The 258,524-nt window shown below is 48.3% G+C and overlaps 2 protein-coding genes and 2 long non-coding RNA genes across 11 annotated transcripts; 1 reads left to right on the top strand and 3 right to left on the bottom strand.

Moving 5' to 3' along the window:
• Positions 1–18,533: 18,533 nt before the first annotated feature.
• Positions 18,534–165,788, bottom strand: GPM6B (glycoprotein M6B). 6 transcript variants are annotated; one of them, XM_081793433.1, is made up of 8 exons: positions 58,040–58,351; positions 50,103–50,222; positions 32,034–32,220; positions 30,357–30,513; positions 26,186–26,357; positions 24,314–24,387; positions 23,366–23,431; positions 18,534–20,566 (listed from the first exon to the last, which is right to left on the bottom strand). In XM_081793433.1, the coding sequence occupies exons 1-8, from the start codon at positions 58,098–58,100 to the stop codon at positions 20,417–20,419; spliced, it is 987 nt and encodes a 328-aa protein (XP_081649559.1). In that variant the 5' UTR covers positions 58,101–58,351; the 3' UTR covers positions 18,534–20,416. The 6 variants fall into 6 exon arrangements, with proteins under 6 accessions (XP_081649559.1, XP_081649564.1, XP_081649562.1 ...); XM_081793434.1 differs by having other exon boundaries at positions 20,371–22,137; positions 58,040–58,350; XM_081793438.1 differs by lacking the exons at positions 50,103–50,222; positions 58,040–58,351 and adding an exon at positions 165,578–165,788.
• Positions 165,789–169,680: 3,892 nt separating this feature from the next.
• Positions 169,681–205,557, bottom strand: LOC145713676 (uncharacterized). Its single transcript, XR_014136673.1, has 4 exons — positions 205,399–205,557; positions 204,343–204,534; positions 195,224–195,338; positions 169,681–171,144 (listed from the first exon to the last, which is right to left on the bottom strand). It is a non-coding gene; the product is annotated as an uncharacterized LOC145713676 (long non-coding RNA).
• LOC145713966 (uncharacterized) lies at positions 184,602–192,307 on the top strand. Its single transcript, XR_014136750.1, has 3 exons — positions 184,602–184,945; positions 191,029–191,250; positions 191,664–192,307. It is a non-coding gene; the product is annotated as an uncharacterized LOC145713966 (long non-coding RNA).
• A 16,829-nt stretch (positions 205,558–222,386) lies between the features above and the next one.
• On the bottom strand, positions 222,387–241,594 carry GEMIN8 (gem nuclear organelle associated protein 8). 3 transcript variants are annotated; one of them, XM_081793510.1, is made up of 5 exons: positions 241,461–241,594; positions 237,456–237,538; positions 233,615–233,659; positions 232,608–233,046; positions 222,387–222,911 (listed from the first exon to the last, which is right to left on the bottom strand). In XM_081793510.1, the coding sequence occupies exons 3-5, from the start codon at positions 233,624–233,626 to the stop codon at positions 222,655–222,657; spliced, it is 708 nt and encodes a 235-aa protein (XP_081649636.1). In that variant the 5' UTR covers positions 233,627–233,659; positions 237,456–237,538; positions 241,461–241,594; the 3' UTR covers positions 222,387–222,654. The 3 variants fall into 3 exon arrangements, with proteins under 3 accessions (XP_081649636.1, XP_081649637.1, XP_081649638.1); XM_081793511.1 differs by lacking the exon at positions 241,461–241,594 and adding an exon at positions 238,183–239,806; XM_081793512.1 differs by lacking the exon at positions 237,456–237,538 and having other exon boundaries at positions 241,461–241,581.
• Between the last annotated feature and the right edge of the window lie 16,930 nt (positions 241,595–258,524).

Below are 258,524 nucleotides of genomic sequence, written 5' to 3'. Positions count from 1 at the left end.
AGGTCCTTCCATCCCAGGCTCTAGAAAGAGTACGGTATCCCCTCCGGTCTTGCCTTTTGACATCTTTTTCTTAGGAACAAACACAACTCCTTAGATGGTGATCGAGAAGGTGACGTTTGCCAAGCACTTTGTGTACCAGATACAATTTAAAACCTTGATAATGTATAACCTCAATTCTTGTTATCACCATATGAAATGTGTACTAGGACTATCCATATTTTACAGATGACAAAACACGAGGCACAGAGGTTAGTGACTTGGCCAGGGTCTCCTAGCCATCAAATTGCAGAGCCGGGACGTGTGCCCCGGTGAGAGACCGGTGCAGCCTCCACGCTGGGCTGTTGGGGAACTGCTCCTGTGGAAGACCTCCCACGGCTTACAGCATCTTGTCCGGTAGCTAGCCCTTTCCAGGGTGACCTTGAGGGACCACACAGGGAACAAAGGAGATAACTGCCCACTGATGCAGCACCCCAAAATTTCCCCAAGGGGAGGAAGAGGCTCGTGTGCTGCCGTTCCCCTTTCTTCGTGCACACCGGCACCACAGTCTAGCGTCTGGTGTGTGCAACCGCCTCGGAAGGAGTTCTCGAATGACACTGCCAGTATAGTCACCAAAAAGCGTACCTAGGACGGCTCTGAGGGTGACCAAGCACCCGGTTTGCCTGGACCAGAGAGGTTTCCTGGGACATGAGGCTTAACGCGCTAACCGATGGTCACCCAGCTCCTGACGTGGGGTGGGTTTGTCCGGTCTGCCTTTCCAGTGAGGTCCCAGAGACCCACTTCCCTTTACAAATACAGACTGGGCTGAACTGGTTTTGCCAGGGATTCTTACTAGGTCACCGAGTTCCAGGACACCCCCTTAATTTCTGAGGCTTCATTTTTAGTGTATAGAGGCCCAACTGATTTCTGTATATTGGTTTTCTATCCTGCAGCTTTACTGAATTCACGTCTTGGTTTTAACGTGGTTTTCTAGTGGAATCTTCAGGTTTTTTTATATATAATGTTATGTCGCCTGTAGATAGAGACCATTTTACTACCATTTTTTGATTTGGATGGCTTCTCTTCCTTGCCTAATTGCTCAGGCTTGGGCTTCAAGTATTGTGTTGAATGAAAGTGGCAAAGTTGGGGCATCCTTGTGTTGTTACTGATCTTCAAGGAAAAACTTACAGCTTTCCACTGTTGAGTAGATTAGCTGTGGGCTTGTTACATATGGCCTTTATCGTGTCGAGGCATGTTCCCTCTATACTCCGTTGAGAGTTTTTATCAGGATATTGAATTTGTGAAATGTTTTTTCTGCATCTAATGGAATGATTGAATGATTATTATCCTTCATTTTGTTAATGTGTTATATGACATTGACTTGCAGATGTTGAGCCATCCTTGAATCCTTAGAATAAATCCCACTTGATCATGGTGTGTAATCCTTCTAATGTACTGTTGAATTCAGTGTGCTAATATTTTGTTGAGGATTTTTGCATCTATGATCATCAGGGATGTTGACCTGTAATTTCATTTTCTTATAATGTCCTTAACTAATTTTGATATCAGGTTAATACTGGACTTGTAAAATGAGTTTGGAAGCGTTCCCTTCTGTTTTTTTAGTAGAACTCATCATCTGGTCCTGGACTTTTTGTTGCTGTTGGAAGAGTTTTGATTTCTGATTTGCTCTCCTTACTAGTAATTGGTGTCTTCAGATTTTCTATTCATGGTTCAGTTTTGTTAGGTTGTGGGTTTGTAGGAAGTTATCCATTTCTGCTAGGTTTTCCGGTTTGTTTGGGTATTATTGTTCATAATGGTCTTTTAGGAGCCTGTGTATTTGTGTGGTATCAGTAATAATGTCTCTTCTTTCATTTATAATTTCAAGTCCTCTCTCTTCCCCCCCTCCCCTTGGTTAATCTAGCTAAAGGTTTTGTTTATCTTTACAAAATACCTAGCTATTAGTTTCATTGATCTTTTTTATGGTCTCTCTAGTCTCTATTTCATTTATTTCTGCTCTGGTCTTTGTATTTCCTTCCTTAAGCTACTTTTGGGCTTAGTTCTTTCTGTAGTTCCTTGAGATGTAATAATGGGTTTTGTATTTAAGCTCTTTCTTGTTTCTTAATGTAGGCATTTACTGCTATAAACTTCCCTCTTGGGACAGTATTTACTGCATCCCAGAAGTTTTGATACATTATGTTTCCCTTTTCATTTATCTGAAGATTGTTTTTGATTTTTCTTCTTTGACCCATTTGTTGTTGAAAAACGTGTTGATTAATCTCCCTGTATTTGTGTGTTTTCCAGCTTTATTCTTTTTGAAAAAAATTTTTTAACGTTTATTTCAGTTTTAAAGACAAGGGGGGAGGGTCAGAGAGAGAGGGAGACAGAGAATCCGAAGCAGGCTCCAGGCTCTGAGCCATCAGCACAGAGCCCGACGCGGGGCTGGAACCCACAAACCGTGAGGTCATGACCTGAGCTGAAGTTGGACGCTCAACTGCCTGAGGTGCCCAGGTACCCTCCAGCTTTGTTTTAGTAATTGATTTTTAATTTTATGCCATTGTAACTGAAAAAGATGCTTGATATGATTTCAGTCTCCTTAAACTTTTTGACTTGTTTTGTGGCCTAACATATGATGTATCCCGGAGAATGTTGTGTGTGTGCTTGAGAAGAATGTGTTTTCTCCTGTTGGTTGTGTGAAAATCCATAAAGGGAAACCTTACTTAGAATGGAGTTGGAAGGCCCTGTAGGGCGGAGCTCTCACACACACGAACTTTCCATCACCGCCTACTTCATTCCTGTGCCAGAAATAGTTCACTTTATTGCTCCAATAGGAGGAAGGAAGATTGTCTAAACAGCAGCAGCCTAGCCAATAAGAAACTGCCACAAATCAGCCGGTAAGTAACCATCACCACCCTAAACTCTTGCTTTTCTCCAATAGACTTTGAGCCCCTCCCAACTTCCTCCTTGTTCTCTCTAAAGTGATGTTCCTCTCCCTTGTTCTGCAGACTCTGCCTGTGGTTAGCCATAGCTTGCAAGTTCTGAATTGCATTCCCTCTGCTACTCTTGCATAAACTCGTTTCGCTGGTAGAACAACTTGCTCTTTTAAGGTTGACATTACCTGGTGATCAGAAGTGGGATGTGAAGGAGATGAAGCCCTGAGGAACTAACGACCCTCCGAACTGTGTGCGATGCTCACATGAGCCGTTTGTGCCCTCTGATTACCAGTCGTCTTTTTCCTAGCGGTTGGATAGATCTCCTCTCAGACTCCTGCTCCCTCTCTTTGGTTCAGCTCCAACTTTAGCTGGGATCTGTTTTTGTTTTTAGGAAGGCATCACCCTTCCTGGGGAGTACTCCTCGGTTTTTGTTTGTCCTGTTTCTGTTTGCTGCACCTTCTTGGTGAGTCACCTGTCGTGATCAAAAGGGGGGGAAACGCATGATTCCGGGTGTTTCAGAACAGCTGTTGGAAAACGGTCTCTCATAGTTAAGACACTTTAGGGAATCCAAAAGCAAGATAGGTTCGACCTAGTCCTTGGACCAGGCTCTTGTGCCTTTCTGGAAAAATAGGTGAGTTTTTGGATACTCTGGAGTTGTAATGACCATTCTGGGGAAACTTTGACTTAGATAAATCCACCTTAAGGGGCACCTTAAAAGAGGATCCCAACCCTCTCAGAGACAATGGAGTACGTCGTTTGGTATGCAGAAGCTTCTAAAAGCCAAGATGATTTCAAAAACATTCCTAAAAAGGATCCTTTACAGCAAGCAAATAAAAATTTTTTCGTGAAAAAACAAACTAGCCATCTGAGCAGGTAACCTTAACTTAATCCATCTTCCACAAATACAGTTTGAATCCAGCTCCTGTTTTGAGTTTTCAGGGGCACCTGGGTGGCTCAGTTGGGTAAGCATCCAACTTGGGCTCTGGTCATGATCTCAGGGTTCATGGGTTCACCTCGGGCTCTATGCTGACAGTTCAGAGCCTGGAGCCTGCTTCCCAATTCTGTGTCTCCCTCTCTCTCTTTGCCCCTTCCCCTCTCATGCTTGCTCTCTTTGAAAAACAAATAAGCATTTAAAAGAAAACTAAAACTTTGGAGTTTTGTTTTTGAAACGTGGCTAAGGTTTTTTGTGAGGGTTTTTGTTTTTTCTGTTTTTTAAACGAAAGCTCTTACGATCTCTGTTTATGTATGTGGATGTCTTTATTTTTCTACCTACAGATAGTATTGCCAAAATCAATTTGTAAAGAACTCTATTTAAATCGGCTTAAAGAAAAAAAACATGTAAATTAAGTAAACCCAAATGTTTTCTGGGTTCACATGATCCGGGATAATCAATAAGTAAAAGCTAATTGAAGTTTGTTGGTTTAATTAAGACTAACATGCCTTAGAATTCTCAACATTGAGGGGCATGTAGGTGGCTCAGTCGGTTAAGCATCTGACTTCAGCTCAGGTCATGATCTCGCGGTTTGTGGGTTCGAGCCCCGCGTCGGGCTCTGTGCTGACAGCCTGGAGCCTGCTTCGGATTCTGAGTCTCCTTCTCTTTCTCTGCCCCTCCCCCACTCATGCCCTGTCTCTCAAAAATAAACATCAAAAACTTTTTTAAAAACAGAATTCTCAACACTGACTATAATGCAAACATGTTGTCTCTCTTGCAAAGTCTGTCAGTAAGAAAATTCACCTGAGGTGATGGGTGCTGGTGTCCAATGTCTCGTGAAGTTTTTTGTGCGTAATTTGAACATAATTGGCGGGGACAGTATTTGGCGAAGGCCTCCTCAGAACAAGGAAGGCAACGTGGCCCAATTAACTCCCATACACGAATGCCTGGCTCTGACACGACTCTCTAACGTGGACTGTGTCCAGTTGGACTACATGTCACTGTATATGGGAGACAAAGAAGTAGAAATTGCATAAAAGGTTACACCCCGACGTGCTCGGGGCTCAGCCTTTTTGGGGTCTTTGCTTGCTGAGCCCGTGCCTGCAGGAATAAAGCTGCTTGCTGGGAAGAAGAGCCTCTGTGTTTGGTCTCACTGTGCGAGAATCCTGCTACGTGTCTTGGGGGCTCGCTTCCAGGATTCAAAGTCGATGCTTTCCCCCTCCTCTGTCACCCCGGAGTGTGAACCTCGGAGCGCTGGGAGACGACACCTCGCCTAGCGCCAGCGGACCGCTTGATCCATAGGCGACCGGCCCCTCCCGGTGCGGAAGCGCACCGGAACCCGTGAGGCCCAGGAACCGGCTCAGTGAGTGCTGCCCAACAGACTGGTAAGAGCCGGGTTCGTTTTTGCAGACCTGCCCCTAAGAGGCAGAAGGAGAGCCTGATCCCCCCCTCCCAGAGTTGCCCGAGTAGGTCCATAAGGAATAAGGAACCGAAACCTCAATTCGAAGGCGCTGGGTGGCGGGGTGGAGTCGCCGTGTGACTGTGTGTGAGTGAGACGGACAGCCGAAAGGTTCCGACCCGACCAAAGGCCAGAGCGAGTATTGAGTTCCCGTCCAGGGTTCCGTGGCGACCTCCTACAGTTTAAGGTAGCGTTAGACTTCCTCAGGAGTGTGATCCGGGTCAGGGCTTGATACTGAATCCGCCAACGCTAAGAGGCTCCTGAAATCTCTCCTGGAGGATGGCGAGTCCTGGCCTCCAGAGGGAGGTGTTCAGTACAGTACTTAGAGTTAGATCTGTGTCGTAGGAGACAGGGTAGATGGTCAGAAGTTCCCTAAGTGCAGGTGTTCTTTGCCTGAAAGGGGCCAAGAAAGGCAAGTATTTGCAGACTCACCCCCTGAGGCCTCTCCTCAGGAAAAGCCACCTATTAGACCCTTATGCCCTCCTTATCCAGGAATACCAGGGATAAAAAAAAAAAAAAAAACTTCTCCCCCTGAAATCAAGGCCCGTTCAATGTATCTATTGACTGAAATGCCTCATGTTGGATTTGGCCCCATAAATGTTCCATTTCAGCAAATAAAAAGGACCAGGGCAAATTTTCAGACAACGCTGATCAATATATACACGTATTCTAAAACCTAACCCATGTTGCTGAAAAAAGAAAACAAAACCCCCAAAAACTCAGGATACTTAGATCTGTTAAGAAACATGCTTTATGCTTAACGATTCAAAAGTTGACCATCTCAAGATTTCTGATGTAACAGATAATTCATAATTGGTTACTACTTAGTTTTCCCTGGAGACGAAGGTTTCTAAGAGTTAAAATTCTGCTAAATATAATTAAGACTGATAAAAATAAGGAAAGTAACTATGTAGAAAAATGGGAGATGTGTAAGAAAGACATAAGGAATGGGAATACATTTTTGTTGAAAGTAAAAGAAAGTAATTTTGTCCTAGATGAGTCTGGTTGTTGGGAGAAAAAGGGCTTTGGTCAAAATCTGAAAGCAAAAGCAAGTTGTAGAAGGTTTGTGAAGGGAAATCTTTGGAAAGAAATTTTACATGTGGTCAGGACGGACTAAGGTGAAAACGAATGGATTTTAAAAGTACACTGGTATGAAATTAAAATTCTGCTTTACTTTGTTAAAAAGGCAAAGGTTTCTTGAAATGTTGGTATGTTTTTGAAAAAAAATAAAGTTTTTTTTTCCCCCCTTTTGTCTGCCCAAAAAGATGGAAAAAAATTATTTTAACCAAAAGGGCAGGACAGCACACCCTTTTGAGTTAACTGAGGCCTTGGTTGAAATTGCCCCTCCTTTAATCCAAAGGCTGGGGAGACGGTGATGATGTCCTCACTGCCAGCCTCCAAATGTTCCACATTTGTGTTCTGTTTAGCAAGGGAATGGATGCCTGTGCTGTGAGGGATAGGTGACTACCATATATAAAAGGCTTTTCCTGGGTTACATAGGAGCCATTTTGCCACTCTTAGCCCAGTGTATGCCAATTTGTGGCCACCTAGATACTCTAAAACGGATATCCACATGGCTGGAACATATTTATGTGGGCACTGTTGAAAAAGGCAAGGGAATAGACCTCGACTTTGGTCCTTTTGGCCCCCTTGGCGGCCAATTTTATCCTTAAAAAAAAAAATGGTTTTTCACCAGCCTTCTAAAATATATTTGTAAAGAGGATTACTGTTGGGCCAAAACAAAATTAGCGCGTCCTTCTACAACCAGGGAAGTCTTCCCTGGTCACAATCGATACCCCCCGAGGTCCTGTAGGCGGAAGACAGAGGGATAGGAGAAATCAGGGAAGACCGGATCAGCTCTTGGAGGTAGGGTCAAGCCTGGCTAGGAGCAACTGCTCCCAGCACCTCTCTAGACTGACAAAATTCAGGGCCAGGAGATGAGGCTTCTCCTGGCCAACTCTTGGGGTCAGGAGATGAGGTTTCTCCTGGCCAGCTCTGGGAAATGAAGATAAGGGATGGTCTCCTCCTCCTTTTTCCTATAGATGGGCAATTGCCCAGCCAAGGCCAATACTCCTTTGGGACGCATTCTGAAAAATTGGGATGATTTTGATCCATAAACTCTGGGGAAAAAAAACAAAACAAAACAAGACAACTCATTAATTATCATGGGGCTGGGGGTCCTATTAGGGAACTTCCAGTTTCCTACTGGGGTCCAGATTCCATCCCAAGATCCTAATTGGAACTATGACCATCCCATTAAGAAATGGTATTGCCACCACTTCCCAGCATGTGCTTTAGAGAAATTAAGGAGGTCTAAGGTTAAGCCCTTTAACTAGGCTAAATTAGCCACTATTTTTTTTTTTTTTTTCTTTACAAACACGGAATGAGAGCCCAAATGGCTTCCTGGTGAGGTTGAGGGAGACGCTCATTAAATATATGGCTATCTCCCCTGACACCCGTGAGACTGAGACGATTTTAAAGGACAAGTTTGTCACTCAGTTGGCCCCGATACTCAGAAGACACTGCAAAAATTGGCTGTTGTCCTGGAAGGAACCCTAAAAGAGCTGTTACAAGCTACCATTCAGGTATATTACAACCGAGATCAAGAGGGAAAAACAGGAAATGAGGCTTAAAAAAATCTGAGGCCTTAGTCGTGGCCTTAAGCACTATGTCAGATCAGACTTCCCAAGCTTCTGGCCGCAAATGCCACTTATATGGCCAGTCAGGGCACCGGAAACTAGACTGCCCTCCGAAGGGACGACAGGACTCAGAGCCCTGCAAGCCATGCCCCTTGTGTAGAGACCATCACTGGAGGTGTGAATGCCCTCACGGACCTCTATATGCGAGGCTCAGATAGCCAGTGTTCCTGGAAGGGACTGATGGGCCCTGGGGGTCTTCGGGGTGGCTCCCAGAACCAAGTGTCTATTGGAAGCCCGGAGCCTCTGGTAACTCTGGAAAATTCAGGTCACTAAAAAGCCAGTTCATTTCCTTCTTGGTGCCGGGAGCCACCTTTTCTGTCCTCCTCCTTTCCAACCCCTCACCCACCCTCTGGAGGGACCCACTCACTGTCGTTTCGTCCGCCCCTCCCGCAGGAAAGGTAGCCGAAGCGGGTCCCTGGATTGACCACAGCAGAGTGGAGCTGGCATCTCGAAACTGGGAGTGCGTTCCTGATCCGTCCACGCCGTGCGAGCTGACCCCACGGAAGCAGCAGTCGGCCACTCCAGAGGCTCCGGGAGACTGCAGCCCTGCCCTGGTCACTCTGGAAGCCGGCTGATCCACGCACGGCAGAAGCTTGAGAAATCGGCGGTCCAGTAGAACGAATCGACTGTCCTTATTTTCTGTATGTTTCCTTACTGTGATGCACTATCACCCCTTGTTCCTCACTGGTATTGTGATTCTGGCTCTACTCTTTGCCATAGGATGGGCTGAGTACCCCCTGGCCGGCTGGAAATGTGGTTAGACATTTCTGTGAGCGCTCCCCTTCCTTTTGTGGACAGGATACTTCGTTGGTACCAACACGGGGAAATCACAGCTGTAGGAGACCAGAAAATGCGATTCCCACAGCCCTTAGAGTAAAACAAAATGCCCCAAGTCCTACTATCAGGGCTTGGCTTCTCAAAAGTTCAGTTCCTGGAAAAAAAAAAAACCTGTCTTGCCTAATGGGAAAAAAGTTCATTGTGGTCTCTGTTAAAAATGTAACATGCCTAGACCAAAGATTTTACAACTCGACTGCCCGGAAAACCCAATGGTGGGGGACCCCAGATCACCTTGAGCCACATCCCCGCCCCTTGTTTAACTTCTCTCATCTCCAAGAGGCCTAGACAATGTCAACGCAGCCGTCAGATGGCGGGTCGCAGGTGGACTAGACTGGATATGTGGAAGGACATGTAGTACTCCCCTCAGTCTGGTCAGGGTCATAGGTGCCAGAAACTAATCGTCCATCTTTCTTCCTGCTCCTACTTGCCAGAGGGAAACATTTGGGAGCCCAAGTGTATGGGGACAGGGAGACTCAAGCAGCGTGCCTTACACATTGGCGATTAAAAAGATAATAAATGGCCTCCCGAGCGTATAATCCAATGGTATGGCCCTGCGGCCTGGGCAGAGGACGGGTCCTCGGGCTGCCACACCCCCATTTACATGCTAAACAGAATCAGACTGCAAGCAGTTGTAGAAATTATCGTCAACGAAACTGCCAGGGCTCTTAGCCTCCTAGCCAAGCAGCAAACCCAAATGTGCAATGCCATCTATCAGAATCGCGTGGCCTTAGATTGATTACCTGCTTGCTTCTGAGGGAGGAGTCTGTGGAAAGTTTAACCGGAGCGACTGCTGCCTACAGATGATGAGGGAAAAGTCCTAGAGGACATCACAGATCGAAGGAGAAAGGTTGTCGATGTCCCTGTCCAGACCTGGAACAGTTGAAACCCGGGGGATGGTTTTCAACTTTGGGGGGGGGGGGGAATTCAAAACCCTCGCAGGTGTTAATCTCTTTTGATTTTGGGTGCTTGTTTAATCCTACCTTGCCTAACTCTCCTGGTTATACGGTCTGTCTCTAGCCTCATTGAGGCAATGGTCAAGAGGAAAGTGGTCACGCATGTGATCATGATATGGAGATATAAACCTCTAAACCAAGATGATGCTCTTGGACCTAAAATAGGGGGTCCCTCCCTAAGGAACGTGGCGAAGGCCCCCTCAGAACAAGGAAGGCAAAGTGGCCCAATCAACCCCTATACACGTATGCATAGCTCTGACACGACTCTGTAATGTGGACTGTGTCCAATCAGACTATATGTGTCACCATGTATGGGAGACAAAGAAGCAGAAATGGCACAAAAGGCTGCACCCTGCTGGGCTCGGGGCTCAGTTTTTCGGGTACGAACGCACTGAGCCCGTACCAGCAGGACGAATAAAGTTGCTTCCTGGGCAAAGAAAGCCTCGGCGTCCCGTGTGTGTGTGTCTGTCTCTCTCTCTCTCTCTCTCTCTCTCTCTCTCTCTCTCTCTCTCCCTCTCCCCCTCCCTCTCTCTCCCCGCAAGAATCCTGCTATATACTGGGTTAACGTAAATGATGTAATTTCATTGAATACCTGGATAATTTTTTAAGCAGGATAAAATACTAAAACATTAGTTACTGAACACAGATTTATCCACTTAGGGCTTCTTCTTACAAAGACCCCCAAAATATTGGGGTCTGTTAGTAAAATGTGCTGAGAAAATTTTCTATGAGAAAAGCATGTTTCTCGAAATAATGAAACGTATTCATAAATTTCAGTCCACAATTGCTTACGTTTTAGTTTTTGCTGGGAATTAAGGATTCTAAGGGTTAAGAATTCTAAATGGATGTAAAGTGTAACTGTTCCAGACAATCAGGATGAAGGAAGAAAACAACTGTAGTTGAACAGTGTGCAGATGATGGGGCTTTGGAGTGGTGGGGATTCGCAGCCGATGGCCAAGAAAGTATTCTTGCAACGTCGGGTGCAAGAATTCTTGCAATGTCCTTGGTGCAAAAAAGGTGATTTTATTTATTTCAATTTTTTTTTCAACACTTAATTATTTTTGAGAGAGAGAGAGAGCATGAGCAGGGGAGGGCCGGAGAGAGAGCGAGAGGGAGAAACAGAATCCAAAGCAGGTTCCAGGCCCCGAGCTGTCAGCACAGAGCCCGATGTGGGCTTGAACCCATGAATCGGGAGATCCTGACCTGAGCCGAAGTTGGATGCTTAACTGACTGAGCCACCCGGGTGCCCCAGAAAAGGTGACTTTATTGAAGCCTGAGGACAGGATCACTGGGCAGAAAAAGCTGCCCTGGGGTTGTGAGGACTGACTGATTATATACTGTGGAGTTGGGGGAGGTAAAGAGAAAATGGAGGCCTCCAGAGGGACTTTGATATGCTCAAGAGGACTCTTAAGATGCCGGGGACCTTGCCATTGTCAAGTTAAGGTTGTTTTCCCTCTAGTAAGGCATTAACACTAGGAAAGTAGGGGATTCCTGGAGAAATGTTCTACTCTGTATCAATGGGCTGCAGGTTATAACGAAACTTAATTTTACCTGCCATTCCCTTCTTGCCTTAGTTCCCCACCTCACTATGGAGGGGAGGGTGATGTTGGGGCTCCAGGAAACGGAGTCTATAGGGTTCTGGAGATCAGGCTGTTGGTAGGATTGCCTTTTTCCTGTAATTTACTAAGACATTTGTAAACTGATGGAGACATTGTCCTGTATGACTGTGATCTCTTTCAGTTAACCATTGGTCTTCTGTCCTGTACTCTGTTCTAGGGCAGCCAGGAGTGTCTGAGGAGTGTCCCACACATCCCACGGGGAGGGGAGGAGACTGGGGGGGCTAGCTTGTGCTGGGCCCTCAGCCTGCCTTATGCTCCCTCATCACAAACCTTCCGGTATTCTTGTCAAACTTCTCTAAAATTTGAAACGAAGTTTTTTTGACCTCAAACTAATGATAAGAATTTCTAGAGGGTCCCTGGAACATCTCAAAACATTCTCTCTTTATAAAAAGAGAGATGTTCTACTAATTAGGTGTATTTGTTATGTTAAATTACATGGGAAGCATTGTCAAATCAGGAATATTAAGCCTTCTTTATTTTGCGTTTGTGTAGGTGTGAATATACGCGTTCCAAAAATTACACGAAGTTTAAAAAATTCTGTATCCTGGTACAATGTTAGTAGTCATAATTTTAAAATGTATGTCACAAAATGAACCAAATTTACTTATCAGTTGCATCACTTTTTTTTTTGTAAGTGTAGGTGTGAACTTTTTTTTTAAGAAAAAAAATTTTTTTAACGTTGATGTTTGAGAGAGAAAGTGGGGGAGGGGGAAGGAAGGACACAGTGCGAGGGTGACAGAGTATCCAAAGTGGTCTCTGGGCTGAGAGCAGTGAGCCCCATGCAGCACCCGAACTCACGAACCGTGAGATCATGACCTGAGCCAAAGTCGGATGCTTAACTGAGCCACCCAGGTGCCCCTCTTTTTTTTTTTTTTTTAATGTTTATTTCGAGAGAGCGTGCGCATGTGCGCACCCACATACGTGGAGGCAGAGGGAGAGGGAAAATCCCAAGCAGGCTCCGCAGGGTTAGTTCAGAGCACAATATGGGGCCCAAACCCACAAACCGTGAGATCGTGACCTAAGCTGAAATCGAGAGTTGACACTTAAGGGACTGAGTGCCCCCAAGCGCCCCTGCGTGTGAACTCTTATCAGATCTTTAACTGTGGCCATTTTCAAGTCCGTTGTCATTGACGGTTACTGTTTTGTTCTGATGCTTTTACAAGGAATGTTTCTACAGGAGTGCTTCATCTTCAAGGAGGTTCATGAGCAAGGAACTTGCCAGGTGCTCTAGAATACAGGGATTTGATTCCTTTAAGATAACACCGAGCTGGGTAAGAATTTCTAAAACTAATGAAAACTGATTGCTTTAATGGTTTGTCTTCCTGATGTAAAGGCCCCTCGCCTTTCTTCCCCCTCTCTCCTTTTAAGCTCTCTATAACTTAAAACAATTTGGTAACAATGACTGAAGCATTTAGATACTTTTTTCTCTACCTGCACCCTCTAGAATTCTGAAACTCTTATTAAATATTCTCATTTTTCCTGACAGTGTATTTTTGGAAGTTCAGTGAGAATCTGTTCTTTTTGTGTGAGGATATCCAATGCACCTAGCCTCTGCTGCTTTTGATCCACAGCTAATAAAAAGGGATATACTTCAGTTTTGCAAAAGCGCGAGCAAACCCATCGTGAATAATCCCACTCTGGTAGGACAGTCTTCCACGGAGTACTCCTGGCACGATGTGCACGCCGTCATAATGTGCAGCCCAGAGATTTCGTGTATTGGGAAAGACCTCTCCGGAGAGACTCTTCAACCCCAAGGAAAGGCCCTATCAGGGACTATGGACGGATGTTCGTGCTGCCTAACTTCGAGGAACATACGCTTGGATCCACGTATCCCATGGAAGAAGGTGCCAAACCCTGAGTGGACGCACACTGTCCGGTGACCCAAAAGCAAAGATTCCCAGAAGCTGAAACACATGAAGCTGAATGAGACTGCTCTACCGAGGTGACCATGATGTGGTTCAAAATGGGGTTTGGGAACCAATAGCCAAGAAGGAATTCTTGAGACATTTTCGGTACAAAGGGGTGGTTTTATTAAAGCCAGGGGCAGGGCCCGTGGGTGGAAAGAGCTGCCCCGGGGTTGAGAGGAGTGAGTGATCGTATACTTTGGTGCAGGGGGAGGTAAGGACAAGGAAAGTTTCCAAAAGGATTTTTTTTTTAAGTTTGCTTCTGTTGCGGGTGGCAGTGTGTATGGGGGGGAGGGGGATGGGGGGTGGGGAGAGAGAAAGACAGCATGTGCCGGAGGGGCAGAGAGACAGATTCTCAAGCCAGCTCTGCACTGTTAGCCTGGAGCCCTACCAGGCCTCGAACTCCCAAACCATGAGATCACGACCAGAGCTGAAATCAAGAGTTGGACTGCCTCACGGACTGAGCCCCCCAGGCGCCCCCCAAAAGGATTTTCATATGCTACAGAAGCCTTACAGGATGCTGGAGGCATGGCTACTGTCAAGCTTCGGGTCGTTTGGCCTCTAGCAAGGCAATGACCTAAAGCCCATACAGGGTTCCTGGAGGAGAATGTCCCACTCTGCCTGCCCCAAGTATCCGTCAGCGGGCTGCAGGTTATCAGGGAATTTAATTTTCTCCTTTGCCTTCGTTCCCCACTTCAACTAGACCAGGCCAGTACGCCTTTTTCTTGCTGTCACTTCCTATTCCTCCCTGTCCGACTGTTGAATGTGCCCCGAAACTCCGATAGGTTCATGATGTTGGCGATCCCTTGGTGTTACCTGTCACAGAGTGTCTTCAGTCCCAGATGCCACTGTTGACGGTACCTGCAGGTCTATGGCGGTTACCTGTCGGATGAGGCTCTCATACCTTGTGTCAACCTTTCACCAACCACGGCCACGCCGGTTCAGCCGAACACTTCCACGTTTGCCGATCGTGTGACATTTGCACCGCCCACCCCCCCCCCCCCCGCCCTCCCCCTACTTTGTTTTCCTTGCCTGAATTCAATCTGTTCCCCTGCGAGGGAGGTACACATGGGCTCCTCCTTCCTTGCAAGGCTTTCAGAAGAGCCCCTTTCAGGACGAGATGGCCCCTCCCGGAATGTCAGGCCGGTTCCTCTGATTCCCGGCTCGGAAAGCTCACTCGGGGAATCCCAGCGAAAGGATGTGTCGGTAGGCAGACCCTAGACGAGGACCTCCGTGACCCGCGTCGCTTTCCCTCCCGTCTGCAGCGGACGGCGTTGCCACGGGCCTAACAATGCTCGCACAGCTGGAGGGCAGCGCTGATTGGGAGCTTTCACGGTCCCTGTCACCATCCATGATAAATCACAGGCCTCCCGTTGTCCCACCCCATCCACCCTCCGTGGCCACCTGAGCCGGGGACTTGCAGGAGGCGGCGCACGTGACTGCAGGTAGACCTCCGCGGGGAGAGCTGGTCCACGCCGCGGCCACAGCAGCGAGCCGCCCGACAGTGACCACTCGACTCGTGGGCTGAAGGAGGTGGGGGCAGGTGCACAGGCCTCGGTTACCTGCTTGTGGCAAATACTGCCTGCCGCACCGGGGTCGATGCCTCTGGAGGGGTAGAAATCGGATCGCGCAAAGCCAGCGTGGTCCTTCGTTCAGCTGGCTACCTCCAGGCCTAGGGTCAGGGTTGAGAACCATAATCCAGTTTGGAATTGTCCTATGTTCGATTCTGCTCCGTATCATTCAAGTTTCGTACCCGTGGCCTGTCAAACCTTTGTAGAATTGACGGACCCGGTAAGGTAACGCGGGCTCAGTGCTCCGAGCTAATCTCCAGATAGAGACTTGGGACGGGCAATGCCTGAGCGTTCTCCCTCCTAACCTTGTCACTCAAATGTGACCTTAAGTGGTTTCTAACTGCTCTGTATTTAGACAGGATGACCTCTGAGACAGGATAACCAGGTAAAGTCCCAAGGGACAAAAATTACTAAATACAGAGAACTCAACTCTTGATCACTTAATGCTTTTGGAGAAAGATCTTGATTTTTTTTTAATGTTTGTATTTACGAGAGAGAGTGTGCGCGAGCAGGGTAGGGGCAGAGAGACCAGAATCCAAAGCAGGCTCCAGGCTCTGAGCTGACAGCACAGAGGCTGACCAGGGACTTGAACTCAGGAGCCACTGAGATCATGACCTGAGCTGAAATTGGAGGCTTAATCGACAGAGCCACCCAGGCACCCCAAAGGGAAACTTGATTTAGAATGGAGTCAGGAAGGCCTAGAGGGACGCTCTCACACGTGAACGTTCTATCACAGCTTCCTTCGTATTCCCAGGTGGGCCCAAGTTCCCTTTACTGCCTCTGCAGGAGGAGGGTTCTCTCCTTGCCCACCAGTCAGTTGCCTGGCAGGTGCGAAACCGGGCACCGTCCTGAACTCTGGCTTTCCCCCAAGAGACTGTGGCTCAAAGTGGCCCCTCCTTGCTACCTCCTTTTCCCTCTGTAACGTTCCTCTCCTTTGTTTTGCAGACTCTGCCTATGGTTCGCAGTAGTTTGGGTGTGCCAAATCGCAATTCTTCTGCTATTCCTGAACAAACTAATTTTGCTGGTAAAATAACTTGCTGTTTTATTTTTAAGATGAACAGATGGAATGTTCTGTAAACGTCTGTGAAGTCCATCTGGTCCAGCGTGTTGTAGAAGTCCAGTGTCTCCTGACTGCTTTTCTGTCTGGATGATCTCTCCGTTGTTGAAAGCGGGGCACTGAGGTCCCCTGCTGTGACTGTATCGCTGCCTAGTTCTCCCTGGAGCTCTGTTAATATTTGCCTGATACGTTTATGTGCTCTGATGTTGAATGTATCACTGTTTACAAACGCTCTATTTTGGGATCAATTTACTTTTTAACGATTACATGACGAATTTGTCTCCTGTGACAGTTTTTGGCTTACAGTCTACTTTGTCTGATACGTGTACAGCTACCCCTGCTTTGGGCTATTTGCATAGAGCTACCCCTGCTTTGGGCTATTTGCATAGAGCTACCCCTGCTTTGGGCTATTTGCATAGAATACCTTTTTCCATTCCTGCACTTTTGCAGGAATGTGTCCTTAAAGCTAAAGTGTTAAGTAGGCCGCGTATCTATGGCTTTTGCTTTTTTGTCCGTTCGACCACTCTGTCTTGATGGGAGAATTGAGTCCATTTATATTTCATTATTGATAGGTATGAAATTCCCATCACCGTTTTGTGGTTTTCTGTTTATATTTTTAAAACACGTTTATTTCTGAGAGAGAAAGAGACACACAGCACGAGCAGGGGAGAGGCAGAGAGAGAGGGAGACACAGAACCCGAAGCAGGCTCCAGGCTCTGGGCTGTCAGCACAGTGCCTGGCATGGGGCACAAACTCACAAATGGTGAGATCATGACCTGAGCCAAAGTCGGATGTCCAACTGCCTGAGCCACGCGGGCGCCCCTGATGATTTTGAGTAGTGGTATGCTTAGGATTCCTCTTAAAGAGCTTCAGCTTAAAGAGCTTTAAGACTCTTTCTTTAAATTTTGACACTTCAGTTGTAATATGACTCGGAGTGCATTTCTTTAGATATTTTTGGGAACCCTTCAGGCTTCCTGGCTGACAGCAGGAATTATCCTGGCCTCTCTTCCAAGTTGGTTGATCCTTTCTTCAGTTTGATCTAGTCTGCTGTTGAACCCCTGTACTGAATTTTTCAGGTATCGTGTTCAGTGTGATTTGATACTTTTTAATATGTTCTCTTTGTTGAAATTTTCAGTTTGTGTGTTGTTTGGCCCTCTCCAAGCATCGATGGAACTTAATTTGAACCCTCAGGTAAATCACTTTAAGGTCATTTTTAACACTTATTTTCTGAGAGAGTGTGAGCAGGGGAGGAGCAGAAAGAGGGACAGACAGAATCGGAAGCAGGCTCCAGGCTCTGAGCTGGCCGCACAGAGCCCGACACGGGGCTCGAACCCACCAACCGTGAGGTCATGACCTGAGCTGAAGTCGGACGCTTAACCGACCGAGCCACCCGGATGCCCCAAAAGAGGAAACGCATCTTTTCAGACGGCTTTGGACGCATGCCGTGCGATGTGGGAACTCCCCTGTAGGCTTCCCTGCTCCCCCCCCTGCACAAGAACCTCTGAATGCATCTCTGTTCACATCTTCCCCAGGTAGGTGAAGTTCACCTATCAAAACAGTGAGGAAGGCTGGGACACGGTTGGGGAAAAGGACTTTGCCAAACCTGACTTCACTCATGAACTGTGAGAGCAGGAGCTGAGGCAAAATCGAGCGGGACACTAAAGGCACCCCAGTTATCATTCTTTAATGGACTCGTGGCTTTATTTTCATCTCCTAAAAAGTCAAGTTCACAAGGTAAAAACTAGAGAAATGAAAAATCGCTCCTCTGCCTTCTAGAGGTTCCAATACCTCGTGGTAGGATTACTGTCATTAACTAAAAGATTGCACGTGATCTTATCTAGACAGGATTTATACATAGCTTATTGTTCAGGGGACTCCTGTAACAATCGCACAAAATGCCACAGAAACGGGAGGTATTAGGGCGTGTGGCAAAGAGCATCCTCATTGGGCTCCTGATTGTTCTCCTGCCGAGCCTAGGGAAGGGTGATGATCCTGAGGTGGCACCTCATTTAGAAAGGCAAGGTCTCAGTAGGGGACAAGAGCTGATGTTTAGAAAGGTCAGGTGAAGAAAATCCAAATGCAGACTCGTGCCAACAGGTAAGTAGTTTAAGCAGATAGTCAAACGAAAATCCCAAGTGACCAACTAAGCTCTGCTGCTGTCGAGAGTACCTGTTGGATCGAGCTCTTTTACCATTCCTGCAGACATCTTCTTTTAGTAGACTTTTACACTTCGGGTTTGTACAGGAGCCACGGGTGCCCAGACCCTTAGGAAGGATGGTCCTTGTTCTTACTTTCCCCAAACCTGAGCTTTGTGTTAACCCCACACCTATAATTGCTTTCGTTTGTTGAAGTATCTGTCCTTCACAGAACTCTAGAGCTGTCGGTAGCATTTTCGTGGAAACGTGATGTCCATACACATGCGAAATGTCGATTGTGCGTACTGTTTAAAAATGACACCGTACTGCAGACACAGAAAGATAGTATTTTATGTATGGTAAAAAGGCAAGTGAGTGAAGCTATACTTTTATTGCATTACTCTTAGTACATCCACAACTATTTCCACCTAAATAGATATTTAAAATAAGCATACACAAGTATTGACTATTATCTACAAATATTTATTGTAACACTTGAATAGAACTACAGGAAGCCCTTGGCACTGATAGAAAATATTGATTCACTGTTAGGTTACAAAAATTTATACATAGCAAAATTTAATGCTCTTTACATAAAAAATATTAGACTACTTAAACAAAACTTTCAAAAATTCTTGGTAATAGCTACCAGAATTAGAAAAGTAAAATTAGGCTTTAGACACTGCCTCTTCTAGAACACTGGACTCTAACAGCACCTCCACTGCTGGAAAAAAAAAAAAAAAAATTGAAGTCTGTCATGCAACAGGAAAACAAAACTAGCTATTCTGGAACTGTTCTACACAGAAGAGAGCTTCTCCCAATTAAAAAAAAAAAAAAAAGTCAAGATCCAAATAGGCATTTTTTAGGCATTAACAACAACAACAAAAAGAATCCAAATGAACTCTTATCCTTGATGTTCAATTTTAATAGCATCTTGACAAAGGTATGCTTCCTTTCATCTTAAGACATTTCTGCACACGTGTATGTTTTAAAATCCAGGAAACAGCCAAACCACAAGTTAATTCTTAACATGAATATACAGAGTTAATCCTATATTATGCAGCCCCTTTTAAAAGCACGGATGCACCCAACGGTTATATGTATCATTTCATAAAGAGCAACACAAAGTTTACCATCACTAATACCCAATACCTCTAATCACTTAATGTTCTGGAACAGAATGATTTAGAAGGCAAGTTTCTTTTGAAAATGGCTTAAACTCAAGGTGGATTTTTTTTTTCTTTTTTCTTTTTTTTTTTTTTGCTGAACATCAAACTTTTATTATTCCAGGAATGATTTAGATTTAAAAAAGGAACTAAATACCAACCCTAATTTAAACTACTGAAGTATTCAAGTCTAGAAAAGTAGGAGGTCTGTGGTCTATTTGTAATTCGGTTTCAGATAGTTGGTATGAAACTGTAAACTTGCTATTGAGACCACGTACAAATGGTTTAGAACGGTGGTCATTTTAATAAGGTAACACTTCTTAATTCAGAAAAACATTTGTGGAACCAAGGGCGATGAGGGATTTGGGGTCTCCTGTTGTAAAATTAAGTTCTTAGAAATTGAAAACAGATACTCATTAAGGCAGAGCTGACATTTATTCCCCAGGAACGACGACGCCACCTGGGCCGTTGGATTAGAGGAAAGCTATTATAGAATTGACTTTGGAAAGCTTGTCGATGGGCCACAATCCAGCTTCCTCAAGGGTAGGTGGAGCCGAATTAGAGTTATCAGCGTTCTTGAAAAATAGATTTCCGACTGGATCGGGAGAGGAACGGGTCCTGGACTTAAAGGGTAGGGACGGCAGCTAATTGAAACAAAGAGTTCAAGCGTTAAGACTCACATGGTCTCGGAACCCAAGTTTAATAAATGTCAGCTGTGGGAAATGGTACTCTATTCCCTACCCAGGTAAACCCCGCGGACAGAGGGCACACGTGAATTTACGGTCACACTGCTTCGTGCCGGCCCATCGGCGGTCCCGCTCCAGCAGTATGCCACGTGCCCGTGGCCTCGCTCTCGCGGGAGGCTTGCTCTACGGCTAAGTGGGAACAGGCCACCTATCTCAGAAAGCTGAACCATCGTTTTGTCCAAGTGTTGCCTTTTAAAATGGCTAACGTGAAGCCTCCGGTATCTGCACTAAAGAAAAAGACTGGCCTCCTGGCAGGTGTTCCTAGAAATCCCTCCCAGCAGCTCGAGACAGACAGTGAAGTGTTTGTACCTCTACATTAGTTTGGTGGGGGGTAAGGGGGGGGGGGGCGGGGGGACACATCTGGACGGCAGAGCAGCTGTCTGTGGATTTGTCAGAACTGTCACTTCGGCGGCGGTAACGCTCTGGCAAACGTTTATGTGTAAGAATTGAGTTGTTCTTTGGACCGAGACTGGATATCCTGCAGCTCCTGCTCTTCCTTTGCTTTGATATCCTGGCAAGCCTGCATTTTGCTGGCGTCCTTTAAGTAAGCCCAGTTAGAAGACAGTATCATGAGGAAGTGGATCTGGAAGAGAAGGGTGCGCATGATGGCTAGTGAGCATGGCAGAAGGCAAAGCGAGCTGCGAGGCAGGTTAGACGCTCCCGACTGTAAAAAGGGAGAGGGTTATTCTGCGTTAATACTCGTCGCGCGAGCAGAGCCGTCGGAGCCCGGCAGCGAGCTCCACGAGGACGCTTACGAGTAAGAGGCGGAAGGAGAGTTAGTATACCAACGTGATGAACTGGAAAACATGGCCCAAGTTGCTGTTAAGAAAAAGCAAACAGGAAGCAGGAGGGGGGTGTGTGTGTGTGGTGGTGGGACCGTGGCGGGGGGGGGGGGGGGGGGGGGGAGTCATTTTAAAAACTCGTGCAGACGTTCAGAAACACGGCGTGTGCAGAGTTGGAAATAAGTGTAGTGCAAGGTTCTAGCTTGTCGGTGGCTAAAAACCAGTTCCCCAGAGGCCTCAAAGTGAACGATGTGTATTTTGAGTAGATGCGAAACTACACACGTAACACGGAAAACTTACGCGAGTGTCAAAACCAATAGAATTAGGAGCTAGACGCAAACAAGCATGCGGTCCGTGTTAACACGTTTTGAGCCGGGAAGCTACCTCTTCCGTTGGGTCACGGCCCTTCCTGCCTGTCACAGAATGGAAGAATCCTCATCCTTGACACTTCATGTAGCAAACACTTCTTTCCCACCTAGTTTCCTGGTCTTCCCTGCAAAATCTACACCTCGAGTTCCTCCTCTCTCCTGTTCAACGTAGCGGAGGCTTTCCGACGGCAGGCACGATTGCTCTTGCCGTTAAAATCTTACGTGCGGGTTGAGAGCGGGCTACGAGGAGTCGGTCACTGCTCGCCAAAACACAGGGGCAAGGTTACCCATACTGTGCCTCCGCAAGGGAGGGCTGTGGTGTGCGGAAAGAAGAACCCCCCCCCCCCCCCCCGCCCCGGTAGAAACCTCTAGCTGACTTCAGGGGCACGTATGGGGCAGTGAACCGGGGAATCAGCAAAAAATTTTGTAATCAACTTTACAATAGGTCCTTTTTTTTTTTTTTTTTCCAGAGTCTAACACAACAAAACGCAGATCAGAACGGATCTGTCTTCCATCTCCTGTGGAGCACTCCTGTTGGTTATCAAGCAAGCAAAAATAACGGAAAACGCAGGTATTACAGAGTGTTAATACTTCACTTAGAGATACCCCTCAAAGGTCAAGAAAATTCTTTTTTTTTTTTTTTACCGGATGCTCACCCAATGCCAGTAAATCACTGAATCCTTTTCACACCGTGGAAATAAGCCAGATCTCACGGTTTTTGTAATTCACTTAGGGTGAGGCATGTTATTAATCTACAAGGCAAAGTGAGTCGACTAAAGCTATGTACAAATGACTGTAGCAAAACGGTAGCATCTGACTCTGCTTTCATGGCGGGGGTGGGGGGGGGTGGGGGGGGGTGGGGTCAGCGATCTTTCAGGCTACCGCGCAGAGCTGTCTAAAGCTCCTTGTTGGACTTAGGCAATTTAGAATTTAGTGCAGCAGTCTTCCCGACTCTTAAACTTCAAAACAGCATAGTTATATGTAGTAGCCATCATGTAGATCAGCTGGTGGGAGAGAACAAACAGGACAGTGAGATACAGGTGGTCAGGGCCAGTGCCCGCTCAGGCCCCGGGACTTTGTCCCCCATTTGTCACCACACAGCTTTTCCTGCGTGCCACACCCCCCCCACCCCCCTTCTCGTATGCACTGCTGGTCCTCACCTCCGCCCTCAGTACCTTTATTAGGAAGACTTGGCTGGGTCCGCAGCCTGCCGCTGGAAGCTAAAGGCCCTGTTTCCCCTCGTCTCCCCCCACCCTGCCTCCTCCATGCCACTTAGTCCTCTTTGTGCCTGTGTCTCTGCGAGAGAACAGGTGGCCAGCGTGATTTTGACAGGCCCTTCTGAGTTTTCAGGGGCTCTAAAGAGCACGTGACGTTTCCTTCCTGCTCCCGGCATCTTAGATTTCTTGAAATCACAAAGCAGGCCCTCGGGCATTACACCCGGATGTGCGTACGTACATGCAAACACGCAGTAGGCTTGCGCCCCCACAAGATTTGCAGGGTCCCTATCTGCAACTCTCCTCCCATGCTAAAGTGACTCTGTAACCCCCCCCCCCCCCCCCAAATCACTGCTCGGGGCACTTTCACAGGCACCGGTGGGCAGGCCGCACCGGGGTGACGACGGGGTCTCCCGACTGTCGTCGACTGAGGCACCGCGCTGCGTGCTTTCCTGGTTCGGGCCGTACACGAGTGTCCTTTCTGCAGGCGAGTTCGTGCCGGGTTTTTTTTTTGTTTTTTTTTGGCTTTTTGTGATTTTGCTGTGCACCTGTTTCCTAACCGTCGTGCCGAATGAAGTGTTCTCAAAAGTCTCGAGCCAGCAAGAGGGCCCCGAGGTGCCACCCGAGCTTCGGTCAGGGAGGAGTTGTACTGCGGTTCAGCGATAATCAGTATATACCAAATAACTGTCTTTAAACAGAAACTCCTAAAACAAGGTCATGTGTTCATCAGCTGGCCGAAAGCGAACCCCCGGTCTCCCCGCAGAACAGGGGCTCAGTGTTTAAGGAGACTTGACAAGAACATCAGTACGTGCATCTATGTGTATATATACGCATTTCCGGTTGGAAATTAACCTTTCTTGGCAAAGAAATCAGTAAATGCCTCACGTGCAAGCACGCGCTAGGCCAGCCCGGGTGTCTTGTCCCCCCAGAATCCAAATTCCACTACCCTCCAGCAGTGCTGCGTCCCCGAGTTGTCTGCCAGGAGCTAGACTAGGCCAGCCTGGGGCCCGATACTCACCAGGGCGATGACGGTGGCACCGGCTCCGGCGCAGGCCACAATGAACAGGTGATAGGACACGTAGAACTAGAAAAGAACAGGGCACCGTGTGAGCACTGTATGTGGAAGGACGGGGCCTCTGCCCGTTCGCTCTCCTCGATGGGCGGCGGCCAGGCTCCGTGCCAGCGTGCACGGGTCTGGGTCATAGCCCGGCCGCGCCACCACGCGGGAAGCTTCAGAAACTGCTGCTCAGGCCGTGCCCTCCACTAGTCTAACCTCAGTAGCTGGGCCTCCACCGGGAGTGGAATTGCCCTCCGGGACTGCCCCGTGGAGCCATGTTTAAGAACCCCTGCTCGGAGCCAGTATGGACCTTACATACTGGCTAACGGTGGAGGCAGGGGCTGATGCTAGGAGTCTCTTAAATATGCAAGCTCCCACTCGTGCATTTAAGAATGTTCTTTTATAGACAGTTATAAACCGATGCCTAAAGAATATTCTGAGGTCTGCTTTTAAACCAAAGCGGGTTAGGATTTATTTACTGCCAGTTAAGGCTGAACGAGAGATGAACTGTGACTAGATTGATAGAAATTGGGCTTAGATACAGGTTCAAGGAAATCTTTTCGGTGGAAATTAACTTGCATTTGTTCTGTGATAAATGTCCTACTTTGAAAAACCAAGTGAAGGTGAAAGAAGGCTGTGGCATGGATTTCCAGATGTGCAGGATTCAAATTCTTGCCCAGAGAGACAGCTCTCGGTCCATTTCCCACGGTCCAGCCCACTAGGTGAGGACCCTTAGCGTTTTCTAGGTCACAAATGGCCGAGTGCTGGTGATTACGTACAAGGCCGTCTACAAAAAGCTCTCCTTCCTAGCATTTGCACTGGCTCTTGCTTTGTCTACGGCCAAGAGCCCTTTCCTCAGCCTGCTTTGCCAGGTGACTGCTCTAGGCCCCCTGCCGGAGAAGGGTTTACCTCATTGGTGTTGCAGATGTTCTCCAGGGCAGAGCCACAGATTTTTCCTGGGAAAGCATTCCAAGGGATGATACCTGTGAAGTGAATCCCAACACAACGTTCGTCATTATCAGCACACACGGCAGTGCCCCGGGCTCTCGATGGCCCTCACCACTTGGGTTCCAGTTACAAGGTAATCAATCATCCACTCTGTTCTTCATCGACACTTGCCCTGTCTGCCCTCGGCAGACCAGGCTTTTTAGAATCAATAGCAAGTCCTCCTCGGACAGGAGGACCAGAGCAAAGTCAAGTAGGCCTGAATTGGTTTTTCCCTCCAAATTATGCTTTGTTTAGTTGTGCCGGTATCTGTAAAACCTGATTTCCAAAGCTGTTTGCCCTAGTTCCCACGGATGAACTCTAGTTAAACAGCTGGAGGACAGCCACCCTCGTGAAGCATTTCCTGGTCCGTGGACCTGTTACTGAAGTCCCGAAATGGAGAGTCGGTACACCGAGTTCCAAGGCAGTTATTTGTTATGTAATTTTGTAGGCCTTTTACAATTGCATTTTACAGTGGTATTGAAAATCCAATTGGAAATTTCAAAAAGGGATACCCCGTGGAGTCTACACCAATTACTGTGTGCCTCTCACTATAACCTTGACCCTTCCCCACCATGACACTGCCCCTTGGGTTACTATTCTGTTCGCTGTCACGTAGTAAGCACATGCGTTTAAATAGGAACATTACTCTTCTTCTCCCAGGAAGTAAGGAAGGATTTTTTAAAAAGTTGCTTATTTCTTCCCTTCTTGCCATGGGCCAAGAATCAGTCTTCATACTTCAGGGGAAGGGGAAAAGACAAGTCTCCACAGTGCTTTCATATACAGAAGACTGAAAAATATGATCACCGAGGGCCAAAAAGTTTTAGGGAAAGTATTTACTAAGGCAATGACAGACCTCTATTTACAAATCCTCTTTACACTCTGTTTTCAAACCCTCAGCAAGACCAGTGTGGTAGAACCTTGGTCTTTGTGAGAAAAGAGTAGTGCAGTGGGCAGTGCTGGGCAAGCTTCTGGTTATGTTGGAAGGAAAGATGTTGAAGCCTGGCCCCATGGGAAAAACAAGCAGCACAAATGAAATGGTCCTCTCTCCCCGGCAATCTTCACTGCAGTTTTAATGAAAAGTTCTTTCTCCCCACCCCCTGTCTCGCGGTTTCTGCCAAGAACAGGATTTCCTACCATCTCGGCTAAGAAGCACTAATTAAACTCCTTACTTAGGAGGCTGCCTCTCAATTTCATTGACAGGAGGGGCAAGGGCGCCTTCTGGGGCTTGGCAAAATGACCCAGCCTTAGCTGCCTGCTGGGAGGATCCCATTCATTAGAAAATAGGCTTCAAGGGGTTTCCAACCACCGGCTTTGACAGAGTTCAGTCTGGTGACTTTAAAGTACGTCTGGATTTTATGTTGTTTTCCAGTACAGATAAAGGTTAGTCGTCTTTAGAAGACCGGATCTGAAGAGTGGGCCACAGCAATTAATTGGACTGCAGTGTCTATGCAATATTTTGGATGGAAAGGGGAGCGGTGCAAAACGGGAAACAACTTGAAAAACAAGTCTGTAGCCTTTTGAGATCCAGGAGTGTTTTCTGATCATAACACACAGCTCCTTTATAAAGCAGTTGGAAAGGGTTCTGTCACCACATAACCAAAACTTGAACTACGACGAAGAGCCTAAGTGAGGTTTCCCTCCAGAAGACCGAGCACAGGTTAAGAGCATACACTATACGAAGAGAAGAGTAAATGAAACGGATCACGATGATTAAAAAGACGGCCCTAGAACAATTAAGGTCCAGGCCTATGCACAAGAGGAGAAAGGGTCGTCTTGGGCGTTAGAAGGAAGTACCGTATTGCCGGATGTCCACGCAGATCTGCTCCACGCCGGCCGTGCCGTTGGTCTGGGGTGACCTGATGACTTCGCAAGTTGACCATATGTTGTAGAACATGAACACGGGCACCGCAGAGAAACCAAACACGCCGAGCCAGGCCACTCCCAGCACGTAGGTGAGGAAAACGAACTGAACCGAGGAGAAGGAAAAAGAACCATCAGGGACCTGGGTAGCGTGCAGGCCCCGGGAGGAATGCTCACGTAGTTGGGGCCGGATACCGGACCTGTGGGATGCATTCCCGGCACCGCCTGGGCCCCCGGAACGACAAGGCAAAGTGAGGGGGCAGGGGGGGAGAGGAGAAGCGAGGGCTGGGGCAGGGTGGGCACGCTCTCCAGAGCTAGAGGATGGAGAATGTTACAGCCCGAAGCCACCACCGCCGTTCAGGGCCCTCGCTTCCCTAACGAGGATGTGAGACGCCCGGAGGTGATCTCCCTTGTCCGAGATTCCAGAGCCAATCCGAGCACCAGGTACGAGGGCATCCCTAAGTATGGGTTCCACACTTACCATGGGAGAGTGGTGGAGGCTTGGACAGGCCACTGAATTCTAAGCTATCAGTTTCTCAAAAATTGCCTTTATTTCACACAACATATGGGCAGTCACTCACCAGTGCTACAGCTACAGGAAGCCCTTTCTCAAAAGGAAGCGTGCTAGGTTCAAGATCCTGCGAATTCACTAAAAGCGTGAAGTGTCTGAACCTTTAAAATAGCCTTGAACCCAAACTTCATGCACAGTAGAAGATAAAATTCTCATTTCCCTCTACTTTCCTTCCTAACCTGCCTTGGCTACCAGTTTTCAGAGAACTTTGAAAGGCTGTTCCAAAAACGTCACGTCCCGGTATTCATATTTTCAGAATGCGCACCCACGGAGCTCGTGGGCAACGGTTTAGAATTCTAATTTGGCTTTTAAGCCGCTGCCGAAGACCCGAAGCTTCCCTCGACTTTGCATACTGCAGGAACGGAGCGGGCTGAGCCCCGATCAGCCTGGGGGGCCAGCTCCTGCTGGTCCCAAGCCCCCGAAACTACAGAAATCAGTCACTCTTATTCAAGGGCGTTTCTACCGTCAGGAACATTTGCATTTCTAAAGAGCTCCAAAGAAGCCGATTTCAGCAGTTTCAGTGCTCACGGATGGGCTACTCCCGACGAGGCTTCCTTTTCTTACCCTTCCCAAGAATACTTTCTTTCTAGTAACACCACAGAGACTTGTAAAAGGGCTGGGGGTTCCCGGCTTGGTTAACCTTTCAGCTGTGGTCTGGACTCCAAAAGGTAGGCCAGGGCCCGGGGGCCAGCGCCCCCTCGCGGCCCGTTCCCGTCATGGCGGCCTGAAGCAGGCAGAGTCGCTTTCTCAGTGCCCCAGGCCTTCTAGGGAACCAAGGGCAGCTTTGCAGGCCCCGGCTTCCAGGTGGGTGGAGCACATTGAGCTTCTGCACCTCACCCGCCATGTTGCCTCCAGCTGTCATCAGGCCTCCCCACCGAGGACTTCTTGACGTGCCCCAAGGCAGGGCCGTTCCACGATCTGCTTGAATGTACAGTCAGACCCCCGCGGTCCTGTGGTTACGCTCCTGACGGAGCTCGGGACGCTCCCATTGGGCTCTGCACTGAGAGTGCAGAGCCTGCTTGGGATTCTCTCCCTCTCCCCATCGGCCCCTCGGCCTCCTGCTCTGTGCTCTCTAAAAAAAAAATAAAATAAAACCCCCACAACTCATTTAGGCCCTCGTTCTGTGAACCTGACGTGAAACAGCCACCCTGAGGGGCACCCAGGTGGCTCAGTCACTTAAGCATCCGACTTCGGAAAGAGTAAAGGGGCACAGACAGGGCTCGGACTCCCGCAGGACCGGTGTCCACACTGGCATCGCCTCTGGCGGCCCTGCCCTGAGACTGTGACAGCGACCGCCCGGTCTCAGTCGTGCTGTGGGAATTAGGGACCGGCCGGGCCCCTGATGCAGCACAGGCCGGGGCAGAACCAGAGGGGCTGCCTCAGAAACTTCCAGAGCTCACCGGGTAAGAGATGCCAGCCGCAGGGGCCACTTGCCATAGGCCGTGGGCTCCGAGCACAGGAGGATAGCGAGAGTGACACGGAGGGTGGACCTGAGGTTTTAACAACCTGCACCCTTGGGGCGGGGGGGGGCTCTCCTTGGCCACCTCCTTGAGCCCCATGACATTCCTTACCTCCCTGGTGGTGGTGCCTCCTTCGCTTGGGTCTTCCCGGTAGACCGGGCTGTGCCCCAGGGATCTTTTCCCCTAAAACCTCGGTGTCACCTTGTCCGTACCTGCCACAAGTCTGTCAAGCGTCAGCCCCAGTGTTCCCAGAAACCCCAGCCCAAGTTCCTCGGTGACGCACTAGGTGACTGCCCGTGGACACCAGCAACGGTCTGACACCGAAAGAACAAGCAGCCTCCTCGACGGGCCGCCAGGCCAGAGACCTAGCGCTCATTCCCTCCTCTCACGCTTAGCCCCACACACCAACCCTAGCGTTTGGCTTGCCCCCACTCCGAATGTGTCCCCGGAGCCTAGCTGGGATCCCCGCCGCTCGTCACAGCCTCACACTGGCCTCTCGCTCTCCCTCCCTGCCGTCCGCCGTGCTCTCCTTCCTGAGTGGGAGTCTCCCACTCCCTGCCCCTCTTTGTCACCTCTGTTCGTAGCCAGGCACTCCGGGCCTTTCCGATCTGGTCTGTCCCTTCCCCCGCAGCTGTCGTTTCCTCCCTTCTTCACTAGACCCTTCTGGTCCAGCAGGGGCACACTCGTGGCTCCCAGGAGCACCCCGCTCTTTTCTGGGCCTCGGCCCTGCCCCTGCTGGTTCCCAATCCTCCCACCTGAGCTGGCCACAGAGCCCCCCCTTACTGTGCAGGCAGCATCGGTGCCCCACTGCCTTGTGCTCCTGTCTGGATTTCTGTCCCCGGCCTGTTTGGCAAAGGACTCTGAAACTTGCCAGGAAGCAAGGGCCAGACAGGGAAGCAGCAGGGACGGTGCATCTCAGTAGTTTCCTTAGGACCAAGGTCGCTCCTGGGATGAGCAGTGGCCATGGCCACCCAGGGTAAGATGGGGCCTCTGCACCGTGCCACGGGGAAATACGCTACAAGCTGTGGTCCTCCGAGGAGGAATGAGGGTTTTTCTGACTGCTGGGCCCCCCCCCCCCCCGGCATTTGAAGCCAGACCGTACGTCCTTTCTTCAGCGAGACCAGAAAGTTCCATCAGCGCCCAGACTCCAGGGAGATGCTTGATGTGAACGCACCATTTACGAACTCAGTGTGCCCCACATCCGACTCCATACATGCCTCTTCCTTCCCAGCCTCTCTGCCCACCACTGAGTTTCCTTTGGTGACGCGGCCCTTTGTAAGCCTGTCTTTTACCGAGCTCTTAAGCTCTGTCCTCCTCCAGACCAGAGGTCGGCAAATGCCGGCAAGAGGCCGGACGGGGGACAGTTTAGGCCCCGCGGGCCACGTACCGGCTCGGTCTCAACTCTCGAGCTCTGCTGGGAGAGCGTGAAAGCAGCCACCGACGGCGTGGATGTGGCTGGGTGCCCATCATACGACGCTCACCAAAACGTGAATCTGACATCATTTCCATGGATAATTTTCCCCACCAAGTTAAGGACACATAGCCATTCTTAGCTCGTGGGCTGCGCGAAAACAGATGGCAGGCCAGATTGGCCCCACGGGCTGGCATTTGCTGCGAGCTTCTTGAGGACAAGAGCCTGTGACTAGCAAATACCCCGCCGGGTGCTTGGGAGGAGAAGTGCCTGGGACTTCCAAGGAATCGCGACAGTTTATCCCGGCACACGGTCTTTAGGGCCACAGTCCGTGTTCCAAGACAAACGCAAGGGGGCGCGGAGACAACATGGCAGTTCCCTCCTTTCACAGAGAGAACTTTCTATCTGAAAAAACCATCAGGGCCCTGACGGCCTGTATATTCATAAGGGAAATGCTTGGTGCTGTGGCAGCAGGCGTTAATCGTCAGCAAGAATGAGATGTTGGAAATTGTTCCATCTCTGCAACTCTAGAATGTACGAACAACATCCGCGTCACGGACGCTCCTTCCACCCGCCATCGGCTCATAGCTTTGACCAAATACAAAGGGAGGCACAGGGGCGTGGCCCTGCTGGTGTGTCACATAACCAGAGGCTCGTACTCACCATCCCACTGATGCACCGGCCGCAGGCGGTTGTCTTAAACTCGCCGTGCAGCTCCTTCACGGCGCTGGTGGTGTAGAAGCCTTCTGCCAGCAGAATGATCCCATACAAGAAGAAGAAGGACGCGATCCCGTAGATGACATACTGCACCAGTTGTATTCTGCGGAAAGGAAGGCGAGATCCAGAAAAGGGAAGTGGACCACGGGGCGAGGGCAAGATGTTTGTGCCACCGGAGGGCGACCATGACGGCGGTCGGGTCCCGTGACCCCTCCCATCCCAGCGATGGCTGCCGTGGGCTCATGCGGCATTCCAGGCCGGCCTCCCTGCCCGCGCCACAGCAACCTGGGCCTCTCTCCCAAGGAGGGCCCAAGGGTCAGATGGACAACCTCTCCAGGCAAGGGAGAAGTCTGCCTGGTCAAGGGCAGAGGCCCAGCTGTCATCTTTTAATATGCCCCAAGTCCTGTGCCGTGAGGATCAGAATCCTCATCGGGCGCATAAGGACACACAGGCATCGACTGCGAAGTTAAGTGACTCATCCAAGGACACGCAGGGAGGGGCAGAGCCGGTGTCTGAACTCTGCTCCAAGGACCGCATGTTCTTTCCGCCACAGCAAAACGCCTCCCAACCAGGCCTAGTGCGTAACGTTACTCTCACGAGCCCCTAGAGAAGCGCTCAGGGGCTTGTTTAGGGAGGAAGTTGTGCACTCATCTTCTTATCACACGTGGAAGCGTGGGCATGGGGGTTTTCTGATGCTTCTTGGGAGTTTAAGAGCCATCGACTGGGATCACTAGCTCGTTAGATCGGTATACGGCTCCCGGGATCAGTTTTGGTAGGTATTTCTTGGACTTCCTTGCACACAGCTGACACTCAGGGAGCGCCTTGTCCTGGCTGGGGGTCCTTGCCACCTCCCCCACCCCCACACATTCCTGTGGATGTCATTTGCGAACACGGAACAAAACAAAAGACAAAGAAGAAAATTCCCTAAGGACTCTTCCAACATCATTCCATTATTGTTCAATAAAACTTCCTGCCTTTTGCAGCTGGGAGAGAAGCTTCTTCCGGTCACAAGACGCCTAAACGTGCGGTGAGACTTTGGCAGTCAAGGAAAGAGCAAGACCGCACTGAAGGAAATGGAGAAAAGGAGAGTCTCTGCTGGGCCTCCACTGAAAATTCCAGAATGGGCAGCCAGAGACGTGGGGCTAAAGCCCTGAAACGTCCCCTTTTCTGCATCAGAGGATGCTCTGGGATTCGTTCTCCTGGAGGAGGAAGAACACTGCCCCTGCACGCTGAGAGTTGGGGCAAGTCAACAGGGTCCCTCGCACTCAGGGATGGTCCTTTCCCGCAAGGACCCCAGACGGCATCGCTACTTAGGAGCTAGGGAGACGGTCTCTGGCGTGACCACCTTGCCACAGCCCCACCACGTGCACGGCTTGTGTGTGTGTGTGTGTGTGGAGTCCTGTGTGTCCCCCTTGCAGTCCCCGGACGCCCCTGGGGCCAAACGCTCACTGCCTACTTGGCCCTTTCCTTTTTTCCTCCTCTCGTGCGCTTTTTTTCCATCTGCCTGCAAGGAAGCTTGAAGGAAAGCATCCGTTTCCTGCCAGGAGAGCTCACTGGTCTTTTCGAAACCATCACGGGGTAGTTGCATTTGAAATCCGTCTCCAAGGGGAAGCGGGTACTTACACCTCGCTCAGCAAGGCATGGTCGCTGGTGTTGGTGGAGAAGTGTTGCTCGAGAATCGCCACGGTGCCCGCGAGGGCCACGTGCCCACAGCCACAGAACAAGGCGACCCCAGAGAAGCAGAGGATGGTGGCCACCAGAGAGGCGTAGGGGACTCCTCCCAGACACTTGATGCAGCATTCAAAGCAGCCTGGACCCAAAGGAGAGAAAACGCAGCGGTTACGGCACGACGCCTCGGTCTTCATCGCTTACCGCACCTCCGCAGAGACGCGCTACCGTGCCCGTCTCCCCTCGCATGCTCTGTGCCTAACAGCTCAACGGGCCAAGGGCCAGCGGGGTCGTGTCCCGCTCTGTGCTGAGCACCCTGGGGCTCCAAGAGGGAACGTAGCTTTAATTTGCTCGGGGTGAGCACAGAGCGGCCAACTGACAAACGTTCTGGAGTAAGTCCCGATTCTAGACCTTCCTCGTTGACCTGGGGCGGGCAGGGCAGGCAGGCAGGCGGCTGCTCCGGGGACGCTGAGGGGCACGCACTCCGCTGAGGAGGTCGAAAGAGAGGACGGCAGTGAAGCTCGAGTTTCACGAAGAATCAATAGTGACACCCCCCCCCCCCACCTCAACCTCGGGGGGTTTCGAGTACCTCTATTGCCGTAGCAGCCAATGGCTTTCTCCCAGCCTTTGACCTCCTGGGCGACCAGAAGAAGCAGATACAGTAAATCACACTGTTGCTGCGTTCAGAAAAGGGTCAACGTGGTCATTGTGGAAAGGCGATGGGGGTTTGGGGGCCTTACAAGTACAAAGTCACCCACGTCCACGCGAGTGGGTCCGCTCAGGTTTCGTTCGTGTCACTCTCGAATGCCCTCAGCTTTCGAATACAAAGACTTCATTCCTCCTCCCACCCTCCCCGGCTTCCACCTGCCTCCTTCCCCAGTGCAGGTGGTGCAGAGTAAGCTCGAATTGGTGGGTGACATTTAAGTACTTGAAGGAAAAGGAACAGAGGGAAAAACAGAAAAGACAAAATGAGCATCCATGAAGTGAAATGAAGGAGAAAGAGCCACAATTCATGGTTCATCTTGAGAAGATTTTTCTTCATTAAAAAAACAACAAAACAAAAAAACCAACTCGAGATGTCCAGAAATCTCTTCCCAAGGGGCAGCGCCAGGTGACATTTTCAGTTCGGAGACCTTTGCGTTTCGGTGAAAGCAGTGCTGGTCTCGGGGTGATGGGGGTACCTCTCCTGACCTCCCGTCGCTGTTTTAAGTGAATGGCTTGTCTGGGAGATCGAACTCGGACGGCATTAGGATGTTTAACAGCAATCAAGAGCGGTTCACTGCTTCAAGGTGAGCACATTAAGCCAGCTAGGTATTCCCGCCCCCCCGAAATGGTCTTTATAGTAGATAAGAAATGACCCAGCACAAAACGCTGGAGACGGACTTTGCCACTGGGGAGGGCATCTCATTCAAGAGTAGCATTTGCCTGGGGCGCCGGGGTGTCTCAGTCGGTCAAGCGTCCGACTTCGGCTCCGGTCATGATCTCGTGGTTCGTGGGTTCAAGCCCCGCGTCGGGCTCTGTGCCGTCAGCGCAGAGCCCACTTGGGATCCTCTGTCCCCTCTCTCCGCCCCTTCCCCACTTGCTCTCTCTCTCAAGAGATAAATACGCATTAAAAAAAAAAAGTAGCATTTGCCTAAGCCCACCCCAAGAAGGGACTATGAACCCTCGTTACCACATTTCTCTTCAGTTTGCTGGAAAATAAGAAAGGTCAGGGCTTCATAAGCAAGGGTGCTGTCTTTCATTTCAAAGGATGGCCGGCTGTTGCGATGAAGAACCACGTCCCGGAAGTGGATCGCGCGACTACGTACAATGGGGACCGGCGCGCAATACGGTTCAAGTTCACTAGCAAGGTGGTACCTTTGAGGGCTTTGGACATTTGAAGTTCGGGAGCAAGGGCAACGGACTTCCGTCTTAGTCGGTCATACAACTTTCTGGGGAATGAGGGGAGGAGGGGGGAGAAGGCGGCAACTGGAGGTCCAAACGGTCTCCAGACCCGGCCCAAGCAAGACAAACTATGATCCTCAGCCTCGTGGCCCGTTACGTAAAGAGCAAGGAGACCCGTGTGTCATAGCTGTCGCTCACCGCCTCCCCCGTCCTCAGCCCGTTGGGGGGTGTGATGAACAAGATCGACGGCAGCTTCCCTGGCTAACAAGTGGTGTCCACTCGTCACCGGACACAGCTGTGTGGCCTTGGGACTGTGCTGTCCAGCACGGTAGCCAAAAAAAGAAAAAGAAAGAAAAAAAAAACAACCCAGTTCCTCAGTTGTACTAGCCACGTGTCACATGCTCAACAGCCACAGAACGTTCTCTCATCACAAAGCACGGCTTTGGAAGGCCCGTTTTGACTTGCCACGTATTCCGTTCTCTGTAAGGCGAGCTGGGTTCTGAGTTCTACTTTGGATTTCACGAAGTCGGTGCTGTGGGAAGGCCCGGGTACAAATACAAAATAGCACGTCCCCCTTGCCTTCAAGGGGACCACACGAAGCCGCAGGCACACAAGTAACGCAATTATCATAGCACAGCGTGACGACGGCGAGTCAGAGACTGCTGGAGAGCCACGGGGTGGGGGGGGGGGGGCGGTGGTAGCAGGGAGAGGACAGCAGGAGGGGACAGAATTCCTATCCGAGAGGGGTCGGGCACAGCTTTCTGCAGACAGGCCCGGTGGCACTACGGCTCCATCTTGATATGCTAAGCGTGACGAGGAAGGCTGCCCGAACAACTTATTTCTTCAATTACTCCCAAAGGTATACTCCAGATACCCCCGTGCGGTGGGTCTAGTTTTGGAAAAGCAGTCACCACGCTGGGCATCGTGGTTCCACACACACAGACGAATCTCCCGGGGACCCTGCTGGCCAACGTGAGGAGAAGCTTGTGGAATCCGCCACGGGAAGAATTTACAGGAAACAACACGGCTGGATGAAGGGTGTCTTCTCCCTTGGCTGGTCAGTTGCACGCTAAACTCGCACGTGTGGTGGCTATCCAACCTTCTATAAATGGATCACCCCCACTGTACCTTCTCTGTCAGTCTAGAAGCTAGCATCTTCAGACACGGGCAGTCTGGTCATATGCCACACACTTACCCCAGAGAAACCAAGACCGACCTGAATACGTTTTCTAAATGTGTTTTCTAAACGTTAACAGCATCTCCGACCGGCAACACAGGCGGGTACGGCTGTGGCAGAGGCGGTCATGATGGCGACACGTGCTCGGGCCAGCCTCACCGGCACGCGACCTGTGCTCTCACAGGGCCCCGTGCTCGCTTTCATGCTGTTGCTGCCATCTTGAAGTTCAGCAACCCGACTCTCTCGAGGGACTAGCGGTGTGCTAGAAAGAATGACTTCTCCCTTCCCTCTGGAGGGAGGCGCCAGTCCCCCCGTCCTAACCCCCAGAGGCAAGGCTCAGCGTTCTCCTCGACCGGGGGTCGGCAGACGACAGCCTGTGTTTTTGTAAATAAAGTTTTATTGGAACACGGCCGTACCCATCCGTTGACGGACTGTGGCTACTGCTGCCCCACCATGGCACCCCTGAGGAGCCCGGACAGGGAGCGCGCGGCTTACAAAGCTTGCGACATTCACTAACCATTTCCAGAAGGGCTCGGCCGACCCGCCCCGGGGAGCAGTGGGGCCGAGAGGGTGCTCCCAGCACCAGCGGCATCGGCATCACCTCTCAGCAGACTGGAAAATGCCAACTCCTGCAACTCACCCCCGAGCCACCGAAGCAGAAGCTCGGGGGGTGGCCCCGGCGATCCGAGCTGAACAAGCCTTTTGGGGTATCGTCACGTACGCTCCAACCGGAGAACCCCTCGAGAATCACGCGAGCTCTTTACTGTCTCCCCACCTCCACCAGAGGATTCCTGGCTTCTGGCCAAGACGGCGTAACGGGGAGCTGATTTATTCTCCTGCCTGAAACAATTAAAAAACCGGACAAAAGATAGGAAGCAACGGTCTTCAAGGTACGAGACGGCAGGCTTACGCAGAACCACCCGTGGCTTACGAGTCAATTGGTAAAATAAATGCTCAGCGGAACCAAAGAACCAGGGCTCGCTCCAAAAAGAGAAACTCTTCCCCCGTAACCTGGCTCTTATCTCCGTTACTGGGGTCTCTCGAAGGCCTTGTTTAACCGAAGCTGTCGGTTAAGCGGAGTAAGAGCTCCGGGCGGGGACGGCAGCACTGGGAGGAGGGAGCGGCCCGTCCACTCCTTCGTTCCATCTCATTCCACGAGTGAATATTCAATGCTCCCCAGGTGTCTCCAATGTCCCAAGCGTGGGGCTGGTGGGCTAAGATGGGCACGACACACCCTGTAACGGAGCTCACGGGCGGTGGGGGGAGAGCGACATTCACCCAATGGTTTACCCAGAAGTCCTAGGAGAGCAGACGGGGGGGGGGGGGGGGGGACGACGTACTGAGGCTTGGGGTGGGGCGCAGCGACGGCTTCCAGAGCCTAAATACGAAGGGTGGATTTGAACTCATTTGGTAAAGGGAAAGGATAGGTGCCAGAGGGGGGCTCCGGGAAGCAGGCAGATGGCAAACAAAAGCTCTACGGTGGAAAAGGGCAGGGCGCTTTCCCAGGGATGACAGAAGCTAGAACAGAGAGGCCGGAGAGGGCAGCGGAAGGAAGGCAAGGAGGGGTCTGTCGGAGCTTGACCCCTTGGGGCTTTCCAGGCTGCGTTAAAGACTCTGGACTTGATGCTCCGAATCAGGGGAAGCCACGGAGCACTTTTATCCGCAGGGAACAGGTTGGGGTCGTAAACCCTCGCTGTTCCTCCAGCGAGGCGTGACCAGAACGGGGCTAGGCTTTTCGAACACACGTGAGTTCCGTTTTAGGCATGCTGAGTTTGAGGCGACTGCTTGTCACCTCAAGGGAGGTTTTCTGGTGGGCGAGCGGATTCGTGGGTCTGTAAGGAGCTAAAGAGGGACGCCGTCGGCTTCTGTTGGATGGCAACGAGAACTTTCTGAGGCCAACCAAAGCCCCGAGTGCGCCATTTATAGGTTGAAAGCAACTTAGACCCTGCGCTTTGCAGAGCGTGGTCCTTGGATGGGCAAGGTCAACCCCAGCAGGGAGCCGGGGAGAAACACAGGCTCTCACCCCACCCCCGATCAGCAAGCCCCCAGGTGATCTGTGCGCAGGCAAGTCCGAGGAGCCCACTTGTGCCAAGAGTCCCATCTCCCCCATGCCGGGGTGGGGGGGGGGGTGCGTCCCGCTTTTGTGCGCCATCCGTGTTGGGGGTTTTCTCCCTAAGAGGCGGCCCACCGGACCCGGCCAGAACACTCTAGCCACCTGCCAATCAAACGCAAGTTCCAGGGTCTGCAAGGAAGCAAAACAAAATGTTCCAAGTTGCTCGGCGGGCCTTCCAAAGAGTACAACGGGAGCGCCTTCTCCGAATCAGAGGACCGCGGAGCGCCGCCGAGGGAGGTGCCTGCTTCTCTTGGACGTTCCTGTAAATGCACGGACTGAGTTTTCCCAGGCTTCAAACCGGCCGTGACGTTGGGTTCAACGCGCACCAGAAAAAGCAAGGAAAGCATTTTGTGATGACTGTGATCGGCTCATGTAAAAAGGGGGGGGGGGGGGGGGGAAACAAAACCAAAAACAAAAAAATCAAAGCTAGGGTTTCTAGCACATTTTACTAGTGATTGTCGGTGCCTCTCTCCAACCGCCCCCCCCCCCCCCCAAACCTCTGTTAGGTTAATAACGTCTTAAGCCTTCATTTAACCAGGCTCTGGCCAAAGAGGTTTTTAGAATTTGATTCACACAAAGACTCCAGTGTGCGTTAGCCTAAGACAGTTTAAATATAAACCACATAGTAGGGGGAAAAAAAAATACGCATCAGTGCCTCTGACTCTCAATGGCCATTTTGTCTCCAGCGTCTCTAGAACCTTTTGTGCAGAACAACAGAATAAAACACGTTTTGTCCCCGGGCTTGCGGATGGCCGTTGCCATGGCTGAGTTCATAAGAGCCCAGTGATTTGCCCCGAGTCGTCTGTGATCCTGGCTGCAGATTTAATGCTGGCTCAGAAGGAGGGACGGCAGGAACAAGGGCTCAGATTCTTCCCCAGGGAATGAGTGAGAGAGAGAGAGAGAGCGTGTGCGAGAGCGAGCGCGTGCGCAACACAGACTCTCTCACACACACACACACCCCAGGCCCTCTAAGCTCCGCCTTCCCTGCTACTTTACTGGTTTCCAATGAGCCAAAAAATGGAAGGAATTAACCAAGGTTTGCAACTTTGAAACAACAGGCAACCGGAAAATGGAGGCAGACAGAATCCTACTTCAGAGAAACAACACTGAATGTCAGCAGACAGAGGCCACCCTCGTTCTGAAATGGCCTGAGCAGCGGTTCTCAACAGGGGGTGGCTGTGTCCCCTAGGGGACATTCAGCACCGCCTGGAGCTATTTTTGGTTGTCCTCAGTAGTGCCAGATGTCACCAGGGCCAAGGTGGGGAAATCAAGATCGCAGGAACAAAAAGTATCCGTTGTTGAGATCGGTGGTTTTCTGGTAGGGACGCTTTTGTCCTCCGGGGGCCTGATGGCAGGGGGTGGAGAGGTTTTCAGTCATTGCAACCCGGAGTACACCTTTGACACGTTGTAGGTAGGAGCCAGGAACTGTGCTGAACCCCTACGTCGCAGTGCGCCACCCTCCCACCGCACACGTGCTCATGGACACGCGACAGAGGATGACGGGGCATAAGACGTCAATAGCGCCAAGGGGGAGACCACCCGGCTCAAAGGTTACAAGAGCCGTCGCGGTCTGCGACAGATTCTACCATTAAAAACAAAAAAGTCTAGGGGGCCCCTGGGTGGCTTAGCCAGTGGTTGGGGGTCTGACTTGGGCTCAGGTCATGATCTCGCGGTTCACGGGTTCGAGCCCCACGTCAGGCTCTGTGCTGACAACTCAGAGCTTGCTTCGGATTCTTTCTCTCCCTCTTTCTGCCCCTCCCCTGCTCATGCTCTGTCTCTCTCAAAAATAAATCATTAAAAAAAATTTTTTTTTAAAGCCTTAAACTTTGTTTTAAAAACATAGAGCAGAAGTTCTCAAATTTTGCTGCAAGTTAGAATGGTCTGAAGAGCATTTTAAAGCCCTGATGCCCAGACTTCACCACCGACCCATGAAATCATTATTTCTGAAGGTGGGACTCAGGAACTAGGTTTTTGTCTTTTTATTTTTTTATGTTTTTTGTTTTGTTTTGTTTTTGTTTTTTGGGGAGAGAAAGAATGCAAGCAGGAGAGGTGCAGAGAGAGGGACACACAGAATCCGAAGCAGGCTCCAGGCTCCCAGCTGTCAGCACAGAGCCCGACGTAGGGCTCGAACTCACGAACCGTGAGATCGTGACCTGAGCCCAAGTCGGACCCTCAACTGACCCGAGCCACCCAGGTGCCCTGAGGTTTTGCCTTTTTTAAGGATACACACAAAAAAGCTCCTCAACTGATTTCATTGAGCATCCAAGCTAAGGAATAAATGTCACAGAGAAAGAGGCAGCAAACCATGGCCCATGGGCCACACTGCTCTTCCTGTGGCCTGGGAACTAATAATGTTTTTTTTTTTTTTCACATTTCTAAATGACTTTTTAGATGTCAAAGAATCACATTGTCTCATATTATTTTTTTATTTCACGACGCAAGTATACGAAATTCAAATTTCTGTGTGCATAAAGTTTGATGGGAACACAGCCACATGCATCAGTTGACGGACTGTGTGTGGCTATTTTCAAGCTGCAAAGGCAGAGCTGAGTTGTTGCCACAGATATTTACCATCTGGCCCCTTACGGGAAAAGTTTGCAGAGCCCTGTTAAACAGCGGGGCCTCTCAAACTTGAATGTGCCTAGAAATTCCCTGGGGATCTCGTTAAAAATGCAGATTCCTGTAGGTCTGGGGAGAGAGGCGGTTCCTTCTTTCCTTCTGCATTTGTCACCCACTCCCCAGGTCATTCTATTCTGCGTAAGGGGGAACCGGAACCGGGGTGGGGGGGGGGGTAGGCGGGGACCAAGGCCCTGGGAGACCCGGGGACTCTTTCAGGGGGTCTGCCAGGTTAAAACTCTTTTCATCAATAGCACTAAGGTGTGTTTTTACACCTTTTGAATGGTCTGTGCGACGCAACTTTGGGGGGCAGGGGCAGAAAGCACAACGTGTGACTGCTGTCTTGAGGAAAAGTTCGCGTGGAATGGAGTTGCGAGCTGAACTAGCACCCTTTTTTTTTTGTTTTTGAGCATCCCTTTTCCTTGAATTAGTGACTGACAAACCATAGGTACTAAGACTTGGGTGTCTGGCAGAAATTGTCTCAAAAAAACATCCGAGTGCACTAGCCTGTCCTGTCAAAGGAAACAGTTGACAGAATCCGTTTGTTGCCAACCGATGTGGGCAACGTGCACCTGCCGCCGTAGTCAAAGTGCCAGCTTCCCAGTGCTACAAAGACTTCTGGATGGACTTGGTGGCCGTATTCACAAATGAGACTTTTTTGATCTGGCACAACGGGACGTGCCAGTAGTTGGAAGACCCGCACAACTCAGAGAACCAATGCTTTCCACAGGACCGACGTGCAACGTTACGCGACCACCTGAATACGGAGCCAATCGAAGTGCAAGAGAGCGCCACAGATTTTAAAGGAACAGAACACAAAAAGGTCACAGGGATGGCGGCAGAGTCCGCATTACAAACGAGCTTTAGGAATCCGCCCCCCTGGTTGGATTTTGGTGTATTATGGAAAGGCCATTAACACATTCCTCCATTCTCCAACTATATCTGCAAGAGACCAAGTTTTTCAACCAAAGCTAGTTATCCAAGATGCCCCTGGATGAGTGCCGACGCGGACAGGAAAACGCAGCTGGCTGACGGAGAGCAGAGAGTAAGGAGATGTGCAAAAATCTAACACAATAGGACCCTTCTCCCTGAAATTTTACTTTGTTTTGAAAAGTACTTCTCTTTCCTAAACACTATTTACGTTAACACGTCCTGGGTTTGTTATTGTTATTTTAAATAAGTATGTCCATTTAATAATAAATGGGGTATAATTTCTAATACAGAAACTATTTAGAGACATAACCCACATCACCAAAGCTTTTTTGGGGTCTGTTATTTTTAACAGTGTAAGTCAATGGGTGCGGGAGGGGGGGCTTCCTGATAAAGCACTAAACGGCAAATCACTCGAATGACCATCTGCACCCCCCCCCCCGGTTCTCTCTCGACCTTCTTAGAGTCACCGACATAAAAGTCCGACTGTACGATGCTAAGAATGTTGAAACTATTTTGAATGATGCAAAAGAATCAACAAAGTCAAGAAGCAGACACTTGCCGCTCTCTTCCTTGGCCCCTCGCGGGAACCGGCTCTGGTTTTCCTAAAGATCGCATGTGTGCTCTGTGCCTAGTTTCTAGGTGTGGGGGTGCATCACTGGGGAAGTGGACACAGAGTAGGGGAAGCGAGCTCTAAGTTCAGATGACACAGATGTGAAAAGCAGGGAGATCGGCAGGGCGTTCAAGAAACTGGAGAACTCCCCACAACAGTGAGCTATAGCAGCGGGCGACCTCCCGGACCGTCGGGGCGAGAGCATCTGTGCATTCCCGGCGGATCGCTGCTGTGTGAGAGGCACTAGGCCGGCCCTGCGCGGCCGCGGAAGGGTGGCCTGGGGGACATAAACACACGAGAAATCATTTAAGAAGGGACACCGGGAGTGAGGTAGGGACAGATAAGGAAAGGGCGATGGGGGTGGGGGGTGGGGGGTGGGGGGGGCGGCAGAAGTGTAGACAGGCCTTGAGGAACAAGCAGATCCTGTGGTTAGGACAGGTGGACAAGCATGTCGGGAGGAGAGCAGGCCCAAGGGGACGAGGGGCGCGTGGGAGAGCTCAGGATGTGAGGACACCACGGCAGCATCGGGGAAGAAGGCGGGAAGGGAGGTGGGGCCCTTCTGCGGGAGGCCTCCCAGCCAGCCCCCCAGGCCTCGTGTGCCTCACTTTGCAGGCAGCGGGGACAGAAGGCAGGTTTGGGAGTAGGCCAGTGACGCGGCCCGAGAGATGCTTGTAAGAAATTCATCCGGCCGGCTGTGTAGGCAGGACTGGAGGGGGTGCAGAGCAGCCCCTCCCCCGGTGGGTCGGGGCAGGATAGGCCTTTAATCAGAGGGCACAGCGAGTGTTCAACAGAGGCAGGAAGGATGAAAACCGGACAGGGATTGGAACCATTAAGCAGCTTTTAATAAGGAAACACCAGGCCCAAAAATGGCGTCACTTAGGCCAAGTCCTCAAACCAGGGGCTTAATACCTAGCCTAAGTGCTGTTTCAACCTCTCCCAGGAATGCAGTCTTAACCGCTCAGTCTGGAACTTTTTCAGTCAGCCCCGCACCAGAGAGTCTGCCACAGGGGCCTTCTCCATCCCCTGAAGAAAGAGGAGGTCCTCCGCATGGTAAGACCCCTTGCTTTTCCCCCCTAAGGGACAGGGGCCTTGACTGGAACAATGCTTCTCTTCGGCTAAAACTTTCCTGCCCTCCACCCTCTGTCTGTGGAAACCTTCCAGTTTGAACAAATATTCAGAGCCCCTCTACTTGCTAGACGGGATGCACCAATGGATTCATGAATCATTTAACAAAACCAATTAGATCTTTAAAATTTACTCAGTTGAATTATTACTTAACACAGTCAACATCACACCACATTTTATAGGAGTGGCTTGGCGAGAAACAGTGAAAGAATTTATGTGAACAAATCGTCATAAGGGCCATTCCCGAGAATGCAAACTAATCCGGAGAGACGGAAAGCAAATCAGCGGTTATGTGGAGGGCTAACGAAGGGACCCCAGGACCCCTGCAGCTCCATGGATGTGTCACCATCTGCCTTGTGCTGCTGGTTTCACTGGCACATTCGTACATCACACTTATCAAGTAGGCCACTTTAAATGTATGCACTTTATTACGCATGTCAATTATACCTTTGAAACAGTAAAAAGACCTGCTTCTCAAGTCTGATTTTTTTTTTTACAAAAGATGCCAGAAAATTCGAAAGGCTGTGAATCCTCTTGGGGAGCTAAGGACTAACAGCAAAAGGCAGGAGCCACAACCACCACTCGGTGACAGGGAAGTGAAAGGGCAATTGCCATCAGGAGAGAAGACCTTGCTCTAGCTAGAGGGGATGAAGGATGTGCTTTTTACGGCGTGTGGCAGGCGGCCTCCTAAGACACGCCCAAAGATCCCTGATCTTCACACGCCTGTGTAATTCCCTCTCCCCGCGGGCGGGCGGGAGGGACCTAGGGACTTGCTTCCCTGATGAGGTTTCCAAAGACCAGAACTTCTGTCTTGCTAGCACCTTCGCCCTCCTCCACTCACTTGCTCTAACGAAGCCGCCTGCCGTGTCACGAAGGAGCCACGGGAAAGCCCGCGTGGCGAAGGACCAAGAGAGGTCTTGGGCCAACTGTCTGCGAGGGACCGAGTCCTGCCAACAAGCACAGCAGCAAGCTGGGAAGTGGATTCTTCCACGGTCGGGCCTTCAGATGAGACTGCGGCCTCGGCCAACCCTTGCGTGGCGGCCTCGTTAGAGACCCAGAGGCCGCTGAGCCAAGCCCAGACTCCCGAGCTACAGAAACTGAGAGAATATATGTTGCTTCTACCGGCTAAGTTCAAGGCTAATTTGCCATGCAACAGAAGAGAACCACAGCTCTACAGCAGAATCCTTTCACACGTTAGTAAATACGGAAAGATGCCATGACGACACAAAAACTTCAAGAGGCGTTCACGTCAGATTCAGTAGCACCGTCTGCTGAGGATGTGGCGATCTGGTGTGGGGCATCTTGATGGTAAGCACGTATACAAGTTGCCTCTGGGTTTCAAGTTGCCATTTTCTTCAGAAAGGTGTTTTCTGAACTGAAATGATCCTCTGCCAAAGGTGGTATAACGAGGAGCTATTCTCCTCACCAAGGTTATGACCCTCTGTGAGTACAGCAGTGTCGCTCCAACCGCAGAGGGCACTGATTAAAACATACCAACTTCCCGGGACGCACCCCGAGGCGGACGCATCTCGGGATGGTGCAGAAGGAAACAGCTCAGAGAAGGACTTGAAAGAGACCAGAGAGGCTGAGCTTCCAGAAAGAGCCATGGTACTCTCTGAAACAGGGCTGGGCTTTAGCCTAAAGCCTGTGAACGGCAGATCCCCTCGGGGAGCAAGAATTTTGGGGGCTGGAGAGAAGAAGGAGAGGGAGTTTGAAGATCTCAGGAAAGGGAGTGATTAGCAAATCACTTGGGTGCTGCCTCCCCTAAGTAGATTAACTTTGCAACGTGGGCTAAGAATGCAAGTACTTTAAGTCAGGGGTTGGCAGGATTTCTCCCCCCCCCCCCCCCCCCCCCCCCCGTAAAGGGCCAGACAGCAAATATTTCTGGCCGTGCAGGGGCATGGGGTTACAACCACTCAATTCTGTTGTTGTGGCAGAAAAGCAGCCACGGACAATCTGAACGTGAACGGGTGTGGCTGGTTCTGACGTTTTACCACGAGAGTTATTCCTGGGGGGTGGGGGGGGGGGGGGGAGAGCACTGTCCACAGAAGATTCCAGATAAAATGCAGGCATGATGATCTTCAGAGAAAGCCTCATCCCACCTAAATGACTCTCTGACACCCAGAGCTTTCTGTTTAGCACAAAAGCCATTTTATATAAGCTTCTGACAGACGTGGCAACGCGTGGGTGTGGGTGGCTTATTTGTGAGCGAGCAGAAGGGATGCCCGAAAGGACACAGCCTAGGGGGCGGGGGGGGGGGGGGGGCAGCCTCGAGTCTTCAGCAGCAAACTTCAGCTCCGTCCCAACCACTTCGCAGTGTCTCCCATTCGCTCTAAGGGTGGCAAAGGGTCTCAAGACACAATCCAGTTTCGTTAACTCTCAACAGAAAACACAGCACACGAGGGGTGTCATAAAGGAAGCCGAGACCAGATGTCACTGTGTCGAAAAGACTGAGAATCACTGCTTTGAGTAATCCACGTCGGTGTCCCTAAAACCAGAGGTGTCGGACAGAAAGCCCCAGACCAACATTCAATAGTGATCAATCTGCTTTGCGTCTCGGCTCCGTTCGTTTGCCGCCTCTGAGCACGGTTACATAATCAGGCGCTAATCACAGGCTAAGAACATAGCTGACAAAAAAAAGAACAGTCACGAACAAGAAATTATATATATTTGGCTGACATAATCATAGTCTTTGGTAAATACGCCATAAAATCGTTAACTGCCGTATATGGCACATTTTTTTGGTGAAGATGCACGCAGGTGATTTGAAAATGGAATAAGTGAAGGGCGCCTGGGTGGCTCAGTCGGTTGGGCGTCCGACTCCAGCTCAGGTCGTGATCTCACGGTTCGTGGGTTCGAGCCCCGCGTCGGGCTCTGTGCCGACAGCTCAGAGCCTGGAGCCTGCTTCGGATTCTGTGTCTCCCTCTCTCTCTGCCTCTCCCCTGCTCATGCTCTGTCTCTCAAAAATAAACATGAAAAAAAAATTATAGCATGAACCTAAGCTGTAATACACTTACGCTGCGTCCACTGTTAGCCTCTGCTTCAGCGGAAACACCGTGACTTACCGGAAGCCCTCGGACTGGGCCGTGTGAAGGAAGAGGGCTTCGCCAACCAGACTCTCGCGAACAGGGAGGCCCGGCCATCGGAGTCCAGCAAGCAGCACGACCACACCGCGGGTTACAGGGGACACCCAACTGCAGAGCCTCGACGGTGTCCGCAAAAAAGATTAAGGTTCTTTTCCCCCCTTGAAATATGGTTCAAGGGTATTCAGTGAAGACCCCACATTTGGCGGCCTGACAGCCCCAGGTTAGGAAAGAGCGACACCCCACAGCGACCCACACCCGATGGCACTTCCCGGCACGGGGGCTTCCTGCTCGACTCTCAGAGCAACACCCACATTCCCCTCCACCCACGCTCTCCCCATACCCTCCAGAGTGAGTAGTTCCTACGTGAGAGGGCTCTCTCTCTCCACTTCCAGAACGATCTACGGCCGGCCGTCTGAAACCAAGTATCAGAACAGTTTGGAGCGGGGAGCCAGGCAGAGAGGGAAGCGGTGATGGGCAGAGGGGGCGGTCCTGCTGCTCGGCTATGAGACGGAAGGCTGAGGAGTCATCCCTGGTCCACCTGCTGATAGCGGTGAAGGACCAGCCTCCTGCAAGTCGCCGGACTGTATTCAAGAAGGTGAGGAGGGACATTTGAGAATTTCTCCCAAGCTCCCGGTAACCTTCTCCTCGCCCTCTCTTGGCCACAAGGAAACAAACCTTTCCAGCTTTCCCTGCCCCTCCCCCACTCTCCTTCAGCAAGAGTTTCAACAAAGGAGTGAGAGATCAAAGGCCACTGTCCCTGCAAGGAGCCAGGACTCGGTGCCTTAATGACCACATCTCCATAAACACAGAGGGAAGGACTCCCTGAAGCCATTCTCAGCCTTTTCCAGAGAGAGAGAGATTTCTAGATCTCTTGAGGATAAAATCCCTTCGATTCCTTCCCAGTTCTCCCTTCTTACTCTGAGCCTTCCTCTAAATTATTGCTTCTCTTGGGGCGCCCGGGTGACTCGCTCGGTCGAGCATCCGACTCTCGCTGTAGGCCGAAACCGTAGTTCGTGGGATCGAGCCCCCCGCGTCAGGTTCTGCGCCGACAGCGCGCAGCCTGCTCGGGATTTTCTCTCCCCCCTCTCTGCCCCTGCCCTGCTTGCTTGCTCTCTCTCTCTTAAAATAAACAAACATCTAAAAGGAAGTCAATTAAAAAAAAAAGAAATTAGTGCTTCTCAACCTTAATGTGCGATGGAACCATCTGGAAGTCTTGTTGAAATGCAAATCGTGAGCCGGCAGGTTTAGACTGGGGCCTGTGACTGCATTTGTCATAAGCTTCCAGGTGATGCCAATTCTGCGGGTCCACAGATCACCCTTTTCTAGCAGACGATTTCCCTCCTCTCAGACCCCACTCTGAAGCCTGCCATCGCACACCTGGCAACGGCAGCCTCGAGTATTCCCTACACGTCAAGCACGACATTCCATCGAAGGCAGGCGCGTCACTGAGTATTCCTTCTACTGCCACCAGCCCAGGCCCCCGGGCAGCATCGCCGGGGATGGTCCATGCGGCCACCACCCTCGGATTTCCCGCCGGCCTGGAGAACATGTGGATATCACCTGGCCAAAGCAGTTACGAGATGAAAAAGAAGAAAAAAGAAACCGATGGCAAAGGTTAGTCATCCAAGTCCCCAAAATGTAATTCTACTGGGAAGTTACGCCAGAAACGAGGAACATCAAAGGATCAAGGTTTGCAAAGCAAAGGGGAACCACTTGGACTTTTCTAAAGGGGAATAAGCGAGTTGGGGTTAGGAGGGGGAGGGGTCACGGCTCTAAGAGCTGCGTAGGTGGGAGAGGCGTCTTCCTTTGGCAAAGATCTGCTCAGCCTCTCTCAAACCTCCCCCCTCCCCCCACTGGAAAGAAACGAGAACTCTGGAAAAAAAAAAAAAACCCACCAGAGCCATATGGAATTCTCTATTTTTTCCCTCACACCATCTGGTTTGGGATCTAAGTACAGAACGGCAACTGCGATGATTTAAGAGCCAACGAAATCTCCAAGCAACTGGGAAGGCGCTAACGTGGCTGGGCTCGGTCCCCTCACTCCGGGGCCCCAGCTGCCTTCTTCGTACCTTGCCGCGTAAGGTCTGTGCGGCTGGCTCCGGCCACGCACGGTGCCCGGTGTGGGTGCCACAGAGGCGTATTTGTTCCAATTATTTTAGCCAGTACACAAAAAGGGAAAACTGCGTGCGGGGAAAGGCCGTCACAGGGTCTGGGAAGATGATTCTCTACACCGAGTTCAGTTTCCTCCTGCTTAGACGAGAGCCTGCCTGTTCACGGAATTCTCACCTGTTAAGTGCCACCAGCGATGGGACACCATCAAGAGTTCGACACGTCTCATCGTACTGTTCCAGAATCTCCCCAACCCCGAAAGCGAAGGACTTGGGGTTCTTGTGTGGCTCATGTGGCCACAAGACCTGTTCCGATCTGAACTTGGTGACCAAATCTGACCTGAACGGGCGAGCGACTGTTCACAGGATCCACGTGCCAGACTTGGGCTCTCTAGGGAGACGAGCGTGCTGGGCCTGTGGGAGCGCCCAGGCCTCGCTGGAACAGCGTGCAGCACACGGGGTGTGCACCCAGTTATCTACCCAAATACCCCCCCCTCCCGCCCCCCTCCCCCCCCCCCCCGTGCCCTGTGCGCATCTCACGGTGCTGGGTTGGGGGTGGCTTTTTAACAAGAGTTTGAGATAGATACAGTTCACCTACACAAGTCGCCTGTCTTAAGTGCACAATTCAACGGCTCTGAGTGAATTCACAGAGTTGTACAGCCATCAGTAGGGCGTAACTTTAAAACATTCCCGTGACTCCCCAAATCCTCAGCTGCTGCCCACTCCCCCTCTCCTCCAGCCTCCGGCAAACACGAACCCACCTTCTGTCTCTCTGCATTCGCCAATTCTGGAAACTTAACATAAATGGAATCAGACAAGAGTTGGTCGCTTACATCTGGCTTCTCGTACTTAGCATGTTTCTGAGATTCATCCATGTTGTCGTATATCAACATTTATCCCATCTTACTGCTGAGTAGCATTCCGCTATGGATATATCATGTCTGACAGCACTTTTTAAAATATTTCTTTATTTTGAGAGAGAGAGAGAGAGAGAGAAAGAGAGAGGCACGCAGAGAGAGAGGGAGACAGAGAATCCCAAGCAGGCTCTGCACAGTGCAGAGCCAGTCGCGGGGCTCGATCTCACAAACCGTCTAACGGGAATTCTTAAATCAAGATCCCAGAACCCTCTCCATTCTTTAAAGGATCTAGAAGAACAAACGTCTGACGTGACTTCTTGCCCGCTCTTCCTAACTGGCACTGCGAGTGCGCACGCACGTGCACACATCCACACACACACACACACACACACACACACACACACACACAGCTGGTGCCTGACAGTCACATGTCAGAATAAGGAATGCGTAATTCAAGATGTACAATTAAACCCAATGTCACGTTTCGTGTTAATTAACCTGAAGCCACAAGTTAGGTTTCAAACAAAAAAGTTCTATTCAATTAACTAGAGGCGTTACGACTCTGTAACTCAATGCGTGTCTTACACTCTACGTCAGGGCTGCTCCTTCTCCAGTTGGAGACCCCACCCTGTGGCTCCTGACCGGTTCCCGAAGAAACACGCGGCGCAAGGACTTGGGAGGACAAAGACGACTGTTGTCGGGTTGATCTGATCCACCACCGTCCCTTTTGATCCGCGTCTTAAGTAACTTGAAGTCACGGGAGTTTTAGCCGACCGAGCTGGGTTAGTAAGACCTGTGTAGACTTTGGGGACATGGAGGGTGGGTGTTCACACCGCTCACTGTTCTCCCTGATTCTGGACCCCCACGTGTCCCTCCAACCTGGCACCTTGCAGTTCTGCAAGACTAGTGTTCCTTGCGAGCAAGGAAATGGGAAACCAGGCCCAACAGACCTACCTGATGGGATCGAGCACACAGTTATCCGATCCTCGTGTCACGGGCTTGCATTTTTCCTTGTCAGAGACAATGACTGATGTTCAGACAGAGCACTCCAAAGCAGTGGGGCCAGGAGGCCCACCGGGGACCCTCATGGTACTCTCGGAGCCAAGGCTCCTGGAGCGTCCCGGCCCCGGTCTTGGTGCCATGGAGGACACACGTGCCACAGACCTCGCCCCACCCCCCCCCCCCCCCCGCCCCTTATGGGTTCAGACATTGGAAATTTCGGAGGTAACCCAAAGGTTTATGTCATTGCACACTGCTCCCTTTGAGAAGAGGAGGGGAGGGCGAGGACAGGGGAAGGAGGGAGAAGAAAGAGGCAAAAGATGGGGTGGAATGGAGAGGAGGAGAGAAAAACAAAAGATGATGACAAAAATTTTAAAGGGCCAATGCCACCCGCGCCCCTGGGAACAAATTAACGCATCAAACACAACATGAAATATCACCACACTGAAAATGCCATCACAAATATTAAGGGTAACAGTTGACTTGCTATTAGATTCACCCCGAGGCTGTATTTACCTGGACTGCTCAAGGGGCTAGCCCTGTCCCCCAGGGTTGGCACGGGATGATACTGGTGGTTCTTTGAGCCTGGGTACATCCAGTGGTACCTGCCAATTTCCATTTCAGCTCTGCTGTTCACTGCCAATTTCAGGTGGCAAAGAGTCAGTGTCTCTATCTCCGGCAAAGATTATTTATCAGCATTTATTCTGTCACCATAGAGTTAAAAGGAAACGGGGCGTCTTTTCAAAAAAAGCTACTGAAATGCAACCTTTCCGTACCGTCTCATCAACCAGGCAGGATGAATCGAGACCGTGGGGAGGCTCCTCCGTTCTTGAAGTTTGCACAGCTCCGCAAAATTGCCTTTCTCCTCCCTTACTGTCGCCATTGCCCCCCCGCTCCCCGCCGCCCACCCCCAAAAGGCTCACTTTGGACAGACACTATTCCTGACACAGAGTAGGCTGCTGGCAACTCTTAGTTGAATCACAAGCTTGAAACCCCTAACAGCTCATGAGGACAGCTCTGGCCGGTTTCTGTCTGAGAATCCCACAAAACCTCTCGAGGGATTACGCCCTGTGGGGTGCCACAGATAGTTAAGGATAAAAAATGATTCTGATGTTGACGTGGGCAATTATTCCATCAGAAGATCAGGTTAGAATGCTCCATTTGGCCCCTGCGAGTGCTGGGGGTAAGGCCTGAGGAGACGGCCACGTGATGAGGCAACCAAGCCCGCCCGACCGGGTGCGCTCAAGACCTCACAAAGCCTGGACGAGACCCCAGCTGCACCCGGCACGATCTCCGAAAACTCTCAAGGTTCTTTCCGACCGGGAAGGGGAGGCTTTTCTAGGTGGTGTTTTAAAGGAAGCCTTTTTGGGGGCGCCTCGGTGGCTCAGTCGGTCGAGCGTCCAACTTCAGCTCTGGTCATGATCTCAAGGTTCGTGAGTTCGAACCCCACAACGGGCTCTCTGCTGTCAGCACAGAGCCTGCTTCGGATCCTCTGGCTCCCTCTCTCTCTGCCCCTCCCCTGCTTATGCGCTCTCTCAATAAACATTAAAAAAAAAAAACAAAACAATTTAAAGAAAGGTGGCTTCAAGGTAAAGCAGAATTGTCTTTTCAGAGACATTTGAAGACATTTTAGGGGGAAAATGGTGCTAGGGCAAGATCAGAACTCACGATGAAACTACGTGCCGCTGTTTGTGTTGTCAATAATGGGGAGGGCAGCTCGCACGCGCGGTGCTCGTGATGCACCGCCATCGTGTAAAGCACGCTGCACCTGTTACCTCAATAATCCAAGGTCTGCTATCTGCCACAGCCATCCTATGAAATCAGTACTCTTATTACTCTGTCTTTATAAATGGAGAAACCGAGGATGGGGAGAAGGGAAGTCACGTGCCCACGATCATGCAGCCAGGGGTGAAGGAGCCTGGGAATGAACCCGGGCCATCGGACTAGAGAGGGGACACGTGTGAAACCGCCAGATTACCCTGCTGCGTGGCCTCTGCATTTGCTACAAGCTTCTACTCTTGCCGAGGCAGCGGTTAGCTCAACAAGAGGTTTTCTGAGGTCCGCGTGGAGGTGAGTCGTGCTTCTGTGCCTCCGAAAGAAACATCTCAGGTCCCAAGCTCCTGAGGTGATTTCAGGCTCTGAAAAGGACTTAACTCTCCACTTTCCCTGGGTTTAGACTCTTGCCTTACTGCTCAGGAGCTTCCCGCTCAGATGTGCGTTGTGCTACATACTCCAAGAGCAAAGAAACCCAGTGGGGCTGGTGGAAAGAACCAGAAGCAGGTCAAGTGTCTGTGAGCCCTTCGCATCGACCTCAAGCAAGACGATCCCAAGTAGTTCGATCACTTTTGACCGGAAAAATGCTTCGTCGTCCTCTAAAAAAATTTCTCTCTCCATGCCCAACACACAGTAGGCGCCTACAAATAAATGAATGAGTTATTTGGCTGAAAGCGAGGCAGCACCCTGGGACCCCGTGGGTCCAGAAATGGACCTCCGGGCCGCCCAGCACACTGACCTCACCCAAGCCAGGCCATGCAATTGCCTGAACCTCTGTGCCCTAAGTTTGTGTTTCCTGAGCAAAAACATGGCGGCCACGCCAGACACGCTGAATTCAGCATAAAAATACTACCGCCCCAGCAGATGTGGAGACAGGATCAGCAAGTGGATGGCTTTTTTCCAATACTTCTGGGAAGGCCTTTCTCCAACAGTAAATCTTTAGATATGGAAGAAAAGAAAATCATGTCTCTTTTGTACATGTGAGCCAAACTTAACGACATTTAACATCAAACTAGTTCTAAAATTGCAAAGAGCACGGTATACGTTTTTTTGCTTAAAAGGACAGGGTCCCCGGCCTTGGAAGGGGGTCACGGGATCGCAAGGAGAAGCCTCTGCGTGAATGGCCTATTACAACACCGTCGATGCCAGGCAATTGGCAAGAGTTGGGAATATATACCCACACGCCAGGGAGATCCTGGCTTCTGGCCTACGGAGGGGAGGCTGCAAACGTTCCCCTTAGAGAGTAGAAGATCGAGATGGGCAGGAGATCACTCTAGATTGTTGAAGAAGCACACGAAAGACTGTGACATCTGAGACACAATGTATAGTTGGGGCTGACGGGAGCGGTTGTGGCTGATGGCGATAGTCACAACCGTGGCTGGTTGTCACCAAAGGTGGGTATGAAACAAACAATGGGCAATTGAGGAAAGGAAAACAAAACAATGCCTTGTGCTCTTTTTTTTTTTTTTCTTCAATGTACTTAGATAATGTGATTGATTTATGCGACAAGGCTGAATAACTGCAGACTGGTATCCTTTTTAAGCATCTACGAAATTATCACTGGAAGCAACTAAGGGACAAAGACTGAGCTTCCTAGAAAGACCACAGTCCCTAGGCAAGGTCTTTGAAAGCTCTGTCATCCTTCATTTTTAGGTATTATTTAAAATAGTCAAGGAAAGCTACAACCACACTACAAAATATGGCGGAGGTCAGCAAACGACAGCCACCTGTTTTTGTAAATAAAGTTTTATTGGAACATAGCCACATTTATTGGTTTACTATCCATGGCTGTTTCATGCTACAGTGGTAGATTTGAGTAGCTACGGCAGAGACCGTGTGGCCTACAAAGCCTAAAATATTTACTCTCTGGACCTTTATGGATGAAGCGTGCTGACCCCAGATATGGAACATGGCCAGTAAGGCTTGAATACAGAAAGAAGTTAATGCAATCAATCAAATCAGCCTCCAGAAGAGGAAAGGACTTTATTTTCCCTCTATATGTTTTCTTTCTTTCTTTTTCTTTTTTCTTTTTTTTTTTTTTGAAAAGAAACATCACTGGGCTGGCTAAGGATGAAAAGTTCTCCTCCCTGGTACTGTTGCCTGCTATTTAATCTGTCACCGATCGGCAAAATTATGATGAAAACCAAGACTCTAGGACACATAATGGTCCCTAAGATGACTTAGCACCCTTCTCTGACGTGAGCTGGGAGGACAGAAGACGAGCGATGTTTCAAAGGAGGATGTTATTAAGCGAATAAATCAACAAATGAATGAACCACCAGGTCCATTTGTGAAGCAGACTGCAGCCTCCGTTGCTTAAAAGCCAGTGTGCGTCACCTTCTTCGTCTGTCCCACAGCCACCCCTCTTCCTGGCCAACCATCTCACGGGGTTGTACGTTTGGTTCCAAGGAGAAAAAAGCAAGAGGGTGTCTCTGGAACAATCTAATTCAGCGCCAGTCCCAGGAAGGGAGAATTTCCTGTGGGGGGACGCTCGCTGGCTACCTGCTCACCGTGATGTTCTCAGGTGCATCACTGCTAACAAGTCACTTTACCAGGATTATTTACATTGACTCGTAGTCTCAAGTAACAGGAAAGGGCAATTTGTCACATTACAACCTGAACCGCAAGATTTCCACTCAATTTCAAGGAAGGCAAATGTGGAATTTCCAGAAATGGGTCAGAATTCTTTTTCTGGTGAAATTGCAAGGCCAAGGCTTGAAAAATATGCCCATGGAAACGACAATATAAAAGCAGGAGATGCACCACATGGCTGAGATCTTCTCCGCCCTTAAGTTGTCTAAAAAAAAAAAAATAAAAATAATAAAGCCTGCTTTTCTCTACAGCCTACTCCCCAGACACCGTCTTCAAACGTCCTCCTTGGCAGGTTCTTAAAAGGGGAAAACTGCAGCTAAAACTTTCTCTGTACCATATTCATATAATTAAATGTCAAGAAAAAAAAAAACCTCAAAATCTAATCATTTATAGATCACCACGAAGAGTGTAACGTGTCAAAAGTGTCCCTCGGGGACTTTAGCACGCCGGCCATATATTCTATAAGAGTGCTTCTCTTCCCAGACAAAAAGGAAGAGGGCCCAAAGGGTACGCGCTTAAATTAAAGCAACAAAAACCAAACCGAGACACGTAAGGCATTACATCGATGCGATCAAAACATTTAAATGGATGCGTTCATTTTCTACGCAAGCCAGCAATCCGGATTCGTGCCTCACTCTGCTTTACGTCCTAGAATTTGTTGTTAATTACGCATCATTTCCGATTCGCTGCGTTTTCCTTCCTAGGTGGTCTGAGGTGTGGGACTCTCAAAATCATTTCAGCCGTGATTCCCGGCGCTTAACTAGCCCGACTCTAATTGTTTCCGCAGACTCCAATTTCCTACACGTAATCAAAGAATTTGCATCACAGATTTTTTTTTCTGCACAATACGGCAATTGATTCGATTGTTTTTCTGCCCCTTGATTGAGTGCTCCCAGCAATTCCAGATGCGCTGGTCTTCACAAATGAATTGATATCAAGTAATACTCCACAGAAATAAATAGAAACATAGCTCTCCCTGTCTTCATTATTGAGGCCCATGATCTAGTGTCTTTGATTCTGTCTTATTCATTTCCTCTACTTATTCCATTTCAGCGATTCTGTTTACTCAGTCCTCATACTTGGATTTAATTTAATGCTTCCAATGTAAAAACGGTTATTTGTAATAACCTGGCATTCCTTACGTCCATCTGACAAGACCCGCTTGCTTTCCTTAAAAATTTCTGGAGATCACTAAATACCCCTTGGGAAATCTGACCTCCCAGAAGTGTTCTGCGGCAAAAGCAAGAAGGCGGTTTCAAAAACATGTATGCTTTTTTTTTTTTTTTTTTTTGGATTTAGATGATTATTGTTTAAAATTGGAACACGGTCATTCTGATTTAAAGACACAGCTCCCTTTGTCCTGCCGAAGGAAGGGAGGCCAGCTAAAAAAGGCGAGGTCAATTTATAAAGCTAAGTTTAATTTATATTCTTGACAATAATCCAAATAATTCTCCGAAGCGACACTGCCTAAGCTACTGGGTACTAGCCATTGGGCAATAACACCCCAAGTTAAGAGGCAGGTCTGGTCCCTAGCACTAACTACTGAAAGCAAACGGGAAAGAAGGAACGGTGGGGGGGGGGGGGGGAGGGGGAAATAGACGTGCATGAAAAACTCTGTGGGGAGTGACAAAATGCATAGGATTAAATTTCGTAAATTAAATCCCTTGCTGCAAGGCTTAAATGAACCCCCCCTAAAAAAACCCAGATCCACCAGCTCAAGAATTATATAATGCATTCTCCAATTATCTCAGAATTTTACATGTATATTTCAAGGAAGTCAACATTTGTCTTATAAAATTCAAATTAAATCTGAAGGAACACTAGAGTGACAAGCGGGCAGAAACATTTCTGTCAACTTTGTGTGTGTGTGTGTGTGTGTGTGTGTGCGTGCGCGCACACACCTAGAATGACAATGGGCGAGCAAACTGGAAAATGACAAAGGTGATACTTGTGTGGGTTTTGACTTGGGTGCAGCTGGCATATGAACTTGTTCGTCTACACGAAGATCAGTAGCTAAGCCATCCTCCAAATCAACATTTATGGCGGGTCACAGAGCGATCGCAACCCCTGGGGGTGCTGGCCAAACACCTGACCTGGCCGGTATTCTCACTCGAGCCCATACTATACGTGTGACGAGACCTCGTGTTAACCTGGCACTTGTGAGCTGCCTCTGCAGCCAGTGTCTGTCAATTTTGGCAATTTTTAGAGTTCCTCCAGGAATTATCTTTTGCTTCTAGTTTTGTCTCTAAAACCATAGCTAACTAACGAGTTTTCACATACAGACAGCCAATCGATGTAGTGCAGCCTGCAGATTTGGTATTAAATAGTATGTAACTGACATAAAGTGTCAGCAGTCCATGAAGACTCAACGAGGGGGAGAAACACGGTTGTGTAGTAAGGATTTTGTATTGGGTGTACGCTCCTCGTTTGCTTTTGCGGAGAAAAAAAAGAAAGGTATGTTTTTGCGGAGGCCGTGATGGTTTTATTAATGGCTTATCAATGGTTAATTTGGTTTCTCAATATGGCAAACCCAGTATGAACAAAAAGCGTGCACGAGATGAAGTCATCTACTCTCAGAGAAACGTTGCTATAAACTCCGAGAGACTTCCTCACAACAACGCTGTTACGTTATCATGCCCCCCTGAACTTCATCTCCAGTCGTCACGGAAATGAATCTTTTACTTTTGTCTCCATTCCTCAAGCTTCATAAATACTCCCAGGAGCTTCTCTGATGGCTGTTTGGTCCTCCTATAAATTAAAAATCTATACGAGACCAGGCACGGCTTTTGTTTGTTTGTTTTGTTGGTGAGGGCGGGTAGGTTTCATGCAGGGATCGAATCAAACTACCAATTTTAAAATCAAAACGCTCCGTACCTAATGCCACTGAGTGACGCGGTGAAGAACGGCTGCAATGGCAAATTTCACGCGGTGCCTATTTTATCTAAACTTTGAAATTTACTTCAAAAATGAAACTGCTCCGTTTAGGATACGTCGTCTATTAAAGTACCCTTTCCAGAAGCAGCTCCATAGAAATTATAAACAGGCAGCCTGGAGCCAAGCCTGCTGTCAGACAGAGAGTCCAACTGACATATCCATAAGCACAACAGAGTTGGGCTCTCGCCCTGGAAAATCACTACTGCTTAGCGAGTGTCGGTGGACCCAGGGCCACGGGAGATAACCTGAGCGTGAAGGCTGGTGATACGAGAGCCACCGCAGGTGTAGAATGGGGTATCCTTCAGGGGAGCCTGTAAGTTTGGGTGAGGGAGACAGGTGAACGCATCTCACCGCATTGTAATTTAACGGTGGCTGAGCTGACACCATGGGGTCTCACGCCTGACATCAGTTTCCATCTAGCAAAAGACAGATTAATTTTAGCTCCTATTTTCTGCCATTTTCTTACCGCAGAACACTTGTTTCTCTCGAAAAGCCCTTCCCTGTGTCAACATCGTGATGACATTCCCCTCCAGGGGACAAGACCTTTCCCGGTTCCCCTCCGCCCCTTTCCATCAGCACTAGGCGACAGAGCTGACGTCTCCTCTCTGAAGCTCCAACTGTCAAGGGTTATTACGTGTCACAGTCAGGAAAGAACAATCATATTCAATAAGAAAATCAGAAAATGTCCCAAATCACTACGGCATCAGCGGAACCCAAGCATATTTAGTACGTGTGCCCCTCCAGTTCGTCCTCGGCATGAGCAGAAAACAACGCGTTTCGTGTCCCCGCACTATTACATGCAGAACGTGGGACCTAAGTTATGACTCATTCGATTAATGAAAAAGACAAAAAGACCATTTCCCCCATCCAGCTACCCAGGGTGACAAACTGCGGACATCCTTCTGGGAAATCCCATATGGGGCAGGAAGATCTGGAACACGAATGGGCAGAAGAAAGGCTGCTCTATGAATTTAACCTCAGCCTGGAGGACAAAAAAAAAACAAAAAAAAAAACCACCAAACCCACCCGAAAGCAAGACCATGCCAGAGGGATTGTTTCGGAACTATTGTACAAGAGACCCAAAACCGGGCTACCCCTCTCCAAGCACCCCCAGTGAAAAGCTTGAAACCGGCTATTGTCGGAGCGCTGGGTACCTTTTCTCTCTTGGCTTTGTTCAGTATTTTCCTCGGCTGCAGTTTCCATGGCTGGCTTCATACCATCCACCAAAAATGCTTTTCCCCGCTCCCCCGACACACACTCTTCCCCTCCTCTTCCTTTTCTCCTGGACTCCCCCTCCGCCTCTTATTTACACCGCGTGATTGAGAGGCTCTGTTCTCACTACAGTGGATTACAGTCCCTTCCAAGATGCAACGGACGCGTCAGCGGCAGCTTCCCTCTGCCTACTGGTCCAGAGCCACAGCTGCCAAGGAGCCGGCGGCCACACGTCAGCGAGGATCCCAGTTATAACGCGGCCGTCCCGCGCGCCGGCCCGTCCCACTGCGGCTCCCGGGGGACAGCCGCGCCCCCGCCCCCCCCCCCCCCCCGCCCACGCCCCCCAGCCACCGGCCAACTACGCCCGCTGAATGCTAATCGGCTCTCCCAGGGCAGAAGAACACATTTGTGACATCAGAGGACGGGATGCGGAGGAGAAGGGAGAGAGCCCCCTCCCACCATGTGACTCAGCGGGGTCGGGACGTGTGCTCTCTTGGGAGAATGCGGGCCTTCCACTGCAAAGTCCTTCCTGGGGGCGGGGGGGGGGGGGGGGACCCCTTTATGGGGCATCATAGTTTGAGTCAAGTTCATTTACCCCGACCCCGGCAGAATACACTCAGAGGACTAGCCCATGGTCTCTATTTTACTTGCTTTCTTTCCTATTTGTCTTCCATGCAGTCTCTAGCTAGCTAGCTAGATTTGCAAAATATATATAATAATATTAATATATGATACAATTATGTATTACATATATTACAGTATATATATATATATTATATATATATATTAAAGACAGAAAAATACATCAGAGGGAAGAAAACCAGAAACGTGGATTCGACAATAGCTGTATGCAATCTGGCATTAGAATTCTAATCCGTTCTCTGTCTGTAACTAACATACGAGGCAGTAAGAGACACGTTAGCTCAAGCCCAATTCATAACAAGGTTTCCTTCCCTCCATATTTAAAAGCCTAACATGCCACAAGCCTATCTGGCTGACATTCTGGTGGCTTCTTGGAATGAAAATGGAAATACAATGGTTTTTCTTACTGGACGTGATCATTTCTACATAGAGCTGTATTCATTAGAACCTCTCCCTCAAAGTCAAAAGGGTGTTTTCAAGAGCATTCTAAATGTTCGGCATAAAGGCTATTATTGTGCCAATAATGACTGACTGCCGGTTTCACAAGCCTTCTTACGTACCCAGATACTATGGGACCACAGTTCTCAGCCCATCCAAGCATATAAAAGCCTTTATCACGGTCATAAGCCGTATGTTTCGAAGCATCGCTGGTTTCTGTACCATGATTTAAACATTTGATTGACCCACTTACATTCACCGTCTCTATTAAAGATCTTTCTAGAAGCTCAAGTCAACTAGAGGGATGAATACTGAAAACCACGGGGTGAAGGCTTCCCTGACCGAGAAGAGCCTGCCAGTTGGTTGGGTTGAGCACCCACCTTAGAAGCAAACTTAAAGCCAAGTCAGAGGCCATTGTCTCCGGAAAAAAAAAAAAAAATCTCTTCCCAGGTTTGATGCTTTGTCGCTCAATACTTAAGAAAAAAACGTGTAAGATCCAGAATGGAAATCCTCCCACACCCTGATCTTTCAATGCCTTAGTTTTAGATAATCCCCAAAGCCTTCTACATTCAATACCCCTGGCCCCCCGGTGAGCCAGAAAAGATTTTGAAAACCAGTTTGGCCTGTTCCAACATTTTCTTTTAATTTTACTTCTCATTTTTCACGTTAACCATCCTCCTAGAAGTCCACACCCACAATCAACAATGCCTTTAAATTATGGCCCCAGACAATTTTATTGTCTCATGGCGAGAGAAGTGAGAAGCACGGCAGCCTACAATTTCAGACCTTCAAAAAGAGATTCACTTGCGATGCAACTGCCTCCGTGGGAAAACGTGATGATATGTCCGAACAGGACAGTCTTAAACATTTTTGCAAAGACTACTCGTGTGCACTCAGACCAAACGATGGAAACTTTTGTGACAGGCCTGTTCTCCCTTGGCAGTTTGAGAACGAAAACCAAAACAAATGTCAGTTCAGCACCAGAGCGGACGATCGTAATTAGCTCTGGTGTTGGTTTTATTTAAAAATTATCTAGTGAAACCATTCAATTAGAGAACTGGCAGAATAGAATACTTTTTTGACTATTATGTAAGAATATTATTTTTAGGGACACCTGGGTGGCTCGGTCAGTTGAGCATCTGACTTCAGCTCAGGTCGTGATCGCGCAGTTCGTGGGTTCGAGCCCCGCGTCGGGCTCTGCGCTGACAGCTCAGAGCCTGGAGCCTGCTTCGGATTCTGTGTCTTCCTCTCTCTCTCTGCCCTCCCCTACTCGCACGTGCTCTCTCTCTCAAAAATAAACAAACATAAAAAAAAAAGAATATTATTTTCAAATGTTGTTAAAGTAGGAAGGCAGAATATGGAAGATGCTCTGCATTAAATACGGAAGACTTTTTAAATTTAAGTACAACTCTGGTTCTGTGTCATAGTCCTAGAAAACAAAACCATCGGACAAAATAGTCACAAATTCTCCAGCTGACACCTCCATCTACTTTCACCTTGAAAAACTATATGCAAATGAGAAATTCACCATTTCTGCCTTATTCACAACTTCACCGCTTCCTTTTCATCAGGCTGATGACGTAGGACGATTCTAGAAGTCACCTTTGTAACTTTATATGAAGCCTCAAAATCTCACTGAGGTCTATGAAGAACCATTTGAATTGGAAAAAAGCAGGATAGAAAAATGATCAACAGCAAGAGAGAAGAGCATACATTTCTAACATTTCTGAGGCACGCATCCATTTTTGGCCAGAGCAAGTGGATTATATGTACTGAGTAGGGTGGGAAATGTCTCATCAAACTGAAAATAATTCTTTGAGCCCCATGAGTGAAGTGAGTCTGACTGGAGGTAAGAATGCTTCTGAAGGTCAAAATTAAAAAAACAATCACGGACACGAAATGGACGGGTGAGAACAAACCATGTCAAATTGCTAATGTGGACTGTAGAATTGTGGCCCGTTCGGCGAGCACCTTCTACACGCTCACCCCTGCGGGGAGCACAGACTTTGCAGGAGACGGTGCCGGTCCCCAGGTAACCCGCAGACTAAGGGGCCACAGTGAACCCTCGTAACCAGGCGATCCCCCGCAAGCCCTCCAGGATCACAACACGGAAGATGAGAAGCGGGAAAGAGAAGTTGGGGAAAGCTGTGCGCGGAGCTGAGCTACTCCTGCCCTTTGGATGGGAAGTGCCAGGTAGGGGAGGGGAGGGGAGGGGAGGAGAGGGGAGCGTGGAGAAGGGAAGGAGAGTGGGAAAGGGCAGGGCAGGGTAGAGAAAGGGAAGGTAGAACAGGGAAGGGGAGGGCATCCCAGGAAAACCTGGAAAGCACACAAAAAGGAAAAGGGATGGCCCATGTGGGGGGGGGGGGGGAGCTGATTTTTCTGACTGAGGGTCCAGAGCACAGGGTGTGTGTGTGTGTGTGTGTGTGTGTGTGTGTGTGTGTGTTGGGGGTGGTGACGGGCGGGAGGGAGAGGAAGGGAGCAGGCTAGGGATCAGGGGGGTTGAACAGAACACCTTGCTAATCCTGGAGGCAGTGGGTGGGGAGGGAAGGCTTGCAAACAGAGGTCATCCGTACTTTACAAAGGTCATGGGGTCGGTGACGTAAAAGACAGAGGGGCAGGGTGGGGCCGGCAAACTAATGAGGAATCTCCCAGCAAGAGATCAGAGGGTCTAAACTACAGCCAGGGGAGGAGGGGAGGATCCTGAGGACATCTCCCTGGATACTTAACGCCTCCTGGGGACGGAAAAGGAGAAGAGGAGTGTGCAGTCTCCAGCCTGGATGAACGAAGAGATGGTCGCGGGATGAGCCAAAATGGGGACCCAACGAGGAGGAGGAAGACGTTTGGCAAGGAGACCAGCCCGGATGGTTTGGGGTACGCGGGGACACTCTGGGGGAGCTGTCCGGAAACATGGCTCCAAAGGAGAGGGGCTCACCAGAGACTTGGGAGTACAAGGCCACAGCTCTGCTCAAATGCCACCTTCTCGGGGACTGTCCCTGACTTTCTTGTGAGAGTAGCCCTGACGGGCCCAGTCCCCTTACCTGGGTTAATTGTTCATGACCCAACACCGATCCATCCAGGCATTTCCCTGCGGACTGTCTGTCTTCCCCCTACCATAGAAGCCCCGCACGGACAAGCGTTGTCTGTTTTGCTCTCTGCTGTGTAGAGAGCTCCTAGAACCAGCTCCTAGAACGGTCCCTGGCACGCAGGAGGCCCTCAACCTGTAAATGAATGGTGAACAAGGGGCCAGGGAGGACACAGACCAGACGTACTCTGAGATCAGACTTTAAGGGGCGCAGTCTCTTAAAAATAAAGGGACAGGGAAAACTTTAAAGGGCGGGTGAAAGAGGCTAAGGAGGAAAAATGAGAAAAGCTGGGGAACAAGGCCAAAGCAGAATTCGAGCAGAAGACGCTCCACGGGGGCCTAACGTGAGCGTCGCGGGTCGTCCAACACGGTAGAAGGAACAAAGAGGGGGAGGGCTGACAAGCGGAAAGTATCCTTTACTACCAAGTCGTCGCTGGAACTCCCTCAAGAAGAGTTCTGGGTGAAGGATGGTGCGGGAGCAAGACACCTCGGGCGCCTCCACCATCGTCACTCAGAATAGGAACCCCCTCTGCCTCTCTGTCTTGGGCCAGCTTCCCACTTGTCAAGAGAATTTTGACTGTTGTCTGCGATCCGTTCCAGGAATATCTTCCCGGGCTTTATTTCGTTACTGACGACTCTGGCCGCCAGTTCCGCTGCGTGTGTGTACGTGTGGGGTTCCCCACACCGGCAAGCAGCTCCCCGACACCAACAGGAGGTCTTATGAGTCAGCTCATTTCTGACACTGTGTGCCCAGGGCGTGGCATCAGGTCCCACAGGTCAAGGGCTCAGTCACCTGTGCCTCTGACTGACCAGCTATACACCAGAGGTTCCAATGACCCCCTTTCCTTCTCGGGTTCAACGGATTTCCCAGACCAGCTTACGGAACGCAGAAGAACGTTTTGCCTATTAGATTACAGGTTTACTGTAAGTGATATTAAAGGATATGAATCAATAAGCTGGATGAAAAGACGCACGGGACAAGGTATGGGGAAAGGCCCGCAGCTTCTGAGCCCTCTCCCAGCACGTGACTGTCCCCAAATGTGCAGGTGCTCACGCACCCAGAAGCTCTCTGAACCCAGTCCTTCTGGGGTTTTATGGAGGCTTCGTTACAGAGGCACAATGATTACATCACCGGCCAGGGGTACAGATGGGGGTGGGGGTGGGGACGAGGCTGGAACTGAAAGTTCCAACCCTCTCCTCACTTGGTTGGCTCCGCTGGTGACCAGCCCCCAACCTTAGCTTCCAAAAGTCACCGCAGTCGCCTAAAACAAACAAGGCACCTATACGGCTCTCCGTTACAGGAAATTCCAAGGGTTCTGGAAGCTCTGTGCCAGAAATGAAGACCGAATATATATGTCTTCCAATAAATCACAATTACCCGGTCTCCTGCTAAATTTGCCTTCCGTGTCTCACATGCCCGTGATCCACACAACTGATGAAAGAGACGAATGTGACAAGACCACAGTGAGAGAGACTTGTACAGGCCACTATGGACATCATCCTGGTCACCTGACTGGCTCGTGGGTTCATTCACTCCTTCGTCCATTCAACCAAGGTCCATTAAGCACCTATCGCACGCCAGACGTCGAGTCTCTGTTCCACGTTATGTGACCATTCAGTCAACTGGGAACTCATCGAGAATGGGATGAACCCACGGGAATGACACTCACCCTAGTCACAAGGCTATCAATCAAGTCACAAGTGTCACATGCCTACTCTTTCCACTTTTCTGGAACCACATTACAGATTTCTTCTCTTCAGAAGGACTCCTCGCTGGGAGTCATTCAATCATCGAGAAGGAGGTTTCCATATTTATTCCAGCTACTAATTCCTCTGAAATTTTTACATCTCAACCCACAGTTTTTTCCCCCTCCAAGCCCAGCCTCTCAGTACCCAAGACAGAACCTCCTTCATTTCCTTTCCACTTACCTCTTTTTCCATTCTCGTCACTGACGGGTTTCTTTATAGATCATCTCTCTTCTCCTGGTGACAGATGCTCCCTCCTTTCCAATGAGCCGGCATGCCTCCCTGACTCCCCCAGCCCCTTCTTGTCACTAAGACAGCACTTGTGGAAGCCCTCCTGCTGACCCCCTCCAACCAAGGCAAGCAACTCACAGCCAGTGAGTTTCCCTGAGACCTGTTCTTTCCACGGTTTCCGGGGCCTAGAAGGCCTTCACATGCCCAGGCATAATCCTTGCTGTGCCCCGCAAAGGAAATCGGTCCCCAGAGTGGCACCCCCAGCACCACAGACAGCCCCACTTGACGTTCTAGTGTGCCTGAATGAATTTGAAATAAACTGTGTTTTTAAAGAAATTTTTGTTAAGTGACTCCTATTTTCGCATTATCTTCCCCATGATATAATTAAAGATGTGTCCTAGAAGCAGATATCAGAGGCCTGGAGGGAAAAGATTACCAGTACTGCGAGAATTCTTAAAGCTTACATTTAAAGCAGAAAAGATACTTTGTTTAAGAGAGAAACAGCACAAGCCGGGGAGCGAGACAGAAGGAGAGAGACAGAGGAAGAGAGAGAAAATCTTAACCAGGCTACACGCTCAATGCGGAGCCCGACACGAAGCTTGATCTCACGACCCTGGGATCACGACCTGAGCTAAAATCAAGAGTCAGACGCTCAGCCAACTGAGCCAGCCAGGTGCCCCAAGATACTTTTTACGTAAAGAAGCAATCGTACTTCTGTGCTGGGTTCAAAATGTAGCATAAATTAAACACCACGACGACTAGAAAGAGACAGCCAGAAATGGAGAATTCGATGGTTTAGAATTGGATCTTTTCCATAACTGGACCTTCCCTAAGCTTTATCCATTTGGCAAAGCTCCTGCCTGCCTTTACCGGAATGAAATTTCTCATTTCACATCCGGCGTGGGTTTTTAATGCCTTTGGATTTCTTTTTCTTTTTCTCTTTCCTGATTTCCTCAGTCCCTCCTCTATACTCGTCATCCTTTCCTTTACAGGACATGACACCCCGGAAAGCTAAGAGCTACAGTGACAAGTCAGACTGGATGACTCACACCCAGTACTCTGACAAAGCTCCGATGAGTACAGGCCGTCCTCACTAGGGTTTCTCTTGCACGCGGACACCGGGGACGACGGGGGAGCGCCCAGGAGCCCCTGTGAGCCCGATCCCTTCCCGGTGTCGTCTCGTCAGCTGCGTGACGACCGGCAGTGTCCTCGCAAAGCCGCCAGAGCCTCCACAGCAGTGATCGGGGAGTTTGGCCAACGCCGCCAACCACCTCCTGGCGGGCAAAGTCACCCCCGCTTGAGAACCGCCGCCTTGAGTCCACCTTTTCTTCCCTACGCTTGCTTGGGCTGTTGTGACGTCCCGTCGGCCAGGGGCTTCGTACCAGAACCACGTGGGGAACCCTGCAAATACCCGCGCGGGGGCCCCACCCCCACAGACCCGGGTCTGCCCGTCAGAGCACGTGTGCGGTGGGCACGAGAGCCTGAAAATCCCCCCAGGTAATCCCGACACGGGGCCAGCCGCCGTAGGTCACGGGGCCACACACGACGTGCGCCACGGTGATGGCGACCGAGCAGAGGCATCTGAGGAAAATTCTACAAAAGGATGCCATCCGTTTGATGGATGCCCAGGATGTGGTCAGGGCGGCCACGCCGGACCGGGGAACCAGTGAGGCAGAAATGAGAAAGCGGGCATCACGGCGAGGGAGAGGGGGTTCAGCGTTGACCCCGAGGCTCAGCTCTGACCCCTCGAAGGACGGTGAGTGCAGAAGGGAACGCACGGGGAGGTCAGGGTCCGTATTGGTTTCCTACGGCTGCTATGTCCAAGTGCCTCAACGTGGCGGGCTTTCGACCACAGGAATTACTCCCTCACGGTCCCGGGAGGCTAGAAGGCCAAATTCAAAGCGTCAGTAGGGCCACGCTCTCTCCGAAGCCTCTTAGGGGAGCACGCGTCCTGGCCTCTTCTTGCCGCTGCTGGTTCTTGGCAGACACATCGTTCGGACCTCCGCCTTCGTCGTCATGTGGCCTTCCTCCTGTGCGTGCGTCTCTTCTTGTAAGGCCACCTGTCCCACTGGACTAGGGCCCACCCTCACCGAGCATGGCCGCATCTTGACATGATTCCATGTACAAAGACCCTCTTTCCAAATCGGGGCCGACTCTCAGGTACCAGAAGTCAGGGCTTCAACGTCTTTTTCTGGGGGGACATAACTGGGAGATGGTCCCGAGGGGGCCTACCAATTTGGGGTGGGGGTGGGGGTCTGGGGGAAGCACTACTCCCAGGGGACGCAGAAGAGGCTGGAGGAGATCCCGGGCAGGGGGCCGTCACAGAGAAGGAGGGAGGTTTGTGACAGAAGAGGTGGTCCGCGGTCAAGGCCATGGGAAGGGGCAGACGCGGCCAAGGGCGCTGACACGGAAAATTCCCATTTCCTTACCAGCGTCAACAGGACGATCAGAACAGAAACCAGCTTAGAGAGGGGTACCGAAGGTCTGGGGTGCCAAGAGGAGAAGCAAGGGCAGTCTGCTTTCTAAGGGAGTCTGATGGTGCTGGGAAAGTGGCAGAAAAATGCAGGCAGGTTAAGGGGGAAGGAACGCAGTAGGGAGGTGAGTCCCAAAACGTCTGGTGCAGACAAGGCCGCGGGGGGGGGGGGGGGGGGGGCGACGAGATTGCAGGTGTCTGCAGAGGCAGATCACGGAGGACTGGAGGTCCCAGGAAAGGCAGGGGCAGCTGTGGGCAGGAGGATGGGACACTACGCCTTCGGAGTGAGAGTCAGGGAGCGGGAAACAGAGGGAAAAGAAAAAGATTGTCCAAGATGGAAGGAATTCCAACTTGATAGAGGTGGCAGGGATGGGGAGGTTCAAAGGGACTGTGCGGGGCCGTCTGGGGCGGGGTTGGGGGGGCGGATCAGTCGGTTAAACGTCCGACTCTCCATTTCAGCTCAGGTCATGATCTCATGGTTTGTGAGTTCGAGACCTGTGTCGGGCCCTGCTCTGAAAGCATAGAACCTGCTTGGGATTCTCTCTCCCTCCCTCTCTCTCTCTCTCTCTGTCCCTCCCCCACTCACTCTCTCTTGCTCTTTAAAAAAAAAAAAAAAAAAAAAAAGGAGCTGTGCATAACAGCGAAGGGTACATTTATTACTGGGTTTAGTCCAGTCACAGCCCTAAGAGGGACATAACAACAGCCCCATTTTGGGGGTGACATAACAGAAGTAGGACCGTCTCGGTCTCAGGCAGTTAGCCCTCAGTCCAGATTGCTTGGGGACTCAAGCGGGGCTGAGTCTTCGGGGTATCCGAGGCCCCAGGGAACCCCGAGGGATCAGAGGGCCGAGGCAGCGTGAGGCAGAGAGGCGGTCCCCTTGCTGTGAGTCTCATCGCATTGGAGGGAAGCGGACCCCCTCGTGATGGAGCCACACCTAAAGCCCGAGCGGCAACAAGGACCAGATGACAAGGGGGCTTTGAGTAAAAAAGCCAGTTTGCCCCTTCCTCCTATATACACAAGGCACACACAGCTGATGCACTGATAACGTGCTTCCTGACTCATTAGCGCCTCCCCGGGGAGCTCAGATCCCTGGCTAAGAGTGACGCATCATCAGTGACCCCCCCCCCCAATCATCTCACCCCCCCCCCACCCGCGTGCCAGCTCACACGAGCAAGGGCAGGCCTCCCAAACCCCAGCGAGGTGGATCCTCGTCGGGTCCTGGGGACAGCTCCTCCTCGGTTGGCCAGGCACAGCCCCACAGCCCGCCTCCTCCGGGAGGCCTCCCTGGCTGACCTGCGCTCATTTCCCCCTGCTTCGCATACCTAACCGCCCCCGTCTCAGCAACAGCGCAAGCGTCCCCGCACGGCAAGCCACTACACGGGACACACCCAGCCTCGACCCGCCTCCCGCATGGCTGGGAGACGACGGCCTGTGCCGACCCAGCCCGACCCGACCCCTCCGTGTGGTACCCCACGGGAGGCCGGTCTCCTCTTCGGCCTGTTTTGCTGCAGGAAGCCAGACATTTTCAAAGGCAAGGTCAACTCACGAGACGCGAGGGCTAGGAAAATTCTCACGGCAGAAGTGGCCGAGTTACGGGACGAGCCTGGCAGGGTGCGGATAAAGAGGATGGGACCCTTTTCAACTCTGAGAAGTCCAGGTGAGCGAAGGGGGCCTCGTTCTCGCCTAGATGCAGAGTCCCTACCACCTTCCCCTAAAATGCAGTCGGCGGGTAGATGGACGGGTTTCTAATAGGCTGCTTGATAAAGGCGCTCGATTGATCCGGCGGGTGCACACACTCCCCCCACGGACCCCGCGCGGAACCGGACCCCTCCAAGCCCATCCTCAACAGCGCGTACTTCGTACTGGTCTGAGCAGAGAGCATCACCAGTCCGGGGGGCCGGCTGTATTTTCCCATTCTTTGTTCAAGCCCCTCCGTAGCTATCACCGGGTCATGACGAAAAAGCGCCAAGGGCCAGCTACTGGGGACACACGACCGGGTCCCTTCAGGAGCTGTCTCCACGGGCTACGGTGCAGCGTCCTGAGGGCCCACTGCGTCCCCACGAGATGGGACAGTAGCTGAGGAGGGGCGGAGAGAGGCCGGCACTCGGGACCTGAGGGGCCCCACGTACCAACACGGCCACGGGAACTCTGACCCACCTTCTCTCACCTCTGCCTTCCCTTCGGAGGCAAGAGGTGGGCGTAACCACCCCCCTGGCGTGGATGGAGAAACCAAGACCCGAGGCAGCCCAAAGGGACTTGGCCGAGGTCCCATAGCCGGTCGGAGGCCGGGCTGAGCCTTGACTCAGGCCACCGGATGCCACAGGTGGGAACCGAGGCGTCAGAGACAACCGTCAAAGTTCCACAAGGGCCCAGCTGACTAGGCGATCAGCGGCCATCAGCTGCTCAGCCCAGGGAATCCAGACTTGCTCAGAAAGGCTCTTGTGTGACTAGCTACATTCTCCCAAACACGGTGGTCCGGAGCTCCCCGCCTGCCCCTCCCGCACCTCTGGTGAAACACAGGGCGGCGTAGCTCCCCAGTGAGTGGGGGGCCCATGTCTGTATCCTCGCCCACCACCCCTTGCTGCCCAGCTCTGCCATTTACCAGCCTCGTGAAGCCACGTGACCGTCCCGAGCCTCGGCTGTGCCAGCTGATAAATGGGCTCGCGGAGAACTTCCTTCAGCAGCCTCCAACAGACTGTTCTACAGAGAGGGCCTCAGAACAGTACTTCCTACGTGGTACTTGCGAAGCGCGATGATTTCTCTTAAGCCCTTATGCTCCCACCACCATCCGACAGGTCCAAGGAGGCGGCAGAGGGAGTAAGGAAGAGCTGGTGATTCTACACCCTTCCAGATCTTTCCCTGGGGCTAAGATGATAAGGCAATGAGATTAAAAAAGAGGTGTCTCCAAGGGCCCTCTTTAACGAATTGTCAAAACTGGTTTCTGCAATCTGGAGGATGTTGCCCACACCTGGGTACTCAGAACCAAATTAGATTTGCCTCTGGTTTTTATTGAAAGAAAGAAAAGAGAAAGAAAAAGAAAAGAAAGGAAAAGGAAAAGGAAAAGGAAAAGGAAAAGGGAAGGGAAAGAAAAAAGTAAAAAGGCAGAGAGAGCCCTGCCCTCGAGAAGGGCCTCAAGCTTGGTTTCATGCTGATGTCACGGTCTTCGAATTCCTAGTCATGTGATCTTTAAATCTGTATTTTGCACGTGAGGCCTTATCAGGCATAGAATTCCACTAGGCCCACAAGGCACGTTCAGTTCAGTGAGATTCAGAGTCAGTGCAAGGGAAGCGTGTCACATTTACCACTAAGCACTGGCCCCGTCACTTGCCATCATGGGGACTCGGTCTGCTCACATCTGAGCCTCTGCCGCCTCATCTGTCAGAGGCAGGACAAGAGGCGGGAAATAACCGTCCCCAGCAGGCCACACGTAAAAGAACCTTGTGTGTAAGGAGGGCCACCAATGAAGAGTAAATTTTAGCAATCGCATTGAAATCTACTAATAGTTGACATCATTAAATCGCACACAGTGTCTTCATATTGGAGAATATACAGATTCAGTACGTCTCCAGAGAAAGGGCAAAATCTCAGAAATGACCTCTGTATAGCTGTCTTGTTTTTTTTTCTTTGGAAAGCGCGCACGCACACGAGCCTGGGAGAGGGACAGAGAGGGAGAGAGAGAATCTTAAAGGAGGCTCCGTGCTCAGCGAGGAGCCCGACTCGGGACTCGATGCCATGACTCTGGGATCATGACCTGAGCCTAAATCAAGAGTCGGATGCTCAACCAACCGGCTGAGCCACCCGGGTGCCCCTGGATAGTTTCTTGACCTCAGGAATGGACACGGGACACAGGACACGGGGCCAACGAGCTACTAGGTAAATGTGAAAGCTGACGATTTTGTTCAAGAATGTCAAATTGCGTCTCTGGGTCCCAACAGTGTATGGCAGGACTGTGAAAGCCAGAGATAATCACTGTGAAGCCAGAGAGATGCCGAGAGCATGAACGTTTTATGAAGCCATTTTATTCAAGCTCTTCTCCATCTTCAACACCGCCTGTTCGGCCAGCCCTCCTCGTGTCACCTACCAGTTTGCCAGAGCCCGTTATCTTGTGAGCGGACACCCAACATTTCCAACACTCCACAGAGGCCGTCGAGACACGCACTGGTGGACAAGTTCCCGCTCACAGGACCCGTGACTTTACACGGGGCAGGCAGGCAGGCACGGTTTCTCCTACATTCTATGCGAATAATTTCTACAGCAGTGGCATGACGTATTGCTAAAAACAAATCTTTTTTTTTTTTTTTTTTTTTTTTTAAAGATCACCAGATCAGTGAGTGCCATCATCCGCACTGACCCCGCAAGCCGTGTGATAAAACCCTTCCCCCGTTTGGGGGATTCAGATGGCGTCGCGACGTCGGCAACATGCGGGTGCTCATTAAAACGCGTTCCTTCTAGGTTCTCCATCAGCCAACGACTTGAGGTCACTTAATCATGTACTCGAGTGGGATCAGAATGGGCTCAGGTGACTTCAAAGGGGGCACCAAATGATGGGTGTTGATACAGAGAGGAAGGTACCAAGTACTAGGCCCCCCACGCCACGGAGGTGGCAATGTCACCCAGCGCCCTGAGAGGGCGACCCCTTTACCTCCGTTTTACCACCTGGGCATTTAACACGACGTCACGAGAGTCCACCTAGAAGTTCTTCACAGAAGCCACAATGAGAAGAATTTTGTTCAGTGCTTCCCTGATTTTCTGGTCCAGCTTAAAATAAATGTCACGCACGCACCGAATCCTAAAGCAGGACGAAAATCTTAAAACCGGCTAGCTCTTTTCTCCTTTTCTAGTCTGTAATTGGGAAAGACAGGACTCAAGATTCAGGTCTCTTGACTCACAGCCAAACAGGCTCTTGTTTTTGCCTGATGCACAGCTATCAAAGCAAACACTCTGTTAGAATAAGGCCTAACTGCCCGATCTGCAATGCACGCCCTAGACAGAGATAATTCTTCCTGAAATATACATCTTTGCACAAAGACAGTCATGTATTTTACAAAATACCTTTTAAAAGCAAAATCGTATTGGGCCAAGACAGTGTAACAGAAACGACAACATAAATCTCTGGAAATCGATGCTTGTTAACATCAATTTATCTTTTTAATGAAAAGCCACTGATAAACCATGCCATTGGATTAAGCGAGCTAATGCACGCCATGGGCTTTGCACAAGAGCCGGGACACTCGATAAAAAGTAGCTGTTATGATTAATAGGCAAGACCAGAGAGGGGTTTAAAACGCCCCCCCCCCCCCCCCCCCCCCCCCCCCCCCCCCCGCCAAGAAGGCAATAAAGCTCCAGGATGGAGCTTGTCAACCAGCCGCGGCCACAGGATAATGGATGGATAATGGTCACCTGCTCTACCCGCTCTCAGGAGAGAACCTGGGATTGTGGGAAATTCCCGGCTCCCAAACTGAGATCTCACCCATTCCTGCCCACTGGGGAAAGCAGATCAAAGGGCAAGGCAGTGTATGATAAGAAGAGATGCATCCATTCATCAAAATAAAAAGGAAATTACTCACGCCTCCGTGCTTTGTTATTGGCGACAAACTGGAACTTTGCACCAGGAATCCTAGCGCGTGAGGGTGATGTGTTCCACAGCTGAGAACGGCTGCTTTGGGGGTACGCGAAATGCCTCTAAGCACTTAAAATGATAAAGTGTTAAAAGAATCCAAAGAAGAAAGGCTCCCTAATTTTTGCAATAACAGAGAAAAACCAGCAAATTCTTGATTTAGGCCAATTCTTCAAATCCTAAAACGAAACGGGAGTTTGTGGCCTTTTTGTTTTTTGAAGCACCTGTTTCTGAGGGTTGGCAGAGAAAGGACCAGTTGAACACAGCACTCTGATCCTCATATGGATCTAGAAAATTTAAACGTTTTTATGTCTAATTGGCCACCCTGATCATTAGCTTGTTTAAAATGTCAAAAATCCTACTGGAGGGATTTGCTGTGTAACCTTTCCTGGGGCTCACAGAACAGTTTCATGGGTGAAAGGGACAGGCAATTTGTCACATTCCCACCCAACAGCTGATCAGTCAGATTAGTTATGTGGGATATTGACTCCTTTTTTAAAAGTTACTGGATTATTTTCCACTAATGGCTGGTAATTTCTTTTGCCAATATTCACAAGAAATAAGAGACACATTTCAAAGCTATACCTGTCGTAATACATTCAGCAGGGTCAAGACAGAAATTAGTCCGCTGTGTAAACTCTTGCCACAAAAAATGAGTATTTTTATTATTGTGAATCAAAAGCAGTCGAATCTTCGAATCGAAAGCTCTGCCTGAAATCTTAGCGTTTGGACTCCTCAGCCAGAACATCTGCATTTCCTTCGCCGCGTCCTCAGAGAAAATCCAGATACCTCATTAACTCTCCATTAAAGTCATGCTAGGGCTTGCAGTCGGACGCATGCAGAAGGTGACCAAAGCCAATTCCTTCTTTTCTAAATACTCGTAATTCACTACCGGCAACACCGAAAACCAGCGCTAAACCTTTTAACTCTTCACAGCTCATTTGTTCACTTGACACACATCGATCAGGCTCCAGCCCCGGAACAAGGGTCGGGCCGGGCACAGCGAAGCCACGAGGGCGGAGGTGGTCCGCGTGCAAGCAGCCGCGGGGATCTGGGGAAGGACACACTCACTCACTCGTGATTAGCGAATATCGACCTACCCACTGGTGTCGGGGCACCGTCATGGCGGCTGCCATCACACGGTATCTCCCTCACCGGAATGGACGGTCCACGACAGGTTCCACGTCCGATTTGTCCCCAGCGCACGTGTAGCATCCGGCCCAGGGCAACTGCTAGGAGTGTTGCTGACCGGACAGCAGGAGGGACCTGGGGCTCAGCACCCCCTGAAACACACACGACCCCGACGGGAGGACTGGGAGGGGGTCGGATGGGTATGGGGTACGGATGGAGAAAGTTGAACTCATAGGCAAATGGCAGATCAAGGCTGGGCAGGGGGGGAGGGCGCGAGTGGAAAGGAAGTCTTCGTGGCGGAAACACCACCTGGACAGGTACCTGACGGACATGGAACGGCAGTTCGCACCCGATGTCTTAAGGAATTTCAGTGTCTTCATGAGTCCCAGACCCTTAGGAGTTTACCATTTGCCCAAGTCCACCTGGGAAGCGAGTCCTTGATTCCTCTAAGTCTCCAATCCTCACCTGTAGAGCCCGATAATATTCAGTCCACACACCCTCAAGTGACCGAAAAGATGAAATGAGAAGATAGCAACACGGTGAGAACAGTGCCCGGCTACTACATCATGTGTTAATGCTACGTGAGTGTCGACAAAAGCTAGTCGTCCACACATGCGTTTCTCAAAGCCATTATAACGCACAAGGCTTTCTCCAAGTTGGCACCATTATCAGTGGCGGCCGGAACCATCAAGAACCCTACGAGGGTTTTGCGCATCACCGGCTTTCAGAACAGGGGCAAGACGTCCCACTCGCTCGCTGGGGTTTGCTTAACTCCCAGTTGCATTCAGCTTTTACATTTTTTATGGTGAAACGTGTAAGGAGATGATCGCTGCTAGACGTTAAAAATGCTCAACAAGATTACGTATTCACTTCCAGCTTGGGGAGCTAGGGACAGAGTGGCAGCGGACAAGCACGCCGAAGTGAATTCAAACACATGCGAGATGCCAGTCAGAGTAAGGTGGCTCTTAAGTGCTGATCTCGGGCCACCTGTTGAGGTTACACCAACGAACGAACAAAACACGTGGTGGACCACTGCTTTGTGATCCGGGTTTCCACGAGACGAGTCTTGGGCTCGCCACGCTTACCAGTTGGCACTTTACGTCACTAAAAGTGGCGGGTCCCCTTCTTCACCGTGACATCCTTGGCCTGATGTTAATCAGAAAACTAGATTAATGGTAGCCGCCTGCACGCTGTGACTTTAAAGCCGAAATCACACTTACCACACCAATGGACAAGACCCAGACCTTAATAAGGAGGAAACAAATCCACACAGTCTGTCATTTAAAACCTGTGTGTGTCCAGCATGTGAGCTACTTTGTAGAGGCAGATGAATGAGCTCTAACTCGAGTTTCTATCCAGTCAAGTTCTGTGGGTGTAAAAGGACGTCTCATGTTTACAGGGCAAAGATTTACCAAGTTTTATTTTTTCGGAATTTGTAATCAAGACGAACCAAGATGCAATGTCTAATTTTTTCTTAAAAGCACATGAGAGACCACTACGATAAAGACCTATTATTGTTTCCCACCTAAAACCTACCGCCATCAGTCTCTACTAAGCACTCCACACAAACCTAGACTTCAATTAACATTCATTTTCTAGCTTCAAACGGTGGTATAAAATTCACTTTTGTGGGCTATATAGACTACACTCCAAGTACACCTGACAAATTTACAAATTGACTCCAGTGAGTCATGGGGAATTTCAATTTGGAAGCACTTTTCCTGGTCTTAATGGCTCTTTGGCAATGCACACGTTATTCTTCAGTTATAAAATTTGCGCATTTAAAAAACTAACCGAGCTCAAACGTGCCCACAGGAATTAAATCAATGCGCTTCCCTGCATAAAAACCAGCCAGCCAGAGCAGGAAGGAAAACATATTTCTCCTATTGTTGAGCGTGGGAGTCCACATCCAACACTGTCATCTCACTGTACGGAAATCCTGGCTCGATTTGCCACACAGAAAGTAAAAGTTAAACACGTAAAACTCCAGCGATGCATCCAAGGAGAGCGCCAAAGGCATAAGCTGAAGACTTGACTGCTGCTATTAAACCCTGATAAGGCTGGCGTGGAAAGCACAAGAATCTAGATCACCGTTTAGTCATGGCCTTGGCTCAATAAAGTTTTTGCCATTTCAGATCACGGATTTCTTCTTTTCTCGCCTGTGCCTTGTCTAGGAGGTGGCGGGCGCGGGTGCCTTGCATAACAACCCCACCCCTCTGCACTGAATAAGGAGCACGCGGCCTTCCTGCAAGGGGGCGGCCTGAGTGCCCTATACAAGGGGGCTGTCTAGCAACGACAGGAGGCAGCGCCTGGGGGAGGAGAGAGCAAAGCCATGAGAACCCACTCAACTCTGGGCAGCCCACGGCCCCGGGGTGGAGGTGGGCGTCCGGTGGGGGGGTGGTGGCGAGGGGGGAACAGAGCTGCTGTCCTATTCATCTCCTTTGTCCCCTGATCATCATTCATATCGCAGCGATGACAGGCCCAGAGAAGACTCTGGAGGGGAAACGGGCCTCAAATTAGCATATTTCTCCCCTGCACACAATGGAGGCTTTTAAGCTTCTGTTTTTTAAAGCCAGGGGAGAGAGGAGGAAGAGGGGGAGGAGGAAGGGGGGGAGGATAAAGCTGGGCCGCTCTTAGCAACAGTGTCTGCCTGCAATGATTTGCCTCCCTCGGAGCGGCTTGCGTGGTTTTCAATTTCCTTAAAGCAAGTCCCTCGAATGGCCTCAAAACTCAGTAGAAAATATTTATTGGGCCACGGTATAATAAACATCCTCCCTCTTGTCATTAAGTCGCAATTAGACTCTGATCTTAAAAATTAATGATAAAGCTTAAGCCCTCCCTCCAATCCTGCCATGGAGCACCGCCTCCCCCCGCCCCCCTTCCTCCTGGAGGGAAGGACGAAATGAAGAAATGCCATGACGCCCTTGCCAGGTTGATTTCTGCGTTTCTGACTGTCAGGGATCGAATGGGGGTGGGGGAGAGGCTGAGAGGCCGCGGGAATGCTCAGATGGCCCTGAGACTTGGCTGGGGGCTGACAGCGATGACCTCGGGGCACCTTGCCTCGCAGGCTGTCTTTCCTAAAGATGTCCCAGTCCCCTAAAGACGTCCCAGTCCCCTGCGTCTTCGCCGAGGGATGCCAGCAGAGGAGACAGCAACACCGGACAGGTCATAAAAAAACACACCAATCCAGAAAGCTCTAAGAGGCCGGCAAAGAAACGATTTGAGTTTCACGCCACCATGTATCAATTCTCCAAAAGATGGGGCTCTCGATCCGAGGGGGACAAATGAAGATTTCTCTGGCTCAGAATGAATTCTTGGAAAGGGCTCTGCCCCTTAATAAATAACTTCACCGGAGAGCATTAAAATGATGCCCTACTTCCCACCGGCACAGGTTCCTTCCCTCCTCATGGCTCAGGCCGATCTTCGAGGCCCCCAGGGAAGGAAGGTCAGGGAGGCTGGGAGAGTTAGAACTTGTCCCAAGACCAGGATGGAGCCAGGCGCCGGCCCGGGCTAAGCCTGGCTCTGGAAGGCGGCCCAAGCGCTCCTGCCTTCTCCCTTCTGGAAGGGAGAAGGAGGCGGCTGCAAACGATGGTGGGGCCATCTGCTCTGCCTCCCAACCATGTCCCCGCAGGGCTGGCGTGGCCTCCTGCCTCTCAGAGATGCCTAGACGTCGCCCCCTCCCCGGGGCCCGCGTCCCCGCACGGGACCCAAGTACACCTGCACCTGCGTGTGTGTGGCCCAGGCTCCAGTCACCGACCCTAGCTCAGCCTCCCTCTCTCCGCTGTCTCCAATGTACCCCCAAACCCTTGGCTCCCCCCTCCATCTCTCTTTCTCCTCTCCAGCACCCACCCTCCCCCTTTTCTCTGTTCACTGAGGTTTCTCCAACCTACTGTGCCCTCAGGGCACGCCTCTCCTGAGGATTAGGGCCCAATTTATAAACGGAGGTTCATCTAGCACTATGTTAACTAACTGGAAGGCAAAGAAAAGGTTTTTTAAAAAAAAGGAGAACAGTTTTAAAAAGAAAAAAGAAAAACACGGATATTCAAAATGAGAGCTTAAGTCTCTCCAACGTGATCTACAGATCCCGTGCAATCAAGTCAAAAGGCTGACAAGCCTTTTCGTAGCCGTCAACAAGCTCGTTCTAAAGTTCTTCAGAGGAACTAGAATAGCCAGAATTATTCTGAAAGAGAACAAAGTCAGAGGCCTCCCGTTATCCCATTTCGGGACTCACTGTAAAGCTACACCAATCAAGGCAGTGTGGTTTTGACAAAGGACAGACACACACATCAGTGGAACACAATAGAGAGCCCAGAAATAGACCCACGCAAATATAAACTCACTTTTGATGAAGGTAATCGCACGGAGAAAGGATATTCTTTTCCGTAAATGGTGCTGGGACATTTGGACGTCCATATGCAAAATAGGAAGTCAGACCCATATGCCGCACACAAAAATTAACTCAAAACGGATCACAGACCACAATGTTAACCTATAAAACTCCCGGAGGAAAATGCAGGGGGAAATCTTCATGATCTTGGGTTCGGAGATGGGTGTTTATTTTTCTTTCTTTCTTTTTTAAAGATTTATTTGGGGAAGCCCGCACAAGTGGGGGAGGGGCAGAGAGAGAGGGAGACAGAGGATCCGAAGCGGGCTCTGAGCTGTCAGCACACAGCCTGACGTGGGGCTCCAACTCAAGAACTTGAGATCGTGGCCTGAGCCGGAGTCGGACGCTCAACTGACTGAGCCACCCAGGCGCCCCGGTGACGGGTGTTGAGACGCGACACTGGAAGCAAGATCCATGAACAAACACGCGGCCAAGGTAAAGATCGTGAAAATGACAGCTTAGCAGAGCGTATAACAGGTGGCTTACAAGTCCTCAACGACATCTGCTTCACCTAGCTGATGGGTTTATGTGACATGGCTCATTCTGGACGATGCCACAGCAGGGTCGGGGTGCTGCCCTCCGGGACAAACGCCTGGCCGAGCGCATCACAGCGCCCCCCCCACCCCCAGCCACACGGGCCGGCCCTCGCTCTGAAGCCACGCGTGCCCTCTTGCTCCCCTGTTCTGCTGGTGGTTTCGGTGTGACCTCTCTGGCTGCCGGAGGGCTCGGGGAGGGCCGGCTCTGGGTCTGAGGCTTCCTAGTGTCCCCTGTGGGCCTTCTGTGACGGCGCAGGAGGCTCAGGTGAGGGTCCAGTCTCTCTCAGGAAGTCGCCCTTCCTAAAAGGGCGAGATGGCCCCCCCATCTTATACACACACACGAAAGGAAGGATGAAGGTTTCGATGGTGACACGGAAGACGAACTGGGCTCGGAGGATTCTGACTTCCGAAGGATGTGAATACAAGATTTAAGTACGTGGAGATATATATGCCTGTGTACATGCGTATATGCGTGTCTAACACATATATGCATATTGGCACATAGAAACACAGGCGCACGCGCAGACGCACACAGCACACACATTCACGCGTGTACCTGTGCGCGCACGTTCGTACCCATATATACACATACTGCCTGTTCAGCAGCTCACATCCTTCTAAACTCAAAATGTGCTGAGCTGACTTCATCTTCTCCACACCCATCTGATGCCTCCTTCCTTCCCAAAGCTCTCCCTTCCTGTCAAAAGCATCGCCATCATCCCGACGCCTTAACGGTCTCGAGGCATTCAGAATCCCAGCTCCTGCGACTAGCAGCTAAGTCACTCGAGGAAGTCGGTTAACTTCTGCCTCTCTGGCCATCCGCGTCCGCATCTGTCAAACAATACCAATAAATTGCCCCATCAACATATTGCTTGGAGAGGTCATTCCAATTCTACGAAGTCTCTCTACAGACCAAACACCCAAACACACTCTCTAAAAGGTACAGTAGTTGGCTAAGACTTGTGCACCTTGGATTACTTACCAGGAGTGTGTGTGTGTGTGTGTGTGTGTGTGTGTGTGTGTGTGTTTCAGCAGTTTAAATCCATCCTTGCCCCTTCATCCACCCTCTCCAGGACTCGGGCTTGGCTTTCTAGCTGGTTATCGACCTCCACGATTTCCCGGATCTCCAATCCCAAACCAAGCCTTATCTGTCCAAACTTCGCACTCTCACGGAGTTGTTCCCACAAGCTAGAGGGGGAACCCCTGCCCGCCAGGTCAAGTCGGCCCTCTCAGACCCACACGGGTCACCCTGCCCCAAACCAAGTCATCCGATGCTCACCTGCAGGGCTCCCCACGGTCACCTACCCGGGGCCTCTTGCCTCCGTTTCTTGGACCAGTTTCCTTCTCCCTCTTTCCTCTCCCCTTTCCCTTGTCCTAATTCTATTCATTTTCGTGGCATAACTCAAGGGCTACAGCTCGTGGGAACCCCTGCCAATGACTGGATTCTCACTCCATCTCACGTCTATGCCCCGTCAATTTACCGCATTATGATGTTCTTTTCCTCCAAAGCACCCTTGTGTTGAAGTCTGACATTCCCCAAGAGACTTTGACCTCTGACGGGCCAGAGACCATACAATGGTGCCATGCCACAACACCTAGCTTGGGTTGAGAAAAATGTGCTCACATTCAATGAGAACTCATTGATTTTCAAGTAACGATTACTAGAATATTTGCAACGCTTCTGTCCTGCGGCTTCTAAAGTATTATTTTGCTATCTTAAAAAAATTAAAAATGGACCGCACAGCACCACCGCTTTTTAAGAAACTTGTAAGTAAACAGCACAGGATTACCAGAGAGGGACAATCTGGCAGAGTATATCATAAAGCGCAAACTTACATATCGAATATACTGTGTCGGGAGGGCTCAGTATGCAGGAACACTAAGTGGTTTTAATTTTCCGCCTACAGTTTGTGAAGCCCAGGGGCCCCAAATGACCTCAATGTTGAACAGGAGGCACATCCATCTGCCAGCAGTAATTATTTTATTGACCTGATTAAAGAACAACTATTTCCATGGTCAGAAAGATCTATCCAAACACATCAGCCTTAGGCACACAATGGCAGTAATTAGAAATGCATATTTCCCTAATTAAAATAGGAGTCCATGGGCAGAACATAAAATAATGTATTAATATTTACTCAGCATATTTCTTTCACTGGTTAGGATGTATGACTAAGCCAAAGCCCATTTTTAAAAAGCGTTGAGAGATTACTGACACACCATATAATTCAACCCATTTCAAGTACACAGTTCAAGAGTTTTTAGTTTATTTCTTCCCTTCCACTTGTCCAGCTTCTATGACTGCCACTGTCACCATTATCTACTTTTGAACATTTTGGTTGCCCCTGAAAGAAACTCTGATCCTATTAGCAGGCAATCCCCAGGCGCCCCTACCCTACCCCGTGGCCCAACTCTGGTTCTAAGCAACTCCTTTCTCTATGAACTTGCTTGTTCTGGACACAGGATATGTGGTCCTTTGTAACTGGCTTCTTTCACTTAGCACAATGTTTCCAACGGCCATCCCTGAAAACTTGTTGTAGCAAATATCAGAATTTCCTTTTTTTTTTTTTGACACGAATAGACACTTCTCCAAAAGACATCCAGATGGCCGACACATGAAAAAATGCTCCACATCACTCATCATCAGGGAAATACAAATCAAAACCACACTGAGATACCATCTTAGACCTGTCAGAATGGCTAACATTCACAACTCAGGCAACAACAGATGTTGGCGAGGATGCGGAGAGAGAGGATCTCTTGTGCACTGCTGGTGGGAATGCAAACCGGCGCAGCCACTCTGGAAAACAGTACGGAGGTTCCTCAAAAAGCTAACAATAGAACGACCCTACGACCCAGCAATGGCACTACTAGGCATTTATCCAAGGGACACAGGTGTGCTGTTTCGAAGGGGCACATGCACCCCCATGTTTCTAGCAGCACTATCAGCAATAGCCAAAGTAGGGAAAGAGCCCAAATGTCCATCGATAGATGAATGGATAAAGAACATGTGGTATATATATATATACAACGGAGTATTACTCGGCAATCAAAAAGAATGAAATCTTGCCATTTGCAACTACGTGGATGGAACTGGAGGGGATTATGCTAAGCGAAATTAGAGAAGGACAAATATCATATGACTTCACTCATATGAGGAATTTAAGATACAAAACAGATGAACATAAGGGAAGGGAAGCAAAAATAATATAAAAACAGCGAGGGGGACAAAACAGAAGAGACTCATAAATATGGAGAACAAACTGAGGGTTACTGGAGGGGTTGTGGGAAGGGGGATGGGCTAAATGGGGAAGGGGCACTAAGGAATTTACTCCTGAAATCACTGTTGCACTATATGCTCCCTAACTTGGATGTAAATTAAAAAATAAATTATAGGGGTGCCTGGGTGGCTCAGCCGGTTAGACGTCCGACTTCGGCTCAGGTCATGAGCTCACAGTTTGTGGGTTCGGGCCCCGCGTTGGGCTCTGTGCTGACAGCTCGGAACCTGGGGCCTGCTTTGGATTCTGAGTCTCCCTCTCTCTCTGCCCCTTCCCCGCTCATGCTCTGTCTCTCCCTGCCTCTCAAAAATAAATAAAAATGTCAAAAAAAATTTTTTAATAAAAAAAAAAAATTATAAAAAATTAAATAAATAAAATAAAACCACGATGTGGATCTCTAAAAAATAAATAAATAAATAAAAGAATCTCCTTTTTTTTTTTTAATTGATAAAATCCTATGGGACCACGTTTTGTTTATCCACTCTTCAGCTTGTGGGCATTTGGGTTGTTTCTGCTTTTTGGCTATTCTAAGTAACACTGCTATGAACATTCACCCACAAATTTTTGTACGGACAGAAGTTTTCGTTTCTCTTGGGGCACACACATGAGAAGAGCATGGCTGGGTCACATGGTAACTCTGTATTTTACCATGTGAGGAACTGCAGGACTGTTTTTCCAAAGCAGCCGTACAATTTCACACATTTTCACGTGCATTGTGCAAGGGCTTCGTGTTTTCTAGATTCCAACGCTTGCTACTGCATCTTTCTGATTCCAGCCATCCTAGTGCTGTCAAGTGGTATCTCCTTGTGGCTTGGATTTGCGTTTCTCTCAAGACCAAGGATGTCGAACACCCTTTCATGTGCTTCCTATTTGCATTAGCTTTTTATTCCCGAGTTTAAGGCTTCTAAAAGGTGTGTATGTAATATTCGAGATCCAAGTCTCTCAGAGGATTGTCAAGTATTTTTTTTCCCAGTCTGCTGGGTGTTTTTTCAGTTTCTTGATGGTGCCCTTTGAGTACAAGATGTTTTCATTTTGATAAAGCCCAATTTATCTCTTTTTTTTCTTTTGTTGCTTGTACGTTCATGACGATTCATCTCCTTGTTTCCTCCCAACAGTTTTAGTTTTAGCTTCTACATTTAGATCTGTGATCCCTTTTAAGTTATTTGTTGTGAATGGCGTGAGGTAGGGTTCATTTTTTTTTTTTTTTTTTTTTTTTTTTTGCACGTGGACATCTAGCTGTCCCAGTATCATTTGTTGAAAAGAGTATGCTTACCCCCATTTAATTGTCTTGGTGACTATCGGTCCCTTAGGGCCGCTGTAACAAACTACCATAGACCCGGGGGCTGAAACAACACACATTTCATTTTTCACGGTTGTGGAGAATGAGGAGTCCAACATCAAGACATGAGCAGATTCCCTCTCTGGCGAGTTCCACTTCCTGGTGCATAGACAGCCCTTCTCCCTGCATACTCCATATGGCAGAAGGGGTAAGGGAGATCTCTGGGGCCTCTTTTACAAGGGAACTAATCCCATTCATAAAGGCTCTACCCTTATGACCTAATCCCCTTCCAAAGCCCCACCTCCAAATACCATCACACCGGGAATTAGGTTTCAACATATGACGGCTGGGGGTGGGGGCGCACGAACATTTATTCTATAGAAGTACCCTGGTTAAAAATCAACTGACCACAACTGTAAGGGTGATTTCTGGACTTCCATTTCTATTCTATTGATCTATATATCTATTTTTATGCCGGTACCAAAATGCCTCGGTTACTGTAAGCTTTGTAGCTTGGGGGTTATTAGGCTATTTGGAGGTTCCCAAATTCCATGCTGGTAGAATCCTATTTTAACTCAAACGTTGGCTGCACCAGAAGTGACCGGAAAAACCTAATTGCACATTTGAATGCTCGTTAGATGGCAAAAACTTCTAGTGCCTCATCTTCTGACAGAAGGTATTTTTAAATTTTTTTTCCTACATTTATTTTTGAGAAACAGAGAGAGACAGCATGAGCAGGAGAGGGGCAGAGAGAGATGGAGACACAGAATCAGAATCAGAAGCAGGCTCCAGGCTCCGAGCTGTCAGCACAGAGCCCGACGTGGGGCTCGAACCCACGAACCGTGAGATCGTGACCTGAGCTGAAGTCAGACGCTTAATCGACTGAGCCACCCAGGCGCCCCTAGAAGGTGTTTTAATCACATACGTATCCTATGAAAGTCAAGCATCCCACTTAATTTCATCGCCTCACTATATTCAGAATTATTTGACCACATGACATCCAAGTTATGGTTTCAGCTGGATACAGTAAGATGATTGCCAAGCCGTGGACAACGAAGACTCAGGGCCCAAGACACTGGAGAATGTTACTCTACAGGTCAACGTTGGGATCTAGAAGCATCTGCAAACTTAAGACAAAATATTCCCCCTCGGAACCTACCAACACATCTCCTAGTGTCAGAGCTGTGCGTGGCTCGGAGTTCGTGAGGTATTCTTTACTACTGACTGTACTCAGACCACAAGTAAGGAAACAAAAGAGACAACTCATCGTCTTTAACAGGAGTAAGACCAAGAAAGCCAAGAGAGGTCTTGCCTCACTTACTTGGGTATCTTCTAACATTTGCCAGAATGTTTTTCTTTTCTACAGTGGAAATTGAAGCACCTGAAAGGCTGCCAGCAAGGAGTGTTGATTTAGGACAGACTGCCATTTTCCATCTCCCACAGTTTGTGTCCACTTGTAGGAAATGGCCTTCTAGCCAACCTATTCCAACCAACATCTCAAAAACAAAAGGTTTCTTATTACACAGACGATAGACTGTATTTTTCCACGCAGGAGTAAGATAAGAGAGACAATTCTCTCTCCTCTATGTAGTTTTGTGTTTATGTTCAACTAAAAATTCCTTAGCTTTCAGCGTACCACTAGTCCTACACTTATAAGTCAGTTTTTAGGGTTCTGTTTAAATCTTTCACATTCTACCCATTCTACCACTTCTGAATGCTTTAGCTGCCCACAAGGACAGCCAGCAACGTTGGAAGGCAGGTCTTAAATTCTCAGCGCCACGTTCCGTAAGAGGTACGTGGCCACACAGAACCCAGTGCGACTCCAAATCCATGACCCTCATCATGTCATTCCCCCTCTCTGTGCAGGAAGTGGCATCCTTCTGACGGTTCTCCCCAAGCCAGGAAGGCGCACTGTGTCCAGACTGGTGGGTTCTTCGTCTTGGAGAGAACAAGTGGGGAGTCCTACTCCACAGGAAAGAAGGCCGAAACCTCTGCTCTCTCCCCCTCTCCCCTTTTCATTTCCCTCCATTCCTTTCCCCCTTTTTCATTTTCTGTCTGTCCCTTCCTTTGCCACTTGGCTGCCTCGCTGTAACATGCAAACCTCTGTTTTTTCCCCCCCGAGTGCTGTCCCTTTTCCACACTTGCATTTCCTCTCTGGAATTCCGAATTTCACCCATCTATCTACACACCTATCCAATCACCCCCAGAATTTCTAGACCCGTTTGTCTCGTTCTCATCTGCGTTCCTGGACACTATCATCAATGTAGCGGACAAGACCAGCAGATGGCTCGGATGGTCTGTCAACACGTCTATCTGTATTGAGTTTTAACGCCCAGCACTGGTCGTGTTTCCGTCTGTTAAATATATAAACAAAGTCCTAGAAGTCCCAAATCCCCCAGTCAGTAGTAACAGAAAGATGAGACCTCACGAGGCTACTGAAGCGAGGATACCATCTCGTGTGCCCGCGAAACATCCTTACATGCAAGTCGCTGCCAACGTTCTGCGCGTCCAACAGAAAAACTGGGCAGAAAAATCAACAAAGTGAGCTATAAGGCAGTTTTGGCCGAAGTCCAAACAATGTTTAATACGATTAAATATTCAGAGACCAAGTTTTAACATTTACCAGTAAGTTTCTCTCTCAGAGTCTATTTTATTTTATTATTTTTTTTTAATTTTTTTTAATGTTTATTTATTTTTGAGACAGAGAGACAGAGCATGAATGGGGGAGGGTCAGAGAGAGAGAGGGAGACACAGAATCTGAAACAGGCTCCAGGCTCTGAGCGGTCAGCACAGAGCCCGACGCGGGGCTCGAACTCACGGACTGTGAGATCATGACCTGAGCCGAAGTCGGACGCTTAACCGACTAAGCCACCCAGGCGCCCCTCTCAGAGTCTATTTTAAACACATAAGGATTCCTGTTCTTTATGAATTGCAGATGATTTCTAAACGCAACGCCTAAATATCCCATCTAAACTCTAATGCAATGCTAATCCCACGTATATTTTTGTACAGTTTAAATACACGAATTATGCCTCTATTTGGCCTCCTTTTTGCCACTCAGGCCCTCACAATATCCATTTCTGTATAGAAAATGGAAGGGTTTGCTAATCCATTAGTCACCCAGCTCTAAGTGGATTAATGCTGGTGCAGTAGAAAATGACTATAGATCACATCAAATGAGTAATTCCAATTTTGAACTTTATAATCAAGCCCAAAAGGCCCTCCAAATTATAGCTTTAACACCTGCTTAGTAGCAGGGTTCTTTTTTTAAGCAACTTTATGAATACTGCCATTTAAATATTAACGGGTTTTTAAAACTGTTATTTCTTTAATTTTATTTGTTTCAAGACAGAGAAGGTAAAGTGCAGGACAAACACGGACGTTTTCTTTCTCTAGTCTAAGCCTAGAACTACACGGATGTGCAATGGCCATGACGAAGACATTAGGGGAGCTAGCTACCAAAAAAATAAACGAAGACTTTCAAACACTTGACATGCTTACTCAGGCAACTGCCCTACATCGCCCATGTCCCTCGCCTGGCAAAACTAAACGTGAGAATGATATACGACTGCACACAAACTAGAACGGCCATAGTCAGAAAGACAGTCACAAGCATTGGTGAGGATAAGGAGACATCAGACCCCTTGTTCACGGCCTGCCGGCAAGAGTGGAAAATGGTGCAGCCACTCTGGGAAACGATATGGAAGTGCTTCCAAGAGTTCAACAGAGTTATTAACGCATGGCAACGCCACTCTTAGGCATATAGCCAAAGAAAATAAAAACAAATGTCCACGCAATAACTTCTACATGAAAGTTCACAGCAGCACTGATCATAATAGCCAAAAAGTACAAACCACCCAAGTGTCCATCAACTGGTAAACAGATAAACAAAATGCGGTTGGTCCACACAGTGGAATACTGTTTGGCAATAAAAACAAAGTACTGCTACATGCTTTGACATGTATGAGCAGGTTGTTCAGTGAAAAAAAAAAAAAGCCAGACGTAAAAGAATACGTAGAAGTCCGTTTATAGAAAAACATTCAGAAAAGGCAAACAGTGGATAGAAAGTGGATTCATGGTTCCCCAGGGAACCTGGGACTGGGCATGGGAACAGGGACTAACTGTAAATACACTCAAGGCATCTTACTGGGTGATAGAAATGTTCCAAAATGGGATTGTGGTGGTGACTATACAATTTGGCAAATTTACTAAAAGCCATTTAATTGACGTTAAAACCGGTCAACTCTCCGGAACCTAAGTTCCGTAACACAATTGTTAAAAAAAAAAAAAAAAAAAAAAAAAAAAATGTCGGGGAAATAGTCAGGAAGCAGGTATGGTAATTTGGGTCAGAGATGATGATGGCCCGGGCCAGGGAGGAATGAAATGAGAGAAAGGTGAACTCATTCACAAGGAGCTGAGAAGATGTAACCGTCGGGATCTCCACAAAGCCCTTCCTTACCCGCTTTCGTATCGAACTCAAGGGGCACCAAGGCTAGGTCCCGTTCATTTCGACCTGATCACACGCTACCTTCCATTGTCAGTTGATTGCTTCGTGCACACGGTCATTGCCTGGAGGCCGGATGTGTCCGTGGTTGCACCATACTCACGAACACACCGATGGTGAAACAAGGGAACATCATCAGCCCCAGGCTGAATATCATTGATTATCCTGGATTATATCAACAGTCATCATAACGTGAAGACAGTAAAACTAGCAATTACCTTCACATAGGAGTTGCTGGGAGATGTCACTTCAAGAATGGAGTAAAAATCAATTTGTTAGAAAATAACCACCATAACTGAGAGCAAAAAAGGGAAAAGAAAGCACAATCATGGAGTTGGCCGAGGGCAACATTTGTGTTTTGGTGGGAAAATTAAAAATATACGAACACTTTGAAGAACAGGCTTATCTTCCTAATTCAGAGTCTTGTCCATTTCTTAATTCAAGTCTTAAGCCCACGCAGAGCAAGAGAGAGAACAGGGCCCAGCAGCTAAGAGTCTGGATCGTGGTTGAACCACTCACGTGAGCTTGGACAGTAAACGTGTGTAAGCCCTGTAACAGCCAGCTTCCTTGAAAAAAAAAATGAGAACACTAAACACCTTTCGCAAAGCCCATGGGACACATCGATGAAATGACGTGCAACCCTCAGGACACGCATCGGATCAAAGTATGACTTTTTATCACGGGGGTGACGGACTTTCCGTCCTGGAACCACGGCCCAGGTGTCCAGAACCTCGTGGAGAAGGCCCTGGCGCTTGGGTCAGTGCTGCTGTGACTGACTCGAAGGCTCGACTGGCCGTATTTTGGCACTCTGCCAACGCTGAGCTGGTTCTTCCAACCCCCGCTGAGATCCCTACAGCTACTCACAGCTTGAAAGAAGTAGTCAACCTCCCCCGATCATGCTCTGTCTCTCTCTGTCTCAAAAATAAATAAACGTTTAAAAAAAAAAAAAAAAAAAAAAAAAGAAAGAAGTAGTCAAGAGTGCCCGGATTCTGAGCCTGAGCTGGGTTCTAATTCCAGCTCTGCCAGCTTACTAGCTGGATGGCCTTGGGCAATAGCTTACGTCCTCTAATCCTCAATTTCCTCACCCGCGAACTGAGGACGATAACAACCCCTTAAGGCTGATGGGAGAGCCCCTCATACGCTAACTGTTCTGTCTTAGAGGCACACTTTTTTTCAGGAAAAAGATCGCTTGTTACTTGGCTTCTTTACATTTCTCTTGCCGGGTGTCCCCAACAGACCAACGCCTCTTTGGAGAGAACTCCTCTCCACCTTCCTCCTTAACCCTAAGCAATCGCATATCCAACACGGCGTATACCGAATTCCACGGAGAATTGTTCAACGTTTACCAAAAATGGCCTCTTTGAAACGACTGCCGTTGGCCTTGCCTATTACAAACGAAGGGCCAAATCAAAGAAAAATACATCCCGGTGTCCTCAGGTCAACATCTTCCATCAAGAGATGGAAACCACTTTTTTAAAGTTATCGTACACCAAACGTGTGAGATGTTCAACAAGAATAAGAGAATTCCCTTTATACAGCTTATGTATTTTTGGTCTATAGCAAGAATATCTGGTTTTCGTTAAAAGATAACAGAGTACGTGGAAAATTCCTCTGTGTGTTGTATTAATAAAATACAGAAGGGAGCTTTCTAAATATTTCTCATGTGGGCCGACAGGTAACAAATGACGGTTCCTAAGGAACCCGTCTTTGTTTGAGTTCCTCTAGGACCTGAGCCTGAAACAGAGCTTGGATGCAAGTCGTTCATTTGGGAGTTGATCCCAGGAAACGTGGGTAAGGGAAGTGCGAGAAGGGAAGAGGAGGCAGGCAATAAAGGTAGGTTAACAAGTAAGTTGTCGCTGTGGGTGACCGGGTCTTAGGCCTACCACAAGACTCTGAGAGACAGTAGGGAGGAAGTGTTTCAGAGCTATCCCACCATGCGGCAGGGGAGCTGAGGTATTTACATACCAGCTCCCATCAATCACTGCTTGGGGGCCGCTCCCGGAGGGTGTTAATTCTCTTGACACTTCTGCCCTGCCAACAGATGAGCAAGGCAGAATCTGGTGGCCAAAACCCTCGAGCAAAGAAAAGCAGGGGCTGGCACTTGGAAGTTGGACCAGAGTTCGCTGAAGTGGTAAGGGGAGGGGGTACGAACAGGACCCACAGCATCCGCCACAGATAGGTTACTTAGGCTATTAAAAGGAAATCGCTCGAAAACACACATCAAGATAAAGGCTAGGGACGCCTGGGTCAGTCGGTTAAGCGTCCGACTCTTGATTTCGGCTCAGGTCATAATCTCATGGTTCGTGGGATCGAACCCTGCATCGGGCTCTGTATGGACAGCATGGGGCCTGCTTGGGATTCTCTCCCATCTCTCTCCCCCACCTCCCCTGCTTGCACGCACACGTTCTCTCTCTCTCTCTCTCTCTCTCTCTCTCAAAATAAATACACATTTAAAAAAGATAGGGGCTAGAACCTTCAGAAATGCCAATCCCTGCTCAGAAGTGAGCTATACTATGAAAAATGAATCGGACGTGAATCCACAGAGCAGTGATTGGATTTATCTTGTCGTGTAATGCTTTTCTTATACATATTTTCTTATCTGCTTTTTATCAAGTATATCATGATATGAGCCATAACTAAACAACATTGTGGGTGCAGGGTCATCAAACTGGTTTTGTAGAAGGCCAGAGAGTAAATATTCTAGGCTTCTGTCGGCCATGTGGTCTCTGTGCCACCTGCTCAGCTCCGCTATGGCAGCACAAAAGCAGCCAGAGACAATATGGAAGAGAATGGGTGTGGCTGTGTGTCAAAATGTTTTCATTTACAAAAACAGGGGGCTGATTTTTTTGCAAGCAAAGGGAAAAGGGAGCTCCAAGATTATAAAATTGCTCTTATTTTCACTTATAATAGCATGCCTTTGATATACCTCGTCTGATCCTGCCTCTTCTCAGCCCTTCTGATTTTTCCCTGATCTTTAAAAATTTAATAGCTAATGCCAGGACACAATTGGAAAATCAAAACAACGGAAGGACCCATGCTTTGAAAATTCCCACTTCCCTGGCTTCTATCGGTCTTACTTGCCCCCCGCGAGGTCACCACTTCTAAGGGTTAGAGCGGAAGTACACTTTATGCAAAAAGCAGCACGCTGTATCTACCATTCTGCACCTTTTTAACAGACACAAGAAGTCTTTCCACACAGCGATGTGCAACGTCCTCGTCCTTTCCCCCCTGCCAACTGCGTAGGGATTCCTGGAACGTACCCTCTGATCGTCCTCTCGGAGACCCAGCCGGCCCCCCCCCCCCCCCCCGGGCCGGGGGCGGGGTGCAGACCCTGCTTTCGGGTCTCTCGAGACCGACCACGTGTCCTCGACAAGAGCTGCTCACGTTTGCATTCCCAGCGGCAGCACCCCCAGGGGACCTCGGGACCTTCTTTTCATTGGAAAAAGGCAGAAAGACCCCTCCTGCAACTATGCACTTGGGTATCTGTGCCCCCCGAGAGCACACCTGTGCGCGGAGAGAGGCTAGAGGGCTGCTCACAGCTGCACTCGCGGCTAAATTGATTAGAGCCACACAGACGGATCGAAGCGGAAACGCGCGCCCGTGGAGTCTGCAGGCATCCACGTGCAGCCCCCCCCCCCCCCCCCAGAAGGGGTCACACGGAGCTCACTCGGCTCTCTCGGCAACGAAAGCGCGACACACCCGAGACGGTTCTGCCCCGGGGAAGCCATCAAAAAGACTCCAGCTGGTCACACAGGCCACCCGCCCCGCCTACACGGATCAGGATTCCAGACTCCAGGAAGGAAGGCAAGTGTTCGGGATCGACTGTCTTGTCTGGACAGTCTAGGTCCCCCGAGCGGCCTTATCAGGAAGGGCAAGTTTCACATCCGTGTCGGGAACGTGTTTTCCGGCCGAGCTGGCACACGCCGGCCAGGGGCCGACGTCGTCAGGGGGCCTCGTTAGGGAGGGCGGCCTCGGGCCTGCCTCGTCAACCCCCGGCCTGATCCGATCCGGGATGGCACGGTTTCAGCGACGCTAACCATCTAGTTGGAAACCACGCGGCCAGTGGCCGGAAGGGGATGCGGCTTCCGGCGAACTCTGGCTCGGAGGGAGGAGTTCGGACCAGGTGGGCTGCGAGCCTTGACCCCAGCCGTGGCTCCCAGGTGCTGCCGCCGGCCGATGCGCCTGGCCTGACAGAATGGTCTCCGAACAGAATCAATTACTAGTCATTCCAAGCTGCTTTGAAAAAATGACCCCATTCTTTCATTCTGCAGAACTACCAAGAGCCAAAAAGGAATAGAGGGCTGGGGCTGGCTTCCTAGATTTCCCTGCAAGAAAGGCCGTCGTAGCTCGGGGAGAAAGCCGACTACGGACGAGAGGTCTTTCGGTGTACAACTGAGATTTAAGTCTCCACGTCCCTTCCAGGAGACTTCTTCTCTGCGAGAGTACACACTTCCTAACGCAGTCTACCTGCGTACCTTTAAAATACATCGCAAAACCCAATTCTTCAGAGCTGAACGGCAGGAAGGCTTGTGAGAGGGTGCCATTATCAAGTTTATTGTTTTAACGTTTATTTTTGAGAGAGAGAGAGAGAGAGAGAGAGAGCGCGCGCAAGCAGAGGAGGGGCAGAGAGAGAGAGAGAGAGAGAGAGAGAGACAGAATCTGGAGCAGGCTCCAGGCCCTGAGCTGTCAGCACAGAGCCCGACGCGGGGCTCGAACCTACAAACCGCGAGGTCATGACCTGAGCCAAAGTCAGACGCTTAACTGATTGAGCCACCCAGGCGCCCCAATTTTTTTTTAAGTTAACTTTTAACTGCAGTATACATAAATGCACAAACAAGCGTACACCTCACTTTGTTTTCACAAAACGGCTATACCCGCGTAACCGGATCCCAGATTTTTTTTTTTAAAAACACGTCGCTGGCACCCAAGAGCCCTTCCCCTTGTGCCCCTACAGGTCCCAAGCCAGCCACTACTACTCTTTGACCACCACGGATACGCTTACTCAGTTTTGACTTTTATATAAACGGATCATGTGGAATGTTCTCTTTTGTGCCTGCTTTCTTTTGTTCAACAACTTGCTTGCGAGGCTCACCTACGTGGCTGCCGGCTACAGTGGTTTATTCGCTCTCGCTGCCGATAGAAATCCATTGTATGAAGATGCCACAGTTTATTCAGCCCACTGTGAAGGAAAGTTGAACCGTTTCCAGGTTGCGGCTATTATGAAGAGTTTGCGTGTTCACTGGCAACAGGCTCGTAGAAAGTTTGTTTTAATCGAGGAATAACACAGAGCCAAGCGCACAAAATCCTTAGTTGATGGATTTTACACGCACAGGCACACACCTGTGGAACCAAACCCAAGAGCAAGATCCAGAATACGTCTGTCAGCACAGGGCCTGCTTCGGATCCTCCGTCGGCCCCCCCGCCCCTCCCCTGCTGGCTGGCTGTCAAAAATAAAAACAAACATTTAACCCCCCACCCCCCACCCCCAAAAAACCCAACACCAATCACTTGAAAAACAAAAGCGACTGCCCATCTTTAAACCCACCGTGCACCCTCCACGGAGGTGGGGCAGTGAATCTGGTCAAGCCACACGAGGTCTACGCCAGGCCCCACCATTTGCCTGGGGACTTACGAAGGTCACCGCAGCCCATCTGGTCATCCGCCAACGAGGAGGTGGAGCTACAGGGACCCCAGGGCCCTCTGCAGCTGCACAAGGCCGCATGTCAAAACCGCAGCCTTCCCTGCCAGGTCGTGGTTCCCAAACCCACATTCTTTCTGTTTTATCCCGGGGTTGGCTCGGTAGGGACGAGGAGCAGCGAAGCACTGTTTCCCACTCATTAACTCTCGAGTTTCTAATGCGTCATTAGATCATCCCTCGGCCTTCTCTTCCTCCGGCTGCCGAGTTGTAGCTCTTTCAGTGTGCGCGTGTTGGCTCTACTCCAAGTCTTTGCGGCTCACCTCAGAACCTTCTCTAATTCTCTACATGCCTCTAGAAACTTAAGGAGCCCCGACAGAATGGTGTTTTCAGAAAGCCGACCGAAGGCAGTTGAGGAGAGAGAGAACTCCAGACAACGAACATCGCGTCCAGAACCTTCCCCCACGAAGCGTGGGCAGAAGCCAGCAGCCCCGGCGTCACCTGGCATCTCGGGACGACTGAGTATGATCACGCTCCTCCCCGGAGCCCCTGGATCAGAGTCGGCATCTGCACAAGACCCCCAGGGGCCCCTATGTACACTGAAGGGGGGAAAGCAAAGGATGTCGATTTAAAAGTGAACCTTGGGAACACATGGTTTACTGTTTTCAACTGCTGCAGACCGAATGGCTTAAAGCAATACAAATTTACTGTCTTCCGGTTCTGGAGGCCCAAGACCCAAAATCACTTTGCTGGGCTAAAGTCCAGGCGTCAGAAGGGCTGCTTCCTTCTGAGGGCTCTGGGAGCGAATTACTGGGCCTTTCTCAGCTCCTAGCGGCCACCTGTATTCTCTGGCTTGTGGTCCCTTCCTCTATCTTCCGAGCCGGTCACACAAGCGCTTCAGATCTCTGTCCCTCTCCTCTGGGCGTCCATCCTCACACACCTCCTTTGGACCCTTCTGCCTCCTCCTTACAATGACCACTGACATCACGGGACAATCTCCCCGTCTCGCGATCCCTCATCTGGTCTGCAAAGTTTCCTTTGCCATAGAACATAATATAGTCACAGGTTCCAGGGCGGGCGGCCTGGCCCCTGCGGGGAAGGGGGGTAGCGTTATTCAGCCTGCCACAGAGGAGGAGGAAGAGAAATCCGATACAGTACGGCAACGATGGGGAGCCAACACCCCTTATCAGTCATCACTTATACAGGCAGAAGAATCCGGCGCGAAGAAATGACAGTGAACGGCTTCCATTTCCGTATCACACAAAGACACCGAGATGCTGGCCGACTAGTGCCCTCCGCCAACAGAAACAAGGACGTGAGCCATGGTTCACACAATCTGGGGCTACCGCTTCTTAATATTTAAGGCAGCCTGGGTGTGTTTTATTGAACCGAATCCAAACGATCGTTTGATAACTGCAGGCGATCAAAAAAACTGAAACGAAATTCACTAGCAGGAGCGAGGATACACAAGGATGCGGAACTCCCGGCGCTTCTGGGGTTCACGCTATTAGGGAAACAAACAAGTAAGCAAGGTCTGTAGTACAAGCGGACGGGATGAGCGATACAGGGGTAAGGACTGGCTCAGGACCTCGTTCACACCACCACAGCGGCTGCCTTCCCAGAGTGCCAGCGGGCACAGGGGAGGACCCAGCTCGGCACTGCACGCACAGACAGTTCAGGTGCTGCGTAGATCTCAAGGAAGTTGTTGAGGCGAGAGGGAGTCCCGTCTAGTGAAGGTCCGAAGACACCCCATTTTGCACAAGACATGCTAATTCCATCCGCACTCGTGGGAAGACATGCTACTGTTCCAGTTCTTGTGGCAGCGACCCCAAATGATCCTACCTCTCTTTCAGCATTAACTATTTGTGCTTCTTGGGCACCTGGGTGGCTCAGTCGGCTAAGTGTCCAACTTCGGCTCAGATCATGATCTCGTGGCTCGTGGGTTCGGGCCCCGTGTCGGGCTCCGTGCTGACAGCTCGGAGCCTGGAGCCTGCTTCAGGCTCTGTCTCTCAAAAATAAATAAACGTGAAAAAAAATCGTTTTAATTTAAATATTTGCGCTTCTTCATCTCCCATAAGAGGAGTCTTCTTTTTTTTTTTTTTCTTTTTTTGCTCTCTTAAGAGCAGGCGGCACTAAATCATTCTGTTTGCTCCCCTCTCACAAGCTCATACCTATTTCCGATCACCGTGGCTCTCTGTGGGGCAGTGGGACCCACACCTGTCATGTTCTTCCTTTTCGATGTTGTAAGTACTCCCACCATGGCCAATCTTTAGCTACCCATGTGCTGTCACTGAAGTCAGTCACTACCCCTCCAGCAGACCAGCGGACCATCGGGAACCCTCTGCAACCACATGTGTGAAGGTGTCCTCAGGGTCCTTTACAATCGGAGTCTTCCCGACATGCTCCAACGGGGCCACTCGCACACATGAATTGTGACCTCTCTGCCACTGCTCACGTTACTTCCAGGATAGTGTATCCAGCCCCTTCGAAGCCTTCTCTGCCGGGGACCCCTCCCCCCGGCTATTCCTCTCCCCCACTGATTGCTCGCGCTGTGTTTTGATCCATCCATACTCAGCCACGCCACACACCTTGAATTGTATTTGCTCATGTGATTTCTCGCTGGTTTAGTCTGCAAAGTCCCGACAACTTCTGTGACAATAAAGACTGCCAGCGTAGGCATCCTCACCATCACCCTCGGTATCTTTCACAGCAGACGGGTGTACGCTTCATTTCTCCTCTGACATCATCTCAACAGTCCCGTGACCTGGATCTGGGTGAAAACCATTCATCCCTGTTCTAAAATACAAAAAAAAATCTAGGTATCATAGAGCCTTACAATTGGCAGCGAGGGTGCTTTTTTAGCTTTGAGGTAAAATTTATATACATTACACTTCGCCTATGGTTTTAAGTATTTGAGGCAGAGCTTGCACGTGAGCGGGGGACGGGCAGAGAGCGAGGTACGGAGAGAGTCCCAAGCAGGCTGGAACTCACGAACCGTGAGATCATGACCCGAGCGGAAGTGGGACGCTTAACCGACTGAGTCACCCAGGTGACCCCCCCACACCCAGTTTTTTTAATGCATTCACCAGTTGGGAGACACTTGAGTTGTTTCCAGTTTGGGGCTTACTGTGAATAACGTAGCTTTGCACATTTGCTTCTAAGTCTTGGTGTAAACAGATTTTATTTATTTTTAATGTTTGTTTATTTTGGAGAGAGAGAGAGAGAGAGAGAGAGAGAGAGAGAGAGAGAGAGAGAGAACGCACACGCAAGCAGGGAAGGGGCAGAGAGAGAGAGGGACAGAGGATCCAAAGGATCCACACTGACAGCAGAGAGCGCGACGTGAACCCACGAACCGTGAGATCATGACCCGAGCCCAAATCGGATGCTTAACTGACTGAGCCACCCGGGGGGGCCCAACAGATTTTATTTTTATTGCTAAGTTTTGACACCTTTATGGAGTTCTTTTTAATGTATCAGGCACAGTTAGAACTGTATTATACTGACCAACTTCTTTAATGCTAACGTCAACGCCAAGGGATGGGTATTGTTAGTCAATAACCATGAAGGCGCACGTGTTTACACAGCCAGGCAGTGGGGGAGTCGGGCTGGAACCCTGCTATCCCATGCGGTTGTCCTAGAGGTCGTACGAAGTGCTTGGAACGGTAAGGTTGCACACACGTTAGCTCCAGTAACCGGGCTCTCGCCCCCACGGGCTCCCACCACCCACAGAGAGTTTGAAAGAAAAGCCGCTCAGCTACTGAACCGAATGAACAAGGAGCGTCGTTCCCAAGCGTGCCTGTCGGTTCCATCGTCCGGGCTCACCTCTCTTCTCTGCCCCGTCCTCCATCCCAGGCCCGGACTGGAAAAGAAATCGCTGTTTCATCACCTTGGCAACGGACGTCACGTCACAGCAGCAACAACTGAAACATCACTCGGTGCGAACGCGCACGCTGAGCCAGATGCGCCAGCGAGCTGAAAGAAACACTCCAGGGGCCACCCGGGTGGTTTCTACACAGGAAGGGATTTGAGAAGGCAAGAGAATCCTCATTAGGTTGTTTTTCCGTCGGCCCCTTCCTCCCTTCAGTTATTTCAGTTTTCAGGATTTTAAGAAGCGACCACAAAAATGTATAAACCTTGGTGGGAGGAGTAAAATACGACTACCCCTTAAAATCGACAGGACTCGTGGGGCGCCTGGGGGGCTCGGTCGGTTGAGCGTCCGACTTCGGCTCAGGTCATGATCTCACGGTGCGTGGGGTCGAGCCCCGCGTCGGGCTCTGTGCTGACAGCTCAGAGCCTGGAGCCTGCTTCAGATTCTTTGTCTCCTCCCAACTCTCTCTCTCTCTCAAAAATAAAAAAACATTAAAAAAAATGTTTTTTGTTTTGTTTTTTTTTTTTTTAAATCGACAGGACTCTTACAACACTCTGGTACAGTGAGTGGCTCCCACGTGAAAGAGACCATTAACACGGTCAAACCCTGAACCTGTTTCTATCTGCTTTTAAATAAGGGATTTCTTTCATATTCTTTGGTAAAAATAATTCCGATAAAAATTCAACTGTCGGCCATTTTTTCCTTGTACTATTTTGGCTCTCAAGACTGGCTTTTTGGCAACCACGACGATCGGTATTGAGATTTTGGTATTGAAAAGGTTAATAACGAACACCCCGCTCTCAAATGGACTTCGGCACTCAATATTGTACTTAATCAAATGTAAAAAAAATCTATTTTAGGCCGTTGGTCTTCTAGTTAATTTGTTAATTGAAGAAGTAACCAAGATAGATTCAATTGACAAAAGTAACACATGCAGACGGAAACGAAACTCACACAGAAGAACATATAGTAAAAGTCCCTGGGCGTGGGCTCCATGGAAGCTACGGATCCCTGCAGAAACGAAGGCAAAATCTACACATATTTATATTGACACTTCTCAGGGTAGATAGAAGCTTCCAACACATTCTTCAAGTGGTCTGTGACCCCAAAATGGTGAGAACAAATAGCCTCGTGCTTAGGACAGCTCGGCGGTCAAGTTTTAGGGTGAGGGGGCGGGAGGCGTGCGTGTGCGCGCGCACGCGTCTGAAAGGTAGCGTGGCAGAGTCACGCATTAAGTTCTCAAGTCAGTAGAAAAGGCAAAAATCTCGAAGTGAAAACCAGAGAGTCTAACAAGTGGATCTTGGTCCTTGGAAGCTCGAAACCAAAAGAAACATCTACTTGCCTGCAGCTGTGCCCCGCCCTCCCCTCCCCTCCTGGGGGCAGAGTAGTCAAGATTAGGGTGGAAATGGGGGAGAGACGGGGGGGGGGGGGGGGGGGGGGGGGGGGGGGGGGGGGACCGTGGTGGTTCTCACTGTCCTGCTGAGGTCACGTGCCTGAGTTTGTGAGTGGATTCTGCAACATGGCAGGTAGGTATGATACAGATGTGAAGCAACACGAATAAATGAAGGCATGTTTTAGCGCCTTTGGAAAACACCCATGAGAGAAGTATTATGAATATTACCCCCCAAAGAGCTCTTTCGCTTCTGACTTCGTTTGTGGAAATACAGTTTAGAAACTGGTAGAACCATAGAAAGCCATGTAGCCTTAAAGTAATCCCCCTCATCCCAAGCACCAACGTTTTGCCTCTTGGATAGGCAACCAGCAGAATATTCGGGAACAGTATCTTTCTCGGTTCTCCTCGGATAAGGGATCTTGCACACTTGTACCTATTATATAATTTCACCAAACCATGCTCCGCGGGCAATCTGAAAAACGAACAGCTGAAGCTATAATTTGACATGGTCTCAGTCTTAGGAACAAATGCCCCATGCACACGAAATAAAAATTGACCGAACCCCGTTTTGTTCATTTATGCTGTAGTGACTGTTTCCACCTCCTATGAAAATGGCGGATTACAATTCCACAACGCAGCGTGGTTTGAAAGAAGACAGACTCAGTGGAAACTCTGTTTGAAGACACCAGGGATTCGGCCTCAGAGAAAACCACAAAAGCTGTAACACCACAAGCAAAAATAAGCGAGTAGTAGTTATTCGGACGCCAAACTGTCAATTGTGCGACCTCTTTCCATGCTGGACACTTCCCAGGGCTCATTATGAGAAAGGTTGTTCTCTCTCCCGAATGAATGCAGCTTTTGAACACTTTTCTAGTTACATTTGGTCCCAGGGCCGAAGGATTATTTTAACCATGATCTCCTAATGGGAAACTCACTCACTTTCTTCCTAGAGAAAGAGCGGCCTTGTGATGATTCTAGCCCGTTTTCAAAACTCCAGGATCTGTGGCATTTGCAAGGGCCAGGGATGAAGTCTTTGGCAAAACAACAGAGAAATAATTTCCCTTTGGTCCACCCCGGTCCCTCTGCTTCAGTCTGCGGTGAGGTTGTAAAAGGAACCAGAAAGAAACACGCACGGTGCGGCTGCAGACTTGGCTCGCCCGTGATAACCAAATTGTGATTTTCTCTAAAGCAGTTCTTTTTGGGAAACTCGCTTTATTATACCCAGAGCTGACAACAAATGACAGCAGGATGTGGCCCATTTATTTCTGGGGAGCAGCGAGAGGTCAGTGAAGGCAGGAGAAAAGGTTACCATACGTTGTATCAATAAAGTCCTATCAAAAAGGTCGCCTGTCGCCGGATCCTGCACTCTGTAGTACAAAGGGACGTTGAAAATCCCCAAGAGCCTTGACAAACCTGAAAGAAATCGATGCTGACCCTTCACCTTCTCCCCATCTCTCTGAGGACACGCACGGTAGTGTAAATAAATCTCCGAAGCAAATCTCCGAAGCACCTTACTCAGCAAAAAAGAAATGCCGATAAATTCTCAATGGCCTGGCCTCGCGTTGCTGCCAATTCCCTCCTGCAGAGAGCGGACGAGGGGGCTGCTATCCTGGACCAAAGGTCTAGAGGTTCAGAAAATGGCAGATTTGATTCCAGGGTCAGAGTTGGGGTGTGTGTGTGTGTTTTAATGTTTATTTTTGAGAGAGAGAGAAAGAGCAAGTGTGAGTGAGTGGGGGAGGGGCAGAGAGAGAGAGAGACAGAGGATCCCAAACAGGCTCCGCACGGGCAGCACAGAACCCGAAGCGGGTCTTGAACTCACGAACCGCGAGATCATGACCTGAGCCAAAATCAAGAGTCGGACGCTTAACCGCCTGAGCCACCCAGCTAGGGTCACGCTCCAGAAGAAGGGCAGTGCCCCTCATGCTGCGGAAGTGAAAGACAAGGGCACATATTAAAGAACAAACAGGAATTTCCGAGGATAAGGTCAGAATGGTGAGCTTCCCGAGCAGGGCGGTGCGAGTGTCGAGTGCAGCGAAGGCTGTAGTGAGAAGGCCAGGGGGTGCCCAGCTCTGCTACGGACCAGTTTCGTAGCAGGACTTGGAAAAAAAATAATCACTCACCCCTACAGGTCACTTGACATAAGCTCAATTCTGTTTCTTCATTTAAGTTTATTTATTAATCTTGAGAGAGAGAGAGTCAGTCCCGAGCAGACTCTGCACTGTCAGCACAGAGCCTGACACGGGGCTCGAACCCACAAACCGTGAGACCGTGACCTGCGCCGAAATCGAGAGTCAGCTGCTTAACCGACTGAGCCACCCAGGTGCCCTTGCTTCCTCATTTCTAAAATCAGGTAACCACCGGCTTACAGGGTGGCTGTCACGATCACATGCACATGAGGACACTTTGTAAACTCTAAGGCAGTTCAGGATCTCATGATCAAAAACAGCCGAATGGTCACGGGACAAATTCGTGGCTTCGTGTTTTAATTCCAACAGGTAAAAGGAAACCTGATTACCTCTTCAACTTCATTCTGCTTCTGACTCTTGGACAAGAACAAGGACGCTCAGCCAAGAAACAGGGGAAGGAACGATACGCAGGATAGAGCACGAAGTCCCCAAATCGATCGCAAGATATTCTAAAGGGATTTACACAGCAGAGTGAAGACAGATCTCACCCCACGTGCTTGCAGAACCGGAAGATAAAATAGTTAAATCCTCCCCTGTAATACCGATGGAGTCGGGGAAATGCACTTGTCATTTTCCAATGTGGCAAAAAAGACCCATGCCTCGAAAACTCTGGATCACTGAACTTGATACACATCCTGGTCAAGAGTCTGTAGTAGATCATTAAGGAATGCCTTGTGAGCACTCAGGAGAGGATGCAGTGATTATTAGATGTAAGAAGATTAGCCTCTCTTGCTTTCTTCCCAGAAAAGGTAGTTAGATTCTAAGGCTGAGGGAATCTTCTAGACACAAACTGTCTGGACACGGCAAAGCACCTGTAAAGGTCTTTCAAAAACTCCCCTTGTGTCCAAGAGAATGTGGAACAGCTGACCTTTAGCGATGTCAAGCCCCGACAGATCTCCAGGCTGTGACAGCAGCAGCGATGAAGTACGAGGCTGCCAGGAGGTCTCCAGGGACTCAGGGGGACTGGGGCCGGCCCTTCCGCTACTGAGGCATGCCTGTCAGCAGCTCACACGAAGGTTCTGAGACCTCCCGTCTGTAGGCGATGTGAAACTAGGAAGTAAGGCCAACCCCCTCGGTGACAAAAACCATCAGATACCAAAAGGAGTCGGATGAAACGAGGAGAACCTATCTGAAGAGGTTAAAGGCCGAAGGAACAAAGGTCATATCCGAATTTAGCGGTCAGACACCAGATGCGTGATTTCTGGATGGGGGCAGGGAAACGCGGTGGTAGGACAGGCTCATCAGCAACACACAGAAAAAGTCTGAAGGGCTAAGTTGACAGAAACACCAACTCGAGCCCCCTGATATGTTCACCCAAAAGGGCAACTAAAGCTTACGCTGCGCGAAAGCACGGAACCAAGATGAGATCTCCTGTCTGGTGTTCGGTTCTGGCCGCCATACTTCTGGCATAACTACACAGAGTCTGGTCACTAGGCAGAAGGGCTGGCGGTAAGATTACAAAGTATGAGCACGAGTACCCGACACGGCCAGGTTCTCTTAGATTCGGTGAGCTGACTCCGTTTCACATCTGAAGGACATCAGAACAGAGGAAGATTCAAGGTGGGCGAAAGATTTTCCAGAAAGTGAGAAAAGTTCTTCATAGATGATAAAGTAGAATGTGTGGGGGCACCTGGCTGGCTCAGTCAGAAGAGCGCGACTCTTGATCCTGGGGTCCTGAGTTCGAGCCCCATGTGGGGTGTAGAGATTATTTAAAACTAAAACCTTAAAAAAATAAAAGAGAAGTGGCGGGGAGAGTGTGTGTGTTGGGGGGGGGAGGGTGTGTGGAAAGGTACTCCTGGAAAAGAGTTATTTAAATGGTGGAAAAAAGGCTTTCTATTAAAAATAACGTTTACAGAGCATTAACTGACAATTGCTAGGTTTCCAAAAAGGTCGACACCTTAGCAAAGTAAGTTGGCAGTTTACTCAGTTTCTGAGTTTTGAAGGTAATCTTTCCAACCGAGTATAACTATAGGATTTTAAATTCAGACCCAAAACCAGTGTTGGATTTTTCTTACATTTCCTTATTTCCCATAACTTTTGCTAATGGAACATGAATTAGATATGTAAATCAGCTTTCACTAAAAACGGAATACAGGATCTTAGTCATTTTTTCTTAGATAAAATTGTCTCCTGTTGGTTATTAACCAGCCTACATAAGAAAGAATAACTTCTGAAATGTGATGGTTGCATAAGAGTTTTCCTTTACCCCTTGGGTCAAATGAGGGGAAATTCCGTGGCACAGAAGAAAATGTATGCTGTTCCCACAGAAGAGATTCTGTTTCCACAAAGTTTGGCAATAGCGTTCTTGGACAACTAGTATCTTTCCTTTCGCACACTCATTCAATAAAGTGATTCACAAGGCAGCTCCCTGAAGTGCTGGTCATTGACTCGGACATAGCATCACCCACATTTTTCCCCCCTTCTGGGACCCTGAGGTCATTTCTTGCCTCAACTCTAAAGATGTTCCAAAGTGGCTGATCGTGTAGGTCAGTAAACGGCACCGCGCGGGATGCGTGGAGACGACGTACACGCTTTATCCCAAGTCTATCTTGTGGAAAGACATATGCGTAGACCGTGGGAGGCTGGGGGAGTATTTCTACCTCAGGATGTGACCAAAAGCCTTCACAGTAATGTCCAAAAGATACTAGGTGTCCTTCGACCGACGCGGGGGCTCACTAGACAGAGTACATATGCATACAACAGATGACCACTGGGCCATAAAACGGAATAAAGCGGTTGCTTAGAGCCAGGGAAAAGAGTTAGGGGAAATGTCCAGTGACGGATATGGGCAGAGAGGTGGTTTTTTGTTTTTTGGGTTTTTTTAGGGGGATAGAAAGGTTCTAAAATCCTCAACTCTAAATCCAGGACGGTACGGTATGTGGATTACAGATCAATCAAGCTGTTAAAAGACATGAGAGATTTGTAAAACCACCATTAGGGACTCATGATGAAAATGTGGGGCCATCAATTTGTAATCAGGTTACCCGGTTTAGTTTCTGTGATGAACCAAGGGTCTCGTCTTTGGACTTCCTTCTTCTCCTTCCAGGATCCCCTGTTCAGTGGCATTTCAGTGATTCCCCACTCCTTTAAGATATAATTGGTTTTTAACCGCTCTCTGGGGACAGAGGGGTTGACATAACTTCAGGCTACCAGAAGTGTCACAAAGACATTAGAGTGTTTCTGTATACCCTTCACCCACTTTGTCCTTAGGTTAACATCTTACTTAACTACAGGATATTTATCAAAGCTAAAATATTAACCTCAATACAATGTGAGTAACTAAAGCCTAGAACTTCTTTGGATGTTGCTAATTTTCCCCGACTCACGTTCCTTCTCCTTCTATTCCAGGATCCAATCCAAGATCTCCTTAGCTTCCTTCCATCTGTGACAGTTCCCCAGTCTTTGTTTTTCATGACCTTTCGTCTTGTGAGGAGTGCTGGTCACGTGTTTTGGGGACTGGCCCTTGGTGTGAGTCTGTCCGATGATTGCCCCTGATTCAGTTCACGTCGTACATTACTAGGAAGGAAACCCGGGAAGCGAGGCAATGCACTGTATAGGGGCCAACGGTGTTGATCTCAACCTTGATCCCTTGGCTAGGGTGGGGTCTGCCAAGACTCTCCAGGGATTTAAACTTTAAACGTATTTCCATACATTAAACAAATATTTATTCACTGTTCGCCATGTGCCAGAGGTAAACAACATTAGGCTCCAGGGCCACGAGGCTTGCTCATTCCCATCTACAAGTCAAGACAGTTTGTGAAGCCACTCAAACACACACGTTCCTGGGGAGGCTCGGTCGGTGGATGGGAGTCCGACTTCGGCTCAGGCCATGATCTCACGGTTCCTGAGTTCGAGCCCCGCGTCAGGCTCTGCGCTGACAGCTCGGAGCCTGGAGCCTGCTTCGGATTCTGTGTCTCCCCTCTCTCTCTGCCCCTCCTCAGCCCATTTGTGCACACATGTGAGCACACGCTCTCTCTCGCGCGCGCGCAAAAATAAACAGTAAAAAAAAAAAAGAAAGAAAATAAAGAAAGAGATTTCGACACACACGTTCCTGGCTCAGCCTCTCGGGATTCTGAACCAGTAGGTCTGAGGGAGGTTTCCCAGCAGACTGTGACAGTGGCCTGGATGGAGAGGCAGAGAGCCAGAGGACAGTGGCCCTACTTTGGAGGACACTCAGGCTAGAAGGAAGGAGGGCACACAGACAAGTCTGAAGTGATGATAACCTTTCTGGTGAGGTACGGACTCGGGGCTGTACGAGCAGCAGAGTCCCAACGGGGAGTCTGATCAGCCCGACCCGGTCTCCAGGTGCCCGACTCTTTCAACAGCTCCGGTCTCCGTATTTACTTCTTTACAACTGTGCCACAAACCCGTGTGCGCCGAGGAAAGAGTAATGCACGGGGTTTGCGTGCATTTTGTCAGCAAAGCCACGTTGCCTAGAACAGTCCCGGCAGAAAGGGAAATTCTTTACAAGTGCGAGGCCAGGGCTGTTTGGCCGCTTTGAAATCTGTTCAAAGAAGTCAGAGCTGTTCCAGCCTCTGGCAGCATCGAGAGACTTGGGGAGGAAAGGCAGGCAGGGGTCCCCAGCGGGGACTTCAGGCTGAAGAGGAAGAGGCGTCCCACCGGAGTCGCAGAGGCCACCCGACTTGTACCCACGGGCTCGTCCCACTTTGTTAACCTGAAACCTCTCACGACCAAGTCTTGTTTGAGCAGCTCAGTCTGGACTTATCTTATGTTCCCATCACCCCGGGGAGCTTTGAAAACGCACAAATACCCAGATTACTCTCTGAGCTCCTGATTTCCCAGGTTTGGGGCAAGGCCTGGGCATCTGGCAGGTTTCGTCATCTTCCCAGGGGTGGCTGAAGCGAGCCAGGGCTTGGACTAGAGCCTTGCTCCTCCAAGGGCGGCCCGCCTTCCAGCAGCGTCGATTTCGCCCGACCGAGCGAAGCGGATTCTGCATTTTAACAAGATTCCCAGGTAAGCTGTGCGCACGTTTAAGTCTGAGATGCCCGAAGCCAGAGCTGCTCGAGACCACAGCGTGGCCACTAGGTACGCGTGGCTATTTACATTAAAATCCAATCTAATTCAAAAGTCAGTTCCTCAGTCGCGTCGGCCCCGTTTCAAGTGCTCGATAGCCACACGTGGGCAGGGATCGCTCTACCGGGCAACAGAGATTTGGAATGTGCCCATCATGGCAGAAAGTTCTATCAGCACTGGGCTGGGGGGTCAAACGAGCCGCAACCCTTGATATCCAAGGAAGGATGAGTGTCAGGGAACAGAGGTGGAGGCTGCTGGGTCCAGCCGTTACTCCAGGGGTGGCGACCTCCCCTCATCCTTGGAAAACAGGCGTCCTAATAATTAGTCAAGACAGAGGAAGCCAAGATGGAATGAGGAATCTGATTCGGATCTGTTGAACTTCACATGCCTGCGGGACGTTCTACTAAAACAGAGGCACTGGCGGGGAGGAACGCACCGCCAAGAAGGATTCTAAGACAAGAGGCATAAATTGGGACTCTGCAGGCCAGCCAGGACACAGGATCACTGGGGCAGAGGGTGGAAGAAAGAACAGGGCTACGACTGTCAGTGTGGGTCATCGACACACAGATGGGAGAAGGTGGAGTGGACGGGACGACCCAGCTGGGTGTGCAGGGTAAGGGAACAAGACAGTCACGCACAGTCTGTCAACCTGTGCGCGAAAGGGCGGGCAGCACAGGAGGAGCCGGAAATCCGCGATCAGAGACAGGAGGGAGCGCAGGAGGAGGAAGCTCCTAGAAGTCCCGAAGAGGGAAGCAGCTAGGAGAGGGAGGCAAGGAGAAGAGGCGTTAACGACTGAAAGTGACCTTGGAGGAGGAGGTACAGGGCAAGGCCGGGACCCGCCAAGGCGAGAGAGCCCGACCCTGTGAGCTTGTACGGGCTGCACGGTGGATGCCTCCTACCATTTCCCACCCCAGGCATCTCTCTGGCCCTGGTGAAGGAGCTGGAAGCTTCTGAAATGAGCGCGTGAGTGCCCACACAGAGGAGCGGGGCGGTGGAGCATCGAGACGCAGAGGGGAACCCCACCTCGTGCGCCGTTTGCTTGGGGGAGCGAGGGTTTGCGGGTTTGACAGAGGAAGACGAGGTTTGGCCCCACTCCCAAGCAGAACCGTGTGGGGACCTGTGAGTGGCCCCGTGGCCTCAGCAACCAGCAGGTAAGCTCACCTGCTCCACGTGAAGGTCACGAAGGTACAGGTGCTGAGCGCCCCGCCCACGGCCCCGCCCCCACCCAGTGCCCGGGAGCCAGGTGGAGTTCAGACTCACCCCCGCATCTTCCAAGAGTCATACACTTGCGTCCCAGGGCTCAGGTTCAAACACGGGTCTATCACTTAGCAGCTGGGTAACCTTAGGAAAGGGGCTTGTTGACTCCAGGTCTCTGTTTTTGGATTTTTTTTTTTTTTTAAATGTTTATTTTTGAGAGCGTGCCAGGGCAGAGGGGCAGAGAGAAGAGGACAGAGGTTCCAAAGCCGGCTCTGTGTTGACAGCAGCGAGACCGATGTGGGGCTTGAGACCGTGACCTGAGACCAAGTCAGACGCGCAACTGACTGAGCTCCCCCCCTACCCACCCCCCCGGCCCCCCAGGTGCTCCTGTTTCCAGATTCTTAAAAAAAAAAAAAAAAAAAAAGAAAGAAAGAAAGATGACAGCGTTTCCTTTTGGGGCGACGAAAAGGTTTTGGAAGTTGATAGAGCTGGCGGTTGTAAAACACTGTGAACGTATTAAACGTCACAGAGTTGTTCGATTTAAAATGGTTTCTGCTGGGGCGCCTGGGTGGCTCAGTCAGTGAAGCATCCAACTCTTGGTTTCAGCTCAGGTCATGACCTCACTGTTCGCGGGATTGAGCCTGGGCATTGGGATTCCCTCTCGCTCACTCTCTCCAAAAAAAAAAAAAAAAAAAAAAGGGATAACTATCTGCTTCATAGGGTGGTCTTGAGATTAAATGGGTCAATCCACATTAAGCAATTGGAACAAAGTCTGATGCACAATAAGCCCTCCAATGATATTCCCTGTAAGCGCCATGAAAATGTTCTCAAGGGATCTAGACTGTTCGAGTGTCTCCATTTTTGCCTAATGGATGACTTTAAAACAAGCATTTATATTTAAATATGCATTTCCTTTTAAAATGTATCTCAAGTATCCTGTCCTCCACATTTTCCATCACTGAAATGGCAAGTTCCCATTTCATTAAGCTGCACTTCGTCTTTTAAAAATCATTTTAAATAGAGCATTAAAAAAAAAAAAAAACTGGGCTTCTTGAAATGACAAAAAAACACTGTGTCATCTTTTCTTACCCTGAGCAACACAGGAGAATACTTAATAGTACATATTGTACAAAAAGACACATTTCAAAATGAGCTGCCAGCGATTTACAATGGATATATTAATACTATTTTTATCCAAAAAGAATGGGATTAAGGAAGACATTATGAGATAGTCAAAGGCTTTGTTTCAACCGTTTGTAAACACATGCAAATAAAGACTGAAGCTCTTATCTAGGAATAAACCGGAACCATTTCATAAACAAAAGCGTATACTTTTGTGAGGCGTAAGGAGAGAAACTAACAAAAAGAAGTATGTCGGGGAAAATTCATACAATCGATGGCATCTTCCTTGGTAATTAGATTCAACAAAGGTGCATTACACCACGAGTATATTCGACACATTCCATAAGGTGCCGCGGGATACCAGAACTGGTGAGCGGCTCCCAAAGCCAAAGGCTCACCAGCGCTGACATGATGCTGTCACACTCATACTGTTGTAGGTTCAATTGTGTCCCAGTAAAAACAGGTGTTCAGATCCCCACCTCAGGTACCTATGAACGTGGCCGTATTTGGAAACAGGATCTTTGCAGACGGAATCAAGTCAGGATGAGGTCATACTTGATTAGGGTGGGCCCTCACACAATGACTGGTGTCTTTACAAGCAGAGGGAAATTGGGACACAGAGGAGAGACACAGGGGAAATGTGAAGGCAGAGGCAGAAATGCTTCTACGGGCCGAGAAGTGTCAAGGATTGCAGACAGCACCAGAAACTGGGAGAGGGGCATGGAATGGATTCCCCCTCGGTGCCTTCAGAAGGAGCCAACCCTACAGGTCCCTTGGTTTTGGACTCCCGGCCTCTGGAACTGTGAGAGAAGAGACTTCTGTGCAAGCCACCCCGCTGGTGGTACTTTGTTGCGGCAGCCCTAGGAGACGGATACACACGCCATCTTGGGCACACCGTCTTCGAGGACCAGGAGAGACTGAATAGAAAAGGGGGCCAAAGGCACAGGCTGTGAAGGCCTTGAGCTGTGCGGCCTTGAGCCGGGGGCTAAATCTCCCTGTGTCTCCGTTTCTTTGTGGTTCAGTGGGAACAACAGAATCCACCTCACATGGTCGTCGTGAAGGTTCAACAATCCCTCCCCTCAAACCCCGCCCCTCTGGCCTACTTTTTCACTGACATTTTAGTATTTCAAATATGGTAGAACCGACGATGCCTAAATTTCCACAAAAACCCGAGTTTCGCGAGCAAGAGAATCAAAATCTATTTTTGTAATCTCCAATTGTTACTAGAATAGCCCAACAACAGAAAGGCAAGAATAGGTCCAAGTATGTTTGAGCACAACGAGCACAGACAGAGGGACAAACATCCTCCAAAGCAACAGAAATGGGGCAGATGCGAGAAACGACGATGCGAGGAGGCAGAAGTAAAGCCTCTCTACGTGGAGCTGAGCGAGAGGCATTCATCGGACAGTCACTGACACGCAGGATGCATGGGAAGACGCAGGGAACGATCAGGAAAGGCGTCGCGACAGAGGCGATTCCCAACATGGGTTTGAAGCAGAACGGACCTACGTGATAGAGGAAGATCGGCACAGAACTAGCATGGGTAGCGACTCAGTAAGGTAAACGTCAAATCGCCGTAAGAGCGAGCAATTTCACTCCTCGGTACGTACCCCAAGAACTTAAAACAGGTGTATAAACAAAAACCTGTACACACACGTTCACGACAGGCCACAGAAAGGAATGAAGTGCTGACACGTGCTATAACGCGGATGAACACACAAAACCTGATGCCAAGTAAAAAGCCAGACACAAAAGGCCACACGTTATATGGATCCATAATCGGCAAATTCTGAGAGACAGAAGTGAGGTCAGTGGTTGCTAGGGGCCGGGCGGAGGGGAAGATGAGGCACAGTTTATGGGGTTTCTTTTGAGGGGGGGGGGGACCAATATTCTAGAACCAGACAGTGGTGCTGTGGGTACAACATCGTGGATGCACTAAATGCCCCCGGACTGTGCAGTTTGAAGTGATCGGTTGGTAAGTTTTATATGCGTTTGATCATAAACTGAACGAAGAGAACAGAAGCAAGGAAAAATTCCACAAGAATGACGAAAAAGCCATGGTGAGTGACACAGGGCGATGGGGTATAAGGAGAGAAAGGAATTAACGGTGATGCGTTTGTCACGGAGAGGAGATTAACTCGATACAGCACTTAAGGCAATCCTTTAAAAAAATTTTTTTTCATGTTTATTTTTTGAGAGAGAAGAGAGAGAAAGAGCGTGAGCAGGGGAGGGGCAGACAGAGGGGGAGACACAGAATCCGAAGCAGGTTCCAGGCTCTGAGCCGTCGGCACAGAGCCCAACGCGGGGCTCGAACTCATGGACCGCGAGATCATGACCTGAGCTGAAGTCGGACGCTTAGCTGAGCCCCCCAGGCACTCGGCTTTTGCTATTTTAGGAGGTCACGGATGAATTGTTGCTGGCTGGTTATTCATCAAGGAAGACACCCAGGTGGACACGCAAGGTATCTACCTCTTTGCCGTCACAATTTTACGTCTCACTTGTTAAAAATTCCTATGTACAAATGTTCTCTGGTCAATGCCCACCGGTCCTGTGTTCCCAGCATAACCGGGCACCCAGGAGCGGTGCGCCCTTTCGGAGCAGGCCGTGGCACAGAGAACTCTCAGCTGTTTATGAAAACTACTGGGGAACTAGACGTCAGTGCGAGGGGCAAATGGTGGGATGGATCCAGCCAGACGGGCAAAGGTGGTCTGGAACAATCTACCGCTGTGAACCTGGCCTGCTGCCGACTCTGAAGGCATAAGGAACCTGCTGCAAGCCTGGGCAAGCTCAGGCACAGCGTATCTACCTCCGAGCAGTGGGGACAGCGGACAAGAGAATGGCTGTTCCCCAGTGGGACTCAGCGTCCGCTAGAGAGTGCCATATGCACGACTGGAGCGGGCCTGTTGTTGGACAGCGTCTGAGATGACAGCACGCCCATACCACAATGCCGTGTCATCCCCTGTCTAGTTCCTGTAATGATGGACAAGCCACCGGAGCCGTCTGGGAGCATCAAGTCAACTCCCAAGCTCGGGGGCGGGTGGGGAGCCTGGGGTTCATAGGAGTACACGGGCAAGGCCAGACTATTTTCCGGGTGATGCCATGTCCAGCTGTGTTTCAGTGTCACTGCAAAGCCTGGGGCACGCGGCAGGAGAGGACACTTCCCCGACCACCCCCTCCCACCAAGCAGCTCCTTGCCACACCCACACGGCTGAAGACCAACTAGCAGATGCAGCCCACCTCGAAGCACAGATGACCGGACCACCTTCCTTCCGACCAAGTAACGCTCTCCATGTAGAGGTGACACAGGTCCTTCAGACGTGCAAGAGGGGACCGCGATATGGGACAAAACAGTGGAATGAGATCTCAACAGTCTCTAAAATGTTCGAGTTCCTTCCCTGGCAGTAGTTTAAAAAAAAAAGTCACAACACATGAAAAGATGCTCAACATCACTCGCCATCAGGGACATGCAAATCCAAACCACGAGGAGATGCCACCTCACGCCCGTCAGAACGGCTAAGGTCAACAGCCCAAGAAACAAGTGTTGGCAAGGATGCGGAGGAAAAGGGGCCCATGCGCACGGCTGGTGGGACTGCAAATTGGTGCAGCCACTGTGCAGGACAGTATGAAGGTCCCTCAACAAATTAAAAATAGAAATACCACGGGATCCAGTAATTCCACTATGGGGTATTTAACCAAAGAAAACAAAAACACTAATTCGAAAAGATCTACGCACCCTGATGTTTATAGCAGCTTTATTGACAATAGCCAAACTATGGAAGGAATCCAAGTATCCATCCATAGATGGACGGATAAGGAAGATTCCATTTTATACACACACACACACACACACACATATGTGTGTGTGTGTGTGTGTGTGTGTATATACATATATATGCGATGGAATATTACTCAGCCATAAAAAAGGATGAGATCTTGCCATTTGCAACAACATGGATGGACCAAGGAGGTATCATGCTGTAAAAGTTAGACAAATACTGTATGATATCACTTATATATGGAATGTAAAAAAAGTCAACAAAAAGGCAGAAACAGACCCATAAATACACTGAACCGATAGTGGGGGGGGGGGGCAGTTTGCGAGGATGAGCAGAATGGGCTAAGGGGCAGGGAAGGTACGGGCTTCCAGTTACGGAATGAGTAAGTCGTGGGGATGAAAGGTACAGCCACCAGTTTCTCTTCTGATACCATGTTTCTGTTGCTGTGAGCCTGAAACTAAGGTAACACTGGGTGCCAACTACAATTAAAAAAAAAAAAATGTCTCAGGGGTGCCTGGGTGACAGTCCGTTGAGCATCCAACTCCGGCTCAGGTCATCAGCTCACAGTTCATGGGTTCGAGCCCCGCGTCGGGCGCTGTGCTGACAGCTCGGAGCCTGGAGCCCGCTTCGGATTCTGTGTCTCCCCCGCTTATCACCCCCACAAGAGTTAACAACTTCTTAATATCATCCAACACCCATCTCTGTTCAAATTTTGCTTCTTATCCCCCCCCAAATGTCACTCGCATTGGTTTGACTGGACCGGGATTTCACAAGGGCCTGGACAGGAGACAATCAGAGGCAAATCTGGAAAGCAGGGAAATTCTTAAAAATCAAAAATTATACCTTAGTAAAGCTGATTAAAAAAATCAAATCCAAACTTTTGTGGATTTTGTTTTTCTATCCAGGGCTTGGAGGGAAAAGTAGGAATGGATTATTTGGGCCAAGAGGGGTTTTCCTCCCCCAACCCCACCCCCATGTGCAAATGCTCTGGTTATCTGTGATTCTCCTTCCCGCTCCAAGGTTGTCCCCATCCTAATCCCCAAAACCTGTAAATACCTTACATCATACAGCAAAGGGGGATTAGGGTTGCAGACGGAATGAAGGTGGCTCATCAGCTGACCTTAAAATGGGGAGAGGAGTCACGACGGCCTTAAATGTGGAAGAGGGAGGCAAGCGTCACAGTGATGCCACGTGAGAAACACTCACCCCGCCTTTGCTGGCTCTGAAACTGGAGGAAGATGGCCACACGCCAAGGAATGGGGGTGGCTCCCAGAAGCTGGGAAGGGCAAGAAAAAGGCTTCTTCCCTAGAGCCTGTAGCAAGGAACGTGGCCTTGCTAACACCTTGTTTTCAGCCCAGGGCGACCCCGGTCCGACTCTGCCCTCCAGAACGTAAGCTACCAAATTTGTGTGCGAAGCCACGGTCGTGGCAATTTGTTACAGCAGCCGCAGGACACTGAGAGCAGGACCAGAAAGCCCCGACATCCTCTGATGTCACAGTATTACTTGGAACGTTTATCTGCCACTGCCCCCTGCCAGCGGCTAGCGTATCCGGCTGCCGTCCTAAAGCGGTGTTAGGATCCTAAGGTGAGTCCCCCCCACCCCCCACGTTTAACGCTGCGATCCTAACCCCCCAGTGTGATGTGTTAGGTATTGGGACGTGGGGCCTAAGCCCCTGGCCCCATCCACCGTGTGAGGACCCTGCCGGAAGGCACCCATTATGTACCATGAAGGACACCAGACAAGGAATCTGCCCGCATCCTGATCTGGGACCTCAGCCCCCAGAACCGTGAGATACACATTTCTGTTCTAAGCCACCCAGCACATGGTGTTTCGTTAGAGCCGCCCGAGGGGACCAAGACAAGCGGATCTTCTATAACCAAGGAAAAGACCCACAAGCAAACCAATGGTTCCCCCCATTTTGTGGTATATCACCTGGAGGGCTTATTCAAACAGTGCTGAGCCCACCTCCAGAGTTTCTGATTGAGTAGGTCCCCCGAGGAGGGGCCCGAGAATTTGAGTTTCTAGCAAATCCCCACAGGATGCTGACCGCTTTTTGCATTTTGAGAACCATCAGTATGAATCCATTATCTTTACCTGAAAATCAATTTCGTTGGGGGGGGGGGGGGAGGAGAGGGGTAGGAGGGGGGTGTCAGAGCCAGCTTTTTGTTTCGTTTGAATCATTACGGACAATTTTCAGCTTCTGGGAGGATTTCTTTTCCCTTGCTTTGCAAAGAACACAGAAGACCCTTTCCTTACACACCCACCGACGGTGCTAGAAATGGGCGAGCACATATGTCTGAAATAGCAGACCAAGTCAGGGTGGAGGCCTCACTACACACCTGTACAGGCAGAGAATGACGCTTTGTGGAACCCAGGGTAGGCGGAGGAGGGGTCGCGGGGGACGGCGAGTCGTGGCCAATCTCCCGTTCTGGTGGACAGCCGACAGTGGTGGTCCCCTGTCCCGTTCCCATCAAATGCAAGGAAGCCAGAGTTCCATTTTCTTTCTTTTTTTAAGTTGATTTATTTTGAGAGCGAGCGAGAGCAAGAGCATGGACATCCACAAGCAGAGAGAGAGAAGGAGAGAGAGAATCCCAAGCAGGCTCCACACTGTCTACACAGAGCCCAATGTGGGGCTCGAACCCGCAAACCACGGGACCATGACCTGAGCCAAAACCAAGAGTGGGACACTTAACCGACTGAGCCACCCAGGCGCCCCTCAAGTCATTTTCTAAATCAGGGCAAGAGTCTTGATTAATCTCTCATTATCTGGGTTTCAGAACGAAGATCTCTCGCTTTGTTGTCCAATATGGTAGCCACCAGCCCCGTCATCACTGAGCACTTGACTGGGGCTCGGCCCCCCGAGAAGTGTTTTAACGGTAAGATTCACACTGGACTTCAAAAAGATCTAGTATGAAAAATAGTGTAAAATATCTCAATTTTTAGGCTATAAGTTGAAATGACATTTTGGATATATCAGGTTAAATAAATTAGACCATTAATTTTACCTGCTTTTTAGCCTTTTAAATAATTTTTATTTTTATATTTGTATATTTTTTAGTGTTTATTCATTTTTGAGAGAGAGAGAAAGCACAAGCAAGGGAGGGGCAGAGAGAGGGAGACACAAAATTCGAAGCTGGCTCCAGGTTCTGAGCTGTCAGCACAGAGCCCGGCACGGGGCTCGAACTCACAAACCATGAGATCATGACCTGAGCCCAAGTCGCATGCTTACCCTACTGAGCCACCCAGGTGCCCTATTTAACCTTTTAAATAATTTTTAATAGCCTTTTCAAAATTAGATGCTGCTCACATCCTATTTCTATTGGACAATATGGACCCAGAATATTCTAGAATAGTTCACATTGGATAAAATATCTGAAATGCAGATTTTCTTAATCAATTGTTTTTTTTTTTTTTAAGTTGTCTCCACACCCAATGTGGGGCTCGAATCCATGACCCTGAGATCAAGAATTGCATGGTCTACCGATCAAGCCAGCCAGGCGCCCCTCTTAATCACATTTTTAATCTGGAAACAAATAGCCGATTCCTGTAGAGTCTGAATGTCAAATAAATTCATCAGACCTCCTTCAACTTATCCAAACGCACACGACTGACTAATGCTCTACACTTTATCTCAAGAGTAGTGTGTCGAGTGGCAATTCTACGTTGTTCTGGAACAGAGAAAAGGTGTTTTTAAGGCCCTATCCACCAAAAATGCAAACTCCCCAATCTGTAGATTCTCCAGGTCTTCCCTCATCTTTATTCACTCGTGTTAAAAGACTCTGGAACCATGGCAGAAGAAGAAATAACAAGCAGTCTCCATTTTCTTTTCTTGACCCATCTTTTCCCTAGAGAGCTACAAAATAATGAGGCATGTCATTAAGCGGGCTGAGCTTTCCCACAGACGTGAGATAACTGAGCCTGAGTTCCTGACCAAGGACTCCAGATCAAAGAGACGGACGGAAATACAGACTCTCCAGCCTGCAAAAAAAGTATGCAAAATACTGCCAGGATCCACGTAGTGGATGGGCCCAGAGGGCGTGACCCCACAGAGCAGTGGAAGGGACAGGAAAGTAACATTTGTCAAGCATCTACGTATAGTTTGCATGCACCGCCAGTCAGCACTGAGCACTCGATTGGGCCCCCTCACCCTCCCGAAGGCACTAAGGTACTGATGGCCTTGCATGCTTACAACGGTACTCGAGGAGAAATCAGGGAACTTGTTAGTGCCCGAGTCCTGTTCCCCACTCTGCATTCCCAGAACGGCGCGTCTTTTTTAACCATTCTGCACCATTTTTTCCCAACAAAGGCTACATAAACTGTGCAGAAGACAGCTCTAATTATACACGGAGAACCGGGTCGTTATAAAGTATACAGACACTGTACAACACAAACAAAGTTTCTGTGACTCGTTTTCACCCCAAACACATTAGGCTAACGCAAGCACTAAATATTCCAGGACTTCTCTTATGGAAAGGAAAGGATTCTTCTTACGAAAAAGAAGAAGTCTTCATTGTTCAAACACCTTTCTTTTTCCCTCCAGTTACCCCCGGGGCAACCAGGGGCGACCTCCGAAAACATCTGCAAGACTTTTGCAGTAGTTGCGGCACCACGACCGCGTGGTTGGGACGTGAGAAGGCGAGGACCTCTAGAAGTGGCCCTGCTCCCCATCCCGCCCTCTGCTATTTCTGACGCCCCCTGGGCCAATACCTCCAGAGGCAGGCGTGAATGGGGGTGGGGCACGGTCACTGCCCCAAGGACACAAAGGGGCTTATCACCCTACGTGTGTGAAAACAAGCTGCAGTGCCAGGACGACCTCGTGTGGTCCCACGTCCCTCAACTTCCGGTCACCGCCGCAGACAAGAAGGATGGAGCGAGGGAAGTGCAACTGAGGCAGCCGTTCGACAGCAACGAACGAGCAGAGAAGGAAAGGGCGCGTGGCAGGGAAACGAGGCTGGCCCTACACGGGAAGGCCATCCGGTATTTTATGCTTGGGTTTGGAGAAGACTTTTTTTTTAATGTTTATTTATTTATTGGGGGGCGGGGGGAGGAGGCAAGCGGGGGAGGGGCAGAGAGGGAGAGAGAGAATCCCAATTAGGCCCCTCGCCAGACACGGGGCTCAATCTTGTGAATCGTGAGACCGCGACCTGAGTCGGACGCTTAACCGACTGGGCCACCCAGGCGTCCCCGGATTTTGAAGGTTTTGGTTTTTCACCACCCGCCCCCCCCCCCCCAAAGCCGCTTCCAACTGTTATCATAATGGGCCCTAGTGAAAAGCAGACACGTTGGTTTTGTTTTCGGCTAAAACCCACAGGAAAAGAACATCTGAGAAGCACAAAAACTTACCCTATACGCTTTTCTGACATACTTGTAATTTGTGACACGAGCAACAGAAATGCATTTTTGACCTTGCGAGCTACCCCCTTCTCCTGGTTCTGCAGCCAGCTTAAAACGCTTGTCCCTCCCCACCTTAAGTGCTGCAAGGATTCCAACCAAATTAGTATTCTACGTATGCACTGATGCAAATTTATTCAAATGTTAAGCTAACGGATTAGAAAGCAAAATCTCCTCCTGAAGTTTCATATTTAATCAATGATTAATGTAACCCAATGCGTTTAGGACCTCAACTGATCTCTGCGTAGGCTCCCACATTCTTCTCCAGTGAAATCTTAGAACATTCCCGGTACATACCGCATTCCCTCATCTGTATGTTTATTGTACTGCACGCATCAGGATACGGCTGCTTTACTTGAGCCTGTGAAAAATGCTCCTATACATCCACAGTATCTGTAAGTTCCCAGCGCTGTTGACATTACAGGGCCCTACACAATCCGGCCCTCTGAACTCAAATTTCAAGACATTTCCCCTCTTGGTCTCCCTGCAGGGAGGCCATCAAACCCTAAGCGCTCAGCTTTTCTGCTGACATGGCCAAGTCCCCAGCGCTCAACACGACCGACCGACAAGGAACAAGGGAAGGCCTTCTTTCGGCTCCCATTTCGCTCTACCTTGAGTCACCGCTGCACCAAAGATACGGAGAGCAAAACAGAGCAGCCCTTATTCTCACTGGTCGATGCATGAAGGGGGGGTACTGAGCTGCGGATGCCCCCTCTGATAGTGGCTTCGCCTTCCCACTACATGAACCGCGGTCCCATCTGTGCCCACTGAGCCCCCTGGTAAGGCTTTGTGTTTCCACGGCTGGTAACAAACGCGTAAGTCAAGCTCAAACGATGACGAGCCAAGCGCAAAGAATTAAATTCAGTTCATCACCTTGGGTTTCCCGGTTCAGAGGGCACTGGAGCCACCTTGGGGGAAGGCACACATATGGGTGAACAACGGGAACTTCCTCATCCCGGCTTGACTACGCCAGAAACAAGGGTACCGAGAAGACAGCCCCTCTCTCCACAGGGAGGTCTCGGGAGCCCACTGGTCAGCTTCCATCAGACCTGCCATCAACACGACCCCTCAGCCTTACTCCCCTCCTTGTTGAAGCTGACCGTGGAAATGGCAATTCTCCACCTGGAGTCACGGTGGAGGGGTGCCACAGGCCCCAGCCAGGCTGCACCCCAGAACAGTTGAATCCGAATCCTGGGGGTGGAAGCCGGAGAGCGGAAGCTTGTATGGACAGCAAAGTCTGCGAACCCGTGGTACACGGGGCATGTCAGAGGTAAGCTTTTACAGTGGCCGTGCGTCCAGCCTCCAAACCCACGCGTTATGGAGCCCCTGCTCCTAAGCCCAGAGTTTTATATTCTACGGGTGGGTTGACCACAGAAAAACAGACCGGGGACCAGTCAGTTGGATCATCCCTAGGGCCCCTTTCGGCACTCGGGGTCCATTTTTCTGGGAGGCTAGTGGCATCTCACAGGACATGGGGAACACGATAAACACGGATGAAAAAGGTCACGCGTTTGAAACATTTCTCCACGCAGCCGCGGGTTACTGTCAAGTCCACGTTCTTGCAGAAAGCCATTTGCTCATAAGCTCGGGACTGAGAAAAAGCTCTCGATCATGAGGGGTCCTGGAGGGCGCACGCAGATCTCGGGAAGGGAAGCTACCTTCAACCGTCTTTCAGGCGAAGCGGCGGGGGAGAGAGAGGCATACACACGTCTTTCTCTCTCACCCTGGGAAATGCAATCAGGAGTTGCGTCTGTCACGTGGCATCGATCCCAGCCAACATTTGGCAGTTCAAACTCTGCCCGGCCAGCCACGTCTATGCTCTTTGTTCGGCGCCCTGCACACACTGGGGCATTATGCTCCCGCTCTCAGCGAGGGCAAACAGGAAACACATTCTTTCCTCTGCAAGAGAAAGATGTAACTTTTTGCCTTCTATCTTTCTGCTACACGGGGCAAGAGTATTTCGTTCCCTCCGCTTGTTTCCTGCAACTCCCTTCCCGCCCCTCCCCCCCCCCCCCCCCCCGGCCCCCTTTGGCTTGGTAGATGGTTTCAAAAAGCAAGAATAGAAAAGGAGTAGAAAACGACTGGTTATTTTGCTTTGTTTTGTTTTGCCTTCTGTCTCCCAAGCCAATTATCTAACACAGAATCACAACTGATTCTGACGGTAACAATACCTCTTTCTCTGCAAGATATGTTCGCCTGGCAGACAGCTTCTGTGGCCTCCGGATGTACACAACACTTGCCTTCACTGGCGATCAACAGCTCTCCAGGCTAACTGGAACGGGACATTAACCAGAAAGGAACCTACAGACTGCTCAGACCTGGATAGGCAAACGCACGACCTGGGGGCTCTGTTTATGAGGCAGATTCTGATTCTGCAGGTCTGGGGTGGGGGCTGAGACCGTGGATATCCAGCCAACACCCAGGTTTTGGTGACATTAATAGGCATCAATAGTTCAACGACTCCGGGTGATTCTAATTTAGGCCAGTTCCCACAGAATTAACGCCAGACAAATAATGCTTAGGCACCAACTCTCCATCTTACGCTCTTCCAGTAGAAGATACAAGGTATCAAATCTGGATGTGTGGATAACAACCACTTCCTATTCCCAGGGAGGTTAACACATATGCTGGTGGTAGATCCGTCCATCCAACGACTATTCGCGGAATGCCTACTAAATCCCCCCAAAACTGTGTTAGGCATTGGGGATACCACGGGGAGCAAAAGATATGGTCCTTTGCCCTCATAAATGCTGGCCGTTTTGTGGGGAAAGGCTTTACCAAACAATCACACAAATCCATATGATTTCAAGCCATGGACAGGTACGAGGAAGAGACAAGAGTCTAAGGACAATGTGGAGAAGGGAGGCAAACGGGCGCCTGCGTGGCTCAGTCGGTTAAGGGTCCGACTTCCGCTCAGGTCATGATCTCACGGTTCATGAGTTCGAGCCCCGCGTCGGGCTCGCTGCTGTCGCTGTCAGCACAGAGCCTACTTGGGCTCCTCTGTCCCCTTCCTCGCTCTGCCCCTCCCCTGATCACGGTCTCTCTCCCTCTCTCTCTCAAACATTAAAAAAAAAAACAACAACTGGACAAAGATATGGCTGGTCTACTGTCCAACCAATGATCACAGAACCACAGATTTTTTTTTATTGTAGGAAAATATGCATAGCACAAACTTTTTAACCCAGTGGTATTAAATACGTCCACAATATTATGTAACCATCACCACCATCCACTTGCAGAACTTTTCCATCACCAGAAGCAGAAAGCATTTTTTTTTTTTTTAAGCTGAAAGGGACTTCCCTAGCCGGATTCTACAGGAGGAAAACCGACTTCCCAGTTCAGAATACGCGCCCCAGTTGTACACTGTAAAATCGAGTTAGACATGGAATCAAGCTGCTAGCTACGTGCTATTCCTTAACCACTCTCAGTAGTCACTGAAGAAGGGTAAGAGTGTTAAACCTCCCAGCCCGTGAGGGCGGCACTTAGGAAAGTTACACCACGTTACTTGACGCGGGCACCAGTGACATTTGGGCTCATCATGCTTTGCATGGGGGCTGTCCTGTGCATCCCGGTATACGGAACGGTGGCCCTGGCCTCGTTAGCACCCCTCTAGTTGTGACCAACATGTCTCTGGACACTGCCACATGTCTCCTGATGGGCCCCATCACCCCAGCCGAGAACGGATCAGTTACAAGGACACTTTCTTCAAGGGCCACCTCTTCAAGTCAAGGGCTGAAGAACATGGCTCATTCTGACTCAGGACCCAAAAAGGAAGCCATATCCTCCCTTCCAAGAGGACAAATTCACTTCTTACACGTGCAAAGCTACGACGTCTCCACCATGATGCACATTAAAACTACCTATGGGGATTTTTATGGGGCGCCTGGGTGGCTTAGTCACTTAAGCGTCCGACCCTTGAATTTGGCTCAGGTCATGATCTCATGGTTGTGAGATCGAGATCAGTGTCCACACTAAGTGGGGAGCCTACTTGGGATTCATTCTCTTGCTCGCTCGCTCTCTCAAAATAGAGAAATAAAACTTTTAAAAAATCTCTATGCCCAGGCCGAGCTCCAGACCAATCAAACCAGAATCTCCAAGTGATCAGAACCGTTGATCTAGCACGGACTACTACTCAAGCCTGACGGTCCATGGGGAAGCAGCTTTGACATCACCTGGAAGGTCGCCTGGGGCCCCACTGCAGACACACTGAATCAGAATCTGCAGCTTAACTAGACCCCCCCCCCCCCCAGGTGATTCACATGCACATTAAAGTTTGAGGAACGCTGCTCTGGAATTCATAAAAAATAGTACCTGAGCTTGTGAGTGGCCATGTGAATCTTGTTTTCCAGCTGCACAAAGCACTTCAAATAAATTAAAAAAACAAAAAACCAAACAAACAAAAAAACCCAACCTTGCAAACAGTTGTTTTGACAGAACTGCTCCTCAAGTTCCCTCCTCTAAGCCCGAGAAGCCCTACTCTGGGGGACGGAAACACCAAGGGAGAAACGTGGGGCCGGACACAGTGCTGTGTGCTCCGTGGGTGCTTAATAATTACTTGTTGGCCGGCTGACCAGCCCAGATGTGAGGACAGAGTGGGTTTCTCTGGGAGTCCGGGGGAATTTATTCACCGGACCATTGCCTATGATTTGAGGCGAGCAGTCACAAGTCTGCTGGTCTCCAGGTTTGGGAAAGCAGCGGGGCAGGAGGAAGGGACGCCGAGGAGAAGAAGATCACAACGGCAAGAGGCCGCGGAGAGCACAGAACGCATCACTGTACTCGTGGCATGAAATACACAGAAGGAAAGCCTGCCAATCACCACATAATGAATTCGCTTCTGGCTGCCAAAGTAGGAGCCACAGGACAATGAACAATTTGAGCGGCTTCTGTTTCCACAATGCAGCCTTGTGAATGTCCACAGGCAGAAAATTGTGCCTACCACGCACTGGGCATTTTTCTTTCTGGGCCGTGCTCTAGGTCGAGGCAGCAAATTGTGTACCTAAGACACAATTCATGACGGGGCTAGGAAGACCAACATTTGAACCTCCTGTCCGGCACAGTCCTTGGGTGGGAGACAGGATTTCTTTTCCCGGACACCATCTGCGTAAGTAAAAGCAGGCGTTCCGAACAGCAGCGGCTGTTTAGTTGGCCGAGCACCGACACGTGGAAAGGACTTCGAGGATCTCCTTGTCCGCGAAACCGTCTCAGGCATAGCTGGTGCACAACGACGCTGCCTTTGAGTGTTCAGTCATTATGTGTCAACTGATTTGACAAGCCGTTGGTATTCTCCGGAAATAAACTCTGACAAGCAGTGAAGAAAACCCACGCTATCAATTTCCGTGTGTGATGCGCTACCAGGTGGCCTCCCCAAATTGTCCCCCAACTAGCATTTTGAGAAGTCTGAGAATACTCACTTCTCCACGCAGAATCTGGGGTCTTTGTTAACACTGACCCGGGGAACACAGGATGGACTTTGGTTTTCGTGCCTCTTCTGCAAAGCTCCTTCCAGACCACAGAAGCTTTACTTCTTCGATTACACACGCACATGTGCCTGTGTCACCACTGGGCGTATCGCTTTGCCTACCCTGGGTTCGGTTTCCTCATCTCAGCAGCGGGTTGTTGCATGGTGACTGACACTACGTGACTTCCGGAGACAGAGCAAGCTCAGCACGTACCTGTGATGCTCAACGCTGATGACAAAAGTCCTCAGGACGACACACAAAGGCGACGTTTATATACCTTCCGGTACCCTTTTCTTTCCCAGTTCGAATAAAGGAAGAGCTTTGGTCCATTCGATTTTCTCGAAGTCATCTATGATAACCTATCTCCCTCCCCCCCTCCCTCCCTTTGAGGCTCCTGCAAATTCTATGCGGGAACCGATAGGTTCCACACAGAACTCAGGACCTCTTTCCTGAGGCTTCTATCCAAAAATAAATGGTCTTGTACGCACTGCCCAGGGGTCACAAAGTATGCATTTTCACCCTTTCTCCCAAAAGTCTCCCAATTTTTAAAAAAAATTTTTAAGTAAGCCCTATGCCCAACATGGGGCTCAAACTCATGACCCCGAGATCAAGAGTCGCATGCTTTATGGACTGAATCACCCGGGTGCCCCCCCCACCAATTTTTTTTTTTTATTAATAGGCCTCCCTTGAGAATAAAAGCTCACCTATTCCCAACACCTAGAAATTGAGGTACATATTATATAAAGTACTAGATGTACATATATTAAATATGTTTTATTTATTTAAAAAAATTTTTTAATGTTTACTTACCTCTGAGAGACAGCATGAGCACATGCATGGGGGAGGGGCAGAGGGGGAGGGGGACAGAGGATCCTAAGCTTTGTGCTGACAGCAGTGAGCCCGATGTGAGGCCCGAGCTCACCAACCGTGAGATCATGACCTGAGCTGAAGTAGGATGCTTAGCCGACTGAGCCACCCAGGCGCCCCTTATTTATTTTCAAATAAATACAGAGGTGTCATTATTCCCCTCTTGTGCCCAGTGAACCACCTCGTGAACCCCACTTTGCTGGCCATGGCCTTACTCCCCCCACATTCGACTCAAGTGTGTCCCCCTGGGTAAAGATAATTAGAGGCAATGAAAGGGAAAGAGAAAATATCAATCTGTTCTCTGATTTGTGTCATGAAAATTTAGTTTTAACCTTCGAGGCATTTCGGGGAGTTCCCTTTCCTTCACAGAATGTTCTGGTATGGAATTCCAGTTCCATTTTCCTTACAGCACTTGGTGGTGCCGTGCGGGAACTCATTACTAACAAGAGGGGAAGATGTTCACACTCTGAACACTTAGCATTGCTAAGTCTGTTCCTGCCCCTAAAGCAGAAAGCCAAGGACAGGCTTAAGGATAAAACTTAGGAGCTCAAAAGAATGTACTAGCTTTTCTGGTTACAGAGAAGGGAGTTCCAAGCATGTTCTTCTACAAACAGGAAAGTACTGAAGGAAACAACCAGTTAACGCACACGTGGCCATTTGGCCATTAGACCAAGGTTAAGCACCTTATCGTGTGTCAGGCTCGGTGCCACGTTCAACAGGTGGCAACCATTGCCCTCAAGGTGCTTACAGGCTCACAAAGGAGCCAGACGTGCATCCAAGTGATGGTAAAACCGTGCGACCTAGTGGGTGAGAGCGGCACACCCTGGGCAGAATGGTACCACGAAGGAGAGAATGTGAAATTGCCTCTGGGAGTTGGGGGAAGGTTCTAAGAATACTGAAGAGGCAGGGGTTAGGCAGGCAGACAAGGCGAGGAAGGGAACGGAAGATGCAAAGGGGTAGCGTTATGAAAGATCGCGGCCAGTTTGCAGAGACAGGGATGGGCTGGCACAACGGAAGTAAAAAGCATACGTGGGAAAATGTTGGGAGGTGGGGCCGGAAACATAAGGATAAGCCAACCAAGACTTGTAAAAAAAAAAAAAAAAAAAAAAAAAAAATATATATATATATATAGATATATATATCTATATATATATATATATATATATAGATATATATATCTATATATATCTCAATATCCTTTTCAGCAGCGATCAAATCGATTTCTGAGATCTTTAACAAAATGCCCGGGATGGCAAAGAGAATGAAATCACGCCCCAAATCGCTGGGGTAAGGTTGAACACTGTAAGCACGGAAGGAAAATGAAAGGCCTCGTGGGCCAGGAGAAGGACGAAGAGAGGACTTTTCCCGTTAGTGGCCAGAACCGCAAGTCTGCAGTTTTCTCCCGCAGGTCTCTGCGACCTCCTGTGTCCAGACTCCCGACAGTCACTTGGGGGCAGAGCAGGCTCGCCTGCAATGTTTCCCAAGTAGAGGCCCAGTTCTGTAAGACACTCTTCTTGCTTAGGAGGAGGCCTGGGGAAGATTTTTGGAGGGGGGTGGGGGGTGGGGAAGTGTAGCTGATGCACGAGGAGCAATGGGGGGGGCGTGGGGGGGTAACCTGAGGGTGTCATTTGCAGGACAGAGGGTCTGAACAACACAAGGCTGAAGCAGCAGTCACATTCTTCATGCGGCCTTGTCCTGGGCTAGTATTTCGGTGGACTCATTCTCAGGCACGTACGAGTTCTCCACAATTGCAACTACTTTCAATCAGGGGGCAGTGCACTCTGCTGGGAAGGAGCCAGAACAGTAAATATGTTCGGCTTTGCAGCTCACACGTGGTCTGTCACAACGACCCTAGCCCAAAAAACAGCCACGCATCATACGAAAATGAGCGGGCACGCTGTGTTGCAATAAAACTTCATTTACTGAAATTTGAACTTCAGATAATTTGCACCTCTCATGAAATACTGTTCTTGGGGCGCCTGGGTGGCTCAGTCGGTTAAGCAGCCGACTTCGGCTCAGGTCACGATCTCGCGGTCCGTGAGTTCGAGCCCCGCGTCGGGCTCTGTGCTGACAGCTCAGAGCCTGGAGCCTGTTTCAGATTCTGTGTCTCCCTCTCTCTGCCCCTCCCCCGTTCATGCTCTGTCTCTCTCTGTCTCAAAATAAATAAACGTTAAAAAAAAAATTAAAAAAAAAAAAAAAAAAAAAAGAAATACTGTTCTTTCTGCTTTCGACCATTTAAAAATATAAAAACCATTCTTAACCTGTGAGCCGTTCAAAAGCAGGTGGCAGGCCAGATTGGGTCTATGGGTCGTAGTTTGGCAACTGCTGACCTTGATAACCAGATATGATCCCCAAATTACGGCCCCGAGTTAGGAGTTGTGTTTATCACAACTTCTATGCAGTTACACGCTTTTGCTATAAATGCAGCATTTCTTTTTTATTTATGTTTATTTATTTATTTATTTTGGGAGACAGAGCATGAGCAGAGGAGGGGCAGAGAGAGAGAAAGAGAAAGAAAATCCCAGCAGGCTCCATGCTGCCAGTGTAGAGCCCCACGTGGGGCTCCAACTCATGAACCATAAGATCATGACCTGAGGTGAAATCAAGAGTCAGACGCTTAACGGACTGAGCCACCCAGGTGCCCGGCATTTCTTTCTTTCTTTTTTTTTTTTTTTTTTTAAGTTTATTTATTTTGAGAGAGAGAACACTAGAGGGGGCACACACAGGGGAAGGACAGAGAAAAGAAGGAGAGAGAATCCCAAGGAGGGTCTGTGCTGTCATCAGAGAGCCCGACGTGGGGCTCGATCCCATGAACTGTGAAGTGAGATCATGACCTGAGCTGAAATCAAGAGTCAGCCATTTAACTGAATGAGCCACCCAGACATCCCTAAATGTAGTGGGGTTTTTTTAATGTTTATTTATTTGAGGGGGGGGAGGGCGGAGAGAGAGACAGAGAGAGAATCCAAAACAGGCTCCAGCTGTCAGCACAGAGCCCAACACAGGGCTCAAACTCACCAACTGTGAGATCGTGACCTGAGCGGAAATCCAGAGTCAGACGCTTAACCGACCAAGCCACCCAGGTGCCCCCTAAATGTCGCATTTCTTAAACACAGTCTCAAGGAATCCTCGCGAACTCCTATCTGAGAATCCCATCTGAAAGGCTTACTATTGTCTGAGTTTCTCAGGCTTCCACCTTCTCCCTGGCTACTAGCTGAAATCTGCTCCGTCTTCTGAGGGCCGATACTGACGAACGGCAATGGTCACCCCTGACCTCATGGCCAACGACGCAGGCAGAGAGAGGAGATCAGGATCGCCAACTGCCGGGTGCGTGGCTCCCCGGTCCCCGGAGAGCCAAAGGGTTTTAATACTCTGCAAGGAAAAGGCTCCGCCCCCAGAAGTCACCTACTGGCTGGCAGCGTGACTCTCACCCATGAACTGGACTTCCCCAAGTCCGCGCAGGGGCACTCTGCACAGAGCTGGCTGATTTCCTCTGCCGACGGGAACCCAGCACAGGGCACGGATGCCTGCGTCAAGAGGACGCTGCCCAGGAGGAGCGAGGAGGGGAGGCGGTGCCCTGCTGGAGGTCTCTCTCCCCCTCTCCAGGGAGTCTTCAACATGCCTGGAGATGTCAAGTCACAGGCTGCGGCCCTGCAGGGCCTTCGTCTCTCCAGTCCTCAGAGACCCCCCGGGGAGAGTGTGGCTGGCGCGAAGCCTGGATCCTCCCCAGGGGTGTAAGCAAAGCTGGCTCCGGGACTGAAACTCACTGTCGCCTGGGGAAGAGTTCTCTCTGCAGGGTGTCTCAGGGGACACGGTTTCCACAGCACAGAGTGCAGACAAAGGAGCAATGCCTGGCCACTCTGATCCCTTCCAGGTGACCCAAAAACACCTGTGCCCGCTAAGCTTTTAAGAAAGCAAGTGAGTTACAGTCGCTGGTCTCCCTGAAATGTTACAACATCATCTTGGTGAGAAAAGAGCTCGTTACTTGCCATGCACATATTTTCTTTGGGGGATTTTTCTCGTAAAGGGAGATCTTAATTTGAGAGTGCCCGCTGGGGCATCTCGGAGGATGCTCTCTGCTTTCTTTACAGCTTCTAAATATACCCACATAATCGCAACAGCCCCTTAGCCAATAGGCGCTAAGGGGCCAATAAGCCCCTTAGCGCCGCCCTGCTATGACCCTGCCCCGCAGTAAGGCACGGACGGTGGCCACCGCTAAACCTGCACATTTTATTTCTGCACAACATCATAATAATCTGGGGGTGTTTTTTTTTTTTTTTTCATTTTTAGTTGTTTTAAGATTTCTAAACATGTGTTGAAACATGCCGCTTTCATTTCCCTAGAGAGTAATAATATTCCTTTAGCAAAATTCTTAGGTCAAGCCCATGTGTATTTTGGAACAGACCAAAAGCTGGGAAAAAAAATAACATATCATCCGGGGGGGACAAAATCATAGCCAGTTAGTAACAAACCTTTCTGGAAAGTGACTAGCATGGAACAGAATTTTCCAGACTGTATACTGAGGACTGAAAGTTCCAAGGGATGTTAATAGGTATTTCACAATAGCTTTGAAAATGATACAATTTATATCTCCATCATGGAAATGAGTGACGGACTTTAGAAAATTAGCAGCAAAGCAGCTCTTCAGAAAAACACACATTATACCTACATATTACTCACGCCTTGTGCTTCTATAAGCTATTTTTAACACAAGACTTAAAACACATGACTAAAGGGGTGCCTGGCTGGGTCAGTCGGTGAAGCATCCAACTCTTGGTCTTGGCTCAGATTGTGATCTCACGGTTCGTGGGATCCAGTCCCACTTCGGGCTCTGCCCTGATGGCACAGAACCTGCTCGGGATTCTCTCTCTGCCCTCCTACCCCCCGCTTGCACATGCGCGCTCTCTCAAAATAAACTTAAAAAAATGCATGACTAAATATTAGACTGAACCACACGCAATCGCCAATTCCGTACGCAGGAAAATGGGCACGTGTTGGTAGATTCATATGGTTCACTCTAACACAGGAGTTACATAGAAGCAGGCAGAAGATAGGGGAGTCTAGCATTTTAAAAATTAAACAAGAGAAATTGTTACGGTTCAGCTGATCTACGAGCGGGGACAAAAAATAACGAATGTTTACTCCAGATGACCAAGTCAACTAACTGTTCGGCAGACACGTTTTCACTTGTAGGAAAAGTGTGGATTTTCTTGTCAAGTATATATAACACGCAGGCTCAACGATTCTTGCCCAACAGGTGAGCTTGGTCTATAAAACCCCACTGGCCTTAAGGTTTGTTAGGACTGTATTTTTCAGATGCTTTTCTCCCTCGGGGCCAAGTTTTCACATCCTCCGAAATGACCCAACAACCCTTTTCTCCCTTGTAAGAGTGGATCAGCATTATTCGGTTCGCGCGAGCTATCATATCATCTTCCAAGGGAGACTCTCGTTAAACTTAAAAATACCTCACAGGAGCAAAGTGCATAGTATTAAAATTCTTTGAAGCCAAATGGAAAATCACACTTGACGGGAAAGAATTTTCAGACAACCCGGTCTCACGCGAGCTACCTTGATCTCTTGCTGTTGTTGTTTTAAATGATTCAAGGACCAACTGCATTTAGAAATCGAGATGCTGCCCCGTGTACGTCCTGGGAAACGAGACTGGCTTAATAGGCACCCCCACACCTACGTGCCAATTTGTGCTTGTTACTCTCTCGAGGGGAACGTCTTCCACAGTGAATTATCGCTATTGTTAAACAGAGCCTTCAATCTGTGCATCATCGTCACGCTGCACCACTTTCCTACCCAGCTGCAAGTCATGGTCACGAGTCCAAAGGCGTGTCCCAAGGCTATCCCAAAAACGTCCAGATGGGCTCACTCACATAACACTCCAATAAACAGTGGCGGCCAGGGGAGCACAGCCTGGTCCACAGCCCACCACGTTCATACTCCACGAGACGCAGGTGATCTCACCCTTCCCCCGGCGGGGTCTCCTGCCACACCGACACGTAGATCTCCCTGGGCATCTCATGCTTCCAAGTGTTTTCCTTCTAATCTACTTAACTGCATTTCTTTACATCGCCGTTAATTTCCTTCCCCGTGTTAAACTGATCAGAGGTATCTATTGATGTCGACTGCACGTTTTTTTCAAAGCGTGATCTATCTGCTGCCACCACACCATGTTAATATCACTCTTGTCAGGAAGGAGAGGGGGTGTTTGTAGGAGTCTGTGCGGCCTTACTGGAGGGGAGCGTGTCGTTTCCTTCAGGCAAGGCTTTCCACTTTAGGCACCAGTGACATCTGGGGCCAGACGATTCTTTGTGGCGGGGCTGTCCTGTGCACTGTGGGATGTTTAGCAGCGTCCCTGGCCCCCGCCCAGCAGATGCCAGGACCACCCCCAGATGGAACAATCAAAAATGTCCGCAGACACTGCCAAACGGCCCCCGGGGGAACAAATCAGCCCCAGTGGAGAAGCACTGATTTAGGCTTTCTGGAATTCTGAAGACAGTCTGAGGACCCTTTATTACTGCCTCTGTGCTCTCTTGGGACACTGCTGCTCAAAGCTGGCCAGGACCAGCGGCATCTGGGAGCCTGTCGGCAATGAAGATTCTCAGGCCCCACCCGAGATCTGCCGATTCCAAATCTGTATTTCAGCAAGATCCATGGCTGATTCTGATGCACCGTGGAGTCTAAGGAGCACTCATCTAATACCCTAGCTTGGAATCTATCTTTCAGGATCTTATAAAGATGATGACGCCCAACTAAAGGTGCCAAATACAGCTGACACACCAGAGTCACTTGTTGTTCAACAGGTGATTTCTTTCCACTTGTTTTTGGCTAAATGCGAGAGGGGGAGAGGGGGGGAGAGGGAGGGAGAGGGAGGGAAAGGGAAGGAGAAAAGGAGAGAGGAGGAGAGAGGGGGAGAGGAGGAGGGAGGGAGAGGGAGAAACTGAGGAATCATGTCCTGGTTCCTCTGCCCCACCCTCACAGGGAGATTAGCTCGGTGCCACGGGCACTCACTACACTTCCCTGCCAGGCTTACTCACAAGGTAACAATAAACACAACCAACAACAGTACTTGTCCTCCACACACTCAAGTATACTGTTCTAAGGTAGTCTGATCTTAATTTCAAAAGCAGATCTATTTACATACAGAAACGTGCATTTTCAACAGGGGCAATATCCCCTGCTCCCTGATAGGATGAAAACGGGTTGAGGGGCAAAATACAACCTGACTCTTTTTATGTCCAAAGCACAAACACGCACACAGTACATAAACGTATATACTGTGTATCTGGGGTACTAATAAGATTTCACGGGGAGGCAATTAGGAAAAAAAGTCTAAAAAGTCTTCTTGTGGGGGCAGGTGGATAAGAAATAAAAAGACTGAGCAATACTCGTAAAAAAAAAAAAAAAAAAAGATCTCTTAAGAGTCAAAAGTTTCTAAGACCCCAATGTAGTCTTGAGTAAACGGACCCTCGGAAAATGCACAGGAACTCACTTGTACTTCCTGTGGGAGAAGCCGGAAACTGGAGCCTCAGGGACAGGGAACAGTGTGGGGATCAGGCGGCCGGCCCTCAGAGGCTGCTTCCCTACTGTAGGGACCTCGGGTAATCTGCTTCCGAGCCTCAGTTCCTGACCACCTGAGTAGGTCGCCGTGAGGACGACATGCACTGATTACCACCAGGTGCCCGACGCAACCTGGCATTGAGGAAGTTTTCATAAAATGTTAGCTTTTCCTTTTTCTATTTCGTCATCCTCTCCAGTTGTAAGATTTTTAAATGTCATTAATTTGGGGGGGGGAGGGGGTTGGCAAAACATCTATCCCCTTCTTATTTGTAGCCCAATAAAGAATCGACCTTTTTATTTGGGGGGGGGGGGGGAGAGGGAGAGAGAGAGTGCACACAGGTGTGCACACGAACCGGGGAGGGACAGAAGGAGAGAGCGAGAATCCCAAGCAACCTCCACACCACAGAGGCAGTCCAAAAAGAATCATCACTCTTCGCAAAAACACAATAAAAAAAAAAACACACCACCACCACACAGGGCCTATGGGAAGAATGGGGTTAGAGGCACGACACTCCCAAACCATCGGCGACACATATTAAAAACAAAGATAGAAACCCAGTAAAAATGGCAGGATCGTGTCACGCACGTTGGAGGGTTAGGAAATAGGACCAGAAGTATCTTACTTCACCGTGAATAGAGACCTGAAGTTTGCTGGTGGGGGAGGCGTCAGAGGGCTGCAGTGCAGGGGTGCAGGGAGGGGACCAGAAATGGGGGGGCTGTCACCCCGGGCGTGGGTGGACGCGGCTCCCGACGCACAGGGACAGCCAGGGAGCTCACAGACGGACGTGTGTGCACGTGCGTGTTTTGTGTGTTCCAGCTCTGCGGGGGGCGGAAAGGTACTTCTCTGCCTTCACCTAGTGTCTCAGCAGGAGAAAACGTGCCCGGAAGCACCTGTGATATTCTGATTATCACTCTTCCCCGACGGATCAGTCTCACTGGAACACATTTGTGGTTTCTTTTTTTTTTTTTTTTAATTTTTTTTTTTTTTTAACGTTTATTTATTTTGGAGACAGAGAGTGAATGGGGGAGGGTCAGAGAGAGAGGGAGACACAGAATCAGAAGCAGGCTCCAGGCTCTGAGCTGTCAGCACAGAGCCCGACGCGGGGCTCGAACTCACGGACCGAGAGATCATGACCTGAGCCGAAGTCGGACGCTTAACCGACCAAGCCACCCAGGCGCCCCTACATTTGTGGTTTCAAAGCAGGAGTCCCGGCACCGCTGACTGTACTTCTAAGACCGCTCAACTTCTCGATCTGGGCTGTTGTGCGAAAATAAGGGATCGTTCTTCTTAACTCGGATTCAGCTCCATCTGAATTAAAAGATATTTTAATATCCATCAACTACACTCTGAGGCCTCCAGAGAAGTCTCGCCCATTTTCTGTCTGACAGTGCTTCCAAGGAATAGCGTTCCGTACCCATCGCTGAGTTTCCAGAATTCAAGAACTCACAAAACGGACACAATGTGCTGAACGTGGGAGGCAGGCTGTGGAGAGGGTTCTAGACTCACAGCGGTCTGCACCCAAACCCTTCTGGGACTCGCGACGGCCCTTCACCTCTCCGGGCCCCGTTATCCTGTCTCTAAGCTAAGGTTGCCTTGAGGCGCAGAGGCGCTGAACTCATCTGGTTGAATGTACGCCCTTCCAAGAGGTAAGGGGCACCGTATCAAAAACATCCTTTATTCTCCCGGCTTGGCACAAAATGGTCATTGGGAGGGCTATAAAAATGCAGAGGAAATACAAAATAAACACCGCAAACGCCGAGGCAGTTTATAGACACAGTGAAGACGTGGAGGAAAGCAGCAACTCGTAGCGGCCGAGAGAGAATTTCATTTCCTCCCGCCAGGTTTTACTAGCTTTTGTCTCCCTGGCTTCTTGGGTTACAGTCCAGAATGTCCCACTTCCTGGTCTAAAAAGAAGATTCAATCTCCTGAGCCTACCAAAATTACTCTTGCTCAATCCATCGCTGCTGCCATGGCCTTTGAGGGAGCTTCGGAGCATGTGATGTGTTTCCACGCTTCCCCGGCCCTGCCAGGAGCAAGGACCTCTTGTTCCCAAAGTCCAGCCAGACACGCAGGGTCAACGCCACAAAACCCAGAGATTTTTTGCTTGCTTGGGGGACTCCACATTCAAATCACATTCAAAGAGCAGAGAACAGGCACTTGTAACCCGAAGACGGGCACAGAGCACAAGAACTCGGCTGTGAACTCCACGAATTCTCCTTAGTATGGCCCTCCACTCAACGGATTGCTGACACTCCGACCCCAGCAACGTTTCCCAACCGAGAAAGAGATGCTTTGAAGGCCAAGGCCCGTCTACTGCTTTTATCTACCGTGACAAATGAATTCGACGGCCTCTGATTTTCAGTTTTATTTCGAAAAACGAATGAAGCGTCACACAGAAGCAAAAAGTGACGCAGTGTGAACTTCTAGCGTCACGACTCCTCATTTGTCGGTCTGAGTTCAAAGTTCCCCTACGATCATTAGGCTGTAAGCGGAAGCCGAAAATCAGTTGACTATGTAACAGGAACCCTGCGGCACAATCTTCTGTAACTCTGATCATTCACCATAGAAATACAAATAGGATCCTCCCTATTTTCCCATAAGAACATATTTAATAAGGTCTTTCTTTATTCCTTTCTGAGAACAGGCACCTTCAAAAAACAAGGAGGCAGTACTTCAGGCCTAAATACATAAATGTCTCCCCTCAATTTATTATTAAAGGGGGGGGCGCCTGAGTGGCTTGGTCAGTTAAGCATCCGACTTCGGCTCGGGTCACGATCTCACGATCCATGGGTTCGAGACCCCTGTCAGACTGTGCTGACAGCTGGGATCCCGGAGCCTGCTTCGGATTCTGTGTTTCCCTCTCTCTCCACCCCTCCCCCCACTTGCACACTCTCTCTCTCTCTCTCTCTCTAAATAAATAACAAAAGAAAAGAAAAGAAAAAAGAAAAGAAAAGAAGCTCCCACCTAAGAGCCGCCCCAAAGCTAGCAGAAAATCAGGAAGGAGAGCAGAAGGACCTCAGGCTTCTGTCTCCCACCCTAGTCAGGGCTCCTGACGCACACTTACACCGCAAGGCGAATCCAACCACAGAGAGGTCTCTTTCTATGCACACAGCCGCCGCCATCCCAAAGACAGCTACTGGTGCCCTTCCCCCCCGCCGCCGAAAGCAAACGAGCAACGATACCACAGGGTGAACTGCACAAGGCTCACGTGACCCAGTCGCACAAAGAAAGTACAAAGGGCGAGGCTCCACTGAGACGGAAGGAGGCTCAAGTGAAGGCACCTAGTTGGATATGAATCGGTATGTCCATCGTTGGACTCTACCGGGCGATCCTAGAACCATCCCAGGACTCTCTGGGGCTGGACAGTAGTTCCCAGAAACGACCACCGAGCAACCGGTTACGGGCATCGGGGTCAAAGCTTCGCCAAGGGCACGTCGTCAAGGAAGCACCGAACGGGACAGACTTGCTGTCTTTGCGTTCTTTGCCGTGGCCCCTCTGTCCACGGGGTCCTCTTCTGGCCCATCCCCGTCCATGGGGGCCCTGCGAGGCGAGAGCCCCTTGCCACCAGGCCCCGGACATCCCTATCCCTTGGTCTTCCACCTAGGATTTCGTGGCCTCTCTGCGGGTCATGGGGCCAGCCCGACTCCAAGCTGGGCGAACGCTACCCGCCAGTTATGGAACGTCAGCCACGCACCAGGCGCCACGCCGGGCACTCTTCTTAGGGTCAGTGTATCATTTACTGCTCACGACAGCTGTCAGCCAAGTACAACGCCCGATTACGACACAGAAACTGAAGCTCGGAGAACATAAATACAGCCGTTTGCCCAAAGCAGGCAGTGAGCAGAGTCGAAATGTGAGCGTCTGACCCCTAGGCTTGCGTGCATTGTCATCTTGTCACGCGGGTCCCCGGGTCTTTCCTGGTACAGGGCCAGGCTCCAGGCAGCAGGTCGCTGGGGAAGGCACAAGGTCCCCATCATCTAACTGCACGTTACTCTGGGTAGGGTTCCCCAGGGGCTGGGAAAAGTGGTTCCGTCCCAAAAGGTCTCACAGACCCAGTGGGTTTCGGAGGCGACTGTCCCACTCGGGCCGAGGCACGAACAGAAACTAACAACTACAACACGACCGCAAGGCGGAGCCAGATGTGAGTGTCTGTGTCTGGTACCGGGTAGCAGAGCCCGCTGGGGGTGAAGGCCGGGCGGGGCCGTGGATGTGGGAAGAACGAGGCATCACGGGCAGAGCAGGAGACGAGCGCCCCCCAGTGGCTCGGAGCAGAGGGGCAGAATCACTTGAAAAGTGCGGTTCCCTCCCAGACAAGGTGGCAGCAGGATGGAGCTTCTGTCCCCCACCCCGCCACCCCCCGGCCATCAACTCAACCGTCACGACACCTGCTCAGAATACTGCGTTTACTGCATGAATCGAATCAGAGCGTTTGGAAGAAAACGAATTAAACTGAAGTATGGCTATCAAAATTTAAAAAGCTGAAATATGTACGGAATATGTGTAATCATCTAACACGGAACTGTACAGACACGCAGACTATGTCTGTCCTTGATTCACGCCGGGGAGGGCGTTAACGTACAACTGCAAAGCAGTGATGACCCTGACAATATGATGAGACCTCTGCCACAACTACAATGAGATATGAACAGATCTGTGATTTCTATTAATGCCAAAGTCACAGGGACTGCCGAAGTCACCGTGATTTGCTGTCCACGTTCATAAGAACGCAAACGCTAAGCCTTCGTTGGAGGCTACTGAAAATACGGATTTATTTTTTTTCCTATCCCAAACCCTTCCGAGTTCTGTCCCCAGGAACCCCTTGGAAGTGTGTGGAGCCCTTCAGAAGCCCTAGCTTTGGACCAGGGGTCGGCAAGCTCTAGCATGAAGGCCAAATCTGACTTGCTGCCTCGCCTTGTAAATAAAGTTTTATTGGCACAGAGTCACCCCCGTCGGTTTCCACATTGCCTAGGGCTGCTTTGGCACTACAATGGCACAGGTGAGTAGCTGTGACCGACATTCGCTATCTGGCTCTTTCCAGAAACAGTTTGCTGATCGCTGTGTTAGACTCTGCAAGCTGGAAATTCCCTAAACGTGTGGCACCGGCCACAGCTGAGGCCTGGTACTCTGGGGGTGCCGGGGGCGGGGGGGGGGGGGGGGGGCAAAGTTTCCAAGCAGATCCTTAGGCTTGACCGGGCGAGGACCTAAAGCCTCACCCGTCCTCACGGCCTCTAGATCTCTCTCGAAACTTAAGACAGCAGCTCAATGAGCAAGAAGCTCGTCTCTGGGCCTGACACAGAGTGAGGCCAGAAGAGGCTTCCTGTAGCCGGGCCTGCTTCCGCCTTCGAGAAAAGTCAAACCGTGTTTTGCTACAGGGATGTACTATGGCCTTTAGAAGACCACATCATCCTGTACTCAAAGGTGGCTCTATTAAGAGTTTCTTTTAGTTCTTTTGAGCTTCGTAGAGGCTCAGTGGCTGCCGTGGAATACCTCCTAAATACTAAGAGAAAACTGCCTTCCAGAGCGGGCTCCCTTGGAAAACGTAGAACTCGCGCGTGGTACTAAGAAATGCAAGGATATAAATACGGCACGTGCCGAAGCCGTGTGTACAAGGGGGAAAGGAGCGTCTCCCAGAAAGACCTGTCTAGGCCAGCTAGCCATTCTGCGTCCCTCCGTGTGGCCCCAAATAATCCCGATTTTTCCCACCAGCCACGTATGCAACTTGCAATCACCGGAGTGTCTTGGAAGCAGATCAAGCTGGCTGGCCGCCTTCCCCTTTTCCCCAGCTCTGCCCCGTGTGTGCCCGTCACCCTGCTGTCCTAAGCCACAAGACCCCTAATGAGCCTCGGACAGGAGGAGATCTGGCCGGAGCCAGCTCTGTCCTCCGCTCTCTCGAGACAAGGGGACAGGACGAGGCAGGACAAAGCGGACCTCTGAATTCATCTCGCCCTCACACGACACTTGGAAATTCTGAAGGGAGACGAGGGCGGTGTGGACCCAAGGGTCCCCTCTCGGGTTCACGGATCCATTCGTCTACCAGCTTCGCACACGTACTTCATTTCGTCTTTCCGCAAATAAAGAACATCTAGAAACCTTCAAAAACTTCAGGGCGATCGAATGCAAAGCGAGGGCTTCCTCTTTTGATAATTCGAGCCGCTGCTGTGGCAGCACTGTTTTTCCTCACACCCCCCCCCCACCCCCTTTCACCGGGTTTTCTCTCCAGCAGCTGCTTTTGTTTTTTGTTCGAGGGCCTCCTCCCACTTGCCCTCCCCTAACTTGTTACAAAGTTGGGAACTGGGGGGGGGGGGGGGGGGATGCCGAAGTACAAAGCGGCGCTTGTTAAAAATTTGAGTAAATCTGGGCTAATAGCCAAATTTAATTCTAAAGACCCATTTTGGAGGCTCAGGACTAAAATGGAACCTAGCATAGGTCTGGCTGTTTCTAGGACACCATGTCCCCATTGCGGGGGGAGGGGGGAGAGCGGGGCAAGAGCTCAGTTTGATTCTGCGGGCCACCATGGTTTGAAGATGTGATACACACTAAAAATCAACCAGTTTTCATAGAGCTAAGCTATAGCGATTTTTCATTTGAAAGGACACTTTATGATCACACGAGATTTTAAACACAATCACAGAATTCTTATATTTTCCCAACCACACCCAACTAGACCCCACCTTCCTAGAAATGGAGCCAACCTAGCGTTTTTATGGGGTTTTTTTCTTCGAAGAAATGCCCAACCTCATGTCATTCACAGTTTGGGATTAAATCCATTAGAAATCTCTCTAATACTTCAAGAACAGAGCAGCTGTGGGGCTAGAAAATCACCATCCAGGTTCATAAACGCTTTTCTAGGATCAAGGGACTCCCCACACTGATTCCACAGAACAATTTTAAAAAAGCGAACCTCAACAGATCATTCGCTTATCAATAAGTTCTGTGGTAGTTCTGGAAAAGAGGCTCTTTGGGGTTTTAGAGTCATCCTCAGGAAGATTCTGGAACAATGGTCATAAAAGTAATATCACTAACGTGAAAATGATCCGACTGCACTTAAATTTGAGGGAATAAATGTACCGAACAGTCTGTAGACTTTTTCTGCCTCTAGGTCTATGAGTTCTACAACCCACTTGCAGATTAATTAGGACATAAAGCTAATTGTTTATCTTTTCATGCTCCATCAGCTCTTAAGAGGTCACAAGAGCCCCGCGTGGGACAGTATCAAAGTGGCAGCTGATGTTTATCGGGCACCTACCGTGTCCAACCGCAGTGCCTGGCACATGGCTTATATCTTCTCACTGGGTCTCCACGACAACCCTGGAGAGGTTTTATGGGTGTGGACACCGTGGCGGGGCGAAGCTGGGTAGCTTCCTAGTGAGGGGCACTACTGGGATTTAAATCCAGGTTGGTGTGGCCTGAAAAATGACTCTACACCATTTAGATTCAAATCCAGGTTTGCCTTTTTTTTTTTTTTTTTTTTTGGTAAGTTGATTTATTTTGAAAAATAGACGGGGTGGGGAAAGACGTTCTGGGCAGAGAAAGAGAGGGAGAGAGAATCCCAAGCAGGCTCTGTGCTGTCTCTGCACGGGGCTCAAACCCATGAATGGCGAGATCATGACCTGAGCCGAAATCAAGAGTCGGATGCTTAATTGACTGGGCCGCCCAGGCGCCCTGGTTTATCTAACTTTAAAATGGACTATTAGGGGGCGCCTGGGTGGCTCAGTCCGTTAAGGGTCCAACTTCGGCTTGGGTCATGATCTCATGGCTTTGAGTCCTGCATCGGGCTCTGGGCAGACAGCTTGGAGCCTGCTTCGTATTTGTGTGTGTGTGTGTGTGTGTGTGTGTGTGTGTAATAAATTAACATTAAAAGATAAAAATAAAGTGGACTATTAAACACTGCACATCCTCTTGAAAGTTAGCACGAAAAACTGGCCTCAAAAAATACCTATTAGAGTTCATTTCCAGGGGACCCTCTCAAGTCATGATTTTTAGCCTATTCGTTTTTACTTTACATCCAATTTTAACAGCTTGATTATCTGCTTTATCAACCACTATGAGAGGCAGAACTCTGAAAATGGGGAGAAGGCGGCACTGAGCGAACAAATGAGATTGGAGAGGAAAATGATAACTATGCATAGAAAGCACAGCTATTGGAAGCCGTCAAAGATACTTACAAAAATCGATGAGACTCCACTGATGCTCCCTTAACCAAATGACCAGAGTAAGTACCACCAGCAACGAAACATTCTGAGATCACGTGTCCTCTGACTGAATACACCGCGACGTCTTGTGGTGTTTTTTTCTCGAAGGGCAGAACCTCAGTCTAATCATGAGAAAACGTCAGACAAACCCAAGGTGAGGGGCGTGCTCTCTGACCAGTACACTCCAAAAGAGTTCGGGCCAGGAAAGACCAGGAGAAACTGAGGCACCGTCACAAATTAGAGGAGACTAAAGAGAGGTCACCGCTAAATGCCACGTGGGATCCCAAAGCGGATCTGCAACAGAAACAAGGTATCCGAGGAGAAACTGGTAGCTGTAGTTAGCAGTATTGTGCCGATGTAGTTTCCCGGTTTTGATAATCCTTCTCCCGCTACGTAGACTATTCTCGGATGGGGGAGGGGGGGGGAGCTTGGTGAATGGAATACCGGAACTTTGTACTCTTTTTACGACGTCTCTCTAAAATTTTCTCAAATTTTCAACGGACCAAATTTGGTTCCCTATACGTATGGAAAATATATCTTAGAGATCTCTGCTCCTGAAATATTTAAAACTAAAACATCCTGGTTCTTGGGACACCTGGGTGGCTCGGTTGGTTGACTGTCCGACTTCGGCTCAGGTCATGATCTTGCAATTTGTGAGTTCGAGCCCTGCTTCGGGCTCTGTGCAGACAGCTCAGAGCCTGGAGCCTGCTTGGTTGGGATTCTGTGTCTCCCGCTCTTTCTGCCCCTCCCCTGCTCACGCTCGGTCTCTCTCAAAAACAAACATTAAAAAATAAATGAAAAGGACTTCCCATTTACTGAGCAGACAGTTCGCACACGAACGTGTGTTGGAAAATAAACAAATCTCGTTCCCATTTAACAAGGCGGTACCACTTGGGCAATACTTTTAAACAAACTTTTTATCTTAAAACGGTTGTAGGTACAGAGAGTTATCCAGGAGATAGTACAGAGAACTCCCCTATACCCCGCACCCAATTTTCCCTAGCATTAACGTCTTAGATTAGTATGGTGTATTTGTCCCGATGAATAACAAGTCTACAGGGTTTCTACGGCAGCTGGCCCCGCTGGCTCTCCGGGCCGACTCATTACATGGATGACCATGAACATCAACTTGGTGCTAATCGTGTCTTTCTTGAGCACCTGCTATGGGCCAGGCACTGCACTCGCAGTCTACATACATCATTCCAGTTAATTCTCACAATAATGGAACTGGGTAGGGGCCTCTTATTAGTCTTTCTACATGCTGGAGAGACTGAAGCCCAGCAAAGCTAAGGGACTGCTCCAGATCACCCAGGAGGAAACGGTGGAACAGGAGTCAAACAAGGACTTTTTTTTTTTTTAACATTTATTTTTAAGGGTGGGGAGGGGCAGAGAGAGGGGGAACAGAGGATCTGAAGTGGGCTTCTGTGCTGACAGCAAACAGCCCGATGCGGGACTCGAACTCATGAACCACCCCGAGATCACGACCTGGGCTGAAGTCAGACTCACTCGGACTTAACGGACTGAGCCACCCAGGAGCCCCGGGACTGGCCGGTTTCTAAATACATACTCCTAACGGCTGCGGCTGTCAGCAACCGAAACCTATCCCCGCTGTTCGTCCAGGCTTCCCACGTCCTATACGTGTTCCCCTGATGTGTAGTAACTAAAACGCTTCAAATTTCTTCCTCTTTGACTTCCCCTTAGGCTCACCCATCCTTCCCTCTCACTTGTCGGTAACACCTGTGGCACCTGTCACCTAACGTTTCCCTTCTCCTTCTAGCCTAACCCCGCTGTCCGAGGATCTGATCTGTGTCACTGATAAAAATGAGAAACTGGACAGGACCCTGTGAAAATCCATCCAGGCTGCCATGGCTCCTTAACCAGCAACGTCTGGGCCACACTGCAAAAAATGCCCACCGCATCTCACCAGGTAGAGGCTGGCCCAGTGGTTCTCAACCCTGGCTGCACATTAGAATCACCAGTGGAGCTTAAAAAAGTCCCTATATCCGGGGAGCACTCCAGAAAATTACATCAGCATCTCTAGGGTAGGATATAGGCATCAGTGTTTTTACAGTTCCACGATCTCAGAAACATAAATATCACTGAAAGATGCTCCCAGTTTCTCAGCACTGACATGAAGCTCATTAATTTAAGAAGAACCAAGTGTACAGCTAAAATATCAGAGAACAAAACTTGAGATGCCTTTCTAAGTCATTTATTTTCCAAAGGGGCTCAATTTATGCAGGACAACATAATCATCAAGAAGCTACAATGTGGTATATTTATATTCACATAGAGCAACATGTTGCAAGGAGGTTAAAAAACCAAACAACCATAAAACTGAAAACATCATTTATTAAAAAAAAATTTTTTTTGGTTTAAGTTTATTATTCGGGGCAAGGGGGAAGGGAGAGAAAGAGAGAAAAGGGGAGGGGCAGAGAGCAGGGGAGAGAGAGAACCCCAAGCAGGCTCCACATTGTCAGGGCAGAGCCTGACATGGGACTCAAACTCACGAACCACGAGACCATGACCTGAGCTGAAATCGAGAGTTGGGTGCCTAACCGACTGAGCCACCCAGGTGCCCCCCTTATGATTTTCTTAACCTTTTCTTTTCTCTAGTTTAAGAATAAGTATGTAATACATCTAACATGCAAAATGTGTGCTAATCGACTGTTCGTAAGGCTTCTGAGCTTATTAGTAGTAAGCTATTAGTAGTGGTGTTTGGGGGGGAATCAAAAGCTATACAGAGGGGGGACCTGGCTGGCTGAGTCAGTAGAGCGTGCAAGTCTTGATCTTGGGGTCATGAGTTCGAGCCCTACTTTGGGCATAGCGTTTACTTAAAAAAAACAGTTATACACAGACTTTTGACTGAGTTGGGGGTTGACTGAGTTGGGGGTTTTATAATATACATGAGCACACAGGAGTGGTTGGGGTATCGACACATCGACGGAGGCCTGGAGTGGTCCAGAGAGAAGATCACAGGACTCCGAAGGGCTCAAATCAGAACGGAATCCTCTCGGGGTCCCTGGGTGGCCTGGTGAGTTAAGCGTCAGACTCTTGATTTCAGCTCAGGTCGTGATCTCGCAGTCGTGGGACTGAGCCCCGTGTCAGGCTCCGTGCTGACAGCAAGGAGCCTGCTTGGGATTCTCTCTTTCTCTCTCTCCCTCCGTCTCTCTCTCTGCCCCTCCTCCACCCGTGCTCACGTGCTCGCTCAAAATAAAGAAATAAACTTAAAAAACAAAACAGAATCATCTCTTGACTTCTGTGCCAAGCTTCACCTTGCTATACGCCATAATTAGTTCTTTCTTGGGTGCCTACCTATAGACTAGCGCTGTCCAACAGAATTTTCTGCAACGACGGCAACGTCGGAGATCTGCGTCACCCGGTATAAGCAGCCTCTCACCACGTGTGGCTGCTGAGCATTCTAAATGTAGCTAATGTGGCTAAAGAACTGAATTTAATTTAATTTAAACTAATTCAAATGGAAATAGCTAGTGACTATCATATTGGAAACACCGCTAGAGAGGCCACGGAAGGTCTCTGGGTTTCGCCTTTCACAATTACTTTTCAAACCACATTCACTTCCCGGCTCGGCTTCCACGCTCATTTAACAGCTCATCAGCCCGGCTCGAGCTCTATTGAAATAAAAGGCCACCAAGGGGTTTACACAAGCATGAGCTGCCTGAGCGCTCTGGGTATTTGCCTGGCAAAACCGCCACAGCAGGCTTGGCTATAAACTGGACAGCGTGACTCACACGATGGGAGTCAAGTCAAGGAAAATATTTCCCGAAAAAAGCCATTTCCTTGCAAGTTGAGGATGTAGCTGGTTTCCAAGGAGCTGGAAAAGGTGTCAAGGTAAGGTGAGTGGCCTGCCTGCAACACGGCCCCAAATTATGAAATTGAAGACATCATCACCCCAAGCCCCCCCCCCCCACCCCCTGGTCGTCACACAGTCACAGTCTTAATCGCTATCAAATCCAAGGATAAAATCTAAAACACTGACTGAAGACTTCTAAAACTGAATTCTCACCGGCACCGCTCTCCCCGAAAGAAAACAGGACCATTTCTCTGCAGTTTCTCTCTAGTGCAGAGGGCAAGGTAATGCTGAACCAACAAAAGCCTTCACTGTTGCACCGGTCCAAACACTTTTGACACAGAATGCTTTATTAGCATCTAAACTCCAGTTGCAGAAACCAAGTTGAGCCCCAAATCACCTGACCTCCTCCATTACTTCCGTTCCTTCCGATCGACGTTTCTAAGAATATGTGTACACAGAACAATTAAGCAGCAGACGAGAACGAAATGCTTTCAAAGCCATCCTTTTCACAGGCACAACGGGAAGAAGGTGAGTATCCTTGCATATTTGGAAAACGATGTAATTAGAATCATCTAAATGGGGAAGCCAATAATGTGAGGGAAAAAGACAGGACTGAAGACAATCAGAGACAGAATTCTGCTGTCACCAGTGGAAGGAGGAAGCACTTCTAGACACGGTCACTTCCTGTCGTGTGTGCCACCAACGTAGCTGTTGCCTTTTTTTCCCCCACTTTTTTAACAATGTTTATCCATTTTTTTTAATGTTTACTTATTTTTGAGACAGCACGAACAGGGGAGGGGCAGAGAGAGAGGGAGACACAGAATCTGAAACAGGCTCCAGGCTCTGAGCTGTCAGCACAGAGTCCGATGCGGGGCTCGAACTCACAGACCGTGAGATCATGACCTGAGCCGAAGTCGGACGCTTAACCGACCAAGCCACCCAGGCGCCCGATGTGTTTATCCATTTTTGAGAGAAAGAGACAGAGTGTGAATGGGGGAAGGGCAGAGAGAGAGGGAGACACAGAATCCCAAGCAGGCTCCAGGATCTGAGCCATCAGCACAGAGCCCGATGTGGGGCTCGAACTCGTGAACTACGAGATCATGACCTGAGGCAAAGACAGATGCTCAACCGACTGAGCCACCCAGGCACCCCTAGCCATTGCTTTTGATGCTCAGTGCTCCTTGGGTTATTTAAAAATGGCTTGCCCATATGCTTGCTGTCAGAGGGCGACTGAAACTTCCCACTTTCACCTATTTATTTTCTTTCTACATCATGTCCTGAAGCAAACTCCATATGGGATCGGCAAAATTATTGAATCCGTCTTATTTTATTAGTGTGAGAAAAATATAGTGTATATCTTACTTTTATTTAGATAAAAAGTATTAAATATCTATAATATAAAGTTGAAGCGCCGAAAGCTATATGCTTAGAATTAACAAGCAGGGAGACGCTTGGGGCGCCTGGCTGGCACAGTCAGAGAAGCATGAGACTCGATCTCAGAGTTGTGAGTTTGAACCCCACATTGGGTGTAGACGTTGCTTAAAAATAAAATCTTAAAAAACAAATGCATACATACATACATATATGTATACACGTATGTACGTATATATGTATGTATATGTAGAGAGACACTATTACCTTAAATAAAAACTAGAAGACAATCCCAAGGCAGACCAATCCTTCTGTTCTCTCTAGACCGTTACACCTGAGCTTGAAGTAGGGTTCTGCCTGAGTGCTGCATGTTACTTTAAAATAGCCTAATTTGGGGCGCCTGGGTGGCTCAAAAGCATCTAACTTCGGCTCGGGTCACAACCTCGCGGTTCATCAGTCTGGGCCCCCGCACTGGGCTCTGTGGACAGCTCAGAGACGGGAGCCCGCTTTGGATTCTGTGTCTCCCTCTGTCTCTGCTCAAAAATAAACATTAAAAAAAATTAAAACAGCCTCATTTTACATTATAAAATGTGTTCCTCTTCGATTTACACTGCCAAAATGTGAACCAAAAGCAGGGGGTGAGCCAACCATCTAACATATTGTTCAAATGTTAATCAACATTTCAGTATCTTCTTGTTCCATCTCGTTTACGGTCTGAATTTTGGAGCATTTCACAAAATAGGAGAATCTCTACTCAAAATGTGGTAACCCTATCAACTACTCGAAAAGCTCTTCCTTTTCTCCACTATGGATATAGCAATCTAGTTATAACATCAGCTACATGGATTTTTTTATGTCACATTTGTAATTTTAATACAAAACCTGGATTACAAGTGTATCATTATTCTGAAAAAAAATTATTCTAACATTTAAGATTTGTAAAAATCTGAAAGTTTACGTGCTTTCGCCAATTTTACTTCTCTTTTTAATACGTATGGCAGACACTATTTCCTGTTTTCTAATATCTACTGCCCTCCTTTTCGGCGGTTAACTGTATTCTTAGCTAGCTACCCAGCAAGAGAGTACGTTCCCCACCATCACTTGCAGTGAGGTGTGGTCATGAGACCAAGTTCTGACCTTTGGGATAGGAGAAGTGACACAAGTAACATCCCCAGAATGGCCTTCAAGAGCCTGCCCACTCTTTTCTTCTTCCCATTAGCAGGAAGGTGAAGGTGATGGCAGGAGCTGCAGCAGCCATCTTGGACCATGAAAAGGAAGCCAAGTCTTAAGTACTGACATAACAATGAGACAGATAGAGCCTAGACCTCTGAATCCTTTTTGGAGGAGGGCCACCATACCAGCTGGCACTTGTACATCAGAGGGATGAAAACTTCTGGACTGTGGAAGTGATTATTAACATTTTGGGGGGCTCTGTTATAGTAGATAAACCTGTATCACGGCTAATTAGTAGGTACCAACGGTGATACCAAAGTGTCTTCATGGGATCCCCAAAATGGCAGTCTTCCAGCTGGTCACTCGCCTTGCTCGTCGGAAATGGCCCAATCAACCGTGACCACTTTTCAAAAATCTAACCCATCGTCAAAAGTGTGTTACCATCGAGACCATCACAACAAATGGGCAACAGATTTCCCTATTCCCTTTCCTGCACTCGCAGAAGAAAGTGAGCAGGAGAAACGGCATTCTCCATACCTACCCCCCACCCCAGTTGAAGGTCCCTTGTGGTTATAAGCATCAACACCCAAGAAACAAAATCAACCATACCCTTAAATGACACTGACTGTACCGCCTGCCTCAAGAAGGGGTGAGGAACACAGACACTGAGCCAGAGTGCTTAGGTTCAAACACGGGCCTTGCCACTTCCCGGCTCTGTGATCTCAGTGGTGATATCGGCACAATGGTGGGGATGACACTGGTTGACTCAGGTAAAGCACTTAGAACAGTCTCCGCACACACCAAAGACTCAGTGAAGGTTTTATGTGTGCATGTTGTAGGGCAGCAAATTTTGCCAACCCAAGACATGCCTCTTTGACATATTATTTTAGGCTGGTTATTTCTAAACAACAGCAAACGCAGGAGAAGCTCTGACAAGCGAGAAGTTAGCCTTTTGTAAGGGACATTTACAGGTAGAAGGGAAATCTCCATCTGTAAGGGCGTCTCCCCTCACCTACTGGGAGGAGGGGGAAGGGCTCTAAATCTCTAGAAACTAACCAATGGAGAAGGCCGGGCCGAAATCTGCACAACAACCCCACCCTTGTTTACGGTGCTTTTCCCGGTAACTGGAAACTGGTTCCCCACCCCCAACATCTTGTGTCTTTGGCTGAAGATGGGTTGTAAGGCAGTGGCTTCGGCCATTTCGGGTCTCTCCCTTGTATACAGGAGGTGCACGGGATATTCGACGTCTGTCTCATTTTCTCCTGTTAATCTGTTCCATGTCAATTTTCTTCTTAGACCAGCCCTAAGTGACTCAAAGGGTAGGAGAAAACCTCGCCCAAGCTTATTCTCCAGCATTTGTAATTACAACTAATGATCAAGTGCATCCTGCTCCTTCAACTCTGAAAGGCCCAGCAGGATTTTCAGCTGCACTGGCCCAACCCCAAGAGGGGGATGGGACATGTGGGTATGGAGCAGGAAGAGGGCCTAAGGCAGCAGTCTCTGGACCTGCCTCGTGAGCCTCTGAACTCTAATTTTATTTTCTCGCTGACCAAGGGAGCTTATTCGAGCCAGCGAGCCAGCCAAAAAAAAAAAAAAAAAAAGATGTAACATAGAAACACAAACACACTCTGCTAATGAAAGTCTTCCAGAAAGGCAGAAATGTATGAAAGAGCAGCTCACAGTTGAAGCTCACGCTGTCCCCAAGCTTTCGGAATGGATATAAAGGGGAGGGGCAGCACGGTCCTTGCCTATGTCTCCACAACAGGACAGGCACGTATCACCAATGTGGATACAGAATGCAATTTATGCACGGATAGACGTACATCACTTGTTATTCCCCACTTCTGCAGAATGTGAAATGTTATGGTAGCCTTAATCATTTGCAAAATAGTCAAGTATAAAAAGACCAAGTGGCCAACAGACGCTGCAAAGCCCACTTCACAAAGGAGGCGACAGAACCCCTGCATGGAAACGAATGCCGCGTTCAACACTGCTTAAGTTTGTTTACAAAGAACATGGATTGATTGGTTTGTGTGTGTGTGTGTGTGTGTGTGTGTGTGTGTGTGTGTTTTAAGGAGGTTCCACCTTGAAAAAAAATAGATAAATTAGGCAGCAGATTGGTATAATGGGACCTCCGTGACAGCAGAGATGGAAATAGACTGAAATATTCAAGTCCAGTGTCATAGGGGCTCAAGTGAAAGGTGGGCACATCCGCCCGAGTGACTGCCACCTGCAGACAGACACCACATAAGGAGCTCAAGTCCCATTTATCTGTGGGTCCCTCAATTATCTAGAAAATCCGTTAAGGTTGTTTCATTCAGTTAAACATGGCAAGGACACCAATGAGCTAGGTGTAAATACTCCAATTCTTAAATGACAGACGTTGAAAAGAACTTCAGTGCTTTAGAGTAATAACCTCCAGTATTTCTCAAAACAACTGTGTGATCAAGTCAGAGGAGGAGTAACTCGCTGGACCTGAGAAAAGTCTGTGTAGGTGATTTTTATGGCAATAAAATTATACATATTTTAAATCAAGGAAGCAACAGCCTGCCATTTTAAGTACAAGGTTACCATGGCAACAATAGCATATACCTGATCTCCTGTACCCTAAAGATAAGTATTCATAGGTAATAAAATCATAGAAAATAATTAAAGCTTTCCATTTAAGACTCAACTATGTAACAGACCAGAATTTGTCAGGCATTCAAGCAACATCTTAATGTTCTGGTGCCCACGATGGTGTCACCAGGCTTCTAAAGAATGAAGCATCATATAACGACGATGTTTCTTTAGGTTAGGACAGTTACTGGCATCGTTTATGGTTTATTCTGTGATGTAACTTGTGGTTTTGATCAGTTTTATTACCCATCAGTCTCTATTTTCCTAATTGCATTAAACTACACATGATAATTTGCTACATTCAGAAAAGTACCCTGTTGCAAAGGTCTGACTCTCTCCAATCCAAAGCTGTTTCAGCAGGATGGTCACTTGCAAAAGTAACAACATTCAGATGTAACTAAATCTGAAACTTGTTAATACGGTCCTTAAAATACCCAATTGCTCTGTAGAGAAATGGCTACTATATGTAATATATGTAGTAGAAATGCAGACTAGGATTGGTACCATTCTATCACTAAAAGAAAATGCTTTCTCCTGAACACATTTCGGTTGTTTGGCTTTTAATCCCTATTACAGGTACATCTGACCCACCAACCCGTGGGCTCTTCCTCAAGGCCAAAGACTCTCCTACCACGGTAATTCTTGTACTTGCAATTGCACGTGGGCAATGAATGTGCAATGACAATTAAGCAGGCTGGTCTCAAATAATGCCTTTGATGGGTCACCTGGGTGGTTCAGCCAGTTGGGCGTCCAACTTCGGCTCAGCTCACGATCTCGAGTTTGTGAGTTCGAGCCCCACATCGGACTCACGAATGTTGGTGCAGAGCCCATTTCGGATCCTTTGTCCCTCTCTCGCTGCCCCTGCCTCGCTTGCGCTCTCAAAAAAAAATAAAACATTAAATAATAATAATAATAATAACAATGCCTTTGATGATATCAGCAAAGCAGCAACGTCACAGCCAATAACTACCGTCACAGCAAGTAACTACCGTGGACATTCAGAGCTTGGGCACTGATGTGCTTTCGAGTGTCGGGGTCTGGAGCTGAAGGCCAAGAAAGAACTCTTGAGACATCTTTGGCGCAAAAAGGTGATTTTATTAAAGCACGGGGACAGGACCCGTGGGCAGAAAGAGCTGCCCTGGGGTTGTGACGGGTGACTGATTATATACCTTCAGGATGGGAAGGGGGTTAGCTATTGTTAGGAAGACATCATTTATTACTGTCTAGTAAAACTTCGGTCATGAGACCCTTCAGATGTACATAAGTGGGCCATAAGCTTAGAGGATGATTGCCAACCTGAATCTTGGGGGGCGGGGGGGCAGAGATCAAACAAATTTCCAAAGTAATTTCTACATGTTAAAGTAGACTTCCAAGATCCTGGGGCTTTGGGGGGGGGGGGGGGGTCGGGCTATGACTGCCTTTTGCCCCCAGCAAAGTGTCATCATGGAGGCAGCCGAGCTCCTAGAGGAATGTCATTCAACCTGTCTCGAGGACCCGTCAATGGGCTATAGGCCAAAAGAAAATTTAATTTTTCATCTGCCTTTGTTATTCCCACATCAGGCATCGGCCATGGTGGTCTCTTTTCTGCCCGGGCGGCGCTGTAGCCGCCTGTGACAATGACAAAACGTTGGACCTTCTTTGTAGCATTACAGAGACATTTCCTTATGGGAAAGCAAGCAATTTCCTGGGCAGACGATCCACAGTGGGACCAATCTTTCTTTCCTTCCTGATGTCTTCCTTCCTGAACCTCTCCATTCCCCTTACTTGGAGAGGCCATCAAAACTCTCTTCAATTTCGGGAGAGAGTCAAGAGGCCAAACCTTTTATCATAAAGATTTCAAACACAGGATACCAGTAATGGTGGATACCGCAAACTGGACTGCGGGTGGGGGTGGTGGTAGGAGGGGTGTTTCCCTGACCGGCCAATATCCGGCGCTAGGATTTGTCAGGTAATATTTTTGTGAATAAACACCTGTTTGGGGGGATCGTTTTGTTGTGTGAGAGAGCGCGCACGCAAGTGAGCAAGGGGCAGAGAGAGAGAGAGACAGACAGACAGACAGACAGAATCCCAAGAGGGGTGGGAGGACAGGGAGGGGGGCAGGGAGAGAGAGAAACGGGACTCGAAATCACGAATTGTGAAATCACGACCTGAGCCAACGTCAGATGCTTAACGACTGAGCCACCCAGGTGCCCGCACCTGCTTTCAAATATAAGGATAAGTACTATAATAAAGCGCGTTCTGATTACTTGCTGTTTCCTAAGAGGATGAACTCTTAATTCTGAGAAACCAAGATGGCTTTCTCCATTCTTAATGTCATCCTCAAAGGGCAATCTATTCAAGTAATGTTCATGAATGTTTAGCAGTTTCATAGAACTAACACAAAAGAACAAGACTTTCAAATAAAGCTGTGCAGGGGCCTCGGTGTGTGAAATTATATTGGATTTTTCTCACAAAGACATCAAAGATGCATCAACTAAACATTCATAGGAAGAGAGCTATCGATATGGTTAGGAATAAGTAAAGGGCACGGACATAAAAACTTGACTCTTATCCAGAAAAGATGTTTTTGCCAAGTTCTCCTAAAGATATGGAGGAAAAAATTTCCTGCAAAGATGGACTACAGTTACTTTTATATGCCAATATCAGACCACTGAGAACCATTTATTACATGGGAATAACACACCGAACATAACCAGACACGGCTTCCTCCAGATCACACTTTGAAAAAAATGTTTTTATTATTTATTTTTGAGAAGGGGGGAGGGGCAAAGAGGGAGGAAGACAGGAGCCGAAGCAGACTCTGCACCGGCATCGCAGAGCCCGACGCGGGGCTCGAACTCACAACGGCGAGATCGTGACCTGAGCCAGAGCCGGACACAGCCGACTGCGCCACCCGGGCGCCCCTCCACGTCATACTTAACCATTACCCACATGGGGGTACCACACACTCAAAGAGAACGAGCAGATAAACTGGGAGCCTGCTTCAGATTCTGCGTCTCCCTCTCTCCCATCCCCCACTCATGCTGTCTCTCAAAAATAAACGTTTAAAAAAAAAAAAAAAAAAAGACTATCCAGGAGGAGGCTATAACCACCATGTGCAAAGTTTGGGCAGGGGGGAGAAGAAAGAAATAAATGGGGATTTCTTTTGTCTCCCCGCAGGACCAGGCAGGAAATGGCCCTTGGGAGGGAATATTCCGGCCACCACCTTCCTTCCAGCTTGTTGGACAGCTGGGCTGTATCAGACTGGACCATACCAACACGCCATACTGGATGCCCCAACGGCCAAATACGGTCTACCTCATGTGTCTCAACCCAAGACCTTCACCACGGACTGGGGAGGTCAGGGGAAAATAGGATGCTTCCGTCAGCCATCGTGCTATTCATTAGCAGCTCTTAGAAGAAAATTAAAAGGTTAATCAAGTTGTTGCTTCAAATTAAACGGTGAGTGAAAAATAATGGTCACTTCAATGTTCTATGTTTTGTTTTTTTTTTTTTGGTTACATGAGTATTTGAGAGTTTGCTGGAAAGAGGTTGGTATAATAAAACCTCTCAGGTAAAAAGAATTTTCTCAATACAATTATGATCCATTTCGTATCATACGTGTGATCATTTGTCTCATTATTATCACAAAGAAAGCCTCGATTGCGGTCAGAATTCATCGGACATCAACGGAGTTCAACAACTGGGTCCACAAGAGCGCCAGTAATTAGTCACATCCAGGCCTGCGTTTGTTCGCGTCACAGAGGCGTGTCCCCGAAGGCTCCCTGTCAGAAAGGCACCGTTTGAACCGGGCAACTCCTTCCCCACCTGGGTCCCTTTATTTGGTGGCTACAGTCCCTTGTTCTATTTCAGCCCAAACCCAACCCTTCCCGTAGGCTATTATGTTTTAAAAGTTTGCAAAGACGGCCTTTCATGACTTCAAAAGTTCCATCTGTGTCCCCACCTAGGCGCACTGGACGCTGGGGTCCAGATGATGCGGTCTCGCATTTCGTGGCTTCAGGGCTCGCTGCTGTCAGCTCAGAGCCTGCTTTAGATCCTCTGCCCTCCTTTCCCTCTGCCCCTCCCCTGCGGGTTCTGTCTCCCTGCCCCCTCCCCAATAAATAAACTTCAAAAAAAAATTTGTTTTTGTTTTTTAAATGCTAGAGTTTGTACATTGAGACCCCTCTCCAAGACAAAAACATATGACAAAAACAGGTGAATTTCAAGAATGGATTCTAGGACTGGGGGTTTTCAAGATTACCTAAGTCTAAACGTACGGAGGTGGTTTTTTGTTTGTTTTTTCTAAGTAGCGCCACACCCCACCGTGGTGCCTGGCTGGCTCAGTCGGTACAGCATGCAACTCTTGATCTCAGGGTCCGAAGTTCGAACCCACGTCGGGGGTAGAGATTACTCAAAACTACATACATACGTACAAACTTTAAGCAATAAAAATAAACGCGTGGAGGTGTGTGGGCGCTGGTCAGTGGGGGGGTGGCGTCCAGGGGCGGCAGGCAGTATACAGAAAATGACCAACAGTCTGGTTTTGTTCTGGCCATCGTCTACAGTGAGGGAGTGACAACCCTCTATTATTAAAAATTGCATTTCCCAAGATAGGTCCTAGGAGAATAGGTCCCAGTTCGTGATTTCTGTTGCCTCCAAATAAACAAAAGTCTGAGGACCCGGGCAGGAATGTTTCTGCGAAGTGATGGGTAGCAGCACACGTAATCTCACTTGTCGGCTGAATACACCACTTTCTGGAATAAATCAGGCTCGCGCTCCAGCCCGATCCCGGCCTCCTCTTCGAGGGTGAACAGCTATGTGAAAATATTCCAGGACAAGTTTCCCATTAAAGCACTTCGGGAAACTGGGGGATCTCGAGTCGACCATGAAAGGTTCAATTTCTCAGATAACATCACCAAATGTGGAAGTAACAGTCTGTTTAAATCACTCTAGGGTTACCTTAGCTGCATATCGCTCTAACAGATGAGTGGAAATTTCACTTTTCTTCTTTCCTTTGACATACTACAAAAAGATTAGATAAGAAAACCGTCACCAGTCGGTTGAGGCAATGATACCTCCCTTCAGTTCGGTTCTTATGACCAGGTCGGTAGGGGATAATCGAGAACCAGCTTCCCCCTACAGCTGCTATGTTAATCTCAAGAAGCGTATCTGATCTGTTGGAGTCTGAGAAGCCACAGGTCTGTGGAGGGGAACGATGACATCCCCATGAAATGAGACTGGACGCCAACTGATTGACTTTTTCTCTTAAAAAAAAAAAAAAGCCACAGAAAGTAGGAGGGCCCTTTAATACTTTTTTTTTTTTTTTAAGGCGTGCACAAACACTACTGGGGAAGATCAAAGAAGCTTCGATACGGAAGCTTCGACATGGTAAATACATGCACTGTCATGGAAATTACGCTGGCGATTCACTGTAATCCCACTCAAAATCCTAACAGGGATGTTTGTGGAACATGAAAAGCCGATTCCAAAAGCGAGAAAAAATTAAGACTATCTCAGGCACTTTTAAAGAAGAACGAGAGAAGCAAAATTCTCCTAGGAGACACCCAGGCTTACTACACATCTACAGTCATCAGGACTGTGTCCTCTTAGCACACAGATGGCAAAACACAGCCAAGACACAGAACAGAGTCCAGAGATGTACGCGCACGTACAGGGGGGAAATTTAAAACGTGAGAGACGGTGTTATATGAAAATCAGTGGGGAAGCGATGAACCATTAAGTACACGGGCGTTTCTGCAGAGGAAGTATAAAATGAAAATAGATTTCTCTTACTCTACCAAAAAGCTAAAATCCCAAAGGAACAAAGACTGAAAAATGAAAAGCATTACTTTAAAAACACCTTAGAAGAAAATATGCAAGAACAGAACACCTGCATGACCTTGGATATAAGAACAATTCTAAAACAAGGCAAAAACAAAAGGCACAAGTCATAATAAAGGAAAAGATTAATTAGGACTTGTTACAATAAAAAACAACTCAGTACAACAGAAGATACGTTCCACAAAATCACAGAGAGGAAGAGAACATTGAGGTCCCGTTTAACTGAGGATTAGCATCCAGAATGTATAAAGAATCACAACAAGCCAGGAAGAAAAAACAAGGATATAAACGAAAACTTCAAAGGGCCATGAACCTACCAAAAAGCTCCAAACTGTCTAGGAACATCCAACATGAAAAAAAAACAATGAAATACCGCTTCATACCTATCAGGGTTGTGAAAAAATTAAACCGTCGACAGCACCAAACGCGGGCGAAGACACGGAGAGACGAATGTTCGCGCGCTGTTGGCGGGACCGTCAACGGACACCCCTCCGGGGGAAGCAGCGACGCTCCGAGGTCCAGCCGGCTCCGAGACACGACGGAGCGTTCGCTCGGCTGCCGACATCGTTCATTCGGTGAGCAACTCGTCCTCACCGGAGGAACGAAAGCAGCTTATCTGTCTCCCTCCAAACCACGCAACAAGTTCATTTAGCAGAAAGGGTTTCGTATCGATTTCCGAAACTTCTCAGGAGGAGGATCAGAACCCATGCCAGGCCTCCGGGCCTCGGCCAACCTTGCGGCGTAGTAGAGACAGCCACCTGCCAAGACTCCCCCGACTACCGTTAATTCAGACAATTCTTAAAACTCCCGTCTTCTTCGGGAACCTACTTGGGAGGAGGTCTCAACATCTGGCAGATCCTTAGAGTTTGAAGCCATAAAATATTTACATTGAGCAGCTCCTGAATAAATACGCAACACCCACAACCGTCTCTTTATTTACAACCCTGCCATCATGAACTTTCCATTTCCCAGGGGGATAAAGGGGCTACCTTATCTCGGTCATCTCTTCAGCCGTATGCTTGTTTTTCATGTGCCTGTCTCATGGCTCGTCAATTGTTTTCAAAGCACTTCTCACACCTGTTGTGTCAAAGTTTTCCACTCAAAATAGAGGGTAGGAAGCAGTGGTTTATGGACTCGCTAGCACACCTCTATACCCGAAAGCATTTAATAAATGATTTTAACCATAGTAATTTCTTTTTTTTTTTTTAATGTTTATTTATTCTTGAGGGAGACAGAGCGTGAGAGGGGGAGGGGCAGAAAGAGGGAGTCACAGATTCCGAAGCAGGCTCCAGACTCCGAGCTGTCAGCACAGAGCCTGACACGGGGCTTGAACCTATGAACCCCGAGATCATGAGCTGCCCGGAAGCCGGACGCTTAACTGACTGAGCCACCCAGGCTCCCCTTAACCATTAGTGATTTAGAAGCAAGTCTATTTTTCAGACAGAAAACATCACTGACTTTCAAAATGGTATTATTAATGTTGATCAAAAGCTGCCAGACCTAAGCGTTTATCCTAAATGATTCCATTTATATAAGTGGAAAAAGAGGCAAAACTATGCTGGTAGAAAGGAGGAGTGATTACCCCTCGCCTGGGTGCCTCAAAAGGAGCATGCAGGAGAATTCTGCAGGGCTGGTCACGTTTCGCTTCTTCATCTACGCACTGGTTAAGTTTGAAAAAACTCGCCAAGCTGTAGGCTTACGGTTTGCCCACTTTTTGTGTTTATATACTTCAATAGCAAATTTCCGTTAAGTTTATGTACATATGGGGGGGAGGGGAGAGAATCCCAAGCAGGCTCCGTGCCGTCCGTGTGCAGCACCCGAACTCACGAACCACGAGAACATGACCTGAGCTGAAATCAAGACACTTAACCGACTGAGCCACCCAGGTGCCCCTCAGTAGAATATTTTCAAATGATTTTTATAATATCCGTGCCTCTTACAAAACATCTAGAAGTATTCGCGACGATGCCAATATATCATAGAGCTCAGACCAGTTTTTGATAATCCAGGACATTGGCTTTGCGAAACGGTAATAATTCACGAAATGGAAATTCATCTCTTTAATGTTCTGAATTCTACTTTACTTACCATGGCAACTGTCAAATGCCACAAGAGAAAACTAAAAGGAAAATATAAAATAAAGTGCTGCGTCCAATCAAGTCAGCTTAAGGGTCTGAATTCCTTTGCTAATTGCGTCTCCAGCCTCTGCTCCTTTAAACATTCTTTTCGGGGAGTTGTGAAACATCACATTCCTAAACCTAACAGAGGGACCCCGATGCACAGATGGCACAGTGGATTTCCTAGGCTCCTCCGAACCGTTGCTTCCAACGTTCTTGCACCATTTAAGACGAGAACTAGTTTCTAAGCGTGCTCAGACCTCTCTGAACAGACCGCATTAAGGTCTCCCCGGCAGTGGCAGGGAGGGGGCAGGGAGATCCATGGCTGGGGGAACTGCTCTCTGTGAGCAACAAGGGGGAAAAAGGAGTCCTTCCTCTCACAACTGCCGCGTCTCCCAAACACATAGAAAAATGCGACGAAGCCGTGACTACAGACCCTAAGGACAGGACAGAATGTGCAGGAAGGTTGCCTCAAAGGCTTAATCTGGGTAGATTTGATAATAGCGAAGGAGATGAATTCTAATTATGGAAAGGCCATCAAGGTAATTAAGGATATTAAAAAAAAAAATGGGACGAGATCCTTGATGTCTTTCTACTTGATGAAGAGCACAAAAGATGATGAAAGCGATTTCAGTGAGCAGGATCAATTTCCCATCGATTCAGCCCTTTCAGGGCTCCGGGGCGCCGAACATCAGAACAAGCCAAGCCGTGCACTCCCGATCCCCAGGGGTGTTTGGTCTCATTGAGGAGACAGTTTAGCCACCGTTTTACTCCAAAGAGAGAGCGAATTAGGTGGTCTGCAAGGGTCCCCATTCCATCTCCAGATTCTCTGATGGATGTTGAAAATGGTTACAAATTTTTTAAAAGGTTAAGAATTTTTTAAAAATTCTAGCTGAACTTCGGGCTAGAATCAAGCATCCTTTTCGGAAAGCGAACACCCTGGGCACCAGAGACCCGCCTGTTCAGTACACGTGCTCAACTAAGTCCTCAACGACGCCACTACTGAGACCTCAGGATAGCATGAAGCACAAAAACGTTTTCAATCGCTCTCATCCCAAAGCAGGGGTTGTCAACATGGGGCGATTCTGCCCTTCAACGATGGTTATTTGGCCATGTCTGGACACGTTTCTGGTCGTCACATCGAGGACACTGTCACGAGCACATAGTGGGTGCACACCAAGGGTGCTACTCAATATCCTCCAGTGCACAGAAAGCAGAATTTAACCGTCCTACAGAAAAACCAATAAACAATCCAATACTAAGCGGTAACTCCAACTTCACGTATTTTACAACATATGTGGCCACACCAAGTTCAAATATACTGAGTTATATGTATACACAGCCACGAAGAATAAAATTCAAGGGGCATCTGGGTGCCTCAGTCGGTTGAGTGTCCGACTCCTGATTTCGGCTCAGGTCACGATCCCAGGGTCGTGGGATCGAGCCCCACGTCGAGGTCACACTGACAGTGTGGAGCCTGCTTGGGATTCTCTCTCTCTCTCTCTCTCTCTCTCTCTCTCTCTCTGTCCCTCTCTCCCACTCGCTCTCACGCTCTAAAATTTTTTTTAAATTTTTTTAAATAAAATAAAATTCAAAAGATCAGGTTGAAGCACTTTTTCCTTTGGAAGATTTTTGTTTTCTGACGAAGGAAGCAGTTATTACTTGTAGACATTAAAATCCTACCTTCTGATCACTAGAAAATGTACTCTTTTTTTTATTAAGCGGTCAGTTCATCCATCCAATGTAATTATCACATATAAGTATCAATCTACCAAGATTATTTTAAAATAATTGGCCAAGATCGATCAAGAAAGATAAAGAGAATACAAATTACCTACATCACTAGAAATGAACGGAGGAGGACCACTACAGGTCCCACAAGAAGATAGAATTAAACGGTTAATACGAGAGTATGATGAACAACTGTACGTCGGGAAAGTTGGTAACATACATAGACAAAATGGAAAAAAGTCCTTAAACACAACTCAGCAAAAATCAAAGAGAAAGAGGAAATCTGAACACTACAATCTCTGTGAAAAAATATGACACAGGGGCGCCTGGGTGGCTCAGTGGGTTAAGCGGCTGACTTCAGCTCTGGTCTTGATCTTGCAGTCTGTGAGTTCAAGCCCCGCGACGGGGGCTCTGTGCTGACAGCTCAGAGCTTGGAGCCCGATTAGGATCCCGTGTCTCCCTCTCTCTGCCCCTCCCCCATTCACGCTCTCTCAAAAATGAATAAATGTTAAAAAAATAACAAATAAATTATCTAGTTCGGGGCACCTGGGTGACTCAGTCGGTTGAGCCCGGCTTCGGCTCAGGTCATGATCTCACAGTTTGGGAGTTCGAGCCCCACATGGGGCTCTGTGCTAACAGCTCAGAGCCTGGAGCCTGCTTCAGATTCTGTGTCTCCCTCTCTCTGCCCCTTCCCCGCTCATGCCTCTGTGTGTGTATGTGTGTGTCTCTCTCAAAAGTAAATATTTAACAAAAATTTTTTAAATATATAAAACATAACTTTAAACACTTCCACAAGGAAAACTCCAGACCCAGATCTTGGCACTGCTGAATTGTTTCAAACATTTAAGGAAGAAAAATGCCACTTTTAATATTACTAATCAAATAAATAGAGACACAAGACCGGGTTCCATTTCAAGAGCCACCCTCTCTGGAGTCACAGCAAAGATGACCCTCTCCAGCCCAGAAGTGCTCACGCTTCCTTCCTTCTCCACTTCATCCTTTGAAAGGGAAGAGGCAAGAGACAATATTAAAAACGGTTTTGCAAGATTCACATCTAGGTGTCCACGTGTAACTAAAATGTGTCCCTCCCCGGTCTTCCTTCCTACTTTTCCCCACCCCATTCTCTGCTCAGGCCAAGCCAGTTTCTTCAGGATTCTACCAGTAACCAAGCCCGCTCACTCCTACCTCCCTTCTACCCAACCCTAAAGCCCTGCCACTCTTCTCAAAACACCTCAAGCCCAAGTGTCCACCAGAAGCTTCAGATAAGCTACGAGGGGGGAGAAAAAAAACAAAAAAAGATAAGCTACAAGATCTCGCCCTTCTCAGAACTCCTCCCAGACTCCCATCTGGAATTTTACAACTAGACACTAAGGATTCTCTATCCCACTGGTTTCTTTTACCTCCTCGGAGAGATGATCGGTTCCATCCATCTGTCACTTCCCTGCTTAAAATCCCTTGGTGATTCCCCCCAACCAAGAGGATAACCTCAAGTTATTTCCTGCTCTCACCTGTGGCCTGGCCTCCCCTGCCAGCCCCAGCACATCTGTACCCAGGGCCTGGGATGGCTTCTCCCGGCCACTGAGACCCCTGTCGTCCTGCTCATCCTTCAAGACTTCGATCAAGGGGAACAGTTTCTCCAGGGAACCCCGCTCTGAAATACCAACACCGGCCACCCCCACTCCTCTGCTCCGTTTCCCCTGGACAGAGGAAATTATTCCATATGAGCTGTACTTCTGTTGTCATTGTTAATCTCTCTGAAATGACTGTGCTGATGAGGACAGAACCCAGTTTGGGGGTTGGGGTGTTTTTTGCTTAAGATTTTATTTTTTAAGTCCTCTCTACACCCAACATGGCCAGAGGGGGGGCGTGGTGCTCACAAGTCAGAGATCAAGAGACTCAGCAAAGTACCTGGCTCATCCATCGGAGCAGGACTCCTATAGCTTGTTGAGGGAGCAGCTTTCATTCCCCAGAGGGCCCCCAGGGTAGAGGCATGGAACGGGAACTCAGACGCTCTTAGGGAACTCCGAGCCAGTGGCCTTGAAGTAGGCCTGTTTAACCCAACTGCAGAAGCCAGCGGAAACACCGCAAGTCCCCTTCTAATCCTCAGGGCCATGATGAATTTCCCGGAAACTGTTTCACCCCAAGCTTTCCTGGACTTCAAAAATCTGACAAGAGGGAAGTACTTTTCACCAAGGACAGGAAAATATTAAGACATCAAAAGAAAATACAAGCTGAAGGCGGGGAAAAAAGTAATGACGTAACATTCAAACTGCTCTTTAAATTATTTTTGGGTCTGTCTGCCTGCGGCAAATTACTTCTAAAGCCTCTCCAAGCTCTGAATTCTGTTATTCTGTGAAAATCTGAGCTGAAAGTATTCATGTTATTAAAGAATAATAATTAATCCCATTTGCCCTATTTAGTATGGTTTAGCACAGTCCTCTGATACCAAATGTACTTTTACATACCTCGTCATCTGTACATTTATAACGTAGACAGGCCTTAATAAAGTACATTTTACACAACAAAACCCTCATCCTTTCCACAAATATTTCTGGAGCACCTACGATATGCCAATCATTGGAACAAGCACTGGGACAGAAGAATGAATAAAACAATCTTGCGTCTTGATGAATTTGAACAGAAAAGAAAGCATATTAAAAACACTAACAATAGGGGCGCCTGAGGTTAAACATCCGACTTTGGCTCAGGTCACAATCTCGTGGCTCCCGAGTTCGAGCCCCTCATCGGGCTCTGTGCTGACAGCTCAGAGCCCGGCGCCTGCGTCGGATTCTGTGTCTGCCCCTCTCTCTCTCTCTCTCTCTCTCTCTGCCCCTCCCCTGCTCGCGCCCACTCTCTAAACATTAAAAAAAATTTTAACAATAAATAAACACGAAGAAGCCAGCCGATAGTAACCAGAAAAATGTTAAAATTATGACGTGGGGGACACAGGCTTAAAAATACAGTAGCAGCCCACGTACCCCTCTGCCACCAGCTGACTTGTGTACCTAAGGGTCAGTTGGGTTTGCTCCCACGCCTATTTACGCCAGTTGTATTTACTATAATTATGAAATGTAATTCAACGCTACCTAGACAGATAAAACGTGTGCACAAGAAGAGTTCTTATTTCTTTGAAACCCAAGCTGATCGCTTTGCAAAGTCTTAGTGGTGGGTCAGTTGGAAACGCGACGTACGAGCATTCTGCACACAGATTGGGTCCCCGTGCCTTGAAGTGCTCACTCGACTCGAGAAGAATCTGAAACTGGAAATCAAAAGCCGACGCATCTGCGCCGTGACGGACACGCCGAGCGAGACTTCAGGGGCCTCCCCACCAGGGCTCCCGCTGAAAGCAGGGGTCTTGAGTCTCACGACAAAATATTGGAGAACTCGTGTTTAAGGCGAAACGGAATGCTCAAGCCACGTATGTGGCACTTTTGAGGATTCCCCACTTCGGCAGTTTCAATAAACCATCTGACTGCTTGACCCTGGAGGCAGCGGCGAAGGATCATCTCCCGGAAACCCCGGCAGGGGTCAAGTGATTTGGGCAAGAGCTTCCGCCGGAGCCAAAATATCCTAATTATTTCCTGTTTGTCACGAACACTACTCTGTGCTACCGGCCTAGGAGGTCGATTTCCAATCTCAGTGTGCATCCAGACACTTAAAGGGAGCGCTCTCCAAGGCAGGAGGGCCCGCTCACGGGAAGATGTTTACCCTCATCTGCCCTCCGGGCAGGAGGCTAGCACATTCTGGAAAGACTTCCTGCCCGGCTATTCATCGGGATGCCATTCCTTTGTGTCCAACTGCATCTGAATTTCCGAGCAACCTTCCAGAACCCAACATGTATGTATGCATGTATGGCTCCTCGTGGGGGGGGGGGGGGGGGAGGGAAGGGGGGGCCTCTGAAGGTGGTCTGGGCCCTGTGTGGGGGTAACGAGAGGATCTCTGGAGCGGCCAACGCGAAGGAGAAGAGGGCAGGAGAAGCCAAAGCTGGAAACGGTACAGCTTCCTCCACAGGCTCCCTGGAGAAGGGCCAACCGTCCTGTGATGCCGGCTTCGTGGAAACAAATAGTGTTGAAACAATTAGAGAGCTGTTTTCGCATGTTTTTCAAGCATAACATTACCCTTTTTTTTTTCCCCTCCTCTAAATTACATCCATTTAGATCTGTAAGAGCCCAAAGAAATAATTTCATCAGATCCCTTGATTCCACGGAGTCAACGGAGCTCAAGAAGAGAAAATGATTTACCCAAGATCACAGAGCAACCTCGCGGCAGTGCAGGGGCAGGCGCATGGCCCCTGGTCTGCCCCGCTTTTTCCTCGATTTCCTCACCCTGGGGACCTGCGGCATCACTGCCAGGGAGCTTGCTAGAAATACAGAAACTCGGGTCCCATCCAGGCCGACAGAATCAAAAAACGTTGGTTTTTTTTTTTTTTTTTTTTTTGACAAGATCAAAGATGATTTGTAGGCAGGTGACAGTGAAAGGAAAACTGCTCTGAACCAGTTTTGGGTAAAGCTATTTTGTGAGATGACTGTTTAAATTCATAATCCTTGGAAACACATCCTCACCACAAAATGGATGAATGCAATTTCCGGATGTATCTGACCATTTCACATACAATTTAAAAAAAATTTTTTTTAATATTTATTTTTGAGAGAGACAGAACGCGAGTGGGTTGGGGCAGAGAGAGGGAGGGAGACACAGAATCCGAAGCAGGCTGCAGGCTCCAGGCTCCGAGCTGTCAGCACAGAGCCTGACGCAGGGCTCGAACCCACGAGCCGTGAGATCATGACCTGGCTGGCTCAGAGCACCCAACTCTCAATCTCGGGGACGCTGAGTCTGAGCCCCATGTGGCGCACAGGGGCTACTTAAAAAAGGAAAAAATTCTGTTAGGCAACAGGAGTTCCCAACAGATGAAACCGGCCTAAAACCGGGAACGGATGTGTGCCCAGCACACATGCGCGCAGAGGCACAGCGGCCAAACGTGGAACTCTTCGGCCATTGAAAAAATTAGTTTCAACACGCTTAGGTGCTGTGCACCGTGTATGCACAACCTCCCATTGTGAACAACCACCAAAGTTACCGAATAGTCAAACACACTTCAAACATCAATGGGCTCATTGCATTTACATGAAATGTCCCCAGTAGGCACATCCACCCGTCTACGAGCGGCCGCCAGGGTCAAGGCGGGTGGGGTGGAGAGTACTTCCAATGGGCACGGGATTTCTTTTTAAGGTGACGATGACACGGGTCAGCGGTGGGGGGGGGGGACACGACTCTGAATACGCTAAAAATCACGGACTTTGTACACTCAAAACGTGCAAACTGTATGGCATGTGAATTACATTTCGACGAAGCCAAAATAAATAAATAAACCCACTCAACAATGCAAACGTATTTTAAGATACATTGAAAGATAGACCCCTACGTACCACTACGGCTCAGTATTTTATTTTTCAATTTAAAGACGTTGAATACTTTAAAATTTGAGTCCCAAGGGGCTTTTATTTCCATAAACCACACTTATTTTACTAGTAAATTAACTGATACCAGGTTAAGGAAGTGACTTGTGCAAGAACCCAAGTCCCAACTCAATGGGCCAATGGCGAGAATTTTCCCGACCTGAAATCATTTCAATTAAAACATTCATAAGGGTATGTTGGATAATTAAATACATCTGGAAAAACACAACCAGTTCACAGCCTTGTGGTGTATTTACTAAGAATCTACCAGAGGAAATCAGTAGGTTTCCTTCTGGCATGAAGAGAACTTTTTTTTTTTAATCGTAATAACTCAAACCAAGGATACAGCCAGGACCAGTGAGGTATGCGCAAATTAACAAATTGGCAACTGAAATATAGAACCAACAACTGTCCGAGACACAAAGCGCTGCCTTGAGAACAGGCCCCTGGTCTGGGCATTTGCTTCATGAGAACGGACGTCCGCACCGGTTTCAAAACTACAGCCTCCCCCAGGTACTGTGAAAGCCATCCTCAAGAAGGTGCCCAGGTGGTAACCGGACACTCGATGTCTAAAAGGTACGAGTCTGAATGCCTAGTGTCAAAAGACCAGAAATAACTTTATTTCAGGAAAATTAGCAAAGGCTTTCCTCAGTACTGAGCCACTCTATAAACTTCCACACCTCTGTGCCAAGCACTGCCAAAACAGTTCCAGGCTCAGCAGCGGCCAGCTGATTTTCGTGTATGAGCCTCATTTAAAAGGGAGCATTGAGGGGCGCTTGGCTGGCTCGGTCCATGGAGCACGTGACTTTTGATCTGGGGGTTGTGCGTTCGAGCCCCACCTTGGGTGTAGAGCTTACCTGAAAATAAAATCTTTTTAAAAAATAATAAAACAAAATAAAATAAAAGGGAGCATGGAGTGATGGGACTACTCAGGTCCAGGTGTTTAAACCGGTAGGAACCAGAGTTACAGGTCACGCAATCCTGTCCTTTCTAGAAGGATTTTATCCTAGCCCTCCCCTAACTTCTGGGTAAGAAATTTTCTTGTTGGATTCAGGGGCCTTGTTTCCTCTCATATTTTGATCACCTAGTAAATTCAAGAAGATTCAGCTGTAAAATTCTTTGCTCCTCCCTTTAAATTCAAAATAATGTCCTTCTTGCTGTCCCTCACCCAAATTATAATCAGCACAAAATTACACTCCCTCCCTTACACATACATTCTCTCTCTCTCTCTCTCTCTCTCTCTCTCTCTCTCTCAGCAGCGGAGGGCTGCAGACTGGGTAAGGGGCCACGGATGGGGGTGGCGGACGGCCAGGAATTCCCAAGCCCTGACCATTAACCCGCAGTGGTTAAACCCACGGCGTTCCTCATTAGGAATGCTTCGGCGGGGCTCTCCAGCCTGTGGCTTTTGTGGCGCGTGTGGCTGCAGTCTGGCTGCCACTAGAGAGGGATAACAGAGCGGGGAGAGAAGCCCTTCCCCAAACACAGCTCGCAGACGCTGCCAGCGGTGCAGCGGAATCAGGGGGATTGCCACAGCAACCTTCCGACAGAGTCCCCATTTAACGACATGCCGCTGACGGCAGCAGTTCGGGGTGTTAGGAGGTGACAGAAAGAATCCTACAGCCGCCCAACAGCCGCCCCGGGCCAGGTTGGAGATTTTCAACCCCCAGAACCCGGCATTCAGCGTTACGAGTCGATCCCCCAGCTGCACTCGAACCCCCTTGGCAAGCCGCCTCCACCTGCGCCCAGCTCCGCATTTTGATAGTTGCAACAGGGGACAAAGAGACTCCCCCTCGGTCCCATCCCGTCCCTCCCCCTCCCCCCTTCCTGGCTTCAAGGGTCACGGTTCCCAAACGAGTTCTCGGAAGCCCCCAGCCTCGGGGAACCGGGCGTCCGTTTCCTGTGGTTTTAAGGGCAGCAAGACCACGGCGGGGGAGGAAGGGGACGGGACCCCACTGGGAGCGGAGCGCTCCGGCGACAAGGAGAGCGTCCCGGGAAACCGGCAAGAAGCTCCTCTCCGCCGACCCTTAAAATAAAGCCGGGGCCCGCCGCCCGGGACGCCCCGTCCGCTCTCCCTGCGGCCCCCACCCGCACCCCCGGGAGGCCGGCTCTCCCCCCTCCCGCGAGCGCCCCGCCGGGGGGCCGCCCGAGCGCGGCCGGGGCCAGGGGCGCCCCCGCCGCGGGGCCGGGCCGCGCACCTGGGCGTTCGGGACACCTGCGCCGCGCCCCTCCCACCTCCGGCCCCCCCCGCGCCCGGGCGCCGAGGTGCCCCGGGAGCCGCAGCTGAGCCGGGGCGGGGCGGGGGCGCGGGGCCGGGGGCCGTGGCGCGGGGGGGGGTGGCGCGCCGGCTTACCCATGGCTGGAGACTGGCTGGAGGGGCGCGGGCTCCCCGGGGACGGGCCGAGCCGGCGGCACAAGTTTGCAGGTCTGGCGGGCACGTGCGCGGGCCGGGCTCCGGGCGTGCTGCTGCGCTGCTGGGCCGGCGGCTGGCGGCTCGCTGCTGGCTCCGGGGCCGGGGTGGGAGCGCGGCGCGGCTCCGCCTGCACTGGGGGCCGGCCGTGCCGAGAGGGGCCCTGACGTCAGCGCCGGGGGCTTTGTGCGCCCGCAGCGAGGGCCCGAACCCGGCAGCGGGCGCGCCGGGGCGGCCGGCCCTGCTCGGGGCTTCCTCTGGGACCCCCGAGCGGGCGCGGAGGTGGCGCGGAGACCCGAGAAGCCAAGGGGGTGGGGGGAGAGGGGATCTGGGGAGGGGGGGAGGGGGGGAGGGGGCGCGGATCCGCTTCCCGGGACCGAACTGTTAACAGCTGGAAGGGGCTTTGCGGTCCTAGCCTTAACCCATTGTGCAGATGAAGAGACTGAGGCCGGGGACACCGAACCAAGGACGGCCAGTGTTTCGCAGCGCACCGCCCCCATCCGTAGTCCTGGCTCCTTTTGTTCATATATGAGCTGCGGGTGATTACTTAATTCAGTGGGGCTCAACCCTGGTTGCACATGAGAACCAGCTGGGGTGATTTACCCGGTTGCGTCAGGGTCTCTGCCGGCGAGACTGAGGCATCCAAGCTGCAAAAGCCACCAGGTGATTGCAGTGTGCATCCAAGGTAGCCAACACTGACTTGAGTTACTTGTGGGTAACGATGATCTAGAAGGGCACGGGCGGCACTCTCCAGGCTGGGGTGGTGAGAGAGAGATCTGGTGGTGTCCTTCATCGGCCGTCTTGATCCCCGGAAGCCCACCCCTGTCGGGCTCTGGGAGACTTAGCAGACTCACCCCAGTCGCCGCGTCCCCACTGCTCAGGCCTTGCACGTGAGCCTGTAAGTGAATTAATGGTTTAACAGTGTCCAGAGCTTAAATTCCTTCTGTCTCTTTAGAGAATAATGTTCCTGTCTCCAAAGGTATTAGAAAAGCTTTGAGACCCTTGTCATTTTTCTACGGTGGATACTTGCTGAGACATCTCTGAGCGCGATATTGCGGCGGAGAGTTTATGCTGTGTTTCGTTGTTTTGAGAACACTTCCATTACTGGAACAGAGGGTTGCATAAGCTGGAACCGTAGCTAGTACCCTTAAGGGACATTTAACCCCAAAGAGAGAGCCTTTAGGATTGAGAAAGAGTGGAGGTAGCAAACATTTCGTCTATTGAAATTTATTGGATTAGGAAAGATTTTATCAAGGCAGAGCTCTAGAAAACCTAATAATATTTTTGCATTAAAGGACAGAGATTTGTGCTGAGCAGATCACTGGCTCATTTTCACAGTCCCACGGGAATAGTTAGTCCTAACCAATCTTTATGCACTAATAAAACAGCAGGGAGCTCACAGGTTTAACTTCTTGTCCCCATTACAGGAAAGTAATCCATTTGAATGAGGCCTGAATGTGCGCACGTGCAGGAATCCAGCCGCACTGGGCTATAACTGAGATCGCGTGCAAAGGGCAGAGATAGAGGTGCAAGTGGTTGGGGGCACAGGGGAATGCACTTGGTTTCGTTGGTTCCTGCATCAAGGGAGACTCATGGGAGACTCCTAGGAGACCGTGCAAACGACAGAATGAGCCTCGGGCATGACATTCTGAAATCGTGTGTTGGCAAGCCATCACCTCACTCCACCACTCTGGGACCAAAAATTGTAAGGTTGTGTGCCCTGAGATGAAAGTAAACCCTTTGGTCCACTTTCTGTCCTTCCCTAGAAGTCTTGGGTTTGTTTTTTGTTTTTTGTTTTTTACCCGTCGAAAAGAAATAACAGCTGTCCAAATATTAAAGCAAGCCACAATGGGATGCTGTGATTAAAAAAACCAAGTTATAGCAACTGTGTCCACAATGTTAAAGGAAAGCCACAGTTTAATAGAAATTTTTACTCACTTTGGAAATTTCATGGGCTTATTTCAACAATTGTCCCTAACACCCTTAAGAAGGAAAAAAAAACCCAAAAAACAAAAAACCATATTAAATAACTGAAACCTTTAAAAAATGAAGCAAGATTTGGGGCACCTGGCTGGCTCAGCCGGTAGAGCGTGCGACTCTTGATCTCAGGGTTGTAAGTTTGAGCCCCACATTGGGTGTAGAGATTGCTTAAAAATAAGGTCTTTAAAAAAGGAAAGCAAGACTGTTTTGCAGGTGGGCAAGTAAATTGGTAGAGCCTTTCTGGAAAGCTATTTGGTAGTATATATCAAGAGACTTAAAAATATTCATAGCCTCTGACCTAATAATCCCACTTCTGGGACTTTGTCCTAAGTAAATAATGACTGTTTCAGTCAAAAGTGATATAAAAAGACGTTTACCTCAGACACGATGTAAGCAACACCTATTCAATAAAAGGGAAGCAGTTACGTAAATTATTGTTGAGCTAGTTTAGTGGCTCCCAGCTGTGGATCATTTTACTCCTCAGGAGACCTTTGGCAATCCCTAAAAACAGTTTTAGTCGTCACATCTGGGGAGGCGATGCTACTGGTCTCTGGTTGGTGGAGGTCGCGGATGCTGCCGGACATCCTGCGATGCCCAGGACAGCCCCACCATAACAAAGAACCATCCAGCCCCAAATGTCAATAGGGCCCAGGTTGAGAAACCCCGATCTGTATGATCATATATCATGCAGCCTTGTTTGCAAAGAATTATGTGGGAACATGCTCAGATATCTTGGGTTTTTTTTTAAGCAGAAGAAAAAGCTAAATGTATACTATAATCCTAGTCATATTCGTATGTACATATATATGTATTAAAAGAGACTGCGAGAAAATGCACTGTTAGAGACTATTCTTCACCAAACGCAGATCAGCTCTCTGCCCACACAGCTGGACTACATTTCCCAGATGTCTTAGCAGTTAGGGGGATTGAGTTCTAGCCAATGAGGTCAGAAGTAACATCCACCGCTTCCAGGCCTTGCCCGTGAAACTCGCAACACGATCGCTTCGACATGCTTTCCCCTTCTCTCAGCTGGAACGTGATGTTGACACGAGGGTGCCTCCGGGAACCACGTTGAAGACGGAATTGCCTGCGCCTGGGTGCTTGAATGGCTTTGTGGAGCAGAAGCCCACCGGCCACTGCCACGCTGATAGCCTGGAACTGACTCGGACACTTGTGTGCACTAGAAACGAACTGCTGTTATGTTTGAGCCATTATGTATTTGGGGACTTATTTGTCATAGCCGTGGTCCTACCCTTATTAATAGATCGATATATTAATATATATATTTATCTCTGGGATTGGTGGGAGGTTAAGTTTTATTTTTATACCCTTTTGTGTTTTCCCAAACTTTGACAATGAGCCAGAATTACTTTTACAACCAGGAAGAAACGTATAGCTGTACCTCACTCGACACTAGAGATGGTCTCCTAAGAATTTGATTTTAAACTATAAATGACATTTCCAACTGCTTTCATACAAGTTGACCGTGATCTTACTGACCCTCCATGCCTCATCTAGGAGTACAAATTCATTATAAACTGTAAGGACACGGAGCGCCCTGGGGGCCCAATCTTTTGAGTGTCCGACTCTGGCTTCAGCTTAGGTCATGATCTCCTGGTTCGAGACTTCGAGCCCCACATCACACTCTGTGCTGACAGAGACTGCTTGGGATCCTCTCTCTCTCTCTCTCTCTCTCTCTCTCTCTCCCTCTCTCTCAAATAAGTAAATAAACCTTAAAAAAGAAATTTAAACTGTAAGGACACATTTTGTCTGCTCCAATTATTTTTTGGGTGGCGTTTCATCACGTGTGCCCCCCACTCCTTTCTGTGTCATAATTACTCATGAATCCGGTCTCTGCGACAAAAATCTTCTCATGGGCAGAATCTTGGCTTGATCTTTGATTCTTAAAATCTATCTGCTTCTCCCTTACTGGAGTTCGTTTACTGGCACAGCAGGCACAATTTCTATATTGTGTAGCCTTTTCTCCTGTTTCTCAGAAAGATGGCTCCTTTCTGAGATGGCTCCTGATGGCTCCTTTGAAAACGCAAACCAATGGGAAGTCCATGAACTGGTCTTCAACTTTACTGTCACTGTATGGACAAGACAAAACAAAACACTGGGCTCTGTTTTGCGGAACTAAATGAAAATCTTAGCAAACCTTCACATATTTGAATACGCCAACAAAAGCACAGCCGACACAAAGTGGAACGTGAAAGATTATGAACGAAAAAGCAACACCACTAATGCCCCCAGCTGCTCAAGTGGGGGCTCAGAAGATACTGTCAAAGTTTGATGGGAAAAGAAATAGAGCTTTGTGAGGGCACCTGGGTGGCTCAGTGGGTGAGCTGGCTCACCTGGGTGGCTCTTGATTTCAACTCAGGTCATGATCTCACAGTTTGTGGATTCGAACCCGGCGTTAAGCTCTGCACGGACAGTGTGGAGCCTGCTTGGTATTCTCCAGTCTTCCTCTCTCTCTGCCCCTCCCCTGTCTCTCTCCCTGTCTCTCAAAAATAAATAAACATTAAAAAAAATAGAGCTTTGGGACACCTGGGTGGCTCAGTCGGTTAAGTATCCGACTTCAGCTCAGGTCATGATCTTGTGGTCCATGAGTTTGAGTCCCGCGTCAGGCTGTGTACCGACAGCTCGAAGCCTGGAGCCTGGAGCCTGGAGCCTGCTTTGGATTCTGCATCTCCCTCTCTCTCTGCCCCTCCCCCACTCACACTCTGTCTCTCAAAAATGAGTAAATGTTAAAAAAAATTTTTTTAATTAGAGCTTTGAGAGGAGGGATAACGTAAGTGACATAAATTCTCATCTTTCACATCAAAGAGCCAGTAGATATTAGCTAAAGTTGGTAAAGAGAGAATTAAGCATATTACCAAGATTAGAGCCATTGCTACGACCCTATCATATCCGATGTCACTTATAAACATATATTTTTTTTTAATTTTTCTTTACTGTTTATTTTTGAGAGACAGAGTGCGAGTGGCGGAGTGGCAGAGAGAGAGGGGGACACAGAATCCAAAGCAGGCTCCAGGCTCTGAGCTGTTGGACAGAGCCTGACGCAGGACTCGAACTCAAGAACTGTGAGACCACGATCGGACGCTTAACCGGCTGAGCCACCCCGGGGGCCCCTATAAATAAACATTTCTGATACCCCCTTGGCTCTCCACCAATGAAATCCAAATTAAAGAATAGATCAATATAACTCCTCAATTATAATGTAAACGAGAAGTGAAAGTAGTTTCTAATGTGTAGTGTTTCTCTCGATGTGTAAATACTCAGGCATGATTACACCAGAAGATGCAACCAAGTCACCCAGTGAGCGACCGAGTTGTGGAACTGCCATGAATGGGGCTGCTGAGATGCTGAACGATCGATCGAGATGTGATTGAGATGTGCTGTACTGGGCACTCGAATATCAAGAGCCGCCTTGCCATCAGCGTCGTGACGTCCCAAATGGTGAAGGAGCGGATAAAGTTCCGAGCAAAGCAAAGTGCGGTCTTCCCTCAATTTATACAGTAATTGTATTCCTGGAAAAAAAAAAAATTCACATTGCTTACAACCATCCCCAAATATCTTGTGTTTATATGTAAGATGAACTTATTTTTTAGGTACCAGTAACTAGAGGCAGATTTTTCATCTACGTAAGTGTCCAGAAGACATTAAAAAATTGGTCAAGAAATGGGGACATGTCTTCATTGTGTGAGACTGTCCTGTGTACTGCTGGAGGCCGGTCACCCTGTCCTGGGCCCACTAAATGCCAACAGTGCCCCCTCCCCCTCCCGGTGACAACCCAGACTGCCCACACTGATACCCAAAAGGCCTTACATCCACAAGTCTGGATCGTGGAAGTGCTTCCAGAGAAATTCCAAAAAGAAGTAGTTGGAAGAGATTCCCTCTGGGAGTGAGGCTGGGCGACATTTTCATCAAGGCCACTGTTCTATTGAATTCTTTTCATATGTATGAGCTATGACAGCTACATGTATTTAAATAAGGGACCCTTGCCCATCGAGTGGTTAGTTCTATGCCTTCTGGGCTCCTGAGACCTTATTTCCAGACATACGCCATCTGTAAAATGGGTATAATCATAGTCCCCACCCCATACAGTTGTTGTAGGAAACTGGGTCTGGAGATGTGAGGTCATGTGACCCAGGTTGCACACCGAGCTCATGGCAAATCCAGATTTAGCTTCGAGCCCAGTGGTCTCCAAATCCAGGCTCTGTCTACTCCACCACGTTACCAGCCATAGAAAGTGTTTCTGGGTCATAAGATTGCTGTCTGGGCACAAGGAACAAATGTAAAAGCCTTGGCCAGGAGCCTGTCGTGGGGCATCTTTTAGAGTCAATCTCCAGTTGGGCTGTGGCTTAGAGAAGGACAAATGGCCACGTCCTGCCACGCGTGTGTGTCTCCTGGAGTGACAGGCTGAGTGGGAGGAGGACGCGGCTAAGAGAGAAAAGAGCCGCATCCCAGGGGGCTCAGGATCTGAAAGGGGGCTGAAAGCTCACCCCGCCCTGAAAACACAGCACATTTCTTGCTGTCTTTTTGCGAGAAAGCACGATCCGCAAGTGATTTTCCTTTGGTTTGTACTGAGCATTTCCATCCGTGAGTCGGGGTTATGTCCACCCCTGCTGCTCGTGTCTTCCACGGGACACTCTACTTCGGGACGGTGGCTGAGTTAGCCGCACACGTGAATCCAGACCAGAGTTCCCAGCGGGCCCTCAGGAACTCACAAGAAGACCGAAGAATATAGCTAATGGGACAGCGTGTCCTTTTTTTGCACATGAAAAAATTAAAACAGAACCCCGTGCAGAGCTCAACATTATTTAATTAGCCCTTAATTTTCACCAGCCAACGATTTCTCTTACGCCCCGCACACTTCCCACTTGCCTGGTAACAGTGAATCTGGTAGCCTCTTAGAAAAAATAGCGTCACTTTACTTTGCCCTAGAGTTTTCCTATCTCCCCTCCCAAGTGATACTTGAAACCGTGTCACAGAATCTCTGAGTTAAAGGGAATTTTATAACTCAGTCTGACGAATCCTCCACATTCAGGAAAATCCGTTGTGCCCGATCTGTGGCCATCTGCCTTTCAGGCATATTTGAATTCTCTCAGCCTCCTGGTTGTTCTATGGCTGACATTCTGTTATTTCTAAAGTTCTCCTTCAAGTAGGGAGCTCTGAAAAAGATGTAAACTCTCCAGGGGTGCGTGGGTGGCTCTGGCGATTAAGCCTCCGACTCTCTTGATTTCGGTCAGGTCATGACCTCACGGTTTGTGAGTTCGAGTCCTGCATCAGGCTCTGCACTGACAGCACAGAGCCTGCTTGGGATTCTCTCTCTCCCTCTCTCTCTCTCTCTCTGCCCTTCCCCTGCTCACACATGCGTGTGCACTCTCTCTCTCTCAAACTAAATAAATAAACTTAAACAAAAAGATGTAAGTCTCCAGCTGGTTAGGTTGAAACTCTTCCCTTGAGTTGGAAACACTCAAGTAATATGGATTTTGCTTGTTTGTTTTTATTGCGATAAAATACATATGACATAAAATTGACCACATTAAAGTGTAGAATTCAGTGGCATTTACTACATTCACAGCGGGGTGCAGACATCATCACTGTTCAGTTCTAAAACACTGTCACCAGCCCAAAGGAAAACCATCCTGTTAAGGTGTCGTTCTCCAATGCCCCTGCCCCATTCCTGTTTTTATAGCTGGATAATATTCCATTGTATGGATAGACTACAGTTTGCTTAGCCATTCACCCATGGGACATTTGAGTTGTTTCCACCTTTTGGCTAGTGTGAACTACACTTCTGTGAATAGCCAGTGTAAAAGTATCCGTTCTAGTCCTTGCTTTAAATTCTCTTGGATGTATACACACCTAGTGGAATGGCTGGGTCAGGTGGCAATTCGATGTTTAATGTTCTGAAGAACCGCCATAGTGTCTTCCCCATTGGCTGCGCCATTTGACATTCCCAACATCAGCGTCTGAGGGTTCCGATTTCTCCACGTCTTTGCCAATACTTATTTCCCATTTTTCAAAATTACAGCCATCCTGGGCACCTGGGTGGCTTAGTCGGTTAAGTACCCAACTCTTGGTTTCGGTTCAGGTCATGATCTCACAGTTCATGAGATCGAGCCCCACATGGGGCTCTGCGCTGAACAGTGCAGGGCCTGTTTGGGATTCCCTCTCTCTCTCTCTCTCTCAAAATAAATAAATAAGCTTAAAAAAAATTATAGCCACCCTTGGGGCGCCTGGGTGGCTCAGTCAGTTGAGCGTCCGACTTCGGCTCAGGTCATGATCTCACGGTCCGTGGGTTCGAGCCCCGCGTCGGGCTCTGTGCTGACAGCTCAGAGCCTGGAGCCTGTTTCGGATTCTGTGTCTCCCTCTCTCCCTGCCCCTCCCCCGTTCATGCTCTGTCTCTCTCTGTCTCAAAAATAAATAAACGTTAAAAAAAAAAAATTATAACCACCCTAGTGGGTGTGAAGGAATCTATTTTTCAAGACCTCCTTGACATGGCCTCCAAGCCCTGCCCAGGCCCACCCTAACCTCCCATTGCCTGCCCCCATTCTCCATGCTTCTGCCTTGCTGCCCTCACAGGCCCTCCCTCCCAATGCAGGGCCCTTGCACGTGCCCTTTCTGCTGCTTCTTTGCCTTGCTAGAATCCACACATTATTTGACTCAAAACCAGAGCATCATTTCCCCAGGGAAGCCGTCCCGGGCCTCTCCACTAAGTCGAATGCCCCAGTTGACAGTCTTACGGCACCATCCACCTCCCCTTTCTGGGACCTCCCACAGCTGCAATTTTACTTCGGATTCTGGAATATACAATGTATGTTTTTCTCCTCCATTGGGCCATAATCATCGTGGGAGCAAATTAAAATGTGCCGATGAATGAGTGAAAAACTTTCTGAGGACTCTTGTGAGACTTTGAACTTGTGGCTAACTAAAATCTGGACGGGTTTTGAACATAAAGTTTCTAAATCCATGTCCCGTCTCCTCCTTCCGAGGCCTCTGTTTCTACAATAGTCTTCTGTCTGTCCTGCATCATCCGTATTTCCCTTTCAAGTGGATCTTTCCCACTGGTTCACATACGTGTTACAGCTACTGCCTTATTTTCTTGCTCCTCTTCTTAGTAAAGCTTCTGGGAAGAGCATCCATACTGGCCCACACTTCCTCACCTCTCACTCTCTGAAGCCTGCTCCAATAAGCCTGCGTCCCCATCATTCTGTGGAAACCACTCTTGTCAAGGACACAAATGGTCACCGTGTGGCAGGATGGGACTCTTGCAGTGGATGCCTCCATTCTTCTGGAAACATGTTCTCATCTCAGCTTCTATGAAGCCACACATTGCTGGTTTTCCTTCTACTTCACCGGAGGCAACTTCTCAGTCTGCTTTGCTACTACTGAAAATTGTCTTGTCATGGCAATGTTTATTTCTCTTGTCAGTTTCAGGCCTGGATTGGATGCTCTGGGTGGGCAAGGACCTTCTTTACCTTCATCACCGCTATAACCTCCTTGCACAGAATGTATCAGATGCTCGTGTTTTTGTTAAATAAACGAATATCTCCTCCATTTGAGCTTATATAACTTTGAACCCAAGAGACTCGTTAAAATTCTTGTATAAAACGTATCACGACATCTTAACAGCATCAGCCTGAGTTTTGAGTCTTCTACCGAAAACACTAGCTACCCGTCCTACTTGCGGTGAACACGCCTTGTGAATTTTCATCCATCTTGTGGACAAAAATATTGACAATGACAATCTTTCTTCCTCCTGGTTGACCTCAACTTATTGACCAGCATGATTGTTTTCAGCCTGCTAGGTAATCCTTGATTGTGTTGACACCCAGCACACATTTCTGTATGTTGCCCACAAGGAAATGACAACTTGTGTTGTGGAAAAAGGCCACTGTCTGTTTACCACACACGGAGTCCTGGGTTGATTCAGCTGTTCAGCTGGGGCAGACACCTGTTAACAGGGTGATTTCCAAAATGCACCGCGAGCAAGGTCCATTTAAAACTCAGAAAGAGGAACAGATGTAACAATTATGCAACCCTTGCATATTTCAACGCCCAGCAACCGCCTCATGGAAAATGAGCCAGTTCTTGTACCATATTGAAACCAAGGTCAAGGAACACCTGAAGTGCTACTGTTTCTGTTGCTCTGACGAGGCCATATTATATGGCTCCAGGAGCCTCCTCTCCCCCTCTCCTGTGAATGGCTCTCCCTCTGCTTCAACCCTTCCCAAAGTCCACAGAGGATGTTGAGCATACCCCCGTTCTCCCACCTAGAAACCTTATCCAGGGAACCAATGAAGTTGGAGGGGTGTGTGTGAGGCAAGGGACCGCTGTACCTTAATATACACTATGCCTCATGATCATCTCTTTCTTTTAAAAATGCTCGGAGATCTTCCTTGTCACTCTACCATGCATTTGTAGATGCTACACATCACTGAATATTTTCCCCAACGGATTCCTGACATAGAGGTGGGCAGGGTGAGCATTATCAAAACGTTCATTAAGACTAGGAGTGGTGTGTGCCTCAGCCATGGTTGTAAGACTCCGGATGATTAGAATAGAACTTGTAGACTGGAGCCACATGATTCTTATCAATTTCCCTTCCCACCCACCAATATCAGCATCGGTTAGAAGTGTGCTGCAGAGGGGCACCTGGGTGGCTCAGTCAGTTAAGGGTCCCACTTCAGCTCAGGTCATGATCTCACAGTTTGTGAGCTCAAGCCCCACGTCAGGCTCTCTGCTGACAGCTCAGAGCCTGGAGCCTGCTTCAAATTCTGTGTCTCCCTCTCTCTGTGACCCTCCCCTGCTCACACTCTGTCTCTGTCTCTCTCTCAAGAATAAATAAACATTAAAAAAAATTATTAAAAAAAAAAAAAAAAGAAGTGTGCTGCAGTGACCAGGTGACATGGTGTTTTCTTTCGGGTAAGCGACCGAACTCCTTTGAACCTGTTTCCTTGCGCTTGAGAGGCAGAAAAGGCTACTACTGGCCCCGTGCTACCTTGTGAAATTTTGAGGAGGCTCAGAAGAGTATTTGGAAACACATGGTTTAAGGTAAAGCCCTGTCTCCAGGCTTACTATTTTTTTTAATTTTTTTTATTTTTAAAAATTTTTTTTAACGTTTTTATTTATTTTTGAGACAGGGAGAGACAGAGCATGAACAGGGGAGGGTCAGAGAGAGGGAGACACAGAATCTGAAACAGGCTCCAGGCTCTGAGCTGTCAGCACAGAGCCCGACGCGGGGCTTGAACTCACGGACCGCAAGATCATGACCTGAGCTGAAGTCGGCCGCTCAACCGACTGAGCCACCCAGGCGCCCCATCAGGCTTACTATTTTTGTTGTGATTGCCATGATCTGTCAAGTCAACGTCTCCTTCTCTCTCATTCCCTTTGGAGACTCATGCTTCAGTCCAGTTTCCTGGTGTATCTTGACATGATGCAGAGTCTGTGATCATATCTGCAACGCCCTAGCTAGAATCCTGGGACGTAAACTGTCAGGCCTGAAATCCTGGACTCACGTTAAAGGAGGAGTTCATTCCCAGCTTACCTGGAAACACACTAAGGACCAGCTAGACCCTTCTCCCTGTGTTCCTCTGTGTCCTCAGTCCCCTGCTGATGTTTGTTGAATGAATGAATGAATGAATGGATGGATGGATATAAAGAGCAGAGAGGCCTGGGATCAAACATCACCTTGAGCCCTTCTTAGGGCCTCAGTTTCCCACTCTGCAAACTGAAAATAATAGACCCCTCACAGGGTTGGGAGGAGGATTTAAATAATAGCTTTAATAATAATAATAAATAAGAGATAATAATAAATAGATAAATAATAGCTAATAATAGCTTCTCCTTCCTGCATTCAATTTACCCTCAGTGCCCCTTGCATAATGGTTATCTGCTTTACATTTTACTCTCTTTTCAATTTTTGTTCCTTGTTACAAGGCAGAAGCAAATGAGGAAGCCGATGGTTCTGCCTTCTCTCTGTCATCCGATCTGCCCCAAACCTTACTTCTATCCAATCTCTGTCCCTCTTTTGTCTAGTCAGGAATCAAAAAATATCCTTTGTACTTTGTGGGTCACAAATAAAAGCACAGCACACACAAGGATAAAATATTGGCAAATCAGCCCACCTACACAATGTCCTTTTTCTCACAAGGCAATCAAAAACCGTAATTCTGATTTGAAAAACTTGTGCTTTTCTGTTGATTTCTTAAAATGCAATTGAATTTGAGATAAAGAATCAAAATCCTTTAAGAGAATTACATCTCCAAGCAGGTCATATTTGGGGAGCAGTTTCCCAACATGTAAACTGAATAACGATTGCTTTAGAATAATCATAATTACATCCCCAAACGGGAATTTTTATCTTGGTTAATTTTTTTCTTTGTACTGTCAAATGACGGCTTCTAAAGCAATTATGAAACACTGCACTATTTTTCACCACTGAAAAGCATGCCCATTACCCTTCGCAGCTCCCTGTTTCCCTGCCATGCAGGCATTTGCAAACGGTGGTTTTGTGATTTAAAACTAATCAAGCAAACTGCCATCTAGGAAGCTCATTCGCCAAATGACCTTTGAGAGCGTCTATCTTTGTATCATGGCAAAGGGCTGGGACAACATCTGTAGGCGTGCCTCCATGGAGGTACGGTTAATCCTCCCTGGGTTTGGTTTCCACTTTCCTAAGGAGTTTTGTGTGGGTGGTGGGAGCAGATTGGCCATCAGAAAAAGCCAAGCTCCCTTTCCTTGGTGGAAGACGGGCCCCCTGCGCAGCAGCTGTGCGCGGGTGTCTTTGCATCCCCTGGGTATGACTTGGCGTCTTGGGTCTGTCCCACCGTTCCCTGGTGCCTGCCGCGTTGTGTCTTGCGTCTCCGATGGCCCCCTTGGACCTGGCTCCCTCCTTGGAGAATTATCACATCCTAGTCAGAAGGGCGGTGGTGATAGGGTGCTGATGGGTGGCACTCTGCCCCAGCAAAATACATGCAGCTGAGGGGTGTGACCCAGTGATTCAGCTAAGAACGGGCTTTGAGGTCAAGTGGACTGGGCTCGAATCCTGCCCTGGCTTCACCGAAGCTGCAGGGACGAGAATCTGTTCGAGCAGCCTTCCTCCTCTGCAGAACGGGACAGGAATCAGGCCTCCCTTATTTTTTTTAAGTAGGTTCAGCATGGGGCTTGAACTCAGACCCCAAGGTCAAGAGTGGTGTGCTCCACCAGCCGGGCCAGCCAGGCGCGCCCGGAATCGGGCCTCTCTTAGAAGAATTGTTTTGAGGACTCAAGGGGTGAATGCACTCAAAGAGCATAGTGCAAGGCCGTGCTTCCAGAAAGGGCTTCATAAACAGGAACTACAGCTACCACGTGGGGAGGGCGGCCCCGGGAGGACTGAGTGTGGCTGACCAGTACCTCGTCTTCACTCCTTATGCTTGGCTTCTTCAGAAAGCGTTGTTTATCGAGGCCCCTGGGTGGCTCAGTCGGTTGAGCGTCCAACTTCGGCTCAGGGCAGAATCTCGCGGTTGGTGAGTCACGGCCTGGAGCCTGCTTCCGATTCTGTGTCTCCCTCTCTCTCCCCCTCCCCCACTGGCACGCATGTGCGTGGGCTTTCTCTCTCAAAAATAAACTTTTTTTTAAAAAAAGAAAGGTACTGTTTATTGGGTCCTTTGAGTTTGTGCATGGCCCAAGAACACCTTCCAATTGGACAGCGACTTCCAAGCTTTTACTGTGTGTATAGTGGCTTTTGTCGAAGCCACTGGCTGCACAGACCCATTCTCCCACCCCCATCCTTGGGCAGACGCCTGGCAGTTGTCTCCCTTGCTGTTCCCACATCTTCCTTATGATCACGGACTGTTCTCAATCTGGCCTTTTCTGATTTCCTTTTCCTTCCTTATTCCTCCACCTCCTCAATATATATATATGTGTGTGTATGTGTATATATATATATATATATATATATATATATATATATATAATCATTTTTTTTTTTTGGCTTCCATTTCCTGCTCTGATTCCCACCAGCCCCAGGCTGACGACACACATCGTGTGGCAGTCTTCCTATCTGATGCCACTCTCCGTGCCGACCCAGCTGCAGAGAGAGCTGGGGCATCCTTCCCAGGCTCTTGCGAGAGCCAGAGCCAGAAGGTAGCATTTCCTTGAGTGGACTCTTCCCAGTCTTGCTTTCCAGGAGGGTGAGGCCGAGTAATGTCGTGTGCCCGTTGGTCCCTAGGAGCAGCGGAGCGCGCTCTCTGTGAACATCTCCTCTGAGGAGCCAGCGTGCAAAGCCCTGGCGGCCCGGCCACCAATTTCAAGGTCGTTCCCGTTACTGACTCCAGCACAGCGAGCGGACTGACTCCTCTGTGTGATGAGTTCATGAGTGCCTCGGAGTCTCCCTCTGCCACTGGCCTGCCGAACAGGGACTTCCCGCCCTGGGAGCCTCTCAGGCTGTTTGTGTCTGAGTGTGACTGAAAACCATTTGGTAACATCAGCTGGGGATGCTTGTGAAAAGACAAGTTCCTGGGGTGCCTGGGTGGCTCAGTTGGTTAAGTGTCTGACTCTTGCTTTCAGCTCAGGTCACGATGTCGCGGTTCACAGGATCGAGCCCTGCGTCGGCTTCTGTGCTGACGGTGCGGAGCCTGCTTGGGGTTCTCTCTCCCTCTCTCTCTGCCTCTCCCCTGCTTGCATATGCTCTCGCTCTCTCTCTCAAAATAAATAAATAAACTTTAAAGAAAAGAAAAAAGGCTCCTGACCTCTTGACTCAGAAGTTATCTGTCAGGGAATGTGGATTGTAACAAGTTTGGGGGGCCGCTGCTACCCAGAGTGTGGACCTGAACCCACACGGGCTCCACTTGGGAGCTTGTTAGAAACGCAAATTCACAGTCCTGTCCAGAACCCCCGCATCAGCCCCTCTGGAGGTAGGGCCCGAGCTTCTGTGTGATTCTCGAGCCCCACGCCTGCTGGACCAGGTAAAAGCAGTGTGTTCGTTTCTTCTTGCTGCTGTGACCAATCACCACAAGCTTAGTGGCTTAAGACAACGCAAATGTATTCTCCTACAGTTCTGGGGGCCAGACGCCTGCAATCAGTTTCCCTGGGATAAAGTCCAGGAGTCAGCAGGGTTGTGGTCCTTCCAGAGGCTCCAGGAGCATCGGTTTCTTTGCCTGTTTTCAACTTCTCGTGGCTGCCTGTGTTTCTTGCCTGGGGGCGCCTTCCTCCATCTTCAAAGCCTGCCTCTGCTTCTGCCGCCGCATCTGTCTCCTTCTCTGAGTCTGCCTCCTCTGCCTCCCTCTTGCAAGGACGCTTGTGATGACACTGAACCCACCAGGATAATCCAGGATAATCTCCCGTCTCAAGATCCTCGACCTGATCACGTGTGCAGAGTCCTTTTTGCCATGTAAGGTACCATTCCCAGCTCCCTGGGATGGGACATGGGCAGATTTGGAGTGGGGGAGGGCATTCTTCAGCCTTCCACAGGCAGTCCAAAAAGGTCCTTGTCGATACGTAACTGCGCTACGCAGAAGCCAACGGACCAGTGTTTGTCAAGGGTCTTGACTATGCCCATCATAGTAATGTAGGCAGCTCCGAAGGTGAGTGAGGGGAATCCCTGAGAGTCCCTTTGTTTTGTTTTTGTTGTTGTTTTTAAATTTTTTTTCATGTTTTGAGAGAGAGACAGAGCGTGAGCAGGGGAGGGGCAGAGAGAGAGGGAGACACAGAATCTGAAGCAGGCTCCAGGTTCCAAGCTGTCAGCACAGAGTTCGAAGCGGGGCTCGAACTCATGAACTGGGAGATCATGACCTGAGCCAAAGTCCGATGCTTAACCGACTGAGCCACCCAGTTGCCCCAACCCCTGACAGTCCCTTTGGATGAGTGCTTCAGTGTACTAAGCACTTCGCATAGATTATCTTGCTGATGTCTCAGGACAATCCTGTGAGCAGTAAGGGTCGTTAGCTCATCCCCAGACCCGCTGACACAGAACGCACATTTTAACAAGAACTACTGTTCCAGACAACCGGCAAATACAAGCAGTACTTTACTGTCATAATTCTTCTCTATAAGGAAAAAGCACCATCTTAATTCTTATGATTAAAATGTTTTGTTTTGTCCTAAATGTAATAAATCTCGTTATAGAAAAATGGTGACACGAACAGAAAAATATCACCTGTCCTCCCAACACCCTAATGTAACCACTACTTCATTCCTTTCAGAGGCTTTTTCACCGAACCTGGTCTAAACATAGCCGCACCGTCATTATTTCAATGGCTTTATGACAGTAGAATGGTTGATTTCAGCGTTCCCCAATTTTCGTCAATTTTTCACTAATCTGAGCAATTTTGTCTTTGTGCGCATAGCTTTTGCCTAAATGGAAGATTATGTCTTTAGAATAGATTTCCCAAAGTGGAATTACTGAGTCCTTGGTAATAAAAACTCAAAAAAAAAAAAAAAAAAACCACCACATTTTACGATTTTAGTTGTACGTTGTTTGCGTGTGGGTGGGTGGGTGTAGGCTGGGAGCTTGTTTTGGGAGCACAAAAATCTAACCTTTTCATCTAGATTCTACGACACAGTGAGCATGTCTCACCTCTGCCTCTTGAACAAATGGGCCTGGGTTCAGCCTGTGGACATGAGTCTAGCTCTAGGAGATGCCTGGTGACATTGCTATGAGGAACCACCCACTCCCAACCTGGGATTCTTATCTTCTAAGACAGTGACCTTGGTCATCAGCATCACCCCTGACAAAGCAGGTCATGGGATGTGCTCACCCCTGCGGTCACTTATGACTATATGGCTGGTTTACAGAAATAGACGGGTGCCAATGTTAACTGTTCTGATGGGTCATGTTAGAAAGTAGCAGTGACTAGGTCACTGTCATTTGATTTCTGTCCTTTCATTTTTCACACCAGTCAAAGCAAAAGTGGGACAAAGATTTGGGTGTTTTTTTTTTTTTTTTCTGGTGAACTTTTTAAAAAAGTTTTATTTATTTTTGTAATCTCTACACCCAACATAGGGCTTGAACTCACAACCCTGAGATCAAGAGTCACATGCTCTTCCAATTGAGCCAGCCAGGCGCCCTGGTTCCCTTTTTTTTAAGCATACAATTTCAGTGGTTTTAAATAGCAACTATCAGGGAGCCCGGGTGGCTGAGTTGGTCAAGCATCCAACTCTTGATTTCAGCTCAGGGCACGATCTCACAGTTCGTGGGTTCGAACCTGGCGTTAAGCTCTGCACTGACAGTGCACAGCCTGCCTGGGGTCTCTCTCTCCCTCTCTCTCTGCCCCTCTCCTGCTTGTGCACTCACTCTCTCTGTCAAAATAAACAAAAAATTATTTTAAAATTTAAATAGCAACAATCACCACCATCAATTTTATAACATTTTCATCACCTCCAAAAAACCCTAGACCAAATAGCAACCACTTCCAATTGTCCCAAAGCTTCCCCCTCATTCCCACCCCCCAGACAATCACTAATCTGGAGATTAGTCTCTAGAGATTTGACTATTCTGGGTATTTTATATAAGTGGAATCATTCAATACATGACCTTTTGTGACTGGCTTCTTTCACTTAGCATAGTGGGTTTTATTTTTATTTTTATTTTTATTTTTAAAAAAATTTTTTCTTTTGAGAGAGAGAGGTGGGGGAGGGACAGAGAGAGAGAGGGGAACACAGAATCCAAAGTAGGCTCTAAGCTCTGAGCTGTCAGCACAGGGGCTCAAACCCACAAACCCACAAAATGAGATCATGACCTGAGCCAAGGTCGGACCCTTAACTGCCTGAGCCACCCGGGCGCCTCTGGCATAGTTTTCAAGGTTCATCCACATTGCAGCATATGTCGGTATTTCGTTCTTTTTATGGCAGGATGATATTCCATCGTATGGATGTAAGGATAGACCATGTTTTGTTATTCGTTCATCTGCTGATAGACATTTAGGTCATTTCCAGTTTGGGACTATTATGAATAAATCTTGCTGTGGACATTTGTGAGTTGGTGTGTGGCCACGTTTGCATTTCTCGAGTACCCAGGAGTACTATTGCTCGGTGATATGGTGACTCTGTTTTTCACTTTTTGAGGAACCGTCAGACTGTTTTCCAAAGAGGCTGCACAATCTTGGCATCCCCACCGGCCGTGTATGAAGATTCCATTGTTTTCACATCTTCACCAACACTTGTCTGTGTTTTTTCTTCGAGCCATCCGTCTGGGTGTAAAGTGGTGTCTCACTGTCATTTTGCTTGCATTTCCCTCGCCGTTAATGGTACTGAATGTCTTTCATTGTCTGTTAGCCATTTGTATATCTTCTTTGAAGAAATGTCTTATTCCAACCCTCTGCCCATTTCTTTAATTGGTCTATTTGTCTTATTATTGAGTTGTAAGAATTCTTTGCCTATCCTGGTTCTAGTTCTCTCAACAGATAAATGATTTACGAATATTTCCTCCTACTTTGTGGGTTGTCCTCACTGGTACATCTTTTTTAGTCTACACGTGGAAAAAGCTGTAGCAATTAAAATTTTTCTTTTGGTCTTTTTTCAACCATAGTTTTCTGGTATATGTGTGTGTGTGTGTGTGTGTGTGTGTGTGTGTGTGTACATGTGCAGGTGCATTAAATCCAAACATTAAGCAGCATTTTAAAATACAGTGCCTGGGGCGCCTGTGTGGCTCAATCAGTTGAGCATCTGACTCTTGATTTCGGCTCAGGTCATGATCCCAGGGTTGTGTGATCAAGCCCCGTGTTGGGCTCTGCCCTGAGCCTGGAGCCTGTTTGGGATTCTCTGTCTCCCTCTGCCCACCCCCCCAGCTTGCACGCATTCTCTCTCTCAAATAAAAATAAAGATATAAATAAAATAAAATAAAATAAAATAAAATAAAAAGAGTGCCAAAGCAGAAGCAGACTCTTTGTTTGCCGATCTGATTCTTCAAGTAAGTGAAACTGAACCAACACCAAAAATGACAGCTTCTTTTCTCTCCTGTGCCCCCAGACTTCCTACCTAAACACAGATCTCCAGAGACAGAGGAGTGGAAGAAGAGGCAATAAATCATCCACATTTGGGCAGGATCATCTTGCAAATAACGACATACCACTCAACCAAGAGGCTAAGTCCGTCAGTTGAGGCTGTGAAATCCACCGCAGAATGTCTTAATTGAAAGAAAAAAAATAATAAACATTTTCAGGAAACGAGCCCCGCGTTGACAGGAAACAGGACTGTTCCATGTGTTGGACAAACGTCCCTTCTGAAGAAAAGTGCTGGTCCTTCCACTACTGACACATCTATGCAGGCTGACTTAAACCAATAGCTGAGCTTCTGGGGAAAAGTGGGGACACTGTCTTCCGAAGGCCCCTGCCACGTAAAGGAGTAAGTATCATGAGACAGATGGATCTGGAAGGTTCTTCCCTTTCTTTCCTGGCTGCCCACATGCCTACCGCCCAACCCTCAAGCTCAATCTTTCCTGCAGCCTCCTCAGACCCCGGCAGCCCCCACGGGTCACCTTGCTCTCTGACCACCCCTGGGGCCTTCTGTCCCTCCCACACAATGTTGCACTTGATTCTCTACTTCCTGAGATCACTTTCTCTGTTAACATCTTGACTCCCACATCTCCCTGCAAGTTTCTAAAGGCCTGTTGTTCCTTTTTTTATTTTTATTTAAAAAAAAAAATTTTTTTTAAGACAGAGAGAGCGCAAGCACATAGGGGGGAGGGGCAGAGAGAGCGGGGGGGGGGGGGGGGGGGGGGGAGAGACACAGAGGATCCGAAGCTGGCTCTGCACTGTCAGCAGAGAGCCTGATATGGGGCTCGAACTCATGAACCGCTAGATCGTGGCCAGAGCTGAAGTCGGACACTCAACTGCTCAACCAACTGAGCCACCCCGACACTGCTGAGGCCTGTTTTTCCTTATATACAAAGAAGGGATCCTCTCCATGTTTGTTGAAGTGAGGGCAAGTGTGGCCTAGAAGACTGGGAAACCCTGCTGGGCCAGCGCCCCATCTCACAGGCTGTGCTTCGCTGGGGTTCTCAGGGCCACTGGCAAAAGAGGGAGCAGCAGGCCTGGGGGCCGCAGCTGCTGTCGATGCACTATTTGGCTCTTCCTCTCTGCCCCTCCCCTTCCTGTGCCTCTGCTGTCTGTGTCCTTTCATTTCTCATTTTTTCGAGATTTCTATCCTTCCCACTAAATGACAAGAAGAAAAAATGATCGTCGCTGAACTCAAAGAATAGCAAAAGGAAGGAAGCCTCAAATTATTTCTTCGGTTGTTTTTCATCTTTCTTTTCCTTCTTTTTTCTTTTCTTGTTTGCATTTTGTCAAATGTGGCCAAGTGAGTTTTGGGAACTTGTATCTATCTAGAATTGTAGATGGTGGAAGAAACTGTAGACAGATCATGTAGCTCAACACATACCTTTACAATGAAGAAATGGAGGTTCAGAAAGTTACCCCAAATAGCACAGCTAGTGAGTGGCAGGGTCAAGGCTGGAACCTGGGTCTCTTTTTTTTTTTTTTTTTTTTAATGTTTATTTTAAGAGACAGAGAGAGAGCAGGGAGGGGCAGAGAGAGAGGAAAACCAAGCAGGCTCCATGCTGTCAGCGCAGAGCCCGATGCGGGGCTCGAACTCACAAACTGTGAGATCGTGACCTGAGCCAAATTCAAGAGTCGGACCCTTAGCCTGGGTCTCTGGACTCCTCCTCCTGTGCTTTTGCCCCTGTCCCTGGGGTGGGCTTCTTATGCATATGATGCCTGGCTCATAAAGGAAGGATGTTTGATAAATGTCATTATTTTTATCACCATTAGCAATGTCTCCAAACCTATATAGGTCTCTGAATTTAGGCTGATTCAGAAACCTAAACATCCAGGAGTGAAATTCAGCATCAGAAAGAAAGAAAGTAACGCATTGCTCTGACAGCTTTCCGAAAACTCATCATGGCAGAGTTTCCTAAAACTCTACAGTCTCTTATTCTGTAAAAGTGCTGGCTTATTGTTGGCAGACGATTAAACCCCAAATCCAACGCAAAACCAGAACTTAAGAGCTGAACATTCAGAAATGCGTATGGATATCCTGACCCTCTCCTGGCTCAGCCCTGCCACATGTGGCCTTGAGTCAGGCTGTCCAGTGCAATTAAACGTCACGTTCTCTGTCAGACGAGTGGCATCTCCTGAATTAGCAAGCAATGCTGCTGTAGGAAAAGGCTCCATCAAATGTATCCACGCCGTGGAATCAGACAAAATGTATCTGTGTGAGAATCAGCTGATTTTATGGAGGGGAAGGAGGGGAACATCAGGGCCCTGAGAAATTCTCATTATCTTGCTTTGAGAACCTTCCAATGAAAACAGACATTGATAGGGCTTCCTTCCAGTAGAAGCCTTAGGATTAGCTTCTTCTGCTTGCCTAGACAGTGGAAACAGCACTCTCTTATAACCCTTCCTTTTAGCATAAAGATCTTGGTTATATGATGTAGCAGTGATAGAAGGAATAAGAGGAATAAAATGGAACCAAGACACCGAGATAAAAGGCAGAGCACAATTTTTCTGTTTGATGTTTTCTGAAAAGTATCATGATCTGACGAGATTTTTCCTTCTTTCATCCTCTTGATGGCTGAGGCCCTGATTGTTGCAATCAAAGTCGAGTGGAGTACCCGGTGAATCAGCTCCCAGGATAATGCAACTCTGGGAGAACTGAGCTCAGAGTTTTAGAAGGAAGGTTCATGAGAATCATGTGACATGCTGGCTGTCAGGGAGATGGCCGTGTGGGGACCCTGGGGGCCCGCGGCCCAAACAAAGACTTCTGTGACCTCTGGGCTCATGGGTACACTCCAGGAGGGCCCAGTCCCGACCCAGAGCAACATGGCGCCGGGGTGGCACCAGTGTTATTTCAGTCCTGCGCCTTGGGCTCTTGTGGTGCATATCTTGCCGCCCTAGGAAGGGCCAGGGGAGAAACCTCAGCGCTTGTGTTATCTCTAGGTTAACCGTTTCCGGTGTTGCAAATAAGCAAATCCTGGGGCTTCGATGGTTTATTGGAATATCAAGGAGCTGGAGGGCATTTGCTCTATAAATCCTCCCTGAGTATCTGGTGGAGGCCCATCTCCGTGTGACAGGCTGGGAGAGTGGGGAGACAGGAACCCAGCCCTTTGGGAATTTACAGTCAGGGGCTGGCTTTGGAAGAAGTACTACCAGGGACTCACCTCATTCAACGGTGGCCTTATGTAAAGAGTGCTTTTGTGTCACCGATGCTGGGACACCTCGGTCCTCACTTCACCCTGCCCCGAGAGCCACAGCTCCTTAGGATCCTGGGATTAATGATCAGAAGGCAGGAACTGCCTGGTCAGAGAATCTTAGGATAGTTTTTGGCCACGTGGCATGCACCACGTGAGAGTCAGGTGGTACCCCACCCGGCTTATGCCTGATCCCGAAAGAGAAAGTTCAAGAGGGTTTGGCAAATGTCAGTATGTCAGTGTTTGCTCTTGTGTCCCCTCCCATTAATAGGGCCACCCACGTAACACAGGCAGGGGAACCTACTGACTTCGTTTCGTCCTTCCACAGTCCATGCTTGACAGCACTGCATCCTGGGTGTTAAACAGCCCGGGATGCTTCCATCTGAACCATCGGGATCTGAGTTCTTACGTGACTGGCTGAAAAGCAGCAGAGTCATCCCAAAGCGATTTATTGAATAAACAGAAGAGCGAGCGAGAGAGCAAGGGAACGAGGGGGTGAGAGACTGAGAGAGCGAGCGAGAGCGAGAGCCTTTATGCAGATGTCCAGAAAGTCCAGTGCGATCGGCCTTGAGGTTTAATTAGTTAAATCTGTCATCTCAACCCCAGACACTTCAGAGCCGTGGTGCTCAGCCGGGCTGCGCGTGACAATCCCCTGGGGAGCTGACAGAATGTACAGATGCCCAAGTCCTACCACCGACGAATTAAATCCGAGTCTCTGGGGGTGGTTCACAGACATCAGTATTTATTAGCATTTCCACTGCTATAGAATCATCAGACAACTGACGATCACTGAATTAGATGTCTGCGAGAGGATTTAGGAGGACCAGATTTTTAAAATCCCCTGCTCTTCTGAGTATACTCCAATTCCATTTCAACATAAGACCTGGGCATGATTAGTATCAGGCCTCAGTAACCTCAACTCGTTATTATTCTCAACATTTTGCGTTACCAAGAGAATACTGCTTATATGTATGCACAAACACGTTTGAGTATATAGTCATGCATCTATGCAGAGAGGTGGGTTCAGCACTATGTTTCTGGCAACAGAGTACATAATGGCTTCATTTCTGTCAGGGATGCATTCACCTCCTTTCCTGACACGGACCCCTGAAAATTCAGGCACGCCTTTATTCAGAGAACACGAGCCTGCTGCAGCAGGTGCAAAGGAGACAAGGGCCTGGCCAGCGGAAGGGGGAGAAGAGCCTACTCATTATCCAACGAAACAGCGTTGTATTGGGTGCTGACGGAGGTTCAGGCCAACACGATGGCTTAAGAGAAAGAGCTAGAAGAGACGACGTTCCTGAGATTTGACGGATGAGGAGTAGCTTGCCCGGCAGCTCAGGGTGGGGATGGAATAACAAGATGGGTGTAGGGCAGGCTCAGAGGCAGGAAAGAAAGAAATTCCTAACTGGGCCTCCGTCTTGCCCTCGCCTAGAATATTCCATTAAGAAACACGACAAAACAGGGTGCTATAATCCTGTTTCCTCCTAACACAGGGGGTTCTGGACAATTCTTCACATAGGGAATGAGATAGAAGCCGTGCCCTTTAGGGAATTTCGGTCTCATGGGGGGCTACGAATGGACCTGTATCACCACGCTTTCCTTTCTAAATTTTTTTTTTTTCCAAAGCAGACTGTTGAATCTGCTCTAACTGAACGCAAGACAAACCCAGTGAGAGGAATGAAAGTGTGTCATATGTAAGTAGCTGAAGCAGCGCGCCTGAGACTTCGGTCTGGCAACGACACCCTACGGTTGTATATCACTTTGCCATTTATTAGCGTATTTGATCTTCATAAAAGCTTTGTGAGGTAGACAAGAGGAGACAGGCAATATTATTCCCGCTTTACTTGACTCAACGGGTCAAGTGATTGACCCAGAGTAAGGAAGTAATGAATTGCTCTAGAACCCACGTCTTCCTACTCCTTATTTCATCTTTCTACATATTTCTTTCCTTCTGGCTGAACACCAATTTGTCACAAATGTCTCCATGCCACACCATTTAGAAAGCAGAGAAAGCTAGTCCTGGAATAACTCAATTTGAGGAGAATGTCTTAGTCCCCAGTTTAGTCTCTTAGCAACCACATATATTTAGTGATGGCTCCTTCTATGCCTATAAAGCATACCCAATGCGCACTTGGTTTCATATGTATTCCTTGAACTGGACCGTAATTTAACTACAGCTTTGGTCTAAAAACTCTAATAACTCTTTCATACTCAGATTCTTATTTTTCACCTTCTCTGCTATGCATCTGATGTATGAAATTCTGACAGTTTCTCATTTTAAAAATTTTCTCGGGGCGCCTGGGTGGCTCAGTCAGTTAAGTGTCCGCCTCTTGATTTAGGCTCAGGTCATGATCTCATGGTTCGTGAGATTGAGCCCCATGTCGGGCTCTGCACTGGGTGGCTCTCTAAGGGCGCCTGGGTGGCTCGATTTCTTAAGCATCTGACTCTTGATTTTGGTTCAGGTCACGATCTCACAATTTGTGAGATCGAGACCCACATCGGCCTCTGCACTGACAGTGCAGAGCCTGCTTGGGATTCTCTCTCCCTCTCTCTCTCTCTGTCCCCCCCCCCCCACTTGTGCCCTCTCTCTCCATTCCCTGCAAAAATAAATAAAAAAAGATTCTCTCTCTCTCTCTCCCTCTGCCCCTCTTCCCCGCTCAAGTGCACGCTCTCTCTCTCTCAAATAAATAAACATTAAAAAAAAGATGATCTCTTAAAAAAAAAAAAAAAAGACATTTTCTTTAAGAGGATGATGCTAATAAAGGATATTTTTTTCTTAAAGGTGGTTTATGACTTCAATAAACTTATGGGAATTTATACAGGTACAACCTTTTGGGGAAATAATATGACAATGAGTATCAAAACCCTAAAACACATCCTCTGTTTGACCTGTTAGTTCCACCTCTGGAATCTGTCCCAGGGAAAGCAAATCTAAACTGCAGACCAAAATTTGTGCGTACAGGTCTTTCTCGATGCCTTATTTAGTGGGTGGGTTGAGTTAAATTTTATACAGTCATAAAAAAGAATATCGTGCTTTCATTAGAATAAATCTTTTAGTGGTAAAATGCTCATTTTACTAGTCACGAGATCAAGTGGAATGTGTGCATGTTATGAACCCAGCTACGCGAAGCCCCATAGATGAGAGAGAAACACACCAAAATGTCAACAGTAGTTGTGTCTGGGAGGCACCATATTGGTAAATTTCCTTTCTCACGCATGTTTTTCTGTTTCTCTCAAGTTTTCTGCTGTGAGTGTGTGTTATTCTTATGACGGGGAAAAAACGAGCTTTGAAGGACCGTGCTTCTGTGTTGAATGCAGCGTCTACGCAGGCATCTACTTTGAACAGCTCTGAGAATATGCTCCAGGGAGTGAAGTGAGGAATAACACGACCATCCTGGCACTGGCCTCCCTGCTTCTACCCTTGACTCCCTCCAGCTGGTGCTCTGCACGGCAACCAGAGGTATGCTCTTAACATGGGAGGACCCATTTCACTCTTTCACTCAATATCCTCTAGTGGTTTCCCATCTCGTTAAGGCAGTGTCTTCAGCAGAGCTGACAAAGCCCTGTGGCATCCGCTCCCTCCTCCCCACCGCCTGTGCCCCCCACCTCCATCTACTCCGGCCACACTGGCTTCCTTGCTGTCCCTTCCACAGACCAGGAAAACACCTGCCTCGGGAATGTTCCCTCTCAAAGGTGTTCTCTCAAACACCAGGATGGCTGCCCCCTCCCCTTCTGCACATCTTCCCCAAATGTCACCTTCTCAGGGAGCCTTCCTAACCATCCAATTCAGATCTATATACCCCACTCTCCTCCTAGGTATCCACCCTACGCTCCTGATCCCTCTTACCGGATTCATTTTTCTTTTATCTGTAGGACACATCATCTTTTAATACACGACACAGCCCACTTATTCAGCACAGGCTTCAGTGTGTAATTGGCAGGCCAAGAGACTGAGCTCTCCCAGCTCATCTGCGCTGTGAAAATGTGGAAATCGCCTTTTGTGCCTGTTTTCCTCTCCCAAAGTATATATTTTTTTGGCAGAGAAATGAGCACATTGTCTATATAGCCCTACATTTGTCTACTTGTGTATTTATTACAACTGGCCGTGTAAAGGTACATCATATAGGTCATTGCATATGACTTAGGTCTCTACTAATTCTGTTTGAGTCATTGCCAAATACATTTCCAAAATGGCCCTAACATAAAGACATACTCAATTTCATTGAGATGTATATTTATATTCTTTTTGGGAGGATACTATATGCACATGGTTCAATAGTCCAAAGATAGAAAAAGGTATACAGTGAAAAATGTCCCTGTCTTCCAGTTCCCCAGTGCCCCTCGCTAGTGGTAACTATTGTTAGCAGTGTCTTATGTATTCTTACAAACATATTGTATCGCTACCGAAGTAAATTCACACGTAACATATAGTTCCCTTTTTTATCCCCAAAGCAGCATACTCCACACACTATTCTCTCTACCTTGCTTTTATTAGTAGTTCATCTAGGTGATCATTCTGAATCAGTACATAAAGATTCTCCTTACTGTTTTGTAGTGGCATGTCATTCCATTGAGTGTATGTGTCCAAAATTTTTTATTTATTTTTAAATATTTTATTAAAATTTTTAAATAATGTTTATTTTTGAGAGAGAGAGAGAGAGAGAGACAGAGACAGAGTGTGAGCAGGGGAGAGGCAGAGAGAGAGGGAGACACAGAACCCGAAGCAGGTTCTAGGCTCTGAGCCATCAGCACAGAGCCCAATGCGAGACTCGAACCCATGAACCGTGAGATCATGACCTGAGCTGAAGTCGGATGCTTAACTGACTGAGCCAGCCAGGCTCCCCTAAAGATTTTATTTTCAAGTAAATTCTACACCCAACGTGGGATTCCAACTTACAACCCAAGATCAAGAGTCACATGCTTGACCAACTGAGACAACTAGGTGCCCTATGCACGTGTCAAAATTACTTAGCCAGTCCTATACTGGTAGATGTCTGGATGTTGGCATTGTTTCCAATCTTTTGGTATCATAGACAATACTTGTATATATAAGTCATTTTGCACATATACAACTGTATCTGTAGAATACATTCCTAGAGGTAATTCAATTTGTCACTTTGTGCATTTATAATATTGCTGCATATCTTATTTTTGGGTATGAGGACACAGGATTTTCAAGATGTCAACCTCTGGGGTGCCTGGCTAGCTCAGTCGGTAGAGCATACGACTCTTGATCTTGGAGTTGTTAGAGCTCTACACTGGGTACAGAGATACTTAAAAAATATATATATTTTACTTAATATATATTACTTTATTTACAGGACTTATAATATGTGTGTATATATATACATATATGTGTGTGTGTGTGTATATATATACACACACACACACACACACACATATCCTCTGTAAATTAATGTGAGATTTCAACGTCATTCCAACCAAAATATCCATAGTATCAGTTTTTGGAACTTTAAGTCCACTTATGACACACTTTTGCTCTGCATTCACCAATGGCTCCCCATCTTGCTCAGAGAAACAGCCCAAATCTTCATTTTCCCACAAGGCCCTCTTGGATTACTCCCTGTTACTTCTCTGACCTCATTTCCTTCTCTCTCTCATGCGCTTTGCTCCAGGCACACTGGCCTCTGGTCTCAGGGCCTTTGCACAGTGCTTCTGCTTGTCCACGCACTTTGTTTCCTCACCTCAACCGCCATATTCTCAATGAAGCCTGTCTTGATCCCCTGGTTTCGTACTTTCCCCACTTCCTATCTTCCTTCCCTATTTTGTCTCTCTCCGTCTCACTTATCACCCTTTGACACTGTAGGTATTTGACTGATTTGTCTTCCTCTCTCATGCAGCTAGAACGTAAGCACCACGTGGGCAGATATTTTCCCTGTTCTGGTCACTGCTGTATCCCCAGTGCTTAGACCACTGCCTGTTGCTTAGGAGTTGCCCAGTCAACACTGATTGGTTTAAATAAGCATGTGGAATAGCCGGAACCCTGGGGGGGAAATGATTAACAGGTAAGGGGTGGTGATTAGCTTTACTACATAGGAAAATAGGTTATAAAGCAAAACTAATTAAAATTGGGTTTCTGGACCAAGAATAACTTGAGCAGAAGAAGAGAACAGGGTTTGGAAATAGACCCAAATCCATATGAGAATTGGAAACACGATGACAGTCACGTACGAAATCAAGACAAGAAAAGATGGATTATTCAATAAACGGGTTTGGAATACCTGTCTAGTCACTTGGAGAAAACAAGATGAAAACTCTATGTCTCCTCTTACACCAGGGAACCAAAGATACACAGTAAAACCCTGGGTTGTGAGCAACTTGTTCTGTGAGTATTCCGCAAGACCAGCAGACATTGCTGATAAATTTTATTTTATTTTTTTTTTTGAGGCTTCTTTTTTTTTTTTTTTAATATATGAAATTTATTGTCAAATTGGTTTCCATACAACACCCAGTGCTCATCCCAAAAGGTGCCCTCCTCAATACCCATCACCCACCCTCCCCTCCCTCCCACCCCCCATCAACCCTCAGTTTGTTCTCAGTTTTTAAGAGTCTCTTATGCTTTGGCTCTCTCCCACTCTAACCTCTTTTTTTTTTTTTTTTTCCTTCCCCTCCCCCATGGGTTTCTGTTAAGTTTCTCAGGATCCACATAAGAGTGAAACCATATGGTATCTGTCTTTCTCTGTATGGCTTATTTCACTTAGCATCACACTCTCCAGTTCCATCCACGTTGCTACAAATGGCCATATTTCATTCTTACATTGCTGATAAATTTTAACTTGATAAACGAGTGATGTCTTACAATACGAGTAGTAGGTGATGCCGAACGTTACATGATCACAACTGAGCCAATGGTTCTCGAAATTCGCTTTGATACACAAGTGCTTTGGATTACAAGCATGTTTCTGGAATGAATTATGCTCGCAAACCAAGGTTTTACTCTATCTGGAAAAAAAATCCAACACTAAAATTTGGGGGGACTAATTTGTAATCATGGGGACAAGACTAAGAAGAGATGTAGGAAAAGATTAATAAATTTCACAAAAAACAAAAAAGCTCTTGTAGGGAAAATTGCCACAGACAGAGTTAAAAGACAACACGTACTAGTAAGAACTTTTCAAGATATATGACTTGTGACTAATTTCCGAAAGTTGCAAAAAGCTCTTATTAAATCGATAAGAAAAAAATGAAGAACCTGACAGAAAAATGGGACAGGACATGAATAAGCAGTTCTCAGAACAAGAAATCCCAGTGGCCAATAAATAGTGACAAAAGGCTTACTTTCACTTATACTTTTAAACATGCAGATTAAAATATCAAGAAAATACATTTTTTTTCATTATCAGATCGGCAACGATCCCCCAATTTGTTAACAGCTACACTGGCAAAAAAGAGACATACGCATTCTCACTTACTGCTGGGAGAGGGCGGTTTCGGGCGATCTCTTTGCAGAGCACTTTGGCAATATCTCTGAAAATTAAAGCTGGACAATGCTCTCTGACCCAGCAGGTCCACATCTAGGAACTTGTACTATGGAGACAAGGAAAAAAGATCAAGCATATACATTGTAGAATTATTTGCATTAAAAAATAAAACCCCGATTGTCCAATCATAAGGAAACACCAGTTAAATAAACCATTCTGCATCCATACAATGGAAATATTCTACAGCCATTTAATAAATTACTTGGGATCTTATATGTGATTATGTGATACAAGATTCAGTAAATGCAAACAACACGTGTAGTATATTTCTATTTGTGATAGAGTGGACATGCGTATATATTATTGTATATGTATAAAAAGGGTTCTGGAAAGATCTATAATGTAGCAGGTAGTGGGAGTTAGGTCTATGTTGAGGAGACAAAACTGTGCCTCTCATTTTGTAGCTCCTTTCTGGTTCTCATTTCTTGCACTGTGCATGTGTCACATGTATTATAACAGTAAAACACACACACACACACACACACACACACACACACACACACACACGTTAAATTTCACTCTAAAAATTGTCCTAATTCTAAGGAATGAGGTTCGGGGTGCCTGGGTGGCTCAGTCAGTTAAGCATCTGACTTCGACTCAGGTCATGATCTTGCGATTCCGTGGGTTTGAGCCCCACATCAGGCTCTGTGCTGACAGTGCAGAGCCTGCTTGAGATTCTGTCTCCCACTCTCTCTCTCAAACAAATAACCTTTCAAAAATATGAAAAAAAAAAAGTCTCTAATGACATTCATCTCTACTGAAATGACTTCAACTATGGAAGGTAGTTTACTCCTCATTCATATTATCTTTGTTAGCAATAACAAAAAGACCTTTCCAGAGGCAGGAAGCTGGAATCAAAAGAGAATGTATGAAATAAAGGCCTGATTTAAGTCCATGAGATCAAAGGACATTTTCGTCTCCCAATTAAAGAGACATTCCCACTTTCCAGTCCACAGACACGGATGATTGGCCCCAAGCCTACTGTAGCCCGAGAGAGCTCGGTTTGCATTCCCAATCTATAGCTACAAGGTGACCCAGGAAAAGTTATCGAGTCCCTCTCCATCAGTTAAGTTACGAAGTTGTATATAAAGCAAATCCCCAAAAAACGGCTTAAAAGAGATAGAGGTTTTTCTTCCCTCTGACACGAGGTAATTCCAGAGTTGTGCCCTCCGTAGAATTGTGAGATAAGAAATTTGTGTTCAAACTGCTAAGTTAGTTTGTGGCAATGTGTGCCACAGCTGTAGAGAACTAATACAGAGGATGGTGGAGGTTGATGGCCCTAGATCAGGCGTCAGCAAACTCTGACCTGGCCCACCAACCAAACCCAGCCCACTGCCTGGTTCTGTAAATACAAGGCTTTACTGGCACACAGCCACACCCGTTTTTGTCATGTGTTGTCTTTGTGCCCGTCTGCCTCTCGTGCTGCCATGTTGGAGCTGAGTAGCTGCAACGCCTAAAATATTCACTATCTGGTTCTTTAGAGAAAAAGTTTGCTGACCCCCGCTCTAGCTGATCTCGAGATAACCAGATGACAAAAGCAGTTTACTTGGGTGGTGACTCCTGAAAGCACTGGGGACATGGTAGAGGTGAGATGGGGAACAAAGGCAGCCAACAGTGTGTGATTGAGCAGGGCATCACTGTGGGTGACTGAGGCTGCATCCTACCAGAAAGTTCTGGGAAGCGGCATAGAACAGGCACCTCAGTTATCTATGTGATATAGGCAAGGGAGCTGGGAATTAATCAACCCCCATCAGTCACTGGTTGTGCACTGCTGATTCCGTAGTTTGGAGAAAGCCCTTGGGAAAAAAGATGTTAATACAGACAGTCGGAAGTCAGCCTTAAGTGGTAAGTCCTGGCGGGTAGAGATGGGGCAAGAACTGAGTCTGCTACAAGTGGGAAAAGGACATGTGTCCGAGTCCAGCTTCTGCCCACGCCCCCACCCCACTAACCATCCCTCCCCCGAGAAGGAATGACCCATTTAATTGGTGAATTTGGAAGAAGGAGGTGAGCATGCTTGGCTCAGGGTTTCTTGAGTTCTCTTCCAGATTTGTCTGCCCACATAAAGGGTCCACTCTGTTTTGCTCTCCATTAGGAGAGAAGCTTATGGCATGGGCACCGCCCCAGAAATAGCAGAGCCCACACTTAGGTTCAAGTCGGTGAGAATGTATTGGAAAGTCTGTTGGCCCCTGGATTTAAGGCCACATTCTTCGGTCATCAACAATGCTGATTATTTCTATCTCCACTTGTTGGACTCTTGAATTTATTTTTCAGTTGGTCTTAAACTTGGGTAGAAGGAGGGTTGCAATTTATTAGGCTCTTAAACCCCACAGATGATTATTATTTCTATGGACTGTCTTACTTAGGTTCATAACATAATCGAACACGTTACTGTGAAAATCTCAAACAATGCCCAATTTGTGGTCAGTATATTTGCTTCCTTATATGGAACAGGTCTAAGAACAGAGGACAGAATGTTGTACCAGAAATTTGCTTTCCCAGCTAGTACCCAGAACTGTTTTACTGGAAAGATGACAGGAAAGTACTGTGTACTGGAAAATGCTCATGATAGATTCATACTCTTCTCCTCATAACTTGGGCAACAATGGACTTTTGTGACCTGAAGAGACACACTATATTCTAGAACAGAAATAACAGATGTGCATGTCTCCATTGCACAGGGAATGCCATTTACCCCAGAGAAAGCGGAAGGAGCCACAGACGACAGAACAGTAGTGCCTTTTATGGGCTCTTTTTAGAAACTTGATTCTTATACCCCTTTGCTTTTCACTTCATGCGTGGTTATAAAGAGATTCTCTGCCACTTGTATCTGTTCGGTAACAACTTCTATTTCTACTGCACATTTTTTTTTTAAAAAAAGCTTGAAACATCTCATGAAGCACTCGCAACAGAAAACAGAAAGAAAAATGATACATGCAGGGAAGCAGAAACGTCAGACAAAGTGAGTTATTATAAATGCGACTACAGTGGGCAGAGGATGTGAGTCAATAATGGGAGGAAATCGCCATGGCCGTCCTCCATCTTGAATAGCCCAGATCCTGACTGGCCTGACCCCGGGGCCTTCTCACAGCATGGCTGGTGGCTACATGTCTCAAAGAGGATTAGGTGCCGCTGTCGGTAAAGCGAGACTCTAAATCACAGTAGTTCAAGAAGACAGAACTTTGCTTCCTCGTGTAAAAGTTAGGGCAGGGCAGTCCAGAGCTGGTGTGGCTGTTGTGCTTCCTGCAGTCCTCAAGGGTCCAGGCTCCCTTCCTCTCACTGCTCCCCAATCCCCAGGGTGCGACCTTCCATCTATGGTGTGAGATGATTGGGACTCTAGCCACCACATGGGAATTCTGGGCAGCAGGAGAGGCAAGGGGTGAAGAAGAAAACTGCACCACGGTATGTGCCCGCTGTCTTTTGAAGGAGGTGCCTGACGGCAGCCATGGGACACTTTCGTTCACACCTCATCAGCCAGGACATAGGCACACAGCCACATCTAACTGCAAGGGAGGCTAGGAAACGTGGCGTTTCCGTAGGTCCAGCTAAAAATCACAGTTCCTATGACTATGGAAGAAGGGACATTGGATATTGGGAGACAACCAACAGTCTCTGCCACAATGAGCTGGAAATGGATCACTGGGGTGTGGTCTCCACGTGCTGTTCCCAAATGCTGGTCCTCAGAAGCAGTGCCAACCCCCCGACAAAGTATTCACTGGGCTCTGCTGAAACGTAGACAGGGGCGCCCGGGTGGCTCAGTTGGTGAGGCGCCAGACTCTTGATTTCGGCCCAGGTCATGATCTTACCATCGTGAGATCTAGCCCTGCATCGGGCTCTGTGATGGGCGTGCAGCCTGCTGGAGATTATCTCTTTCCTTCTCCCTCTGCCCCTTCCCCACTCCCCCACACGTGCGTGTGCACTCTCTCTCAAAATAAATAAATAAATAAATAAATAAATAATTAATTTCAAAAAGAAATGTAGACAGATTTGTGCAATGTGGTTTTTTTTAATACTTATCTTTAAAGTTTATTTATTTTGAGAGAGAGAGAGAGAGAGAGTGCACGAGCAGGGTAGGGGCAGAGAGAGAGAGGGAGAGAGAGAATCCCAAGCTGACTCTGTGCTGCCAGCACGGAGCCCAACTCGGGGCTCGAATGCACAAACCATGAGATCATGACCTGAGCTGAAATCAAGACTCGGATGCTTAACCGACTGAGCCCCCCCCCCCCCAGGCTCCCCAGTAGTTATTTTTTGAGGGACTCCATAGGAACATCTGTGGGGCTTCCTAAGACCCTGTCTACCTCTGCCACCCTCAGACACATGGGGAACATGCTTTTGTGCCCATGCCTGGCTGCCTGAGACCCATTTGCCACAGACCGAGGGGCCATGATTTTTCTAGGGTCTTACTCCTGCCACAGGATTCCACCCAGGAGGCGAGACACAACCTCTTCTGGGATACCTAGGTCAGGTCCGTATTAATTAGAAAGCTTTTGGCTGCAAGTCAAGTGGTTTAAAAATATGGATTGAATCATCTCACGTGACAAGAAGGTTGGAAGCAGACAGGCTACTTCTTTGCCGTTCTCTTGGCTTCCTGCTCTTAGTCATAAAATATTTGCTTGGCACTAAGTATCACATTGTCTCATGACCACATCCAAAGCAGGGAGGAGTGGTCCTTGGCTTTCTTTCAAGGAGGAAGAGTCTTTCCAGAACTCTTCTCCTTAATAACTCATTGGGCAGAACTGGGTCACATGGCACCCCTAAACCACCCTCTGGCAAAGGGCGGGATCACCATGGATGGATTAGAACAATGACGATTCACTCCCTGGAGCTCAACACATTGTCACCCAATATCTGAACAGCATCAGGGTTCAGGACAACCGTTGGTGTCTGTCACAGCTTCTTTCTGTCCTCTCTTGCCTCCGGCTTTTCTGGGGGAAGGGTTACAAAACCCAAAATGTATCTGCTTGTGTAACTGCCCCTCTGGCAACTGCCCCTCCTGGGACAGGAGACTGGGAAATGGCTGAGAGAGGGTGACGACACATTGTTGAAACTGATCTCCTGTTCTCCAAAGTCTATGCTATTTGCACATAGGAGTTCCACTTATCCCTCCCGAGCGTGAGGCTGTTGGAACCCAAGAGCCCAAAGGTGACTCTTATTTTCTCTATTTCCGGATCTCATCTCTTCCCAGAGTTAATGAATGGCTGAGCAGGGGTAGGGTTACAGAGGAGAATCCTTTCTTTCGCATTCACCGGTATCCCCAGGTAGACAGCAGCTCCTTGAGGGCGGAGGCTTGCTTTGCTCTCCCTAGCACCTGACAGCCCGGACGGCGAGCTCTCATGCAGTACAGATGCAAACAGTAAAAGACCTCGCCCAGGGGCAGGAAAGGTAGCTGTCAACTAGTCAGCGGGTTCGAACACTAACTGTTGTACTCCTAAGTCAATAAAGATGACATTTCAGCTCTCCAGAGTTTCTGATTTTCCTGAAAGGGAACATCCAGATCAGGAAGCCAGGCAAACTAGCCGAAGCCGAGCTAATTAGAATACGGCTGGGGTCACCACAGGATTGATAAATCCTATCTGTTTCACAGAAAGGGTATGGAAAGGAATTGTAAAAGTTGAAAAGTGTTCAAGATGGGAGGGAATGCCTCCAGTGCTATGAGGCCAACGGAAACATGGTATAGAATCCCTTGAAATCATGCAGACAGTTATACTCTGAGGAAGAGTAGCTAGAGAGTTCAAGCTTACCTACGAAGAGCTTTCTTAACAGAGACTGAGAAGCTACTGGGTACATTAGGTAGAAACGCAGAAAAAGCCCTGAGGGGGTCAAAGATTAGAGTTACAGAGCCATAGCGGAGAATTTCTTTCTCACCGTAGACAAGACCTTCTTTGTATTTCTTCCTTCCTTCCTTCCCTCCCTCCAAGTGGTTGACACCTTACATTAATCTCAAGTGTACAACACAGTGATTCGACAGCTCTATACGTTACGCTGTGCTCGCCACAAGGGTGGCCGCCATCTGTCACCATGCAGCGCTATTACACTACCAGTGACCGTATTCCCCAGGCCGTACCTTTCATCCCCGCGACTTACTCATTCCGAACTGAAGCCCGTATCTCCCACACCCCTTTGCCCATTCTGCCTATGTCCCCACCCCACTCTCCCCCGGCAACGATCTGTTCCTTCTCTGTATTTATGGGTCTGGTTCTGCTTTTTGTTTATTCATTTGTTTTGGTTTTGAGATTCCACATATAACAGAAGTCAGGTGGCATTTGTCTTTCTCTGACTTATTTCACTGAGCATCATGCCCTCGGGACCCATCCATTTTATAAGACCTTCTTCATATTTCTCAGCCTTTTAAAAATTTTTTTTACTGTTTGTTTATTTTTGAGAGAAAGAGAGACGGAATGCGAGTGGGGTAGGGGCAAAGAGAGAGGAAGACACCGAATCTGAAGCAGGCTCCAGGCTCTGAGCCGTCAGCACAGAGCCCGACTTGGGGCTCGAGCCCACGAACTGTAAGATCATGACTTGAGCCGAAGTCGGACTCCCAACCACCAACTGAGCCACCCAGGTGCCCTATCAGCCTTTTTCATAACAGCTTTGTTGAGATATAATCCACATCCCATACAATTTACCCATCTAAAATGTCTGATTTGGGGCACTTCAGTGGCACAGTTAAGCGTCTGGCTTCGGCTCAGGTCATGATCTCATGGTTCGTGAGTTCGAGCCTCGTGTCGGGCCCTGTGCTGCTGGTGCGGAGCCTCCTTGGGATTCCCTCTCCCTGCCCCTTCCCCGTTTGTGCTACTTCTCTAAATAAAGAAATAAACCTAAAAACTTTTTTAAATAAAAAAATAAAATGTGCAATTTAGTGATATTTTTAGCACGTTCACAGAGCTGGGCAACCACCACCACGATCAACGTTTGAACATTTTCATCACCCTGAAAAGAAACCCCGAACTCGTTAACATTCCCTTTCTCTTCAGTCTCCTCACCCTTGCAACCACCAATCAATCTATTTTCTGTCTCTATGGATTCCCCTTTTCTGGACAGTTCACATAGACGGAATTGCCCAATATTTAGATACTGTACGTGGCCGTGAACTTCGCCATCCTCATAAATTGCATTGCTACAGTTAAACAGCCTGGAGAAAGCCATGTTTGTCATTAAATGGGCATAATCACATAAGTAGGCCATTGTCCAGGCATATACAGAAAAAGAGATGGGATGATCATTGACTCCCTTAAAATATCTGTGTTATCTGAAAATTAATACTAACATGGGAAGGCCATATTTTTGACTTATAGTATTATTAGTGTTGTTTTTATAAAAAATGTTGTTCCTGGGGGCACCTGGGTGGCTCAGTCAGTTAAGCGTCTGACTTCAGCTCAGGTCATGATCTCAAGGTCTGTGAGTTTGAGCCCCGTGTCGGGCTCTGTGCTGACAGCTCAGAGCCTGGAGCCTGCTTAGGATTCTGTGGCTCCCTCTCTGTCCTTCCCCGCACCCCCCCCCCCCCCCACACACACACTGTCTCTCTCTCCCTCTATCTCTCTCTCACAAATAAACATTAAAAAAATTTTTTTAAATGTTTTTCCTGGTATTTCCTTACTCCTTTGGTCTTCCCACAAACTCACAAATTGGAGCCCTGCCCTTCTGTCTGTGCTCATTACGGAGGGAAGGGTTGAGATGGGAAAGTAGAGCAAAGAAGAACCTCTTCCAGGCTTTTAAAGTTCAAAAGCCATGCCCTTCCACCAGACTTGTGCAGACCTGTGAGGTGGGCCCTCTTCTGTGGCACTGTGGGGGCCCAGAGTGCGCTGGCCAGGGGCTGTGTCCCCCTGGATGGAGGGGTGCTTTGGTCTCATGGGCTAGCAGCCTCCTACTCAGCTGAGAACGGAAAAGCTTAAGATTTGGCCACACCTGGGGCACCTGGGTGGCTCAGTCGGTTAAGGGTCTGACTCTTGATTTCGGCTCAGGTCATGATCTCAAGGTTTGTGAGATCAAGCCCCACATTGGACTCTGCACTGACAGTGTGGACCCTGCTTGGGATTCTGTCTCTCCCTCTCTGACCCTCCCTACCTCTCTCTTGCACCCGTGCTCGCTCTCTCTCTCTCAAATAAATAAACTTTTTAAAAAAACTTAAAAAGAAATTTGGTAACAGATGTCAGAGAGTACTTGAGTCAGAACCAGGCTTCGCACACAGACCCCACACACAGACGGCCGAGGGACTCGGAGAGGTGAGATCATATCCTTTCCCCCTTTCAAAACCTCAGCTTGCTTCTTGCTGCGCCTGGTACAAATCTACACTCATTTCCACCAATGCCGACCGCAAACCCGTACTGTCCGATACGACTTTGTGGGATGATGGCAATGATCTGTTCTGTGCCATCCATGTGGCTGCGGAGCATACAAAGTGTGGCCAGGGTGACTAAAGAACTGCATTTTAAAGTAATTTCCATTTAAGCGTCACACGTGGCTAGTAGTTACCGTCCTGGAAAGTGCGGACATTGAACATTTCCACGATTTCATTGAAGACGTTGGTATTAGATAGCGTTGTTCCTTCAGAAACCAGCCTTGAGACAGCGTGTGGAATTTACTGGGAAGGGTCAGGGAGGGGGAAGATGAGACCTGAAAGGAAGGGAGCCAGAAAAGAACAGGGCCGCACTGAGAGCACCTAGAGCCCAGGGACGCAGGGAACTCTGGTGATCCGTGCAGAGCACGCACGGATGATCTCAGAATCGTCCCACTCAGGGGGTACAGGACTTGGTATATTTCTCCATTAATTCCCACCAGTCATTGATTGAGGGTGGCTCTCAGGGGGTGTTAATTCTCCAGCATTTCCACCCACCCAGAGCATGGCCCGGGAAGGCTCTGTGGCCCCAACGACGCTTCAAGCCAAGTCATGAGGGCAGTGGTTGTGTTGACGGGGCCTGAGGGCTGGGGGCACCGGCAGTGGCTGCCCCCCTCCCACTCCTGACCCCCCAGTCTGCTCTCCAGATAGGACTGTAATGTTTCACGCATATCCTTAGAGGCATTTTTGCATGTATAAATATAAATACACATAATACCTGTAAATAAATTTCTAAGTTTTCCATTTATGCAAATGGGATCATTCCACACGCAGTCTCTTGCCCGTTGCCTTTGGCGCTTAATAGTTTACCCTGGAGCCATTTCGTCGTAGTTGTTTCTTTAATTTCCGCCGCTCGGCTGTCTTTATCACGAAGAAGTTCAGACTCAGAAAAAGAGCCGCAACGGCTTGGCTGCAAGAATGCAAAGAGATTTGTGTTTAGCTTATGGATTTAAAAGGCAAGCTGTTTGTTGAGACTGCAGAGTTTGGTTCAAGGCATTGCAGGATGGTGTGATTTTCCTGTTAAAAACAAATGGGAATTTGCTTGGTGATAAACTCAGGCAGTGTGTGGGCTGATTAGACAATAGAGTCTGCAATCAATAGATTAACCTCCTAGGATGATTGCAGTCGCAGAAGGCAGCTGTCTCCGGGGTCGGGCGTCCTGCCCGGCAGAGAAGCCTCGTGAGCCCCGGGGTTCAGGCCCCAGCTCTGCCATTGACCTGCTGTGTCACTGCGCGGCCGCCTCTTGACCTCTGAGGGCGTCTGTTTTCTCGTCTATTTAATGAGAAGGGTAGCGCCTACGTTGCTCTCTCTCGATGGGTTTGACGCACCGACCAACGGTGGCGGGGGGAGGCTGCAAACCCAAATGCCTTCGGGGGCTCCCAGGCAAACGCACGAGTCCAGCGACGCTGCCAGAACAGGCCGCAGTGGGCACTCTGGCTAAGAGGGGGATAAATCCCGCACCGCCCGTCTCCCACGTGGGAATCTTTTAACCTTTATCTTGGCCAAAACAACGCCGATCTGTGGGCTGCGTGGGGCCCTTGGGCAAGAGCGTGCATCCTACAAATTAGAGTCCTCGTTGCTGCAGGGACGAGACGGCACTCCTGTGGCCGTTTACTAAGCCGCATCGCTACGTACTCTTCCGAACCCCCCCTCCCCCTCCAGGAGGTCCCTCGCTGCACTACCCCCCCCACCCCCCCCCCCCCGTCAGGTGAAGTTAGACTGGGCTGTGGGAACGACTCTAAAACGTGAGTAGCTTTAAACACCAAAGGTTTACTTCTAGCTCACACGCCACGTCCCCTGCGGCACGACACGACCAGGTTGACGGCTGGACGCTGACGGTCACATCCTCACCGCACAGCCTGATGGGCCTGGGGAGGGGAGCGGAAGCTCCTGCGCAGGCTCTTACCGGCTTCCGCTGGCGTCTCATTGGCTAGGGCTGGTCACGTGGCTCGGGGGTGCCTGAGGCGGACCTCCAGCCACGTGCACGTGCGTGCATTCCTTCCATCGATTTCTTCTTCTCTCGGTCGGATAAAGATGTTCCTCATCGGGCCGCGTCCTTTAGTCACAGCTTTGCAAGCATGACGAGTGACATTCTTTGGAGGCTCCAGGACGTTTCGTCTTCCTCGTTGCCATGGCACTCCACGCCTGAGCTCCTCATGGCCAGAGCAGTGCCATAGTGGCCGGACGGTCCCTTCTCTGGCTCCTGCGACCACCAGAGCTCCTCAATTTGGGGTTCGTTCTTGGGCAGTTTTTTTCTTTTTTCCAGGATTTCTTTTTTTTTAGAGCGGTTTTCGGTTTACAGTAACATCGAAAGTTACAGAGATTTCCCGTGTTCTGCCACCACATATGCATACCCTCTTCCTCGTCAGTGCCACTCACTACAGTGGTACCTTTTTGTTTGTTTAGGTTTGCTTATTTTCCAAGAGACAGAGCAAGCAAGGGGAGAGGGGCGCAGAGAGAGAGAGAGAGAGAGAGAGAGAGAATCCCAAGCAGTCTCCTTATGGTCAGTGTGCAGAGCCCGAGGTGGGGCTCAAACACATGAAACTGAGATTATGATCTGGGCAGAAAGTAAGAGCCAGATGCTTATCTGAATGAGCCACCCAGGTACCCCATCTTTTTTTGTTTTGTTTTCTTAATTTTTTTAATGTTTTTATTTTATTTTTGAGAGAGAGACACACACAGTGCAGGTGGGGGAGGGGCAGAGAGAGAGGGAGACAGAATCCGAAGCAGGCTCCAGGCTCCGAGCTGTCGGCACAGAGCCTGACATGGGGCTCGAACTCACGGACCGCGAGATCATGACCTGAGCCGAAGTCGGATGCTTAACCAACTGAGCCACCCAGGTGCCCCTGTTTTCTTATTTTAGAGACAGAGGGAGTGTGTGAGCAGGGGACAAGGGCAGAGGGGCAGAGAGAGACAGAAAATCTCAAGGACTTTATGATCCCAGGACTCTGGGATCATGACCTGAGCTGCAATCAAGAGTCAGACACTCAACCAACTAAGCCATCCAGGCACCATCAGAGAGAGAGAGACAGAGAGAGGGAGAGAGGGAATGAATCTTAAGCAGGCTCTATGCTCAGTGCAGAGCCCGACACGGGGCTTGATCTAATGATGGATACATGTCATTATACATTTGTCCAAACCCATCAGATATACACCACAAAGAGTGAATTCTAAGGTAAACTATGGACGTAGTGTGAAGATGTGTCAGTGTCGGTTCATCCTTTATAAAAAACATACCACTGAGGGTGCCTGGAAGGGGGAGTGGAGAGAGGGAGAGAGAGAGAGAAAGAGGGAGTCAGTCTCAAGCAGGCTCCACGCTGAGCACAGAGCCCGACATGGGGCTCGATCCCAGAACCCTGGGATCATGACGAGCCAAAATCAAGTGTCAGACACTCAAGCGAATGAACCACCCAAGTGCCCCCAGAGTGCCATATAGTTGGAATCACACAGTATGGACCTTTTCACATTGTTTTCTTTCACTTAGTAATATACATTTAAGGTTCCTCCATGTCTTTTCATGGCTTCATACCACAGTATTTTTTCAGCACCGAATAATATTCCACTGCCTGGACGGACCCCGGTTTATGTATCCATTCACCTACTGGAGGCCATCTTGGGTGCTTCCGGGTTTTGACAATTATGAACACAGCTGCTATAAACATCCATGTACAGGCTTTTGTGTGGACGTAAGTTTTCAACTCCCTTGGGTACATACTGAGAAACATGATGATCGGATCAGATGGTAAGAGTTTGTTTAATTTAGTAAGAAGCTGCCAAACTGTGCTTCAAGGTGGCTGGAGCGTTTTGCGTTCCCACCGGCCGTGTAGGGAAGTTCGTGTTGTTCCAAGTCCTTGCCAACATTTGGTGGTGTTGGTGTTCTGGCTTTTGGCCATTCTCTCAAAGATGTGTAGTGGTATCTCATTAGTGTTTTAATTTGCATTTCCCGGGGGACATATGAGGCGGAGCATCTCTTCACGTGCTTACTTGCCGTCTCTGTGGATCTTCCTAGTTGAGGATTTTTGCATCTGTGCTCGTGAACATATTGGCCTGTGGTATTCTTTTCTAAGAAAAAATTTTAACGTTTATTTTTGAGAGAGAGAGAGACAGAGTGTGAGCAGGGGAGGGGCAGAGAGGGAGACACAGGATCCGAAACAGGCTCCGGGTCTGAGCCATCAGCATAGAGCCCAACGCAGGGCTCAAACTCACAAACCGTGAGATCGTGACCTGAGCCCAAGTCGGACCTTCAACTGACTGAGACACCCAGGTGCCCCTGTGGCTTTCTTTCCTTGTAGTGCCTTTGTCTAGTCTTGGTATTAGGGTAATGCTGGTCTCATAGAATGAGTGAGGAAACATTCCCACTGCTTCTATCCTTTGAAAGAGACTGTAAAGACTTGGTATAATTTCTTTCTTAAATGTTTGGTAGAATACACCAGTGAACCTATCTGGGCCTGGTGCTTTCTGTTTTGGAAGATTATAATTACTGATCCAACTTCTTTAACAGATATAGGCTTGTTCAGATACTCTGTTTCTTCTTGTGTGAGTTTTGGAAGATTGTATCTTTTAAAGAATTGATCCACTGGGTCTAGATTATCAGATTTGTGGGCACAGAGTTGTTCAGGGTATTCCTTTATTATCTTTTCAGTTTCCATGGGATCTGTAGTGAATATCATTTCTGAGATTAGTAATTTGTGCTTCGCTTTTTCCTTGTTCCCATTTTAATCTCCTACTCTTTTTCTACCTTTTGTAGTTTTAACTAAGCATTTTATAGGACTCCATTTCCTCTCCTTTCTTAGCATATCAGTTATGCTTTTTTTTTTTTTTTTACTTTTTTTAGTGGTTTTCCTAGAGTCTGCAATTATACATTTACAACAAATCCAAGTCGACTTTCAAATATACCACACAATGTAGTATGAGTACCTTAAAATAACAAAATAATCCCAATTCCTCCCTTTTACCTCTTCTAATATTGCTGTCATTCATTTCACTTATACATAAGCATACATAGGCATATACACTCATAAGATATACACAAGTATAGGTAATTGAATACATTGTTGCTATTATTATTTTGAGCAAACTGTGATCTGTTAGGTGAATTAAGGATAAGAACAGTAAGAAATAAATGTAAAAAATAAAAAGTAAAATAATCTTACACCATACACAAAAATCAATTGAAAAATGTATTAGGGGCACCTGGGTGGCTCAGTTGGTTGAGCATCCAACTTCAGCTCAGGTCATGATCTCATGGTTCATGGGTTCTGGCCCCACGTCGGGCTCTGTGCTGACAGCTCAGAGCCTGGTGCCTGCTTAGGATTCTGTGTCTCCCTCTCTCTCGGCCCCTCCCTCACTTGTGCTCTGTCTGCCTGTCTCTCTCAGAAATAAATAAACATTAAAAAAAAAAAAACAAAACTGGGGCGCCTGGGTGGCTCAGTTGGTTAAGCGGCCGACTTTGGCTCAGGTCATGATCTCATGGTTTGTGGGTTCAAGCCCCACATCGGGCTCAGTGCTGACAGCTCGGAGCCTGGAGCCTGCTTCAGATTCTGTGTCTCCCCCACTCTCTGTCCCTCCCCCACTTGTGCTCTGCCTCTGTCTCTCAAAACTGAATAAACATTAAAAAAAATTAAAAACAAAAACAAAAACAAAAAAAAAAAAACAAAACTGGGTGCGCCTGGATGGCTAACTGGGTTAAGCGTCCGACTTCAGCCCAGGTCATGATCTCCTGGTCCGTGAGTTTGAGCCCCGTGTCAGGCTCTGTGCTGACAGCTCAGAGCCTGGTGCTGCTTCAGATTCTGTGTCTCCCTCTTTCTCTCTGCCCCTCCCTCGCTTGTGCTCCGTCTGCCTGTCTCTCTCAAAAATAAATAAATATTAAAAAAAGATTTTTTTAAAACGTATTAAAGACTTGGATGTAAGACCTGAAACCACAAAACTCCTAAAAGAAAACATAAGAGGTGAAAGCCTCTTGATATCAGTCTTGGTGAGGATTTTTTAGATTTGACACCAAAAGCAAAGGCAACAAAAGTAAAATCAACAAATGTGACTACATAAAACAAAAAAAGCTGCTTACAGCAAAGGAAACCACCAATAAAATGAAAAGACAACCTACGGGATGAGAGAAAATATTTCCAAATCATATATCTGATAAAGGGTTAATAGCCAAAATACATAAGGGACTCCTACAGCCCAACAGAAGAAAACCTAATCTGATTAAAAATGAGAAGATCTGAAGAGACATTTTCCCGAAGAAAACAAGTGGCCGACAGGCACATGAAAAAGCGCTCAACATCACTCATCATTGGGGAAATGCAAGTCAAAACCACAGTGAGAGAGCATCTCACATCTTTTAGAATGGCTTTTATCAAAAAAGTAAATAACACTTGTTGGTGAGGATGTGGAGAGAAAAGAACCCTTGTGGACTGTTGCTGGGGATGTAAACTGGTGCAGCCACTCTGGAAAACCGTATGGCGGTTTCTCAAAAAATTAAAAACAGATTTATCATATAATCCAGCAATCCCACTTCTGGGGATATAGCCAAAGGAAATGAAATTACTCTCTTGAAGAGATATCTGCACACTAATAATGTTCACTGCAGCATGATTCATGGTAGCCAGAACATAGAAACAACCTATGTGTCTACTGACAGATGAACACACAGTGGAATATTATTCAGCCAAAAAGAAGGAAATCCTGCCATATGCAACCACATGGATAAACCCTGAGGGCATTATGTTGAATGAAATAAGTCAGACAGAGAAAGACAAATACCACATGATCTCACTTATATGTGGAATTAAAAAGAACATCCCCAAACCCCTATAAACTCATAGATACAGAAAACAGATTGGCAATTGCCAAGAAGCAGGGACTGGGGGGATGGGTGAAGGGTGAAATGGGTCAAAAGGTACAAACTTTAAGTAATCTCTACACCCAACATGGGGCTTGAAGTCATGACCCCAAGATCAAGAGTTGCATGCTCTGCTGAGCCAGCCAGGCGCCCCTGAGAATAAATCTGGAAAGTTCTCATCACAAGAAAAAAAATTTGTTAACTACGTGTGGTGATGAATGTGAGACTAAACTTACTATGGTGATCATTTTGCCATATGCATATATATATACAATTATGCTGTATGCCTAAAACTAATGCAATGTTATATGTCAATTGTATCTCAATAAAAATTTTAACTTAAAAAAAAGTAAAAGTAAAACCAAAAAGTAAGACCTTTGTTGGAATTTAGATTCCAAAAGACGTAGCTGGATAGGTTAAAAAGCTATACCGTTGAATCATATATTATACACCTGAAACTAACATAACTCTGTATGTTAGCTACACTGGAGTTAAACGAAATAAAAGGACATACTGTTAAATGACGGGTTTTATTTTCTGCTTTATAGTTGGGCCAAGTTTTCAAAGGATCCCATTTCCGAACTGTTTCTCAGCCCATGATTAGGCCTCATCCTCTTTGGCCTAAATGTCTCACGTGTGACTTAGCACACTGTATCACTTATCCATTCCCGTTTGGGTGGTTTGGTGGGATGTAATGTATCCGCAGCGTTTCCCAAAGAACCTGACTTGTAACTTGGCAAAAATGAATGTACTCAGACATTCTGAATTTTGCCTCGGGGCAGACCAACTTTGAAGTCACTCTTCGACTAATATATACAAATATTTTAAAGCAAGAGTGGGAATGTGAAACATAACCTACTTCTCTTTCCTATAGAGATTCTATTGTATTTAAAATCTATTTTTACACCAGTTGGCATCCTGCTTTTTGGCCAAGTACTCGTCCTGCACATCCGACCTTGCGGAGCCTGGGACAGATCGCAGCATACTAGTGAAGAGAATTCCAAGTAGTTTGCAAAGCTTGCTCGCTCATTTTCCCATGATCACCTCCATCAAGCAGCCCCACCACCAGCTGGAAGAACAGAGATTTTCAGGACTGGTGGGATAAATGTTCTGAGAGGCTGTGCCCAGAGGAATGAGCAAATAGGAAATGTTTCTGAGCTACTTGAGTGTTTTAAAAAAAAATGTTCCAGGGGCGCCCGGGTGGCTCAGTCCGTTAAGCATTTGACTTAAGCTCAGGTCATGATCTCGCCATTCATGAGTTCGAGCCCCTCCACCCCCGCTGTCGGGCTCTGTGCTGACAGCCCAGAGCCTGGAACCTGCTTCGGATTCCGTGTCTCCCCCTCTCTCTGCCCCTCCCCCACTCATGCTCTCTCTTTCTCAAAAATGAAAAATGTTAAATTTTTTTTTAAAATTCCAGATTAAACAATCTTATCAAAGAAAACGTTTAAAAACAACAACAAATTGCCAGTCATGTTTGAATTTGACACTATCACGTAAGATAGAAGCTGTCAGTGTTTTGTTCAAGAAGGAAATAAACCACTTAACATATCCATACTATCTTAAACAATGACATTACATTAAAATAACCAAACCTTAGTTAAAAGAATTAAATAGTTTGGGGCACCTGGCTGGCTCAGCGGGTAGAGGACACGGCTTTTGATCTTGGGTCATGAGTTGGAGCCTCATGTTGGGAGTAGAGATTATAAATAAATAAACAAATAAATAACCAAACTTTGAAGTGAAAAAAAATACAAAAAATGTTTTTATTTTACCTCGACTGATTTCTCCTTTGATGCTCTTCCTTTCCCTGTGTGAGTCCCAGTTTCTGTCTTGTATTATTTTCCTTCTGCCCGAACTCGTTAACATTTCCTGCAAGGAAACAAATTTCCTCAATTTTTAGAAAAATTATTTTTTAATGTTTATTTATGAGAGAGAGAAAAACAGAGCGTGAGCAGGGGAGGGGCAGAGAGAGAGGGAGACAGAATCCAAAGCAGGTTCCAGGGTCCAAGCTGTCTACACAGAGCCCAACGCGGGGCTCAAACCCACGAACTGTGAGGTCATGACCAGAGCTGAAGTCAGACGTTTAACCGACTGAGCCACTCAGGCACCCCAAATTCCCTCAACTTTTATTTGAGAAAGTCTCTATTTCTCCTTCATGCTTGAAAGATAACTTCACCAACTACAGAATTCTAAGTTGGTGGGATTTTCCTCTCAACACTTTAAATATTTCATTCTACTCTCCTTGCTTGCCTACTGAGAAGCTGGATATGATTCTTATCTTTGTTCCTCTATAGGTAAGGTGTTTTCTTCCTCTGACTTCTTTCTGGAATTTTCTATCTTTGATTTTATGTCATTTGAAAATGATCTGCCAAGGTGTGGTTTTGTTTTGTTTTTGGCATTTATCCTGCTTGGTGTTCTGTGAGCTTTCTGGGTCTGAGGTTTGGGGTCTGACACAGAAATGATGGAAATTCTCTACCATTATTGTTGCCAATCTCTCTCCTGTTCCTTTCTTTCTTCTCCTTCTGGTATTCCCATGTGTATCTAACACGGTTTTGTAGTTAGTTGTTCCCCAGTTCTTGGATATTATGTTCTGGGTTGTTCTTTTCTTTCTTCCCCCAGTCTTTTTTCTCCTCTTTTTGGTGTTCAAGGAGTCTATTTTTTTTTAAGTTTATTATTTTGAAAGAGAGAGAGAGAGGGCACAAGTGACAGAGGGACGGGGAGAGAAAGGGGGAGAGGGAGAGGGAGAGGGAGAGAGAGGGAGAGAGGGAGAGAGGGAGAGAGGGAGAGAGGGAGAGAGGGAGGGAGGGAGAGAGGGAGAGAGGGAGAGAGGGAGAGAGGGAGAGAGGGAGAGAGGGAGAGAGGGAGGGAGGGAGAGAGGGAGGGAGAGAGGGAGGGAGAGAGGGAGGGAGAGAGGGAGGGAGGGAGAGAGGGAGAGGGGGAGAGGGGGAGGGGGGGGAGGGGGGAGAGAGAGAGAGAGAGAGAATGAATATCAAGCAGACCCTGCACTGTCAGCACAGAGCCCGACGTGGGGCTTGAACTCCCGAACTGTGAGATCATGAGCTGAGCAGTAGTCAGAGGCTCACCTGATTGAGCCAGCCAGGCGCCCCTCAAGTGAGCCTATTGATACATCCTCCAGCTCAGAGATGGTCTTCCTCAGCTGTGTCCAGTCTACTAATAAACCCACTAAAGCCACGCTTCATCTGTGTTCCAGTGTTTTGATCGCTAGCATTTCCTCGTGGTTCTTTTTCAGGATTTTCCCCTGCTGACGTTGCCCATCTGTTCCTGCGTGCTGTCTCTCCATCAGAGCCTGTGCATACGAACCACAGCTGTCTTGAATTCCTGGTCTGACAATTCCACCGTTCCTGCTACGTCTGGTTTGGGTGGTTGCTTTATCTCTGCAAATCGTCCTCTCTGTCCTTTGCCACGCCTGGTCCTTTGTTCCTGATAGCTGGACATGGTGTGCCAGGTAAAAGGAACCACCGTAAACGGGCCTTTGGGGGATGAGCTGGCGAGGACAGGGGGGCGGGGCTAGGAGGGCTGCAGTGAGGTTCTGAAAATACCCCGGCAGGGTAGGCTCTGGTTAACTAGCTTCCCCTGCGGGCAGGCAGGCCCTGCTGCGAAAAACAGCCTTGGCTTAGTTCGAAAATGCTTCCTTTCCGCCTCTCCCTGCCGGAAACCTGATTTTCTGCCACACGTCCTTTGGGAAATCTGCTCAAGCTCCTGGAGGTAAATCTCACGACCGATGTCTGGCCCTCGCCCCCGGAGCTGTCCACACTAGGCCTCCAGCAGTCCGTGTCCTCCCGTCCCGACACGGGTTCTCACGGACGCTTCCTTCCGCCTGGGGGTCTCTGCCCGTGGAAAAGCCACCACTCGTGTTCACCTGCCTCCCCACCCCCCACCCCTCCCCTTTCTTACCGAGCCTAGAAGACACGTTGATTTTTTTTCAGTCTGTTCAGCTTTTTACTTGTTTTAAGGATACGCTGGTGACTCCTGAGCTCCTTAGGTGGGGAACCGGGCTCTGCCAGTTTTAAGTCTCCACAAACCAGTGAATGAAAGGTTTACACTCACATCATTTACAAGTCCATTAACACCGCAAGACTGACTCAAACAAGCAGCAGTCCCCGCCACCTTCGTTGCACACCTGATTCCGCTCCCCAGAGGCCAGCAGGTGGTTAGAAGTGTTCTGGAGGAGATAAAGGCGAGAGAGAGAGAGAGAGAGAGAGAGAGAGAGAGAGAGGGAGAGAGGAGGAGCGCCTCCCTGATGGAGGGGCTGAGGTTTTCAAGATAGAGAAGACGACATGTGGATCAAGGAGGGAGGGAGTGATTTATGTGGATACATAAAGGGCAAGCTGTCTGGACAAGGAAATGAACACACAATCCTGGGGGCAGGAGGGATACCCCAGGGGGCCTTGTTGCAACGCAGATTCTGATTCAGTGGGGCGGGGGGAGGACTCCAGACAGCTTTTCCAGTGGGTTCCCAGTAGGTGCTGATGCCGCTGGCCCAAGGAGGCACACTTTGAGTAGCAAGCTTCTAGAAAGAGGAGCTCGGTGGGGCCAGAGCAGAAAGAGAGAGGGGCAAGGAGACTGAACCGGGGTCAGAAGGTGAATAGGGGACCAGACCTGGCGGTGCAGTGAGGGCCGCTGGAGGAGGGGCAGAGCTGTCGCCAGGAATGACATGAAGCAGAGAAAAGCATCTTGGACGCATCTGCGTCGGGGCCTTGCTGAGAAGAGCTCGCAGGGGGCGGAGGCGGGTAGGAAGCCGCCGAGTGAATCCAGATGAGAGAGGGCGGTCCTTCCGACTCAGCGGCCGTGGGACTGGGGGTGGGGGGCGGCGGCGCCCCCCGGATCCGTGATGGATTGGCAGGGGGAGCGAGAGGGGGCTGCGGGCAGGTTGCCGGCTCTGCCCCATCCGTCCTCTCCCTGCAGACCCCCCGCCGCCCTGGCCAAGCCCCGTTGGTCCTCATTGCTGTCACTGCCTGCGAGCAGGTGGTGTTCCTGAGAGATGCTCCGACCCGGCTGGGCCTTTGCAAAGACCTCGCGGTTGCCTGCGGCGTCCACAGCCGGGCGGGAAGAGCCTCCGGAAACTGGCCCTTTCCCCCGCTTCTGGGCCACCACTCCCCTCCACGAAGCCTCACTCGGGCCCAGGTCCCGACCACCTTCTCCCCACACTTGCTAGGGAGCAGGGAGAGCCGTGGGGTGTTCGCCAATCCGGCCGGCTGCCCTGACACCAACCCGGGTGTCTCCCGTTCAAACACCTGCATCCGCTGTCTTATAGGTACTTAAGCAAATCACTGGAAACTTCCCTTCACTGGTCCGCTACTGTCGTACCACAAGGCTTCCCTCCGTGCCACTCAAGGTGGAGTCCGTGGCCCAGTGGCATCAACATCACCTGGGGGCTTGATAGAAATGCAAGTTCCTGGGCCTCACCCCAGACTGCTGAATCGGAATCCGGCAGTAGGGCCCAGGAACCCCGTGTTCTAGGGAGCTCCCCAGGTGATTCTTGTTGAAGTCTGAGAGGTAGGGAATAACACCAAACCTCAAACTGAACATCAGTAGGTCCCGGCGCCATGTTTGAGAAAGCGGGTCTAGCCCAGTGGGCTCAACCCTGGCTGTACATCAGGATCATCTGCAGAGCTTTCAAAAAAAGATACCCGTGTCTGGGCCTCCACGGCCAGCAGTTCTGATGTACTTGGCAGGAGCAGGGCCCAAGGGAGTCTAACTTGCAGCCGGGTCTGGGAATCTTGGGAGCTTGGCAGATGGCCCTACATTCTTTTTCCCACACCCAGCTGCATTTCCTGTCCCTCGCTGGTCACTCTACCTGAGGGGTGTCCCTGCCATCTCCATATTGCCAAATCTACCCATTCAAGGAACAGACCGAGTCCAAATCAAGCTGCTCCTCAAACTGGTCTCTGATTCTCTTTCGGTTTCCTGAAGCCACATGGGCACCTGTAGCCAAATAAGACCCCTGCGTTGCTCTCTTTGTTAAAATGAGGCCTCGTTCAGCGAACTAGTGGTTCTCAAAGTGTGTCCTCAACACATAAAACTTGGGAAATATTACACACCAGATGATTTCTGCACCTCACTCTTTGGGTTTTCCTCCCATCCCCACACTATCCTTTCTCAGTCTTCTTTGTTACATTTTCTTCCATGCAGCTGAAATTCACAGAACACAAAAGCAGCCATCTTGAAGTGAACAATTCCGTGGCATTTAGCACACTCACGGCACTGGGCCGCCACCACGTCTATCTAGTTCCAGAACTGCATTTTCATCGCCTCAAAAGTAGTCACTCCCCATTTCTACCCAACCCCCAGCCATTAGGCGTGTTACTTCTTTTTACTTTGAATCGATGTGCTCATCAGAAAATTGAGGATCACGCTTCATCAGGTTGTTAGAAGAAACAAGGCAGGTAATTTGTGTAATTGGCCCAACACTACGTATGCTGGGCACCTGACAAAGGTCGGATCCTCACTTGGCTTTCCCTTCAGTCCTGTCATACTCGTGTTCAAGAGGTCAGATTTCATGGCACTTTGGCTTTGTAAATGCCTCCTTTAGAAAAATAAAAATATATCTTCCCCTTTGGAAGGTGATGCAAGGGTAACTGGTATAAATACGATCCCCAAAAATCAATATTACGTTTCTATTTTTATTTTAAAGTTTTTTTTGGAATTATTTTAGATTATACAAAGGTTGTAAAGATCACAGAGATCCTGTACTTCTTCACCCAGTTTCCCATATTAACATTTTACACAACCATGGCAGAAGTTGACATTTGGCAAGACTAAGAAATTAACATTGGCATATTCCTGTTAAATAAATAAAACTATAGACTTTGGGGCACCTGGGTGGCTCAGTCGGTTGATCGTCTGACTCAGTTTCGGCTCAGCTCATGATCTCGTGGTCTGTGAGTTCGAGCCCCACGTCGGGCTCCGTGCTGACAGCTAAGAGCCTGGAGCCTGCTTCAGTTTCTGTGTCTCCCTCTCTCTCTCTGCCCCTCCCCTGCTTTCTCTCTCTCTCTCTCTCTCTCTCCCTCTCTCTTCAAAATAAATAAATACACTGACGCACACACATAAATAAAACTACAGACTTTATTTGGATTTCACCACTTTTTCCATCAATATCCTTTTTCTCCTCCAGGGTCCAATCCCAGATCCCACATGGCAATTAGTTGTCATGTCTCCTTAGTCTCCCCTGTGAGTCTCTGTCCTTGCTTGTTTTTCCTAATTCTGAGGGTTTTGAAAAGCGCTGGTCAGGCATTTTGTAGACTGTCTCTCAGTTTGGGTTTATGTGACGTGTTTCTCATGATGAGACTAGGGTTACGGGTTTTGAGACTACTGTAGAGGTGAAGTGCCCCTTCTCGTCACATCAGATCCCATCAGGTAGCACAAGGTACCACAGAACTTATTACTGGTTATGTTAACTTTTGAGCGCTAGGAGACAGTGAACTGAAAGTTGTACTTTTTCCCTTTCTATCCTCTGTCACGGGTTTAGCCCCCACTCAGTGGGGAAGGGAGAGTATGGGCCACCTCTTGGAAGGGGCAGTATCTACAGATCTTTGAAATTCTTCCCTAAGGAAGGCTTGTCCCTTCTCATTTATTATTTGCTCATTTATCAGTATGGACTCGTGTGTCTTTCTTTTCTCCGTGGCTTACAATCCGATACTATGTTATATATCTGTGCTCAAATTGTTCCAGTTTGCCCACGGGGAGCTCCTTCAGATCGGCTCCCACGCCCCTTGGACATGCCCCAATCCTTCCCTGCCCCCATCCCAGTATATTCACTTTTGATGTAAAATGTGGTTTTCTGCCTCACCCATCCACTGAAACTGCTCTAAGGTCTTTTAGATTACAACGGTCTCTAGATGGTGAGGCCAAAGTCTACTCTTACCAGACCTTTCTGTGACAATGCTCTTCATCTCTTTCTTTCAAAGTGCATTTGATTTTCCAAAAACTTGCTATGGCATGTTCAAACACAGACCACGCTAGAGAAAAGAGCATACTCAACCTCCGTGTACCCATCTCCCAGCTTCAACGGTTCTCAATGTTGTGTTCATCCTGTTTCACGGGTCCCCTCTCCTGCGCTCTGCCACTGGAACCCTTCAGAAGGAATCCCAGGCATCCCACGAATTCAGCTGTAAAGAGTACAGTGTCTTTAACAGGTCAGAACTTTAAACAAACAAAACAAAACCAACCATAAGCACAGAACTATTACACCTAACAAAATAAACAATTCTCTAATATCCTCTAGCAGTTCATATTCAAATTTCCCAAGTTTTTAAAAAAGTTTTTTTAATGTTTATTTATTTTTGAAAGGCAGAGTCCGAGTGGGGGGGGGGGTGCACAGAGAGAGAGGGAGACACAGAATCCCCAGGTTCTGAGCTGTCAGCACAGAGCCCGACGTGGGGCTCGAACCCACGAACCGTGAGATCATGACCTGAGCTGAAGTCGGACGCTTAACTGACTGAGCCATGCAGACGCCCCAAGAGTCTGTATTTAAAAAAAATTTTTTTAATGTTTATTTACTTTTGAGAGACAGAGACAGAGCGCGAGCAGGGGAGGGGCAGAGAGAGAGAGGGAGACACAGAATCCGAAGCAGGCTCCAGGCTCCGAGCTGTCGGCATGGAGCCCAATGCGGGGCTCGAACTCACAAACCGTGAGAACATGACCTGAGCCCGAAGTCAGTTGCTTAACTGACTGAGCCACCCAGGCGTCTCAGTCTGTATTTTTGATGTAGACCCTCTCCACTGACTGGCAGGATGTCACTGGATGCCACGTGAGCTCTTCACACTCTGTCCCAAATGGAATTAGTTCTTCATCTCAAACTGCCTCATTGTTTTCTTTACCTCAGTGACTAGAACCGCCATCCAAGACAGAAACCCGAGCCATCCCAGACTTTTCCTCACCTGCCCCCAAGTCGCTGAGCCGCAGAACTTTCTACCCTCAATATCTCAAGCGTGTCCCCTTTTTTTCCAGCTGCCACAGCCTCAGTTCTAAAATTCAAAGAGCACAAGTGCACCATCCAGGGTCACACATTCTCAAGCAGAGCCGGGACTGGAAGCTAACCCCGTGCTCCAGCACGGAATAAGCTGGAATCTTGCGGAGGGCTGTCGGCAGCTCCAGATTCTTTGCTGTGCTCCGGATATATTGTGCTTTACCCATATTGCGAATACGGTTGTAGAGGCCGGTTGTAGAGGCCGACTTCCGCAGGGTGAAGCGGCCCAGAGTGGGGAGCTGGGGAGTCAGAATATTCGGGTTTCACACCCACATCCGCCACTGAAAGCGGACTTGGTGAAGGTGGTTAATTTCTCTGTGCTGTTTCCCCGCGTCCACGACAGGAATGCTATTCCTTCACTCTTCCGAGATCCCCGAAGCCTTGGAAACTGGCAGGCGTGCATGGGTTTTAAATAATGTTTGGCAGCTCGACCCGAGCTGACTGTAAGGATTTGATGCCGAAGGCCGATCTGAACGGACCTGAGGGTATTTATGGTCTCTACTTCTCCCACCGAGAATACTACTGACAACTGTCTGTGAAGAGAGGCTGCTGGCTTGGCCCGCTGGGACAAGTTCTACGACATGTTGTACTTTGCCAAAGTACAGCAATGTCTGTGTTCTGCGACACACCTGATGGAAGGGTGTTGGAAAACAGGCCGGGCAGCTGAAACGGCTACTTCATGGGTCTGTCACATAGGTTAATTGCTACAGAAATTAGCATTCGTAAAGCAGTTAGAAAAGCGCGTGCCCGGAGTAAGCCCTGTAGAAGCGTTTGATAAACGCTTCACGTAATGGCTAACCCTATGAATGAAATGAAAGATTAACTCTTTTAATTTTTTTTTAACATCTATTCATGTTTGAGAGACAGAGACATAGCGCAAGCGGGGGAGGGGCAGAGAGAGAGGAAAACACAGAATGTGAAGCAGGCTCCAGGTTCCGAGCTGTCAGCACAGAGCCCAACGCGGGGCTTGAACCCACGAACCGAGATCATGACCTGAGCCGAAGTCGGACACTTAACCGACTGAGCCACCCAGGCGCCCCGAAAGATAAGCTATTTTATGTCAGAAGAGAGTTTGAGGAATTCGGGGGCTTCCGTCAAAGCGGGGTTCCTACCATGGCTCTTCTGTTGGAAAGAAATTAAGTATCAGAGAGACCGAAAAACGCCTTTTGAATGGCAGTCCTGTCCTCAGCCTGCTCAGAACCAACCAGTTTTGAAACTGGTGTGGATCACGTCCACGCAGGCTTCTTGGTTTTAGTACATGTATGTGCCTCCAGAGTACGTAGGTTTTTTAGAACCAAGGATGATCCGGCCCCGAATGTCAACAGTGCGGAGGCTGAGAAGCCCGGCCCTTCCCCTCTTGTCCCCACTCTTCCTCCCCTTCTTCCTCCCCCTCCCTTCCTTCCCCTGGCCTGCCAGCACCTGGTGACCGTCACCGCACACCGCACACCAAACTTTGCTGAACAGACCCGCCAACAGATCGTGGGTCCCTCCCAGACCCCAACAAGGCAAAGCGTCCATTGGAAGAGCCGCCGGGGAGCCCTCTCTCCGCATTTGAGGTTTCACACCCGGGACTTCCTGGGGCACTCTGGCAGTTTTTGATGGCAGGGAATACACGTCGACGCTTCCCGAGCATTTACCGCGTGGCCTGCACTCTGTTGGACAGGCACGAACTCCAACGTGGTCTTCACACGGACCTGGCGGGGGGGGGGGGGGGGGGGAGGTGGGCATCACCGATACTCACGCGTGTGACAAAGTGACTCGCCCGCACCGGCGGCAGCGGTCACAAAGCCAGCGGGGCTTTGGGGGAAGCTCATCTGGGGGAGCCCGCGGCTCCTCTGGGGGAAGCCATCGAGACCCTTGCAGAGAGAACAGTTCACTCCTCGAGAGCTAAGCTGCTCCATTCCAGGCTCGCTTTGTATTTGTGCCCAGCCACACTTCCTGTCTCTTTAGGATTTGAAATTTTAGTCATGTGCCACCTCAGGGGAAGTGAATTCTGATTTTTGTCGGCAGGACCCAAGCACAAATCACAACTCCAGGAATACAAAGAGAGCCTGGAAAAATAGGCAGCTGGGGCTGAGGAAAGCAACGCACTGCTCTCAGAGCGGGGGCTGAACCGTGGAGCTAAGTATTCTTTGGGACAGACCTGTCGATACTAAATCTTTTCCCCCAACCTCTGATGGATGTGCTCATCTTCTCAGGTCAACATGGGCTCACCCAGGCAAGGCGCTGTAATAACTTATTGAAAAGGCAGCTGGCGTTTATAAATGGACTGTTCCATCAATTTTTAGATTTTCGTCCTCAGAAATGTATTCTCTTCTCAAAGCAGTATTTGCTATACGTAGTAAGAGCTCAATGACATCTCTTCTGCAACACAGGATCTGCAGAGGTGAGCAGGTTTGGGGATTATTGTTCTTTGCTGTCAATTCTGGGTGACATTCAAGCTCTGTAGAGATGAGGAGATAACCAGAGGTCAGAGAGGTATTCTCATTCCATTAGAGCCGGGGTCGCCAAACTACCGGCCACAGGCCAAATCTGGCCCGAGGCCCGTTTTTATAAATAAGGTTTTATTGGAACACACCTACACCCATTTGTTTACTTACCGTCTATAGCTGCTCTCATGCTGCAAGGGCACAACCGAGTAGTTGCCAAGCAGTGGCCTGCAAAGCCGGAAGCGTTAACTCTCTGGTCCTTTACGGAACACGCCCGCTGACCTCCACGTTGGCCAGAAGCACGATCTGTCCCGCTGGATCATTTTCAGTGGGGGCTAACGGGAGCTCCAGCAGGGGAGGACGTCTGACCCATTTAAGGCATCTGTGTTGAAGTTCAGTTGGGTTAAGGAGAGAAGGACAGAAGAAAATAGAAAAAGGCAAAAAAAAAAAAAAAAAAAACCCCAAAAAACCCCCAGCCAAACCAAAAACCAAAAAACACTAGGCAGTGGCAAAAAGAGGACTTTAATGAACCGAATATTAACCTCAAAACCAAGTATAATCTACATGAAATCATCACTTTAGGCCAAGAGAAAACCTTTCATGTTGGCGACAGTATCCGTCTCGCCGACTTCAAGCGGCCGACGTGTTACCCCTGTGGTGGGCCCCCTGGGACTTTGGTGAACATGCCTTTTTCTCGGGCTGAGAGACATTTCCCTGAGAAGATGCGCGGGAGGGGAAGGGGGTGATGGCTGGGCACGCTGCGCCCCGGGCTCAGAACTTGAGCGGAATGACCGGCCAGTATTTGGGCTGCTTCCTGTCACAGTGCTTGTCGAAGCTCAGCTGCATGGCGGCCTCCATGGCCTGGATCTTGGCGGCGCTGTCCCCGTACAGGCGCTTCATCTCGGCCTGGCGCCGCTCGCCGGGCCTCTCGGAGGGGGGCTCCACCGAGCGCCGGGTGCCGTAGTACAGGCCGTGGTCGGCGTTCACGTAGTCGTCCAGGCGCTGGGCGTCCAGCTGCTGCTGCCGCCCTGAGAAGGAAGGGACACGGGGGACCGGGGTGAGCTCGGGGACGCCCCGCGGCCTGCGCCCGCCGAGCCGTCCATAGGCCGAGGCGGCGCCCGCACACCTGTCACCCCCGTGGTTAGGGGAATGCACCGGTCGCTCGCCCGGGAGGCAGATGCTGCCGGAAACGGCAAAAAGCCGCCGGGAAGCAGGTCACCCGACACCATCAAACCTCTGCACGGAGCCCCGAAGATCCAGTTCTCTCTCCCTTTGTCACGTTCACGGCCTGCCCACATCCCGGCCAGCTAGGACCGGCTGGTGCAGCTCGCCTGGTTTCCCACTCCCCCAGGCCAGCAGGGAAACGAAGTGCTTTCTGGCAAGTCCAGGGCTGCAAGAAGTACTACTTCCACCCACAAAGGAGGCGCTGGGGGAAAAAGTACGGATTTTAGGCAAACTGCAAAAGAGCAAGTGCTGGTAACCACAGAATCGCAGCGACGGCCCGCGATCCTTCACACCCGTCCGAAGCACAGGGCACACCAGGCAATGAAGTCAAATGACTCGGCGCTTGCTCGAGGCAACCGGGCCAATCAAGGGCAATTCTGCCAACGGAAGGGAGACCTGACGTCTAATCTTCCTGCTGTGTTCACAGATGTGCAACAGCGCGGGGACCGCCTCGCTATGGGATTTGACTTTCCACTTCACAGGTTAGCTTAGGCTAAATTTCAAGTGATAAAGTGATCTGCTTTTAACCCTACTGATTCTTTCTTTTCTTTCTCTCTCTCCCTCCCACCTCTCCTACCTTCCTTTCTTTTAAGACCAAGAGTGTGCTCGCAACAAGAGAGTATGAGTTGGGAGTGGGGAAGGCAGAGAGAGAGGGAGAGAGAATCCCAAGCAGGCTCTGCATGGACAGTGCAGAGCAGGATGCAGGACTCGAACTCATGAACCATGAGACCATGACCTGAGCGGAAATCAGGAGTCAGATGTTTCACTGACTGTGCCACCCAGGTGCCCCTGGTCCTACTAATTTAACTGGATTCTTGTAAAGTAAGAAATTAAATTATATTCTCCCCTCTCTTTTTACTAAAATGAGTCCTAATATCAGAACTGTTATTCTTATGTAAACAGAAATAATAAAAACACATCAATGAAACAATGATGCATATGGTAACATTTGGCCCACCGACACATTTTTGTAAGCAACTGTCGCAACTGTCGAGAACAGAGAAACAGACAGTAGAAGGCACCCATCTGGTGCTACTACTGCTACCAAGACAAATGCTACTGAATAAGGAGTGAAGATAGTTGTAGGGGATAAATGATATAAATCATTCTTTCCTTGTTAAAAAAAAAAAAAAAAAAGTAGCAGAATAAAACCTTAGTATATGGGAGGGAACCCAAAAGTGAGCAGCAAGATATATCTGTGGCTAGGCAGTCACACTCCTAAGCCCATTCTTCATAAACATCACCCTGGAGCTGGGGAGAAGGAGTTCTGGAAACTTAGAAACACCATAAAATGCAGACAGTCACTTCTGACGTAGCACATCTGCGGTTTCTTTCCTTCTTTTTTTTGTTTTTTTTTAACGTTTATTTATTTTTGAGACAGAGAGAGACAGAGCATGAACAGGGGAGGGGCAGAGAGAGAGGTAGACACAGAATCTGAAATGGGCTCCAGGCTCTGAGCTGTCAGCACAGAGCCCGACGCGGGGCTCGAACTCACGGACCGTGAGATCATGACCTGAGCTGAAGTCGGACGCTTAACCGACTGAGCCACCCAGACGCCCCTGTGCGGTTTATTTCTTATACGAGGAGGTAATCTACGCAGATGCCAGATGACCCTCAAGGAAGTAAATGCAACGTAAGTAACTGTTACCTTATCCACAGAAAAGAGATGCCACTGTCTTACTGTGAAGTGCAGAACTAAACCGAAATATTGGCGTAATGTGCACATGAGTGGGAGGTCAGTAAGCATTTGCTTCTCAGTTTTGGTCTTTCTGTCAAGTCTGAAACACGAGGATGTAAGTGTTCAGCTCTCCCGGGTGTTTAGTCCTGCCCTCCAAGGACTGCGCTTCTGAACGTGTGGCATTTCCACATTAGCCAAGGACAATAGATTCCCTCTGCTACCTATGGGAGCCTTGGGTGAGTTACCAATCCTTGAGCTTGTTTCGTTGTAGGCCCAGAGCAAACAATCCCGTGGGGGGGAGGGGGGTGCTGTGGGGGCCCCAGAGCCTGTGCATCTAAGAGGACAGAGATTCCCAGGCCACAGTCCTTTTACTTTCCGATTTGTCCCGGGACTGTAATCAGCTTTCCTGACAGATCTAGTGACACAACAGATGTTCAACTTCCTGTCTAAATCAGAGTCTTTGCGTTTAGAATTTTTAAAAATGTTTTTATTTATGTTTGAGAGGGAGAGGGCACAAGTGAGGGAGGGGCAGAGACAGAGGATCTGAAGCGGGCTTTGCACTGACAGCATGGAGCCCAACGTGGGGCTCAAACTCACGAACCGTGAGATCATGACCTGAGCTGAAGTTGGACGCTTAACCGAGCCACCCAGGCGCTCCGCATTTATAAGTTTTTTTTTTTAACGTTTACTTATTTTTGAGAGAGAGAGAAAGAGACAGCATGCGAGTGGGGGAGGGGCAGAGAGAGGAGGAGAAACAGAATCCAAAGCAGGCTCCAGGCTCTGAGCTGTCAGCAGAGAGCCCGATGCGGGGCTCGAACCCACAAACCATGAGATCATGACCTGAGCCGAAGTCGGAGGCTCAACCGACTGAGCCACCCAGGCGCCCCCCGCATTTAATCAACATTTAATCATTTAATTAACACCAGGATCCTCGCTCTCTTAGCAAGCGTGGCTCTCTGCCGCTAGGACATGTGAATTTCACCTTCCTACTTTTGCATCTTTCTCTTTTCCTTACGACTGAACGTGGTTCCAGTTATGGTCCTTTGTGCTTCTCTTCTGACCAAAACTATCTTACAGATAGTAAATCAGCAGAACAATTCTACATCGAGATGTTTTCTCTTATCGTTGACATCTGTAGATGAAACACTGTTAATCCGAACTGACCGCAGCCGCCAAGTCAACGTAGCCAGTGCAACTTCCCCAGTTCACACTTGGCACGTGCTCACGGGTTACCATCACAGGGTTTCAGTTAATGAAGCTCATACAGTGTAAAAGAATAAAAAGCACAGCCATTCTCAATTCTCTACGTGTACCTCTTTCCCGTTCAGGTTTCCTTATGAAAATTTGAGGCTCAGGCCTTGTCACCTCTCTGCCTCACAAGAGGCTCAGAGCTTTCCCAGTTTCCAGCATGGCGGGCAGTTGCCCTACAACATAGACCCAAGGGGTGGGAAGCCTGCCCCCTCCACTGACCGGCTAGTGCCAAAACCTGCCCGTGGGAGTCGCGTCTGGGGAAAGGACACTGTCGCCTTCGCACACATCCCCATTCCTAGCCCCGGGAGGACACAACGCCTGACACAAGGTAGGTGCTCAGGAAATGACTGCTGAGAGAAAGCCTGGACACAGGCCATACAGTATTTTTTGTTAACAGCTATTTCTTCCAGATTCTGTTAAAGAAAAATGACGACAACCCAGGGACAGAGAAACGGATGCTCAAATCTCAGCTGGACAGAGCCCCTCTCCCGGAGGTTCCTCAGAGTCTCCATGGCAGAGGCGGGGGGAGACAGGGGCACCAATGAGTTGGGGTCTGATCTTGTTCCTTTACATCTGAGTCACTGTGCCTCTACTTAGTTAAATGATTACAAAAAAAAAAAAAAAAAAAAAAGCCCTAAGTCTAGACTACCAATGTGAAAATCAGTCCGCTTAAAACCAAATGCACTGAGAGGGGCCAGTCACTGGAAGCCCCAGCTAGCATCTGCAAGTACTTTAGTGTTCACGGACTTCGGGGGCCAAGCAAACCTTAGAATGGAATATACGCGTCTGAAGGCATCGCTCATTCTGTTTTTATTTATTGCTTCCTTCCTCCCTATGAAAGAAAGGATTCTCAGTCACTAGCAGTTTTTCTTCCTGTCAAAACAAGGTGAGGGCTCAACCAGATGGAGAATCATCTGACGGAAGCAGAACATCACACTTCAGACATAACTGAACAGGTGCCTTGTCGTGGAGAAGTTAGTCGTTTTTTTCCTAGAAACAGCTGTGGGACTGCATGTTACCCAGTGCTTTTCCCTTATAGGCTGCTCAGCCATGGGAATTTGTTTGAATAGAAATCAGAGTATCTGTCTAGATTCCAGCTTTAAAACAGGGTTATAGTGGGTTAAACAGCATCCCCTCCAAATTCACACCTACAAGGAACCTGAGAATATGACCTTCTTCGGAAATAGGGTCTTTGCAGATATAATTGAGGCTCAAGATGGGATCGTACTGGATTAGCGTGGACCCTAAACCCAAGGAAAGTGTCCTTATGAGAGACAGAAAAGGACACACAGAGACATGGGGGGAAACCATGTAAACATGGAGGCAGTTGAACTATGCTCCCACAAGCCAGTGAATGCCAGGAGCTACCAGAGCTGGAAGAAGCAAAGTCCCAGAAACTTCTGGAGGGAGTGTGGTTCTGCTAACGCCTTGGATTCAGACTTCTAGCTTCCAGAACTGTGAGAATAAATTTCTGTTGCTTTAAGCCACCCAATGTATGGTAACTGGTTACAGCAGTCCCAGTAAACGAGTATCACGGTTAATACACACATAGGGTTCAAACAAGAAAAACGGTAACATCCTGTTAAGGAGAAACGCTACTGGATCCCATCTGGGTTCAGGATATCAATCTGTAAATTCGCATGATGTAAATTCGTCCCCCTCAATCTGTAAATTCGCATGAGGTTAGCCAATGTGGACTTAGTCTACAAAGGAAAACAAAATCATGAGAAGGGACTTAGATTTTAGAAGACCGGACACAGGAAAACATCCATTCAGTATTCCACAGATAATTAGCCCAAAGGCAGAACATTTTGGAGGACGAAGCACTAAGATGAGTGTGGGAGAATGTTATTTTTCCTCAGTTTTCTGGGATAAGCAAGGCTTTCTGGTTGTACTCTCTGCTATGCGGCCAGAATTAATGATTTTAGCACAAGTGCGCGGAAGCACAGACTTGATTTATGTCATGAACGACTCATTTCTGGCTTGTCAGCAACACGCCCGGAACACAGGTGCTTGCCAGCAGACCTGGAGCCGTTTCTGATGGGTCTGCACCCTCGCCTCACATCCCTCTCTCCGTGACAAATGAAGTCAGTGAATGATTACCATTTTCACTTTTAGGGTAAAAGTGCATTTCCGTCCCTCCCTTCTACTTTTCTGCAGTACGGTGCTCAGTCGGTGTGGTTCCACACTTTAATCTCATCCACTAAAGCACAGCAGCTCGCTAAATCCTGGGCTGTACGTTTCGCCATACGCTCCCGGTTTTCCACAGAAGGGTGGACCAAGGGCGACCGGGATGGGGTTCCAGCTGACTGAAGGTTCGGGACGAAAACTGGCGTGTGAACCTTCCAGCTTCGGTGGACCCAACACGGAGCAGATGTCTCCTGGCAGGTGTCTAAAAGCACCTGGCCCCGTGGTCAGAAGAGCACCTGGCGTGCTAAGAGGGGAGTGGATGTACCCCCCTTTCTTCCTCTCACCATCCCAGCTGACCCCATCCCTCAAAGCCTAGAGCACGCTCTGTTTTCCACCACTTCCCCCGAAGCTTCTCCTCTGACAGCTGACTTCACTGGCTCCACCCCATCACTGCCAAAGTGCCTGCGGACCACACACAGACAGCTCTTCTAGGAATCAGTTTTAGTTTGATTTCGTCTCCTCTTCTCAACTGAGTGTAAGCTCCTTCTGAACGTGTCTCGGTTTTGACCCAGCAGCTACCCAGAAAACACAGGGGATAAGAGCTGGTAGGCTCAAGCCCAAGACAACAGGGGCCGTGTTTGTGTCAGAGGGCCGTCTCCCCCCACTGGGAATAACATTCCCGCATTCTCCTTCTAAGTATTAGGACTATAACCTTGCAGTCTCAATTGGTAGTTATTTATGACTTCAACGGGATACTTTTCTTAACCTAACAATAAGCATTTTTTTCCTAAGAAATAATTGGAAACACAGCTGACCTTCCAAACTCCACAACTGTCTACCTTCCCATAAGCATTGTTATCATTGAAGTTTTGAATAACGGAAGTATCTCGTTAGGAAATGACATCTAACAATCAAAAGTATGTCTGTTCCCACTGCACAGTTCTTTATTTATCCTAATTTTTTGGTTACCATTAAAATGTTAGAGATTATGTGGAAGAGCAGTCATCACAAACAAGAACACGCTCTCCAGCACGAAGGATTTTATTCTAAGAAAATATTAAATAAGACTCAGCTGACGATGATGAATGATAGAACATACATGTTCTCGTGGAAGTGAATACTACTGAAAAACAAAATCTTTCAAGTTTACCTATGCTTTTTCCTGCTAGTGCTATTTCATAAGATTCTGTTCTCTCTAGATGATCCATATTCAAAGCCGAATTAGCCTTTATTGAACGAGTAGCTTCTAGTGGTTCAAAAGAGCAAAGCAAAACAACCGTAACCAAGCATTCACACTACTCAGGTCCCTAATCGCTGTTAAAACACATCCCAACCGTGTATGTAACTAAACTTCCACGAACATTTCTAGTAGAGGGAGGTAATGGGTTGGAAAGCACTGTGGGCATTGACATTACTTACATCTGAATTCAATCCTTTGTTCCTGCTTGAAGGAACACATGTTCATCCTCCACGCCACCAGAAGCGCTGGCGCAAAGAATCATGCCCGATACTTGCGCTGGTGCAGGGTCGGGCCCCGGCAGCTTGTAAATCTTTAGCAGTCAGATTAGACTCTGACACTGCAGCGTGTTCCCGCCCATGCCAGACAATCTCCAGGTCTTCCGAAGACCTGCTAATATCTTCAGGGCACCCCGGAGGGCATAAGAGCATGGCAGAGACGCTATGGCAAGTAGTTTTCAATCATGCTACAGCTACACATGTAAAAAGCACAAAGCAGCAGCTCCGTGTGTTCAGCGTTGTTATTAGTAATACGGAAGTGCATTCCTTTCTCCACGTATTTTACTATAGTAAGTTACATCAATGTCCTTGAATGTCCAAGCAAGAATGTCCTTGAAATGCACTAAAAGTTGTATTAATGCCTACTTTGATGAAAACGGTATGAACGACTAGACTGGACATCAAGACTTGAATTCTTTTGCTTTTTAAATATTCTAAACCAATTTAAGAATCTTGAAAAGTGCAGGGTAGAAATATGACTTTTGAAGCCATAAAACATCTTTTATTAAAAATATGCAGAATCTTGGGGCACCTGGGTGGCTCAGTCAGTCAAGCGGCCAACTTCAGCTCAGGTCACGATCTCATGGTTCGTGGGTCCGAGCCCTGCATAGGGCTCTGTGCTGACAGCTCAGAGCCTGGAACCTGCTTTGGATTCTGTGTCTCCCTCTCTCTCTGCCCCTGCCCAGCTCACACTCTGTCTCTGTCTCTCTCAGAAATAAAATAAAAAACGTTAAAAAATTTTTAAAAAAAAAATGTGCAGAATCTCAATCAAGCACTAATCAACACAGAGAGCATCACAGTAAAATCAGTATATGGTTAAAGATCCACATTCAAGGATGAGTTATTAGCAACTAACCATAACGACTAACATTTCCCGGGCACTGACTTCGTACCAAGCACAGCTCTAGAACTTTTCTTTTATTGTCCCATTATTTTTTAATTATTTTTAGTATTTTTTTAAATCTCATTTAACCTTCATAACTACCACTCCATTAATGAGGATCTCCACTTCCCGGGTGAGGGGACTGAGGGACAGACTGGTTAGGGCAGGTGACCCGCAAGGCAAGCCCTCCGACGGACAAGTGGCGGAGGTGGGCAGGGCCCCATAATTTGAGCGGTTCCGCCACCGCTTGCCCTGTACAATGTCAGGTTAAAGATGAAGGTTGTACGGGTTTTCATAACATTCCCTTTTTTATCGGTCTGCTATCTAGATCACAGTAAAACAGATATATACCAGTTTCTTCATAGAGATGGTGAGACCTGTGCCCTTCACTTCATGTCCCCTTGCAGAAGAAAATTCTCACAGAGGCAGGGGGGCTGTATTAGTTCCCTAGGGCTGCTGTAACTAACAAAGCACTGCAAACAGGTGGCTTGGAACGACAGAAATTTCTCGTCTCACAGATCTGTACGCTAGAAATCTGAGATTAAGGTGTGGGCAGGGCTGTGACCCCTCTGAAGGCGCTAGGGAAGATCCATTCTAGGCCTTTCTCCTAGCTTCCAGTGGCAGAGCTCCTGTCTTCACATGGCCTTCTCTTGGGGTGCATGTGTATCTCTGTGTCCGAATGCCTCCCTTTTAATAAGGACCCAGTCATAAGTGGATCAGGGCCACCCTAAAGACCTCATTTTCACTTGATCACCTCTGTAAAGACCCTATGTCCAAAGAAGGTCACATCCTGAGGTGGGGTGGCATCGGGGGAGGTTAGGACTCCAACCAATCTTTTTTTTTTTTTTTTTTTTTTTTTTTAGGGAACACAAGTCAACCCATAATAGTGATGATGATAGTATAATCTGGAGGTTTGAAGTAAACTCCGCAGATTTAGGAATAATATAAAACAAGATATGAAGTTCATCAAGTTTATAAACGATTCAAAGCCTCACTCACTTTGTAGAATGTCCCACACAAGCAGAGCAAGTTTAGCATTCTGTGGGATATTTGAAAACCTCTGATTTAAGGCTCATAATTAATACTAAAACACCTCATTCATTCATTCAAAACAATATTAAGCACCAGGCACGACTTAGCAGGTAACTCCCGTGACATTTTGTTTAACTTACCTAGACCCCTACCTGACCAAGGTGAGAGGGACAGGGGCGGTTCATGGCCATATCTGTGCCTGAGCTGTTTATGCTGGAAAGACACACTTTGTTACTGTATCTTCATTACACTCACAACTATTTTCTGTTGAATAACTATGTACTGAGTTTACTTTAGATCAGCAGATAATTCTAAACGGCCTTTTAGATGACTGGGGTTTGCAGCCGTCCTTAATTAGAACTTCTATCATAAAAGTGTCAACCTTTGGTGAGAAAAACACCTTACTCTACTCTCTGGTAAAGACAAAGAAAGAAATCCCATATCCATCATCTTTTCTTTTCAAAGAGCTGTAAAAAAGAGCATTCCAACCAAATGTGGACATGCTTGAACACCTCCTCTCCTTCATCGTTGTATACTTTCAAATTAGAGTAATGGTTATTTCGTATGTATTTTGTCTAAAAGGTAAAATTTATTTCTGAAGATGAAGGAAAGAAATGTATTTAATGTAAAATAGAAAGTAGTGTTTTAAAAATACTTGTTTGGGTATACTTTTTATTTTTTATTTGAGAGAGAGAGACAGCGAGCGAGCGAGCGAGAGAGAGAGAGAGTGGGAGAATCTTAAGCAGTCTCCATGCTCAGCTCGGAGCCTGATGAAGGGCTTGATCTCACAAACTGTGCGATCATGACCTGGGCTGAAATCAAGAGTCGGACACTTAACCTACTGAGCCACCGGGTGCCCCTAAAAACTCCTGTATTAAAACGCCTCCTCGGAGTGACAGAGCTGAGGCGGGACTGGATGCGGAATAGCATGAACTTAAAAATAACACCCAGGGCAGACCACGCAAAAGGCAGGGCGCGGAAGGAAGCATGCGGGGCCAGGCACACACTTACGTCGCTCCTCCTGGTGCCGCTCGGTCTCTGCGAAGTACTGGCGCAGCTCCTCGGTGATCTCCATGTTGCTCAGGTCGCACTCCACGCCCCCGTCCGACTCGCTGTCCGCCTCCTCCTCTGCGGGCCGAGCCCGCTCTTCTGTCGCGCAGGCCCGCGGACGCTGCCCGGACCTTCTAGTATGTGAGTGGCCGCGGCGCGAGTCCGGAGGGGCCGGGGGGCGGTCACGAGAGGACCAAGGAGACCCGGCCTTGTCAGCGTAAGAGCTTCTGGGGAGAGCCGCAGGAGGGAAGAACCACGGGCCGGTGAGGTAAGACTCCACGGCCTTCCTGTAGGCATTATGGTGGCTTCGCATCCAGGCCATCGCCTGATGGTAGTGTCGCCAGTATCTTGCGTATACGGGATGAGAAGACCAAGGCTCCGTAGTTTTCCAGGCTGCCGCCTGCGAAATAAAGGGAGGTGGAGAACCGTCGAGTGTTTGACTAAACCACAAGTATCCACCGGGTGTCTACTAAATACCTACTCTGCATCTACTCTGGTGCTACTCCTGCACCAGAGGACGCAGGACGGCCCACGCCCACAGGAGACACCAAGTGTATGCACACGTGCTCTCACGTGCGCACGGGACAATGAGTTTAAGGTTACGGCCGTGATAAAGTGGGGACAGAGGCTACTAATTATCATCATTAGATAAGACGCAGGGAGAGATGAGGACGTCGACCATCTTGGGCCTCTCTACCCGCTGTAACTAAGCGACGGGTTCCACCAACCGCACGCACTAACGAGCAGGACCTTCTCCGGTCCTGCCCTCTCTGCTCCCTAAACACCTGCCGGCCTGGCTCACTCCTCGGTGCCCGGACAAAAGAGGTCTAGCAGCCTACCCAATGGTGCCTTCGAGTTTTCCGCTGTATTTGTTTCTTTGGTCTTCTCCCTCATAGACTGAGAACACCAAGACTCTAAAGACTAAATTGTACCCTTTTCTTCATGAGTTAAACAAAACAAAACCTTACCATTGCTGCCATCTGTGATGGTGGAAGACCAAATGGGCACTGAATCTAGGAAAGAACAAACACAGTTCAAACGTGTGGTCGGTACACGTGGGAGATATTCGTGGCTATTTCATGGTTTGTAAAGCAGCCCCTCAGAGGCTGCCTCCTCTCAGTACTGTGCCTCATCTTACCGCAACACACGCTATGGGGCCCCGGCACGTGGGTTATGGCCTTGTGGGCTGAAAAGGAGGGCTCCCCTTAGGTCCGATTAAGTAGCTCAAAGGACACTGCATTTTTCAAACGTTTGTTTACCCGCTGAAAGACTGGAGAGAACCAAATAGTTCACAGCCAGTGCATATACAAAAAACATCAATATAGAACATGAATTAACAACACGTAACTATTACTGACTTCATTTCCTAATCCTTAACTCATGCCGATGCCTGTTTAAATTAACCCTAGATGATCCCACAGTTTGGACAGAATACCTCTCGCCAACTCCCTGGAAACCACCGTTGGCTCTTGCCTCTGACCTGGGACTTGGAGAAGCCTCTCCAAATGAGATCTCTCTCCAGTGTGGGTTGGGCCCTGGGCTTTAAGCCCCCAGATGAGCCTTGATTTGGTTTCGATTGTGACAAGCATCTCTCAGTGTGGTGTGACACCACACTGTCCCTGCCTGGCCACTGTGCCTGTCTTTGTAGCAGCAACTGTTCCATGAGACCCTCCGGCAAGTGACTGCACAGAATGCCTTTGCTCAACAGCCTTGTTCTGCCAGGATTTACTGCTTTTGCCCCTTCCCAACTGCTTCTGATTTACTGATGTGGCAGAGGATACCTAAAGGTAAAGTTTAATCTGCAGCTGTACCTTTTAGAACCGATTTAAAACAGTTATTTTTTTCCATTCCTGTTCAAGAGTTCAGAGCTACTAAAATGCCAGCATGCATGAGAATGTATTTAAATAAAAAAAGAGGGGGCGGCGCCCGGGTAGCTCAGTCGGTTAGGTGTCCGACTTCGGCTCAGGTCACGATCCCACAGTTCGTGAGTCCAAGCCCCGGCGTCAGGCTCTGTGCTGACATCTCAGAGCCTGGAGCCTGCTTCGGATTCTGTGTCTCTCTCTCTCTGTCCTTCCCCCGCTCACACTGTTTCTCAAAAAAGGAATAAATGTCAAAAATTAAAAAAAACAAAAAACAGAAATAATATCCTAAAACGCATGAGAATTTAAGCATCTGTGAGAGGAAATCACTAACAACGCAATGCTGGGCAAACAGCACTTGGGTTTCGAAACTCTGGGACATCAGATACTGAAGGAGGCCTGTTTTTCCTCCTTCACTTAATTAGAGGGTGGAATTTAAAAATCTCTAAGCCTTAAGCAATAAACTTGACTTCTGTTGTAATCTCTATCAAATGTTTTGCTATGGTTAATGTGGAAAATCGAGATATTACATTGACCCTATCTTTTAAGATCTGGCCTGAAGAGAACCATTCACTTTTTTAAATACACTAAGCTTTCAAACAGGCGACTTCTAAGAGGGTTGACACGATCTTCTGTAAATTTATCAGGAACATAGCCTGCACTTCCTGTTCCCTGTTCTGAATTCAGGAATACACACACACGCAGTGCGTGTAAACTGGGAGAAAGCTAACCAATGCAGTGAAAATATAAGTGTACATTAAGTCCACGTTACTTTAAAACAGTAAAGGTCATAAATAAATAACTGAAGGTTTAAAACATGAGCACTTATCTGAAAAGCTGGCTAACTCCCGCGTGCTTTACAAGCTACTGAAGAAATGTAAAAGCCGATACAACGAAGGGGTTAACCACGCAGAGAAGTGGCACTGACACAAATGAAATCACAGTGGAAATCGCTGGAGCGCCAAGCTGTAAGGTGCAGCCTGTGAGTGGCTAATTCCTTCCAGCTGGGTTTCATATTTAGCTCACTGAAATCTGAACACTTTCCTGAGAGCCCGCAGCACGTAATGCCATTGCAGTGAACTCCACGTGTGTCTTCAGCAAATTTGTTTTAGAGATTAACAAGTAGCATAGGAATTAAATTTGAAAAATCTAGGAGGCATCTGCGTGTCTTCTGGAAATGAAGAGTTTTGAATCCCGACCTCTGTGCCTCAAAAAATGTACTTAGAACCAGATCAGCGGAAGTATTAATTATCCCAAACTGGGAAGTGTGACAGCCTCAAATATGCAAGAAAGGTTATTGTGATTGAACACTACAGCAGACCTCAGGAAATCCCGTTTTGATTTGTACGTGGGAAAATCCAGCCTGGCTCTAAAATAGGACCAGGGGCACCTGGATGGCTCAGTCGGTTAAGCATCTGACTTCGGCTCAGGTCACGATCTCACAGTCATGAGTTTGAGCCCCGCATCAGGCTCTATGCTGACAGCTCGGAGCTTGGAGCCTGCCTCGGATTCTGTGTCTCCCTCTCTCTCTGCCCCTCTCCAGCTTGCGTTCTGTCTCTTTCCCAAGAATAATAAATAAACATTCAAAAAAAATTTGTTTTAAAGTAATAGTGCCAGCATTCTGAAAATGTCCAAGATGGCTTTATGAGAGGCAACTCTGTCACCACCTTTATTCTGACCGTGCTTTCTGCAACGTTTTGGCCGCTGGGACACTTACAGTCAAACCTGCTGCTGTCCTCTGGCAAGTTGAGTCCTGGAGCTGGAGGGCGCGTATGCTCGTTCACCCTTAGCTTATCACTCTCCCTCCTCAAATTCCAAAACCTATGTTTCATAGATTCTTTTACCTTTTCAGTATTTTCAGATTCCTAAAATCCTTCAGATATTCAGTTAAAAACAGTTCCTGAGACTGTCTGACAAATTAAGGAAACTCCCAGAAATCAAATAAAAGAAAGTACAGGAAAACATGGCCAAAGGAAGAGCAGCTTGCAAGGAGCTTTAGAATTATTGGCTTGCTCTTGCCAACATGACACTTGGTATTTTACGCCTGCAACTTTTTTCTGTGAAGGGTCAAATAGCAAATATTTTGGGGTTGTAGGCCACATACAGTCTCTGTCACACATTCTTCATATTCTTTTTAAAACTTATAAAAAAAAAAAAACAACCCAAACCCAACCCTTTGAAAATGCAAACCCCATTCTTAGCTCCCGGGCAGTACAAAGAGCAGGCTGTGGGCCACCCCTCGCTGGCCCTGTGGTTTGTGAATGTCATGCAGCCACATCGACTCCGCTCTTGCACGTGGAGTGCCCTCACTGCTGCTCGTTCTTGGCTTAGCGACCCCTGGAGGGACTCTGGGATTCTCACTCACCTAGTAAATGAGGAGGCTTGGAGGAAGACTAGTAAGCCAGACACATGTGACAATGACCACCAGCAGTCCTGGTGACCAGCTCCTACTATCTGGAACAAAAGACTCGTCTCCACGACGAAATAAGGAACCTGGACCGTTTCTTAAAGATCGATATAGACATTTAAAGACTTAATTAAAAGAACAAACTCCTGCGATCAACAGGGCTTAGAATGCACATGGAGTGCCGTGTTTTCTGGCGGAGACCCTGGCAACGGCCACGGGCCAGACAGCAAGCCAAGGAAGGGAAGCCGGAGGTTCCCGGAGTCTCTTCCTTGGAAGAAAGAATACACAGCCTTCCCTGCAAAGTGTATCAGTTGGTTCCGAAGGGAAGGTGAGAACCTTCTCTACAAACGGGTCCTGTGAACTCTTTCAAACTGGCTACCCTTTGCACACAGAGAACTCAAGGACCTAACAAAATGCCTGGGTTTCTGGAAAGCCAACCTGAAACGAATTTCTGGACATGACAGCAACACCTGTCCAAAGAAAAGCAAGCTTCTGGCCACAGATTTAGATGCCTTTCAGTTGCCTTTATCTTTCGTTCCCCACCTCTTTGGGAGTGTCTCCTACTCTCTTCTGGCACACGTCTTCCTGGACTGAACAGCAGCTTTTCTCCTAAGGGGATGGTGGAGCTGAAAGAAAAGAGAATGGCGATGTCAGGGCAGGCCGGGTTCCACGGTACCACCGACCCCGCAGCCCTCCCCAGCGAGCACAATGGCATCATAGTCACCACCCAGCTGAGCCCAGGCGAGTACAGAGACCGAATTCATGGTCTGTCCTCAGCCACCAGAGGAGGAAGGGAAAAAACAGCGCTGAGGTCATTCACGAAACGCTGCCGTGCCCTGGGTCTCGAACCGTAGATTTTCCCATACAGCTTTTCTTAGAAAATGCACTCGTTCTTCAATGAATATGCTTATCCTGGAGATGTACGTATGTATGGATTTAGGAGCTGTATTTTCAAATGCGTCAATATACAGGAGGGTAACAGACAAGAGCTTTGTTGTTTTCAATGAGAAAAATCCAACGATTTCCGTGAAGTTATTAAGAACCTCCGCAAACACGTAATGCGGCTTTGTCAAAAGGTAGTAATGTCACACGTGTTCTTTTAACAGCACATTTATGTTCCTATAAATATAGGATATGGGAGGTGTCATCCCAACCAATAAAATAAAAACACAAATTCCCCCCAGACGATAATGTACACTCTGCAACTGGATTTTCCTCTCTAGCCTCCTTTTCCAAAAGAATTCCGAAAATTAAACACCTGAAAACTCACCTGCTTTGATTTGTTTGCTTCGAAACCCAGCGAGCCAATCATTAAGTTATGCTGGCTAAAGGCCCTGGAGTCAAACCTTTCTGATAAGGCTCCCAGCGATGTGGCTCTCTGAACCAACCAGATACTCTGGCGGATCGAATTGAGGCCTCCGGTATATGTTTCAGGGTAGAAGGGGGTCCGCTGGAGACCGTGCAGAATAAACGAAGGCACAATGAGAAATGTAAGTGACATAAATTGGGTCGTGTGATTCTAAGGAATTTCTGGATATGCAGTAATAACCCTCTCAGAGAAGGTATCTTCCAATAATGCTTGTACTAGTAGGAACTTCCTCAGCTAAGATAATAAAAGGAGGGTTTCTGACAGCACTGCTTCCTGCCCCCCACCCCCAGCTGCCTGAGGGCAATGTCAATCCCTTGATGCCCTCGTGGGCTCCCTCCTGTGGCTTCGCGTGGTCCCTGCGGGTATTGTGGACATCAAAGATGGCTGAAGGGATGCCTGAGTGGCTCAGTCGAATTTTGGCTCAGGTCACCATCTCACGGTTCGTGCGTTCGAGCCCCGCGTCAGGCTCCGCGCTGGCAGCTCGGAGCCTGGAGCCTGCTTCGGATTCTGTGTCTCCTTCTCTCTCTCTGCCCCTCCCCTGCTCACACACTCTCTCTCAAAAATAAACAAACATTAAACAAACAAACAAAAAGATGGCTCAAGACTGAATGGCCTTCTCCCACCCTCAGGAGTCCAAGCTCGTCTTGGCCGCACAAAGGCCTCCTACAAGGGCACTTGCTACTGAGTTCAGAAAGCCCGCATCTGTCTATAACGACTATCGTTAAAACTGATGGGTGAGGGAGCCAAAAAAGTTTTACTTCCTTCTCAACCCTTCAACCCCAAACCCCAATTTCCTCTCTTCTGGGTGATGCAGTTAGAAGTAATGTCACAAAGGAAGGTGCAGCACGGGGATGGACAGAGACTGAAAGGATGCAGTTAGGCGTTCTTTAAACAACAAAAACGAAAACAAATAACATTCCACCCACAAATGGCACTGTTTAACTTGTCAGCGGGGTGATGGATTTGTGAGTGGATTTATTTGCAAGTTCCCCAAATCCCCATGTGGCTAACAGCAGAATCTTAAGTGAACTATGAGGCCACTCAAAGTTACTCTTACTCATGAACACAGCAGCCAATAGGAGTGTTGAAAACTGGGGTAACTAAGAAGGACAGAAGAGTAATACAGCTCAAACGGGGAAACAGTAAGTTCCCCACACTGCAAGTGTATCCCTCACAGTTCAGAGCATATCAGCAAAAGCCATGACTAGTTTAAAGTGGTTAAGACCACCAGGAGATTTCAGGAGCTTTACTTCAAGTTTGACTTGTATAAACACATACACAGTAATTCCATTTAATCGCTGTCTTTTCTGAATTTATATGCCACTGACTATGCCCCACTTATTTAAACAATTACTTGTAGGCATGGATTCTGCAAGCTCTTTCTTTTAAATGTCCTATTTTCCTTCTGGCATAAAAACCAGAGCTGTATTTCCCTGCCTTTGGATGCTAGTGCGATTGTTGTTTCCTGATAATAGCCTCTCCTCCTCCTCCTCCCTCCCTAAAGAAACTGAGTAGTTAGTCACTCAAATAATTGTAAAGTTCCAAATCTTTTCAGGAAGCAGACGTTTAAATACATTAATATGTTTAATATGCTTTTGGGTTTTTTTTTGAGAGAGAGAGCACATGCCCGTGTGTGCGGCAGGCATATGAGCGGGGGAGGGGCAGAGAGAGAGAGAGAGAGAGAGAGAGAGAGAGAGAGGATCCCAAGCAGTATCTGTACTGTCAGCGCAGAGCTGGACACGGAGCGCCAGCTCACGAATCACGTGAGATCATGACCTGAGCCGAAATCCAGAGCTGGACACTTAACTGACTGAACCACCCAGGCGCCCCACGTTAGTAGGTTTTCAAAAATATTTGCATCTGATCTTTGATCAACGGCGGTTATGCTGTTTTCTCACTTGTCCAACTGTTCTATGGCTGGATTTCCTATCGGAGGGAAGGAGCTCCAAGAGTTTTGCACTGAGTTTGTAATCCCTCCAGCCTCCACTCTGGCTGTAATTGTTCAATTCCACTCTGCCCCCCCCCCCCCATCCTGCTCATCTCACCCCACCCTTAAATGCTGGATCCTAAAAAACAAAGTAATCCTTCACCGTCTGTCAGTTTTAGAATGAAAATGTCTCTCTGGAGCTTTCATTTGTGTACTTTCCCAGGGCAGCAACAAACAGAGATCTGAACTCCGTACTGTGAACCTGCCTTTGATTATACCCATCCCAAGTTACTAACCAACGATCTTTAAAAATATACGGTATCTGTTTGCATTGCCATCCCTGGGGGGCTGTTATAAACTGTATTATAGACGTCGTATTGGTAAAGGTTATCTCCACCGCACAAATCACGGTAACCGTGAGTGAATAAGCCCAGAAGTGTTATTAATCTTTAGTCTAGACTTTCGAGTAATGTTGTTCTGACTTCAGGTGCAAAACAGCTGAATACAGAACCTAGCCTATGAAACGACTTTAAAAATCATTCCTGAAAACGATAAAATTATCTGTTCAGAACCATGTGATCTGTACTAAGGGACTCCCATGATTTCAGAGGTAAAAGCTACTTCGTTGGTCCCTGGTTCAGCTCCACTCAGCTACTGAGGAAGAAAAGTGGGCAAAGACATTCTCCCCTTTCACCGATAAGGCCCTTTAAAGACTACCGGTGCCAAATGTTCTCCAGGTAACTTCCACCAAACTTTAGGACTTCCCACAGAGGTCAAAGTGTGAGGTAAAAGAAAGAAAACGCCAAGTTTTGAGCGGACGGGCCAATATTCCGGACATCCCTCCAAGGATGAGGCTGCCCTGGGCTGCACGGCCCAAGTCCGAATTCACTTTCCAGACTTTTACTCGGCACCCCGGAATCACGTGGGCGAGCTTCACTAGAAACACCGATGCCCGGGCCCCACTTCTAGACACTCGAATTCGAATGGTCTGGGATGGGGGCCCGGGCATCCGAATTCTTAAAAGTCTTCCGCCGATTCCGAAGCGCGGCAGAGCTGAGTCTCTGGAACCGGTTCTCTGTCACCACTGAACCGGCAATGATTTAGGAATCTCACGGGCCCCGCGGGTCGATGCTAATTACGACAACGGGACAGCCAAGCCCTCGGCTCTCCCGGCATCAGAAGAAGCCAGGCTCCGGGGCCTCCAGGCTCCTCCCTCACTCCCCAAAGGAAACCCAGTAGTCCCCGGAGTCACCTCGTGGGCTCGCAGCTTGCTGATCTCGGGCGGTGGGCGAACATGGACCTATTTCCTGTGAGGAGACCGAAGGGGTGCGGGCGGGAGGGGCTGTTGCCCGGGAGACCAGAAATGCACTTCCGGCGCGGATCACGTGAGGCGCGCCACCGGAAGTCCCGGGCCCGCCGCCGCCGCCGCCACGTCCGCGCTGCGTTCTACGCCACGTGGGGAACTGTCGCGAGATGAGGCTCCGCCTCCCGGGGCGGAGCGTCGGGATGGCTGGCGACGGGCAGGAGGCGGGACGGCTGTACCTGCGCCGACCGGTGTGGCGGGGCCGGAAGGGGAGGGTCGTTTCTGCACCCCCTTTGTCCCCGCGCCACTTCCTTGACTTTCGGCTTTTCGCCCTTCTCTCAGCTCCGTCGTCTCCCCACTCCTGTCCTTAGATAGCCTTTCCTCTTTTTTGAAAAACTAGAACGGCTAGAGGTCGTGGCCCAGGAGGACGCGCCCAGCTTTTGGAAATAGCCACCGAAATCTAGTCCGACTGCGATTCTAGCATTTACCTTATCAACCTTCCGAGCCTCGGGTTCTTGCCCATAAGATGCGAATAATCCCTCGTGCCCAGTGCCTGGTGCTATATAGCAGACCAGAATTAGTACACATTAACCTGATTTGTATCACAGTCATTGTCAGCGACACCTGTCCTGTTAGCATCGCAGGGGGACTCATGAATAACCGAGCAAAACCCACTGGGGTAATTTGGAAAACCATGGCAAGAACCCTAAAAGGGGAATAATTTGTCCCGGAATTTTCACTTCTGGGAATTTATTCCCAGGAAAAACGGACGTTAAGCCAGATGTTCATTGCAGAATTATTTTTAAAAGTGAAAACCAAACAACTATAAATACCTTAATAAGAGGAGATACCTCAGTCAGTGAGACTCTACCCATGGCGAGGATGTTATTACCACGTTATTCCTGTACCACAGAAGAATCGCACAGTATGGAAGATTAACAAATAGGTACTGGATGCCTACTATGTGTGAGGTATTATTCTACATCTGCGCGGTCCATCGAAGTCACTAGACACACGTGGCTGTTGAGAGCTTGCAATGTGGTAGTCTGAACTGAGGTATGCCGTAAGGGTAGATCACAGTGGATTTTGAAGATTTATCATGAGACAAAGAATGTAGAATATCTCATTTTACTAATAATAACATGTTAGGGAAGGACTGTTGAGATAAAAGGAGGTTAAAATTAATTGCACCTTTGTTTTTTTACTTTGTTAATGTGACTGCTAGAACGTTTAAAATTTTTTATTTATTTTTGAGAGAGAGAGAGAACGCGAGCAGGGTAAGGGCAGAGAGAGAGAGAGGGAGACAGAGAATGCCAAGCAGGAGCTAGACGCGGGGCTCAAGCTCAAAACGGTGCGATCTGGACCTGAGAGAAAATCAAGAGTCTGAGGATTAACCGAGGGGGTCACCCGGGCGCCCCACTGCTAGAACATTTGAAATGATCTGTGTCCTATGCGTCATATGTTTATAGATTTCTATTGAACGACGGTATTCTATTTACCAGATATACAGTGGTGAACAAGACAGGTTTTGACCTCATAAAAGTAACACTATTGAGTGGGGTATAGACAATAAACAGATAAATAATGTCATTGTGTATCTCAGTTCAGTGACAAGCATAAAGCAGGATAAGGGCCAGAAAGGGTGTATATATTGAGGGGGGTTATTTTAGATGGGATTCTTCCTCCCCTGTTCAGAAAATGGATGTGGGAGGAATGAGGTGTGTATAGATAGAATGGGAAGGGGGATGGCAGGAGGGTGGTGTCTTCTGGGCAAAGTCAGATATGGATTGAGGCTGATAGATCGGTTGGGCCTGCTGGAATCTCTGCCTTAGGGAAGAAACCACATCGGGACAGGAAGAAAAGAGAGAAGAGGGGTAAGATACCGGAGAGAAAGAGCTCAGGGGGCCCCTGGGAAGGGCAGAACAGAGCAGGCCTCCAGTGGGCAAGTCTCGGGCAGGTAGTGGAGAAGTAGGACCACATATGCTATAGCGCTGGGGGTGTGTGAGTATATATACATAATGAGTAGATTATGCTACTAAATAGGATAGTACTTTGGCTGCTGCCACAGAGACCCAGAAGGAGACCCTTGAAAATGTATTTCTGTCTCTCTGGGTGTAAGGTGTTCGGAGCAGTAAGGGAGACGCATGGGACCAGGGACTCCAATTTCACCCATCTTGGAGCGCCCCACTCCCTGGTTTGTTGCCTCGGCCCACATGGCCAAGTTCCCACTGTGCCTCTCTTCCAGCCAGTGGGAAGGAGGGGAGGGGAAGCTGGGGCAGCCCCCTTCCCTCTAAGGTAGGGTTTTCGGCCTGCGCGCAATTCCTATTTGGGGCTGGACAGCTCTGTGTTCTTTTTTGAGGCTCTCTTGAGCATTGTAGGATTCTAGTAGCATCCTTGGCCTTTACCCACTAGATGACAGTAGCATCCCCCAGTAGGACAACCAAGAATGTCTCCAGACGTTGTCAAATGTCCCCTGGAGGGCAAAGTCACCCTTGGATGAGAACCCTTGCTTTAAGTGTCCTACTACCTGGAGGGTACTCACAACACTTCCGCTCGAATCTCACTGGTGGCCAGAAATTCATCATCCAGCCATCCTGAGGGCAAAGGCGTCTTGGAATTGTCTGCTGGCCAGGTGTCCAGCTAAAAGTTCGCGAAAGGAGGCAACAAGATGCTAGAAGATTCTCCTGCCCCTTGTTGCCGCAGGGGATGGAAACCCCGCAGCTGACTGAAGACACGACCCTGTTGTTTTCATCTTCCAGACTGAGTTTTAGTCATTCTTCATGAAAACAAAACAAAACAAAACAAAAAACGTTTATTTATTTTTGAGAGAGAGAGAGAGTATGTGCGAGGTGGAGGAGGGGCAGAGAGAGGGAGACAGAGGGTCCAAAGCAGGCCTTGCACTGACAGCAGAAAGTCCGATGCAGGGCTCAGACTCACTCACGTGAGATCGTGACCCGAGCTCAAGTCAGACGCTTAATTGGCTGAGACACCCAGGCACCCCTAGTCATTATTCATTTTTTTTAAAGTTTATTTTGAAGAGAGAAGCAGAGAGACAGAGGGGGGCGGAGGAGCAGAGAGAGAGGGAGAGAGAAAATCCCAAGCAGGCTCTATGCTGTCAGTGCAGAGCCTCACGGGGGGGGTTCGATCTCACGAACTGTAAATCACCTGTGCCGAAATCAAAAGGGACGCTTAACCGACCGAGCCACCCAGAAGCCCCAGTCATCATTCATTTTAATTCACTTGCATAAAAATATTGGTGATGGGAAACACCGCGTACCTAAAAAGTGAGGCTCCGATTTGAAAAGGATGGGCAGTGTTACCCCAGAGGGCTGACCAGGGAGAGAGACTGGATTCTGAAATGCAGGCGGCGGGTTGGATTTTTCCCTTGTGTTAGAGCGCCATCTGGGGGAATTTTATAAATCCTACCATTCTTCACCCTCTTGCCTGAGATGGTCTTTGGGTGTAAACCTCAACTTATAAATAATCCTTAAGTGGATTTTAGCAAAACTTTAAGGGTCCTTGCAGACGAGGAGCTCTTTAAATTGGGGTTTCTCACCCTCGGCACTATTGACATTTGGGGCCAGATCATCCTTCCCTGGGGGCTCTGTCCCGTGTCCTGTCCTGTGTCCTGTGTACCATACCACGACGTTGACCAGCCTCCCTGGCCTCCACCCATTGGGTGCCCGCAGCAACCCCATCCCTCCCCTCTCCGTTGGGGAGATTGACTGAAGGCTGCCAGGAGGCCGGGGAAGTGGATGTGGAGTTTCTTTAAATCCCCCACAGCGAGGGAATCTACAGAGGCCTTTGCTTAAAGCCGTGAGTAGCACAGAATAGTCCCGGACTGTGCTACCGGGGGTGGTGGGGTGGGGCGAAGTCCCCCCCCCTCCCCCACCCCCCCCACCCCCAGGGATGAACGGGTGTGGATGGTCGCGCTAGGTGTGGGAAGCCGTGGCTAATTTTCTGGGGGCTTTTTGGATCTCCCGAGCCCTGGTACCCCTCTGCTGCCTGAGTGTTGTGGAGAAGCTGGTGAGGAGCCAGTCCCCTTGCCTGGGTCCCCTGAGCGGTGCTGAGGCACCTGCCACAACAGTCCTGAGTTCCTACCTGGGAGCTGCATGAAGGAAGGTCACCTGAACATATTTCTAAATATTTACTTTTTGAAAGAGATTGAGAGACAGACTGCGAGCGGGGAGGGGCAGAGAGAGAGGGAGACCCAGAACCCGAAGCAGGTTCCAGGCTCTAAGCTGTCAGCACAGAGCTCACTGAGGGGATGGAACTCACAAACCGGGAGATCATGACCTGAGCCGGGGTCAGAAGCTCAACCGACTGAGCCACCCAGGCGCCCCAAGCAAGGTCAATTTTGATGTGAACTGTTGGGGTCCAGGAGCGAATGTCAAGAAAGAAGTCCTGAGACGTCTTCAGTGCAAAAAAGGTGGTTTTATTAAAGCATGGGGACAGGACCCGTGGGCAGAAAGAGCTGCACTGGGGTTGTGAAGAGCGACTGATTACATACTTTTAAGTTGGGAGGGGGTTCTGGAGGGTCTAAGTCTCTAAGGAACTTGGGAGCAAGGTTTCCAGAACCTTCGAGGGGCTAGCTGCTGTTAGGAAAAGGCCATTTATTACTAAAACCTCAGTCATGTGACCCTTCAGATGTATATCGGGGGCCATATGCTTGGAGGATGATTGCTAACATATTATCTTGGGGGGTGGAGATAAAGGAAGTTTCCAAAGGAATTTTTATAAGTTCAAGGAGATTTACAGGATCCTGGAGGTCGGGCATATGTCAAGCTAAGGTTGCCTTTCGCCTCTAGCAAAGTATTCACACGGAGACAGCTGAGCTCCTAGAGGAAGGTCACTCTGCCTGTATCAAGGACTTGTCGACGGGCTGCAAGTTGGAAGGAAATTTCATTTTTTCTGCATTTCTTTTGCCTTTGTTCTCCACATCAAGTTTCCCCAGGAGCATTGCCTCCTGGCGGCTCCAGGCCCCCCTGAGGGCCCCTGCTACACTTTCCGATCTCGTTCAGCTTTGCCCCCCGCCCCCCCCCCCCCCCCCCCGCCCGCCATGGACCGTCCCCCCCCTCCCCCCGCGACAAAAATGCAAATGACCAGGGCGGGTGTCCTTCCTTGGAAATGCAGCGCCCTCTGAACTCCACACTCACCTCGCCTCTTGTTTTAGAGCCAGAGGAATGTCGGCTTCTGTTTGGCCCAGCCCATGCTCGTGTTCTCCGGATCCAATTCCGCGTCCTGGTGGGCACCTCGCTCCCTCGATAATGGACGTCTTCTTCCATCCATACGTTTTCCTTCCCCAGTCCCTTCCCCATTAGCATCGGCCTTGCTCAGGCGCTCCAATCCTTACAGTCGTTTTGGTTGATTTTTCACCTCTCTGTCCTTACTGTTCTTTCTCCTTCTCTTTTTGGTCCTGCTTCTGTAAAAAGTGGGCCACGTAGATTTCCTTGCCTTCCTTCCACCGAACCCCTTGCTGTTTCTCTGCCAGCAGTCCGTTAAACACCCCCCCCTTGCCCCCCCCCGGCTCTCTGCTGACTTCTCCCTATCTGCTACCTACTGTTATTTGGCCCCTGCAGTATCCGATACTATGGCCCATGTCCTTTCTCTCTTTTTTTTACAGTTGCCACACTCTCCCTCCCCAAACTGCAGAGTAATACACGGTTAGTGCACAGAGCAAAACACAAGAAGAAATCCACAAATCTCGGAAGACACATGCGCTTAAGCAGGAAGGAAAACACCAAGAATCCCTCCCAACACCATTCCTTTAAAAGAACCGCTCTTTATAATTAGTGTATCTCCTCCCACTTTTGTTTTACGCTAATAATTTTAAACACACACACACACACACACACACACACACACACTCTTTTTCTTATATATGCGCTCAGAAAGAGAGCCGGCTCTGCGATGGAGTTGACGGAGGAGGGTGCTTATGAAGAGATGACCTTGGTTGGCACCAACACCCAGGAAAGGGAAAGGGAGTAGGATTGGGTAGAACAGGGTTTCTCAGCTGGAGTACACTGACGTTCTGGACCAGGCGATACTGGACCCCACAGGCATCTCAGGAGCTAGAATGGCCCTTCAAAACGTAACATACTACATGGGAATAAACACTGCTTCAGTGAAATGAAACGAAGTGGGACAATAATTGCGGTTATTTGGATATTTGCAAGCTTAAATACTGTAACGGAAGGGTTCATTACGCATTTTCTTGAGATGTGGGAAACTCCAAAAAGATGAACCCATATTTACATCTTTGTATTTAACTATGAGTACTTTTTTGAGAAGTCACAAGAGTCAGTATCAGCTGATAATACAGTACTGAGCTAATCTTTTTAACAGTGTTTTGAATCTTTGGTAGATGAGATTCTTGAATAGTAATGTATAAAGAGGTTTGACAAAGTTTTGCTTAAATAGATAGGATTATAAAAAGCACTATGTTCTGTCTGTGCAGAGCTCTGCAAAAACAGTACCCACCTTTATCCAGCAGAGGGCACAGCTGGGTAGAGTTGGTGATGGAGATACTTTAGAAAGTGACCGGGGAAGTGCGGGAATCTCACCGCCAGACACTATGGTGACATATGTCATCGCATGTACCTGAGTGGAGCTGTACATCAAAGGTTCAACAAGGTGTTGCCTGTAGACTGCATCCCCAACTCGATTCTTCCCCGTTTTAAAAAAGTTGAATCTTCAACAAGCTCGGGGTTAGGTGAGTCTCTAAGTAATACTGTTAATTTCAGCTGGCTAAAATCCTTTGAGCCCACCAAGGTGTAAGGGTTTTTTTTTAGAGCATAATTCCACGTATGGCATGTTTTCAGTTCTCACGAGATGTCATGACACGGAGGTAAAGGACACCCGCCTATACTGTGCAGTATTCGCCTTATAGGTTATGGGGGAAAAAAATCAGGTTAATAGCGCCCCACCCCCAATATTTTCAGATTTTGCTTGGCATGGATACCGTACACCAGGAGCTCGTGTGCTGGAATGGGCACATCGGCTCTAGGGGACGGAAGACCTGGCTTTGTCCCTTGCTGCTTGTGTGGCCTGGGTCAAGTGACTAGTCCCCAGAGCCTATCTTCATCTGTTCATAAGGAACAATAATGCCCGCTGGGCCCTTTTCACAGATGGGTGATGGGTGCTCAGGTGTAAGAGCCGCGGACACGCGCTCCTCGCGAGCACGGGGTCATCTTTGCCATAATACAAGAGACACCGGCACCACAGCCGCCGTCACCAAATGTCCACCAGATGGCAGCAAAAGGCTCCTGCTTTCTCTGTGAAGAACAGATTTCTGGGTTCTGGGGCAATTAAAACAATTTTTTTAATATGTTTATTTGTGAGAGGGAAAGGGTGAGCAGGGGAGAGGTAGGGGAGAGGGGGAACAGAGAATCTGAAGCTGTCAGCAGTAAGCCCCAATGTCAGCAGCGAGACCAATGCGGGGCTCAAACTCACAAACCCTGAGATCACGACCTGAGCTGAAGTCGGGGGCTCCACCCACCGAGCCCCCCAGGGGCCCTGCGTTCTTGGGCAGTTTGGAGCGGTGGGAGGAAGCGGGCTCCAAGTGGGGGGCTAGGTTGAGGCTAATCTGGGGGAGGAAGGTCTTGGTAAGCGGTAAGACCACCTGTAAAGCAAATCACGGTTCAGATACAGGTCTTACTTTAGATGGATTTCGAATCCCATTTTGGAGAATTTATCCTCTGATAGTAATTCAGAACTGTAAAAGAACACAATAGCTATCTACGTCTACCTATATAGATATAGATGTTTATTACAGCATTGTGTTAAAAAACAAAATTCAACCGAGTGAATTTAAAGACGTGGGGGCGCCTGGCTGGCTCAGTCAGTAGAGCATCAGGATCTCGAAATTCAAGCCCCGAGTTGGATGTAGGGTTTATATAAAAAAAAAAAAAAAAAAAAAAAAAGATATAATTGGCTTTATTAAGTGATTCCCGAAGGGAGCAGTATCCCAGCTAACAAGTACCTAGAGAGATACCCCAGGAGGTATACGGAATGGGAGGTTTTTACAGGAAGGGTGGGGTGGGGGGGGCTAAAGTGATTAGCAAAAGAAAAGCAAAGATTGTTACTTCTTGTTTCGGTGGGGGAAGGGAATAGGAGTGTTTTTATCATGCAGATGACCCCACTAGTGCCAATCAGGACAAGTCAATCTGACTCCAAGCGTCGCATTGCCGCAGAGGATGAAACTAAGTGAGACTGGGTTTGCTGTTGTTGGGGGGTGGGGTGGGGTGGGGGCAAGTGGCTCCATTTTGGCCTTCTTCTTTCTTTCTTTTTTTGGTAAAGCACTCATCACTGAAGTATTTTTATTTTAGGCCCAAAGAGCCAGCATTAAGGTAGCTATCTTGGATATCTGCAATTGCGGTAGGTATTCTGGATGACCCGTTCAAGGAAGGTCACTTAATCTAGCTTGCTGAAGCCTGTACCTTCGGGTGCTGACACACTGGCGGCGCGTTTTGAGGCCGTATTTCGGGATCAGACCCGGGGCGGGGTGGGGGTGGGGTTTGAGCAGAAGCGGCAAGAACGAGAACCCTGGCCCAATTTCCTCGGAGGGCTCCAGTAGATCTCCTGGTGTTGCATCTTGCTGTCTCGGTTGCAACAAGGCAAAAGGAAAGAGCTTTCTTTCTTTTCTTTCCTTTCTTTTCTTCCTTCCTTCCTTCCTTCCTTCATTGCTTATGGATAATTAGTAAAATTGGAAGCCATTTAGAATCATGGAATATGGCATGCCACCTGCCATGGCAGCCATCAAAATGAAAATTAGGAATATTACCTAGGTGCATGGGAAGTAAGTCTGATGAATGACAAGTAAAGTTAAAGCCGAATGAATTATGTTAATAACTAGGTCAACATCCAGAGCATAGGTGGCTGGGAAAAAACTGTCTCTCTGTGTGTGTCTCTCTCCTTCGGGAATCATATTATCACTGTTATAGTGATATTCGCAGAACATGACACTTCTAAAGAGATTTTCATGCTTTGTTTGAAAGACGGGAATGCCTAATGTATCCAGCAGGTTAGGGAAGACCTGGCCTATTTAAATGACTTCGGGATCCGCTTTTCTTTTTTCTGTTACAGGTTTTTTTTTTTTTTTTTTTTTTTTTTTTTTAACTGCTTAAAAAGTAAAAGATCTTTTTTCCCCTCCCTGAACTTTACGCATTTAAACACAAAAACAGTAGCAAAACTATTTTGTCTAGAAATCTTTCTAAAATGTATCACATACTTCCTGCCTTCTCCAACAGTTTGCTGAGCATATCTTGTTCCAGTCTTTTTATCTCAGGCTTCCGGGTGGATGTCAATTTCTCTCCCACGCCGGAATCCAATGGTCAAGTATGGGGTGTTTGCCTCTCTGTGGCATGATCCCATCTCTGAGTTTTGATTCCTTGATTCCTGTTTTTATAGGTTTTCTTTTCTTTTGTTCTTTGGTCTTTTTCTCTCTTGCAGTCTATCAGATGTCATTTTCATAGCTGCCAGTGTCCCAGCCTTTGGCAACTCTCCTAACCTCCCAACACACGTGCTGTTTAAAGTGCTTTGCTAGAAAATCACACAATAGAGCTTACTAGAACTATGTGCATAGAACTCCAAAGGGCTTTCCTCTTTATGAAGTGTTTGGACGGTGGAGACTTGGCCATTATCTATTTTAGTTGCTCGGAGGTATTTTGGCTTATTTCTTCACTCTTGGCTGTTTCCTGGCTACGATGAGGTCTCCAGGAAATGACCTATGCACCAGGGACATGCCGCAGCAGGGAAAATAAAACACTGGCTCTCAAAAAAAAAAAAAAAAAAAAAAGCCAAAAAACAAAAAAAGTGGCTCTCTGAAACAAAGCATCGCAGTAGTAGATCCTGTCAACGCCAAGAAATCAATGGAAACTGAGAGCAGAGCCAAGCAGTCAATAGCCATCAAAAATCCCATGCTTGCACCATACTTCTTCTGGGTCACTTCGTCCTTCCACCCGCAGACTTCATCAGTACTAGAGAGATGATTAGAAGGTCCATACTGTTTATTGCTTACCGTGTTCACCTTCAGTTTACAAAGGAACACTGGAATGAGAAAAAGCAGAAGTTACACAAAATAGAGAATATAATTTAAAAAAATTTTTTTTTAACGTTTATTTATTTTTGAGACAGAGACAGAGCACGAACGGGGGAGGGTCAGAGAGAGAGGGAGACACAGAATCTGAAACAGGCTCCAGGCTCTGAGCCATCAGCACAGAGCCTGACTCGGGGCTTGAACTCACGAACCGCGAGATCATGACCTGAGCCGAAGTCGGACGCTTAACCGACTGAGCCACCCAGGCGCCCCTAGAGAATAATAATTTATGTGAGTGAAGGATCTTTCCCCTAGACACCCAATAAATAGCACACATTTTGGACATAAAAGGCATATATATATATATATATATATATATATATATATATATATATATGTTTACTTTTGTATTTTGAGAGAGAGAGAGCATGAGCATGAGCAGGAAGGGGAGGGGCAGACAGAGGGAGAGAGACAATCCCAAGCAGACTCTGTGCCATCAGTGCAGAGCCCGATGCAGGGCTCGAACTTACGAACTGTGAGATCGTGACCTGAGCCGAAACCAAGAGTCGGATGCTTAACCAACTGAGCCACCTAGGTGCTCCTCCAGGGCATATTTTTAACATATAAAGCAGGTTGCCAGATGCCATGAAGACTCAAAAAGAGTAGACATTGATGCTCCCTATGCTTTGTTTGTTTGCAAAGAGTTAACTGTAGGAGTGGACCATGTGTGCAATTAAAATCAAAATGTCATTAAATGACACATAGCTCTCTGGGAATATATGAGTTATATGAATTCAGATATTTCTGCTATCCAGGGTCAGTGTAGACTACATCTACAGTGTAGACTCATCTTTCGAAGAGAGTTTCTGCCATCATTTATTGAATTCCACCCTGCTCTTGGAAGTATTTATGCACTCCCGGGGCCTGGGAAAACTCGTGACCCTTCCAAGCCTTCTCTTCCTTCCACAAAATACCCAACAAAATTGGCAATAACCGCAAAACAAAATAAGCAAACCCATTCCCTAATCTTCAGAGTAGGGGTTGAAAGATAACTTGTAATTGAACGTAATTTTTGGTTTCTTTTGCTTAATTCTGACGAATCTTATGAATTCCATGGATCAATGTGTAAGGAGTGACTTACACTTAGATCAGGGAGTGAGAAGTGACCCTCTCCTAAGAATCAATGCAAATTGCTGGGCAAAGTTTTGTTCAATGTCATTACGAATGATCATCAGTACTAGAGAAATGATTAGAAGGTCCACACTGTTTTATTGCTTACCATGTGCAGGTGTAGACTGTCTAAGGAATGAAAGGGAGGATACTCGGTGTGAATAGCAGTGTTGTGTCTACATTGGGTAAGATTTGCTGGTCGTTGTCCTAGAAAGCAAGTTGGGAAAATGGTCATCTTTTCCATAGTTTGAAGGTGAGATTATAAAAATCTACAGTGCCCTGCTGTTCTCTGAATAAATCCCATATTAGAAATGCATTTGTTGCATTTGAGCCCGTGAATTCTGGATTGTTCATGGTGGTAGGGACAAGATTAACGTGTAGAAAAATCACCTAATCAAAAATACTGGAATAATCCAAAAGAGAGGGTTTAGAGCCCTGAAACCACTCCAAACCACATTGTACCCAATAATGAAAAAAATTTCTTCCATTACAGTTTTACAGTGTTGTGAACAACTATGAAATAACTAATAGCATTTCCAACTTTTTTGTTCATTTTCCACTGGAAACGATGATGGGAAACAAGATGGCCAAAAAGTTAGGAACTAGGGAATGCTTTCCGTTCTGGCTGGAGAATGCAATGAACCTCTACAAATCTGACGATCAATGAATGTTGATAATAATATATGTACTCAATTTATTAGGTAACCGTTTGGTTTTCTATTAGGTTAAACAAATGCAATCAATTTACATAATTCATAAGACCCATAGAAATAACGTACTAGTTGAATAATTTATAGCAGTGGTTCTTAGTTTTGGATTCATACTAGCAGCACTTGGAGAGCTTTTAAAAAACCCTAAACCCAGGCCACATCTTGGACCAATTAAATTAGAATCTCTTGTGGCTGGGACTCAGCTATCAGTACTTTTTCAGCTCAGTACGTGATTACGTAATTTGGGAAACACTGCTTTACAGAATATCTCTGTTTACTCTTAGGTAAGCTTAAGTACATTAGGGACTCTTTCTTTACCCATCTTTACCCGTCTCTTATTAGCCTTTAAGGACTGTTTCTGTTTCTTTTGCTTTAAACAAATCAGTCCAAAAGAATAAGGGTATTTGTTCTCATTTCTTCTTCCTGTCTTTTTCTCTGCTCTTGGTTTTTCTGATGGTCACTGCTCGGGCATTGCTTTTGACATCAAATGGGTCGATGTCAACAGTGTTGTTAAACATTCTACAGTGCACGTGACAGCCTTCAGTAGTATCTGGCCTGATCCACAGAGTGAGGCTCTGGGGTCTGACTGCCTGTATTCGAATTCTCGTTCCTCCCCTTCCTAGCTGTGAAACCTTTAGCCCTTACTGTTCCTGCCTGAATCCACCTGAAAACGTAAATATGATTAACACTCACCTTGGAGCTGATACGAGCTTTAAATGGGCTAATAATGCAAGGAGAGCACGAACACAGTGTCCAGTAGCCAATTGCCACTGAAATACGTCTCTTTCTGTGTTGAGCCATTCGTGCCTTCTTGTCAGGGTCCTTGACGTCATTTGCTTGACCCTGCTCTTGACGGTCTCGGCATTATTATTTCATAATTTGGTGGCAGGAGGGGAAAAGGGTTTGCAGGGTGGAGTTGTCTTCGAGCAGGCACCTGCTTTGGGCTCCAAGTGGACACGTTACTACTACCTTGACACTTGTGTTGGGTAGAATGTCCAAATAAATAAGCTTGTATTGTGTCCAAAAAAGAGAAAAAAAAGTCAAAGGTATTCTTGTAAGTGCTGATTCTAAGAGGGCTAACGCCAGGGAACACAGTTTAGTAATAAACTTTATAGTTATTATTGTTTAAAAATTTTTTAATGTTTATTCATTTTTGAGAGAGAGAGAGAGAGAGAGAGAGAGAGAGAGAGAGACAGAGTGGGGGAGTGGGGGAGGGGCAGAGAGAGAGAGAGGGCGACACAGAATCCGAAGCAGGCTCCAGGCTCCAAGCTGTCAGCACAGAACCCGACGCGGGGCTCGAACTCACGAACAGCGAGATCGTGACCTGAGCCGAAGTCAGATGCCCAATCGACTGAGCCACCCAGGCGCTCCTAGTTACTATTAATAAGAGGCAGATAGCTACAGGAGTCAAACTCAGCAAAGAGCTCTGTGCAGTAAATAGACTGGCAAATCATTGCTACAGAAGGGAGTCAAAGTTATAGGTGAGAATGAAACTTGTTAGGGAGGGTATGGGGAGGAGAGACAAGGGACTCAGGATATAACCCAAGACATATCCACTCAGCTAATGATTCTTGTAGACCTACTCTGTGTTTGCCAGTCGCCTTTTTTTTCAAGATTCTTTATTTTTGAGAGGGAGAGAGAGAGAGAGAGAGAGCGCACAAATTGGGGACGGGCAGAGAGAGAAAGGGAGACACAGAGGCCGAAGCAGGCTCCAGGCTCTGAGCTGTCAGCATAGAGCCCGGCGTGGGGCACGAGCTGTGAGATCATGACCTAAGCTGAAGTCAGATGCTTAACCAACTGAACGACCCAGGAGCCCCTGCCAGTTGCCTTTGTAATCTATTCTACTACCTTTGACTTTTAGGGAGAGTTGTCTTCTCTTCCCTCAGTGCCTGTCCCCAAATGTTGTAAGCCTTTACTTTACTGCAGACAACATGGAGTGCTTACGAAACTAGCTTGCAAATCTCTGCACTGGCTCCTCTCCATTAATTGGATTCATTTTTATTTTTGTTATTATAATTACATGATCACATTGCAAAATATTTTTAAATTTGAATGTTTTCCTTTCTGCGTCTGCTTTTCTCTCATCACAGCGTGCACATAACTAGATGTGTTCTTTATAGCAACTTACTGAGATACAATTCATGTACCATGCAATTCACCCAAAGTATACAATTTTTTTTTACGTTTATTTATTTTGAGAGAGTACAAGTGGGGGAGAGGCAGAGAGAGAGAGAGAATCCTAAGTAGGCTCCGTGCTGTCAGCACAGAGTCCAACGCAGGGTGTGAACCCACGAACCATGAGAACATGACCTGAGCCAAAGTTGGACGCTTATTCGACTAAGCCACCCAGGCGCTGCTCAGTGGTTGTTAGTATAGTTACCGAGTTGTGAAACTGTCAGCACAATAATTTTTTTAAAGTTTTTTTTTAAGTGTATTTACTTATTTTGAGGGAGAGAGAGAGAGAGAGAGAGAGAGAGAGAGAACGAGTGAGTATGAGTGAGCAGGGGAGGGGCAGAGAGGAGAGAGAGAATCCAAGCAGGCTCAGCACTGTCAGTGTAGAGCCCGACATGGGGCTCGATCCCACGACCCATGGGATCATGACCTGAGCCAAAGTCAAGAGTCAGACGCTTAACCAACTGAGCCACCCAGGTGCCCCCAGCACAATATATTTTAAAGCATTTCCATCATTCCCAAAGAACCCCCCTTTCCCATTGGCAGTCATGCCCAATCCTCCTAGCCCTAGAGATTTTCTATCTCTTATAGATGTGCCCATCCTGGACATTTCATATACACGGATTGACTCAACGTGTGGTCTTTTGTGACTGGCTTCTTTCATTTTGCCTAATGTTTTCAAGGCTTATCCACACTGTGGTTGCTAGAAGTACTTCAGTCCTTTTTATGGCCGAACCACATCCCATTGTAGGTCCAACCGTGGGTATGCCTCCTTTTGTTCAGCGGGTCATCAAGGAAGCCCGTTTGGGTGGTCGCCGCCCTTTGGCTATTGTGAACAGTGCTGTTAAGAACATTCACTTACAAGTATTTGAAGGACTGGTTTGAATTCCCTCGGGTATAAGCCTGGGAGTGGAATTGCTGGGTCACGTGGTAAGTCCGTGTTTAACCTTTTGAGGACCTGCCCAAATGCTTTCTAAAGTGGCTGTGCCTATTTCCCTCCCTGTCAGTCCTTTCCACGGTAGTCATTCTCGGGGTAGGAAGTGGCCTACCATTCTGGTGTCGATTATATATTGTTCTTTAAAAATGTTATGTGATATGCATTCTCTCGGTCACTATCCCTCATAATCAACATTTCAATTGGCTTCAAAATATTCTTTCAAATGGCTATATTGTAATTTGCTAGACCATTCTTCTATCTGGGGACATTTAGCTTGTTTGCCAAATTTTTCCCATTATAGATTTCCCTGCATACCGATTTTCTAATGTTGGGATTATTTTCTTAAGCTACTTACAAGATCCATTTTTGAAGTCTTTCTTTATCCGTGAAGAATGTATAAAGGAATATGCGACTGGAAAATCTTGTGTGATGGAGAAAAGATTCTAACATGGATTAATATTTATCTTCAAAGGTTTAAACTCCCACTAAGAGAAGGGTTCCAGGGCGCCTGGGTGGCTCAGTCGGTTAAGGGTCTGAGTTTGGCTCAGGTTATGATCTCGCAGTTCCCAAGTTCGAGCCCCACGTCCGTCTCTGTGCTGACGGCTCAGAGCCTGGAGCCTGCTTCGGATTCTGTGACTCCCTCTCTCTCTGTCTCTCCCTTGCTCATGCTCTGACTCTCTCTCTCTCTCAAAAATAAATAAACATTAAAAAAGTTACGAAAAAAACAAAGAGAAGGGTTCCAACCACGAAGTGAACACTAGGTCTTCTCTGATTTCCACTTGAACAGAATTCCCAATGCTCACTATTGAGCTGGCAAGCTTCAATTTATTATTGCCTAAAAATAGATTTGTTTACTGTATAAAAAACAGGAAATCAAAGCAAAAAGAAGGAAGGAAAATCCTTTTACCTGGAAATAATCATTGCCTCTTTCTCTAGGGCCCCTGGGTGAAAACCACCTTAACAAACACTGGGGCCCCCGAGCTCTGAAAATGTGGGCTTTCTTCAAGAAAATTGCCTCAGAGAGAAGACACCTGTTTCTATTTTCTTTGGTCTTTTGGGTAGTTTATATGTATTTAAGAGCCAAATTCACACAAATATGTGGAAGGCCGTTTCAGTGGGCCCTTCCAACTACTTCAGAACATTGATTTAAAGTCGGAGTGACAGGAGTGCCTGGCTGGCTCAGTCGGTAGAGCAGGCAACTCTTAATCTCGGGGTCGTGAGTTCGAGCCCCGTGTTGGGTGTAACGATTGCTTAAAGATAAAATCTTAAAAAAACTTGAAGTGACACTAATTCCCAATGCATTAATTAGACAGCTTGCAGGGTCCATCTGTTAATTTAAATAATTTCCCTACGTTCTACTTTACCACATTTGTATGCAAAGATGTGCCATCGAACTAGTTTGATTGTCACAAAAGGGATTTCTTTGGACTGTAGAAACACAGACCTTTAAAGAAAAAATCTTTGAATGTTGGGGCACCTGGGTGGCTCAGTCGGTTGAGCGACCGACTTTGGCTCAGGTCATGATCTCGCGGTGTGTGAGTTCGAGCCCCACATCAGGCTCTGTGCTGATGGCTCAGAGCCTGCAGCCTGCCTCGGATTCTGTGTCTCCCCCTCTCTCTGCCCCTCCCCTGCTCGTGCTCTGTCTCTGTCTCTCTCTCTCAAAAATAAACATTGAAAATTTAAAAAAATCTTTGAATGTCAAATTATGAATATAGAAATACTTGCATACATCTATCATTCACATCCCAACCTTTTTTGAGCACTTACTGTGCATAAGGCAAGATGCTGGGACGCTGGTCTCCATTATAACATGGGTTGGATGCCAGGGAGAAAGACTCATCTTGAGGCAGAAAGGTCGCACCAGGAACAGAAAAGGGTCCATTGCATAGGGATTCTCTGAGGATTTTCCAGATGCCAGCTTTATTTCAGTTTCCTGTTTTAGAAAGCAGAGGTGAAAACCCAAACATGATGGAGACAGGGAGGGCCCA

This window comes from Panthera onca, chromosome X, assembly GCF_046562875.1.
Source record: "Panthera onca isolate mPanOnc1 chromosome X, mPanOnc1 haplotype 2, whole genome shotgun sequence".
Classification (NCBI taxonomy): Eukaryota; Metazoa; Chordata; class Mammalia; order Carnivora; family Felidae; genus Panthera; species Panthera onca.
The sequence above is the reverse complement of the archived record's forward strand: the minus strand, read 5'-3'. Positions and strand labels throughout refer to the sequence as shown.

What these genes read in the sequence shown, in the direction of transcription:
- GPM6B (XM_081793433.1), bottom strand. Translation starts at nt 58,100, where the DNA reads ATGAAGCCAGCCATGGAAACTGCAGCCGAGGAAAATACTGAACAAAGC. An exon ending in TAGCCCCTTGAGCAGTCCAG is followed by an intron (nt 32,221 to 50,102) that starts GTAAATACAGCC and finishes CTTTGGGTCCAG; the next exon opens with GCTGCTTTGAATGCTGCATC. An exon ending in ACATCTGCAACACCAATGAG is followed by an intron (nt 23,432 to 24,313) that starts GTAAACCCTTCT and finishes GTTCTTTTCTAG; the next exon opens with TTCTACGTGTCCTATCACCT.
- GEMIN8 (XM_081793510.1), bottom strand. An exon ending in GCGGCACCAGGAGGAGCGAC is followed by an intron (nt 222,912 to 232,607) that starts GTAAGTGTGTGC and finishes CTTCCTTCTCAG; the next exon opens with GGCGGCAGCAGCAGCTGGAC.